Source organism: Mugil cephalus, chromosome 12 (genome assembly GCF_022458985.1).
Source record: "Mugil cephalus isolate CIBA_MC_2020 chromosome 12, CIBA_Mcephalus_1.1, whole genome shotgun sequence".
Lineage (NCBI taxonomy): Eukaryota > Metazoa > Chordata > Actinopteri > Mugiliformes > Mugilidae > Mugil > Mugil cephalus.
Genome location: NC_061781.1, coordinates 4,944,418 through 5,232,123, shown reverse-complemented (window position 1 = coordinate 5,232,123; position 287,706 = coordinate 4,944,418). Strand labels below are relative to the sequence as shown.

Sequence of the window (287,706 nt, the reverse complement as noted above, 5' to 3'; positions counted from 1 at the left end):
GTGGCTACCGAAGCTATTAGGGTGTGTTCCATCAGATTTGAAGAAGGAGAAGCGGTTCCAAAATAGATTGAAGTTGTCCACAAAGTGGAAGTGGGGACTGCATGGCTGGAGGGAGAAAAGTTGATGGAGGTGACTTCTCACGGGAAGAGAGGTGGGGTGAGACGAGAGGGTCGGGAGCCAGCCAGGGTGTGGATGTGAAGCATGATATGGATTGCCAGGTCCTGGTGCCGTAGATCTCTGGTGCAGCGGGTAGAGAAGGCGGTGATGATGGAGAATTGGGCGAGCCATGGGGCTGCCCAGAGGATGGAGGAGGATGCTAGGATCCTGCAGGTAAGGAGGGAAAATAGCGCAGATCAAGGATATCATACTTGTTCTCCAGATGTAGATGAAAGTAGGGAGCTTGCAGCGAAATTCTCCTTTTCTTGGTAAGGGCACTGATCTGTGACCATTCCTCCTGTTGCAATGGAGTGGAACTTAATGGAGCCTTAGGTTTAGCCCTGAGCCGTGTCCAGGTGACGTCAGAGACAGACACAGGGTGTGAAGGAGGTATCCCGGTGGGAAAGTGAGTGATGACGGCAGGAGAGGTGGTCGCAACAGTGGTGTTGGGAGAGGTGGTATCAAGGACTGATGTGCCGTTGGAGTAAGGGCGTGGTGGTGCAAAGACAATGGTGTCCAGGAGCTTCTCAGTTTCTTGGATCTGGTAGAGTGTGGAGATTCTACCCTCCAACTCCTGGATCTTCTGGGCCAGGCAGTTGCAGCTGCCACAAGCAGAAGGAGAGGATAGTGGAGCCATGGCTGCAACAGATAGGACAACAGCCATCAGGACAGCCAACAATACCAGACAGGATCCAGGATCAGGTAAGTCTCGGCTTTTTGGAGGCTGTGGATCCACTCACAGCCTGCAGGAGCATACTTGATGAAATTGAGGTAGGAGCAGGCTAGTAGAGGTCCAGGGTTCGATGACAAGTGCTAACGTTTGCTAGCGACGGAAGGCTAACGCTAGCTAGCGACGGGAGGCTAACCATAGGCTAACGCTAGCTAGCGACGGGAGGCTAACGCTAGCTAGCGATGAAACGGCAAGTGTTTATAAACAAACGAGCAAGTAGATTGATAAACAACAATGGCCAGAATAAAGAGAAAGCACTCCAAAACAAGGAAAGGCTGGCAATAAAGCCAAAACTGATCAGAAAAGCTGACAAAATAAGTCTGAATGGAGAGTACAGCAGTACACAGCTGCAATCAACAGAAATATGCTAACTGGTGATTATAAGCTAGCATGTTTGAGATGTTTTGCCTCCAGATAAGGCCTGCCCCTCAAAATACATCACACTGTTTACAAACTGTGAAGTGGTCTATACAATCTGTGGTCTAGATCTGTCTGGTCTCAGCCTCCTGCATATCCATCTCCTCTGTCACTCAAAAGGTTATTATTTCAATATTTTAGTAATTTAACTGTCCTCAGAAGTACATCATTCTTGACATTTTAACGTTAAAGAACATTCATGATCTTCATAAATCTTCATAAAAAGCAACATATAAAGATTATTTGAGTATCCTCTTTCCATAAAAGGTACTGGCTATATTTTCATCTCACCAGCCTCTGGACATAGAAACTAGAAAGTCCAGGATATCTCATTTATAATACAGTGGGGATTGATAGATAAGTAACCCAGTAAAAGGAGACGGATGGAGGACAGAAGACATTAATGTGCGTGATGGATAGGAGGATAACTGCAAATTGGTATGGACCAATTTATTTAAATAAAGTTTATGCTACATTTATGTTTGTGCTACGTTGCCCTGCCACTTCTGCTACAAACGTATTTACCTTTGGTGCTATGTTCTAACTTTAGTTATTAATATAATTTAGTTAGGATTCTGAATTGAAGGATGAAAGTATCAGAACCATACGGAGCTCTAACAGGTCAAATTTGGATGGGAAAATGACTACAAGCCCCTCAGTTTAATAGCAGTTCTGAATAAGTTTTGCGTGTGTTTTCTCATGTTCAAAATAAAGCCTTCATTCGTTCATAAGTCCAATAAGTGTTTTACAACTGACAGTGTGTATTCTCAATTTGTAATGGAGTGTGCAGCAACTTAATATTAATTGTCATTTTCCAATACAAGTTAATTGCTTTATCAGATACATTTATTTTGTATTATCCAAGAATATGAAGAAACCTTTCTATTTTTTATCACAGTCAGTTAAAAGTGAAATAAATATAAATGTACTTTTTCTAAAGTTTGTGTTGTAATTCTACAGTCACTGAATATTGTTACTCTGACTGGTTTTACATATTCAAACATTACTGTAAACAAACACTTCAAGTTAAAGTTTTAGACTGTTTCAATATGTTTTGTGCTGTATTTTTTAGACTTTATGTGTTTTCTTCCAAAATAAAACATATTAAAGATATTTGACCATTTCTTGCATGCCTTTACTCCTTATTGAAGATCATTCATGGTAACAATCAAGGAAAAGTCTATAAAATAGGATAATAGTCTTTTTCCATACATAATCCCTGCAACTCCTGTTTACACTTACCCTGTCTGCACTTTATTCATAGAGCCATGTTTACATCCTCTATGGACAATTTGGAAAGTTTCAAACACTTATAACACAGTTTTTATACATATTGTTCTATTTTTTGTTTTACACATCAAGCAGCTCACATGTGCCTTAAACTGACCCCAGCAACAAATTAAGTTTTCTGAGTCTGAATACAACTTTTAATGCCATGCTTTTATTAAAGGTCGTTGTTTGTAATAATTTGGAGGAAAAAAATGTAAATTTACAGTTTTCTTTGCATAAACTTTAATTAAAATATCTATAAATGTGTTGTTTTTTTTAGTGTTCATTTAAATTATGATATTTTACTTTTACTACTGCTTTTTACTTTTCATGTTACTTTATACAGTGTACAACAGATTTAACATGTACATTTTACAAAGCTCACATCAATAAACTGTCTTAAATAAGAGTGATCAATAGATGTTAATCGAATCATGAAGCACAAACAAATTGAAGACAAATAATTTTACCATCTTCAGGATTGCCTCCCTGGAACAGAAAACAACAATCAGATTCAATTATTGATTCTGTAACAATTGCACAGATAATTTCAATAAATTGTGCTACACTGACTGTAGAAGCTAAGCCAATGCTTTAAGCCACTGAGGCATTTCAACAAGAAACCTAATTGATGCACCTTTACTTTACAATGACGGATGAATGAGAGTCCATTTGCTTTTTAGTTAAAATCCAAACAAATCCATTTATTTCACATCTCATGCTTTAAATCACACGTGTCAAACACACATCCACACGGAGCATAACACAATGCTGAACAGCGGTCAAAAACTGCTTTTCCTGTTCCAGTTGGAAAAGCCTGACGAGTCCCCAAATGTTCCTACACCATATAGGCTGACCCGCCAGTCACAATCAGACCATGACACACAACAATTAACATAAATCTGCTCTTACACTGACAAACCTCACAATCGGGATGTTTTGCAACATGCAAAACAAGGCAAGTCCAAGGTTCTTCCACTTTGAGAAAAAAAGAGTAAAGTTAGCACATTTAGCAAAAGTGTTGCTAGAAATAAAGTTAGAAGTGTGCACTTAGCTTTTTCTATCGTGCTCACTCACTCACGTCTGGAGGAAGGTACGGGACTAGTGTAGTCAACAACGTGGACAATGGATAAATAAAAACAATACAAAACAAAAATGCTTAAGTATGCCACTGCTGGTACATATTCTTTGATTCAATTCTTTTTCTGTGTTAATAGTTCATTCCCAACATATCATTGTCATGTAATAGTCAGACAGAGAGGCTCATTCAGGGACAGGCTGCTGTCTCTGTCCTGCTTACTACAGTACTATATACTTATATTGTTATATAACTTAAATATCTTTCATATCTGTTTCTAGGTGAATTCATATGTAACTTGTACTATTTTAACTGTTAATATGTGTGTTTTTATGAAGCGGCAAGACAGCAAGGAAGAGGTGATCAGCAGCTTCCCACCTGCCTACCTAGGCCACCCTGGACTCCATGAGGACACACAAGTCCAGTGTGTAATCCTACCTGCAGAGTGCGTCACCCGATCTGCACTCTGAGTGGCTGCACTCATCTGCTCAGGTGTCCCTTAGAACCAAAGTGTAGCCACAGCAGCAGGGCAGCCATTAAGACAAGGAGAGAGAGAAAGGAAAAGGAGATTAGGGAACTGGACGGGTATGGTCTTGGACAAAGCGCAACTGAATGCAGACAATGGCATGATGACGACGAGCTTTGTGGAAATCAGTACGTAAGACAACTTCACATTTCTCCCTGAGGGCACCTGGTCATTTACTCTCTTTTCCTCATTCCTTTCCTCGTCGCTCTTTTAATGCCTCACCACCATGACGTGTTTTTCCGTTTTACAGACACTGCCACTACTGCAGACGCCTCACTTCCCCCAACAGTAAGTGAACAACAAAGTGGGCAGTGAAGCCAATGCTGAAACAGACAGAGCATTGTTTATTGTTAAACCGGGGATGGTTAGTTGGAGCAATGTCAAAATGTGGTGTACAACAGGTGGTCCTTAACCTGAACTGTTTTATCTATGTTTTATCTATACTTTCAACATGGACCAGCTTTTAAGAAAGATAAATAGGCACAATTAGACAATGTTCGGAAGTTTTAAGCATTAGCCATATAACCCAAATATGTCAATACTAATACAGTATGTTAAAAAGGTCTTGGGTTGTACACATCCGTTGAAGCAGTATTTTCTAAATCACCTGCATACCAACCCAAGAGAAGTATTATCATTGTTCCAATCATGGTAGTTCGCATGCTGTCATTACATTAAAACATTCACTACAAGAATTATTCCAGGAATCGTGTGCATTCCTCAGAGATTCAAATTTTTATTCATAATTTTAAGGTGAAATCACTGATGTAACAATAAAGATAGTGTAAAGATTGCACAAAACAGAACTGTCGCTTGTGGTGTCACTCCACTGTGACTGCACTGCAGATTAATCTCACATTTCAAAATAGAGCATGTATTCTCTTTATTTAAACAGTACTGATAAGTCAGTTTATTAAAACTAAATCCAATCTTCTTGGTACACCTGGTTTTCCAAGACACTCTGAGACCTACATTGTTTTAAACTCCCATAAGGACCTGTGACCATACTGAGCTTTTCTACATTGTCCTTATCACTGCATCTAACCCAGATACCTCCGTTTACAGCAAAAACAACCTGTAAGATTGAGATAGTTCAAGTACAAGTCAAGTCAGTGCTGACTTGTATGTGAACTACTTGGCTTCATTCTCAACCTTTCATTTAGGAACTTAAGGCAGAGGCACCTGAGCAACCAGACCCCTCCAAGATAGAGGTGGTGTCCGTGACGGAGGAAGACCTCCCCCACGTCGAGACCCCCAACACTCTGAACGTCAGCCCCCTGGGGAGTTTTGCTACTGACTCCCAGGTAGAGAAAGATCCTGCCAAACCTACAGACCTACAGCCGCAGCCTCCCGTTGCACCCAGCCCGACCATGCCAATCACCAAGGTTCAGCCGTTTATGCATGGTGAGTCACTGTGATGTTTTGGTGCTGTCTGAAGGTGCAGCTGCAGTGGGATCAGTTTGAAACTATTAGGCTGACACGCTGAGTATGAGTATTTTGTTAATAATGTAGAAATACAGTACAGTATGTTCACTGGGAAAGCTATGAGCAGCTTCTCTCATATACCATCTGAGGTGTTTACGCTGCATTTTAGATAATAGATGCTCAAAACACTGTAATGAAGTTGGTAAGGCCAGAACATTATTGACTGTGTTGCTACTAAATAGCTACAGGAATGATATTATTTTCTGTATCTCTTGTTGAAGAATAAATATCTTAAAAGGACTCAAACCAGCACAGGGAGTCTCCCACCAACAAGTCCATTGCGTATTGAAAGCCCGATAATGTTTTGTTCCTCTGTGTCACGGTCGTTCTTAGCATTCATTATCATAAACATACTCTGTGGTCGGTTCGAACTCAAGCCCACATTTACTGCTTTGCCTGAAATAATTACTGTGTCCTTAAAAGTGCAAACTGTCCCTTCTATTTCCTTGTACTATAATAACATTTGACGGACTGCACATCCACCAATTTCTAGGAAATTACTGAACACAAAGGCACACAAAGCTATGTATTTGTGGTACAAAAACAAAAAATTCCTACTCACCCATGTGGTGCTGGTGCTTGTCCATACTGGCAGAAGGGCTGCTGGATCCCCTGTGCCAGTATGGGACAATTGAATTTTTTCCATTTCTTGTTTCAGGCCTTGGTATTTCTTGAGCTTGTTTATCACTAGCTATCGCTAGCAACCTCCAGAACAGATGATTTTGTATACTATGCCAGTGACTCTGTCATGGTGTTGCATGTACGATGCTCCTCCTGTGACTTATTCATATTTATTATGTGGTGACCTGTGGAGCTGGTTTGAAATTGGCCTCCAAATTATTTATATAATTATTTATATAATTGGCAAATGCCACAGTGTTACTGCTGCTTTGATCACTTACAGATTCACGAACTATCATTTTGCCCAACCTCAATAATATAAGAGAGAGCCAACGTTTGTGGGATGGCCTGATCTAGTCTTGCTGCTTTGCCTTCACATTCACTTCATGTTCTATTTCTATTTTTAGTTCCCTGGTTGTCACACATATGTATTCAAGCCTTTAATACGTGGACTTTTTTTATACATAAAGCTCTGGCAACATTCCTGAGGCAAAAACCAAATTTGAAATACGAGATGGTGTTATTGGATGATGCTTGTTAATGACTATTTTGTATCTCAACAGAGGATGACTTGGAGAAAGGCTGGAAAACCAGAGTGCTAGCACATCGCTTTGAGCTGCTAATCGCTTCATGCCTCATTGTGGTGATCACGCTTGCTCTCAGCATTGGACTCGGAGGTGAGGCACTCAAGCTTTGTGTGAATTCTGTCCATCTGGCAAAATATATTTATTCTGGCAGACTTTAGAGAGAATCTGTTTACAGTTGCGGAAGTATCGGCTTTCAAGTGGTGGAGGGTCATTCTCACCGGGGCAGATCACGAGCTACGTACATAGCTTATAACACTGAGCTAAAATTCAGTAGCATGAATTTTGTTGACGCATATACAGTATGAGCTGAGGATTTCAAAAAGTTGCCTGGCTGTATTAGTGATTTTGATCGGATGTAACTGTTCAAACCATAGATTGTACAAAGATGGCTGGCAGAACTGCTCCTCAAGAGTGAGGCCAAAGCAAGTAGAGCTCCCTCTGGTGTCTGGCTGCAGTATAGGTCATAGGCTTCACCCCCTCCATATATGTGAAGGGGCCAAACTAAAACACTCACTAGTTACACTTCATTGTAACTGGTAAGTAAGTCTGGAGGAAATGTGGCTGGGACGTCAATATCGTGGCTCCACGTAGACCGCACTTATCGGGCTCCAAAGTTGCAAGATGGCGCCGTCCGTATCTGTCAGGATCTGCTTTCGATTTTACCCATTATCCATATCCCCGTTTTACTTCATAGTTTTGCTTGCATTTGCCAGATTGTCTTTGTTACCTAGTGTCCTGTGTTTTGTCCCTACTTGCCTCCTGTGTATGATCTTTTCTGCTGTTTTTTGACGCTCTGATATGGTTCATTCCCTGTCTGTTGTGTTTGCCTGAATCTTCCTGCTTTTTTGGATTTTGACCTTGTGCTACTATTGGATTAAAGAGGACTGTGGACTGTACATTTACCTGGTTTCTCCTGTTTGCACTTGGGTCCCAGCACCCAAGCCCTTTCACAGTATCCCTAGGAAAATAGCATCAGTGTGGCCAATGTAAGGAAGTGATGACACCGTTGTCCATATTTATACAGTATGTGGTGTAAAATACCTCCACTACCATCTATTTAATGCAAATGAAAAAAGCTCAGAATATGCTGCAAACATTTCAAAGTATTTTATCAATGCTGAGGGACACCTATTGGTGTTTTGGGCAAGATTTATTGGTAGTCTCATTAATCTGAAGAGAAGATTTTCTCAATTACTATCGTTTATATCATACCTTTCGTTCTTAGCAATGGACTTCATAGAACCACACGGTCAACTTCGTTCTTTTCAGTTTCCAGAAGCATACTTACTTCTTTCTGTCTGTAGTGGGTCTAAGCTGTGTGGGGAAGTTTCGATGTGGCTCGTCATCTCAGTGCATCAGTACCTCGGCCCAGTGTGATGGAGTGGTGCACTGTGACAATGAAGAGGACGAGCTTGGCTGTGGTGAGACACGCACACGTCCAATATCCACTTCCATTCCTCATACATTCAAGATGATTTTCTGTGTAAAGTAATATGTGCTTTTGTAGTGTTCCAAAACAATAAGCTTTGTCTACGCAGAAAAAGTATGTCATGGAGGTATTTCTCAGTTCATGTATAGCAACCCCAACAAATCTAAATGCCCAGTTTAAGTAATTCCTTGTTATGGCTATTTCCTTTTGGGTTACTACAGCAATGACATGATACCTCTTGGACACCCCTGAGCAGGCAAGACAAAACCATAGCTCTTCCATTGTTCTTCCTCTTCTGCTTCTAAATCTAACCATGCCTCACCACTCCACTGATCACAATGAGGAGGTAGGACCCAAGTGCACGACACAGCAGGCTAAGGCAGGAGTTAGCCAAACATGAAGCGCAAAAACACTAGGAGACATGAACACAGAGGGATAAGAGACAATGTGCCAGAACAAAGGGAAAGGCAGGGCTATATATGCACAAGTGGGCAGAGGGGTGAGAGACACAGGTGAAACTAATGCGGCGAAACCAATGACACAATCAAAAGGGGACAACGTGGGAAGTAACACTAGACAGGAAACCAAGGAAGAACTCTACAAAATAAAACGTGAAACTTGAAACATGTTCACAGGAAATCTTGATACAGAACCATGATAGTTTGCAATAAATAAACATGCTGTTTAGTGAGTCGCTGCAATATGGCAAAAGAAGCAATGAGCATAGACAGTATAAATATGGACCTCAAAAGTGAAGCCAAAGCAAGTACCCTTGCCCCTGGTGGCTCCACCTCCTCTATGTTACTGGATGGGACTTGGACCAAACTAAAACACTAAAAAACACGTCAAGTAATTTTTTTTTCAATGGATGGTTTCAGTCATTTTAGGTAGTTAATATAATATTGATGTGTGTTTAAGTGTCAATTTTTGTATAAGTTTCATTTTAGTTCATTATTTGATGCTATAGTAGCAGGATGTGACATAATGATGACCACCAGTTGCCATGTCGACTGCTCCATAAAGTGGTCCTGTGGGACCTTGAGAGTTGTAAAAACTATTTTTTAAGTAAAATAAGTACACTGTACAATCTAACACAGCAGCCTCCGCTCTATTTGAGAAGTTGGAGGTCAGAATTTATTGTTTCCGAACAGAAATTCTCTTTCCCACGCTGTACATCGCATTTTGATAATAAGCAGAGACACAAAGCTATAGCACCATGATAACATACATGAGGCATAACATGACAGTTATGTAAAGTTCAACATAACATGCATGAGGCGCATGTAATTCCTTAGTTCTTCATACTCAGCACACTTACAGGCACGTGAAAAAAAACTAATTATTGCCTTAATCCGACTTTAACTGGACAACTGTCCTGTGGTATTATGATTGCAATGCATGTGATGGCCTTGTTACTAAGGTCTTATTGGTGTAGGGTTGGGTTTAGAGGGACGTATAACTAACAACATCACTGTTATACTCATGATTCAAGATGGGTCGAACAGAACTTTGGTGAATGGTGAGTTTTGGGTAATTGTAAAACACACACTATTGATACCCAAAACTCAAGATTGGACAAGATTAACTGAGATTAGCCTAGATTTTACAGAGATTATCATGAAAGTAGGGCTGATATGCCAGAGGCGTCAACGAATCGAACTGTCAGATCCAAGAGACCTACTCTGGCTGCAGTGGAAGTTACACAGTAACACATGTTACACACCGAGTTAAATGACTATCTTATAATTATATAACAAAGTAGTTTACTGATTAGTAGAGTGCGCACTCAACAGTGGTGTCTGGTAGCAGACTCCTTTGAAGGTGTGTGACAGCAGCACTGTGCCTTGTCACCATATATATTTATATTTTATAACATTGTTTTCCACTAAAACATAGACACTTGATGAAACAGAACATGTTGTTCATATACAGGACACTGATACATGTACCACAGAGTGTGCCCCCGGTTACTGCTGATGCTCCATTTTCAAAACAATTGGTCAAAATTATGACCAATTTCATAACTGTTTGCAGGCACATAGTGTTGAGGGCATATCTGAACTTTGTTTCAATGGCTTTGTCTCTAATGCCCTGTGAATACTAACTGAACCAAGGTTTAATGTCCCTGAATCAGAACAGAATATCGGTGTGAAAGCATGAAGAGACTAAGTAGAGGTAGGAGTTGCAAATGGCAGATACAGCTGGTTCTTGTCTTCAAAGACTTGGATACATGTTGACACACAGGAATGAGAAGCAATGGGGCAATAGTGCCAGTGAAGATGCGGTTGAGTACCTATAAGTCTGGATGGTGGAGTTTTACAGTCAAATAAGCGTTGATGATGAAATTGCAGATAGAAAAGAAACCGAGTGGAGGAAAAGACAGTTGGTGCCTTGAAACAGACCCTGCTACTTATGTAGGCAGAGGCCATGCCAGGGACAGTGCTGTTAAGGATGTGAAGTATTCGAAAGATTAATTACGAAACTGGTTTAATAAAATGTCAAGCATGTTGATTTGTTGCTATAGAAACCATTACAGGAAGAAAAGAAGTGTCGCCAGAGACACATTTCCAGTTTGGGGGAAAATTGACTTCTGTCAAGGTAATGATGTACTGAAGTGCTAGTTGGATTATGTGTATACCAGAAGAGGCTGTCCTACAGGATACAGTCAGCTAAATACTTGAGTGTTGTGTGTGGAGGAGGGGTGTAAGTGGGGCAACGATTGTGCAGTGGATGTGAGGGAGTTCCTGAAATAGTATACGGTGAGCTTACAGACACAGAGTGTGTCTGAGAACGTAAGCCGACTCAGAACACTGGCACAGTACCACACTGATACAGAACAAAGAGCAAAGGCTGTATGTAAATGCGGCTGTGATCAAAGGATGGGGTATGGATTTACATGTAAATGTTAAGGACTCAGAACCTCTACAGTGACAAAAGGGGATGGGACTTGAGGTCTGGCATACAGTTGACAATAACAAAAGGTAACAAGATCAAAAGGCTTCAAATCTAGGGCGGTAGGAGGCAGTCCAGGCTTTTCTTAACTATCTTAAATTACTAAAGTCACATATGGATGTGACCCTCTGGACAATAGTGAAACGAGAACAAAGCATTTGTATTTTCCAACAGAGGTGGAACATTCCCCTCTGGTTTGGACAACCTGAGGTGGGCATCTTGAGGCTGTGGACGAGGAATGGTGTCATCATGTGAGGAGTATGTACTGCATTCCCCAGGGGATTTGTTAAAAAAGTGTGAATATTATGATTAGAGGAGAATCTCAGTCACGTAGATCACCTGAATTAAATACTTCGGTTGATTACTTGTCTCTTAAGGATACTACTCCAATTACAAAAAGCATGGTCTGTTCTTCTAAAAAATGAAGCAGTGCTGGGTGTATAACTATGCTAACAAGCAATTAGGACCTTCTCCTGCTTCTGAACCTTAGTTAATTATTTACCTAATTTGTCTGAAGTAAATAACATTGATCATCTTCTTGGGAAATGTTTGGACCTGGCATTAATTCATGCGGATGTTACTCAGACATGTAGCACCCACCTAGACCAGACACCCCCACCCCATAGCAATGACACTCAACCATCCCCAGCAAGATGCAGCCTGACACAGACACACACACACACACACACACACACACACACACACTGGTTTAATAACGAATCAGACACGAGAACAGTACAAGTTATTGACCTGGCCTCTAAATTCACTTGATCCCAAACTGATCAAGTATCTGTGGGATGATCCACAGAGGCCCCTCCCCTCAACCCATAGGACCCAAAGACCCCCACTAATAACATTCTGTTACCAGACACCACAGGACATCCTCAAAAGACCCATGTCAATTCTCTGATGCGCCACGTGGGAGACCTACCAATATGAGGTCATAATGTAATGCCTGTTCGGTAATTGATATTTTTGTAGATTCCGATAAATACTGTAACTCTAGTCACCACTACATAGTCTAACTAGATTCAGTCACAGGTCAAGTTTCAAGTGTCCCTCTCCACACACCGTTCCAGCAGGTTAGCCTTGGTGTTAACAAGTGTAAAGTGTTGGCCCTTCCTACAACCCATTTTGAAACCAGTCAGTGGTCATTTCTCATTGACACACGCATTTAAAATTGCACCGTTTGAACATAACATCACCACATAGTGTCAGGAGTTTCTGCAGCTGCTGGGAATCTCCTGGTGTATTCAGTCTTTCTGTCTCTGTCTGCGTGGCAGTGCGTCTGAGTGGCACCAGCTCAGTCCTGCAGGTGCAAAAAAAGGGAGAATGGAGGACAGTCTGCTCCGAGGACTGGAACAACTGGCTGGGCGTCTCTGCCTGCAAGCAGCTGGGATACTCCAGGTTTGGCTCAAATCTCTTGTTATCTTTTCTATTTTTTTCTATTTTCTATTTCTATATATATATATATATTTTTTAGAAGTATCTACATGTAATGCCCTGATGATGAATGTATTGTGCATGCCCCTCTTTGGTACTTTCAATGAAAGTGCAGCCTTCAGCAGCACATACAGTAGTTCAATGTCAAGAGCACATCAAAGGCTTATAAAACAGTATTTTACACTGAGATCACTTGAGTCTTTTTCGTATACACGTAAAACATGTAACATACTGTTTTTCTCCCTCCTGTTGTCTTAAAAATGATTGTCTTGTTGTCTGTTAGTTACGTGGAGTCCTTCTTTGTTGCGATGACCTCCATTGAGCAGAACCTTCAGACCAGCCTGGTGTCCATAAACCTGAGTGAGGCACAGATCATTAAGCTCCAAAACGCTGCAACATTCAGGTAAAACATGAGTGAATGAGTGTGAATGTAGACCACAAAACAGACACACACGGGACAGGATCACACATGCTCAGCCTGTGTAATTGGCTTTTACAAAAAAAAAAAAGCTCAGGGAACGAGGAAGCAGTTGTGCACTGCTCCTTAAACCTCAAATGCAAATGCAAAAGAAATTGAACAACTCAGAGTGAATATGTGAACGTATGCAATGATAAAAGAGGCTAGGCTGGCTTCAGATATTGTTCCTCATGATAAAAGTGAATTCATTTAGTTCCAGTGTGATTCAATATTTGCTGTGTTGAGTTCAGCCTAAGGGATTAGAGCTTCATTGCAGGACACAGGAGACAGATTTTCAAAGTCAAGCTTTAGCTTTAGTTTAGCTTTAGCTGATCTACAGCTGGTTCACAAATGTCCAGGCAATGAAATGAAACCTAGTGAGCAGTAAAGAGGCAAAGAATCAAGGGAATAGGAAAAGTAATACATCACTATTTTTCACATAGAAAAATAAATGAGGAATAAGGAAAACCTGACTCAGTGTGAGCTTTCCAACATGGTTTATTAATGATTTACTCAGTGACAAACTGTATATAAAGTATAAAGCTAGTGTGATAAAGTTCAGCTTTAAGCAGTGCTGATGACACCACTGCTGTAATGTAAGATACAAGTCGTAGGTATTTATTTATTTAAGAACAGAGCCAAGATACACAGCTACTGTCTTTACAATGAACCTCAACATCTTAATACTGACACCCAAAAAACAACAACATTCCAGTGTGATGCTGGATGGTCAGTGACGGGACCCTAGATTATATACAGTATATGATGGACAGCTCCTATAAAGTGAAGTCAAAGCAAGTAGAGCTCCCCCTTGTGTCTGGCTGCAGTATAGGGCATAACCTCCATGTTAGTGGATGGGATTTGGGCCAAACTAAAGCACTAAAATACACGTGAAATATATTTTCAGGGATATTTTCAGTCATTTTAATGCTGATACATGTTCAAGAGTCAACTGGGTCAAGTGTACGTTTTTGTGTCCTGCACTGTGTTTTGTCTTTTCTGACCTGGACATTAACATGTAACTGAACTTCTCTGCGGCTTTTACCTCGACGTCCTGCTTGGCTACAGTAAGGCTGAGTGCAGTTCAGGGATGGTGACGACTCTGAAGTGTCAGGGTGAGAGCACGTGTGCTGTGGTGTGATGAGCGTGGCGCGGGTCTTTATCGGTGCAGACGTTTTACGCCAGCTCGATGAGAACAAACAGTTTTCAGGATGTTTACACCGAACAAGGGTTCCACGTAGTTACATCACTGCGATGTAACGATGTGTGTCCATGAGTGTATTCACTGTATATGGCTTGTGTGTGTGTTTATGTAGTAGGTCTGGGGTTAAACTAGGATGGGTTCACAAAGGTGGGTTCTCATGTTTTGGATTAAAACTTCACGTACTGTGGCTGATAAAGCTTTAAACAGCCGTACCAAGGTTTGCTCCAAGTATCTGTTTGTTTAATTCAGTTTAAACTAAGTGAGTGTGCTTGTTTCCAGCCAGCATGTATAAGGTTAATGTAATAGTAGTTTATTCCTCCTCTCTCTAAACGTGACTTGTCAGTATTTGTGTGAAATAGCCTACCTGTCACTCACGTCACGCTCATGTCCTCAGAGTGTGGATTCCGGCCTCTTTTCAACACCCGTATTGTTGGGGGGAATGTCTCCAGACCGGGTCAGTTCCCCTGGCAGGTCAGCCTCCACTTCAAGAACGAACACCTGTGCGGAGGCTCCATCATAACGTCGCACTGGATACTCACTGCAGCGCACTGTGTGTATGGGTGAGAGACACAATCAGACCCAGAGCGTCTAAACATTGAAAGACCACGACAGTAACGAGGCTCTGAAGCTTTGTCTCCCATGGATTGGCAAGAAATGCGGTTCCATCCAGTGGCCTCCTCAAGTCCAACTTTTATCTTTGCGTTATTCTGCTCTGTTTTGCTTCACTGCCTTATGATATGAAACAAAATCAGGGTAAAGTTAAGAAAAAGGGGGATTTGTGGTCCAGAACTGTAACAGTTTGAAGCAGAGAGCTTGATCTCTAAGCAAGGCTTCCTTTGTTCACAGAGGAGAATTTAATGTTATTTCATGACACATTCGTATAAAACGTGATTAATGTGTAATAATTCTGGTCATTTTGGAAACTTGATTATCACGTGTTTTTCTAGACAATGTCTGTCCTGTTTCTGAAATGTTTTCACAGTCTTACTTTATCAGTTCCAGTAATTATCCAGTTGTCCAGATGGTACATAAGCATAGGACAGAACCCTGAGTAGTTAAAGGTGACAGGTCATTATATTCTTTTCTGTAAACCAGCCAGTGAGACACATACATGAACTTACATTTCTACATTTCCTTAGCGTAATATTTGTCTGGATGTCGTCTCATTGCGTGTGTTGCTCTCTGTGCTCAGGTTTGAAACTTCCTCCCACTGGACGGTTCACGTGGGGCTGACGGAGCAGCTCGTCCACGGGGCCCAGTCTCTGGCCGTGGAGAGCATCGTCTACCACTACCGCTACCGACCCAAAGGGCTGGACTATGACATTGCACTGATAAAACTGGCAAGGCCACTCATTTTTAATGGTATTATTATTAATCCCTGACAGCCGCCTGTCTATGTTCTACATGAAATCACTGTGTGTACGTACAGAGGGTTAAATGGTGTGAAACTGCTGACTGGACGTTATTTCAAACAACCGTAGTAGTGGGCATCTGGAGACGGGATATGGAAGTCATTTGCTAAAAGCTGTGTCAATAATTGGTGCTGTGGTACAGTAACATTCTCCTCCGTAGGCCTTGTGGAGCCCATCTGTCTGCCCAACTACGGAGAGGAGTTTAAGGAGGGCACCATGTGCTGGATCTCTGGCTGGGGAGCAACGGAGGAAGACGGTGAATAGACACAGACATGCAGTATTTTAAATTAGCTGTAAAATAGCTCATTTTTACTAAATTAAACAGTCGTATTTTTAGTCATGGCCCCTGATACGCAGAAATTGTGGGATAAAATAGATGTCTTTCAGGGAATATTTCTACTTTTGGAAAGAGTTTTGTACTTTTTATTCCCTCAACCAGATTTCTTGAGCTTTTCAAACTGTCTTGATGACATATGCTGAGAACTTGTTTTTTTTCCTCTTCTCTCTGTGGCTTAATTCATCCCAGTTCGTCTTTCCTGGTTTAGGTCACGTGACTAGGGAAGCAGCAGCCGTTACCTGTTAGCTTAAAGCCTTTCCAGGTGAAACTGTTTAAGACAGACGTTGTCCAGGACCAAAGACATCTGCACTTCTTTGGCTTTTTCTGCAAACGTTTAGCCACTCGTCTTAGTGGATCCTTCAGTTCTGACTGACTGGTGGAAGAGGTTTTTGACATTTGTCCCACTTGAATCTTCCATCAATAGGGTCTGAAATAACCCAAGACTGAATTTGTTCAGAATAACCCTTGTTTTTAGATAAACTATGACCTGATTCTGACTGAGAATCCTACTAAGAGTTTACCAAGTTAACTCAGACAAACAGTGGCCATTTTATACAATATAAAACAATCAAGATATTTTACTATTTACTTACACATTGTTACCTAATGTGAAATTCCAGGTGAACAAACGTAGATGCACAAAATGTTTAATGTTTTTTTCCCCCAGGGGAGACCAGCGTGATACTGCGCTCGGCGACGGTGCCGCTCATCTCCACGAAGACCTGCAACCAGCCAGATGTTTACATGGGCTTAATCACGTCCTGGATGATCTGTGCAGGATACCTGGAGGGAGGAGTTGACTCTTGTCAGGTGAGGCCGTTTGCTAGCTTAGATCAGTGGAAGTGAGCATGTGTCGTGTCATCAAATCCTTAGTCCTATTCTTCCTCCCAGCTGCTCCCTCATATCCAAAATTCTTAAACTGTCAAACATGCCGTTTCACTTTTTGAGAGGTCAGTGATGCCCTGATGTGGTGCTTAACCTAACTTTAATCACCTTAAATAGATGGTGCAAGTTTTCACTGAAATATAAACTGGAGGAGATTACTCACCTGGATCTGAAACACAGAAACAATTTTGAACTGTTGCAATCAAACTGAAGTTGTTTTCTCAGAAAACTGATGCCAACAGATCATAAAAAAGCCGTTGCACTCCCTTACCTGTTTATAATTTTCTGTGTCTACGTCCTCAGGGGGACAGCGGAGGCCCTCTGGCCTGTGAGATCTTGTCTGTTTGGAAGCTGGTTGGAGCAACCAGCTGGGGAAGCGGCTGCGCTCTGAGGAACAAGCCGGGTGTTTACGCTAGCATCACACAGTCGCTCACGTGGATCCGCCAACAGATGGAGGTCAGTACAGTGCAAGTGGAAGTGATCCATCGAAGGACCTGTCTGTAGAAAACCGACGACAAGTACTGCACCTCAAGGTTATGACTTCATGAGTGTATGAGTTTAAAAGCATGATCAGCTAAATTATATGATATCAGAAAGCTGCGATCAATATCACACACCACCTTAGTCCTCTCAGTGGTATACTTTCATTGACTTGCAGAGAACTTCTTAGGGAGCTTCCTGTAGTAAGTGGTAATCATGCACAAAGCTGTGTGGCGGCGCGATATGGGGTTCAGAAAAACATGTTCAGGGGAGCAAACTGCTAAACTTCTGGTCCTTGGACAATCGTCTCTACCAACTGAGTCGCAGCTGCCCCTCAGTAATACAACTTGAGCTTCTGTACCACTCGACTGTATAAAGATAGACGCCTGCTCATCTAAAGTGAAGCCAAAGCAAGTAGAGCTCCCCCTGGTGTCAGGTTACACTATAGTGCATGGACCAAACTAAAACCCAAAAATACATGTCAAGTTATTTTTTGTTCAAGGATGGTTTCTGTCATTTTAGGTAGTTAATATAATGTTGATACATGTTCAAGTCCCTTTTTAATTTTGTTTTATTTAGTTATAGTTGACACTATAGTAAGAGGACGTGACATAATGGCAACTACCAACTGCAGAAGATATGACAATTATTGTTTTTGTTGGGAACTCCACAACAGAGGTTATTTTAGCATCCACAGAACACACCAGACCCTGACCTACCTTAGTTTAGATATGTGAGGGTAGTCTTTTGCAAGGCTCACAGTAAAGGACGCCTCTTGCAAATTGCTGAAACACCAAGGACAAGGTTTCCATGTGATTGGCAGTCAGGATAGACAGCTACTGCCACGTCTGCCATGGTTTCAGCAGACCTGACATCTAATGAGCACCAGCACTAGCACCGATCTTGTCTTTAGGCAAGACTGATGGAATACATTTCACTGACAGCTGCCTGGTTTCCAATAGGAAGCAGAGAGCTATTAGGTGACCAGGCTTTTTTACAAAGACAAATCCTCTCAGAGTTTCCACCTCCCCCAGCCTTAGGCACCCTCAGAATAATCCTCCATTATATGAGCCAAAAACATACTCAGGAGCCAACACTGCAGCTTCATCCAACTTAAGACACATGTGCACTCACGTAGGTGGAAATTATACGCAACTGTTCGGTTTACAATGCCTACCACCTATTTAATATAAAATTTACATCTCTCTCATAAATTCCACAAATGTCACCACCTGTGAGCCGGGGAAAGCTCCTTTGACAATTGGAGTGTTCATTTATCTTCTGTAACCACTTGTCTTCTGGAGGGTTGCGGGGGGGCTGGAGCCTGACTGGAGTCTAAGTGGAGTCTAAGAGGCGGGGTAAACCCTGGATAGGTCTCTAGTCTAGTGCACAAGCTCCACACGGAGTTTAGTGCACTGACAAATCTGGCTGTGCTCTGGCACTCTGCTCTGTGCCAAAAACATGATACCCTTCCCTCTGGAAATACCTGTGTCTGTCCGTAAGAAATACCCGTGTCCATATATGGACGCAAAACCAGCTACAGGGTACATCTTCATACTTCACATAGCGCTCTTATTTCTATTTCATCTTTCCTGTAAGAACATAAAAAAAGGCGATTCCATACATGGTCTGGTAGGAGACAATCGTATCCTGCCTCTTCTTCATATAGGTCATCCAGGTGTCAGGCAGCTGTGCCCTTTTCCCCTGTAACTACAGCGTGAGTACATGTTTGTACATTTTAGGTTCGGTGTTCAATATTATAGATACGGTGTTAACTACATTAAAGCTTCAAATTTCCTCAACATCAGCCACTGGGGCTAATTCTGGAAATCTCATGTAGGTAAATACGTATATTACTACACTATCATTATATTGCAAAAAGTATCTCTCACCTGCCTTTACTCGCATATGAACTTAAGACGTTCCATTATGAATCAATAAAGGCTTTAATATGATGTCGGGCCCCCTATTGCAGCTGTAACAGATAGGAGATAGAAATTAGGTTACCATGCTGCCAAGGACTGAAGAATGTCCTATGTAGTCCACGTCCTCAATCAAGGGTTAAGGAGGCTGCACCTACAACACAGAGACGCATAACAAACAAAACCACCAACAAGACTGAGGCTGATGCCCTACAATTAATATTAATGCAGCAGTGCATGTGTAGCTTTATTTCATTGCGCTGAATCACATCCAGTTTCTTTTCAGAATGTGCAGAACGAGACATTTGACAATACATAGATTCAGCCGTCAAAGCACAGAAATGAACTATTGTCACTATGACAACAGTGGCTGTCGGTGGTAAAATCCTCTCAAGTACATTTTAAAAGTCAAACCACATTTCCAAAACCCACTTTCACCTGGTTCTACTATGCAGTCTGTAGATAAGGGAAAACACATGTTGCCCAACCTTCAATTTCTGCACCACTTCCATTGAGTTCTTGATATTCGGAGGTTTAAAAGCTCCATTTGAATTTAAACATGCAGCTTGGTTTAAACCAATTTGATATCGAGCCAGTTGTGACCACCACGTCCCTCTATTACGAAACATGCAACTCTTTGTAACCTTTGTTATTCATTTTTAACAGGGTGGTAGATATTTAGTGGATCTAAACACACTATATCATTCAAAGAAAACCTCTTGCACCATGTTTGTGTTGATATAAACCGCCACAGTACGTAGAACAGCTGGGAGCTTGTTGCCAAAGCTCTTGGTCCCGGGGTCTGCCAAAGAGTTCCTGTCCTGATTGTTTAGAGCTGAGCCCTGCACATTTCTGGTCATCAAAACTGGAGCTGTGATGCAACACAGTGGAAATTTACCAGAGGGAACAGAGGAAGGGGGGATGCTATGCAGGCTGAGCAGCGTCTAGCGTCTCAGACGTCTCTTCAGTTCCGCACGAAGGCTTGTCCACCATGTAGAGTTCAGTACGGAACGCCGCACGTAAACATACAGCGATCAGATCAGCCACTGATCAGGTCGTAGTAGGAGTAGTAGTAGGCAGTTGTCCTCAAACTTATGTGTTAGAAGAAGGTAAAATGAAGGATTTGATCTCTAAAGTCAAGAGCTAAACTGTGACAGCTAGTTGACTTGGTCAAATATCCAAAGCTGCATATCTAAAGGCTGTTTGATGCATGTACTGAGCAAAGGTCCCTGTGGTCCAGTTTGTACCATTAGATCCAGTAAAAATACATTTAAAAAAAAGTTTACAAATGATTTGAGGAACAGTTGATGATCATTGTGTATCTATTAAATATCAACATAACATCTATTAATCTCTGAGGGGCAGGTGTGACGTATGTATGAATGCAGCACTAATATTGTTCAGGTGTCACTGTATCCTCCCTCTACCAAAAATATCCTATTTAGGACTTCACCCTTGCCCAGACCTGGATTATTAATCCCAAAGTGTTTCCATATCGTCTGTCGTATGTGTTAACATTGTCCATTTCTCTGTCTCTTTTAGAAAGAAGAGGCTCGCAAATTACCCAGCGTGTAACAGCCAACCGAGTCACCAGCAGTTACTTCTCACCCGATTCCGTTTGGACGTTTTTCCGCGTTTGACCAAAAACTACCTGTAGAAAGACTGTAGCACATCAGAGCAGCAGATCACCACCTCAACCAGTCCCGTTTGGGAGCAAAGCGGACGCGGCAGAGTGAAGAGGCAGAGTTAAACATTGTTTATTCCAAAATAGAAAGCTCTAAGGCAAAACAGACAAGAGTGAACAACGCTTCATAAAAAGCAAGACAGATGCAAGTGAAGAACCAAGAGCCCAGTGTGGTTCCACCCAGAGTCAATAAACCCTCAGGCTGCAGGAAATTAACCAAGTCTCGACTTCACAAAAGGGTTATAAAACAGATTACTGCAACTATTGAAAGACAACTGTTGTACAGTACAATATTACAGTTATTGGAACAAGAGGCACCCCAGTTTATGCAGTAATTTCAACAAATCCGTAAAGATTTCGATTCAAGTCCCGGTCCTTCTGGCAGGCAATAAACTTAAGATTTCCAACTTTCCAACTGCTCTGTTTTCAGTGCAGCAGCGTGATCTGGGATACAAAACAAAGCTGAATGCATGCAAAAAAAAAGAGTCCATAGTTTCTGGTTGACGATGGCGTTCACATCACACTGCGGATACTGCCCCATCCAGGATCCGTCCCAGACCCTCACGACTGTGCGGTTAGCATAGTGTTCTGGATTGTGCATTTGAGAAAGTGACATATATGCTACTACTTTAAAATCATTAAAAGACATATATGGTATTCACAATGTGGATAGAACGGGAGCAGTGCTGGACCGTGCGGCCGCGTCACTGTTTCTGTTCGCTTCAGATAAACGGGACGTTGCAGTAAACCGAGTAAAAATTATTAACAATGCTTTGCAGAGTGACAAAAGTGTTTGTTTTAGTGTCTTTTCGACCAATTTCACCAAGGGTCAGACTTCATTTTTGTGCTTCTAGGCAAGAATTCTTTAGAAAAGTACATAGATAAGGCCTTGTTAGTATTAAGTTCGAAACCAATTTAAATAGCAATTTTCATCAGCATTCAATTCCTTTTTAATATTTTTTTTTTTAGAAAACTTTAAAGAACCCTGGAAAATTGGGTCACTAGCTTTAATTATGAATCTGTACATAAATATTCCGTACAAAACAGGAGAACACAAAAAATGAAACAAACGAACAAACAAACAAAAAAAAAAAAACGCACTAATTTCATATGTTTGTATATAAAAATAAGCATCTTTCCACAATTTTTCCAACCTTTGTGCTCTGCTCGGCCTGCGTAGGCCCCTGGTGAGAGCCCTGGAGTCAGTCGAAAGCGTGCGCACATCTACACAAAACACGAGCATGCAAGAAGTGAAGACAAATCCTTACAGATACAAACTGTTGGCATCCAAAAGGAGAATTCAACTGGTAACTGGGAGTAGGGGCCAAAGGGGACAAAAGAACATCAGTCAACCTTTATTAACGGGGCATACGAATGCGCCTCGGGTGTTTTAAACACTTCTTCGTTTTTTTTTTTTTTTCTTCTTCTTCTGCTTGATTTAATCTTATTGAGCTTAAATATACAAAAATTGCACTCACCTACATCAACCAAATAATGCAAAAAAAAACAAAAAAAAAAACAAAAAAAAAACAAAAGGTTTCTGAAATGAAACTCCTGATGTACACACGCGCAGCATAAACCTCTGTTCAGCAGGGTGGGGGTGTGGAAGAGTGCAGTACGTCCCAGTACGTCCTTTGCTTTTGTGCTCCGCGTAAACTAACGTGTTTGTACGCACCTGTGTTCCGTAGACCTATTAGACCTATTTATGCATGTCGAGTGTGTGTGCGTAGACCGATGTGTGAGGGAGTGCGTCCTCTACTGCAACGAGTCGCTGTTGTCCAGGCCCAGCCCGGCTATGTCTGCGTCGTCGTCCTCGTCCCCGCTGTCCCCTGACTCGTCTTCGCTGTGGCCTCCCAGCATCACCTGTTGCACTGCCAGCGTGGCACCATCTGACGTCAGGCTCTGCAGACCCTCCACGTTCATCGTCACCAGCGTGCCTGAGGACGAGACAATGCGCTTCAGGTTCTGAACTGAGAGAAGGAACGTTGGGTCGGGTTTGGTGTAAAAAGCGGCTGCCGCGTACCGTCTGGCATGGTGACCTGCTGCTGGCTACCTCCACCTGCTGCGATGGAGTCGGGCCAGAAGCGTTGCAGTGGCCTGTTCTGAGGTGTTTTCTTCTTGGCTTTGGGCGTCTCTGAGGAGCTGGCGTCCAACATGGGCTGCAGGATTCGTCTCCGCGCATTTATAAACCTGGAGATGCAAGAGCACTCAAGTTGTTATTTATTTATTTATTTTAATGGTACTGGCTTACGTTTTCACACACCTACAGGAGGACGGCGTGCGGACTGAGTCTCAGTGAGACATGCCACAAAGTGTAATTTTACTTTTCTACAGGTAGAAGTGGTCAGACCAAAAAAAATAAATGAAGAACAGGTCATAGCGTTTAGTAAGGATGTATTCAACAAATTCAAATAAAACTCGTATTGATTTACGTAGAGGTTATGATGATCCAAATCGTGTCAAGAGCCTTGAGCCTGAAAACCCCACAGCAAAAACCAACTCCCTTTTAACAGGAAGAAACCTTAAACTGTGCAATATAGTAGTAGCCCATGAACGCCCGGAGAGTGAGAGAGAAGAAACTAGAGGATCAGTGGAAACTTACCAGTTGTTGACCTGTAAAAGTGTAAGGTTTGTCTGAGTGGCAATCTGTTTCTTTTCATCCTCCGTTGGGTAAGGATGCTGCACAAGACAACGGTGAAGAATCGCATCAGTGCCTTTTAAAGACCAGACTGTGTCACACTCAGGTTACGTGCTGCACACAGACTCACCCCAATGTGCTGGAAGAGCCATGAGCGCATGACATTGGTGGCGTGTTTGGGCAGAACGCCGCGCTTGTTCTTGGTTGAGTTGTCGTCATGATTGAAGAGGTTCAAGTCCTGGTGAAACTGGAGCTGGAGCTGAGAATATGGACATTTTATATGAACCACCTTTTTCTGGATTTCACCAGCAACACATCGTTATCCTGTTCCACATCACGTGAATGTGAATGTCAGTTATAATAACTGTCCCACGGTCCCAACAAACCTGATGATTAACAGCAGATTCAAAGACGAGAATTTTCCTCTTAATGTTTTCTATATAATCTGATAATGTGTCAGTTTCAATCCAATCATTATTACACAGTGCTGACTCCTGTACACATGACCACAGGACTGTGAAAGGTATGGTACAGTTTTGCGATGGACTATTTATGTTTACTTTCATGTACTGTGTGTATAAATATATACATATAAATTTATATATGATGATTCAAAAGTGATTTTGACACAAGTTCCCACATGGACCTCTCTGCCTCATTCTAGGAACCACTGACTGAACAGTACGTGAACATCACAGTGACAAAGAAAGATGCAGTACCTGATTGTTTTGGACGCGTATTGTCCCGGGAGACAGAGCCTGTGTTACTACCTGGCCCTGAGGGGTGACGACTGTGACTGGCTGGTACACCGTGCCGCCTAAAACCAACACATAAACACAAACTCTCAGTTTATCCGTGGTGCGCTGGCTGCAGAGAAAGTCCAAATCAATCCGTTCCACGGGTACGTGGCAACGTCTCAGCTGCAACCACAACAGTACAATACCTGAGGAGGGGGTTGTATGCCACGGTGACATACCTGCGACCATCTGGGTGGGGTTGACAGCCGTCACAGTGACATTTCCTTGCTGCAGGGCTGATGCCGGCACCACAATTTGACCTTGGGGACTAATTGCCCCTGAGATGGAGCCAGGAGGCTGCGTGGAAGAGCATGCAAACACAACACGAGCCTAAGTCACATATTTACTCGCCTTTGTGTTGACAGATCTGTCGATGTGATTTCTGAACTCTTTTTTCCACTGGTTTTAAGCTAAGGTGACATGAAAGAATGTGCAGACCACTGGCCGGTCAAAGAGAAGGAACAATAGAAATGTCACGCATACTGCCAACAGGGAAATCTATGTGGACTCACATTACAAACCTGACTTTTGGAGGGTGAGAAGCTTTGGCCTTGGCCTTGTACGGGGGAGTACGGGCTTCCTGGGTCTCCGCTCAGCAGGGTTTCACTGTTCATCTTCGTCTTGAGGCAAGCGATGTACCGACTACAGAAGTCCTTACAGAGGTCACTCACTTTCTCTAGCTCCAGCAGGTGGATCCGTAGCACCTGGATGGCTTTCACCATCTAGAGGTTCAAAAGGTTTAATGTCAGTTTGCAAAAAAAAGGAAACAGTCTTTCTCAAGCTGGATGTATCCATTTTCAGATACCTTGACTTTTGAAAGGCTGGAACATTAATTGAAACGTTGAGCAGTGGAGAGTATATTTGCACTCGTATTGCAGTATTCTTTCAGAGCTGACTTTACCACACATACACATTTCATTTTTGGAGGCCTAGCTGGTCTGTACTGAGACTTTACAGTCTGAAAACGAAGCCACACTCTTAATGTAAACAGTCCATTCATGTGTCGCTGGGGTTTTCTTTGTGTTTTGGACCGATCCCTTCTGAAAGTCAAGTTTTAAGGTTTCTGAACGTTTTCCAAACACAAACAAATCAGTCACAACATTGAAAACTACTGACATCGACTGCTGGGATACATTTGAATCTGGCTTTCATGCTGATGTTACTTGTGACATGTACCACCCACCTAGTCCAGACCAGACCAGACCAGACCAGACCAGACCAGACCAGGCAGCCTCAGGGCTGCCATTTCTTTTTAAATGACCATATTCTATCATATTCGTCCTTCTGGAGAAACAGTGTTTCTCACTTTACACATGGATGCACACTGTGAAATAATAATGATGATAATAATCACTCCACCATCACTATAAGAGACGGAGCAGAAGGGCACACGGAGTGAGAGGGCAGAGACCTCTACTGGAAAGGTGAGTCTAAATGATTTCACAGGATAGAGTCATTTATGACGCAGACAGTCTTGGGATTTTATGGAATTCAATACTAATATAAAATATGAAACATTTTGCAAACAGCTGGTTTGAAAACACAACTGTTTAGAATATTCAGTCTATCAGAAAACAGCTTTCTGCTTCCCGTGTAGAGTGTTCGGCAAAAACATCAAACACAATAATTTGGTCTTCAGTGGTTGCAAAACCAGGAAGAAAACTTTAGTAATCTTTAGTAAAGAGAACGAGCATGAGATGGGACAGTGTAGTTGCAAAGAAAAACTACCAGGCGTCTGTAAATGTGAGGGAGATAGTAGAAAGAAGGTGAACTACTGCAGTCACTGCTGTGTAACACGGACTTCCTTTTCATGGCCATGACAGAGGTAGAGACAGAACAAACTGAGAGAATTTTCTTGTGTTCATGGAGCTTTTGAAGGATTTTCTACAAAAACATAACCGCTCAACAAACGCTCAGAATATCTCAACAGCATCCCTGAATGAGACGACTGACTGTTGTGCGCAGGAAGTTACTAGTGTCATTGTGCCTGAAACGACTATGTTGAAAGTCTACGCCATAACAAACCAGAGCAGTTAGCTGTTTGTATCAGATGTGTGTCGGAGGTGGCAGTGAAAGAACGTTTCCTTGCACTTGCAGAGATAAAATCGTTTAATGCTGCAGAGCTTAATTGTGTAGCACACACATATGATGGTAAAGCTGTTGTGAGTGTATAAGCACATTTCAGAAGGCTTCATCCTGAACCTATGTATGTGCATTGTTATGCTCGTGAACTTAACCTGGTGTTGTGCTGTGCTTACAAGACCTGCCCAGAGGCTGTAGATCTTTTCAGCTTGTTGGAAAGTGTGTACTCTTTCTTCAGCACCTCCCAAGTGAATCTTCTTAAGTTCATGGAGACTCAGACATGACTTGGGTTGACAAAAATTGAGCTTGTGTAACTTTCAAGCAGTCACTGGGCATGTCAGTGGCAATCAGTCAGTGCAGGTATTGAGACATTGTCACTCTGGAGCGTCTTTCCTGCCGTTGGATCCCTCACAGCTGTTGGTCTCAAAGCAAAGTTTCATAAGTACTCAGCGGTTTATGCACTAATGATGTTTCAGTCACTTCTGTCTGTAACCGAACGACTTCACAAGCTTGAAACTTTGATCTGCAAACAAGCAGTGTGCTACACACTTAAGGGCAAATGCACACATGCATTCGTCACAGAGCTGTATGAGAGAACCAAAGCCTTGTGCCACACTTACAGTACCTCTGAACTAGAGGCAACTGAAGATTCACACAGTGAAAATGAACAACTCATACACTGAAAAGGGGATTACTTTTCCCTTGTGAGGATGGGATGGTTGGAGAGCTTGAGCAAAGATTGTGCTACTGAAAGGGATCCAGACACGCATCCTAAATGTGAGAACGTTTTCAGCGAATCACTCTTGAATGAACTTGCAGAACACTACAGCACTGAGCTGAAAACAGAGGAGGTTCTAGTGGCCACAAACTTTCTTGCTGAGAAAACAGAGGCTGGATGTTCACACAAACATACGTTGTCCGTGCACAACCTCCTTGATTCCGACATGTTTCCCTCTCTGAAGGCAACCATCCAAGTTGCCCTAACAGTGCCTACAGGCACTGTTAGGGCACTGTTATATTATTGGATGCTCCACCCACCAAGTAAACTCAACTGTAGCCATTTTACTAACTAACTTGTGATTGCTCTTTTTTTCATTCAGTTGTTTTATGCATAAAATACACGTGGGCTCTTAATGAGTAAGAAATAATTGTAAATAAGGCGTTGTAATAAAAACAAATCTTGTTAATGTTGTAAAGATATTGTTACTATTGGAACATGTGTTTATTGTTGCAATGTGTTTAAAAGCTGACTGATATAATTGTTGATTAGCATGGAATATGCCGAGCCCTTAAATGTTCACAGTCATCCATGCCAATTGTAAAAGCCAAAAACCCGCTGTCAAAAGTGTGGAAATTCTTTTTAACAGATTAGATGCCTTAAAAACCTCTTTCTCCTTTTTTCTGTATTGTGTTTTCTGTATTATTGTGTTGTGTCTTTTCTAAGAAGACACTTCACTTTTCTGTGATTCGATTCTGTTCATGCCGCCGGACAAATTCACTCTAAATACACAATAGTTTACTGTAATAACAGTTAAAATAACAGTGAAAATGTTGAAGAGGAAAAAGGCAGCGAGGAAACTAGAGCTGAGAAACCCAGTGATGTCTTACCAAGTTGTCAAGTTCAGGATCCTCACTAAAGAAAGGTTTCCCATCCTTCTCCTGACTGCGGACAAAGTTCTCGATGTCCACGTCAAAACTTGCAGAGGTGATGCAATCAGAGCTCAGTGTGGACTGTTCACACTTCTCAAACAGTAGGGCCAACAGAGGGAACAGGGGATGCCTGTGGAGGTGTTTAAAAGCACAACCAAATTAGGTCAGAACTGCTCGTCTCAGGCTGCGTCAGACATATTATCAGTTATGTAGAATTAATTAAAAAAAATAAAGACATAGTAAAATCAGCTTCATTAAACCAAAACAAAAAAAATAAAAAAAATGCACATCACATGTACAGAGGGTAGTCATGTGATGTTTCCTAGACTCTGACCAAGAGAAGAAGACGGATCTTGGAATACAGGGAATGTTTTTTATTGGTTCTTCTATCGCTCTCAACAACTAACAATAAACACACACACACACAAATATCTCTACCGATATATGGAGGCTTTGTCTGCATCCATGGGTGTCTGCGTCTCTGTGGGTGCTGGGCTGGAAACCTCTGCTAGCGTTACCTCAATGAAGTTCTGATCTGAATCGCAGTCTACCTTCACCCCGCCTTGCATCTACAGGGAAAGGACAAACAAACAGATGAGAAAAGAAAAACAATAGAGTGACAGAATGGAAAAAAAAAAGAAACTATCAGCAGACACAAAAACGAGGCTAAAGAAACAGTTATCAATATATAAAGTTATCATATGGAGACCGGAAGTAGCTGGAGGGCAGACCTCTGTAATGAGGCTAGCCTCAACATGAACCTGCTCATCACAAGACCACAAGTGTATCAAGACATGTTTCTTGTGGCTTTTGGAGAATTGTACCCGATGTGGTGTTATATATTGCAATTGAGAAATACAATTTCAGACCTGTGTCTAGGTGACTGTCACATGATGGAATAGCAGGACACATTAAAACGTGACTGCAGTCTCTAAAGGCTCCATTCACGGGGCATTCATTGATTAAGAGCCAAGTTTCTTTTCCTTTTCTTTAACGCATTTTCACACCATGAAATGAATGCCCTACCAGCAACACAGAATCCCTTCATGGAGAACAAATCCCCTTCCAAACCATGTGACTGAGACTAACAGAGACTTAGATTGAGCACAAACAGGCTAAAAATAATAGCTTGCTTGGGGTGGAATATGTGTTTTTCAGTACAGATCATTCACGGCTTTCAGCAGCTTCAAATTGTAGATGATTTGAATGAGGATTTTATAAAAAAAACATAAATACTAGATATACATGGAGGAATTATGCTTTCTAGTGCATTTGTTCTGGTGGCCTGTAACACAGCAGACAAGCTTACCACTAATACATTGCCCAAACTGACGTAACATATTACATTGCTTCAGATAGTTTTACATTCACAGTGTTTAAGCCCATACAGACAAACGTATCTTAATAAAATAAAATAAAATAATAATGATAATAATAGAGCATCCATGCCCTAAATTCAGAAATGTGCAGTTCAGCCAGCTGGGAGGTGATTGTGTAGAAACTCCAGCTCCAAAGGCAAAATAAAATGTTTCCCTCTCACCCACCTCCTGCTCTCCGTTTGGGTACTTGTCTATGGAAACCGACTGGGCTGCCATCACGTTCACTGCAGATGCTGCAAACACTGGGGCATTATAGAGAGCAGGGACAGGTGGTCAACCTACACAACACACACAGTTTCAGTTAGACTGCCATTAGTGTATCTGTAATAACAATGTTGGACACTGAATACGCTCACTATTAATTGTTACTGTTGAACTCTGAGCGTTAACAACTAAAAATAGACATCATTTTGAAGTCCTTATTCCAAAACATTACTCAAAATTATTGTGAGAATATAAGAAATAAGCAATAAAGTAGAAGCTCAGATATCAAATATTCTAGGCTTATAAACACATACAGTAAGGGAATGTTTCCGCACCACTGAAACATAAAATAAAAACAACAACGAGGAACTAGGTCAACTTATTCCCACATCTTATTCGCAGGGCAACCCTAAAAAATAAAGGAAAAGCTGTGTGAAGTGTATGTTTGTAACAATAGTGAGCTTATATTAGCCTCCCCCTTGCATCTGTAGTAGTGATGTGTCGTGTGCAAAAGAGCTGGTTCTAGGAGCCGATGCTTGGTAGTGAATCAGAAGAGCTGTCTCCCCACTATTTCTTATTACCCTTTGCTTGTTGAGCACAGGGGCAGAACTTTGTTTTGATGGCCACGCCATGTTGCCAGTCATAGGTGAGGACTCGTAATCATATCATTATGTAAACAGACATGATAAGGTGGCTGACCAGATGCATGTAGTGATGGATGTCACCTGTAAACGAGGCAGCATCTGGCTGAAATTCAGAGACTAGATTGGGGACGGCAGAGTGTGTTGACTACAAAATGAATATTAGGAGGAGGCTCCACCACAAACCTACATGAGGACATTTATACCATCTGTTTACCGAGTGAGGTTCCGTTTTTGCTTGTGTGGTTTGGATTGCAGTGTTTTGTTCATTGGTTTTCACAATTAAAAGTTTTATTGAAATATTGTAAGAATGCTTTTGTAACTCAATAACTACAGGGAGACACATATTAGGCTTCTCGTAAAAAATACTGAATGCAAATCACAAAGCATATATATTTGCTATAAATTACACTAAATAAAGAACCGTTCAAGAGCTAAAAGAGTGGGTAGAGAGTCGACTCTCAGGAAAGCGCCTAAGTGCCCATCACTATAACACACCCACCACGGGTTAGCTTTTAGCTCGTGTTAGCAGCGTAGCGTCGTCTGTGGCGCCAAGGGGGGATAAATGCATGTTGTGCGCAAACATTGGCCTACTATCCTCTAGTAACCATGTTAATATCTCCTATAACGAAACCCAAACGTGGTAGCTCGGTGGGGGCACGCCGCCCCCTCCTCCTTAATAAACAGCTAGCATTAGCATGTACCGTCACGTTAGCTCAAGAAGCCAGTTAGGTTTTAACCCAAACAGCGCAACCACCAGGCCGACCCAGAGCTAACATTAGCGGCGGCAGCACCTTTTAAAAATGTTTTTCATGTTGGTGTGGTGCTGCCAATATCATAAATACCATACTCGACAAGGGGACTAGCTACAAAGAAGCTAATATCAGCTAGCAAAAAAAAAAAAAAAAAAAAAAAAAAAAGATTATTACGGATTAATACGAACAGAGGTGTTGGCCCTGAACCTTATCACTGATTTTAAATAGCCGGGCTATAATTGTTCGTGTAAGCTGTACACAGTATTATTTTGACTACAGCGCTATTAATACGCACTGCTTGCACACCAGGCTAGCCAGGTTGAACCTTAAATCCGTCCCCGTCAGTCCATCATTCGGGGACAGCTGCCCTTTCTTCCCCCTCCCTTCCGCGCTAGCGGTGCAACTACTGTCGGGCCTCGTTTCTAGCTCTCGCCCTTTGCGTTTTCACAATCCTTCTCTGCCCCCAAAACGCCGACATATTTACCCCCCCCTCCTCCTCCTCCTCCCTGGTATACAGATTTTTTTTTTTATCCTTCCCGGAGCTCTGCTGCTTCTGCGTCCCTTCCAAAAACACCCTTCGCTGCCCTGACTAAGTCCGCGGTCCTGGCCCCGGGGCATTTTTGCGTGCGGCCCAGATTGTTTGATTGATAGGGAACGGAAAAAGAGGGATTTTGAGTGACAGCTTACCTGAGTGCCAATCTTCGTCACACTGACAAGCGGCTGCAGCAATCGGGACCCGCAGTTGTCGCGATACGTCATCACGCAAGGGCACGCAGGGGCGCTCGTCACATGAATATGTATAAAGTGGGCGGAGACACGGTGTCCCGCTGTATCCTGCAGGGCAATTACCGCACCGCCTGTGTATTGTCCAGCACCGGCTTACGCTGCTTTGCACATATATTCTACCCAGCTACAAATACGACAACATATTATGTATTATTCAGAGAACGCACACGGCTCGTTTAACTAGTGAGGAAAAGTGGGTCTAAATCAAATAAGACTAAGCTGAATCACAACAGGCATAACAAACTTAATTTTTCATTTGAGCGCTTTAATATTTCCATACGCAGAGTTTCATGCAAATATGGAAGGCAGGTTGACAATCATACAGAAAGAGGGACAGCATCATCACCATCATTAAGCACAAATATGCTGCTGATGAGTTCTTCGGTTCTAGTGCCTGGGAGAGGGTCTACCAGAGGAGGGCTGAGGGAGACGGAACTTGGCCATCTGAAGATCCAGGTCTGCAAATGTGTAAGGGTTGTAGCTGTGGTGCTGGTAGTTCTTGTAAGTGCTGTTGTCAAAGGGCTCCTCGGGCTCTGCAGCTGCAGCTGCAGCTTCTACAAAAAAAAAGAAAAAAAAGAAAGGAAAAAAAAGAGAGGGGTGGGGGTGAAAAAGAAAAGTTAGTATCACATCTCTCTGCAGATCGACGTTAAAACAGAAATAAAGCAAGGTCAAATACTATACTAGGTGTTGTATCATCAGCAGCACTCTTACGGATTCTCAGGCAACAAAGGCTGTTATTAACAGTTCTGATAAACTGAGAGCAAATCTGAGGAGACAGCACATTTACACATTCACAAGTGCTGACAAAGGTAGTTTATGGCAGGACATTTCCTATGGCAACAGGCTGCACGACCACCTACAGAGTGTGGAGACACACTGGTGTGAAAAGCCTCAAGGATAATGTTTGTGAGAGGAAGCATGTAAAGGTAAGCGTCCTCGTCAACTATAAAGACATGAAATAAATTTTAAAAAGGGCAGTAAAGTGAAAACCCTAGTGTGCTGGTAACACAGTTCTCGGGATTAAACAGCATCTGCATCCCTCAACATGCTGCAACAGTAAAGTTATTTAAAAAAAAAAAAAAAAAGTGTATCACAAACCGTATCACATATCCATAATCAGAGAAACACATTTACATTCATAGACTGGTGCTGTGCTTACCCCATAGTATACCAGACAAAGGAAGTATTTACAAGATACAAAAAAGGAGAAAAATCAACCATTGATAAAAATAAACAAGTAAGGAAACAAGGTGATCTCGAGCTGGATTACTTAAAGGCACAAAAGTGGAACAAATAGACGTAGTTTAAGAAATATTTAGGATTTACAAGACCCTTAAAGGACAAGCTCCATCGTATCTTAAAGACCCAAATATACCACATCATCCTAATACATGTACATGCCTTGTCTAGTTTAGTTATGTATTGAATATTTATCTTTTGCACTGACGGGAGAGCTGTACCTAAATTTCGTTGTGCAATGTATATTGTTATATGCTACCGTGCAATGACAATAAAGACTCTAATCTAATCCAATAGATCACTTTGATCTCAAAGTGCAGACTTACTTATCTAGACTTTAAAAAGTAGAACTGAAAGTTGGGATCGGGGGGCAGACACCTTCTCTTTTAAGCTTAAGAGTGCGTTTCTGACCTGCAGAGCTGCATACTAGTCACCTGGTCTCAACTAACTAACTACAACCTTTACGTGAGCTGCTCACTTGCACCCGCACTAGTCACGGTCTAGCGTTTCACTTCTGTAATTACAGAACAATGCCCACACACAAATGCTGTCACTGGCTCTGCATGGAACCATCGGGGAGTACGAGCTTGATATCATTACCTGACACAGTGAAACCTAAAAGTGGTTCTGTTCCTGCAACATTAATTTAACAAAAGTCTGCATTACAAACACATATTATCACCGTGAAAACATAGGGGAAATATTCTGAATGAAGGGAAGTAAGCAGGAAAATTAGCATGATTAGTTGAACTCTATGTAATAAACAATGTTGACGTCACCATCCTCATGCAAACTTTAACTGGAAACCAAAGCCACGGGTTTATAGATGAAAACATAAAAGAAGCCGTTTAGAAGAATGTAGGGAAACATTTTAAAAGGCTGTGAGCACAGCAGCATTCACTAAGGAGTACTAAGTGAGGAAGCTGATAACTCCTTAAAATGATGCATGTGTTCACAGGAACAGAGAGGAAGCTATGGCCATTGGTGGTGGGTTAAAAGATCCAAAGAAAGAAAGAGAAAGCTAAAGATTTGGGGCGGTAGGGTGGTGTAGTGTGTACCCTTGGACTGTTCTGCTGGGGTTTCCGCCTCCAGCTCCTCGCCTACGGCGCCAGCCACGACTGGGGCGGTGTCCACCAGCTCTTCGGTGCTCTCCGCGGGGGCACAGACTTCAGCCGCACCCTCGGCAGATGTTTCAACAGGAGCTACCTCTGCGGGCCGTGGAGCTTCTTCTTCTTCCGCGGTGGCTTCCATGGGGACAGCGACAGTCTCCACAGGCTCAGCCTCTTTAACTTCTGCACTGGTTTCAGGAGTGACAGTCTCTGTTGTTTCTACTGGAGTGTTAGTCTGAGCAGTTTCTGGAGTTGCAGCCTTCGTCACAGTAGCAACCGGAGTTTCTGCCTCAACATTCGGGGAACCAGGAGATGAATGATCTTTTATCGTTTCTGGAGCAGCTTCCACTTCCACTAACTCCTCGCTACTAACAGAGGGAGCCTCCACGGTAGGTTGAGCAGTTTCTGGAGTTGCGGCCTTCGTCACAGTTCCAACTGGAGTTTCTGCTTCAGCATTAGGGGCACCAGGAGATGAATGATCTTTTATCGTTTCTGGAGCAGCTTCCACTTCCACTAACTCCTCACCACTAACAGAGGGAGCCTCCACGGTAGCTTGAGCAGCTTCTGAGGGTGCTGCTAAATCTCGTAGAGCATCAGTATCAGAGGTCAGGGTAGCTTCAGGTGGCTGCTGAGCTTCTTTGGTCACTTCCACACTGTCTGTGGCTTCCTGGTGGACAACTTTGTCTTCTTTCACTACATCTGGCGAGGAAGTCTTGGTTTCAGTCTTGGTTTCAGTCTTGCCCGCTGAGTCTTCATCTTCAGAGTCGGAGTCAGAGTCAGAGTCTGTGTCAGAATCAGAGTCGCTGGAAGATGAGGAGGATGAGTCTTCAGATGACGCTCCGGCGGCTGGAACTGCTTTGTCTTTGGCAGTTTCGTCCGGTGGTACGCTTCCACTACTCACACCAACCACGGGTTCAGCAGCTTCGGTACCTGCGTGCACCATAGGTGGAGCTGTGCCACTGATAACCCGAGCAGTCTCAGTGTCAGGAGCTGGATCTGATGTGGGTGCCGCAGCCTTGGTTGCTTCTTGCTCAGCTACAGCTGGTTCACTGGCAGCAACAACAGGGACCGACGCTACAAATGTTTTGGCACCGGCAGTGGAGCTCACCACTGGTTCAGTCACACCCTGACACTGCGCTGGGAACGCTCCAGGCTCTGAAAGTCTAACTGGGAAGACAACTCTGGTCCTGTAGGCCAGTAGCTTTTCTCTTCCATCTACAGCCTCTGCTGCTGAGGAAAATGGTAAACGGGACATAAGCAGTTAAAAAGTAACAGGATTTAGGAAAATGGCCTTTAAAAGCAGAAATCATTCATTTTACATCCCGATATGCGTTCGGATTTGTACAGAAGAGACCTACGGTGTACTCCACATTACAAATGTTTTCCTACCTCTTACATATCTCCTCCTAAATATCGCTTAAAGTACAATTTAGGACATTTTTTTATTCAAACTAATCAATACCATGAAGCCACTACATTCCCGAAATAATTTTATTAAATGCATTCATTTGTGCTTGAAACTAGATACGAGGCAAAAAGTTTTGGTAAAATGTACATTGCCCATTATGAGCTACTCTGACTTAAAATGTCAGAAATAAATGCAAAAACATTTTGAATACCGTACACAGTCTTATCATTTTATACTTGGAATAAAATAGAATGAGCAGAGATTTAAGGTGTCATCGGCTTATTCTGGATGAAACGGAAGGATGGAAGAAAGAGTTTTTTTTAATAATTCGTGCACTGAAAAAAAAAAAGAGTTTTATGTTAAGCCTTAAAGTTAAACATGAATTCCATTCATATACTGCTTCCACCTTTGCAGTACGTTGAATTATAGTTACACATAAAAGTAAACAACCAGCAAAAGTAGAGAGTAGTGGTGAACAAAATAAAATGGCCTTACTCTTCCCTGAAGCCTTGGCTTTTTTCACCGGCTTCTCCGGTTCTTCAGCCTTAGTGCAGAGCGAAGCAGGCAGGCGACTCCCCAGGACACCCCAGCTCTCCAACTGGAGACACTGCAGACGCAGAAGCTCAATTTCAATCATCACTGGAAAATTCTCTTTTCTAGTCGTGTTAAGCCTAAGCTGGCTAACTATTTTATCAACATGGAATCATCGTGATGGTTTCTTTGTCCCTGTGGACGAATGGCAGCTCTTTGTTGTAATTCTACCAGTTTTCTATCCATTTGCTGATGTGTGTCATTTTGGAAATTTGGATTTCTCAATGGAGGGGAAATTAGATTTTTCATTTATCAACAACTTAATACTTTTTATGCAAATGTAAATTCTTGAACCTATCTATGGCTTTCATTATGATCCTGTTGTGTTATTGTCCATTATTCATTTTGTCATTTTGGAAAATATACATCATGTAAATGCACAAGTGCATAAGTGTAAATAAACAAAATATATTTAATAAAATAAGTAACATAAAATATAAGCTGTAAATTTAAAACACACCCCTGTAATATATTGGCCAATATTATGATAATATTACAATATCGACAGTTTTCACTGTCGCAACAAATATATACCCAAACATTATTGTTATCGTTATAAATATAGCACGATTATCATCACAAAAGGATTCTATAATTAGCTTTCTTTCTTTTCGCTAATCCTTTAGCGCAGCTCAAAATAAAGCCACTAGCCAGGAAGCTAACTTGACTTTAGCAGATTTCATCGGTGTCATGTGTTGTTGGCTTGTTCCAAATTGCCAGCTTTAGGTTTCTGCTTTATTTCAAAAAGTCTCATGTCGATAATTATTTAAAATTAGCTATGAATATATGAAGTAGTAGACGCTACTCGGATGTTGCTAAGATAACGTAATGTCCGCCTCCTGCCCTTTCTCCGCTCGGTCCGAAAACAACTCGCCCCGCCTGGTGCGGAGCTGTTTACGACAACTCTCCCAAAAACAGTACACGTTCGTGCCTAAGGTGTTATCTAAATGGACCCGGTTTGAAAGACTGACACACGGTTCTGATGCTATTACCTTGAGTAAACCCAGTCGTCCTGACCGTAGCAAGGAGGTCGCCATTTTGTGTTCACAATATTATGCTCCGGTTGGAAACGAAGAAAGCTGAACACTAGGTTCCACCTACAGCAGGGATGTCGACATATTTTAGTTCAGGTGCCACATCCAGTAACACAATAGTATGGTAACCTGTAAATAAAAAACTCAACGGATTTCTCTATTGTTTTAGTGCAAATATGTAAACTACATTTAATGAGTTAGTCTTATACAAAACATTTTATGAACAACCTGCATTTTTTTCTAACGAGAAATAATGTCAATTTCAGCACATTGCTGCCATCTGTTGTTTAATTCATGCTACCCCTACTCCTTCTCTTAGTCTTCCTCACCACATTCATCTTCTTCCATCTTTGTCATTTTTGTCTTCCTCCTCACTCATCTACATCTCCTTCTTCTAATCCTTTCTTCCTTCCTCACTCCCCCTTCTTTATCTCCCCCAATTTCTTGTACTCTTCCCTCTTCTCGTTCTAGTCCCCACCCCCTTCGTTCTTCTTCTCTTCCTTTGCAAATTTATCCCATGGGTCCACACGGGACTGACCTGCTGATTGATATATGGTCGGTATATGCCAGTTTTAACTGATTTAAATGCCAGCAGAAATGAAAGTACTCTGATGTCTGTGAAGGTTCTCGGTCATCCAGGTCGTGGTATTTCCAAAAACATTAAAGAAAGGCAACTGGACGTAGGAAGCAAGGGAAAGCAGTAAACAGAGTTAATGCAACAGCTGTTATACTGTGGTGCAAGTTGCTGAAAAACTGAATGTAGGTTCTGACAGAAAGGTACCAGAAGACACAGTATGTCCAAATTTGTAGCTTTTGACCAGAAAGGGTGAGTCTGTGCTGAAAGAACCTACAAAGGGCATGTGAGCATCAAATTCTGAAAGAACACCTGGGCTGATGCATCACATTGGGTCCTGGTCTTGCCATGCACACTCAGCGGGATAATGCACCCTGCCACAAAATAAAGACTGTTCACAAATGGTTTGACTAACACAGCAATGGATTTAAGGTGTTAACTGCTGCTAACGTCTTGAATCCAGACACCACAGCACACCCTCAGAGAACTAGCGAAGTCAATGCTTCTGTGATGCTTTCCAGCATATCCAAATACAGTCATTTGAAAGTTAACAAGGAAAAGAGTGAAAGAGGTTTAGACACGGAAATTTATTAATTTTTTTCTACATACACACACACAGTAATGGAGTCAGTCTACCCAAAGCTTAATTCACAGCTTGTTGTTCACTCCGTCTACCAAAATATACTTCTAATGCTTTAACTTCTATTCCCATAAAAAAAGAGAAAACGCATTCTCTTTGCACAAAGCAAGACGTAAGGATTTGTTGCGACTCTGACATTAATGTAACATTACACGATGGACCACATATGTAAAAGAAAATGGGGCGAGTGGATGAGTGACGATGTTCACTTCTGGGAAACTTCGTCCAGGTTGGGCTCTAAAGACACAGAGAAGAGTTGTTAGTCTTTCATGTTCTTAAAATAAGACAATCAATACAATGCAATACTTCCAAAGTTGTTGAGAGCCAGAACTGTACACATCAAATACAGTCGTTCATTGTACTGTTGACGGGGGACAGCAGTTGACTCACCTGTAAACTTGAACTCTGGGAAAGATGAGAGGTCTCCACCACCGTAGAGTCTCTGAAGCTTTGCAATCTCCTCTGCCAAAGCCTTCTCGTAGTCTGAATCTGCATCGACTAGCTTCCCAGTAGCCCTACAAGAGCACAAAGATCCACCATCAGCAATGCAGCAGTTCACTGACCACATCTGAAACTAGTTATTTATTCATAGCATTTGATAAATACTGCACTAAGCAGGTGTTTTAACATACTCTACCCAATTTGAAAAAAAGCACAGTTCACACAACCCCAACTCATGGAACACTTCAGTCAGTGATCACTAAATAAACAAATTGAATCCCACGCTGATATATACATACACACACAAAATCCTGAAACATGACATCAGGAACCACAACTAAGCAGGCCCAAATTCACGCTCATCCTCAAAAAAGTAAATTGGGGAAAGAAATTAGTCCAAAAACTCTACTTCTCTGGGCCCGTCTTCAATCGGATCCTTACTCAGTACCAAGGTCTGGCCCGGAGAATCCGGTCATATGAAGGGTTTAAATAGCCAGTCTCAGTTAGGATTTAAAACCTGGACTGACTGTGTGTGTGACTGACTGGTGCTACACTGCATGAGGCACAGATCTGGGTCACTACATTCAGATGAAGCCACCCACCAGGGGCCCTGTTCTGGGCACGATTCTGTCTGACCCGCCTGCTGCTCTCAGGATGAACACTACACCCAGAGAGACCGGTTGAGCCAGTGTCCATGTCAGTAGCACATATAAACTACAGTTAAATAAATACAAGTCGCTGATTATTTGTACAGTATGGAAATGTGAACAACAGTGAAAGTAATTCAATTCACAATAACACCACAAACAGTACAGCAACACCGATAAAATGTGATAAAAGTGATGATTCTACAGCTAAAGGGCTGGCTGGGAAGCCATTTATGTTACATAAACCTCAGTAAGTTACAAATAAACCTCTATGGCGGAGGTACTGACACTTACTGGCTTTGTGTGGAGTACTGGCGTATGGAGTCCAAGAACAGCTTCTGTATTGGGTCGATTTGTGCTGAAAGAGATCGAGAAAAACAAAACAAAATGATTTGCCTTCACAGAAAAGTTGTAGATAAGCCAAAAGTCATGCATGGATCTCATCAGTCCTCCAGTCTACAGAGAACAAGGGTAAACTTCATGCACAAAACAGCACCTTGGAGTGGTTGACAGTAGGAGAGAACGTGTGAATGTCAGGCAGGTTAACAAGTCAAGAGGTTTCTGTGACAGGGCATGCTAGACTTACAAACAATCTAGTTGTAAAGCAACCCCATTTAAAATCACATATACCGTTGTCCAGACATTTAACAGTCAAGTCCAAAGCACCAGTTTAAAAACTTCAACTTATCCTCAACACACAGAAACCAGGTTGCAATCACCAATACGGTTCCCCAAGAAAGAAAGAGGAAGAGCAGTTTACATTTACAATTTGTCCTGAGACATTTTTTTTTTAAAACTGCAAAAAAAACTTGTTTTTTAACCACATGACAAAATACAGTTTAATGAGCTAGAACAGAGAAATGGGCAGTTTATCTTATATGATGTTGGCAGCCATAGAGATAGCAAAACAAAGACAACTAGTAAAGCATGTGTGATTTTATAAATGTTATGTGTAAAAAGTGGCAAAATTAATATTAGTAATAAGTAAAAGAAATAACTGGAGCAAAGGAAAGGTGCCTGGAAGTGAAGCAACTACTAATATTTAGCCAACACGCTGTGATGCTGACACACGCATCTAGTAGATAGTGCAGCAGAGACGAACAGAAGAAGCAGCTGAACTAAAAGTGAATGAGCCACAGTGGCGGTGGATATGATAGGAAGACGTGTTATAGACAACAACAACAAAAAAAAGGGTTCGTTAGGAACAAGCTGCTTGAGGATAGAACAAAACTGTTAAGTCAGTTAACTTTATAGTTTATCTTTACACTCATAACCGGCGACTGTAATATTTAAGCTTTGTATAAGGAAGGACTATTGATAGACTGCAGGCTCCACAGAGGAAAGGAGAAGGATTGTGGGGGAAGGAGGAGGAGGAGGAGGAGGTTATAGTGTGTACCCTCAGATGGTTCAACCGGTTCGGGTAGGGCCTCCACCTGCTGCCCTGAAGCTTCAGCCACAGGATCTGGAGTCACCTCTACAGGGGCAGCTTCAGCCACAGCCTCAGGGGCAGCTTCGATAGGGGCAGCTTCAGCCACAGCCTCAGGGGCAGCTTCTACAGGGGCAGCTTCAGCCACAGGTTCAGGGGCAGCTTCTACAGGGGCAGCTTCAGCCACAGGCTCAGCTTCTACAGGGGCAGCTTCAGCCACAGGTTCAGGCAGTTCACAGGGGCAGCTTCAGCCACAGGCTCAGGGGCAGCTTCTACAGGGGCAGCTTCAGCCACAGGTTCAGGGGCAGCTTCTACAGGGGCAGCTTCAGCCACAGGTTCAGGGGCAGCTTCTACAGGGGCAGCTTCAGCCACAGGTTCAGGGGCAGCTTCTACAGGGGCAGCTTCAGCCACAGGCTCAGGGGCAGCTTCAGCCACAGGCTCTGGAGCTGCTTCTACAGGGGCAGCTTCAGCCACAGCGGCAGCTTCAGCCACAGGTTTGGGGGAGGCTTCTGCAGGGGCTTCAGCTAAAAGAGCTTCAGAGACAGTTTCAGCCACAGGGGCTTCACTAACAGCTTCAGCAGTTGTAGCTTTGAGGGCCGCTTCATCGGCTGCTGGAGCTGCTTCAGGCACTAGTGGTCCTTCAGAAACAGGGTCTTCAGGAACTGCGGTGGGAGTTTCTGCTGCAGGGACAGCGGCTTCAGTTGGCGGAGGACTGGCGGCTTCAACTACAGAAGCAGCAGCTTCAATAACAGCTTCAACCACAGGGGCCGCTTCAATGACCGCTTCAACCACGGGGACCGCTTCAGCAACAGCCTCAAGCACCAGTGCAGCGTCAGCGGCAGGTATGGCTTCAACAGCTGGAGCAGCTTCGGCGTTAACTTCAGCCACAGGTGTAGCTTCCACTGGTTGTGCAGCTTCAGAGGGCGATTCCACAACAGATGCGTCTTCAGCTATTGAAGCAGGCTTGGGAATAGCTTCAGCAGTGGGAGTGGCCACGTCCTGGACTGGAAGGGTGTTTACCACAGCCTCAGGTGCAACAGTTGAGGGTGTGGGCTCCATGGCACGTACAGCAGCTGCTGCTGCTGCTGCTGCAGAGACATGTTTCTTGGGAAGCTCATACGACTTGTGTTGAACAAGCTTCTCTATATCGAAGTATGTTTTAGCCTCTTTTTTGTCTAGGATGATGGAGGAGGGCAAGCAGACAGAATGCATTATTTAACACGTGTAAACTGTATAGATGGTTCAATGGGAAATTGACACATTTAACAAAATACCAGACACAGAAAACAAGTTTAAGATACATAAGAGTGGAACTTGTACTGGTGTGGTTTAACATTAACAACAACAACAACAAAAAAATCATATGATCTATAAGTTCAATAGAAATGCAGAAATGTCTTCTAGAAAAACCCTGAGAAATTTTAGCAGTACAACAACTTGTGAGCCGAGACATTTTTCTACAGCCATGTAGAACATTCTGAAGGGTCCAAAAACCTTTCACATAATTTTTTTTTTGTGTAAACACAGCTTATGACACTTCTAACACATTTGTAGCTTTATCCAAGAACCGGTAAAGGCTGTAACAGTACCTGTGTTGTTCTTTTTTGATGACTTCTTGGAACTCCCTGACTTTGAGCTAAAAGTAATGGCTGCGGGTGCTCTGCTGAGAGTGATCCAGCTCTCTGCTTGCAAACTCTGAACACAGAAACGCACAAATTATTATGTCATATAAGTTAAAAGTGACATACACACATACAATTGTTGTCCAATTATTTCATTACATTAAAACTCATCAGAAGCATCAGACTCAGAATCAGGCTCAGAATAATATTATTAATTATATGAATGGTATTTTTTTAAAGGATGTTTCACTCATTTTATGTAGTTAATATAATGCTGATGAATATCGCTTTGGTTAGTTATTAACGCTAGAATTATGCCAACGAGCCAATCGTGCCTGTCCCCTGGGACCGAGAGTTGTGAAAACAACTTTTAAAAATATTTACAGTGTATAATCCAACATTCCCTTGTAGCTGGCGGAGGCAAAGCAGCGTAATATTAATTAGACGAAAACTTGAATGGTTCTGCTCAGAGAATGGTGAGACTGGGTAGATTTCAGTATAACACCACAAGGTGGAGGCCACCTCATTCATAGGTACCGAAAAACATTTAGCTACACTTATCCCATAATAACGAAGACATTTACTCAGTGGCAAGATGCTAATTCTCTTCTAGATATAAAAAATAGGTTTCACAAGATGACTGTGTTGTGGGGTAATCTCAAACGTTCAAACTAGAAAAAAAAAAAACTTTTAATGCACACCCTTTTTTAAAAGTTCCATGTCTTACTCTTAATCAGACATTAGGAGGAACCACAATAGATCTCTGCTCTACACAGGTCCGTCATGAGTCAAATCAGACACCGATGATGAGGAGACGACATTTGTGATACGCAGCAAAAAAAACGAAAAAAAAAAACAAAAACGCAAATACACCTTTGTTGTTGCATATTGCCAAAATATACTGCATATAGTGTCAAAACAACTGCTGCACTCAGTGTACTCAGTCAAATTCCTGGACAGTTCAGCTTCACCTAACAGGCCTGTGTCACCAATTTCGGCCACCGAGGCATGCATGTAGAATCTGCTTTAAAGTTTATGCTTCTTTTCACAATTAAGTAATATCCTCAGCTTGTATTTAAAATTTTTTTAAAAAAAGTATAACAGCAGAACAACTCAAAATTGTGTGTCGAGCAATTTTCATGCAGAAATTTAGAAAAATCTCAAGGGAACAAGTTTTTTTTTTCTGTGGCACTTTATACAGTGATCAGGCATAACATTATGACTACCGTCCTAATATCGTTTGGCTCTGACTCATCAGTGAATGGACATTCTCAGGGTGTCCTGTGGTGTCCGGCAACAGAATGTTGTTAGTGGGGGCCTTTGGGTCCTGTTGCGGGGAGGGGCCTCTGGACTGGCTTGATCCACTGCATTCCACAGATACTTGCGATCTAGTAAATTTGGAGCCAGGTCGACACCTGCTGCCATCAAGGAGTGTCATTGCTATGGGGTGGGGGTGTCTGGTCTGGTCTAGGTGGGTGATACATGTCTAAATTACATCCACATGACTCAATGCCAAGTCCAAAAGTTTCCCAGCAGAACAGTGAATTGTCTCAAGAAGGTCAGTTCACTCATATTGAGGTTTTAATGTTGTGGCTGATCGGTGTATGTTAGCACATCATTTTATTTTTAAATTTATGGGATCTCTCACTGTCAACCACATCCGGTGACACCACATTCCTTGCAGTGGGTCTGATTCCTGCCTTCTGTTTTAACATTACATATGACCTCCTTTCACAGTGAAGTAACATCCTCACCTCCTGTTTAAAAATACACACTTTAAACTATTCATTATTAGGCTTTAGAGTTCAGGCTGCAGTAACTGTTGACTGTCTGTCGTGTCTGTACACGGCGACACAGATCATTGCCAGGACATTCAATTTTAATGTTTTTTTTTTCCCAGTAACAAAGTAAGAAAAATGAAGGATAAATGTGTTTAACACTGCACGTACCTTGCCACGGCCCAGCCGTCCTATCCTCATCAGGGCTGCCGCCATCTTTCGTGTGGTGCGTTACAGCGAGCCTGCTCCCATCAATAAATACACAAACAATAAATTAAAACAAAGACAGCGACGTCCAAGCATCTTCAGCCCGCAGGTACTGATATTTAGCGTCGTACAAATAAACATAGCAAAAAGAAGATGGGATAAAATATCTAACCTGGTTTCAGTGCGATAAAAAGTAACCCAGAGCGTGTGGTTAACAAAACTACCAAACTAGTAGTAACCCTACCCTTTGGTGAATACAGTGATTGTCTTCGCTCCTCGGACGCTGAGCAGTGGTCCAGAGGCAGCCCTCAGCAGCGAGCTTGGTTCTGTCCAAATGATACACCAGTTTTATGTAATGCGACAGTCAACGCCCCCTTTGCATGTGTGGCTCGTTAAAAGTGTATTTTTGGCCTCATATGTGCCAGAAATGTGCATTTTTTCCACGCTGGTATATGCATATTTACTCTCATATAAATACTGGACGCAGGGAGTCGTTGTAAACACTATGTTTGGGTTTGTTTACTCTGCGAAAAAATGTCATTCGCTCTTAAATTTAATCATTTTAGTACACTTATCCTGTCGTAATGTGGTGTGCCCCCAAGAGCATCACATACTCTGCTCAAAACCTTTGTTTTTTTATATTATTATTAAGAAATTCATTCATGGAAATAAAACCATTCTTCCATCATCTACACGCACATGCTTGCAGACCTCGTCTTGTGTACATTCTGTACTTTCTCAAGGGGGCGTGTATAGTAAATGCTCGATGACGTCTTATTTACGCGACTAAATATTCCCTTTTCCTCCGTTTTTAAAAAATATTTCTCATTAATTATATTAATTTCATTGAAAGGGGTAAATTAATGAGGTAAATTGAAAAAATAAAGTGTAGCTACAACATACATAATACAAAATATTACGTTAAAATACATTTTATGTATTTGGTCTTCTATTTTAATTAAAGGACAGGCTGTTACAGAAAACGAATGAATGAATAAATGTACGTTGTAGTGAAACATCCTACAGGGTCATGTAGGTGTGGACAACCTTAAGAAGTGTAGTATGTTTTTCTTGAAACGTATCTAATTTAAGACAGAGAGAAACCGAGAGAAACCTCAGACGCAAAGACCTTGAAGTGTCATGAACAATGTCCACCACCCTCTACATGGCACCACAGTCAGACAGAGAAGCTCTTTCAGGGACAGGTTGCTGGCTCTGTCCTGATCCATGGACAAGCTGAGGAGGTCGTTTGTTTGGACATAAGACTCTACAACACATCCCTGTGAGGAACCAACTGGTATATAATACATGTTAATACATGGCAAATGGCCAAACAACCGCATCATCTTGGGCACTGTTTTTGCCAACTGTCAAAGTCTGTCTAAGTCTTTCTATTATACAATAATTAATGTTAATGCACTTTATTGCACCTTAAGTAACATTTTCCTCATATTACTTTATTTTACTAGTTTCTTATTTATAGTTTATTTTTATATAATTTCCTAGATTTTTACTTGTATTTTATTATTATTTTTTCATCTACGTTTTTGTATGTCAGATAGCCATATAAGGTTTCTAAATCGTATAAAAAGTAGTCTATATAAAAATAAAACAAACGGGGGCAGTAAAACGAGCAGTGGCGTCTAAACTACCAACATATCCGAGTAGAAGAAGAAGAAGGCTTCCCCTCGTGGGCTCTTTAAAAACAAGTCCATGGTAAACTAGTGGAATCTCTATCACTGACAGTCATGACTGCTGTCGGTTTCTCTAAAGAGTGGATCATTTTCACATTTGACAAGAAGCTCGTAGCAATTCACACCAAAGAAGCCAGGTATGATGACACTGGTACACAAAATGTCTGTAGCCTGGAGGGGAGCAGTTTACAATGTGTGCTAGTTAGCAGTGTTGGCTAGCTGGTTTTTCGACTCATGGAGTGAAAATAATCTATTTCATGATCCACGAGAGAAACAGAAGATTCACAAATACGTGCGTAGCGATTAGTGGGCACGAATGCGCATTTTAATTCGTGCACGCACTGTTTTTTTTGAATTGTTCTTTTTTATTGAAAAGTCTTAAATCTGATCGTTCAGTTTAAGAAAGCTCTTCGTTTTCGGTTTCATGCGGGTTCCGGTGCGTCAAAAACGTGCGCACTCGGACTGACAGAAGCACACAGATCGTTTTGACCACTAGGAGTGAGCGATACCATTATTTTCCTTCATACCGAGGTTAATATCTCGATACCTATATCGATGCTTTCAGATGTCTACTTGTGTATATGAAAAAGATGACTTTTACAATGAACACTTGTGACTATAATTAGGAAAAATGTATTTTATATCTCTCTGTACGAATTACGAATTAAACAAGCTGCCAAATAACAGACTTCTCTTTAATCAAAGCGGGTAAATCTGTGGAAATCAACAGGTCAACTGAAAATCTGAGCGAATCACATAAAAAAAAAAAAAAAATCTCTCTCAAACAAAAATAAAAATAATAACAGTCACTCTCACTTCGATATAACTGTTTTTGGACCAGACAGAGTGAGAGTGGTCTTTAGGTTAGAATTTTAACTTTGACAACAAATGTCTCATTCTGCGTTCTTTATCATTTCCCATTTATATTCTCCTGATTTTGTTACTGATAGGCACCAAGCGTTGGCAGAGAGGAAGTCAGAAGGAAAAGTAGTTCCTACACCTTACACAAATGTTGACTACAGATTGCATTTTTTTTTTTTTTTACTTTTTTAGAATTGATTACAGAGTTGATGTCATAAAAGTATTAATATTTCTTGCGAAATATCCAGTCTATTTATGTTTGATGATGCTGCCGTGTAATTGTTTGCTTTGTTTTTTTTTTGTATATCACAAAAACATATAGGCTAAAACTACCATTGCTTTGTGAGAGACATGTATTCTATCCAATTTGCACTTGGCAATAAAAAGAATATAAAATAAAATATATGGCATCAATATTTTGATGTGAAGATCAATTCTAAAAAAACACACGTCTAGATCAGAAGAATCGATATTTCTGGATTGATATGCGCATCCCTATTTTTGACGCTTTCTTGTCATCATTTAGCCGTTTCTTATTTTTTTCCAATATGAAGACAATAGGAGAAACAAGAGAAATTCAGCATCTCAAGAAGCCTAGGTCTGTATGTAGATAAACTTCAGTTTGTGCCCAGTATTTTGAAATTAGCGTGAAGTAATTACACCTAACATGACTGTTAAAGGACACACGTGTCATAATCCGGTACCAGGAAAGTATGTATATGTGTTCCAGTTAGTTAGGTTACTAAATGAACACAAGGAAGTAAATAATTTCTACAGATAATCAATACCATGGTTACGATAAAGACTACTTGTACATTTCCATCAGACTATTGTTCCTGTGACTGGAATCTGTAAAAACGGACAAAGTTCAAAGTACAACAGAGTCTGGTTTCGGTGTGTAAAGTCTTAAATACTGACCGAAAACACTCTGAAAAAAACTCAGTTTGAAGAAATTGTTTTCATTCATTGGTTTGTGAGAGTTAAACAACTGCGATCATATAAACGTAGATTACTGTTTAAAACTAAAAAGTACTGTAGTGCAACTTTTACCATTAAGATCTAATACGTCAGGTGTTGTGTGATTTATTGCAGGGAACCATTTGTGTTCGACTGCAGCACTGCAGAGAAGAAGCCCAGTAATAAGAATGACAACCCCAGGTAAGTGCATGTTGTGTTTTAAGTCGGTAGTGAGTGTACTTTGCAAAGGACAACAAAAATGTGTGCTAATGGTAAAAGAAAACATAAAAACATTTAGAGAACTAGAAGATCTTATATACTCAATAGGTGTAGTTTGTCTTTGTCACCAGTGATGGTGGTGCCACAGAGGAAACGGGAAGTGACAAAGTCCTCGCCTTTGCCACATCTCCATCTGGTAAACTGGCAGCTCTGACTGATGACACCAAGAGACTGGTTCTGTTTCACTGCTCCCCATCGTGGCGTTGCATCAGCATCAGGTACAACTTCCATTTGTCCTCTAGCCACAGTGGCTTCTGCACCGATATAAGCTGATAGATGTGTTAATGACGGCTGTGTGACTGCTGAACAGGTCTGTGGTGAGGAGATGTACATCCCTGGTGTTCAGCCAGGCTGAGGATGAGCTGCTGGTGGCTGACAAATCAGGAGATGTCTATTCCTTCTCGGTGGTGGATGTGGAGCGAGAGGGCGAGCTGAAGATGGGCCACCTGTCCATGTTGCTAGCTATGGTAAGACAGACCAGTGCTGCCTTAGCGCTACGTAGCATCACAGCCAGAACAAAGAGCATGCACAGTAAGGGCAGGTGATGCTCAATTAAAGTTGGCTCTTGTTGCCTGATCTCTGGTCCACCCTTTCACCAGAGGTGACTGACTGACTTGATTGCACCTCCTCTGCTGTCTTCAGACCATGTCGCCAGATGACAAGTTCATCCTCACGGCAGATCGGGATGAGAAGATCAGAGTGAGCCACCTCAAATCTCCGTACAACATTCAGTCCTTCTGCCTGGGCCATCAAGAGTGAGCACCTTAACCCACATATAGGAGTCGTTTGTTACCTCATGAATTTACAGAGCAGTGATCATCAACATGCTTGTTTTGTGTTGTTTCTTCTAGGTTTGTGAGTGCTTTGCACATCCCATCAGGCCTTCCACACTGTCTGCTGTCTGGATCAGGGGTGCGTGTTGGCTTCCTACACTACCAAACAGAGATTTTAGTCTACATGAAATAACACACATGTGGGAAGTAAACTCATTTTGTCTGCTCTGCCATTATTTTTCCCACATCTGGTCACACACTGTATCTGTGTCATCTTTAGTCAAGCTACGTCAAAATGTCAAAATGCGATGAAAATGATGTTCTGGGGCAAATGTTTGTACTTAAATGCAGCTCATGAGCTTTCGTCAAGAATAATTAAATAATTTTCAGCCTTGTTTTTTGCTAGGACGGCACCATGAAGCTTTGGGAATACGAGTCCGGCCGTAAGCTGCAGAGCTTGGACCTCAGTGACGTCGAAGTGGCACCAAGCTCTAAGGGTGATAAAGACAAGGTAACCACTGACTTCACTATCTCAATTGGGTTTAGGTCGGGTGACTGTGGAGTCAACTATTTATTTTTCTTCTCAACCACGTAGGTTTGATTAACACAGTCTCCTCTGAACAGCTGATGTTGAGACGTGTCCACTACCTGACCTCTGTGAAGCATTTAAATAGGCTCTAATCTGAGGTCTAGTCACAGAAATGTAACTACACCTACAGCTGTGATCGGTCCGCTTTGTAGTAGCATGTTTCTGCTTGCGTATTTCTGGGTGCTTCTCCATGTCTGCAGTTTTTTTTCAATCGATAAAGATGGAACACATGGAGGAAAAGTTAACTGAGGAGATTCGGATAAAGACATTTGTGTGTTTCGTCTTTGGCGAAATTCTGGCAAAATATTCAGTCACCATTGGTGAAAGTGAAGCTGGAAACGGAAGCAAAAATTAACCCGACTGGTAAAAAGGACACAGCGTTAACTAGCTAACTTTCATCTGATGTTTCTGTCAAAAACTTGACACAGAATAGTCTGTTTTTTCAGCTCATAAATTACCCATTTTTTAAAGTAAATAAGTACTCAGTGACAACTTTCTTTCTGGCTTCATGTAATTTCCCAGAATCCAACAGTTTGCCGAATCACCAGCTCCCCTGACGGTTGCCTTGTAGCTGTGCAGTGCGAAAGGTGAGTTTAGCTGCCTTTGTCAGTCATTGGTCTGGACAACAGACAGATCAAACAACTTAGTTTCAAATATCTTTACATGCTGTGATTTCTCGCTAAATCCAACAACCAATTGTTGCGGTAATTTAAAGACTCATGAAATTTTGACACGTCCTTTTTTCTCCGTCATTTTCTCTACCGCCAAAAAACTTCACCGCTTCCTGTCCACCGCTTGCCACATTGAAGGAAAGTGTGAAATTGGACACCACTATTGTCCGCACCCACCAGCTCTAGTGCATACTAATAATAGTGATTGAATATTAGCTTGCAGCGAGGTGTTCTCCCATAGTGTGTGGAATTGCAGGCAGACACAAAAATAGAAGCAATTCAGAGCAAAATCTGAATGGTGGAAACTGGCTGTGTGCAAAATTGAAAATAATCATAAGGTAAAAATAAGAATTCTCAAGCATGTATTAAAGCACGGATGCCGAATGGTTCAATGTTATTCTGACAATAGTGGCACCCCTCATTTTCAATAATATGCTGTACTTTGAATAGTGGAAAATAGAGCATTTTAATAATTATTTGATGGTGCTGTAGAACTAAAATTGCTGGTAATGTAGTCATTTAGCCCTTTTTAGTTGCAATATCTCCCACTGAATGGCCAGGGGCTCTACAATAATAACACTGGTCTTAATCAGAATAACATAATCTTTCCAATGTTGTTAGAACGTAAGAGGTTCAGACAAGTATTTTCTCATCCGAAGAGGAGGGAAAGGAGAGATTGATTTTCAGATTTTTACTTGTAAAGAGGCACAATGTAAATCTGTACTTAAGGACCACGCTCTCCCCAATTAAAGGAAGCTTAAGCAACCCGTCATCTTGTCTCCCTGAGAGATGGAAAGTGCACAAACAAGCAGGGCTCTTTACAATGTTCTTACAAAAGAAGCACACGTCCTTCAATGGCTGCACTCTCTTTCCTGTGTGTTCTCAGAGTTTCCACAGTTCAGTTTTTCAGTCTGGACCAAGAGAGTGAAAAGAAGTATGCGCCACACAGCAGGCTCTCCCTGCCCCACTGTCCCCTGGACATGACCTTTGACCCTGAAGGACGGCTCTGGGTGCTGATGGACTTAAAGGATGCACCGCTTCAAATCTACACTCGTAGACAGAGCTCCTGGGAGGTACAGTGTGATGCACCCGTACGCGTTCTTTGGCGAAATTCGGGGTGAAAGTTTCAGTTCCCATTGTTGAAAGCGAAGCAGGAAGTAGATAGAAAAATGAACCCCGACTGGCAAAAAAACACACAGCAGCGACTAGTGTTTTGGTGGCGTTGTTACAGACGTGCGTAGGTTCCAGCATCCAGTCCCACAGAACCATAAAAGAGCCTTTAGTTTACAGCTAGTTGTGATTAAACATAAAAAAGTTGCACCACACAAATGTCTGCATAGAGTTTAGTTGTGTCTCCCAGTAACCAGCAGACTTGATACCATACACGAGCCTTTAGATTAAAATGTGCCCCAGAAAAACTAAATACTATATTTTCCTGCCCTGATTTATGACACTGAAAAGTGAAGCGGCAGTTGTTTGCCATTATGATTTGAATGCCTGAGGCTGTATGTATTTGTGTAGTCACTCATCAACATCCCATACTTTTCTTGAGGGAATTTCTTCATATTTTACACAAACTTTGACTTAAGGAAAAACAAAATATTTTTCCCCCCTCTCTTCTCTAAGGTAAAAGAAATCCTTGCTTCCTTATAAAATTATAATCATGTCTAACTAATCTTTAAGAAACCTTTATCTCAGTGTCCCAAGCGCTGACTCTGGACCAGAACATGCTGTGTTTTTATCCAGTTGAGCAACATTATTCTGAAAATTTGTACAAGAATTAGAAGCTTATTATGCCCTGATTGTGGAAAGTGTTTAAGAGCTGTTCTTGAACCAGTGATGACACCAATGACTAATGCCCAGACAATACTTTACTTACACACATGGTTGAGTAGTAGACAACTGTACATATGCCTTTCCACCTACTGGTACTGAAAGTGCTGGGTTCAGGGTTTTGCTCAATGACATTAAGAGATTGGAGATCGACCCTTTATCCAGTTATTAACATAACTCAGTTTTGCAGTGCTTGAGAACAAAAGGTATATTTTCTCGTCTCGTGTTTTCTACTCTGGCTGATTTGTGTGCCCTCCTGTTCCTCCTTCCTCCTCCTAGTGTGATGCTGAGGACCCTGAACTCACCAGAGTCACTGAAGCTTTGAGGCCACACTGGGAGACACTTGAGAGTGAGTCATCAATTATTCTTTCTTTTCATTGTTTTGTACACTGCAGGTTAACACAGAAGACACCAAAATGTGCTACTATGTCAGAGTTGTGTTGAGTCACCCTACAGTGTCATTGTGGTCATGTTATGTGTGGCTGAGACCACCAATGTGTGCGGAAAAGACCATAGACTGTACAAATATGGACGACATGTCCCCACTTCCTTGCACTGGCCAAACTGATGCCATATTCCCAGATGTACTGGTGGCCCCATCTTGTGACTTTGGAGCCAGAGTCTGATCAGTACGGTCAGAGAGTGAGCATCGATGACCTGACCTCACTTTGTCCAGACTCATGTTTTCGTTTAGTTATTCCTACGCTCTGCTCTACGTCCACCAGTTATAAAGAAATGTTAGATTATACACTGCACTTACTTTTAAAAATTGTTTTTGCCACTCTCACGGCACCACTTTATGGAGTGGTTGGCATGGCAACTGGTGGTCGTCATCGTGTCACATCCTGTTTTTATAGCATCAGGTAACTAACTAAAAAAAAAAAAAAAGACGCTTGATTATGCATCAATATTATATTAACTACCTAACATGACAGAAAAATGACTCATGCACTGACATGGAGGAGGTGACCTATACTGCAGCCAGTCACCAGGGGGAGCTCTATAGTCTATGATCTGGGCACTTCCAGGGTTCTAGTTCAAATCTGAGCTTCTCTAATAACTAACATGAGGTGGAGATGAATACCTGTATGTGTTCAGTAAATGAGAGAGACATAGTAGCTCAATGTATCTTCCATAATTTATATCATGTCCCTGTATCAAAACACACACACAACCAGCGGCGCTGTCAAATGCAGGAAGACAGTTAGTGTAGGTAACCATAGCTGCTTTTTGGTGCCACTAATCGAATGCTCCTCAAACTGTGTTGGTGTAGGTTTACATACACAACACAGATCTTGAGAAGTGGCTCTAGTGCATGCTTAAGATACCAGGACACATGTTAATACATATATATATAGCAACTTGTTGATTTCAAGGTTCTCTCATCCTCCTGCTCTCCTCTTTCATAACAGACTCCACAAGGACCAATAACCGCTTTGAGCACTTGCACAAGGTGAACTTCGACAACGTTACGCCGTACCTGCAAAAGAAGCATCAGAGACTGGAGGAGCAGCAGCTGAAGAGGACGATGGCTCAGAAGACAAACGGCAACAAGAAGTCCAAGAGGGAAACGTCATCGTCTTAGACTGAACCGTCTGCTTGATCGGACATTTGAAAAAAAATTAGTCTTTATGTTTTATGCTCTGAGTCTACGCGTCCAGCCACGTGACCTGTTTTATGTTTGGTTCAAATATCAGGCCTTTTTTTTTTTTTTTTTTTTTTTTTTTTTTTGCAAAATAAAATAAAATGCAGCTAAAAATGAACTGTCTCATGTCATCATCACTGAATTAAAATGCTGTAATGAATGTGTCAGTGTGTCAGGCGGGAAGCAGTAAAGTGGTTATCCCCAGGTCCCTGAGCTTGTCCTGATGGGAGAGAGAGGTGAAGGTCAAGGAGGATGCCGTCATCTAGTCCCAAGTTTTGGCAGTAGGCAAATTGAAGGGGATCCAGTGATGAAACCTTCAAGGCAGTCAGTGTCTGTCAGTGCCGCAGGTAGTCATTCAAGCTGACTGTGTTGGTCCAGGGACATGTTAAAGATGGAAGTGAATGCTAGGCCAGCTAATCAGGACATGATCTTAACATACTTCCTGTCGTGTTGTCTGGACCAGCAGCCCTCGTGCTTTCTCCTCAGCTCTCCCACAGTGAAATAGTGCTTCCACTGGCTGAATAGCAAACACTGTTATTGTCTGTATTACTGACCTGAAACTAAGTGTAGAAGGAATTCAAATCACCTGCTAGCAACGGAGGAGCTTCAGAATTAATTGTCTTTTTATAATCATTAAAGTTTCGGATTCTGGTTCCTCCCACATGCATCTACAACTTATCACAGTGAACCATCAAAAAACGTCAGCATAAATGCCACCACAAAAGTTTGTCACGTTTTCACTAGAAAAGTGACTTTCTCATAAACGGTATAGCGCTTTCTTCCTCTTCCTACCTCGACCTTCATCAGTTGGTCCATGTACCAGGAATCAAACCGCCGTCTGGTCTGTGGATGTGTTCACCCTATAGAGGCACGACAACTTCTTGGAAAACGCAACCTGTGAACACAGATTTACCAGCTCATGAATTTATATATGTTTGCAGTTAGCAGTCGTGGGCTTCTTCACTGGTACTGGAGTTCTATGAAGGTCCCATCTCCTGGCCAGCTCAGAAATAAACACGCCTTGAACTAGCTATAGCCCACCCAGCCCAATGGACAGTCTCTGCCTCACATTAATTAAATGCTTTTTGTCCTGCTAGCTCCATAGCAACAACTGCTATCCTAATATTATTGTTCACTAGGTGTGGTACCGTTGGCTAGCAAATGAAATCACCAGCAGAAGATGGCTGCCCCGGTTTCTACTATATTTAGACCTCACTTATAACAGTGCTATCATATCGTCCATCTTTACTGACTTTACTTCAGACACAAGATTGCTTTTCTTTAGCAACGCCATCCATGCTATAGTCACTTGATTTAAGCCTGTAACAACAATCAGTGATGGCAATTTGCTTGGAACAGCAACCAGGCTGCTGAGAATGATGGGTAAAGCTGATGGGCTAGTTCTTTAAACAGACCAAATAAATTGCCCACTAAAAAACCTTTTACCGATGAATAATAGGGCTGCATTTCCAGTTACAGTTGGGACCAGTCATCAACACTACCTACTCCAATAACACTAAAATAAAGGACACATTCCCAAGTAGGTCTTAAAGTTTGAAGGTGGGTTCTTCATTTATAGATTTCATCTTAAAGGATGTTGTGAGAAAATGTTTGAATGTTAATGTTGGAAGGAATGTGTAGCACTTAGTGATAAATGTATGGACTATTGAATACATAACATAATAGTTGAAAAAAATAATTCTTTGTTTTTGTAATGAATCTTATTTGATGCATTACAAATACTATTATAAAAATGTTGAATAGTCATTCTTATTTCAGTTTATAGTGTGATGAAAAGCCATCAATTTGTAGTAGATAATCACATCTGTACAACACAGGAACATGAAATAAATAATTAAATAGTTAAATAATTAAATGTTGTTTTTTTTTTTTTACATGAAATGAATTGGTATTTTATGAATTAATGACACATTTAATAATGCATGTATGTATTTCATTCAAATTTTAATGAGTTAATGGCACATTTAATAGTACATTTATGTATTTCATTCAAATTTTACTGAATTAATGACACATTTAAGTAATTGTTTAATAGTGTATTTATTTATTTAATTGTGGCACTTTTATTCCTCCAAACTGTACAAGATATAAGACGTAAATATTAAGTGTTAATAAAAAATAAAATATCAGTGGAAAAGATTAAGACTTTACAAATCTACAACACACAAAAACAAACATATTGGAAGTCATTACTTTGATTAAATAGAACCAGTCATTAACGAGTTAGACCAGATTTTGCAGTTAATTCTTTTATTTTTAGTAGGAAAGAACAAAGGTCACTAAAATACTGTACAATCTGTAAAAAAACACATTTCAAACAAAAAAAACAAAAAAACAATGCCATTATCTAAATATTGTTCACTGAAGTAGTCTGTGCTGTACAAATGCTGAGATTCCCTGAAAAAGGCTTTGGATTGTCCTTGAGTCCACCAGTAGTTTGTAACATAGACTTTCCTATGACAGACTGGAACTGTTTGTCCAGTTTAATTTACATCACACTGCTTCACTCTCGTGTCCTACGCTCACCGGTGCTGAAACACACAGATTCAACTGATGAGGTAAACAGAACAGTTTCTGGATTTGAAGAATGGTGGCAAACGCTTGAGTTTTAATCTTACCTTTTTTGAAAAAACAAAAAAAAACAAACAAAAAAAAAACGTTTACTTCTTCTTGCCACCCATGGTCAAGTTTTCACTTTTCTTTTTCTGCACCTGGGGGCGACATTAGTCGTGTTGAATTATAAACTGCACTGCGGACGAATGAAATGCATCCACACACTCGTAGAAATTCTCCAACCTCGTTCATGGCGTCGTCAATCTGTTTGAGTTCTTCGTACCGGTCTCTTGACTCTCGAAGTGGTTGAACCATCGCCTCCTCAATCTGTGGGAACAGCTGGTACACACAAAGTCAGGATCGTTAGTGTTGCTGCAAACTGTAACTGTATGAAGCAAGCAGACAGTGAAACGTAGATCCCTTAGAAATGTCAGTGTGTAAGGCCCAAAGTTTACACAGACCAGGCATAACATTATGACCATCTTCCTAATACTGTGTAGGTCTCCTTTTATGCCTCCAAAACAGTCGTGATTCATCAGAGAATGGACATGGGCCTTCTGAGGGTGGACTGTGGTGTCTGGTAACAGAACGTCGTTAGTGGGGGCCTTTAGGTCCTGTGGATTGAGGGGAGGGGCCTCTGTGGATCATCCAAAAAGATACTTGATCTTTTTGAATTCAGTGAAGTTAGAGGCAACACCTTGTGATGTTCTTCAAGTCTTTCTGAGTTGCTCCTAAAGCATTTTTGGTTTGTGTCTGTGTCAGGCTGCATCCTGCTCCGGCCACATGTCTGAGTAACATCCGCATGAATTAATACCAGATCCAAACGTTTCCCAGTAGAACACTAAACTGTCACAAAGATGATCAATGTTATTCACTTCTCCTGTCAGTGGTCATAATGTTGTGGCTGACTGGTGTATTCTCTATCATTCTTTCCACTAGAAGTTGCTGGGGAGAAGAAAAGTCTAAAGTGTTTTGGGCATCTGGGTCTCTGTGGATCCAATAACACTCAGTGTCAGACTCTACAACAGCAATTTGCGGATATGCAAATTTAGAAGAAAAAGAAGAGATACAGAGGCAACCATGCACTACAGTAATGAGGAACCCATTTTCCTTTCTCAGGCTCTCTACCTTTCTCACTCTCAGCAATTCCCAGCGTGCTCACCTTCATAACAGTCTCAAACATGGGGATGAGGACGAATTTAATGAAGCCAATTTGGGCTGTTGGCTTGGTGACCTTTTCTCTGTCCATGAACGGAGCCACAGGAAGCCCTTCAGCTTTCTCCCTGTCACTCTGAAAGAACATAAACGCACATCGGAAATCGTATATTGCAGCCTCCTATAACAGGATGGAAAACGTTTCCTGTCACTCTGTCAAACATCAGAGACTGTTAGCCTGCCTAAAAGAGTTGCAAAATCGAAACCCTAAACTAAATATTTCCACACTTTGTTGGACCCACCTGCATGAAGTACTCCTCGAGCAGGCAGTCTACCCAGGGCTCAGCCACCTCCATGGGCCGCACCTCATTGGAGATGTCGCAGCACTTGATAAGCACCATCTTCAGCTGCAAAGGGCACAGGGTCAGAAGTTTACCATGAACTCAGGGCTACTGTGGTAACAAACGCAAGGGAACGGATTTGCAGAAATTCACGAAGAGCGTCGTAAATGAACGTGTCCTTACACAGGTGACGTGCTCCTCATCGGCGTAATCAAAGTTGTCGACTTTTTGCTTGAACGAGTCCAGGATCTCCCCGTGCCGAGCCATGTCTGTGGCCAGGATGAGCGTGATGGTTCCCTACACAGCACAAAGTGAAATGGCTCGTCAGTGCGCACGCACAAACACAAAGAAAGTGACAAGTTGTGTCTTGGGATCTGCGGAACGTGTTGTAATGTGTGGATCCTTGAGATAAAGTGGCCAGGAAGAGAATTTAGATTTTTTGGGATGAAAGAGCTTGTAACGTAAACTCAGTAGTATATTTATCTACCATACTGATCAAAGTATTTAGGTTGTAATTATACGAATATTGAATATGTGCTCTCAGCTTTAAGCTTTGAATTTGAAGAAAGATTTAAGAATTACAGCTCATTAGATGTAAACTTAATGTTTTATTTATCAGTGGTCAAAAATATACAGTATGCTCAAAAGAGGGACTGCTTCACACATGCTCAGCCCTACCTGTCGTATCTGTTTGAAGGCCTCAGGGTCAAAGTTAGAGAAGATGTTGCAGTCAGGCTGTGAGAAGATCTGGAAGGCCACAGCACAGTGGTGGTTCTCCAGAGGGGAGATGTCATTGTAGCGAACGGCCAGCTCCGTCCTGGCATTGATTTGATACCTAGAAGAAGGAGTAAAAAAAGAGAACAGAGAGATGAGGCAGGTGTTGAAGAGACGAGAGGAGATGTAGGGGATGGTAAGGTGGAGAAAGGGCAAGTTGAAAGCAAAAGACAAGGACTCTCGACACTTAGAGGAACAATGCAAAGCAGGGTCAGATGAGACCTCATGTAGAAAAGGAAAATAGTTCTAATGTGTTGCTGTTTGTCTTACGTGTTGTTGAAGCCGGGGTGATCGAGGTCGTGACACACAGCAGCTGTCATGAGAATCAGAATGTCCACCTGAGTGAACTTCTCCTAAAAGTAAACACCCAAACAGTTATTATTTAATTCATGCATCAGTGAAGCCTTTCAATAAAATGGTGTGTCCCAATTAATGTGGCGTCCTGAGTACATCCCTCATCCTTCCCCTTTTCTTTCTCCTCACATTGTCAGACATTGCTCTGTCCGTCACCATCCACCGTTATTCCCCACCTTTCCACTCCTCACGTGGCAACTAAAACATCAGTGCATGTGGTGTTTTTGGCTGAGATGAATCAAAATGACAAAAGAGAGACAGAATCAAAAATATACCTGCAAGCAGTGTGCCTTTACAGTTACATTCTATATGAGCTGTACCTTGCTTGAAATCCTTGTTCAATAAATAAATAAATACCGGCATAAATTATTGTGTGTCACATGTATCACGTGTCATGTATCATCTACATGTATTGTGTTACGTGTATCATCTACATCTGTGGTGTGTTGTGTTTCGTATATCATGTGTCATATATCATTGTGTATCATGCCCAATCAATTTTGCTAAATTTGGCACCCATCATTGTCATTTCATTATAGGTGGATCTCAGTTATTTATTCAAAATCCATTCAGCAAAGTCAAATCTTTCCTTTCATCTCTTCAATGGTAAATCTGGATAAGGATATTATCACCTTCTCAACAGTATTCTTCACTTGTCGTATTTCTCTGTACCTTCCAAACCACTGCTCAATCGACATGCTAGCTACAGTGACTGAATGCTAACAATTCAACTGGCAAAAAACAATATAGAATTTTCGTCAGAATTTACAGTTGTGCTGAATTCAACAACCATATTTTAACTTGACTGATTTGAATCAAAATTTTCAGATAGACTTAACCCTGGGATTCCTCAAGGTTCTGTGTAAAGCCCAGATACATTTCACATTATACATGCTTCCCATTGTCAATATCTGTAAGAAACATTGCACATTTTTCCTTTGCTCCACTGACATTGCAAGATGCATCCAATCACTTCCTACTTCTTAAGTCAGATGAAACTGAAAACTGTCACTGTGACCCTGAACCAAAAAACAATCAACATCAAAAACAATCTGAAAAACTAGTTTATGTTTCTTTACTACCTCCCTGTGAGATCAAGAATAGAAATGTCCCAGCTCCATTATATCTAAGACTTCATAATACCACAGTACACCAATAAACAGCTTTATAATAAACCCTCGTATGGCATGGTGGCTTATGATCCTCTCTTTGCCCCCTCTCCTCCTGTCCTGACGCCCTGTTTGATCTGTCTCTCCATTAAGCAGCATCTCTCTATATACATATGAGCTGGATATTGCTCAAGGAAATGAGTGTTTACACATTTTGGTTTTACATGGGAGTCTTGCCACACAGGCTTTGCATAAAATGAAGCTTCCTTGCAGGTAGTTGGTATCAGCGGATCTCATCTGGCTTCCTATCTTATCCAACAAATTCACCAAAGTGATTTAGTATTACATCTCAATAAAATCACAGAGGTCATGGTGTAGGCTTTGTTTTGAAACATGACTCTGACTTTAACCTTCGATTACGCAGGTGGTGTCACTTGACTGATATCCCTTGGACCATGAAATGCTTTTCCAGAGCCACTGAGGACATTGTTTCCTATTTGGGATGTTTTAAGGTGTTTTTTCTCTCCCTTATGACATCACTGGGAACCTTAAAGTGACCAAGACAAATTGGACTGCCCCTACCGCTGGAGAGTCTACATCTCCAGTCTTGAAGAGCAGTTGAAGAGATGGTTAACCTTTCGATGTCGTGTTAACAGCTGATTATCTGCACAGTGTATGGCCCTAAATAATCAACAAACACCTGCTAACAGCCTGCTAAGCTCAATAACACAAGCACAAAAACTAATGAAAGACCAAACATTTAATGCTTAGGGTCTATAATGTGGAAATGCCTGATTTTAGTGTTAAACACTAAAAATGACAAATTTGACCTAATATTGCAGCATGAATGATTATATTGTATCATGGCTGTGAGATTAAAAAATATGGTTATAATGGGAGTCAATGGGACACATACCACAGAGGATGGTCAGTTCTAAATCTGATGCTACACAAAAACTAATAATGCAATTAAATCCAAAACTGATGTGAAAAAGAACTGCGCCAGCCTCCCTATATTACTGTCATGGAAAATAACTAATTCTTGTTATTATTAATAAGTAATCAAACCAACATTTAAAGTTAAAATCATCAAAACGATGGAATTTTTGCTAGTTTTGTAAAGTGCTGAAGTGGTTTAAGAGATTTAGGCAGAAAACAATGCAGAAAAAATATGAATTAATTAGTTTAGGTTTTAAAGCAGTTGTTTGGATATGCACATTTTTGTCCTTAATGACTCAAGAGGGCAGTTCATTTTTTCACAGTGTTCTACTTTTTTTTTTATTTCACACTGTGTGTAGAGAGTGACTTTGTGACAAAAAATGTAAGGCCACGTGCACTAACACAGCCCAAATGGCCAGCTGAAGAGAAATCATTTCCCCAAATGGAAAAAATGTCCCTAATGATGCGTGAGGGTTGAAAAAAGCTCATTCAAAATCCCACTGATACTTGAAGCTACTGGTTATAACGGCAGCCTTTTATTGGTGTTTGTTTGTTCAGTGTCCTTCAAGTGGATGGATGATGTTTGCAGAATCTCTGAGAAGCCGATTACCTGTAGGTTGCAGATGCAGATCATGCTGTACATCATCTGGGTGACACAGAAACAGTGGCGGAAGTTGTGGAAGGGGTTATTCTTGTAGTTGTCATGAATACACAGCTAGAGGGAGAGGGAGAAAGAAAGTGAAGATTGAAAACCTGCAGTCAGCCTTCAGAGAGTATTTCTTTAGTCATTGGTCTGGGATAGCTCCTTTAATGAGGAGGCTGATTAATTCTTAATTCAAATATCTGAGCTGGCAGGTGTCCAGGTCTCACCAGCCATCTCTTGAGTGTGATGGGGTTGATATTGAAGTCTTTGACCAAGCCCAAGTCATGGTACATGTGTTCCAGACAGCTTAGCATCTGAAAGAACAAAGAAACGTATGAGCGCCACGTCTGATTCTATTCATCCTTTCTCTTATTGTTTCATAGATGATAAGATGATATGAACCAGATTGTAGGTTCAAGTGAGAGGAGCATTCAGGTTTTAATTGGGCCACATTTACTGAATCTCATTTGTTTTAATCTATAATTTAAATATGCTTTAATTTAACATTAAGTTTATTAGTAGATTTTGTATAATTATCTGAAAACTAGTCTAACTACAATTATTTTTGTGCCTAATACTGTTGAAAACTTTAGTTTTACCATAGAGCTCTTGTCATTTTGAATTAAGGCGAACAGGTGCCATACACTAAGAATTTATACATCAAAGGAAATTACTGCTATTTTTTGGGATAAGTCTGACGTCCGAGAGATAACACTGAGTGGGTTTTGACTGACAGCTTAACTGCTGAATAGCAGTAGCCTGGCATAATTATATTTAAACCCATTTTTTTTTGTGGAGCTGCTGCAGAGCAGGAGCATGAAATATTCTAATTAAAGAAGCTTTTCTGTTCAGCTCAGTATTTATCTCCACATCAACAGATTTTAGACGAACAGTCTTCCCTCATTCTATTTACAGCGAGGCTGTTCCAGGATTGTTACCCCTCCTTTAGAGATTTTCACAGACTTCTCAGGCTCAATGAATAATATTAAATATGTTTACATTCCATTGTAGCTGTTCCGGTCCAGCACGAGTATTAAGACAGGCAACAATTAATAACACCTAAAGAGAAACGAGTTATAATGTTAATGTGATGTTCCAATAGTGCTTCTTCGTGTATATTAAGTCTATAACATGGCAATTTCTTAAACTGTATCCATGCTTTACTTATCACACTGGCATTTTTATTTGCACATATCTTGGCAGGCTCAAATACCTTTCACGTGAAAATAAATTGTGCTGACAAGTAAACCATGATCAACGTCAGATCATGCGCACGTGTCACCAATTTTTCCCGTTCGGCTCCATTTAATTTATTTTTCTAGAGCTAATAACAGCTGACACTCTCTGCACAATCCTGAGCCTGAAACGGGTACCAGTTAACTTTTAGCTCATCAGTTTAGAGCAGGTGAGGTCACAACAACACTTTCTTTTCTGTCCTACGCTGAGCAACAAGGTGATGTTTCTATAGGATCTGTAAGAAATAACTGATTGCACACTAGCTGTAGCTGATTGGTTTATAAATGCATCATTGGCTGATTAATCAAAAGCAAATAACATGCGAAAAAAATTCATGGGTAGATTAATGAGGGCATAAGTCTCACCTCGTTGGGCTCCCACTGCCAAGCATCAAATGTAGGCAGTCTAAGAGCTTCTACTGTCTCCTTTGACAGATGGTACTACACACACACACACACACGGGTCACACACACAGGGGGGCAAACGGGGTAACAAGAGGTGTGGGGAAAGGGGAGGAGGGTGGAGAGAGGGGAATTGAGGGTGAGATGGGTTCAGTGAGCTGGTCGAGTCTTACCTCGTTGGCCTCCCACAGCCAGACGTCAAAGGCGGGTTTTTTGAGAGCGTCTATGGTCTGTTCTGACAGCATGTACTGCAGACAACAGAGCTTGCAGTTAACCCTGTCCGCCTCTGTCTGGCTCGGGGGCACACATGTACTGTAATGCTCACGTGTGAAAACGAGTGCCACGCCCACTATTTTAGTTGTTCCCAAATTCTCGCTGGACTCTCAGAGCCACCACAAACTGTAGTGAATTTCATAAATGACAAGTGCTGTGTTAAACGCTCTTAAAAATCACTAGAAATGAGCAGAGAAATGTGTTTGTGGAGGGTGGTGACGCAGTGAGCTTCTGTAATGGCTCCCAGAAACAGAGATAGAGTGAACTTCTGTGAAAATGGCCAGTTTTCTCTGTTTCGGCATAAAACCAAACATGGCAATCATGTTTGGTTTGGACTAAACAAGGAAACATGACACCAGGCACCAGTGATTTGTTCTAAAGGATCTGGCGGCCATGAGGACAATGGAGAAACAACTTACCTTGGGATAGGAGGGAACGTCTCTGCGAGGAGTCAGCTTCTTATTGTCTTCCAGAAAATTACTGAAAGAGAAGAAACAGAATAAAACTATGAATAACACATAAGAATAAATCACATTCTTATACTTAAAAATACACGTTAACATTTGTTTACCACTTAAGGGCAAGGAACCATATATGGTTCCTTCACTAATCTTGATATTCTCTATAAAAATGAAAAAGTCTTCTTATGCCCTGCAATTACACTCTAGGGTTGAACCTTTGAATTTCCAAGTGTTTCAGTGAGTGTCCTGTAAAGGGCAGAAGCTAAATGGATAAACTGCACCCGCTGTTGCCGTCACCTGTTGTTTCTGGACGCCATCTCCTCGCGGAGCTTCTTGATGTCGTTGCGGCATTTCTCAATCTCCACCACCTTCATGCCCTCCACTGTGGGCAGACACATCAGAGTCACTCACCATTACACTCATTAAATTTAATATTTTCAAACCATTAACTTCTCAATGGCATTTTAGATGGGCGCGTTTGAAGTCATTCATGGCGCTCGCCGCTCGCTGTGTTAAATTTAGAAGGCCTTACGCGCTTTTATCTAATCTCTGGTTTGTTGCTCGGCATCTATCAACAACGAAACAAAGGCACTCGTCCTTGTGGCTGCTCTTTTGTGTTGTGGGAGGTTTTAATTAACACAGCCATGGCTGAAAAAATGTCATGACAAGAATGAATGAGAGAGCGAATGAGAACGTTAAAGCTGTACAGGGCCCGTGCACAGTTTTGTTTAGCAGAGGGGAACAGCAGATTCAGACGGTAATCCTCTGTAAGTTCATTATAATGTGATCAAATCAAGCTCTCTGAGCATAAGAAAAGTTAGCATGGTTGATTTCAGGTGACATAAAGGGAGCTCAGGCCCCTTGAGGAGTGGAGAGGGAGAGGGTGCCTAACAGGGATGTGCTGATCGATACTGAAATATCGATAGCTCTGATACCAGAACTTTACGCTCTAGAAATGATTCTCAAATCAAAATATCGATACTTTTAAAACTTCAGTCATTTGAGGAACACAGTGAAAAGTACCTAAACTATTGAGTCGTGGCAACACAACAAACCTTGTGAAGTAATAAATAAATTATAGTTCATTTTAATAGTTTTATTATTTTACCTATTCTTTTTCTTAGCATTTAAAAACACACTGTACGACGGTGTCCTCTGGTTTTTCTGCACAGCTATAAAGTAAATGGGGCCTCTACCTCAATACACTTCCAGGCTGGTATCGCCGATACCAGCCTGATTTTTACTCAGTTATACTCAGTGAGTAGATTTAAATTCCTGAGAGTCAACATCAGCGAGGATCTCAAGTTGGCTGTGAACTGTACTGCTACCATCAAGAAGGCTAAACAGAGGCCGCTGCTTGATAGAAAACAGTTTTAACATACGGCACAACTGCCTGGTTTGGAAACATTATTGGTCCTCCCCCTCCCCGGACATTTCTCCGTCCAGATCCAAGTCCGACAACAGTTTTTAGCCAACACTCATCATTGCACTGAACTCTGTCTGCCCCTGCGCCTTCAGCTTTGATGTCACCTTACACTGAACGTCATCGCACTTTATATTTATAATAAGAAAGTAGGTGTGTGTGCAGGCAGGGAGTGTAAGTGTGCGTGGATGTAGAATTTATATGTGTTTTGTTTATATGTTCGGGGAAGGAGGGTGAGGATGCATCTGAAATATGTTAATGTTTGTAGTCTTTTCTAAGGAGAGCATCGTAATTGCCCTGCACGCAGGGGTTTGGAATGACTATAAAGACACTCTCATTCGGTTTCTGGCGTTTATGCATCTTTACTGGAAATCTTTCAACTCATACTTGATTGTAAAAAAATAAGAATTACAATCTTTCCATCCTGTCTTTCCAAGAACCATCCGATCAAATTACTGAAACATGACCTAGAGCAAGAGGTTAAGTTAATGTTTAGGGTAAAAGGTTTGTGGAAATATGTGTGGGTGAGGAGCCTCTTGAATGTTGCAACTGCGAAGTTTAATTTCTACTTGAAATATATGAGTGTATAATATAAGAAACATTTTGATGTGGAGACGACGGACTAATCAAAGCAGAGATAGTTGCAGCAGCCACACTCAAAAAAAAAAAACAGGGCTGGCGAATGTCCGAGAGGGTTTGATGGTGTTGCAGAATTTTACGGTGAGATGGGAACCCATCCTGAAGTGGCATGCCTGTCTCACCGCGCAGAGCTCATTAACCGAGGCTGTCTCTCTATCTGTTGTCTGAATCGCCTCGACAGATTGCAGCCGGACTCTCACGCACTGTGTGCTTGTGTGACTCCTTCTTTCTCTTTCATCAATCCACCTCTCCCCCTCTCTCTCTCTCTCTGTCAACACTTCAGCTCTTATTAGCATAGGTGACCATGGCGACCGAAGTGATGAGAGGATGGAAATTTGTGTCCGCCGCTGCCACGGCAACCAGGTATTCAGGAAATTGGCATGCTTGTTATAAGTGGCTGTACATTGGATGTGGGACCACAACACCAGTGCAGAGGAGTGGGCAGTGAGTGAGAACAAGGTGCCGGAGGTGGATTTTTGCATTAGTGTTTTTATTAAAGCTTGGACGTCGTCGCGCTGAGGTTTTAACCAGGCGTTTATCTTCTTGGTCAGGAACCTTGATGTTTGTCCCTTAACCATTAAGTTACTGAATGGCGTCGTAACTAATGTACGGTATACACCAATCAGGCATAACATTATAACCTTATTTCCTAATATTGTGTAGGTCTCCTTTGTGTCTCCAAGATAGTTGTGACTCATCAGAGAATGGACATGGGTCTTCAGAGGGCATCCTGTGGTGTCTGGTTACAGGATGTCGTTAGTGGGGGGCTTTTATAGGCTGAGGGGAGGGGTCTCTGAAGATCATCCTACAAATACTTGATCAGTTTGGAATCTAGTGAATTCAGAGGCCAGGTTTTTAGTTGTCCTAAACTGTTGTTGTGCCTGTGCTAGTCTGGGTCCTACAGAATGTGCTGTTAAGTTAATATTTTCCTTTTAATTCACTTAAGCCCTCAGTGAAGTTGTAATGCTTGTCCTCAATTTCTACCGAAGCAAATTTCACATCTGCGTCTGCATGATAGTGGATTACTTCTGACTGATTTATAACTGGAAGCCTTTTCGGTCATCCTGTTTATGAAAAATTCAGTTGGACCTTACAACCTGAACAGCATCCTTTTCAGAGCACACCAATCAATACTGCACTTAACCCTGACCCGTGGATCACATTGCTCTGAAAGAAAGCTGCTTACAGTAGAGCTGGTAAAAATTGCCATGGTGACCAAAGCAACTCGGGTCACGTTGTCATGGTAACTGAAAAGGTCTGAACATCGCGGGGGGTGGGGGGCTATTATGGGACTGCAGCCACATCCCGTGGAAAACATGTACTTAGGGACAGAGGAGTTACTGAACAGAGGTCAACAGGACTGCCAGCTGTGTAGTTGTAACCCGTCGGTGTTGGTGTGTGAGGTGGGACGGACTTTGGGGGTGGAGGGGCATGCTGCATTTTACACATGTAGGAACATGTTTCGCAAGGAGCCTCATTGGGGCTGTGTCGTAACAAATCACTATCAATGAAAGGGCACATGGTTGTATCACACTGACGTGATATCATTCCTACTGTATATCCAGCCACAACAGGGTCAGTGAAAACGATCTACCTTCAGATTGTCTTATCGTCAGTGTCTTGGGCCTTTTACTTCCTTCAAAGTGCACTTGTTTAGAGCTGATTTCACAACTGGTTCTGGGATTATTTTACTGGTACAGGCTTTAGTCTTTGAAAGTGCCTGCTTGGTTTTCTGTGCTTAATTGTTGATTTCTATTGGCTCTGGTAAAAACGACAGCAATCAGCCTTCACGCAACAACCACGACAAATACGCCGGCCCGCTGCGTGTAATAGGTGGTTTCTACTTCTGCGTTAGAGGCTTAAAAAAAACCCTCAAGTTTAAAAAACAGAAGCTAAAGTAAACCTTTAAAGCAGCAGCAGAGTAAAGAACAACGAGGGGAGATAAATACTAACAGCACACACACTTATCTGAAAAACACACACTCTGTAAAACTATAAAAATATAAAAAAGCACAGTAGGTAATTGCACTGAAATGATCTCACTTGTGGTGCAGAAAAGAAACATAACAGACTCATAGAGAGAGGGGGTGGGTTGAGGTAGTTGATGCATTTTGAATTGTGAGACAAAATAACAGACCTTCCTATCTAGTTCTATTCTTTGCAACAGTTGCTTCGATAGAGATTTTCCTAAAAAAATATTGCATCACAGTATTTTATTATATTTGGGTACACTGAGTGTCTTACGTAAATGCTCTTAGTTCTTTTCTACTTGTTGGTACTCAGAGAGCTTTACAGGCACAGTGACACGTGTACCCACACATTCACACACCAGTGCCGAGAACTGGGAGAAGAAACGGGGCGCTTAATGACACTTGCATGCTCCTTGGATTGAACTGCTAACCCTCCAGACAACCTAGAAATTCTGAAAGTTTAATAAATACAATTTTTCTTCTTTCTTTTTTTTTTTTTGTGAGGAGAGCGTACGGTGTAAACGGGACTAGCTGCCGTATCGCTCCAGGATACAATTTTGTTAGCACAGTTACCGCAGCGACATCAAAAAGTCTCGTACAAGCTGCACGGCATTAACGGCTTCGGCAACCGATGTGAACTTGTTTTACTAGAGGTGGACATAAAACCAAACTATCTCCAGTGAAGGTGGAGCAGTCTTTTAGTTCTAGTAGGTCAGTATGGCCCACTTACATGATCAGAGATGGCCTGATGATTCCTGAGAATACACTCACATATCTGACCTTTATCTTCACAGACAAAAGATTTAATGATTGCGGAACAATTACGGATTACATGTTCTTGTGGGTAATTATTATGAAAACAAGCATGTGAAGACCCATATTATAAAAAAAAGAAAAAAAAAATAGAACACTGATGGTACAAGACAGACCAGTGAACCTGGTTATTACAACACCTTTATAGATTGTATTTTATAACCGGCTTTTATCTTTGGACAACTGACAGGTCTACACCAAGTGCCAGGATCCTATCAGACAAGCGGTAAAACTATGTAAACTGCACGGTGAGCAGCTCTCAAAGACAAAGTTCCCCCTTGCACTTAATAAAAGACCAAAACGGAAACTGAGAGGTGCAAAAGGGCAGAGGAAAGGCATTGTGTCTTTTGTATCAGGGTGAGGATGACACATTCCTTTTGTGCTCTGGACAGGTTAACATGTGGTCAATGTTTAGTAGATTCTCAAAACATCACAAGGTCAACTGCCTCTGGAGGAGGTGGGTCAGAAGACCACATAACCCATGCACCTTCAACTTATCTAATCGTGGTCTTGTAAAACTGTGGAGGAAGACAAGTTCAAACGGCACTGGCTCAAGGCATGCAGCCAGTTATCAGCCTGAGCACTACTGTAGTGCCCGAATGCTGACGGCGTCTCTGCATATTTAAAGCTGACATATATGAAGATGAAGTAACTTAACTGGACAAGACCTGGTCACCCGCTGAATCTCTTTTCAATGCACAGTTTACACGCAGCTATGCTAGGATAGACTGGAATATCTTCTATCCTTGGACTATTTTGCTGTATGTCTATTGTGAACACATATACAAAACAAACTCACCGTTCATATGTAAATAAAGAACAACTTTCTCAATCAACAAGTGTCAAATATAAAGGGCCCAGTGTGATTTATGAACAAATAATAAATACAAAACCAAAACATCAAAAACGATGCACAACTAAAGATGCTCTGTTCAGCTTCAACTGTACTTTTCATTCTTGGATGCAACCTATAGCCTCTTAGCCATCTCTATCAGTGCATTACGCAAGGCTTTAAGAAGCTGATTAACATTTATAATTTCTCGGCACCAGTTCCTCTCACTGCTTTCCGTTATCTATATCACCTTGTCAAAATGAATGCGCTATCGCAGACGAATCCATGATCACGATTAATCTGATTAAACATTTTAACACGATAAACCCTTCCGCAGCAGGATGACTCTAAACTTCTCTGGCAACACAGTTCGGGCAGATTGTCCAAGCAGATTTGCCGTCTCCCACGCGCAAATGGACAGTCGATCCAGTAGTGACAGGCAGCAGAACCAACCAATAAAAATGAAAGACGCTAAACAGGACACTGGTCCTCTCCGTGGGAAATTTGAGGACAAATAAAATAAGACGGAACAGGTGACTGACATTAAGTATTATGCACATGCTGCAGGAACGGGTTTCTGTTCACGTAAACGCGAAGCATACCTTAGTTTGTCTGTTTGATAATGCAAATTAAAACGCGATTAATATAGATTGAAAATTAATGATATTTAATCGTGATTAATCGAAATTAATCTGGTGCAACCCTGTGATTAATCTGATTAAATTTTTAATTGTTTGACAGCACTAACTTTGACACAATTATGCAATATTTACATAGACTGTACACATGTGAGTGTATATACACCAAAATGTGTCGCATTTGCCTGCTTCCAGATCACTCTTACTCTGCTCATAAGTGCCAACATTGTGGATGGAGAGCAATGTCTGTCTCTCTGTGTCAAATGAGGCGAAGAGTAAACAATTACGCTGCATTTCAGTGTAATTGTAAAACGCTGAAAACAATCCAGTGGTAGGTGATTTGTGTGTGCGGTTTGTCACAGTGTGACGTGGAAGCATTTATAACACAGCTGTAAATGTTGCAATAAATAAGTATGATATAACAACTATATAAAACTTGTTGCTAATAATTATTTCAGGGACAATGTGTCTCTGTGCTAAACAGCCCAGGAACGAACGGTGTAGGTAGGAAGAGTTGGAGGGTAAAGACTTACGTTCTACTCTCTTTTCCAACATGGCGAGGCGGTTGGTGACTTCAGTCTTCAGCTCGTTGATCTTAAAAGCCCTGCGGACAGGTGGGTACAAGTGAGTAGAGGAAGAGAGATGTGGTTGTTCAATGTGTTCATTGCTCCCTCTAAAAGTGGACTTTGCATCGGCATGACATAATCTAACCTATATTCATGTAAACAGAATTTAACTATGATCTCATGTAGCCCTGCACTGGTACTGCTATATGTCCATACAACATAAAAAAAAAAAAAAACACTCACCAAATCCCATGGACATGTAAAAAAGGAGCAACTTTCCTAATCAGCAAAGGCTAATTTGTGAACGATTAAACCGCTTTCGGAATATAAGCGGTTGGGAGCTGATGTTATGATTTTCAAATCTAATCTCAAATTAAATATTCGAGCTGTACCCCACACTTTCTCAGCACCAGTGGGCCTGTAGACAATGTGGTTGGTAAAACTACCATCTTATCTGGAGACAGTGGGGGCAGTGAGTGAAAAGTGCAAAGACAAAGACGCAGCAACACCACCAGACATTAACAAATGTAAGCTCTGGAAGTGGTGGGATGAACACAGTTCTATCTAAGACAGCGATACTGTAGAAACTAAAGTTATTTCAAGCTATAAATATACAAACATTATCACATGTGCAAATATAATATCTCCTCTGTGAACATGCGACAGTAACAAGTAAACAGTGAGATGAGTGAAAGCCCGCTGGCCTGAGAGCACATTCAGCCATCTGCTTACCTTGAAAACTGCTCTGCCACTTGCGTCAGTACATTCTGAAAGAGTTCCTCTTTATCTGGAGAGACAGAGCAAGCAGGGAGCTGTGTTACATACTCACATACACTCACCCACACATGCAGACAGAACGACAGCTGTTCCCTACACACACACACACACATATACATGCTGAGGCGAGTATGACAGACAATTTGAATCCAGTGAGGAGGAATATGTCTTTGCACCGATAGCCCTGATGAACTCACTCTTTCTTTCACACCGACACAGACAAGCGCACATGAGAAGTCTCTGGACGCCAAGCGCGGACCATCAGGCGGCTACGGCAGCAAAACGATGGAGCCAGGAACGCGTAGAGGGACAAAAGGTAAATCAAAGGCGTCCTCCTCCCTGTGGTCTCGCGGTCAGTGTGAACGAGAGAGCATCGGAACAGGAATAGGAGCAGGGTGACAGCTTGATGCGTTAACGAGCCACTTCTGATTCCTCTTCCCACACACTGGTAACGGCGTTGTACACACAGCGCAGCGCTGCCATTGGCTAATATCTCTAGTGTTGTGGGCAAAGTTCAACGGCGCAGGCCAATAAACTTACAGCTATTAAACACGCTGTACACTGTGTCGCTAACATTCAGTCCTTAATGAAGGGGTCACAGGGCAGTGCACACTAAAAGGAAGAAGAGCTGTTCAAAAATACTCCTCGCCGCGCTTCCGCGGAGTTGCTAGTCCCTGACAGGCAAACAATGCTCCCAAGGGCTCCCAGGCAACGCACAGTATAACATTATCAAGTATTACAGGTAATTAGCTGTATTTATCTATATGGTTATATAGTTTTAGCATTACCAGAGAATAAGATTAATGTAACATTTATCACTTCCAATCTGGGTCAGCCTCTTTTTACTTCCTCCAGATCTGGAGACCTGATAAGACCGGCAGGACGGATTTATAATCTTTCCAGGTTACCTCATTTTCTTTATTTGCGTGTTACAGGATTTCCCTTCTACGTTTCCACGACCCTTCTCTCGGGGAGTCGTCGCAGTCATGCAGCGATGAAGGCGACGCTCTCACCACTAACTAAATGTACCGTTCTTAATAGCGAATTAACTCCCCACCACTGTATTTTGTCACCTTTTTAATTTTAACGTGGATCGACCTGCTTCATGGCGCACTCACGCAGAAAGCCCACCGAGCATCGTAGCACCTTTACTGTATTACGGGATGTTTTGCATTTGGATCTGCGTCCAGAACGCCGTCGCTCTGTCCACGAGGCCTTACGCCGGCACAGTGTTGAAGATGATGCCCGCCTCTCTAAGCGTGTGTTACACGGAGGCACGAGCGCACAATTGCACTGGTGTAATTTCACTCCCATCTGCTAACCAACGTCGAACGTGAGCGAACGTGTTTTGCATCGAACACCATGAGCTAAACATCTGCCCATGATGCCGTGACATCCATCCTGTCTTGTGAGTGCAGCGTCTGGAACTCACCAGCAAGTTGTCCGCTGGTCATAGGCACCACTCGATACGGCGACCTTTAACACACAAGACACACACACACACACACAAGTGCCAACAGCTTTTACAGCAGAAGTGGTGTGAAGCTGGAACAAGTTAACAACCCGTCATCTGTGCGCTGCTCTTCCTACTATTTATTCACTCCAGCAGGAAGAGAGACACACGTGCAGACACAAAAACACAACAACACACACAGACTGAGATTACAAGGAAGATAACTACCGGTCAGGTGATGTTTTTCAAATACACAGGTGAGATTCCACCCTCAGATAAGATAGAGAACATACACACACACACACACACACACACACACACACACACTGGCAAGGAGTCTCTAGCCAGTGTGTGTGTGTGTGTGTGCGTGTGTGTGTGTGTAGATGAGTCCACGAGTCTATAGCCTTGGAGTGTTTAACAAGATCGGGGTCATTGGGACATTTAATTTCTTACTATCTTCCAAACATTTAGCGGCGTTAAGTCAGGTTTTAGATTTCAGGTTGCAGGTAACAAAGTCATTTATGGTGAGTCCACCTTTGAGTGGAAAAACATGATGACAGCAAAGGGCTTTCTGAAGGCCAGCAGCAACAGCTCTCAGAAAATTCCGTTGCTAGACTTCTTCGTTGTCCCAATAGTCGCACTGTCTGTAACATTACATCTAGAAGTAAAGGGGGACAGTGCAGAGGCCAAAATTTCCTCCACGCACTTACTATTCTTCATAACACTTACTTGGTAATGAGGAGGTAAAGTTAATACAGTTGCTTTACACAGACAATCACTGAAGGCTCTTTATATTATTATCATATTTTATGACTCAATTATTAGCGTGAAGAACAAACAAGCAGCAGGAGTGTATTAGTGCATTTGCTGCTCTACAGGTAAAACAATCGCTTCATTGCGACAACCTTTATGGCATGGTAAATGTTTACTGTGCCATCAGTAATTTTACATATCACCATACATCAGTTTGATAAAGACTTCCATTAGTGTATATTTTGGTATTTCATAACAAATAGTCAATAGTTGACTCTAAGAAAATCATTGCATGACCAGTAAAGAAACCACAGAATAAAATGTCCTAAATATATATTAAAATTTTTGACAGACTTCACAGCAGGATACCACAAGAGAACATGGCAGAATCTCCATGCCTGTGTATCTACTGGAAGAGATAAACACTGATCATGGATTCAGTTATTTACGTAAAAGTGGGCACTTCATCAGAAAACACTTCTCGTGAAGCAATTTCTCCAAAACCGCCCCGTTCTTATTGCGTTGAAGCTTTTTATCCTGACGGGGCTGTTGGACCAATTCAACAGCTCTGGCTGAACGCACTTGCTCTTCGTGAAGATTACATTTCACTGGTGCTCGTGCTGGCTGTTAACAGCTCAGGTGCAAAGAGCAGGGGACACACTGGGATTTACAGTAAATCAGGAAATGGGTCATCACATCAAACACACAGCTGGTTGACTGGACCAAACAATCCATAAAGACACGGAAGGCATGCTGCTTTTCCCATACCTCTCTGTGTTGTGCGGCATGGTCGGGTCGATGGACACTATGGCTCCGGACGAATCCAGTAGGGACAGACTGGTGTTCCTTCATAAAAAAAAAACAATTTAAAAGAATCATCTCTCACTTGCATAGATTTTTAACCTAAAATGCACAACTCAAGGGTTCATTATTTGGGGTCCAGCTTCAACTGCTAATGCGCAGCGACGTTGAAGAGAGACTTGGGAGAAGCAAAGGGTCCAGTTCCAAACAAGTGACAGAGCAAAACATCCACACAGATCAAATGACTTTGAGCAGAGCATTGAATGACAATATTTTCTGAGCACCAGAAAGATCAATATACCCACTGGAGATGCTGGTCCTCAAATATCTACTAGATTACTTTTTCCTCGACCTCTCAAAACCATACACCACATTGTGGAAATGCAACAAATCTCTGGAACCAATATCATTAGCATTATAAAATATTTCATGATTAAGTAAAATAGCTTGCAAAACAAACAAACAAACAAAAAATTACTGAAGAAAATCAAATCAATTCAGGAAATCTGTACCCCGCCCCATATATACTACTCTCTAGTGGCCAAAGCTTTATCATAATAACTGACTTTCCCGTTAATCTTATTAAATTATTTCCAATAATTTATTCTTTTCATTATATTTGTCTGTCTCTCAGTGTTGCTGCAGTGTTTTTGCCACTGTAATTTTATATTAGAGCTTTTATCCAAAGAAATCTACCTGGGCCTTCACAGTTAAAACAGGCAGCAACTTCCAGGTCTGAGCGGTGAAGCCCATGTGGAGGTGCAAAAAACTGCAGTTCACTGAGTGGCCACTTGAGGCTGGCTCTAAGAGGGAGCAAATCCCCATAGACCCCCATGTTAAAATGCCCCACTTTACAGCATTATTAAACATGTTTACAGCCCGGTTTAAAAAAAATATTTTGGTCTCAGCAGTTTATTTCACTATTCATGACAACTGTATGGAGGATGAATGTCGCCGCAGAATTAATTTGTTTATTTTTTACTAGCGTTTAAATTCTACATAATTAAATTAAGTGACTGGTGGTAGCCTGGGCTAACAGGTAGCAGATAGTTGGGTGGGTGGGTATCAACATCAGGGCTGCTTTATCTCTGCCCCAACACAACTCCTATGCCCATATTTGGAGTATCCGAGTGTGGGTGGAGTAAATCATCCAACATGACCACCGCGGGCTCTGCTCACTTTAGGCTTCATTGTCCAGGTTCAGAATCCACAGGCGGCTGAAGCTGCTCCTCAACCAATCACATTTCTAGTTAGTATTTGCAGGCCTTCTCTGAGGCCTGTGGTAGCGTCAGTGTTTTCGTGTCCTCTGATTGGACAGTCAGAGAGCTGCTCTGTTTGAACCAAGCTAGTGTAGTTCATGTGTTACAAGCTGTATAAGCAAATCGTCCCTGTTAATGTTTTCATAGCTATTTGTTGAATTCATGAAGGCGGAAGGAGGAGAGGCTATCGATCTGACATTCTCTGATGATTTGACGTATGTGTCGCTGGTGAAGGAGACTTTTTGAATTGTCCTAACTGAGGTTCTTGCTTAAGTAATGGCATTCACCTTGTTGTATGGTTTAGTTTTAGTTCAGTTTATTGATTTAGCACAAATTATTACAAATCTGTGCAAGGCGGGAACAAAGCCAGAGTTTTACACCCAGTACATATGATTCCAAAAGACAAAGAAGCAAAAAATAAAGACAAAGAAATAAAACATCAAAATCTATCAAAAAAGAATGAGTGCGGGTTCAGGTAGATAATAAATATTTTTTCAACTGCTTTTTTAAGGCAGTATGAAAGGACATGGATCTCAGAGACGGATTTAATTCATTCCATAGCTTAGGACCTCTAAAGGTAACATTAAACTGGTGTCTTGATGTGCGTGTATGCGGTACACTGTTGTCACTGTGTCTCTTTTGATATGTGTGAACATCTGAGGTAGAGAAAAATAACTTCTGAAGGGTGTCTGGATGATCTTGTTTTCTATATAAGTACTTATGTACGAATAAACGTTCACTTTGTCAATAGGGAGTAATTTGTATTTTCTAAACAGGGGTGCAGACAGAGCATATCTATTTGAGTGCGATATTAATCTAAGATATTTCTTCTGTCTCATACGCAATTTGCTGAGGTATGTAGGGTAGGTCCCCGGCCAGACAATGTTACAATAGTTAATCAATGGGAACAAAACAACTGTAAGGTCAGATAAGCTGAGGAATGTATTCAGGGACATACCTTCCTCAACAAGCCCAGCATCTTCGAAGATCTTCGGTTACTAGGTTAAAATGATTGGACCAGTTAAGACTGCTATCAATGATAATTCCTAAAACTTTTATGCATGGAACTAGTTCAATTTCTACATTATTGTTAAGGATTTTATCTTGCTCTTTTGGATAATTTTTATTACAAATACCATGAATCTCATCAAACAACGGCCATCTACAGTCATTTGATGACGACTGCCGATGGCCGGACACCAAGACCACCAACATTTAAGATTGTGATGAGATATGAGGTCCCGTGTATGATACAACGTCCTGTTTTATTGCGTATCCATACAACGTTGATGGTTTCTGTAGTAGTGGTGTCATAACAATCGTATTAAGAGGCGTTTTGAATAAAGCTGGAAGGCATTGAAGACCTAGGTGGAAAATGCACAGCCCACCGCTAGAGTAAGTCAGCTGACCGAATGCCGAGATGGTAGGTGGTTCATAATAAGTGTCAAGTCAGGAATCAGCAGGAACTAACAAAAGCATAGATGAATTTGGATGAGTAGAACTCAGTGTACAAAACATTCAGCAGGCTGCTTCCCGTTTAGCAGGATTTTAGCTGGTTAAAATATCAACCAGCCAAGATACGAGTAATGTTAAATCCAACTTAACTTGACGCCAACTTTGCTGATGTCAGCTTTGTGTCTCTGTCTGTAAACAGCTAGAAACATGGACTCTGAGGTCAAAGATGCATTAACCCGTGACAAAGCTGTAGAATCACAGTGGGCCGGGTCTCCGGTTAGACATCGATGACGTCAGGTCAAGTTCAACGGTCAAATTTTGTTAATCGAACTATGAAATTAACATGAATTGTATTCATTTAGAAGTTTTAAAAGTTAAAGGAAATATGTTCAGGATGAGTCACGAGTGCATTCAGGTTTATAAATGAAACGCATACGAGATTTACCCTGGATAACCCTGCCCCTCGCGAAAGCCTTCAAACCCAGCGTGGCATGCAAACACTACAGCATGTGAAAGCTTATTGGTTTAGCAAGCGGTGGCGCCTGTAAAAGAACAAGTAAGGCAGCCTGCACTCCCAAGCAACACTGGACGAGGAGTAAATGTGCGTGCAGCAGAGAGTTTTACCTTGGCACACCCAGCGCTGTACAGAGAAGTTCCTTAATGTCACACGGGCTGCAGAATCTACTGAACACCACCTGAGGGAGTGCAACACACACACAATCACACAACTGGAGGGTAACACTTATAATCGATAACCGAACATGAAAATACTGGACCTACAATTCAAGCTGTTGACAGAAAAAGAAAAAATTGAAGATCTGAGTGAATCTGTGATGTGTTGGATGGGAAGAAATAACTTTGGGTTACATTGCGTAATCCCTGGTTCTTTGATAACTTCGCTTTCACTATGGGAATCGCCTTGGGGTCACGCCCAAGGCGATTCCCATAGAGAAACACCGAGCGAAGTTAGAAAAAGAATGTACGGTTACACAGCACCAAAAACTACTGCCTGGTATGGTCTCTGTATTAGCTTTAGCTTTAGCACCTTGTACAGCTAAGAACAGAAATAAATGTGTTTCTAAATATTCACCCTAATATTTTACCTTTTTATTACCGTGAGCTGAATGTTGCCTAGATATACTAACCTGGTAACATTCACATTATATTGATTTATCATTCATTTTCCTGTACCTGCTTATCGTGGAGTCTATCACATTCACACTCACACCTACGGCCAATTTAGAAACGCCAGTGAACCTAACGAGCATATGTTTGGACAGTGGGAGGAAGCCGGGGTACCAGGAGAGAACCCACACAGACCCAGAACCTTCTTGCTGTGTGGCATCAATGCTAATCACCACACCGCTGCGCTGCCCCGCATTCATAGTTATTGACTATGAATGGTCAACTATGGTTGACCATTTGCTTCCCTTGACACTCATAGTTAACCGCCTTTCAATGACTACTTCCTATCCAATAACGCACCAGATCAGAAAGCAAGTATTCTCGAACTTAATGAACCGTAAACGAGTTCTGTGGACGTCTGCGACCTCTCCAGCCACCAGATCTGAATCCAGCAGACCACCTTATGGATGTGATAGAACAGTAGACTGGCAGCGTGTGTGCAGGTAAAGCAAATCTGCAGAAATGATATGATGGAGCCATGACAACATGGATCAGAATTTAGAACTTATGTTTACAATATCTTGTTTCCCTTTATTATTCAATTATTACATTTTTAAGCAGTGTACCTGGTGTTTTTGACAATACTCGCCTCTGCTCAGTTCTGCAAGACAATGAAATTTCTACTAATTGAAAATGTACCAGATAGTCGATGGTCACTGGACAGTGTTTAGTGGAAGCTTTTTATGTCAGTACATCGTATGTACTTGAAATATATTTGCTCTTTTCTACTGAAATGTTCCTGTTCGTGGACGTGCGACAATGAGGCACAGTTCTAATTATGAACTTGCAACAATGCTTAGGTAGGTAGTACGTGTCAAAGTAAACACCATGTAAATGGCAGGAGAAGCACGACACTGCCCAAAGAGTCACACTACCTACGTCCGCTTGCCTTCTTCTTCTCCGTTGTGCATCTGGGTGTTCCATGTGTTCCCCAGGTAAGTCAGGAAGACCATTCCTTACTAACGTGCTAAAGTAAAAGAAAATGTGATCCATCAGACCAGGGCACCTTCTTCCATGCCTCCGTGGTCCTGTTCTGATGCTCCTGACTGGTCTGTGGCTACACACACCCATACGAAACAGATTGTGATGCACTGTGCGCTCTCACGTCGGACACCTTTCTGTCAGCAGCATTAACAAACCAGTCTGTTCCCCACTAGCTCATGTCCCTCAGCCATCACTGAGTTAACGCGTGTGCGTTAATCTTGTTTCTTTCCTGGCTCCTGCAGTCTGGGAAAACCCCGTAAGAGCTCCTCTTTTGAAGATGTCGCCGCTGTGATAACAAAATAATCAATGTTATTCATGCTATTACGGCTGATTGGCGTATTTCAGGAATGGCTCTCTAGTTTCCCAACAGCTGCAAAGTGGTTTTGAGTTGTTACTCAGACAGGAAGAAATACAGCATTTGTTGGGGCCTATTTTCACCAAAACAACATTTATACTACAGTTAAAATCTGATGCCCTTTCTACTCATGGAAATGCTTTTGTGTGCCTAATAAAAATGCAGCAGAATGTGTTTGTTCTCTTTCCTCCTCCAGCTAGATTGGAGCAGAGTTTTAAAGTGCAGCTTTGCCACGCTCGAGGCAAATATCTATGTTTTTAATCCCTTCTCGTCTTTTACGCTCCTCCAGGAAGAAGGTCTGGGATTCACACTGGAAGTACCAAATGATTCGTGCCACTCTGCAACACACACACACACACACAAGGGGAGTCTGTGTCAGAAGGGTAAAAGCGGGGACGGTTGTGGAGCATGACAGAGGTCAAAGAGCACTTGAGTAGTCTGGCAATGGCAGCCTGTCACAGGTGGACAAGACAAGGACGGCTGGGACCAGCAGATACAGGCGAGCACTTGAGAGACACCAGACCTACGCACCAACCTGTTGTTTTCGAAAACAGGTTCGTGACAGTTTCTCAAGATGCAAGGTGGTGCTTGTTTATTCACACAGAACGCAGGTCCCCACATTAGAGAGGAGAGAATGAGGTATCGGAACACGACAATTCGTTTTGTGTTGATAGAAAACAGAGCATTAATCATTAATCATTAGGACATTTAACGGCTCTGCTGTGCATATTTCATCCCTATGAACACTTGTCTTTGGGGTTTATTTCTAGTCCAAGTCTGCATGTAAAATAAATGCTAATTATATGCATTTGTCTCTGCATGTGGTATTAGTTGTGATAGATAGATAGATGGATATATAGACAGGCAGACAGACAGACAGATGGGGCCGGTGGTATTTGTTTTCAGTACAAGGTATGACGACACTGCACTAAATGACTTCGGTGTTCTTTTTCTTAGTTCACGCCCTCCGCGGTATTAACTGCTGCTTTACTAATGTGTGTTCTCCTTTCAACTTTCAATCACGAACCCCACATTAAAATAATCAACCCCCCGACGCTGCGGTCGCCGTGTGCATCACCGGGAACGAGGATCCCACGCTTTAAAGCAGCCACTCCAAAATGCAAATAGAATAATCGTCTCATTCAACATATTCAAACAGGACAGACTGACCAGAATCTGAATAGTCGGCATGAGGACGTGATCCAACAATAGAAAACAATGGCTGCGGGTAACAAAGGTTCCCGATGCAGAGCGCGTAGACTGACAGCACCTGACCGAATGTGCAACCGATTTGTGATTCAGAACAGCTCAGTGGGCAACGTAAACACATTCGTATTGAAACGTGTGTAACGTGCGCACGTTTTACAGTTCAGATTCTTATCCGCCACATAACACCAACCTGCAGCTACAACTTGGATGAAGTTAAATGGTAAATGGTCACACCCTCACTTTCTTTCAATGCCTGAAACTTTTGTGCATTATTGTAGGAGGACCACTATCTACAGCTTACCCTCATTTCTTAACCAATCTTTTACAATTTTTTGCTCAAAATAATACATTTGTGACCTTGGCCTAAAAATGACTTTATCTGAAGTGTTGAAACATCAAGGGACACATTTGTATGAAGAATTTCCCATGTACAACCCTCCTGCAGCCAGATATTACTGACGAGCGCCACATTCTGTATTGTTATCATTACAAAAAAATGGAAAAAAGACATTCTTTTTTTTCTGTAGCTAAAAACACTAAACGTAAAATGTTCATAGCAAACTTACATCAAGACTCAGCAAACTTAACATGCCTCTGCTTGATGCCTGTAACTGTATTGACTTCCGCAGGGGTATAAACAGATCCTCCTATCTTGTTCCTTATTTTCCAGCGTGTGAACATGTCTGCATGAGATAAACACACCTCTCCTGGTTCTCCTGTCTTTTTGTTGGACAGGTAACGCTGCATGACCTATATTCCTTCCTCCTGAAAAAGCTTCGATGCAGACTTGCGTGCGCTCGGAGTGTACTTAGAGGTCAGGGCCTGAGTTACTCTTCAACCTAACAGCTCTTCAGTCTTCTGAGTGACCAGTGGACCAAAACCTACTTAACATCCAAACTAACCTTTGAGATTATTCCGTCTGTACAGACTGTAAATAGTTAACAGTTCAAAGCAAACTCTCTCTCTCCCTCTCTCTCACACACACACAAACAGAAACACACACTGACAATGGCCACACTTCCCTAAATAATAGTGAAAGCTGATGATTCATACACATCATTATGACCGTGGCATGGCCCATCAAGTTATGCACTGCTACTTTTGGCCCACAAAGTACTCCGTATCTTGATATTAACTGTGATATACAGTCGTGGCATTTGGGCTGAAAGCGCACCTGCCTTTGCTGTAAATTATAGAAGCCAATAAAAGCCTTATGATGCCTAAGTCTCTGCAATTGATTTTGTTCTTCTCTTGCATTAATATGATGCTATAATAATGTGTTTTTTAAGGGCTTACAGAACTGACGCAGAATTAGTTTTGTGGTATATTTTTTTAACATCACAATAACACAGCTATAGAGTGAACTCAGAATGTGTAACTTCCTCCTCCTTCAGCTTCGTTTTGTCTTTTTTTTTTGAATATATATTAATACATTAATAATTAAAGATGAAATTATAACCTAAATAAAAATTACAAGGGAAATGTTTTGCACAAATAAATACTGCGTATGTAGCATATTGATGTATTTAATAACGTCAACAGAACATTTAATGTTACTTTTCCGCAGACCTGTTGTGTGTCTGGTGTGTGTGTGTGTGTGTGTGTGTGTGTGTGTGTGTGTGTGTGTGTGTGTGTGGGCGGGTGATATGTACCTACACGCCGGCATGCGTGGGGACCGGAGCGGAGTGTTACCTTCTGAATCCTGCCGTCCACGTCCAGGTAGATGACCCGGTAGGCGGACGACGCGGAGCCCATCGTCCCCTCGTCTGAAGCGGCGGTGTCAGTGCGTCACTGTGCGGCTCCGTGCCACCGCTCCGGGTTTCCCTCCTGCCGTCGTTGACAAAAGAACGAGGGGGAAAGGGTGAGTCAGCTGCCTAACAGCATCTCACTTGCCTACCTACTTGTGCGTTTGTTAAAAAAGAAAAAAGAAAAAAGAAAAAAAACCCCGAAAGAAAATAAAAGGAAAAAAAAAAAACACAACAACCAGCTTCTTCTCTTTTTGTCTTCCCGGGGCTCTTCACGCGCTCTGCCACTCTCTCCGTGTCACCGTGTCTCATATAGCCCGTTTCCACGCGCGTCCCCGCCTCCCTCCCTCAGTCCCTACAGACGTCCAGGGTGTGTCACCTACACATAGACATGCTCCCACTAACATCATACACACACTTACTCGAGGTGGACACATCCATGTTGCGCAACACTCCCAGCGTGCACTGTCCAATGACCAGTCACTGAGTTCTGAAGTGACAACTACAGTAGGCTTGGCTGCTGCAGTCTGGGTCCCCGAAGAGCTCCTGTTGTTGAGGTGTACTCAGCGTGGCCCTTATCAAAGTCACTCCAATCCTTCCACTTGCCCGTTTTTCCTGCTTCATCTCAACACATAACCTCTGAACACACTCTGCCTAATATGTTCCACCCAGTGGCAGGTGCCACAATAACACCACAATCATAATGGCTAATAATTTCAGTAATAACGGGGGCGGCACAGTGGCGTGGTGGTTATCACTGATGCCTCAGACCCAGCTCTAATCCGTCGCCCGACTGGAGCCTTTCTGGGTGGAGTTTGCATGTTGTCTCTGTGTCTGTGTGGGTTCTCTCCAGGTACTCCAGCTTCCTCCCACTGTCCAAAAACATGCTTGTTAGGTTCACTGATGATTCTGAATTGGCTGTAGGTGTGAGTGTGAATGGTTGTCGGTCTCTCTGTGTTAGCCCTGAGATAGATTGGAGACCTGAGCAGGGTGTGCCCCGCCTCTCACCCAGTGATAGCTGGGATAGGCTGCAGCAACCCCCTAGCAACACTCCAGATTACATTTAAAATCAATAAAAATGCAGCAGGATATGTTGATTTTCTTAGATTCTCAGAACCTGAAAACCCCAGAGCAAGAAACACTGCGATGGTGGCAAGAAACCATGAACAGAACTCAGCTTGCATTTAGAAACCCATCCAACTCAGTTAAAGTGAAAGTGGAACAATCAGCCAGTCTGTTCTGAGTCAACCAGTCATTGATGTCTTCAGTTTTTTTTATTCAGGTGATGTCAGTCTGACTTTGAGAATTGAAGGAGAGGTAGATCTGCGTGTCATCTGTGCAGCAATGGAAGGAGATGTTGTGTCTTTGGATGATTTTTCCCAACAGGATCCTACACAGACTTAAGAGAAGTGGATCTAAAACTGAACCCTGAGGAACCCCACATGTAATATTTGCAGGTGCGGAGGATTGTCTGTTTGAGATGTGGGAGCAGAACAAATCAAGGGCAGGACCAGAGATGCCAACCCAGAGTGACAGGCGATTGAGGAGAAGTTACAGTAGTACATAGATACTTTATGTCAGTCACTGAACAATGTAATTTTACAAAGTAATTTCACACACACCAGAACAGTTCTGTTGTGTGCATTGGTCAGTACTTCAAATATCTCCAGGACAGATGAGAACAATTTTTTTTCTTCTAACGACTTCTAACAATGTCCCTGTTGCTTGAAACCAGAGCCCTACAGTTGGCTGCATCTCTGCGCTCATCACACAGGGTGTAACCATAGAGGAAGCAGTTTACACAGCGGCTGGACCTATTAGCAACATGTCTGACCATAGACGTGATGTGTAAATTGTGGAAGGACCAGCACTAGCATCTCTCTGGTAATGGCTCCTGACCCTGACCTGTGGGATCCCATCAATATGAGGAGTGTTTATTCTGCTTCATTAATTCGTTAACAAGGTCCCATGATGCCACATATTTGTATCCTCATCACTTTCATATTAGTTTATTCTCATCAATGTATACCCACAAAGCTTTTCTGCATGAACACTTGTACTCACCCACATACCGTGCGTCACCTTGTATCATGTACTCCTGTGCGTTTTTATACCCTGCATTTGTGCCTTACCCATATATCAATGTGTCTGCTTGCCTCTGTTGCTCTCTCCTCCTCTCATCCCTTCTTCTGCCCCACTTTCTGTTTCTCTACCCGGGCCAGCCTCAAGCAGATGGGCAGCGGAAGAGCTGCCAGGCTGTCTGCTCAGAAGTCAAAGTGTCCATCTCAAAATTCAAAAGGATCCCAGGGTAGTGTGCGTCACATCATGTGGACCTTTGACACTTAGAACCTGAAAATGGACCGAAGGAGGTAAGTCAGCCTCTGCACTGACGCCGTCATCCATCAAGGCTTTTCTGTTGGCTGATGAGAGGAGAGTTCCAAAGCCAGTGTCAGGACCGAGCTGTCGGGGGAATTCAATGACCTACTGAAAATACAACGGTCTCCAGGTGGTGTGGTAGCTCTTCGAACCCTCTTCTATCCACTGTGTGATGTTAGCTACAGTAGAAGAAACTGAAATGAACAAATCAGTGGGCAGTTTCCACTATGGTCCCTCAACTGATTTACAAATAGGTGAGATTAAGTATAAAAACCACAAATGTTCTCCTTGTCTGCGTGGGTTCTCATCATCCAAACACATGCTCTTTAGTTTCATTGGCGATGGTGCGAGTGTGAATGGTTGTGTGTCTCTCTTTGTTAAACCAGTGGTAGACTGGAGACCTGTCCAGGGTGTACCCCAGCTCTCGCCCAGTGACAGTCACCCCCCTGAGACCCTCCAGAGGACATGTGTGACTTCGCTTGGAATTCTTGATTTATTGTCCATCCATACAAGGCTCAGATATGCAAGAATCCAAGCAAGTTCTAAGCTGCTGCTGTGACAAACCAGCAATTCAAACCCGGTCAATCCAATCAGTTAAAAGGAGTTGTCCTAACAAGCCTCCTAGATGAACAGCAAAGGTTCTGAAGTGAAAACAACACAGACATCTACATAGTCCTCGGACCTTTGCATTAGCGTCCTCTCTGCAGGGTCATGCATTCCTTCTTGAACCTCCTTGAGTGGAGGGAACTCAAGAGATTAGGACTGAACAGGTGCGTAGCTTTTACAAAACCACTAACCAGTGAGGCTAACCATCAACGAAAAGGCTTAGGCTTGCCAGGGAGCATAAAGATTGGACTCTGGAGCATTAGAAGGCCATGTGGTCTGATGAGTCCAGATTTACCCTGTTCCAGAGTGTTGGGCTCATCAGGGCAAGAAGAGAGGCCGATGAAGTGAACGATCATGTCTACTGGGGTTGCTGCAGATGGTCAGGTCTAGCTTCAGCAACATCATGCCCAAAGAATGCAGTCTGATGACCACCTGAATATACTATATGGAAATAAATCTTGTGACATAGCAGAAGCTTTTTATCGAAACAATGCCACAGAGAATGCTGCTGTAATCAAAGATAAAGGTGGTCCAACTAAATATTTGAAAGTGTTTTTGGTTTGGCTTTTTTTTTTTTTAGCGAGGCTGTGTACATGATGCCGTAGCCTGCCAGTGTCACTGAGTGGGTGTCTGTCAGGAGCTTACAATTTTGGATGACACCTGCCACCTGCAGCTGAAACTTAAGGCCTCTCCATGCCAGGATTCATAGTGGGTGTACAGATCTAACCAGCCAAGCAGCAGCACGCTGCAAAAAGAGAAAAATGAGAACCAAGAGTGAAGTCAAGCTCCCACTAGAGTTTTATTTATTCCAGGAATGCTTTCAGCATCAATCAACCACAGACCGAGTTAATTTGCAATTTTCATTTTCATTTCCTATATTTTCTGCCCTGAAATCAACTGCCCAGCAGTGTGGTACCTCTCTGTTTTAATTTAGTTTATTTTTTCCCACCACCGTGAAAAGAAATGATCCCATAGTTTAAAAATATATGTTTCTATGAACAGATTCACTACAGTTTCTCTATTCTGTTGATAGACAATAAATTAATGAAATGCAATAAATATTCAACAAAATAAATCACAGAACGTGAATTTTAACATTTTCAGTGAGTTGATTTTTCTTTTTTTTATGTTTTTATGTTTTTTATGTCACCAATTGGGGAAAAAAATATTTTTTTTCTCCAAGTTATAATGTTGTTACTACTAGCCATTATTTCAACTACTACTTCTATTAACCTTGTTCCATTGCACTGTAAAATACGATCCCAAGGTTTGATGGGTTGGTCATGTAATCTGACAAGGACTTTACATTCATATCATCTCAAAAACCAACCCACACACAGGATAAAACATTACCGTCTGGAGTTTCTTTTTATATATAGATATATATAAGAATATACACATTTGATGCCTTCATTTTATAACAAAATGAAAATATTCAAAACCACCACAGAACCATAACAAATAAATAAAAGTTTTTCCCCCCCCAAGAAGAAGTCACATATTTAAATTACACAATTATCCCTTAATCTCTTTGGTTCATTAAGGCAAAGGTGACACTGAAACAGCAACTTCCGTGCAGTGTTGTGCAGTAATAGAAAGAAACCCTTCATCTGGGGCTGCCATGTCACAGGAAAACACTCGCGGCTGATGCCAGTGCTGTTGTTGGCGGGTTGGAGAAAGAAATATTGGGCCGGTGTATAATTTACAGGACATTAAAATCATGGACATCTACGTTCTGTTGTGTACTGGCCACGGAATTAAAAAGGAAGAGGAACCTCACCCCCATCATTCATCATTGCATTATTAGTCTGGCTACTGCACAGACTGACATGTTGTGCATGAACAATAAAAATGACAGCAAGGCAAAAACACATGTAGAAAATAAAAAAAAAGTTATACTCTCTATGAGATGAACGAAAGTTCTGAGGAAAAACTATTACGTCATATTTTTTCATTAAAAAACAATGCAATTCCACTGGAAACCAAAGAAGAACTAATACATTGGGATGTTTGTAATTTATGCTTGTTTTATGCATAATGTTCAATCTTTAAATAGTCCTTTAAATATTGTAGCCAGGCTTGGATGTGTATTTTTTTTTCTTGATCAGTACAGGCTTGCGTTTTGTCATTGTGCCCCATATATGCCACATGTATAGTGAACCCAGTACGAGCACTGATACAGGATTAACTCTGACACAGTGTAGTAAATCTAATGATTTGGACATTTTTTCGTGTTCCTCGTCTGTGGTGGTGCTTTGTAGGCTCTTTGTAGTCCACTGGTCTTATGGTGGCAACCTAACCAGAGTCACTTCAGGTGAAGGAAGGTGTGCACCATTTCACCATGAACACTTATGATAGGTTTTCTCTGAAGTCACTTTGGTTTTCAGTGGCATTGTTGTCGTAATATTTAAATTAAATGTGCAAAAGTCTTTAAGTGTTTTATCTTTGTTTTACAGTGGATTTTTTTTTTGTTTTGTTTTTTGCAACTGCAACTGAAATGAAGTGATTCTTACGGGGCCACATTTAAGTTAATCGGTGAAGGCACACAGCACGTCCTCACCCATTGCTATTTTTGGGAATGGTGCACATAATTACGACCGTTTCTGGCAAAAACTAAAAATGTCACATATCCCTCAGTACACAATAACAGCGACAAATCGTCCACAGGGATTCACGTACACATATGGCTTACCTACTGAAGTCTAAGCCTTTGAAATCATGATAGGCTACACAATAATTAAAAATGGTCCTTTAGGATGTTTAGTGGTTGGGTGGTAATGATAGAGGATGAGAATAAAAGGCATCTGCCATTAACTACAGCAGGGTCCATGAGAAAACTGTTGTGAAAGTTGCTACACCTAGTTTATATAAACTCCCAACATACATTTAAAAGATAAGGCTAGCTTTATATGTCTGGCACTTGTCTAAATTCAAACTGAGTTCAAGATTTAAGGAGGGAGTACATGTGCGTTCTGATGCAGAGTACAGTAAATGCAGGTGAATGCTCCAAACTCAAGGGTGCCGATCTTCAGTTTGGTTCACCAGCCAAAAAACCTCAGCTACATCTCTCCTGTAGTGGCACTCTTGGACAAATCCAACTACTGAACATGTTTGTGCACACATGCTCATGCTGGTCTGTCCCCGTGTGCTTATGTATGGTTAACGTGTCATGTCCAGGACAGTCCAGTAGCCGACAGATCCACAGGCATTTCAGGCTCGGACAAGTGGTTTTAAATCATTGTGCATCAGTGGAGGCAGTGCATTCAAAGTGCTTAGTGCTCCTTCAACCTGTGAAAGAGAAACAAACATGCTGATGAGTTGGGAGTGTAAAAAGATGGAAGCGGAACAGCTCCTCAAAAGTGAAGTCAAAGCGAGTAGAGCTCCCCCTGGTGACTGGCTGCAGTACAGGCCATGGTTTCACGGTTTCAGTCATTTTAGGTAGTTAATATAACGTTGATGCACATGATTCAAGTGTGAATTGTTTGGATAGATTTTGTTTTAGTTCCTTATTTGACACTAGAAACAGGATGCCGACCTCTCCGTAAAGCGGCCCTGTGTGTAATCCAACACTTCTTTCTAACTGGCAGAAGTGTCTGGAGGAAGTGTGGCCTAGTCATTGATATTGTGGCTCGGTGTGGCTGCACTCTCTGGCCATACCGGTCAGACTGTGGCCACAAAGTTCCCATATCCCCGGAAAAAAATCTGTTTGGCCAATGCAAGGAAGTGAGGATGCATTGTCCATATTTATTCAGTCTATGGTCGGGAGGCATAAGTTCACCACCAGTGCCCAAATTGCGGCATGGAGGCCAATTTCTACCCCTGGTCCATTTTTATTGGTCCAAAACACATTTGAAAAATATATAGTAGAATATATGGACAGTTATGAACTACTCTGTTTTAACAATTAAGGTTTAAGATTTTTCTTTCTTCACTTAAACTCCAGCCTACCAGCCAAAGGAAACAGAGCATTGAGTATAATCATGATCAAGACAAAAGTGAAAGCTTACTCGACAATGGATATGGGACGGACTTTCGATGAGGTCAGCTCCTTGGAAACCAGTCGTAGCAACAGCTGCACACACAAACATAAAATTATCTTTCAGCTTGCCTTCGTTTTAAAATCATTCATTTATTTATTGACCACATGGGAGAGCAGAAAAAAGCTATCATGAAGGGGCATATTGAGCAAGGAACGCTGGTCACATTATCACACTCTGGATTGGGTTGTAAATTAGTGCAATGAAATCTGTAGATGTAGAAGTATAGAATTGTTGAAAAGAAAACCCCTTAAAGCTACTTTGGCGTAATCTTAATCAAATCCAGCAATCAACCCAATACATGCACTTTTTATTTCCCAAACGCCATTGAAACTGCAGTTGGGCCCATCTACCCACTTATTAATGTTCTATTATTACACGCCTGCGTGGGGTTGTAATTATTTGACTCTGACCCCGTCATCAAGCCATCACAACACAGCGTTTGTCAAAGTTGCTTCCAATTTCCAATTTCTCCTAGCACTCACCACCAGAGCCAGAAAGTCAGCAGTCATCAGCATGTAGAAGACCCGGTCCCAGCCCCCCGCAGATAACAGTCCAGCCAGGAGTGGACCCAGGGCTGCACCTACAAGTCAAAACATAAGGATCATTTATCACCTTTAACTCACACAGAAAACAAGTCAGTGCTTTTGTTCCTAATAACTCTTTAAACATGAATTCTGATGTGAAATCCTACAGTATTCCTGTATTCCTGCTTTAACTCCATTCATATCAAACCTTCACGGCTATATTTGAATAAGACTGCATCATGTATATGAATAAGTATTCTACTGATGCATGTAGCAATAATGAGTGTGAATAAAACACAGTTTTGAAACCAACTGAAGTAGCTGCTTTTGTCACTACCAGTCTGAGTAGTTATTTGTTTCATATCTGAAATGACCTTATTTCTTAGATTCCAGACAGATTCAAATAATAAACCCCTGAATGTGTGGTTCGTTGGTACTGACCTACGGATCCTGTGCCATCAATGATGGCAGTGACAGTAGACAATGCTCTGGCGTTGCCTTTCAGACTCTTGTGGGTCCCCTAGAGCGAAAGGTTAAAAAAGAGGGCGAAATAGAGAAGAATGAGATGAGTTTGAACAGATAAATGAATACGTGATTTACAAACATAGTAGTGACATAATGACACAGTAGGTAACACACTTACCAGATCAGCAGACACTGCTGTTGTGATGAGGGCGTACGGTCCGTTCACTAGACCTCCACACACTAATAGCATCCCTGTGAAAAAATAAACTGGGTAAATTATAGCTATGGGTTTTTGGACATGGTGTTTGTACAGCCAACCACATCTACACTCCCATGTGGGCTGAGGTACGCTGAAGGTAAAACCTTCCCAGCAGGTGTGCTTGTGTGTTGGTACAGTATTTACGTGTTTGCTTGAGACCCCCCCTGGTGCTGGTGGCAGCCTGGTTCGCTCCATAGCGCATAATCAGAATCACATCCTTTAAAATGTACCCAGATACCTTGGCTCCGTACACCACCCACCCAACACACTTAAAAATAAATATCTACAAGACATTTAGAAAATGTAAACATTTACTTTAACAGTCCACCATTTTCAAATTGCTAAAAACTACCTTTACTGCCTTTGGTTTCAACTATCACACGCTTCATGTTCAAGTAGGTTGACATCAGACATCTACCAGATCCACTGCAGAATGCTGCACCTGTTTTATCCCAAAAAACCCTGGGCTGCTTTGACAGTACATTTTGGATTTGTCCATCCATCCTGTGAAGTGCAGGCCAATTAACTTTGCCGCATTCAGGTCAATCTGAGCTGAAAGTAAATCACTATGCCCTTCAAAATTACCTCTGTTACATCATCAGCAAACACACAAAAGAGGGTTTTATTCGTCTGGTTTTACGCAGTACAACTCTTGGCTTGGTAGTGTGAGTTTTTTATTTTTTTATTATTATTATGTGTATTCCTATAGGAATCTACTACTAATTTTCTTTTGGAGAACAGAAATTCACTGCGTTGGGAACAATACAACAAAATTTAAAAACACCTGTTTAGTTTAGTTCATAGTTTAGTTCACTTACATCTTCACATAAGCACAGATAAAATAGATTTGGTAAAAAAGTTAATTTAGGAGCCTGACGATATTAAAGTGCATTGCGTTGAGTCCAGAAGCCATTTAAAGGGTGAGTATGAAGGCAGCGGGACTAATCTGACTAATCTGATCTTTCAGTGACAGTTTTGACACAGTTGAGCAGTGAAAGCTGGGTCTTACCAATGGTGGGCCTCAGACCGAACTCACTGATCATGGAGAAGCCATACAGCTGTGGGACAAACGCAACATTTTCACATTATTATTCATAACTCACTCATCTCAAAATGTGCTGTCAAATGACATTAAATAGGCCTCGTATTATCCTGTTGAATATTTGCCGATTAGATTTTTCAGTAACTGAAGTTTCACGGCTTTACGCTTCTTCCAAAACAGGGTTAAGACAGATGAGTGTAGCAGTAGAAACTCACCGTAGGAGCAGCCAGCAGTAACATGACCGCACAGGTGGTGGCTCTCTTCCCCAGTTTATCAGATATCACCCCCGCCAAGATCCCACCTGAGTGCACATGAGCCCCCAACCCCACAAAACACACGCAGTGAGCCAGATAAATCGCATCATATTCTTCACAGTAATTGTGTACGCGTTCTGACAACAACTGACACGGAGAGTTCGCATGCGACGTAAAAAAAAAAAGCATTCAAAAAACTGGTCCCCACAACATACATAACACCTGAACAATAAAAACACACAGAAGAAAAGAAAAAAAAAAAAAAAGAACAAAAGCACATACCGACAATTCCTCCCACATCGAACAGCGTAGAGAGATCCCCGGCCTTCTTGGCGTCCAGGTGAGCTGAGATATGCAAAAACACAACAATCTGTTACATCAGTTCTCGCTGTAGCAGTCTCCTCTTTAACACATTGGCGGCCGCGATGAAACTGTGTGGGCTGGTCCCACGCGATGCTCAGGGTAAGAACAATGTGATTCAACCCACACGGCCACAAACTGCCAACGGGCCGAGATCATGCAAAAAAATTCCAGGAAGGTTCGACCCTGACGCTGGCGACCACTTTTCTTTCCTTGGGCGACCATGTACCGACTGGGAACACCTGTCAAGACCTCCAGTTTTGGAGAAACTCTGGCCCAGTCGTCTGGTCATCAAAACTTGGCCTTTGCCAAAGTGGCTAAAATCCTTCTATTTGCCCATTTTTTCCATCCCATTCACTCACATGTGCCTTGACAAAATGATACTCGGTGTTAATCACTTGAGCAGTGATTACAACCAGGCGGTCGCAATGTTATGGCTGATTGATGTAAGGACATTAAGATTATTTCAAAACCAGACGGCTCCGACTGAAGTCCTCTCAACTCAACTAAAATGTTTGCCTTACAAACCCATAAAACCAGGCTCGGTTAGGCGGAAGGCCAGTGTGTTTGAGGTAATTAACAATGAGCCTGGTGGAAAACTTTCTGTCAGCCTCATCCACTCTTTCAACGGCCTGTTACAGATCGAAAAGTTCACAAGCTGTAAAAGCCAGCTCATGCTGGAGTGTTGAATATAATCACACACTGTCACAATAGCGCCACGCTGTGACCAGCTACAGTTATATCTTTTTTTTTTTCTAGTTGTATCTGTTTTCATTCATCTTGTTCAGATGTGTTTAAGTACAGTGGAAAGATATATTAAAAATGAAATGACAGCATGTAGCGTCCATGATGGAGTACAACTCTACTCTGCATAAATGATTTTATTGATATTTATTTTTAGCATTTGAAACTTGATACTACCAAGGTCTCAATATAATGTAATGTATAATGTACCATGTATAATGTACCATGTATAATGTACCTCTATATGGACTAAAGAACTCGGCCACACCATGATTTCAGGTGTTTCAATCAGATCTTTTGCTGCAACTGTATAAAATCACATAATCTCCATGTGCAAACATGGAGAACATGGTTTGTACAGAGAAGCTCAGCGACTTCAAGAGTGGTTCTGTGATCGGATGGCACTATTGCAACTGGACAGTTTCACTTAGACTTTCATCCCTGCTGGATATTTCACAGTCAACTTTAAGTGATATTATCAAAAAAACAGAAGTGTTGAAGACCAACAATTCAGCCATAAGGGTTGAAGACTGTTCAATCACCTCACGGTGCTAAAAATCACCAGCGCTCTGCTGACACCATAGCTGAAGAGTTCCCAACTTCAACTGGCACTAATGTAAGAGAACTCCATGGAATAGGTTTCCATGTCTGAGCAGCTGCAGCACAACTCTTAAGTTCAAATCACAAACAGACACAAATGAAGGAGAATAACATGATGAACTTCAAAGGAGGGACATTTTGCGTGTGTAGTGTGTGGATACCAGTATCCGGTTTGGTCCTCACCTGCTTTAGTGATGTATAGTGGAAGCCAGAACAGGAAGGTGTAGCTGACCAGTTTGGCAAACAGCAGACACAGAGAGAACTCAATCACACCCTGCAGAGACCAACACCAAAAATTAACAACCTCTTACGGTAATTACCTTCACCTGACCTGATTTAGGTTTCACTACTTTATTTTATTTTAGTGTGAGAGAAAGATGTATTTTTACATTTACGCCTGTCATCACGTTTCCTATGGGTCAGAAATTTCACTTCCTTAGTTCACCCTTTACTGTGGATATAGATATGTTTGTTCCTGATGTATCCAGTGTTTTCACAAGGTGTTACACAGTTGTTCTGGGATGAATTTGTGCTTTTCTTAAAAAAAAAAAGGTATATCTAGGAGACAGAACATGTCTCCTTCCTGAGTGGCATGACAGCTGTGTGGTCCTATGGAGTATAGTATTGGTGTTAGAGACAAACGTAGCATCTTCAGACATTTGGAAATTGATCCCATGGATGAACCTGACTTGTGGAGGTCCACAATTTGATTTTTTTTTCTTCCTTTAAGACATGACAAAGAGGCAAAGAGTTCTTAAGCTGTGCCTTAAATACATCCAATTGACTCAAGCGATATCAGAAGCTTATAAAGCTTTGTGATACTTTTCTGAAATTTTCCAAAAAAGGCTCAGATAAATGCCTGCATGTGAACTTCTGACCCACTGGAATTTTAATATTGAGAATTGTTATTGACATAATCTGTCTGACAATCGTTGCGAAAAAAATAATTTGCTTCATGCATAAAATAGATGTTCTAACCAATATGCCTCTCAATCTGTGTATGTGTACATCAGCTTCCAACTCAATATTATGTTGGACCCCAATTAAAACTCCTCCTTATTCATAAACACATCAGAAAGCAGGTGTTGTGTCGAGGTGTGTGACTGACTGGTATTCTTAGTGCTCCTGTGAAGCTGATGGCAGAAGGTTCCGATTCACTCTTCACAACCACAGACTTCACTGCAACGTGCGTATCGTCCCTGGGCAGAAGCAGCTCTGTGTCGTAACTCTGAGGGAGAGAGTGAAGAGAAACAACAGGCATCAGTCTTTAGTAGTGATTTTATTTCAGTCCCATATATCAAGCCCACTTCATCAGCTTATCAGTTCAACTACACCTGTAAATAACATGCCGACGAGACGTAGCTGAACGTTGATTTGGAAAGAAATTCAAGATCGTTTCCCCCCAATTACACACAATTATCCTCTTTTTTTGTGCAAACCAGTTTGGTGTTAAAGCTGGACAGGGTTTACCAGACAGACAAATACGTTCAAAGCCTCAAAGATAAAACTGTCATTGTATTTATTTTTTTTTAAAGTAACTGCACATAGTAAACCCAAACCAACTATCTACCAAAAAGGTTCAAGAAACCATGAAGCCGATATCCACAACGCCCCATTTTCTTACTGCTTGTAGATCTGAACTCTTAACAGGCGTCCAAGTCCATAAAAGCTACCATTCAAGGCTGCACAGGCTCTGACTGATGCAGAGCCACAGACTTCATCTATGAAAAGTTATCCACAAAGACTCAGTGAACAGTTCCAGAGAGAAGATATTTGGATTCAGTCTAAGAATGATTTCACCCAGCATCCACAGACATGACCTTCACTGGAGACACAGTTAAAAAACCTGGAATCCACCAAAGAACTGACCTTCCTGTATTGAACACTGTCATAGTAGTAGACCTGGATGGATCACAACGACATGGAAAATTGAAAGGTGTTGCATTGTTGTCCAGGACAATCCACCTTTTGATCATGCCACACAATTAATAGTTGATTAGGTATCACAACTATTTCTCATTATTCATTGTCACTACAGTATTAAAGCTTTTTGAATGAAATTTACTTTCAGATTTTTTATATGATATTTTCTCCTTCCTAGTAAGAATTGGTGTTGGTGGACTATTTAGGAAACAAGCAGTGCTTACTGCGCAGAAACATACTGCTCTGTGTTTGATTCATTTAGAAGATTTATAATTGGGAATGTAGACTTTCATCAGCGTGACACAGATCTATTTCGAGTATATTGAGACACTTACAGTTATCTCATGTTGGTATCTGTGGGACTGAGACACAACAAAAACAACAAACACAATTTTAAAAGTGTTTCTAGGTGCATTTTGTCTTTAAAAGGTCCTGTGTGTATGTTTCATCCTGAAGGCAATGGGCTCCTACTTTAATTATATTACATTTTCCGCAGTTATCTCACACGACATAATTTTTTTCTCACTGCTCTGAAGTGGTCAGGACTTGGAACAATATGGATTTAGGTGGATTCGTTCATTTCATTTAGGTGGACTGTTAGGCCGCCTCCAGGCAAACAGCTAATGTACTCCAATGCCTTCCTTCTCACTTTGACGTTGCTTTTGTCGTCGTAAACATTTAGTATCACTTAAATAGAAAACGGCATACAACACATACAGTATTAGAATACACATACCTGGCTATTGTTGTCCTTGTACTGCACCTGTACGTCGGTGTGCCTCACTCCATTCCAACTCTTGTCTTGAACCTATTTGCGGAAAAGGTTAATTAAATTATTAGAAAAACCTATTCCAGTTGAAACTGTTCAGCTCATACCTGCTGCCTTGACATGGAGACTGACTACACTTCTGTGTGTTAACCAACCACATCTATAAACTAAACAGCCATGGAGATTTTATCAAAATAATAAATGTATGTTTGTACCTCACCTCACAGTTATACGATTTTTTGCATAACGTATGTAGTTATATAATATCATTTCACAAGATATAATTGGTACCGTGTGAGCTCTTTGTGAGCTTATGACTCTCGTGGTAGCATGTGACCAATCCTCTCATGGGGAACATATTCTTAGATTTAGTTTGGATCAGTGACATTTTAAGTGAAGACAGAAGAATAAATCATCTAGATTAAGTGAAGGGAGAATAACACATTTTTATTTCCCAATAAATGCCAGAAAATAATAATTAAAAAAAACTCAAGTTTACTCACATTGTTGCCTGGAGATGAATTTTGAGCGTACATGCTTTTTAGGTCATTAGGATCTAGAGAGGGAAAGAGATTTCATAAGTTTTATAGACACTTCTCCATAATACCCAGGGAAAGCCAGCTGACTTCACAAAATACTCTAATATCTATGTTACATTCAGTCAGTGTGTTTACATGCACAGCTTAATTGAGCTATGCTCAAAATTTGACTTTCTGAATGTGGTCCGTGTCCCAGTTCACATGCAACGGAGAAAATCAAATAACTGACGGGAACATGTCCTGTGATATATGTCTTTTCAGTGGGTTAATACCATGTTAGTACGGCCCCCTTTCTGATTGATCTGTTACGTCATATAATAAACAAGAGTTGTTCATGCTGCAGACCAGCATTTCAAACAAGAAGATGGATAATAGCTCAGGCTTTTTAATCTCGTACATTACGGTGCAGATAAGATGTGCGCTAACCCTCAGGCGGTTCTTCTACCAGCTCTGTTCACCTTCTTCTTCTGCGACCGGCTTTCTTGGGTCATATGCTAGCGCAGCGGCTGTAGTGCATGTGCACACGCCTCGTTCAGTTATAGTCCAATTAAACATATACATGCTGGAGAAAATCGATTCCCACTCACATTACTGTCATAATTGGAGACGGAGAACTTCTATTTTAGCCGGAGTAACGTGTTCACATTCACTTAAATTGTCCAGTTGAAGTGGGATTAAGGCAATAATTAGTTTTTTTCACGTGCATGTAAACATACTGAGTGATGGCCATGTATCCAGGGATGACTCAAACACATTGGTTACTGAACAAACCTGAGGTTATACAAATGTAGGCAGTGAGTGATGAGATAATAAAGACAAGAGGTGTACAAAAGGGCAAAGTCCAAAGACAGCAAAATAAAAACACAAGATAAATCAAAATTACAGTGACAATTACATGACATATCAAGAAGCCAGTAACAGGCTATGGTCATGCAGGAGGAATGCTGCTTGGTACAAGGAATCAGGAGTTTTTAAAAGTTTGTGATGACCAAGAGGACTACAAAATTTAACAATTACACAAAACTGTCAGAAAAACTAAGAAGAAATGAAAACAGACTGCAGAATATATAATAAATCAGTAGAAAGTGAAATTATCACCAGAGGTCCATGTGCAAGTGTGTGAAATGAAGACATTGACCTTCTCTGTTCCCGGCAGAGAAAAACAAACACTCACTGACAAAAAAAACTTGCATTTATGACCATCCAGCCAGTCAATAAAGAGGCTGTACTCACGCTCAATGAGGAAGAGGAAGCAGACCACGCCCATGGCTCCGATAATGAGACCTGGTACAATGAAGGACATGCCCCAGTTGGAGGAGACCCAGTAACCTGCGATCAAAGAGCCCAGGATGTTTCCAACTGAGGTGTGGGAGTTCCACAGCCCCATGATTAGTCCACGCCTGACAGGGAGACAAGACAGGAGCAACACAAAAAGATGAGGGTGTCAGAGTCAAATTTCAATTGTTTCAGAAGGGTTGCAGGTAGGGTTGGGCGGTAACACGGTAAAAAGCTATACCAGCGGTGTCTTTCAAAAGCAACGGCATCAGTTTCAATACCGTCATTAGAGTCATAAAAAAAATGCACTTATATAGGAGATAAGGATTAAATGTAAGATATAATTAATTCAGTTCCTAAAAATGATTCTATGTCCACTGTCGGTGTGTGTGGCGCATTCTGCGCAACAATTGTTTTGGATGGTCAGGTTCATTTAATTGTTCAACTGTTGCATTTGCATTTTTTTATAAGCTGCTCTTTTTTGTTATTCAAAGTTGCTCAGCCTGTGGTTTCATTTAATTGATGTGTGTGCAGCGCATTCTGCGGAAAAACTTTTCTGGATCGTTATGTTAATTTAATTGTTTGACTGTTGTATTTTCACTTCTTAAGCTGTTGCTAATAAAAGTTGTTAATATTGTGCACATTATGTTGTTATTGTTTCATCATTAGTGTTTGGTATTCAGTTTCGAAATTGAACGGTCTAGGCACAAGCCAACAGTTTGGTGATGCTGTCGGGCCCGTCCTACCGGGACCATTTCAGAAGCGAGCGTTTAGCCCAGACTTTGTTTACTTGCTCAGCTTTGGCCATTTTCCCGGTGTATGTCCTTCTATACATGCTTCTACATGTGTAAATATGCTACGTAGTTAATAAGTTTCGCTTTTGTCTGTTTTTAGACCGGCAGTTTGCACGGGGTATTTTATTTTGAAAATCCACCAGATTCTCTTTGTTTTTTCTGTGTCTGGCTTCCTCCCACTCGAGGTGGTCTGTGTAAACTGACGTGTGCTTCGTAATTTTTAATTAGTCATGATAATACCGTATACCGCGGTACAATGTGGAGACGGTATGAAGGTATCAAAATTTGGATACCACCCAACCCTAGTTGCAGGATAGAAAAATGATCCCAACCCTCAGTGAAATACATTCTACTACATTCTGTTTGCAAAAAAATTATGAAAGTGAAAGGTTCTTAGTAGGACTGGACGATTAATCGAATTTTGATCGCGATTTTCGATTTTGGCTTCGCACGATCATAAAAACACTGTAATCGAAGAAAAACGATTAATGTGCCGCGCAGCGTGTTTGCAAGTTCCTGCACTGTAAAAGCACCACGAATGCACCTCTGTCGCGTGCAGCTGCAGCAGCGTGTGACGTGTGTGGATCAATTGTGGAAGGAGCATTGACAACATGGCAGAAAGCAGCCTGAGCCTATAGCTGAAAAGAAAGGTAGGACAACTTCGGTCACTGGGAGACATTCTGACTTCAAATTGTCGGACGTGGAGCAGAAGGAGATTGTTTGCAAAATTTGTGGCGCCGTCGTGTCCGCACCCCAAAGCAACACGACAAATTTATTTAACCATTTAAAGTCCTGCCGTAAAGTGGTCTATGACAAAGTACTGAAGGAGAAAAAGACCCAAAAAAGCGCGTCAACTTCAGCCACAGCCACCACAACACAGTCCTCCATTGAGGACACTCTTCACAATGCCACTCCATGCCACTTTATGCTATAAAACGTTATATTTAAAGTTTCAGTGGTTCAATAAATACTTTTTTTTTTAAATTAATGAATAATCGTGTTTATTAATCGTGATTTCAATATCAATCAAAATAATCGTGATTATTATTTTTTCCATAATTGTCCAGCCCTAGGTCTTAGTCACTGGAAACAATAAGCCCAAAATTATGAATCTCATTTATCTTTCAGTGAATTTCTTTTATCTTTTAGTGAACAAAAGAACACAAGTCTTTACAACTGTATGCCGACTGCTGCTTTAGTCTCTACCCCTAAATGGGGCAAAGTACAGAGACACGGACTCAACTAATTGCAGTTGGCGAGGTTCGGCTAATGTTGTTTGATCTTAACTAATATTTGTAGTCAAGATTACATGTTGTTTAATGTGCTACGCAGGCTATCTATAATATTTGCTTGGCAAATTTAAGAGCAGCAAAATGCAGACATGTTTGTAGATAATACAAAGTGTAGAAAGCTTGTAAAATAGCTTGGTAGCTGCTATCTTGATTGTGTGTCATATTCAGCTCATGTTTCATGCAAATAATTTCAGAAAAAACATTTGATGGGCTGTGTAGTTTTCCGATGACAAATCTGAGAAGCTGCATCCTCACTGGCAAATACAAAGATAGTCCAAGCAATCATGACTAAACTAAAAATGCAAACAGTTGACACTAACAATATTGACTGTAGAAATGTTTAACGAGTACATAAAGTAGTCACAAAAGTTACTGTTATAGGGCTCAAACAAGAGGTCAGGGTCATAATCATGACAACATGTGAGTTAACTGGTATAACGTATGAACATTAGAGTGTCATTAGCGTGTTGGAGAACTTTGCATTCAGGTAGGAATATAAGGCATAGAGACTGGACAGGTTGATGAGACCAGGACTACCAGCGAGTAGTATGCAGCTCCATAGATCAGAAACACACTACTCAAGAAGAATATGGGGGAGGAGGGAAAAGGGGATAGAGAAAGCAGAGGACAGGTGCTCAGTGCATCATGGGAAGTCACACAGCAGCCTAGACCTATAGCAGCGTAACTAAGGGATGGTTCAGGGTCACCTGTGCCAGCTCTTACGATAAGCTTTATCAATGAAGAAAGTCTTAGTAGAGACAGTGTTTGCCTCCCAAACTCAAACCGGGAACAAAAGACCCAAAAAAGCACAAAAAAAAAAACCCAGTCACCGCAACACAGTCCTCCATTGAGGACACTCTTTACAATGCCACTCCATGCCACTTTATGCTATAAAGGCTGATAGCTGAAGTCTCTACCTCCCATTCAACTTTTAGAAACTCTAGGAACCACAAGTAGACCTGCACTTTGAAATCAAAGTGATCTGTTGTGATGACATTGTACAATGAGGTCTTTCAGACATGGTTGAGCTATGCCTTTAAAGGTCCTATATGTAAGGAGGAAATTTAAAATTAAAGGGAGCCATAATGAGAAGATAAAACTGGAGTAATATGATCTCTCTTGCCAACTCCTGTCAGTTCTCTTGCTGCAGTATTCTGAATGAACTGGAGGCTTTTTAAAGAACTATTTGAACAGCGAGACAGTAATGAATTGAATGAACCAGGTTTTCAGCATCACTTTGATGATATCACGCAAATGAAAGAAGTCCTGGTCACTTGCTTTATGCGTGTATTAAAGGACGTACCCTGGTCAAATACAACACCAAGGTTTCTCACAGTAATCCTTGACGTCAAGATAATTCCATCCAGAGAAACTAAATTATTAGATAATGAATCTCTGAGATGTTTAAGGCAAAATATGGCCCATGAGCTTAAGGGTAGAAAATTACAGGTCATATATTACAGGACATTCAACCCTTTATGGCCTTAAGGCATGCTTGGAGTTTAACCAGCTGATTTGTTTAATTAAGCCTCGTAGGTAAATATTTTAACTGATAAATATTATTTATGCAGTGTTTCTTAATAATGGAACGGAAGCATGTATAATGTGAAAAATATTGGTCCTAGCACAGAACCCTGTGGAACTCCTTACTTTTGTATAAGTGGAAGAATAAATGTTGATGGAATCTGTCCGACATATGATTCAAACCAGTCTAATGTGGTTCCTTTAATCTTGATCACACTTTCAAGGTCCTGTAGTAAAATATTGGGATTGACCGTATCAAATGCAGCATTAAGATCTAAGAGGATGAGTATAGAGAAAAGTCCATTGTGTTCTAAACTGCTACTAGTAAAGAGTCAGAAATTATTGATGCGTACCTTCCTTTTCCAAACCAGTTTCCAATACAGGTCACTACACTGGGCCAGCCAGTTGTTTGGACCAAACCGTTGGCCACCTGAAAGATTAACAAAAGGTTGAATCATTTTATGGATCCAGGTTTTGTTCAGATACTTTATTAGTTGTTCACATTTTACTTGTGTGACTGTGTCTGAAATCATTAGGAACATAAATGTGTCCTTGTGTGCATGTGCACACATCTATTTACAGTGCCATCTATTTTTATGATTCCTTTTATCCTGCCAGCTCCAACAGCACAGCTTCTTACCTCTGTGCTTCAAGCAGATATTTTCACCTAAAGCAAAGTAACCTGGGTAACCTGTGCATGAATTACACATTTCAAGCTACAGACTATGTGGCATGATCACAATCTGTCATTGACAAAAGGCTGAATTGTTTTCAACGCAAAGTATGTTTTCAGAGCAAACATACTCAGGAATAGGCTTTTACAGTTTAAACAAGATTAAATGACATCCCGCATCCGCTTGTGAGTGCTACTTACATAACGCCATAAGAACTAGTTATCTTATTGAGTCCCTGAGAATCAGTTTCAAGACGTCTGAGAAAAGCTGCATATATTACAATTTTCATTAAAACCATAGCTCTACACTCACCTGGACAAATATATAGAATTGTAAGCTGTGGATGTTGTAGATGTAGCCCAGGCCAAACAGGCAGGTGAAAAGGCCACTGGTCAGCATGCCCACCGTCAGGTACAGCCGAATGGGCAGGCGTTCCCCGATGATGCCGCTGCAAGGCCGCACAGTGATGACATCATTTCAACCATAGCAATTTATGTAATTTTCTTAAAATAAATTGCTAACTGAATTCGAACTCTTTTGTCTCATGAATTTTCTGTCACATAAAAGCAAATAGAGAATTAAAAAACATTTACATTAAACACTTTTTTAAAGGAATTAACAACATTTGCGCTGCCTCTTGTGAACAAATCCACTTATTGGAATAAAATCATATAAGAGTAGAGCTGATTCCTAAACAGGAGAAACTAAATTATGACACAGCAAGTACTGTGCAAAGCTAAGACAAAATGGTCTATGGGAGCCAGCTTTCTTAATTTTCCTGCTACCTGAGGTTTCAACACATTATCTGCCCACAGGCTTTCCAGCTCTCCATCAAGTTCTCTCCGCTCCAAGATCCTGCCTGATCATGTGATATTACTTAGAGTTGAGTATCACAGCTGTGTGTCCTTCTTGGACGTCAGCCTGTTAGCATTAGTCTGAGTTATCATTCCTTATCTACCGAGTTTCTCTGTTACTCACGCTGCCTCTTTTCCTCTTGCTGACTTGCTTTTATAGCATTTATACACACTGGTACCTTTTATTCTTTTACTGGCTGCTGTAACTTACATCTGAAGGAATAAAACTTCCCTTTCCATTCATGCCATCTCACCTGAGGTACATTCCAACTGCGTAGGCAAAAAGGAAAGAGAGGTCCATGTATCCCAATAGCTGTTTATAGTTGCTTTTATCTAAGAGAAAGAGAAATAGTTTGATTACGGACTGTGCATACAGACAGATCATCTGCAGTGTATTTTCTGATCGTTATGCCGGCAAATTCTTCTTTTATCAATGTTACAGAAAAAAAGTGTTTGCTTGAGCACATTTATTTTTATATGTAATATTTTAGCTTTTTATTTAGGAGGCAGTAATACTAAAGCAAAATAAGTGTACTATGCATTGTGGTTCTACCTCTACACACACCATACAAATAGCACAGACACGAGAGCTTCAACAGGAGAGTGAAACGGAAACAAACCAAAAGGCTTCCAGCCGCAGTCCCTTTCTGTGTGGAGCGATTGGGGGGGAGGATGCTGGCCAATGCCGCTGCTCAAGGAACTCGTGACAAGTTCGCTGCCAGAGCAGTTCTTATGAAGCTCGCTCTGTCAAATAAAAAATAAATAATAACCAGTGAATAAGGCAAAACCAATTCCTATTTTTCACCTAACCTATAATCTTTATACAAGTCTGACTGAAGAGAAAACCACTGTCACATAGCCCTGTGTGACAGCCTCCTCCATTTGTTTTGCCTATGACATGAGCTGCTGGCCTGTGTTATCCTGTTTCTTGCAAAACAACACAATCCACAATATTTGTTTTAAGAGAATGGGAGTATCTGCTATATTGCTCAAAGTACACAAAGCATACTATGAGTTGATGGCAAACACTTCCACCTCAACCTTGTTAAATACATGAACACAAAGGCCCCATTCAGACTGTGCATTAACATCCGTCCTGGGTAATCTGATCACAAGTGACTGTGTTCACACCTGGCATTAAAATGTCTTTCCATGTTTCCAACCAGCACTATAGATGTGATCTCAGCTTCAAGCTCTGTAGTCACCAACACCAACATCATTTGGGGCGCAGTAGAATAGTGTAACAGCTGCTAAGGGATCTCTACTGTGGACTGTGTAAATATGGACAATGTGTCCCCACTTCCAAGCATTGACAAAACTGATTTTTCCAGGTATACGCAGCACCATCTTCCGACTTTGGAGCCAGAGTCTGATCAGCACAGTTCGAGTGTGGAACCACAAGGAGCCACGATATCAATGACCTGGCCACACTTCCTCCAGACTCACTTGTGTTTTCCTTTAATTAATACTACGCTCTGCTCTACCTCCACCAGTTACAAGGAAATGTTGGACTACACGCCATACTTATTTTTAAAAATAGTTCTTAAAAAAAAAAAAGAAACTCATGCTAAATATTGAACGTGCATCGACATTATATTAAATATCGAAAATGAATTAAACTATCCTTGAAAAAAATGATTTGACGTGTATTTTTAAGAATTTAAATTCAGCCCAAGTCCCATTCACTAACATGGAGGGGGTGGAGCTTATGACCTATACAGGGAAAGCTCTACTTGGTTTGACTCCACTTTTGAGGAGTAGTTCTACCGTCCATCTTTATACAGTCTGTGAGCTCTACAGCTGTTTCAGAACCATAAACAGCACTGTGTGCTGGTTATGGTTATGTGTGCATCATGACTTTGGCACACATATTGGATTATTATTTATTGATCTTTGCATTGACACAGCACAAAACTCAGATTATGACCAAAATCCTGGAAGTTGCGCATCATGATGTCAGGTCATAGAGGTGAATCAAGACAACTCCACACGGCTCCTCATACATCAACGTGACCACATCAATAATTAACCACATGCCGATGCGTCGACAGAATCACACGCAGCTTCATCATAATAAATACCATCTGGTAATAAACAGCTACAAGGATAGAATATTTCAAAATAGGCTTATTACTAATGTTCGGACATCAACACCGCCCCTGTTGAGCAGGAGGTCTAATGTGATTCGGGCTGTGTGTTCACACCTGGGCTTTAAGGTGGTCACTCATGATCCAATTACCTAGGACAGACACTAACACGTGGCCTGAACAGATCAAATATTTTATGAACAGTGCTGAGATGCAGCACATGATCATAACATTATCTACAGGGTTTGTGGAAGAGCTGATAGTGTGCATTACCTTGACAATGCTAATGGGTTTCCTGGACAGATGGAAGCTGGTGTATAGCAGGAAGGTTAGGATAAAGGTGAGAGCTCTGTACCTGTAAAGAGAACACACAATAAGGTAGCACACAAATGAAGGCGTGGAGCATGGACATTGGTATTTGTTAGAAATGACTCTTTAAGGACGGAAGCAGCCAGTCAGAGTCAGATTTACACTCACCACTGCTCCCTGTTGAAGGACACGAGCAAGCGGATCCCCGGTGGAATAGGGGCCATGTTTGGATGCGAGAGGGGATGATCACGGTAACAGGCAGCTGATCTGAGCTCAGCATTACAAAAATCCTCCTGCTGAAGAGGCTGACGGAGAACATGAAGATGCGGTGGCGCCGTCTCAGCTCATCTCCATCATCACCCGCGTCGGGGGGGGGGGGGGGGGGGACACACGGCAGGCACACAAATCAGGGAAGCTGGATGAAAAATATCTGTGGCAGTGGTGGGGTAGTGGGAGAGAAAGAAAAAGAAAGAATGAAATGTAAAGCAAGAAGCCAGAGACATAAAGGAAACAGAACTGAGGACTCCAATAAGTGAGGGCGAGGAAAGTAAATGCAGTTATGCTGCATTTGTCATTTGACAATGTTACTCATCTTAATACACACAAGCCCATTGTCTATAAGAGCATGACAAAGGCCCTAAACTAACTCTTCCAGCGCAAAAACAAAGGTGAAGCAGGTTTTCAGGCTGGGTTAAGAGGCTAATTATTATTAGCGATTAATAACAGAGGAAATCACAGGAATCTGTAGCTGGATTTTTAGCTGGAATCTTATTTGGAGACTAATTTCACTCCGAATGTAAATAAATCCCTGGTTGTATGCGGTTACTCTGTTTAAATGTGGAGATGGGGAGAACAAATGAACTTCACATCACTGTGAGTCACTGTGTACCAAGGGTGGATGTGTGGTACATGCTCCTGCTTCTCAAGAGTCATGGTCATTTTCTCTAGAAGACATGGATCCTCAAACTGGGCTGAGGCGTGACCCTAGAACAGCTGTCCGAAACTGGAAAGTAAACAACCCTAATAGGATGTACCATGTGTACCATGAGAAGTGTGCTGAACCAAAGACGCACAAACGAGAGACACGCACAGACAATAGCCACGTATTGACAGCTTTCAGTCACCTTTGTCCAGTTTTTGCCCCCAACAGCAAAGCTACAGGACCAACGCAAAACACTAGCAAGAATCTAACAGAACAGTAGCATAACAGGCGGTTTAGACTTCAGGCGTCAATTTGACACCACAGCTACGACGGCAGCGCAGCACATACACACACCCTAACACCATAGCTGATGTGCGTCCACAGCGACGCAGAGCGCGACAGCTGCAATTGGTCCACTTGGTAGTAGCTTTTTTCGGCTTTAGTATTTCGTCTGCTTCTCCGTCTCCGCAATTTTTGAATCCATTCTTTTGGATCAATGAAGATGGAACACAGCCAAGAAAGTTTAACTGAGGAGGTTCGGAGATACAAACATTTGTATGACTCATCTTAGGCGAAATGTCGGCGAAAGTCGCCAAGCAGGAAGTAGAAAAAAATAATAACCCAAGTGGCAAAAGAGACACAACGTGGAAATACTTCTATAAAGATGAAGCCCACTGACGTGCAGAATATGCAAGTCAGTCCTGAAATACAACTAAAGTACTACTGCAATGTACACTTTCTGAAAAGGCATCTGATAATGCTAACAGAGGAACGATCTAAATGCCTTTCCTACAACAGTGCGACCCACCTCCCCCTCCGACTTGCAGCTACCATCCCTTTTGTGCCCAATAGCATCTATTCAGTCTTTCCCTCCATCAACGCAAGACGCAGCATTTCTTGAACGGCAGAAAAACAGGTATAAAACTTTCAAAGATTTGTGCAGTCAGTGATCTGTCTAAAAAATTGAACTTGACATCTTTCAACTTCTTCCAATACCAACAGGTGAGGCATGATGTTAGGTCCCTAATACCCTGCTTTCCAAAACTGCGTGTCCCCAAACCCACTGACAAACTCCTTTTGGCTCCAGCCTCTTGCAAAGGGATCAGTATCCACCATATACAATCTGATATCTGAGCTTAAAGGAGCCTCTCTTAACAACTGCCTGGGAGCAGGATATCAGCCTATCACTTTCAGACGACCTGTGGGACGCTGTTCTCAAACAAGTACATTCCACCCCTATGTGCGCTCGCCACTCCATGCTCAAATTTAAAGTTGTCCACAGAGCCCATGTATCTAAACTGAGACCATCTTAACATATTCCCACATATCAGTCCCCACTGGGACAAATATCAAAGTCCAAATTGCTCATTAATCCATATGTTCTGGGCATGTCCCAGCCTTGAAAAGTTCTCTCACTGGCCAACACCGTTATAGAATCTGATCCACTATTGGCCCTTTTTGGTGTCACAAAAATGATTTGCCCTTCTTCTGGATGGTGGTTCAGTTCTGCTCAGGTGTAAGGGAGCTCTCCTTCCCCACACACACAGGACCTTATATCTTGCCTAAGGCTAGAAAAAAATACGCTACTGTGTTTGTAGGTCAGAAAGGAGATAGGATATGTTCTATAGGATATAGGACACCACACAGAAAGGCCCCATTCGGCTGATGGATTCAAACCCAGAGCCTTCTTGCTGTGAGGCATCAGTCCTAAAGCACTAGTTGATGTTATTTTGTCAAAGGTTGAAAAATGCACAAACATCTCGTAATCCCACAACCTGTGGCAATATCTCCCAAGCTACATTGTTTTTGTTAATGTTATTAAAGTCAAAAAGGGTTGGGGTTAAATGGGTTAAATGGGAACTAGTTAATGACAAATCTAAAGTTTGAGGGAGGAAGTGGATGCAGGGAATCAGACGCGTGTGATTGGCTGAGCTTCAAGACGTCACTGGAGCGCTGAAAGAAGTTCAGGCCACCTCAGCTGAAATCTGTACTGGCCCATGTCACCAGATTTAATAGAAAATGACTTCCAATTGACGCGCGTTAGCAGCACCAAGGCAGCGCTATGCTGAGACCTTGTGCTGTTTGCTGAGGCTGAGTAAAGCATCTGAAACTTCACGCGCTTCCTTAACCGAGGCCACCGCGCTGAACGCTGGAAACGCTCCATATATTTATTCCTCTTGTACACTAGATCCTGTAGCGTCTGCTGCACTATCACTTCTAAAATCACGACCAAGTCAAAAGCGAGAGGCTCTCTGCGTTGTGTGTCACTGGAATCAACATAATGATTGAAGCCTAGCGTCCCTCTATTTCACCGACGGCTAGCTTAAAACACACACTGGGCTTGGAGGCACTTCAGTCGACCCGTTCAGTCTTTGTCCTCGAACAAAAAAAAGTGGCCGCAGACTGTCGCTAACCTGCTGATGGACTTACCTTGTGAAGAAAGTCGACGACTGTGAGTGCGTTTCTGGCTTCAGTTTCAGGCTCCACTTCCTTGTGTGGAAGCTAGCGACTGTCACTCAGCCACGCGCCGCATACGCGCACACACAAGCTCACACAGCTGTGTTAGCTGTGTGCCACTCTGACGTCATCAAATGACCGTTTGATGTTTATGTCTTTACCGGAAATACTACAGTGTTTAAAACGTATAAAATTATTGTGTGACACCTTGAACACTGTTTTGCCCGCTATTTTTGTCCTTTTGTACATTAGATAATTCATACATTTTTCGCTTACACTATATTTTTTTATTTCATTTTACTAACATACTATTTTTCATACATTTTTCGCTTACTAAATTTTATATTCATTTACTAACAACTAACATACGTGACAAGTATTTCTCTGGCTAATTAAGTTTACTATCTATCTTAGTCTAATCTATAGTCACGATTCACAGAATTCTCTTCTTATCTCATCTCATCTCATCTCATCTCATCTCATCTCATCTCATCTCATCTCATCTCATTCTCCATACTGCTTAATCCTTCACTAGGGTTGCGGGGTTGCTGGAGCCTATCCCAGTTCTCATCGGGCGAGAGGCGAGGTTCACCCTGGACAGGTCGCCAGCAGATGTTAAACAACCTTAGTCTTCTGAGGAAATGTTTTGGTTCATGTATAATGACTTTTCATAATTTAATGGGGACTCGGACATAAACATTTTTTTTTTTTTTTTAAATGTGTATGATACCAGTTATTCAGAGGGAATATGCTGTTATCCTCTGTATTACCGACATCTACCTCCTGGAAAAGTTTCTCACTTGTGTTTCTTGATGTCTGTAGTGTGTTCAAGTAAGAATAGACCACCGTCTCACATCCTGGATACTGAACTATTGACCAACAGACAGTGTGAGGACACAGGACTTTGTATCTGAATCGGTTGTCTGCAGCATGGGAGCCCCTCAGGGAACTATCCTGGCTACCTTCCTCTTCTCCCCGTACAGTGCTGACTGTACACTTTTCAACCATCTCTCATCTGCAAAACCGCTCAGATGACTCTGTTCTTGTTGGTGAATGCAGAGGACTTTGTAGTATGAACCAAACTGCCTGCAGTTGAATGTGAATTTATTTTTTGTCATTTTTTAACTTTTTGTTTTAATTTAATGTTTACAATATGGACTCATACTGGAACATGGGACATCCCAAAAGTCCTTGTAAGATATATTTTGTTTATTTTATTTGAAATGTTAAAAATGTAAAAATGAACTGCTGATATACAAGTTTTGTGGATGTGTATGTTTGGCACTCCTTTTACATTTGTATGTGTTTTGCATAACTTGAACATGAATTGGAAATGCCTAACCAGTGAGTGACGAACACAAACTGGAAGGACTGGAGAAACCTGCACAGCCATCTCTCCTTAGCACAGGGGATTCCTTCAACAGATACTGAAAGGTAAATCGGATATATCAGATGATGGACAATACGTTTATCAGTATAATACCGTTAACATGTTAGTTAGTGTAAGTTAGGAGTTAGTAAGAAATTTAGTTATAGGAAATGTTCTTTCTTATAATTCACATTACAGGTTAAATGGCATTTACAGCAGTAGTCTGTAATAAATAATACTTGCATTTAAACCATTTCTTTTATATGTAATCTATTAGGCATGCACAAATTGTATTACATAAGTTGTAACCAGAGCATATGTTTTAAAACCTTGCGCTATCCTTAAAAAATATATATATATGAATACGTCTATTTTAGCGTTTTAGGTCAATCCAAGTGCCATCCAATAAACTTTTAATTTAACAGATTTTTCCTGCTCCTTGTTTTGATCTATTGATTTTAGTTTCTTTCTTACTTATGTAAAATGTTCAAACTGTTGGGGGCTACATCATCAGATTGTAGTCGTATCAGTCTTGGTGTGGACCTATGTATCTGTAGCCACTGTGTGCACTCCAAAATCCACAATGATTGTGCAGCTGAAAAGGAAAACAGTAGTTTCTCTAGTGTAGCATTTTCTTGCACTGGTTAAGATCCTTGCTGTGCTCCACACCCTTAAAGTAACAGTAATTAAAGAAATATTTAAACTTGTTTTTCATTTCCAGTGTCTTGGGCAATGAACCGTTTTGAGGCTTGTAATCACGCCAAAGACGGGATGAGGTGAATTAACTTATACTTGACTAAAAGTTCAGAAAGCTAACACCAGCTAAAAATTTTATCATACCTATCTACCTCCTTTAGTTAGCGTTTTTGACACAGTTTAGAGAAGAAATCCGCACAGGCAGAGGCTTCTTAGTGGTAGCAATGACTCCACTTTATCCCTTCCTTTAATGTGTTTTTGTAAATCGGCACCACTGATTTAAAAGAGCACAGTTATGTCATGAAATCACTTCTTCTCCTTTTGCTGTGAGCGACGTGAGACCAATAGCTTTGCACTCCAGTCCAGTTGGTGGCGGTAATGCACCTTTAATCTGTCAAACGCCATTAAAAGACAGAAGAAGAAGAAGCACAACAAGCACAGCACACGCTTCTCCTCTTCATTGACTATCCAGCTGCGAAAAAGAAAGAACTCTATATCATTATTGTTATTATACATTTAGCTAAATTGCATATCCACAAATCGCGATATTCCAATCAAAAAACACTCCTTTCCATCTTTGTAAACGGGATCAAGCAATATATTAAAACTATCAGATATTCCACGAAAAGGCACTAATACTTTGAATTAATGTTCTTTTTTCAATGTATTTATGTAATAAGATATTCGGAAATATTGTCTCTTAAATGGCTGGCGGTTGTCATCCCACTGGTTTACTGTATTTCTTAAAGCACAACACGGCGCATTGGCGACGTCATCAGGCCGCGACGAATTGTGCGACGAAACGTGGAAAGAGTGAGGAAAGCGAAGTGGGGTTAAGATAAGATTCCACGTGAACCGGGGTGAACATGGCGTTGATTCAGGAGCCAGAGATCCAGTTTGCACAGAGACTAGCATCGAATGAAAAGCCCACCCGAACCAAGGCTCTTAAGAAGCTGAGAAAATATATAAACGTCAGGTCACAGAAAGAAGCAGGTAAGCTAGCCAGCCAGCCAGCTAGCCTTGGCACAAGTTGCTAATAGTAGCCGTAAGAAAGTAAACTCTAAACAACAATTATCATCAGTGGTTATTACCAACAGTTCTGTTTTCAAACCCTAATAGATTTGAGATGTCACTGGGCCTGATATTTCTCTTATTTGGATGCTGTTAAAGTAACTTGGTTTATACACGTGTGGATGTAAATTAGTCGCAGGCACATGGTTAATGTTACAACTAATAGTCAATTAACATTAACAGACAACAGTGACCTCGTATGGTCAATCAACTAGTCATTCAGCTCTGAAACTGAATATGAATACTTTGTCATGTGAGAGTGTTTAATGATGTGTTGCAAAAACACACTAAATCATTTTTAAGAAATTACCAGTGAAGTTAACAGACTTTGTTTTGAGGCTCAGCTTTTCTTTCCTTCTCTTCGCAGATGGGTTTTCCAGTGATGAGCTGCTCAAGCTGTGGAAAGGACTTTTTTACTGCTTGTGGATGCAGGACAAACCTCTGCTCCAGGTATGTTTGTGCAGTGTAAAACCAGAATATTCATTAAAGTGTTTGCAAAAATGAACCTGATAAAACAGACAAGCTTCGACCATTGTAAAAGTTGTTGTTTTGTTTTGTTCTTTTTACAATAATAACATAAAAGATGTAATACTAATCTATAAATTGGTATATGCTGTATTTATACTTGTGCTTTCGTCAGTCTGGCACGCTCTGTAACAACGCTAGTTGGTGCTGTATCTTTTTTTTTGCCAGTTGGGTAGATTTTTGTTTCTACCTGTTTTTACTGCTTCACTTTCAACAATGGAAGTTGATACTTTTGCCAAAATTTCACAGAACATGAGTCATACAAATGCATGTTTCTCCAAAACACCCCAGTTAACCTTACAGATTCTTTATTGGTCCAAAACAATGAGAAGGAGCAGCTGGAAATACTAAAGCAGAAACACTACCATGGTTGTCTCAGTTGCATAATGCTAAAAAACTAACCAAAACACACAGAAGCTAAAAATAGCTATTTTAACAATGTTGCTAAAATTGTTATTAAAAAAAAAAACATTTAATGCACCAGGAAGTGAAAAACTACACTTGATCAGTTTGTGAGAAGAATATCTATAATCATGGCTACTGTATACTCTGTGATTTTTATTTTTGTACCTTCTTCATTCTCTTTCTGAAGGAGGACCTGTCAAAACAGATCTCAAACCTTATCCACAGCTTCCACGATACTGACAGACGTAAGTTACCCGTTATCATCTCATCTCAGATAATTTAAGTCACTGCTCATGGGAGAAGCCTTGCCTTTTTTTTTTTTCTTTTTTTTTTTAACAATGATATGCATCTTCTTGCAGAGTTGTTGTACCTGGAGAGTTTCCTGCAGACCTTTAAAAGAGAGTGGACTGGCATTGACAGGCTGCGGATGGATAAGTTCTATCAGGTATGTGTGAAAGAACTTTTAAAATGACCGTTGGAATAAGATTTTGCACAATGAACTAAGTTGAGATGTCGCAGTTAAAATGCCTTGTATATTGTGTAGTTCCTTAACCATCTAACATGAATACAAAGCCTAATGGCTTCAAAAAACGTTTCTTTAAGGATATTTTCAAGTACTTGCACCTCTTGGAGATGCATGAGCATAATATTTTAGTTTAATTTGTACAATTGTGTTCTCATGGTCTACTCTCAAGACTTATGTGGAAATCTCTTTTATGTAAAAATGTAGAAAATTCTGAAAAATGCAGATATTCTTTATTGATTAAAAACTATCAGTTATTAGTTGGAAGTACTAAATACTACTGAGAATTGATGGCACTAAAGTGTCCCATGCTTTTAATTGCACTCTTACAGCTAGCAACATCACCATCTCACCATTTTGCTCAATATCAGGGCAGATCAGATTGAGGACGCAGCCAAACCTAGTGTTTTGTATTTGTTTTATGGCGGCCCTAGACCAAAAGCCAAACTTGAACATGCGTGTGGGAGTGCTTTACACCATGTAAAGGCCGAACCTTTCCTTTTAAAGGAAGAAACCTTTGTATGTAACGTATATGTAATGGAAGTGACTGTGAAGTTGGAAAGTGTGAAAATGACCTGGCAGGCTGTACACAAGGCAAATGTGCTAAAAAGCAGCGACGTTGTATCATGGTGTTGTTGAGCAGCTCACTGAATTGTCCATCTGTATTGTGCTGACACCCTGTTCTTTGTGTTCGTCGGCCTGCAAGTCCAGGCTTAGTCCAAGTTTATCACTGTCTGTCCTGTGATCTGTAACGATCCACGCATTTTTCAAAATGACTGGCCTGGTATCAGACTTCTGCCTACACCGATCTTTTGTAGTGATTTATTTTGGTTCTGTGACAAAACAAAACCACGTCCATTGTGCATCAGTTTGTCTTCCATGTCTTCTGTTGTAAATGCTGGTAGGCTACCGTCCAAGCTGATGATGACTCAAAATCACATGGTCAAACATATCTGCCGTGTGGAAAAGAACTGCGCTGCGGAAAAAGAAGTCACTCCGTCAACAATTTGTGAACTGTGCAATGTGGATGTTTCGCAAGCTGGTAGTAGGAGGGTGTCATTCAGTACTAAAAACAACAAAAAAAAGAAACAGCAACACACACTGAACTCTGATTTTTTAGAAAAAGTACTATTGTAGATAAGCAAACCATTTATCAATCCCCATGGAAGCACTTTTTTTAATTAAAGGTCTGTTTTGATTATTAATAGATAGGTATCGCATCAGTGTGGAGAAAAATCACCTTAGACGAGACATGGCTACTAATCATTATGGCCAAACGGTTGCATTAAAGTTTCATCTCTGACCCCATGGGGAGCAGCACATCATAATCTGACTGGCAGTTTTGCAGCAGTGGCTCCTTTGTTGCTGGGCAGGGCATGTTTTTTTTTTTTTTAATCTATTTTTTAGGCATTTTAAGCCTTTAATGGACAGTCAAGTGTAGAGCAGACATGAAACAGGGAGGCAGAGAGAGAGGAAAGACGTGCAGGAAAGGCCACCCGGAGCGTGACTCAATACATGGGGCGGCTACTCTACAGACTGAGCTAAACACTGCTCCTGGACAGGGCATGTTGACGTAGGACTCATTTTAATGTGGCTATAAATAGCTTTAGATAAATTTCCTGTTGTGTCCAGAGCAGCGCGTTATATCCCATTGGTATCATTCAAAAATCGGTAGAAATTAACAGGTGTTCCATTATGCTGAGCTAAATAAACGGTGTCTGTGGTGAGACTTTTGTTTTACTCTCCTTGTGTCTCTCCACATATAGAGAATGATTCCATATGATTCCATATAGAGATGTTCAAACTCTCAATTTGACTGGGTAGTGTGTTATAAATGAAGCAAGATCCAGCATTCTTCAGGTCACAGTAAAACACTGCAGATGCTATTGAGTCTGGTTGCTGATGTGCTAATCTGTATTTCAGTAAAATGTAAGTTTTCAAAAGTTTAATGTCTCTTTTCACAGTTGGTTCGCTTCATGTTCAGACAAACCTTTGAAATGCTGAAGAGGAAAAACTGGGATAGCAGGTAAAGTATTACCAAAAAAAACATAATTTCTGCATTTGTGTCAAATTTTGACATTGCTAACTTTGACGACTCTGTGTCCTCAGTGCTGTTGCCAAGTTTCTGGAGCTGCTGACAGCTCAGCTCCTGCATAGTAGCAGCGCAGCCCCCAAAGGGCTGCAGTACCACATCCTGGACCTGTACATGACAGAACTGGCAGCTGTGGGTTCAGCAGAGGTACGGCACAGCCACAGCTCAAGATCGTGAGGATAAATCGTGCACGAAGGCAAAGTTACTGACGTGCAATGAATTTAAAGAACGGGTAGCGGATCACTGGACGTCACTGGAAATAATGACATTGCCACGGAGAATTAAGTGGCTTTCCCAGTAGGAGCTAATGATTTAATCGAGTAGGAGAAATGCCCGAAATAACACAAACCGATCATTAATCAAAGTCATTTTCTGCAGATTTGTTTATTAATCGGCATTTATTTCAGGTCTGCATCTTGAGGACATGTGTGAACAGTGTACTGATCCTGATGTGATTCCCCAGTGAGCCTTTGTTTTCCTTTCAAACAGCTGACCGCTGAGCAGAACCTGACCTTCATTGAACCCTTCTGCAAATCAGCAGCCACAACCAAGGAGTAAGTCCACATCAGCTCAGCTTTACTAACTGCATTACTAACTGCAGAAGATAACAAGCAATTGATGACATGAAAAGATACAGACACATAAAGCGAGCCATGTTTCTCCTCTGGCCGATGCTTGTGCTAGTTGTGTTCAAACACTCACTGACCGTTTGACTCCCCTCACCTGTTTTTCCAGTTGGACTCTTTTCACCTCCATCTGCAGCAGCGTATTCAGCACCATCATTGACCAGGCTCCCTTTGCCATTGAAGACTTGATGAAGGAGCTGAAAGCAACAGAGGCCTCAGACTTGGGTCTGTCCTCTGAGGAGGAGGATGAAGAGCAGGGAAACGGGGAAACGAAAATTAAAACACTCAACGGGGGAGGAAGAGGAAAGAAGATGAATGGTATGTCTCAGCGGTTTTACAGGCTTTCACATGCTTTCCTGTCAGTGGAAAGCTCTGGCAGAGGGTTTACGTCTTGATGCTACTCTGTCTGGTAATCCAGCATCGGCGTGAAACAACGCCAACAACTACATCCAGTCGTTGAAAGGCTGTAGTGCACATCTCAGGCCTTTGGGTGGTGCTGTTTCTGCTACAGAACTCGGCCAAAAAAAGGAAGTGGGGACACATCGTCCATATTTATACAGTCTGTGGTCATACATGGACGTACATTACACAATCCATCCTTATTTGTAAGATAATGCAAGAGACTGATGAGTTACTATTTGCTCAGAGGATCTGTTACATGAGTAGAAGTGCTTTTCATCAAAGTTAATAGAAGGGCTAGTGAGCAGAGATTAAATTGCTCATTTCCTTTAATTGTCATAATGAACCCGCTGGCTGACACCATTAAAAGGCCTGTATTTGTCTCAGATGAGCCCAACCATTTGCTGTGAAAGGATCTATAGTGCTCGTTAATTACTTTTCAGACAAAAGATCAAAGAGAGAAGAAGACGATGACCTAGATGAGGATGAGGATGAGGATGACGATGCCGACTGCAGTGAGCCTGAAGACGAAGACGTGCCAAGTGATGACATTGGACCAGTCTTACAGGTGAACCTTGTTTATCTTTTCCATATGTTTCCATTTTAAGATGCTTACTTATTTTATTGTAATGGATCGATCTGAATGACATCGCCTTCCATCTATAAGTCAGACATACTCAACAATAGTGCTGCTGTGGTTCCTGTGAGACTGAATCCAGTTCAGTTCAGTTTTACAATATGAATTTATAAGACGACTCTGTGATGAATTTCTAATGAGGCGCGTGTTTTGTAGTTCGACTATGCAGCCCTGGCCGACAAGCTGTTCAAGTTATCCAGTCGAAGCAGCACACCGAGCCATAACAGAAAGAGGCTCTACAAAATCATCAAAGTGTAAGTAGATGCTCGAACGCTACTGTGTGTGTTTGTGTTCTGTATAATAAAAATGGTATAACTTGGATAGAAAAGGTCTACACATCCCGTTTAAAAAAAAAAAAAAAAAAGACATGCCGTTCCACTGAAAAGCAAATTAAAACATGAAATGTTACGCAACGTCCTTGAATTTAAGAGACTAATTAACACCAGAGAGGATTGCAGGATAAAACAGGTCAGGGTGTCTAGTAGAGGCTACAGGAAATTTAAAAGCAGCTGCGGGAGTGAAGTGACTGGCTTTTCTGACAACTATCCAAGAGTAACGTCGGCCATGTTCATCAGAACAAACTCAACTAACTGCATTTGAGCATTGGGTTATTGATAGACTCTAGTCTTGTCATTTTAAGTACACCCCACGTGTAGATGTGTAGACCATTTCTTACTGCAGCGTTAGCAAACTGCTTGATTTAAAAACTAATTTCTCCTTTCCCTCCTTTTTTTTAATCTCAAGGCTGCGTGACCTCAGTGAAGGTAGGGGCCTCATTTCCTCTCTCTCTGCTCTTAATATCTACAAACGGAGCAATTGTTGTTGATCTCTGGCCTCGTTTTGAGTCTCTCTGGGATTTCCTCCTCTCAGGCTCCTTCCCCCAAGACGAGTATCAAGAGGAGGTGTCCACAGATGAGGACGATGACATGTTCGCCACCAGGAAGAGGATAAAGCCAGGGCGAGGTCACGATGATGAGCAAGGGGTGTCAGCAGGTCAGACGAGTAAAGGTAACAGAACTATTTGTAAGAAAAATTTTAAAAGGAGCTTAGATGTTAAATGTGACTTGATATATATTTTTTTAGGGTAGTGCTAATATCACAGATCCCTCTAGGACTGGGAATACACGTTTTATTATGATCACTTAAAAACTCTGTTGGTTTAGTTTAATTGAAAGACTTAGGAAGTAATCCTGCAAGTCTTACTTCTACTATAAGGCTTTCAGCTTCATGGACAGCTGCATCAGTCTCAAAGTCCCCATGTTTGCATGTAGACTTTTCGTATGAAACGCGTAAAGTGCTCAACTCATCATGCACCTGGAGGTATTAACCAGTGTTGTGTTACACACCTTGTAGAGAATTCAAATTCACAAACTGTTCTCATTATACTGTAGAGCAGCAGTTTTCAAATTTTTGCCGTTGTAATGTACCCTCTGTGAAATATTTTGTCAGCCAAGTACTCCGTTCCACAACCTTCTTCAATATCTGTTCCCATTTTAGATGGATGGATAATTTAACTATCTACTAGTACTAGTATTAGTGGTCTCATCTAACACAACAGCAGCAGAAAGGAGCAGGGTTCCACATCTTGGCTTCAGCTTTGGCTGATGTTGTTGAGGCTTTTCGCATCATTTAAAAAGCCCCCAACCCCCATTTGACAATCACTACTGCTGTAGACCAGCTGATCACTATCATTCCAGCCATCTGTGTGACGGTTTGTAGTTCCCTAGGCTCCCAGCTAATAGTACCCCGGCCTGTTTCCTGCTAAAGATATTCCCTTTCATACAAAGACAGAACTTGCACACAGATGCACATAGAACAGATGGAATCCTAGAGGTCTGTATGCTGGTGTTAGGAGTCATTTTTATGCAGAAATGTAGAAAATGCAGAAGGGTGCAAAAACATGTCAAGCGATGAATGACAGTCTCTGTGTAGGAGCCAGTGAGTACGCGCCAGAGCCCCCAGAGGGGAGTCAGTTGCCATAGACCCCCATGTTAATTTGCTGAATCAAAGGCAATAGAAAAAATTCCTTTAAATTTAATGAATGCTTAAAGTGAGTAGGAGTATAATACGTTGTTGTGGTAATGAAAAATATAAAGTGGACAATACCATTAAGTCACATCCAGGGGATAAAGCCTCATAGGGTGGCGAGAGCCCAGTGTGTAATCCGGTGTTTCTTTGCAACTGTCACTGGTGAGTCTGGAGGAAGTGTGGGCAGATTCACTCGAGCCCAGCAATGTCAGTTTGACCAATGGAAGAAAGTAGAGACATGTCATATTTAGTCAAATACAGTAAAGTGATGACAGAGCAAGACATGTCGGCACACAAATATGTTGTATGTAGGCTGTCTGTGGGTTCAAGGCTAATGTACAAACCAGGTTCATGGAGAACACCACATCTCGGTGGCCATGGTAACTGGAAAAGACCTCAGCATGATGTTGTGTGTGTATGTATATGTATGTATAGTGTGTATATATATATATATTCATTTGGAAGAACGCATTAACAGTGCAATGTTCAATATCTGTCTGATGATTAATTGATCTGTGTCTTCAGGGAAGAAAAAGGAGAAGAAGCAAAACGAGAACCACGAAAAATCAGACACAACAGTAGATGGTGTAAAGAAAGTCAAAAAGAAGAAAGTACAGGAAAATGCAGAGACTGTGGTTCAAGACGCCAAAGGAGGTCCGGACTGCTCACAAGATTTCTCACCAACTGAGGCCGATATTAAAACTCCCGGCAAGAAGAAAAAGAACCGCCAGAAGGCAACAAGTGGACTGGAGGGGGAAATGCAGGTTAATGGCGTGAGTTCAGACATGGACGCTGCATCGTTAGTGTGTGAGAATTCTGCAGAAGATGCCACAACCATTACGCTCAAGAACGTGACGGATGCTGCAAGCCCAGCCAAGAAGAAGAGGAAGAGGAAGGCTAAGAAGAAGAGTCTCGGAGGAGATGGACTGCCTGAGACCACGGCCGATCAAACAGAGGCAGATATCATTAGCACAGAGATCAACTCGGAGGCAGCGCAACACGACGTTTCTGAGCCTCTTAAAAAGACGACAAAGAAAAGGGGCAAGCAGGAAGTGGAAACGGATCAGACGCCCGAGGAGTCAACCGCTGCAGATGAGTGTCTTCTAACACCGCTGGTGAAGAAAAGGAAAAAGAATCTCAAACAATGTAAGAAAGCTGTGGAAGAGGCGGAAAGCCCTCAAGTGGCAGAGGCTGAGAAAGTGTCTGAGGACACCGTGGCAACACCAGCGAAGAAGAAGAAGAACAAGACGAAGAATGCTACAAAGCTGCCGACGGCCAAGACGAACGAAATCAAATCGGAGGATGCGGGCAGCACAAGCACAGAGCTCCCACTGGATGGAAGAGATGTAGTCCCAGCCTCTGGGAAAGCAGCTAAGAAGAAGAGGAAGATCCCTGTAGTGTTTGAGTTCGAGGCTGATGAGCTGGAGGGGGCTTCAGTAAACGGACACGCACAAGTCGAAGATAATCCCAAGAAAACCAAACTGGTGAATGTGAGTATTTAATCAGGTGGAACTGGTTGAGTGACTGGGACCTACTGGACTTCTTCTAAACTTCTAAAGCTTCCGTTTCAGGATGTTGGAGAGATATCCACACCTTTGAAAACTAAGAAGGCCCAAAAGAAGGCGATGAGCGCGCAGAAGTCTGAGTCCAGCTTCATCACCTTTCAGAGCAAAACCGCTGTCCCTACGCCGCTCTTTTGCAAGACCAAGGAAAGCCCCAGCACACCGCTGTCTGGCAAGAAGGTAAAGTTGGAAATAAGAATGAGGCATCACAGGGTCAAAAGTAATATAATAATGAGGTGTATGTATGACTGATACTCTATGTAACCACGTGATGTGTTTCTACTCCACAGAAAGTTCAAACTCCCAAATCAGAATCCAAGAAGGTAACCTTCGGTCTCAGAAATAATAAAACAGCAGGTGAGTAACTGGATGCAGTTTGACAATTGTACTAAGTTGTAAACTTGACCTCACAGCAAACACCAGACTATGATGGAATCACTTGTTCCTACTTTTTGAAGTATAGGGGATTTATCTCAGTGTCCAACCTCTGCCTTTTTGGTGGTTAAACCGTAAAGCTTGGTTCATAATCATGTGTTGGTAGAGTAGCTCTGGACCCTCTGCCGTACTCTATGGAGTAATGTGACGTACGCCTCCTCTCTAAATATGTGAGTGCACATCACGGCACAGAGCCAGACCAACACAGTGCCACAAGAAGTTTGTTCTCTCAGTGGGAGTTCTTGGAGCTTCTCCTCGACACATCAAGTGTCCACTTACTATTCTGTGATTGGTCAGAAATTGGATGTGGGCGTGGCTAATGCAGAAATTGTTCTGTGAGCTCCCAGGTGCTAATATTGACTGTGGGTCCTCTAATCTGTCCTGGGTAGAGATGGGCACTGTGTGTGTGGGTGGATGAATGAACAGCATGATATTATTTTTATTATTATTCAAAAATAATAAGATAAGTGCCTCTCGCCGTCCATCTCCCGCGTCTTCCACAATACTTAACGCGTACGTCATTCTGTGCAGTGGCGGGACCCTGTGAGGACTTCCCTAGAGTTTGTATTGAAGTATAAATTACTGGGCCAAGATTAACTTTTTTTTCTTGTTCTCGCAGCACTAGGAGCAAGAACAAATCTATGAGCCTTCTTTCTGATTCCAGGCTAAATGACTAGTAAGTTAGTTTTTGGTTCAGCTTGCATAGGAATGGGAGCAGTGTGTATCTCTACTAGATTCTTATGATTGACCAACCCAGCTCCACAGCCACAACTAAAGGAAGCTTCAGCTGCCATATATTCCAGTCAGGTTACCTGTGGGGTCTTGAAAAGTATTAAAAGTTGATAATTCAAATTTGGGGAAATTAAGACCCTTAAAAAGTATTAAAGTCTTATCATGACTTTATGATGCCTTAAATTTTTTGGGTATTTTTGAGGTACATTTTGCATTTGAGTCCAAAAACATTGAAAAAGCATGTGAAATTATCAACCAGTAACATAAAAACTGGACTACTATGGGTTTCGTAAATTGTCTCTGAGAGCGCCAGAACGTAGGGGGCGGAAATGAAGGCACAAACGATGTTTCGTTGAAATGGTCTTACTAACCATCTGGAATTTTACCGCAGTTTATCATGAAACTGGTAATCGTTACATCCGTAGTAGTATGATAGTGGTCTATAGTCTTTATCATAAACTAAAACTGGTAAATTGTAGGTGTCACTGATGTAGATGGTTACAATTTGAAGTGGCGGTGAGGTATTAAAAAATTGAGAAGGTCTTAGTTATTGAAATTAACTTGAAGATTCCTGTTTATACCCTCCCAGAGTCCTACTATGTGAACAAAAAGGCCCAGCTGGGAAGAAATGACAGAAGTGCTGGTACTCAGTTACAGTCTGTACAGGGAACGAGAGAGGATTGTAGCACAGCTGGAGGAGAGAGATGACAACCATCGATCTCTGGACCAGCAAAACCTCACAGGCTGACATGAGCAATGATTATACTACTGATTATTAAAATAAATATACTTCAGTTGTTCCTCTTTAAATCCTGTTGTAAATTCAAGCATTAGATACATGGCAGTCCTTCTTTCCATCTTTTTAACTTTAATACTGAGTAGTAGGTTGTTTTGCAGAAACCCACAGAACCCACATCACAAGCAGTGGGAGGAACACAAGATCACTCTGTCACCAGGCTGATAGTCACTATACTTTCTAAGCTTTGAGTATTCATGTCAGGACTATTATTTAACAGGATCCAAGAACCAGCAGATGATGACTACTCCTTTTATTATTATATCTGAATCCAAAATGAGAGTGTAATTACAGAGAATAGAAAATAATGGTTGCAATTACAAATGTACCTCAGATCAACCACAGTCCATTTCTACGGAAAAGAAGAGCAGGTTTTGTGAATTAACTCTTGAAATCTATTCAAATGTGTGTTCCTCGATCTCGTCTGCACCCTTTGATACGGGACACGCCCACTTCCACAGAGCTTCTTTGGTGCAAAAAGCTTTCACTTGGACAGACATGTCCAACTGACTGAGATAAATAAAAGTACATCCACTATGCAGATGATTTTTCGCTTTCCCCACATGATGATGATTTTACATATCGGAATTAAATCTCTAAGAACACCTGCAGATTACCACAGAAATCTTAAAAAAAGAGAAATAGAACCCAATCATACAAAAGAAACAGAAATAATGTGCTTTGGTATCTGTCTGTTCAAGAAAATTCGATCTGTGGGCTGCAAACGTATGTTCACCTCTAGGTTTATAAATTGAATGCAAGGCCAAATTAGTGTCCATCTGTTGAGAATTCAGGTGTCCTTCAGTGCCCTATTTTGTTAAAAATCCAGGGATTCGTCACAGTCTGAGCTTCACAGCCCATGTTTGTGCAAGTGTATGATGGCACGGACAAAATAGCTTTCTGAGGAGCTCAGAAAAAAAATCGTTTTTGCTGCTTTGATCATCAGCCTTTTAGCAAGACACATAATAGTCTGAGAGGTCACAGACTATTATGGCAGGGTAACCTCTAAGAAGCTAATGGCTGCTCCCTCACATTGGCTGATGTTGATGTTCAGGAATCCGCCATCAGGAGCAAAAGGCTCATGTCTGGAGACCAAACAACACTGAACTCCAGCATCAGATCCTCATCCTGTCAGTGAAACGTGGGGCTGCTAATGTCCTGGTTTGGACCTGTTTTGCTTTGTCTAAACCAGGACGCCTTGTTATCACTGATACACCAATGAATTATACCAGCAAATCCTAAAAGAAAATGTCAGGACGTCTGTCTGTGAGCTGAATCTGGGTCATTGAGCAAGACAACAACCCCAAGAACACAAGCGGCTCCACAAATGAATGGTTAAAGAATAAGAGGTGTGTTGTAAAGTCCTCACCTTAATCCAATAGACATGTTGTGGAAAGACCTGAAGCAAGCAGTTCATGTGAGGAACATCACCAAGCTGTTCTGTACTGGGGAATGGCCTTAAAATGAACGCACAAGTATAATATTTCAGTTACTATTGTACGGTTGCCATTTTTTGTCTAATTTCAGAATGAGGTTTGGGTCATTTTAATGCAGAAATCTAGAAAATTCCTAGGAATGCGGATACTAAATATATATTTGATATTTTAGGTGGACGTTTTCTGCAGTACTTTCTTACTTTGCATTTCCACAATACTTCACTACTGGTGCTTCATTTCCAAACATGCTTGCTTAAATCTTAATGCGTTGGGGTTCATGAAACGACATCAAATATGAAATGATAATTCTGAAAGAATATAATGAATGATGTTTGAACTGCTGCCATCAGGACGACGTTATAAAGCCATGCAACCATTCATTCATTCATTCTCTGTAACTACTTGTCCTCTGGAGGGTTGTTGGGAGACTGGAGCCTGTCCCAGCTGTCATTGGCTGAGAGTCGGGGTACATCCTGGACAGGCCTCCAGTCTCCAGGCTAACACAGACAGACAACCATTCACACTCACACTTATGGCCAATCTAGAATCAACAATCAACCTAACAAGCACGTCTTTGAACGGTGGGAGGAAGCCAGACAGACACAGGGAGAACATGCAAACTCCACACAGAAAGGATGGATTTGAAGCAAGAACATTGTGGCTGTGAGCCATCAATCTTAACCACCCACCACATATAAGAAAAGTGCATAGCTGTTGTCTTCAGTAGACTAAACTAAACCTGTTCTGACTCTGACTGGTGATAATGGTGGTTGGTAACAAAGGAGCAGAAGAAAAACAGACTCATTTGCGTCCATTTCTCTTCAGTCTGTACACCTCGGACGGACAAGACATCTCACTGTTGCCATGACACGCACAGTCATTCCTACCTATTACCCCTGAACACACCACCATCATGTGTCATTATCAAAATATTCACTGCCTTATTTGAGCACCTGTTTTTAATTAAAGCTCATTACTCTAGTGTCTTGTTCTGAATCAGACATTGTGATGATAATTCTGTCGTGCTTTTGTGTGCCGCACAGAGTTTAAGAAGTCCGACCGCACCCTGATGGTGAGTCCGGACGGGTCCTCGCGAGTGCCGTTTGACCCTGAGCAGAAACCCAAGTTTGGGGTCTTGAAGTCTCCGGCCACACCATTCTCCACCCGCATCAAAAAGACCCCCAACAGCAAAAAGAAGACCGGCTCCAGTATTCTCAAGAGCACGCCTCTCCGGCGATCGAACCTCCTCTAGCCTCCTGTGCTGACTGACTGCGGATGCTATTTGTGAATTCTGTAAACACGTTTTTGTGCTCCTCTCATATCAACCTTTTTGATTGGCTCAGCGTTTTAATAAAAAGTCACTCATTTCCATTTTCCCCCCCCCCCAGTCCTCTCACATTTCCATCCATCTGTGTGGTTTACGTGTTCTGCAACCAAGTTAAACACCATCTTTATTTGGAGCAGCAAAGACTTTAAAATGCTGCCCATCGATAAAGGTGATCCACTCAAAAAAAGATGGGCAAGATTCAGTTTCATAGTTAAAGTAAAAGTACAGCTCAGTCACATGAAGAAACATGTACATGTGCTGAAGAAGCTACTCGGATCAGCGGAGAAACATCTTCTCTAAACTCAACAAGTCCAGTTGCTTTTTTTAAAAACTGCTTTTTTGGACATACCATGACCTGGATGACAGAGAACCTCCACATGTACACGTCTACATTTATGTTCTCAATGGATTCAGATGCCAATGATGAGGGCCAGTATTGAAATCTGTGACCAGGCTGTGCTGTGCTAGTTTAATGGTTTTTGAAGTGTGTGAAAGGACTTAAGTGATACCGCTTGTTGTCATGGACACGACCACTGTGTATAATCTTCTGCACCATCTCAAAGAGTGGACACAGTGTTGCACAGAATAATGTTCCTAGAACCAGCGCTAAAAAGCCCGAGGTTTCAATCCCTCTGAAATGTGGTGGGATCTTTTATGGAAGAGAGAATGCTGAGCCATGTGGATGGCCGTGTTTATACAAGAAGTTATTTTGGCCAATGTTAGTACTAAGGCCAATGATGTACTTTTACAATGCATAATAAATCTATTGTATTTTGTTGACTAAATGACTGAGAAGCCATTTTTATTTATAGCGTTCATAGAAGCTCTTAGGTGTTTGTTTATAACAACAAGCAGCAGGTGCATTAAAACCATACTTTGAATGAATTCAGTCTCCTGCCATGATGTGAAATACAAAAGTAGCTGCCGTGCACTGTGCTGTTAGTTGGAAACATACACCGATCAGCCACAGCATTAAAACCACTGACAGGAGGAGTGAATGACATTCATCGTCTTGTAACAATATAATGTTCTGCTGGGAAACTTTCACATAGATGTCACACAGACATGTACCACCCACCTGCCATAGCAATGACACTCCTTGATGGCAGCATCCATCCCCAGCACGATGCAGCCTGACACACACGCAAATGGTTTAGGAAGAACTCAAAAACATGAAGAACACCTGGAGGTGTTGACCTGGCCCACACCAATCCACTAGATCCCAAACTGATCAAGTATCTGTGGGATGATCCCTCAACTCATAGTAGACCTACCAAAAGGTCAACATCATGTTTCCAGACACCACAGGACACCCTAAGAAGTCCATTCTCTGATGAGTCACAATTGTTTTGGAGGCACAAGGGAGACCTACACAATATTTGGAAGGTGTCTGGTCAGTGCAGTTTGATGAGCATAATTAACATTATTTCCAGTTTCATTCAGACCTGGATGCAAAATCATGGTTAGCCATGAAACCACTCCCCGTCTTCCATTCTGTACCCACACTTATCCAACACAGTGGTCTCCAGAGCTCCTGCTGGATGGATCCTGCTTTGAGACTGGAAGTGGAAACGCGGACGCGCTGCAACGAAGTCCGGCGCGTGTTTCTGCTCACACCGGGACCTCACACAGAACACTTACAACCTGCCCCGTTAGTGTTTTTCCTCTTTAAGTAATCGCCCTCTCAGAAGAAAGTAACGCGGATGAGCCACGCAGAGGTAAGTTTTCTGTCCATGCTCGCTCTTTTTTCTCCCCCCTCTCGACTGCCTGGTGCTCCGTGGTGATTTGTCAGACAGTCTCTCATCAATAATTCTCTCTGATTTAATGGTGACAGTTTCCGCACAGAGTGAGTTTTGCGTGGACTGATTCATCAGCGGGGTGCATTAATCCAGTGGCACGGAGACAGTGGAGCAGACGCACGTTTTCTTTTGTTGCAGACTCAGGACCAGACGCTGTAAAATGTTGTCAAACCCTTCCTTCCCGGTGACCGCTCTCCTCCTCGTCTGCGTTGCGTTACCAACTGCGTGCGGATGTGAGTATTATCGACACACACTTTTCTTTTCTCGTTTTTCAGCTTGATAGTTTCACTGTTTTTTGTTTGTTTGTTTGTTTTACCATGTGTCTTCTTTTGTCTTCTTATTGCCTAAAAGTCCCTGCATTCCCTGCTGCCTGCACACATGCATTCTCCCCTGGATGATTTCATCTAAAGGCTGTGAAAGGATTGTAGACCTGCACGGTTTATTTCTTCTTGGCATAGAAGGAGTGGACCATAATCCAACCCAGTCACCATAGATACTTAGAAAGCACTGAAATTAGCGCCTGTCTTTTCCTTTAGGGGTAATTGTTTCTAAAAAATGTTGTGGCCCTGCTGGTTGAGGGTCTGCAAGAACACACTCGGTGTTAAATTCATTTTGTCCACCTATGCATGCTGAACTGTCTGTGGCATTCAGTCGAAGTTCCAGCCGTACTATCGACTACTATCATTCAGCGCAAGCTGTGTCCAGATCCAGAAAGGATCCGTGGGTCTAGAGGCAGATGCCAGATTCCATTTATTCAAAAACCAACTATTCTACGCTAGCACATTTAAAATGACCTCCTCAACGTCTTTGTGTTTCCGTCGAAAGCAATGGCAAATCTCTACATCACAAAGTAATTAGTTCAATTCAATTAGTTATAAATATGTGGTACATCATTAAACAGAGGTCAGATGTGATATAACAAGACTTCTTAACCCTAGAGCACTGTAATTATCACTGACGTCGGGTATATTTCACCCAATAAAAAACACTTCTCATCAAAATAACAGGACATGGTAAGTTCAAGCACTTTTCTTTTATTTTCAACTGTAAAATGTCTCATTAAACAAACAAGGTATGTGACGGGGCCCTACAAATGGCTCTAAAATTTGTGAAAAATTAGTGACTCTTTAATGAACAGCTTCCTGCATCTCTGATAACTGTTGATTAGATAGTCCAAAAAAAAAAAGTCACTTTTTGAGAGGGTAGAAGTGACGAGCCGGCTATAAAAATGTTTTTGACAAAGTGAATTCCCCCGAAAATAACCACTAAATGATACTTACTCATAAGGCTTTACACTAAACAAGAACTACATGCACATTCCAGGAACGCGTAGGTATAATATATGTGTAGTGTAATGTAATGATAATCGATACACCAGTCAAAAGATTGGACGTTTTTCTTTATTTTATTTTTTTTATTATCACTTTCTAGATTGATTAATACCGAAGACATGGAGAGTCATGGACAAGACATCTCATTGTTGACATGACTCACTCACTCATCTCTGCTGTAATAAAGGATGAATGGGAAATCATTCCTACCTATTACTGCTGAACACACTACCATCATGTGTCCTCCCACATCCACATCTCACACAACACAGCTCAGATTTGGACTCATCAGACCAAAGTGCTGATTTCCGCTGGTCTGATTTCCATTCAATTAATTAATTATTAATAGATTTAAATATTGAATCCCAATGCATTTCATTTTTTCTATTGCGTGTGCATGATCAATGCAAATTAGGTGCAGCTTTTCTGTTTCAAATGTCTTTTAAAAGAGGAATTTTTCGAGTATGTAATAATCTTATCAACATAGGAGATAAGAGCAAGTACAGCTCCCCCTGGTGACAGGCTGCAGTATAGGTCATAAGCTCCACCTCCTCAGTTCATTTATTTTCAGTTCAATTTAGCTAAATGACTGCCCTGTGAGAGTTGTGAAAAATATCATGGCGTTTTGGTCATGGATATAGGGGCTCCCTGTGGCTCCACTCTAGGACCGTACTGATCAGACTCTGGCTACAAAGTCACAAGATGACACCGCCCCGTATCCATGGGAAAATAGCGTCAGTTTGGCCTATGCAAGGAAGTGGGGACACGTTGTCCATATTTACACGGTCTATGGTCCAAAACAATGACCAGTACTTTCCAGATTATTCTCCAGACTGTTTCAGTCACCCATTTAACTATCTCTGCTGAAAGCCTGCCTTGTCAAGACTCCTCCTTTGCAATTTTTCCAGGATGAATTATAGTTGTAGTTCATATCTATCTATATGTATGTATATATATATATTACATATAAATATATATGTATATTAATATGTATATATATATATATATATATTAGATTTATACCCTTTAATATTATTATATATATGTAAGATTTATTAATATATTCAGATATTATATTTATTATATTATATATATTATTATATATATATATATATATATATATTACATCATCTCACACAGTGTATATGTTCTCAAAACTTTACCAATCAAGTCTCTATCAAACATACAAATTAATGTGTATGAATAGGAAGAAAAAAAGAAAAAATGTGTCTGAAAAATAAATTCTTGCAACTTTATGGATGTACAACGGTCCATTACCAAGTTTGTCACGGAGTGCTGATCTCATTTCAGCCAATTTCTTATTTATTGTTGTCAGATGAAGCAGAATTTCTTATTATCCCAGTCATGGTTTCCTCGTTGTTTGAAGCCTGCGAGTAAATGGAGCAAAACTCACTGAGTTACCGAGATAATCAGTTGTGTTTAAATAGAAATTCTGATCACAGCTCTGGGAAAGTTTCAGCTGGATTACACTAACTTTTAACAATTCATCCCAATGTCATGACCTTCCATCCGACAGTAGCTGTCAGACAACCTTCCAGGAGTCCCCACTGTGCTGTTGACTGTGACTGACAGTGCCATCCCTTAAAATCCGTGAGAGTGTGGTTACAGGATTGTTCTCCCCCGACACCCGCATACATGCATGTGATGCATGTTTTCTTCAACGTAGCAGACACAATGTACACAATGAACTCATGTAGAAAACACTTATTGCCACCATTTTACAATTTCAACAACAATAATAAGCATCAAATCTAATTTTAAACTTTGGTACATGTTGACTCCGGCCTAAAAAAAGGAATAGATGTGACTAATTAAAGTGCATTATTTATTTATTTATTTGTGTTGTCAGATCTCACTGTGTGTTTCTTTCTTTCTGTGTTTCCTCCGTGTCTCATTAAGAACATTGAGGCAGCGCCGCAGCAAATGAGGAGAGAATCCCTCCATCTGGTCACTGTTGACAGATGAGGGTTTTTTTTCACGCTGTTAGGTTTTGGACAGTTTCTCCACAGGTGGTGGTGGTTCAGCGAAGCAGAATTTATTAAATCTTCTGTCTTCTGTTGTATGCGTCCTGAACGTAATTGGATTTCTCATCGAAGTTGCACTTTAAAGAGAGAAAAAATGAAAAAAAAAACAAAAACCTCAATATCTTTACAGGAAATTAAGATCTATCTCTCTATCTAAAGCTTGGGCTCGTGAAAAACAATACTCAGGGTAAGTGTGTGGGGAAGAACACAGAGGACGATGGCCAGCTGAGGATTTTTGAGCACAGGTGTCAAGCATACCCATGAGCCAAGTATGAAAATTACGTAGAAAACTGCTTCTCCTTGAAGGCAGCAATACGCCTCAATTGCACTTATTTTTCTTTCTAAAGGATAGTTTATTAAATGTAAAGATTCTCCTGCTTTACTTGTTCGTCTTTGCACTAAAACAAAAGGAAAAAAAAAAGTGCAGGTTATTATACTGTTATGTTGCTGGTCCGGCTGGCCGCTTGTGATCGAATTAGACTGATCTGAAGTCAGAGAGAGTGGCTTTGTGTCAGGGAACAGGCAGGACACTCAGTTTGGCCAATGCAAGGAAGCAGCGAGACCACAGTGGTTAGAACTCTACTGTCACACTTGTAAAGAGGTGATTTGTATTTAGAGTCCTGTGTCGTAGGGAGGAACCATACTGTTCATAAACCATGTGCATACTGTGCAAATGTTCCTAAGTAGAGTAAATATTAGAGGGCTTGATCCCGTAAAGAGTTGCTGCTGTTGCCGTTGTCTCTGTGTTCAGGTCAGCCCACCAGTGAGCCCAGCAAAGGAGGTCTCCAGTCGGTCCTGGATGAATCCGTGTCCCCTGCTTTTGGCGCCACCATCATCATCATCCTCACGGGGATCATGTCCGCCAGCGCCTACCTCTGCTTCCTGAAGTACGTGTGCGCCGGCTGCTGCAGGCCCACGCAGGTGGCTCCCGCTGTGGACATGGACCCCGACAAGGTCGAAGAGCAGGTATAGCACAGCTGGAGAGAGACGCAGACAAAGAAGAGAAGCCCAGAAGGTTAAAAAAGAATGGACTCAGACGCCAGCAGCATTTTACGTCTGCTCTGTCTGACTCTCCTCGTGTCACAACACGAGCTGAGGATGCATAACTGGACTGTTCGTTTCTGGCCTCGCTTGATCTAACTGTGACCTGCTGGTTGATCTCTCATCAGACGATTTCCATCTAGATATTGGACTGTGGGAAAATTTAGTTTGTTTTGTGTGTTACTTTTAAGGAATGATGCAACGTCTGCAAGGCAGGATGTTGCTGGAGAAAACCGGAGATTTGACTTGGCAGAAAGTTAAGGAAAAACAGTTGCTAGACATGACCCGTTGTGAGGAGACAGTCCTCCAGGATTATGATATAGTGTTACAGTGTAACTGACTGAAAACTCTTTCAAGAAAATTATGGGCATGGCACTGAGTGTGATAAAGTACATACGTTTTTTTGAGGAAAAGCTTGTTCCCATCAAGAAGGTCCGTTGCCCAGTAACAAGCCGTGGATGAAAACTCCAGCGTGAAAGTGCTGTCGAGGACGGAGAGAGCTTTGATGGCAAGAAGTAGTAAGAGTGTAAGAATGAGGGCTCTCTGGCAAGCGCCGCAGAACATGGTGATCTGAGAGTTGTGCTTTCATTATCAATATTTGTGTTCTATACTACAGGTGTTGCACAATATAAATATGACAGGGATCACAGACTGTATAAATATGGACGGCAGCCACACGGAGCCACGCTTTTATCCCTGATCCGACCGCACTTCCTCCAGAGTCATTATACACTATAATTGTTTTTAAAATGTTTTTTTTTTTTTTTTTTACAACTCTCACAGTCCCGCAGGACCGCTTTTTAGTGCGGTTGGCATGGCACCTGCTGGTCGCCATTATGTCGCATCCTGTTTCTATAGCGTCAGTGGATAGTCCCATCCACTAACATGGAGGAGGTGACCTATACTGCAGCCAGACACCAGGGGGAGCTCTGCTTGTTTTGTCTTCACTTTTGAGGAGCTGTCCATATTTATACAGACTATGGCAGGGACCAACTGTATCCATGGCGTTTGTGTTTGTGTAATAATTTTTGAAATAATCCTCTCAGGGAAGCTGCTTAATACACAGGATCACTGTGATGGTTCCAGAATTGCTGGTTCCTGCAACTTCACTCAGATTCTCTAAGTGTTCCCATGATCAAGGCAGCTGCCTGTCCCACATCTCGGGACTTTGAGTGAATACAGTGATTTTCTCTGTCAGGGTGAGGTAAGTGTTTGTGCCTCCGAGAAGATTTTCCGAACGCAAAAGGCCACTCAGATTTCCTTCTAGGTATCTGTCGAGGATGTTGAAGACCCACTCTGCTGTACTTCTACTTTGGGTGACCTTGCACAACCACATATCATCACTCAGTGATCGGAAATGTAGAAAGCAGACACATTAGATAAATAAGAATAGGAAGACGCTAGACAGGGAAAACCAAGGAAGGAACTTTTAAAGTTAGAGCAGGAAACGGAAGGAAGACCAAATCGAATTATGGAAGATGTGCAAAGCTCGATGCAGTGGAAACAGGAAAGGTTCAAAGCACAATGTCCTGCCATGTGCAGCTTAACAATCCCACCCCACAGGGATAAATCTGCATGAGATCTGATAGTGAGAGAGAGAGACTCCGTGGGTTAAGGAGGGCAATAGGTTCAAAGGTGACCAGGAAGAAATGCACGAGCTAAGGGCACTTAGCTTAATTGAAGAATAAAACAATAAAAGATAAATATGTAATAAAACGACATTAAAAAAGAAGAGATAAAAGAACACATTAAAATTATGAGTGTGTTTAGGCTGTATAAACACCACGCTTGGGAATTTTTATGATGGGCAGCGTGTATCATGAATACACATAAGCGTGATAGATTATTGCATTGCAGGCACTAAACTATTAAATGAACATTTAACTGTCTTAATGTAATTTCTTCGTGACCAACGGTGCAAAAATGGTCTAATGGTGGATTATTAACAGGATGTGATGTAAGCAACATAACAGATATGTGAGTATCAACCCATCGGTGCTGGAGTACCAAGAGGATGAAAAGCAGAAGCATCTGGAATAGCATGTTTCTGAGTCGTCTATTATCAAACTGGAGGATTGATTACATTTTTAACCCATACAGTGATGATATTTCCTTCAGTAAGGCTGCAGCTTTTTAAGTCCCTACACTGCTTTAAAAAACAAAACTAAAACTAAAACAACTGGACTCGTTGATTTTTCTTGGTGGGAGTTTTGACAACAGACTAGGGTCTGTTAATGAACTAGTACACATCTGACATTAGGGACATTTGTTCAAGTTAACCATATATTTAATGCTCTTTCAAAGCATCTGCCTTCTGTGGCTATTAGTTCCCTCACTGCACCAAACTGCTGTACATAAACGTTGCTGTTTTATCCATGATCAGAGACTTCTTGTGTTTCCCCATAAAACATTCAGAATCAATGGAATGTACTTCAAATGTCAATTTGTCATGAGAAGAGCGACTTCAATATTATGGGCTGGATTAGAGTAGTTGGTTACGTTGCGTCATGTGTCAGTGTCTTGTTTGCCATCTCTTTCGACTGTGTCTCTGTTTTATTATATAACATGTTTATTGCGATGCACGTTGTAATTTTTATCTGTGAAAATTGCTAAGTATATAAACTGGCTAGCAAGTAAAGCTGGCATTCATACTTGACGTCTACACCGTCGGTTTTAACATCAACAGAGAGACAAACAACCATTCACACTCACAGAATCACCAATCAACCTCATGAACAAACTCCACAACGCCTCCTCGCTGTGAGGCATCAGTGTTAACCACCACACAATGCAATGTTAGGTTCATTCCAGGTAAACATACCTGACAAGATCTTTTCATACTACAACTGAAACGGCGTTCTACTGTAGCACCTGGTTTGATATTGGTGAGCAGACTGAACCAAGCACGCTGAGATAATGATCGTATTTTAACTTCTTTTTACTTTAAGTGTTGGCTGAAGTGTAGTCGCATGTCCCATCACTTCTTACCCGCTGCTGTTGGCTAGGCTAGTTAGCCGGTGTCTTCTTGTCGGTTGCTAGCTGCTAGCTGACTGCTAGCCTGCTGGTCGGTTTTTCAGTTGGACTGGGCTTCTAAATGTGTTTCGCCTCGTACCATGGCACGAGGGATTGTAACATCTTATCCTGTGTATTTATGAATACAATAACTAACTGAAAGCCTGAATATATTTACTACAGATGTGCGTGTGTACTAAAACTTCATACATGTAAAAGAGATGAAGTATTAGTAATTGCACCAGTGACGTGGCATGCGGATTGTTTCTGAGGAAGCCAAGTGAGACAAAACCTCCCAGTTTAACAATTTTGCCTATAGCAGGCGTGGGACATAAACTAGTATGTTGCAGTGTGTTGCTATTTCAGGTAATGAAGCAAGGTAGTAGAGCACCCAGTTTAATTTTACCAGGACATACATGTGCTTGTTATCTGACCGACACTTTGAACAAACTATTGCCTTAATCGGACTATAACAGGAGAACTTAAGTGCATGTAAACGCGTTCCTCTGACTAAAATCAGAGTTCTCATTATCCAATTGAGACACCCAGATAATGCGATTGGAATTCGATTTTCTCCGGCATGTATACAGTGAATCACAGTTTTCATCGGATAATATGTGTGCGCATGCTCCACAACCGCTGCAGTGGCGTGTGACCCCGGAACAAAAACATCCAAGAAAGCCAGTCGCAGAAGAAGAAGAAGAAGATAAATAGAGCCGGTAGAAGAACCGTCTGAGGGATAGCGCACATCTTACCTGCACCAGAAGCAGCGCACACATTATGTACGAGACGAAAAGAAAAGTACTATTATCTGTCTGGTTGTTGTTTGAAATGCTGGTCCGCCGCATGAACGACTCTTGTTTATTATATGACGTAATAGGTCAACCCGGAAATTGGACCGTATTAACGTGGTATTAATCCGCTGAAAAGACACGTATCGCCACCTAGTGTGGAGGAGGAGAACAGTTATTCTATTTTCTCCGCTGCATGTAAACTGGGACAAGGACTGTAGTCAGAAAGTCGAATTTTGAATGCGAATTTGAATTTCACCCTTTTTCTTGCCCTTCCTCACTCTCTCTCTCTCTCTCTCTCTCACACACACACACACACGTTTGCATGGCCATCTTTGTGAGGATACTCATTGGCATGATGCATTCCCTAGCCCCTTATGCTAACCCTAACCATTTCAACTAAATGCCTAACCCTAACCCTAACACTAAATATAACCCTAACCTAATTGTAATCTTTACCCTAAAACTGAGTTTTAACCTTCAAAACAGCCAAAAAGTGAGGACCAGCCAAAATGTCCTCACTTGACATAAATGTCCTCAGTCTGATGGTATAAAACTTAAAGTGGTTCTCAGAAAGATAGCTGTACAAGAACACACACACGGCCTGATGGCTGATGATGGCCTGATGATGACAGTACTATGTTGTCCTGAGGTCAAGGCAGCAGTCTCACCACATTGGTTCATCATTCTCCTTTTTTTCCACCAAAGGATGTCAACTCTGTGTGACTCCCCTTCACAACAGTCTAATACGTATTTTACCGCTCTTTATGTAACATTTGGAGGGGCGCTGTTTTACATGTTTAAATGCCTCAGTAATTATAGAAGAGAAATCAGGAAGAGACAAAGTGACACAGCATGGAATTGCCAAAACTGTTAAGAAGAGTGGTTTTATTTAATGTCAGCTGCAAAAAAAAAAAAAAAGAGAGAGGAAGCATGACTTAGCCTGATCTCCAGAAAAGAGACCAGTCAAAAAGTCTTTTCCTGTTTTCTGTTTTCTGGCTCTAATCTCCCATAATGGTTTTGCCAAGATTTTGTAATTAATGTTACGTGCCGTTAAACAAAGAAGAGGTGAATCTTTTTACAACCACTGAACTCAAACACCACAAGAAAACTCGCACGCGGAGGATGTTCATCTTTTACTTAAATTTATTAACTTGACATTCAGAAGAAAGTACAATCCTGAGTGTACATGAGTGTATGATTTGACACGGCGTCATCAGCAGTCTTCAATATTCATCCAGACTGATCAGTTCCTCAGATAGGGAATTGGTGATCAGGCTTTCATTCTGTCTGCTAACTCCAGCCGGTCGCGGCGCTGGATGAAGGATGAGTCAGAAAGAATACCGAAAGCTGGAAGCAGGTGAGAGCTCAACACAAGGGAGGGTTAATTTGTCTGGGTTTTCATAATGGATGCGTCTGTGTGTGTCAGAGTGAAACTGAGATGGGAACATAGATAACCAGATTTAGTCGGCTGATATTGCGGTAAATAAGGATGAGGTTTTTATGTGTCTGTCCTCTAGTCGCTCCCACTCTGCCCTCCAGCTTTCGGTTTACTTTCAGGACCTGCACTCTTCAGTCTGCAACGGCTCTACTTCACGTGTTGGATGGGGAATGGGGGCGGGTTTAGCGCTCATTCTTCCATCTTTTCTCGCTGCAAAGAGAGAGGGAGAGAGGGAGAAACAGAGGTTGAGAAACCATGAAGAACGGGAAGCAGTCTGAAAACTGCTTAGCTCTAAAAAGTAAATAACAGCTCTGTGGGATGGTTTCAAACTGTTACTGGGTCTCATGTGCACAAGTACAGAGGCAGCAAACCTAAAATCTTTAAATGTGCACAGACTTAAAGTGCTGACTCTGATTTCTTTCTTTTTGTTTAATTTCAACGTATTCACATGCAGGTTGAAGGGAAGGCTTGGTGGAGAGCTGTGACATGCTCCGTTGTTCTTTCTTCATGGCTAGATTAGGAGTTGGGATTGAGTTTGCTCTGAACAGAGATCATGTATCCAGAGGAGCCAGCAGTGTGAGGGAAATGAACAGCAGGAGCACAGGGACCAGACTCATCAACAAGTCAACACATTCTGGTAAATGCAAACGCGAACAAACAAACCTTTTACAATATCAAGCAAAGATCAAGCTCCCCGGGAGGGATGGAGTTAATTATTTATAACTGGTTTTGCATTTATTGCGAGACCTTAAACTGCATGTCATTAAATAAAAATATATTGCAGCACATTGGAAAATATCATGTGATCTATCAGGAAATATATTTACATATATGGGATTTAGTATTTCTATCTTGTACTTTTTTAAATTTTTGTTTTTTACTCTTTACAAATGTTGCACTGTTAGGAATTGTTAGGATTGTTGAGTCAATCACACGATCTTTGTCTGACCACAGGCAAGGCCTCATGACTGTAATACGCCTGTGCAGATCTCTACCTCAAATCCTCAGGGTTTAGTACTAAAAGAAAATAAAGGTGGCTTTGGATAGTAATCATATACTGTATTTTAGATGTTACATGTACATATACTGTATATGACACTATGTATTCACACACGTGCATGTTCTCATGTATATTTACATATATTCAACAATATTTTTCAACAATTTTTGCCTTATTCTCAGTTATACATAAAACCAGCGTGAGAAGTTCTGATGTTATTCACATTATAATGAATAAACCCCCGAGTTAAAAAGTTTTTTCAAATTTTCAGTTTTAAAAATCTCTCTCTATATATATAATATACATATATTCAGACTTCTTTGTGATCATTTGTACCTGACCCACCTCTTGCCTGTTGTCATCCTGTGGGGCTTTTGCTGTCTGGCTGGGCCTCTCCTCTCACTGCAGCCCGAACCTTCCGCGCCACGTACCTACAGGCTGGAGGCAGAAAGGACGACACCTGTTCACATGCAGTCACACACTTTACGGTCACTTTTCTAGGCTGTCTGCAAAAGTGCAGCATGGGAATGTACAGCAGTCAGCTACAGTACTTATTCAAGTACTATGTTTAGGTCTGGGATACTAGAGTGTTTCAATTTCCTGCCATTTCTCAGCCATATTTTACAGTCCTAGTTGCATATTGAGTAATATTTAAATAAAAGCCTTAAGTATAAATCAATCTTCATAGTACAGTGGTGTCCAGAACTTTGTCGACAGTTGGGTGAAACTTTGAGCTCAAAAGGGGACTTTTTTTTTTGTTTGTTTTACTGTATAATTGAGTTTAATTGTCAACGTTTCAGTTTCATTGTTGTACTGAAATATCTTCCCAGCCTCCATGTTTAGCATTGCAATTGTATGAATCTCTGGAGGCTCTCAATCCAGACAAGCCTGTACTTCCTGATAGTTAAATGCTGAGTCACTGTGACAGCTGATCCAAGATCACCCTTCCTGCCTTTGTTGATTCTAAACCCGTCTGAAACTCTGAAACCCGTCTGAATCTGAGCCGTATTTTCACGATGCGTCTGGTATCGAGCCTTCATTTTGGTTTAAGTCATGTAGGAAACAAGTGAGTGCAATGGATTTCTCATTACTGGCTGAACCAGGAAACATATGTTAAAAAGAAGGATTTAAATCCAGCAAGGACTCACCGTTAACGATCAGTCACACCATTTCTCTCAGGTTTAGAGACCCGCTGTGCCGGGTCAAACTGCAGCCTCGGTGTCGTAGAGCCCAGAACCAAGCTGTTGTTGTCTGTGTTGGCACTCTGATCTAAAACTAGGTCTCTTCCTCAATAACAAGGCAAATCTGCCCAACCCCTTCCTGCAGTGGGATGTGAAATGGGGAGTTGTCCTCCAGAGAAGGAGGTTACACTACGTCTTTCACTCCCGTGGGCAGCTGTAGCTCAGAGTGGATTTGTAGGCGAATATATTTCATAACCAACATTGACCGAATAAGTGTAGAAATGACCCATCCATGGCATTACCCACACTGCCTCTGCAATAACACGCAAATATGTACTCTCCTCTATCTCCAGTTGCACTTGCACTTTAGTCTCTTCGCTCTCACGGTCACGTTCACATAATCCACGGACAGTTCGGACAGTTGATACGTTTATGACTTAGTTTTCTTATTTACATACTTTGCGTCGTTCCATTTTTTGTTCTTTCAAAGTTGCTCTCTCTCTCATGCCAACTTAATCGATCCGTGCTCCCTATTCTTAAGCGCACGAGAACGCGTGAACCGAAAACGATTAGGGTAAGTGAAAGGAAACGATCGCAAATGCACACATCAGCCACAACATTATGACCAGGTTAAGCCAGGAGAAGTAAATAACGTTTACCATCCAGTGACAAAACGGGAAACTTTTGGGCCTGGCGTCCACTCATGTGGATCAGACCACCAGACCAGGCAGCCCCGCCCCACAGCAATGACACCCCCCGATGGCAGCATGAGTCACGACTGTTGCGGAGGCACAAGGGAGACCTGCACAATACTAGGAAGGTGGTCACGATGCTATGTCTGACCAGTGTAAGATTATGCAGTGCAGAGAAAATAAAAGTTTATAATCTGCCTTTAATGAACAGTGTTGAGTCAGTGCAGCCCTATGTGAGTGGATTTTTCAAACCAATAGGTATCACTCTGTCTGTTAAAATGTTTTCATGCTTCGAGCAGCACAAGTGGGATCGAAATCGCCTCCAAATGAACTCAAGAGTAAAACGCCTGAAACATTCAACCTCGATTTTACTCAGTCACACGGAGGCTTACAATTACAATGTTGCCTGTTACAAAATTACACAATTACCCAGTGTCCAGCAACAATTTAAAAAAAAAAAAAAAAAACTAAACAAAAAAACAACATCATAATTTAATATTTGACCCTCTGGATACAAAATGCACGTTTTGTAAAAAATTGAAGCAATCTTGCATTTATTCCACTAAAATTCATCATCAATTCATCTTGGCCCTCTTGCATTAGTTTTTCCCCCCAAACCACGTTAATGACTGAGTAAGAAATGTGAAAAGGGTTGACGTGTTTACAACTTTCGCTGTGGTCATTGTTTAAAAGTGCAGAGAAATTATTAGTGAGAAGTGATACGCTATAAAAGATCAAATCGTCTTATCAGAATTCACAGCATCCTTGTCTCTAAGAAACTACCTGTGGAAATCTTCCTAAAACTAGTGTCAAGTAGTTGTATGGTGAGGTCGCCCTCATCCATTGAATGATATAAAGGCACACATGAATTGCCCTTTTCATTTCAACTTTAAGTTACACTTAATAAAAGTTGCTGCTGCTTCTGTGAAATAGAAGAAACTGAGTGTGTGATTAATAAAAACCAAATGGAGCTGGTGAACTTGTTCAGTCTGGCAAGTGTCTCAAGCTTTGCTGTAATATGAGTTAAATGTAAAAGAAATAAGCGCGAGTTTTCATTTTGAATCGAGTCTTGTTTATCGGTCTCAGAATAGTGTGAGGCAGGGGTTGGCAACCCGCGGCTCCGGTGCCGCATGCGTCTCTTTCGTTCCTCTGCTGCGGCTCTCTCTGTGGCGAGCGGTGCGGAGCAAGGACACTGATCAAAGCCGTTCACTTTTTCACGCTAACTAGTCACTTATCAGTGAACGAGCAGGAGTTGCACAACAACTGAATGACTGAATAACACTGAATGCCAAACCACACTCATGGTTGTAACATCAAACAACCAAAAAACACTGAATTCCCACAGTGCATTGCAGCACATTTACTAGTTGCTGTCGAGTATTTAATTCAAATGTATTTTTATTTTAGTGCGTTGGTTTTTTAATATAATTCTAAATTTGAATTGATGATGATCTTGTAACAGTAAAATAAAATGTATTTAATTTTTTTGTCGCTCAAAATATACGTCACAACTGCCGACGTGCGACACCCGCTGGTGGTAAGCCCGCTATTTACTGAACTTTTCGACCCCAGGTAAGTCAACCACGGATAAATCCCTGTTATGTATGCATAATGCAATTTCGTTTTCTCTGTAGCAGTTATTTCATTTCATAAATGCAACACACTATGGGCCTAGCATAGAGGTGAAAACGATGTATGCAGTGTGATCTTCATTTTAGATGTCAAAGGGGTTTTGTGGCTCCCAGTGTTTTCTTTTATGTGGTAAACGGGTCCAAATGGCTCTTTGAGTGTTGAGGGTTGCCGACCCCTGGTGTGAGGGGACATCAGTGGGGATGTCTCCAACAGTTCAAAGAGAGGAGAAGGTGGTGCAGGAGCGGAGAGAGGACGGCTGTCGTCGTTCTAATTTGACCTATTCAGAGTAATACTTGAAAGTACATCATAGTTCTCCTCATTGTTGCCTGTAGGGAGGACGAAAATGTGCCGTTCGGGCAGTGGATCCAGGAGCATCTAGAGGACAGAGAAACATCAATCAGCCGTTATTACTGTCTCCATTATGTCACATCCTGTTTTTACAGCATCAAATAACCAACTGACACTTAAAAATAAATCAGTATTATATTAACTACCTAAGATGACAGAACCCATCCTTGAGAAAAAAGTATTTGATGTTTATTTTAGTGTTTTAGTTTGACCCAAGTCCCATCCACTTACATACAGTGGGGGAAATAAGTATTTGATCCCCTGCTGAATTTGTAAGTTTGCCCACTTCCATAGAAATGATCAGACTCTGGTTTTTATGGTTGTTTACTGGTTATGGGTATAGACAGAATATCAATCGAAAATGCATAAAAAACACACAATCTAAAAGTTATAAATTGTTATGTATTTTATTAAGGGAAATAAGTATTTGATCCCCAAGCACAACACAAGTCAGTACTTTGTAGAGAAACCTTTGTTGGCAAGCACAGCGATGAGACGTTTCTTGTAGTTGGTCACCAGGTTTGCACACAGCGCAGGAGGGATTTTGGCCCATTCATCTTTACAGACAGTCTCTAAATCCTTCAAGTTTCTTGGCTGCCTCTTGGAAACTCGGAGCTTCAGCTCCCTCCACAGGTTTTCGATCGGGTTAAGGTCTGGAGACTGACTAGGCCACTCCATGACCTTAATATGCTTCTTCTTGAGCCACTCCTTTGTTGTCCTGGCAGTATGTTTTGGGTCATTGTCATGTTGGAAAACCCACCCACGAGGCATCTTCAGTGTTCTTGCTGAGGAAAGAAGGTTTTTGTCCAAGATGTTACAGTACATGGCTGCATTCATTGGCCCCATAATGCGGTGAAGTTGCCCTGTACCCTTTGCTGAAAAACAGCCCCAAAACATGATGTTTCCACCTCCATGCTTAACCGTGGGTATGGTGTTCTTTGGGTCATACTCACGTTTTTTCATCCTCCAAACACAGCGGGTCGAGTTAATGCCAAATAGCTCAACTTTGGTTTCGTCAGACCACAGCACTTTCTCCCAAGCCTTCTCTGAGTCATTTAGATGTTCACTGGCAAACTTAAGGCGGGCCTGTACATGTGCCTTCTTGAGCAGGGGGACCTTGCGGGCACTGCAAGAGTTCAATCCATAACGGCGCAGTGTGTTGCCAACTGTTTTCTTGGTGACGGAGGTCCCAACTGCTTCCAGATCATTAACAAGCTCCTGCCGTGTTGTTTTAGGCTGCTCCCTCACCTTTCTCATCATCATCCTCACTCCATGAGGCGAGATTTTGCGGGGAGCTCCAGACCGAGGACAGTTGATGGTCCTTTTATGGGTCTTCCACTTGCGAATAATGGCACCAATAGTTGTCACCTTCTCACCAAGCCTTTTGCTGATGGTTTTGTAACCTATACCAGCCTTGTGCAGGTCTACAATCTTGTCCCTGACATCTTTTGACAGCTCTTTGGTCTTGCCCATGGTGCTGTAGAAGTTGGAATGTAAGAAACTGATTCTTAGAGCAGGTGTGCTTTATATACATGACGAGTTAAGATCAGGAGTATTGGTAATTAGTTGACTGAGCACAGCTGTGTGCCACATGCGCACCAGCCAATCTGTAGGAGCCTGAATTCTAAGTGAATTGTTGGGGATCAAATACTTATTTCCCTTAATAAAATACATAACAATTTATAACTTTTAGATTGTGTGTTTTTTATGCATTTTCGATTGATATTCTGTCTATACCCATAACCAGTAAACAACCATAAAAACCAGAGTCTGATCATTTCTATGGAAGTGGGCAAACTTACAAATTCAGCAGGGGATCAAATACTTATTTCCCCCACTGTAGAGGTGGTGGAGCCTATGATCTATACTGCAGCCAGACACCAGGGGGAGCTCTACTTGCTTTGGCTTCACTCATCTCTTACTTATCTTTTTTTTTTTTTTTTTTACAAATGCTCAGTTTGTCAGTTTGTTTAGGGCTCTGTCCCTGTGCTCCCCAAGCTTTTAACCCCCTAAATGAAACCCCTTCCTTTCCTGCTACAAAATGCTTCTGTTGTTTTCTTCCATCTCTGCCTTGTTTTGTCACATCAAATTCTTGATGAGACACACATCCGCTCCTATTATCCTTAGAGATCCACTGATATATCGGGTCGATATTTGCGTTTTCTACTGGTATCGGTATTGGCTGATACACGGGTACGTTCAGTGAACATACATTTTTTTTTCCCCCTTGGCAAGATTTACAGACTGGCGCATCCGCAGGCAGCCCTGTGCTACTGAAGATGCTGCCAACCTATGCAGCCCATACATGGCCCCTCCCCCACTAGCAGAGTGCCTAACGCTGGAAAATGCTTACAGTCATGTGGAACACCCCTAAAAATAATTTTTTTTTTTTTTTTTTTTTTTTTTTTTTAAATGGTTACCAAACAAAGATCTTACTTTATTATCACTGTTATTAGCCTTAACTTTTACCGTTGTTGTTATTCAGTTGGTCTTTTTTCTATCTGGCAACTTATAGTGCAGGTTGTCAATCAACCACTGTCCACAGTTTAGACTGGAGCTGATGTGTTGTTAAGCTTTTGGTAGGCAAATGTGTTGATGTTAAAGCCGAGACTATTTCTGTCTACAAGCTAAACATACTTGGCTAAGAAGGACCCTAGAATCACCCCTCTACCTCTTTTTACCTATTTATTTTTTTATTTTGTTCATGCTTTAGGTTAAATTGAGACTTGTAACATTTGTTACCATTGTATAATTTTTATCATGTAAATGGAGGGAGAAAAAACAGTATTGGCTCTAAATATCCAAGTATCGGCCAATGGCCAACGCTGATGTACACACACACACACACACAAAAATGGTATCGGCCCTAAAAAATCGATATCAGTCAATCTCTAATTATCCTGCATGCTTTCCTCACAGTTACTTTTAGTTTTAATAGACTTATAGAATAAATATTTCACAGCACAGCACTCTGATCCACATCAAACCTGGCTAAATAAAATCTCCAACTTACGGTCAGCTCAAAAGACATTGTGAACATCTGCATAGCTTTAAGAAACTGGTGAACAGGTTCTAAAAATGTGTCTTTGCAATTGGGAAAAGCAGCAAAGTTTTGGTCAGTGTGTTGAACAGCGTGTGTGTTGCTCACATCCGGCATCTCATATGGGGGTTGCAGCCACTCTTTGATTTTCTTCCGCTTGAATAAGTAGATGTATGCTGAAGCCACTATCACAATAACTGAGAAAACCATCACGACTACAATGATCACGGGTGTTTTCGCGTCTCCTGGCAAAATGGAAAGTACAGACAATCAATAAAAGCAATTACCAAACTTTGCGAGATTGAATAATTTGACTGCCTCAACATAACAAAAGCGTTTCAACTAAAATTATCGTGAAACACTCTAAAAGAAAAGCTACACTAAGAAGATCCTAACATTACAAGCGTGACTTTTGAAAGCCTCCACCAATCAGTTATGCTGATGTTTAGATAAACGTGTCACCAAGCTCAACAAAAGCTGACAATGGCCCTGACACAGAGCTAACAGAAGCACTAGAATGCGTCACATTGGTTGAATTTAACAGCGTTGGTGTGTGTTGCAGCTTCGAACACGGCTCTTACTTGAGGAAGGAATGACTTCACACTGGATACAGCTGGGCATGCCGACAGGATTGTCATCGTAAACATACTCCACGCTCACACAGTACCGCTGTCCTCCCTTCAGATTATCGAAGGAACACGAGGAGGTAGTCATGTGACCCTGTGGAAAGAATTGCAGAATACATGCACATGCATTTTCAGTAATTAATACTCATTACATGAATATTCATTTTTAAGATAAAAAAATAAAATAAATTGTTCCCTTATTGATCCCTCATGGAGAAAATCCATCTCTACATTCGATTTGTTCACACAGTATTGTGTTCAGTCGGAGGGCACCTCAGCCATGGACAGGGTGGGAGGCGAACCTGTGACCCTTCGAAGCCCAAGCTGTCTCACCACTACTCCACAGCTCCCCTTCAAAAGACATGTCTTAATAATAACCGCTGATAGAAATTCCAGCCTCTCTCTTAACTATTAATATGGAAATCTGAGTGATAGTGAAATGATAGCTATAATCAAAACTAACAGTCAATAGAACTGGAACACGTCCCAGATTTTGGCTGTCGTCAGCGGTTCTGTTGCCACCAGTGATACAACAGCGTAGTTTTAGCCTTCAAAAATCTGGACCGTTTGACCAAACGTGCACTCTTGAAAAATGTATCGAAATGTTTACCTCCGGTGTGTCTCCCTCCTTGCCGAAGTAAACTCTGTGTTTTGCGCGCGCTGCATGTTTCTCAGCCAGCCTATGGTCCTTGCTCAGATGTACAGTTAAGGAGTTAGGCCGGGTTGTCAGATTGAACCAAGGAGTACAGGAGTCACCTAGAAGTGCACGGTGAGTGTCGACAGTCAGGACAGATCTAAGCCACTGGTCATGTGTCAGCGCTAAGACTAAAGATAACACCACTGATCTTCAGGCATCAAAATGTGAGCGTTGATAGCATTAGAAAGACAGGCGGGAACGAATAGATGACAAGTGCAATAACTGGAAACAATTACAAATGTTGGTAGTTGAGAAAGCTCACATGACACATCAACCACTTTAAGGACTTAAACTACAAATACCACAACTACATTTCTACAACTATATTTCTACACCCTGGTTAGGATGCTTAACTCCTAGAAATTACAGTCCACGACATCAGGTCAATATTTTTGTTCAGTTCATACACGTGCTGAGAAATAAAGGACATTTTAGGACTGAAATTTGTCATTTCCTGACTTTATATCTGTGTGAATACTATGTGTGTGCCCACTACGTGCTGTAGAAGAGACAATGCATCAGTTGAACTGATGCCAGCACTAGGTTTCTTACTGTTCATGCTGCAAGCGTTGACTGGTTTGGAGAAACTGCCCCGTCTGTCCGCTTGCACACGCAGCCTAACACAGGCGCGCTCGGCCTCAGCCTTGAGCAAAGTGACGTTGCAGAAACTTGAAGATATCTGGGTGCAGGCTGGTACATCTTTCCACTCGGTGCAAATGGTGTCAGAGCTAAGAACGAGAAACGGGAGCAAGACCATTATTTAAACTACGACACATAAAAAACCACTGCTAATGTTATTCTTTTTTCCCCTATCATGTATAATCAAAACTATTAAAACTATTATTAATATTATGATTATGATTCAATTGCGGAACACTGCGTGCTCTACCGCTGACTGTCGGCTGTGCCAGGAAATAAAACTCTTTACAGTAACTTCCTCTTGGCAAAAAACAAAACTAGAAGCCTAAAATATTAGTCATGGCATCGATGCCTAATTCAGGGAACGTTGTCAGTTTGAATGACAGATGGGCATTATCAGTGTTAGATAGAAAATAATTAGATGATAGTTTTAGAGCCTATAAGATATACAATCAATACTATTAAAAAAAGTCAATTTGATTTACATGAACACCCACACATCACCAGAAAGATGTTTGACACTGAGGCTTCGAAGCATAGACTGTATAAATATGGACAACATGTCCCCACATCTTTGCAATGGGCAAACTGACACTATTTTCCCAGGGACGTGGACGTCATCAGTACGAAAGGGGAATCATGATACCGATGACCTGACCACACTTCCTCCAGACTCCTGCTCCTCCTTTAGGACATGTTGGATCATACACTGTACTTGTGTTTAAGGATTGTTTTTAGAACACTCACAGTCCCACGGGACCACTTCACTGTGTGGTTGGCACGGCAACTGGTGGTATTATGTCACATCCTGTTCCCATAGCTAAGTAACCAAAACGAAACTTATTCAAAAAGAAAAGACACTTGAACATGTGTCAACATCATATTAACTACCTAAAATGACAGAAACCATCCTTGAAAAAAAATCCATATGTATGTGTCCATATTTATATACAGTCTATGCTCCGAAGCCTGTTTCACTCTATTGAAGCAGACCGTTCCAAAACCGTGTTGAGGCATGTGTCAAATCCCTGTGATCACAAGACTGATGACGTTCGAGGCTTCATATGTCAAAGTGAAACTTATTCCAATCACTTGCAGTGTTTCCTTCATTATAAGGAGATGCAAAATGCTTGGGGCTCCCTCCCGGAACGCACAACGTTGCACAACAATTTCCCAGAATCCTTAACTCATACTACCAAAGCACTGATGTTGAAATACCTGTGATCTCACTTCACAGCAAAAATGTGTTATATTAATCTGAACCCCACTTCAAGTACACCTAATGAGTAGCAACAGCGCAACACAGTCATTCAAAAGTTTTACTAGTAAAGCGACATTTCAAAATGTGGCCGACAATGATTCTCAGCTGCTTAAGACTGACTTTAATATTTACGTTTTTTGTTTTTGTTTTGTTGTTGTCGTTGATGGAACTCGAATCAACGTGATGTGTGAATCATTTGGAAGTTCATGACTAGGGGCGAGTATCGTTAAGGTTTTATCCGATACCAGTCCCAAACTGGTACTTTTGAAAAGGTGCCCCAGCAGGTACTTAAAGAATTGAAAAAACATACAAACTTTGTCCAAAAACGGCGCATTTTGTGACGTGCAAGTTGAACAGAATATTAATTTAAATGATATACCACTACCAAGACTAAGAAATAAACTAACCAATATAAAATAAAAGCAGAACAAACTGTCATAATAATCAGAATAAAAACAGCAGTGTATCAAAACCAGCAGCAATACAGAACACAATCAACTTTCAATATTTAAACACCGAGCAACTTTAAACTTGCAGCAGTTTTTCTGCAAAAAGATGAACATGTTAGACTTCTGGTGATAAACGGCATCATTCTTCCGTTCCGTGAAAATGCATGGAGGTCTTTCACCACAGACTTTGTCATTGCCCTGCGGATTTCCTCCACTTTTTCTTTTGCCAGCTGAGCCTTCTTGGCCAGGCTGAAGGGAATCACTGCCGTCAAACAACAAAAAGACTACTGTATGAGATTATGACGCCGTTTGCTAGTTCGTCCTACATGCATTCATTTAAGAACGATAAGTTATTTACTCGATGTAAATGACACATTAACAACATTAAGTTAGCCGCCCAAAGACGAGACGAGGCTGGGACTCTCTGCTACCACGTCCACATGGTGCGGGGTCTCGCAGGCTATCAAAGACAGTGCATTTCTTGGCTTCTTCTCTTTTTTTTTGCAGGTTGCGACCTATAGCGTCAGCACAGCAATAGAGCTAAGGGGACAGTAATTAAATACTCAGTGGCACCTTAATCTGCGTTGCTGTTCGGTCTGGTTGCTACCATTTGCGTCAGCACGGGGGCTATTGAGGTACCAAGTCAGTACCCGTCCATATTCATCGCTGCTATAATCGTGCATGACCACTAGACATCACTGGTAGCGTCCGTCGTTGAGGCTTTGAATATACTTTCAATCTTTTTCCTTGACAATGAAATGATTGCTCCGCTCATCTTCACCAGAAACGGATGCCTGTTCATGCCCAATCAGCTCACACCTGGCTGCCTCCTCCTCCTCCTCCTCGCTGTCAATCGCACCAGGCAGCCCTCAGCTCGTGTTTGTTTTCGCAGCTGCACTGGCACGGCAACGGATTCCTTTGTTGAAAGTCTAGCAGGAAGCAGGACCAAAAATGAACCCCGTTGACAAAAAAAGGCGCCAACCAGTGTTTGCGTGGGGTTGTTACGGAGTGAACCAGACTGAGGAGCGCCCAAGTATGAAGCCCGTTTCACGGTGGATGCGACGCAAGATGCGCGAGCGCCGCACATCCGTTCATAGTGTAAACAGTGGCCGCGAGACGCACGAGCCATAAGTGAAATCCCACACACTGCTCACACACCAGGGGTCAGCAACAGAGTCATTTACTGAGACATTATTATCCCTATAAATGGTTCTGAGCCAACAATATCAAAGAATACCTACTGAGGAGGAGTACATTATTTTATTGGGAGTCATCTTGATTTATTTAAAGCTGCACTTGTCGCTCAATCGGCGCCGGCAATAGGACGCAATAAGAGACGGTAGCACGCCACCCTTGCTGTTTATGTGCCCCACCCAATTTGTTCCGCACACTTTACCCAGCCTTCTCTGACTATTTCTATACCGTTTCCCATCGCAACAGCAATTTCTGTCCGTGCATTCTCTGCGTCAGTCGTGGATGAGAGTACCAACGTGAAGTGGGGGCACCTGCACAAGCTCGCACAGTTTCTCCGCCTCACCCGTGATGTTTCGCACGGTCTTCTTCTGTTGTATTACATGGTGGTTAATAAGTTCATCACATGCATTAGCTACTCCCACAGTGACAGACTGTATCATATTTCGACGCAGCAACGCATCATGGCGCCCGACGCGTCACTGCGTCGCTCGCGTTGGCTATGTACCAGGACTGAATGACGACCGGCTTCAAAACCGCTGGCTGACATCAGGGTGGGTTTGTTCATCAGCCTCACCTGCAGTACTGGACGGTGTAAGTGATGTTCCTCTCCTCTGTGGCAGGAGTCCATTTCATCTCCCACTGATCAACATAGACGTTCTGCGGGGGCGGCGGTGGCCTCTCCTTAGACAATACTGGAACAGAAACAGTGACGATGGAAAGATTGGGAATCAGTTTAGGAAAGTACAGATTCAATTTCAAACCTTTGTCCATTTCCAAGCAACTTCCTCATTTCACTAACCACGTAACCTTTTGAGACTAACTGACTAAAGTATTTGTAGCAAAAAGACTACAGTCTCGGGAAAAGAAGAATTAATAGTGTGTTACTGTTAACGTGTCTCTGTTTGCCTTTTACAGAGACGATTAGAAAGGTTAGGGCCTTTTCATTTAACTTAAAAAACAACTTAAAAATAAGACGTTAGAGTTTAAATTGAAAATCTCACTAAGTTTACAACTAATAGCAGAGGCATGTGTGGGTTTTGACCTCTTAAATGTTTCGCACGCAGCGGAAATGGTGTTACAGCATGGCAAAGCATCATAACATAGCACAGTATGGCACACCAGGAGGAGCTAACAAGGCTAGCCAGCTAAAAGCTAAACTCAGCTGTGAACTTCAACGAGGTACCTTGGACGACGGCTTGATAGCACAAGAGAACAAAAAGCATGGCGACGGCGTCATTTCGTGAAGAGCGACGAGTCCCCGGGCTCATGAGTGTCCATGGTCCCTCTGTCTGAAAAATGGTAATAACATTCAGGGCTAGTCAGGCAGCCGTCTGACTTCACACTTCCCGAAAGCTGGACGGAAACGTAGGAAGGTTCCTTTTTTTGTTGTTGCGGCGGACTTCCTGAAACGCACCTTCAAGTTGAAAAAATATACTAATAATACTAACAGTACAAATAACGTTACTTCTACTACTACCAAGAGTAATAATGATAATAATCATACGAACAACAACAGCAGCAACAATAATAATAATCACGAAAATAACAATGCGAAGAAGGCGAAGGAGAGGGGAAGTCCAAAAACATAAACCACACATAGCGGTTCAGTTTAGGTGATTTAAATAAATGATGGCAAGACACATTTCTGTGGATGTTTAATTAAAGTGTTTTATTACCAGCACACACACACACACACACACACACACACACACACACACACACACACACACACACACACACACACACACATACATCACAACAAACTGTAATGACATCTTGCATCTTAATCTGAACAATATCCTAACCAAAGGTGAGTAGTGGGTTGTTAACAAACCCTTACAATATGTGAGATTAAAGTCCAAATAAAAATCTCAACTCCCCACCGGTCATTTAGAACCGAAGAGGAAACTTCAATGAGTGGTGAAACGCCTCCAAGAAAACTTCACACTGCCATCGGGTGCGTTTGTTCCCAAACAATGTTCAGATGTTGGGACTGTACGTAAAGTTGTTATCATGATATTTTAAAGTGAAATCATCTATTTAATTGAATTGTGTTGTATTTAAACTTTCTCACCTGCATCCTACACGGTGCTGGATGCTATGGATGCTGTACCCAGCTCCTGATCCTCTGCTGCCATGATTACTGGTTCTGTCCTTCAGCCCAACCATTTCCAGCCACTGCTAGGATTTTTCAGTATCACAATATCATCCTGATTGTACTTCATATTAGTGGCATTAAACTGAGCATCCAATAAATCACTGACTGTATTGAATACTTCATATATGTTCTGTAGTCTACATGATTACTGGCCACTTATGTTGTTCACGGATAGCCTTGAACATGCCGAATACGCCGCTTCCCTTCAGTTTACTTGTTTTTTCCTGCACCCCCCACCCCCATATGAATTGTTTTCTGCTCCCAGGATTCTTCCTGTTGAACTTTGAGATGGAGTGCTGGCTCTGAGGGTATTGGGCTCAGGGAAAAAAGCCTGTGAAAAGCCTTGAGAGGGGCACCTACTCCGTCACATCAGGCCCCAGATCTGCAACACTCAATCCACTGCATTTCGGACAAGGGGAATGCTACTTTTCCAGCACATTCAACACCATCCAGCCCGTTACTGAGCGACAATCTAACGGAGATGGGAGTGTACTCACAACTCATTTCCTGGATAGCGGACTGTCCGAATATACTTTCAGTATGTCAGGCTGGGGGAGCTGTCGTCAGCAGCACTGGAGCACCACATGGGACTGTCCCCTCCCCTGTACACCTCGGCCCCCGAGCACAACACGTTCATGTCAAATGCAGACGTCCTCAGATGACACTGCAATTTATGGATGTATCTGGGACAGACAGGAGCAGGAGTACAAATACCTTCAACTCATGGTGCAGAACGGACCACCCTCTCATCAATACAGCTAAATGATGTGATAGTGGATTTCCGGAGGTCCAGGCTCCACCTGCAGCAGCCTGTGACCCTCAACGGGGAGTGTGTGGAGGTGGTTCTGACCTATAAGCACCTGGTTTTACAGCTGGATCACAAACTAGACTGGTCTGCTAGCATAATCTCAATATACGAAAAACTTCAGATCCGCCTCTATTTCTTCAGGAGGCTAAGGTTGTTTAATATCTGCCGGAAGCTGTTGGACATGTTCTGCCAGACTATCAGTGCCCACTTCTATGTTGTGGTGTGCTGGGGCAGGGGCAGGGATCCATCTATCTACACTATATGCCAAAAGTATTTACTCACACATCCAAATAACTGAAATCAGATGTTCCAGTCACTTCAATAGCACCAGGGGTATAAAATCAAGCACCTCGGCATGAAGACCGCTTCTATAAACAGTTGTGAAAGAATGGGTGACTCCCAGGAGCTCACTGAATTCTAGTGTGGTTCTGTGATAGGTTGCCACCTGTGCAACAAGTCCAGTCATGAAATTTCCTCTCTACTAAATATTTCAGTCAACTGTGAGTGGTATTACAAGAAAGTGAAAGTGATTTGAAATGAAACCAACTCAGCCATGAAGGGGCAAGCCATGTAAAATGACTGAGGTGCATAGTGCAGAGAGGACACCCACTTTCTGGAAAGACGTGGATGAGTCACTTTGGTGTGGAAGAACTTAACACCTTTGAGGTGAATTGAATGAAGACTGCGAGTCAGGCCTTCTCGTCCAACATCAGTGTCTGACCTCACAAATATGGTTCTGGAAGAATGGTCAAGAAGTCCCAGAAACACACTCCGAAATCTGGTGGAAAGCCTTCCCACAGGAGTTGGAGCGGTTATAGCTGCAAAGTGTGGGCCAAAATCATATTAAATATTTAACAATGTGATGTCACTTAAGTTCATATGCGTGTAACGGCAGGTGAGTGAATGCTTTTGCTAATATACTGAATCTAGATAAAGAAAACGCCACAAGAGAGAAGTGTGACATGAAATCTCGGCAGAAATCTCATCATCGGCTGTTGACATACACTGACATCACCACTACTTTGTCATTATGGCCATTTCATCAGATACACTGTTTAACATAATTGTATACAGTTTCAGCAAACAATGGTGGCCAAGGTGATGAGGTAATGCAGAGTGTGAAGTCAAACTGGCTGGACCAAGCTATGGAAAATGAAACAACAGTGATTGACAGTTGTTTTTTGTACTTTTTATAGGCACAGCATCTTGATTTGATACTTATTACAAAAATGTACGGCTGTTTTACCAGGGGTTGTATAGACATGGACACTTTATATTCATCATTAAGCTTACAGAGCACAGACAAACCATATCAAGCAGCTTTGGCTTTGTTAAATGCAAAATGCGTAGAATAAGTGCTCGAGTGTATTTGTGAGGTATCAACATATTTGATACACGTTCAGTGATAGTGTCATAAGAACAAACAATGAAAGGACAAAAATGAATTCCAATGAATAATGAGGATTAAGGAAAGTTTCCTGACTTTTCCTCTCCTCACTGCGAGGTACAAACATAATGTTTTTCTTTTTTTTTTTTTTTAAATGAGATTTTTTTGGATGGACTGTTAGTTTGGATGTCAACAACATGTTTTAGTGACGCTACACTGTTGAAATTCCAGTTTTTCTCATCTAATCACCAGTTTTAAATATCACCATGTTCAACTTAACTCAATAGTGACTGAGACAGATTTGTACACCCACCCCCCCAAAATCTCTCTGATTAACTGTAGCTAATTCATTTGTACACGCAGGCTACAGCATGAACTTATTAAAATAACGTGTCCGGTAAAGAGAAGTAACACCAATATGCAGACTGCCACAGAGATAGACTTGATCCGATTAAGGCGTCACATTCATCACTCACGTCATGAAAGCAGGGTTAAGACAATGGGTGCTGGAAATGCGAGCAAGACGGAATGTGAAATACACTCAAATCAGGATTGACAGTACTTCCTGTTCAAAACCAAGATTATTTTGAACAAAAAGAAGGGTCTGGTTCTTCAAAAGCATCAGTACAGAGAGCTGGGTCAGTGGTGAGTTGGTTCATCCCCACTTTATCTCCATGGAAGCTGGAAACAGTGAGTGCTGTAACAGCAAATCAGTTTTGCTGACTGTGAATCACTCATCAGCTTATGTCTTTTTTTTTTTTTTTTAAACAAAGCATGTTATGCCCTTGTTTCACAGTGAAAGGTGACAATATAGGCAAAACTTCCACATCTGCAGCTTCCTTAATATAAACGTCTGTTCGTCTTCTTTACAATGGTCCTTTTCTTTTCCAGGCCCGCCTTCAGACGGACATGTCTGCAGTGCCCTCGTCTGCAGTCAGCCGGCTGTTGAGGCCTGCAACCATGTCCTGCATCTTCAGCTTCTCCAGGTCCACTCGGCCCTTCAAGCAGTCCTCCGCTAAGGACAGGCTGTGGTTGGGATGCTGCATGTTGCCGCTGCTGCCCCCCGTGGAGTAAACTCCAGAGTCTCCACTGCTGCTGCTATTCTGACGGCTGTGTCTGCCACTGGAAGCATCAAGAGAAAGGACAGTCGTTATTGTTTTTCCATTAATAATGTTTATCAGTTAGATGTCTCCCGTGTCGGTGGGGCAATAAACCATTTACCTGAGACAAGTGACGATATTGACCAATAAAAAACAACAGCACAAAAAAAAAAAAAAAAACACTTATTTTTCTTAGAAATCTTCAGGTTGTGCATAAAATGTTTTGTAAAAGGTTCATTAAATGTAAACATTTTCTTCTTTACACTGAAACAAAGGGACATTTTTGGAGTGGAAATTATTTATAGCGTATTATGTCACTGGTCGGGCTCCACTGAGATCAAACTGGGCTGTACACGGCCCCAGACACCGAGAGTTTCCTAGAGTATTTGCCTTAAATCTATGGTTAGAGTAAGAATATAACCATTAACTAGGGAAACAGGAAAGGCTGCCAGAACTAGCCCATGGATGCATGAGAGCACTGTAGAACAAAGCATCCACATCAGTTTCCCATACAATATTAACACTATGGCGGCCCTCCAGGGTCTAAATTAATCCACCATAAGGAGTGGGAAATGTTTGTGCACGTCTCAGACAACACTGTGATCACATCTTTTCCCCTATTGCCCCATTGGTTAGATCACCTTAGTCATCAGCCACTTATAACACAGGTCGATAACGAGTATCCAAGCTTTAAGTGCCTGAAATTCATCTTAAGTCAAGTCAAAGCACTTTACAGTCACGTGACACACACCTGCTCTACCTACTGAGCCACATCTGGCCTCAATTAAACGCCGGCTTCCTTTGGGAAACAGCTGATCTACTGGATCTGGTTCTTATTTATTCATTGTGTTATGTTTTTTTTTTTTTTTTTTTTTAGGTCAGTGTTTATTCACACACAGGAAGCAAAAGTGTGATGGGAGTCATGTTAAGGGGCTACTGAGCTGCAACAACACTTGAGTAGGTGTAGTATTAAAATGAAATGTGACCTGCTGTCCGGCTGCAGGCCTGACGGGGGTCCTGTCAGGGTCTCGGGGGGGAGAATCAGGACTTCCAGGTCAGTCGGCTCCGGGACCAATGTGACATTATCGCACAAGAGCTCCGATTCTGGATCTAAGGTGAGGAGGCGAGGAATGTCTGACCCAGGAGAGTCACAAAGATGCTGGAAGGAGAAATAAGAGAGACTGCGATGAGACAAAGGGATTTGGTTGTTTAAAAAACAAAAAACAAACAAAAAAAAAACAACAGCAACTAGAAGTCGTTTTATCATCAGTTAATGAAAGTGCACACAGTGAAATCTGTACTGTGGCGTGGTGTGGCTGCATACCTGTGTGAAATGTGGGGCCAGCTTGGTGGAGGGGTGGAGCGTTTTCTTGACTTTCTGGAAGCACCAAAAGGGGCTGTAGAGAACCAGCAGCACGGCCAGGAAGCAGACGACCAGTGAGCCGACAAAGTACCCAACGATCTGCCACCACGGAACAGCGCCTGCGTGTGCATATACGTACACATGCATAAACCGGGGCACATTCGTGTGTAATCAGATGGTAAATGCTTAAGTTGTCGTCACATCCTCACAACACAGACACAGCGGCCTACTATTTTAGAGCACACACAAAGGTTTTGAGCTTTGTAACGCCATCTGCTGTTTGCAGTTTAGAACTAGAACAGTTAGTGTCAGGGCAAAGCAAATTCACATCATTCATCAAAATTTCTTATGTCAACGTCCTTATTGTCTAGTGATGGTGGCGGTATCTTCTTCTGTCCTTCAGAAATCAGTACATGTTCCTGTTGTCTTAATTTGTGTGTGAGTTTCTCCATTACAAATATTTCTTGGACAGTGCACACCTACTATCTCCTCGGTCCCTGGTTCTACTTTACACCACAGTCTGGTTGTACTTTAACCACTAGGACTAGGGCGTGGACCAGTACATTTACACCAGGTCGTTCCACCGCACTATCTGTTTTGTTTTGTTTGGACTGGTTTCCCTGTCAGGTCACAAGGCGTGGTGCTTTCAAGGCTCCATGATGTGGCACGCTAATCTGAGTAATATCCCATAGTGAGCGTTATAGTGCAAGTACCAGCATTTTTTAAATCCTGTTACGTGTGCATGTTTGAGATTAAAGAGAAGAACATATGTGAAGTTTCTCCAACAGTATGATGCAACCCGATTTCAAAATTGGGCAAGACTCCCACACTGAGTTTAATCCAAAAGTGACTGTGTAAGGAACATAGAACTTTGAACCATCTACCGTTTACTCGCCATCAAAGTGTGGGTATTACAGCCTCTTAAAAATTACACAATGCGCCACATTATCACGAAAGGCTAGTACGAAAAAAAAAATACGGATCTCTACCAAATTTAATCTCCAAATGGGTTTGAAGAATATTTAGCAAATAACTAATACAGCTGAAATCATGTAATCAGGTCAAACCATTGTCTATTCTAATTAATGACAACATGAAGTTAAGAATAAGCTATTTTGTTTAACAGTATCATTAAAATGGGTTCACAGATCTAATGTTAACATAAGTTTTGACGGTAAGTTTTATTATTTATTGGTTAACCAAAAGAGTAGTCGGCTTAACAAACATAAACCAGCAACTGAGGGAAAAACATTGTTGGCTGCAAACCTTAACAACAACAATAATAATAATGATCATTACATCTTACACTGCAAGTAGTGAGAATAGTAATGATCATGATAAAAAACACTATTTTAAAATCAAAAACAGCTGTGGAGTGAAATTTGGCAAAAATGGTCACAAACGCGCGTTCCACGATCTACAGGCGAAAGATGAGATTCACAACCGTATACAATGGGTTTAATTCACCCCCAACTCCCGAGAATATTGGACATGTGAACGATAACACAGCAGTCTGAATAAATATTATTTTATGCACATTTTAGTTTATTGCGAATTCACAAATCTGATTGTTCACCTCATGAGACTGTAAAAAAAGGGGGTGCCATGACAACTCCTGAAGCCAAAGCATGTGGCTGCATGAATAAAGGCATGTGTGCACGTTTCTTCACTCAAATGTACCTTCAGTCTTCATGCAGAGCGGTGAGGTGAAGTTGCTTTTCTTGTCGTAGAAGTCGTAGCGAGACTGCACGCTCACACAATACCAGGTCCAGGGCTTCAGCTTTGACACAGTCACCAAGTTGGCGCTGCTGTCCAACGGCTCGGTGGTAGAAGCCTGGAAAACACAACCATAGCACAATGCCGGTGTTACATTCAGAGTTGAGGCTCTTTTAGGGTACTGCGAGACCTAGTCATCGCAGCTTCTGCGTCAACTTAGAAGTATAAACTGCCTATTAGGAGCTAGGAGGAAGGATAGCATATCGCAATCCGTCGGCCTTGCAGCCGGGATCAAGATCATCGTAGTGAGATCTGAGCTTCATTCAAGCCTCAATGTTAATTCATCGTCATTCTGAACATGGTGACACATAAAAAGAACAAATTGTGTGTCTCATCTCTGGCCGCACGCAATAATAACAGTATAAATTCAAATGCATAATCCACTGTGACCTGCACATACACCAGCCTGTGACCACAGTCTCCTCCAGTACGCCTCGTTTACATTACCTACGATGCACAGATGCTGCTATTCACACATTGTCCTTTTTTCCCTTTTATATCATTAATCGCACCCGTATCTCATATTATATATTTTAATACAGTTCTGTTCAACAATGGTACCTTTTGGTAATTTCATGGCACAGAATATTGTTAATATGGACAAACTACAACAGTGTGACTGCACTAAACTGTTTAGTTCTACAATTTCAAAGCTTAAACGTACTGAAGGTTAACGCGTAAACTGTTTGGGCCACTTTTCCAATGCAATCTTATACTTACATATTCTATCACCCAACAACAGACACAACAAATGTGTCAATGTACTGCTTTACTGGGAATAGTGCCATATAAACTACCACATGTATGAACACAGAGAACAAAACAAAGAACAAATGGAAGCAAACACCTGAAGGAAACCCCTGTCTCACACGTCAGAGGTTGCTCTCTGTTCTGTTTTTGGTGTCATTACAATTTCCTTCTCTGTATATGTTTAAGAGCTCTTGAGGTGTCTATTTTTTTTAAAGGACGTTGGTTTGCACAAACGTGCATATAAGCAATAACAAAAGAGCAGCTTGCAGGAAGAGAATTAGGGAAGAAACAGTGGTCTTTTGAAGTTTGCTAACCTTGCAACAGACAGGAAACACCTCTTGCAACAAACAAAAAGTGGGTGCTCAGTAAAAAAAAAAAAAAAAGCTTCATTGTGTCTGAATAATTCGTTTGTGCAAGAAGTGCAACATCACTTTTCATCAAAAATGAATAGAAGATGGAACATAATTCAGCAGAAGAGAAATAGAAATTTACTGTAGGTTGCAAGACATATGACAGGTGATCAAGTCTGAGGAAGGTAGTTCAGGGCACCCACCTGTCTGCCTGCAGAGCGCTCCCAAACCAGAATACGGTAGTACAGGTCTGCAATATTGTCCTTCATGGAGCTGCCGGTGCTGGACAGAGGGTCGGACATGAAAACGTCCAGGCCACTTCCTGCAGGAGCAAGGTCTACTTTGGACGGAGGGCCTATATCAGCTAGGGAGCAGGAAATGAAGACAGGATATGAGGTTTCTGTTCTTCAATAAGTATAAAGCTACCGAGTAACATACTGAATATCATTCAAGTTCAGATTGCAAAAATTATGACGACATAAAGGTTCTCTCTTGCTTCCTCTTTACTTCAAGCCTCAATGCCCTGCCACGTCCCGTTAACAACTTTTAATGTGTATATTTGTGCGCTTGTGTACATGCCTGCACATGTAAGTGTGAGTGTTATCACACATGTCTGCATGTGTAAATGCGGAGGGAGCGGTGAGGAGTGTTGTACGATGTTGTAATGTTTTATGTTTTTATTTGTGTGAAACACTTTGGCTTGCATTTTCTGTACGAACGGTGCTACGTAAATTTAAAATTGATTTGATTTATTAAATCACTGCAACCATCTTGGGACAGTAGGTGTTTTTTGGTTATGACACATGAAAACAACGTGCAGGTGGCTGTGGCTTTGGGTACAAACGGTGCCGAATCTAGGTATTTTTAGTTCATGTCTAGCTTCTACTGTCGTCGTTGCTTTCCATTTCCTGTTTTCACCAGGCGCTCAAACGCACGCCTAGCACTGCTTTCTGGAGACTCACTACAGTATCAGTCATTGGTTTAGTCATAAAAACAGTGGAGCTGTTGAAAACGATGCTATGACTATTAGTTTACTGTAAAATTAGTAGAGGGGCTTCACTTAAATAGAAAGTTAGCACGTGAAGTCACAGTGAGCGAAGTCTCCGTGGTTACAGCGGAGCGTGGAGATTAGCCGCATTAGTTAGTCAAAAAATGAGCTGCTGTGCCACTGACTGTGGCAACAGATCACAGATATATTTTTTTAAGATGTCTCCTACTGCCAAAGAAAGAAGAAGTTAATGGATCACTGTGAACTAATAGCTAATTAAGAATATTTTATGTGACTAAACCTCCTATTTTCTTATTGGTCCCTGTTGCTACGATCATGTAGTTAACAGTAATTAACAATTTTCTGATTCTAAAATTTAATAATCACAGTGATGAATTTGTTAATATTGGTAATAGGATGGGCAGTTTATGATTTAATCTGCTCTGGGATGATTTTTAAACGCAGTGGAAACTGTGTGGTTTTGACATTTTTAGAGCAATACAACTCAAGAGACACACAACGGCTCTTAAGCATGCCGCTCGGGGTACTGCCTATGCCACTTTCGTGAAAACTAGAGATGAAATGCTGCCATAGGACTACACAACATCTTTTATGTGGAATGAATGTATTTGCCTCATTCGGCTCGAACTCACCCCCCTCTCTCTTACCGTCTTTATCAGGGCAGAATTCCTTCTGCACCCAGTCCGAGTGACTCCCGTTCGCATTGGCTCGTACACGGAGCATGTAAATTCCCAAATAGTGCAGGTCGAACTCGGTCAAGTCACAAAACCTGTCTGGTGTGTCTTCACATGCCGTCGACCAGGTTGGAGTCTTCTTCTTAGACTGGAGCTTGTACATACTTGGTTGAAGAGAAAGACAAAACAGACGGCATGAACCACGGTAACAGGAAATACTGATCATGTTGAAGCGAACACATTATTAACCCAGTCAAAACAGTTCATTGTAACTTTTAGCGTTCGGGTGGCGTTCGTACACACCGACGAGCGCACAATTACAAATGACTGGCACCGGCGCAGGTTATGTACGTTACATGTCTACCTCCTGCAGTACGCTAAAAGAGCCTTAACGCCTCCAAAGCACCGTCAGTGTAAACCACTCACAATCTCATGTTTGCCATCAGGGAGCACCAGTAATGGTGCTGTAGCATGACCAGTCCCATGGAAGCACCAAAACAGGCATCAGTGCGATGGCTGAAGGTGTTGGTGGTTGAGTACAGAGACCTTCACACAAGGCCATGAAAGTAATAATCTATTAAAAGTCTTAAACGTGGAGCAACATGAGACTTACGCAACATATTCTGCCGTGAAGGTGACGTTGTCAAACTCTTGAGCCCTCTGGTCCCACTCCCAGCTCAGTGTGTAATGAGCGTTCAAGGTGATCATGGAAACGTCCCATGGAGGGGTCAGCTCCACTTCAGCTGAAAGATAAAAGGTAAAAATGACACATAACTTAATTATTAGAATAATAATCCTTATTATGTTGCTGCCATTTAAACTATATTCTTTCTTAGTATATCTGCAGATTATTGTTTTAACTTTAGGCAAAATTTAGGAAGGTTTAAAATTTACAAATCAAAAAAATTTGAAAACTGGTTGTAAGAATTACTCTTGTCCCAACAACAGACCAGTATGTGCCTGTCCATGGTGCCCATTTAGGTTTTTAGGGAAGTTCTTAAAACAGCTGGCTGAAAGTCAATGACACAAGACTAATATCGTGCATTTGTGGGGACTATTTTCAGTGGTGGATTTTGTCAACAAGACGCTGTTTGAACAGCGGCGAAGCAAGATGACACAGAATAACAAGCTATATCACTCTTTGATATCTATATATTAGAAGACATTACATTAGTGCAGTATTTGTTGCAGTGTGAAACAACGTTGGCAGCAAAGCCAACCAACACTGAAAGAGAAACTGTACCAACCAGAAACCCGAGGAAAGAAAAACTACCAAGCAAACAAATGTGAGTCATTTGAAAGTTAAATAAATACAACTAGCGTGCATAAAGTGTGATTACTCTGTAAACAAAAGGATTCACTTTTATCACAATGTGAGTGTAAATCACGAGAGGGAAAAGCATATCAAAAGGAGAAGAAAAGAAACGGAAGTGGCCCAACTCTGTTTTTGCTTCCTGCCCAGTCTAACCTCCAAGAAGAGGAACAGATACCAGCAAAAATAAATCACCGAAAACTTCTGGCTAAGACACCTGACCTCCATCGTCTCTGTTGAAGGAATCTAACAAATTCAAGTAATTTGGCATCACTTGTAAGCTCAGTATTGGCGAAAATAAATATACACACCAAAACTTGTTTAAAATGTCCGCGTGACTCATCACGACAAAACAAGGGAATTTGTGAGGAGGAGAAATGGATTTTTGGGGAACGTAACAGCTGATCTTAGTGCTCCCAGTGCGTTCATGCCGTAATGTTTTCCCTTCTCAGCCTCCATCAATGACTAAGGAATTACAACACAGAAAGAGAAACGAAAAAGGACTCAAATCACAGGACATGGATATTAATATCGCCAAGGATAAGAAGAGAATCATATTTCCCCAGAAGAAAACACTTTTAGTCTTGAGCAACGTTTATACTAATATACCTTCCTAACACAGACAATGACGAGTCATCCCACACATCTGGTCAAGTGTGGCTTGGACAATAATCAGATCCTGAGTTCCACGAAAACTAACGGGGAGTTTGTGGATTTTAAAGAAGCAGGAAAATTGCAAATGTCTGAGTTACAGTAAAGACTCCTCAGATGCTATGTCAGCAGTTCAATGCCTGCCAGGAAAAGGGAAGGATAGCATGTGGTCAAAACAGATATCAAAATGCAACAGAGAGATGAACAGCCTCACTGCCCTCAACAAGCACACATACCCACTTACTATATAACTTATCATCGCTGCCACATTCTTACTCAGGCCCGGTTCACACTTGACATTGACCAACCAATTCAATACATGTTGACAGACAAAGAAGAGAAGAATTAGGTTTCGCTATGAGCTAAAACCAGTCTTACTCCGCAGATGAACGTAGACGATCCAAGTTTATAACTTCAGGCTGTTTACAGATAGAGTAAAATGTGTCAAATATGTCGACTGGTGAAATGCACGAGCATCCGAATTTATTTACAAGACAATGGTTGCCACTGACTACCGACGGCATGTAAACAGGTAAATAACTAACAGTTATGAACAATTAGGCAACATTTGACCTGGCAACGACATGGTAAACAAATGCTGCTCAGCGGACACTTTATTTTATTTAACCCGAGCGCATACTTCAAACGAGCTCGATTACATAATTGTTACGTTACTTGTACAACTACGTTACATTCGGTTTAGCTTAGCACACCAGAGATCTGAAATTCAATTCAATTCTAAACGGAAGCATAGATAGATAGATAGATAGATAGATAGATAGATAGATAGATAGATAGATAATTTATCCCGAGATAAATAAGACAGATGTTAAAACGTTTAAAGGTTTCTGAATTGGTAATGCGGAAACTGCGGCGCGATTTCGAAATACACGGGCGATACAGGCGATACCACTAAGGTTAAGCCACACACAGAAACCATTTTTTTTGTTTGTTTGTTTGTGTTTAGAAATGTTAGTACACTAGCCCTCCTTCTAAGAAAAACATACCAAATTACATTTCCAGTCGCAAATACAAACTGACAAAGCTTGGCATGCTACCGCTGCCTGCTAAGGGACTTACCAGCGCTGCTGTGAAGGCAACACAGGACAAGGCAGACATACGATGCAGCCCGCTGCCACATGGTTGCTGTTTTGTAAGGTACAATTTTACTTTTCCATCGACAGTTTGTCATGAGATTTATCGTGTAAGATCTGTTCGGACCATAGACCAAAGCCTACGGCTCGGATGGACTCCCTTCTCCTTTCCGTGATTGTCACTCGTTTTCCTTCTTCAGCTTGTTTTCTTCATTGGGTTTATGGCGGTTGGCAGAACACCTTTTGGGTAGATTACCGCCACCAGCTGGACTGGAGTGTGAAGCACGACATAAAACAATAAAAAAAAACGTACAATTTTTATTTTTTATCTAAATTATATTATTTTAAAAGTGGTATGATGTAATTTGGTGCTTTTGATGCTTATTTAAGAGGCCAGATAATGAAGCACCACTATGCTTAATCTTCCTCGTGACTGAAGAGATGACTTCTGTGGATATTGTACTTGGTGCAATCAAGTATCACATATCCACTATGTCTATTTGGTTGCGGTGTGCACACTTTCCCAATAACCCGTTTCGCAAATACTTGTCTTGGACATCGCACAATGCATTGTGAGTATGCACCGAAGCACTCTGGGATTAAAAGCGTCCAGACAGCATCTCCGGACCATCCTCCGCAGCTCTGACAGACGGCCGCAATAGCACAGGAGACCAGTTTAATGATATGACGGTTAGTCAATTAAAACATTGTGATGTTGTAGTTTCAAATGCATTAAAAATAAAAGATTTAGTTGCCCGTTGCCGTGCAGCCTGTTTATTAAATCTCCATTCAAAGGCTACACTGGTAGAGTATTCAAAAGAAACCGCGAACCAGAGGCTGCCCAAATTAATTTTAGATGGGGGCATAATTTGCCTACCTGATCCTGACATCCCCCGAGATGACTTGGAAGACAGCACTGAAACTTGATTTTCAACAGGGACGGTCCCTTACAGTCATGGGCTGTTATAGGCCTCCCTCAGCCTGCAGCGAGGCTCTAAGTTCCTTAAATAACTGTGTCTAACCTTGATTGGTTGTCATCAGCCTCAGATGGCTTGAAATCTATCTGTGACTCTTTAAATCTAAGCCAATTAATAGACAGCCCAACACGGCCTAACATTAAATACCCCTTACGATCATCGCTTCTTGATCTTATAATAACAAATGAAAATGCCCCCCACAGGTATACTGATGTTGGTGTTTTCGGGAGCGATCTGAGTGATCACTGTGCCATTGCAGTGGTCAGGAATGCCAAACTCCCCAAAACTAAACCGAAGAGAAGAAGAGATTTTAAGCTTTTTCATGAGCAGGCTTTTTTGCATGATTGGTCCAAAATTGAGTGGGAACGAATCTCCCTCTGTAACGACTTGCCTGTCATTCAAAAGTCGTTTGAGATGACGAGATGAGGTCCTTTATATTTGGTGTGACGCGCTGATGAGTCCAGGTGAGTTTAAGCATTTAATAAATCAATCGCAGCTACTTCAGATTACATATGCCAAAAGATGGTGAATGTGTGCACTGGTGGCGAATATGTAACAAAGCAAAAATAAATAAATAAAAAAAAAAACTAAACAAACAGAAATTGCGGCTACCTAACACTCGCCTCTCTCCTCCCTCAGTGCAGGTGAACCAGCTCCCTATACCACCTACGGCAGGCGTCGGCAACCCGCGCCTCCGGTGCCGCATGCGGCTCTTTCGTTCCTCTGCTGCGGCTCTCTGTGGCGAGCGGTGCGGAGCAAGGACACTGATCAAAGCCGTTCACTTTTTCACGCTAACTAGTCACTTATCAGTGAACGAGCAAGAGTTGCACAACAACTGAATGACACTGAATGCCACACCACACTCATGGTTGTAACATCAAACAAACAAAAAACACTAAACTCCCACAGTGCATTGCAGCACATTTACTAGTTGCTGTCGAGTATTTAATTCAAATGTATTTTTACTTTAGTGCGTTAGTTTTTTTAAAATATAATTCAAAATTTGAATTGATGATGTTCTTGTAACATTAAAATAAAATGTATTTAATTTTTTTTGTCTCTCAAAAGATACGTCACTGTTATGTATGCATAACTGTAATTTCGTTTTCTCTGTAGCAGTTATTTCATTTCATAAATGCAACACACTATAGGCCTAGCATAGAGGTGAAAACGATTTATGCAGTGTGATCTTCATTTAATCCACCAGTAAGGCTCCTACACACATGTAAGAATAAACTTTAATATCCAGCCATGATGGACACTGGATAACCATGATCCCCAAAGTCATATTTTGAGTTAATATTTGCTTCTTTGAAATACTTAACACAGACACAGTTTTTTTCATATTTGTAGATCTTTCTCTAAATTTGATGATTGCTTCACAATGTGATATTTTGGTTGATGAGGTCCAAATATCATACTTCACTCTGTAGAAATGCATTTCCATCATGTAGAACAGGACATTATATATGTGAATGACATGAAATTACAAGGCTGACTAAGCCATTGTTTTTGCTTTCTTCATAGAAATCACTAAGTGATTATATACTGTTCTACAACCTTTTGATGACTGTCTTCATTTTATTATTCTCCAGATCAAAATGTTGTCATTGTTGAAATCTCAATCTAATGCACTTTCTTTTTTGAATTCTTGATAGGAAAACATGCATATCCCTATGGCTGAGGAGTGAACCTCAGGAACGATTGTCTGTTGTCATTTCTCATCCTTTTCTGCTCCTGCTTGCTGTCATCCACTTTAAAACAAGGCTTACAAAATGTGCCTAGAAAACATTTGAAACAACCTACCCAGTTTGTTTCACGAGTTGGAAGGGCAAATGTTGTTAAAATACCGCGCGTGCGCATATGCAGTGTAAAGTTACCAACTCAGGAATTAATAAAAATGCATAATAAAATATAATTAAATGAATAAATAAATAAATATTAAATAAATAAAGCGAATACTACTAATTTTAATCTACATTCACTGTAAAATAAAATTCACTAAGCTAGTCAATGAGTCAAAGTTTCAGTCATGATTTTGAATTCGGCATTCTTCAGAAGTAGAACAAAATCATTTTAGGAGCATCAAAAGCATCGTTGAAGCTGCATTGACAGTGTTTGATATGGAATCAGTTCTTGCAAACCTGGCTGATGTTCAAGGAGAGAGAGAACGCAAGAATTTTTACTCAAAATGATCAAAAGACATACACACAATATTGTATGTAAGTGACTAACGCGTGAATGGAGTGAGGAATAGGTCAAGTGTATAACTGGTTGTAGCCACCTCACCCACCACTGTGAACTATGCAAAAGCAGGCATGCCTTCCCTCTATGTAAGACGCTACACACACTGGATGACAGTAGTCTATGAGGCTCTTCTTGGGTTGGTTCCCACATATTTATGCACTTTAGTATTTTTATATTTTAATGTTTTTGTGTAGGATTTTTTGCTGCTTGTTTGTTCTTGTTGTTCAACTGTCTTGATTGTTATGACGTGTGCTGCTGCCTTTCTTGGCCAGGTCACCCTTTGTGAAAGAGGTCTTGATCTCAATGGGGTTTTTTTTATCTGGTTAAATAAAGGGTATAAAAAAAAGTAATTCTACGGACATATGCATTTAAACTTACTTGGATTTATATCAGCGATCATTGCTACATCCATACACAGCACATCGATTGGATCCACCCATTGTTATGAATACAAATGAGTATTATTTCAAAAAACCGAGAGACTCCCGTTGCGAAGACATGTTGCGATCAGTTGCAGTGGACGCTTTCAATCCCAGAGTGCTTCTGGGAATACCCACAATGCATTGCGCAATGTCCAAGATGGCGGTATTTGCGATGGGTCCCCACAGAGTCCAGACTCCTCCCTAGAATCGAGCCAGCCCTGCAAATTAGCAGGACGCCTCCTGCTCTTGTCTGTCAGGCTGCCACCCTAACAGACAACAGAATACAGCACAGCACTTTCAACAACAGACTTGTAAAACATGTACAGCATTTCACTACACACATCAAACGATTTTAGCACGCACAGAAAGTGGAACTGACTCTTTCCATTTTTAAACATGGCATCACAGTTCTTTGACAAGTCCAGTTTGTCATCGAGGTGGACACCCAGGTACATAGATAGCAAAAAGGATAGATAGACAGATGAATTGGTAATGCGGAAACTGCAGCATGATTTTGAAAGACACGGGCCACAGGTGATAAATTATCCATTTCCTTTTATTTTATTTATTTATTTATTTTAGCTTTCTCTGGAATATGTTCTGCTGCACCTGCACAACCCATATAGGAGTCTTTTGAGCCACATGTATTGATTAGAACAATTTGGAACAATGTACCATATATGCTTTGATTTGTCTGTATATAGAAGTCTATATGTGACATGAGAAATAACCATGGAGGTATGGGTGTAGAGGTAACTGTGGGGGAGTCCTATATCTTTTCTCTGAGCATCACCAGTCTCTATGATCCTCATGGGGAGGACATCAATCTGAAGGAGAAGAAGAGAATCTTCAGATCAGGGAATAAGGAGGAGCCGAGGACTGTCCAGAGGGAGCTAAGGAGGAAGATCAGGGAGGGAAAGGCTAGCTACCGGAGGAAGATGGAGGAGCAGCTGCAGCGGCAGAACATCAGGGGGGTGTATAGAAGCCCGCTTGCAGAAACCTGGCCTATGCTCCCCTCACTCAGCCCCCCACACCTTTGGCTCACCACACAATAAGAACACCAGGATGGAGTCACTCATCTCCCACCCCTGTCTTTCAGATGAGAAAAGAGCTCAGGAGGATAAAAGAGAGGAGAAGCAGCTGGTGTCAGCTCCAGGCTCTGTGCAGATGAACTGTGTGGAGTTATGGAGCATATCTTCAACATGAGCCTTGAGCTGGGGGTGGTGCCACAGATCTGAAAGACCTCCTGTGCTGTACTGGTGCCTAAAACATTGCACTCTAAAGACCTCAGCAGCTACAGACTGGGGGCCCTAACATCCAATCTGATGAAGACACTGGACAGACTGATACTGGAACATCTCCATCCTGAGGTGGGCCACTCCATGGACCCAGTGCAGTTTGTGTGGGAGCTGTTATCTACATTGAGCTCTTTCTCACCTGGAAAACCCCGGCAGCACAGCCAGTGATTCTGAGGGACAAACTGGAGGGGATTGGCGTGGACCAACGGCTGTCTGAATGGATCCTGGACTACCTCACAAACCGACCTCAGTTTGTGAGAGCCAGGGACTGTGTGTCTGAACCGCTCACCAGCAACATGGGTGTCCCTCAGGGCACTGTCTTGGACCCCTTCCTTTTCACTTGTACACAACAGATTTCAGACACAACGCCAACGGCTGTGTTCTGCAGAAGCTCTCAGACGACTCCGGCTCGCAGTTGTCGGCCTCATCAGAGACGATGACACGGCGCAGAGTACAGAGGACTGACGCAGAACTTCGTGGACTGGTGTCAGGGAAACTACCTCCTGGTCAACGCGAGGAAAACCAAGGAGATGGTAGTTGATTTTCGCAGACGCCATTCTGCCCCCCTTCACTCAGTGAGGGAGGTGGGTGACAGGAGAGTTCTGGCTAAACTGTCACCCATGCTGGACAATGAACACCATGAGTGACAGACTGCTTCACCTTCGCTCTGTGAAGGAACGATACAGAAGGTCTTTCCTTCCTGCTGCTGTTAGGCTCCACAATGCACACTCATAATATGTGCAATATTATTACCCCTCAAGGTTTAAATACTCTCATCATTTCACTACTCACCCTGTACTGTCTACAACCTGTGAAATATCTGTTATATGTCCATTTGCAATTCAATACTTTCTGTTGCAATTCAACACTTTTGGTTCGTCATGCAAATACTTTGTGTCACAATCCAATTACTTTCTGTTGCAATTCACTACTATTCACTATACTATTAACTATGTATGCTGTTGCAAACTGAAATTTCCCCACTGAGGGACAAATAAAGTTTTTTTCTGTTCCATATAATTTGACTTGTTTTGCCCTCGGCAATTAGTAACACACTCTTTGTACATTTTACACCCTATGGTAAAACCTGCATGTCAGCATAAGCGTCACTGTTCTTATTCTCAATGAGAGGGGATCTCGCGTCCTCTCATGTTTAGGAGAGATATGCTATTACTTCCTGACCCCTTCCTGATAGACAATGATGAGTAGAGTTTTCAGTTGTCTGAAAAAAAACAGATCTCTTGTGAGAAAATGTAAATCCCCATTTTCTTCACTTCCCCTATTGCAGCTTGCATTTTCTGTCTTACATTAAAGGCTGTTGTTGTTGATTCAAGAAATAAAGACATTCTCTCTTTATTTTAAAGCAAATATCTTACCCCACAGCGACACGTGTGCACCTGTTAATGTGCACCTATGACTAAAGATAATCTTGCGCTCACAGATCAACATATTTGAAGTTAGCATTGAAACAGCCAGCTTGCCGCCATAAATCATAATCCATTGGAACCGTTATGTCTTGCTCACATATTGATTAGGGGAAGTCTCAGCTCTCTTGGGAACAGGTGGGAAACCAGTCTGGGCACTGGGCGGCAACTCCTCCACGGTGCTTGGCAGGTGGCTAGCTGAGAGGAAGAGAAAATGGGCTCAGGGTGTCGCACCAGATGGTGTGTTCAACATCAGACAGGAACTGGCAGGTTCTCACTGACTGAATGAGTAGAGACTAGAAGTCTTGTTGGGGGCTAGTAGATGAGTGGCCAGAGCAAGAACATGCTTGCTTTGCTAGTGGCAAATTCAGGGGGCTAACTGGTCAGAGCGTATGTGGTTCTGGAGAGGGGTTATGTTTAGGTTACGTTTCAGTGAAGTAACGACATATACCGATCACCCATAACATTATGACCACCTTCCTAATATTTTGTAGGTCTCTCTTGTGCCTCCAAAACAGTGGCGACTCATCAGAGAATGGACACGGGCCTTCTGAGGGTGTGAGTCTGTGTTGTCTGGCCTTTGGGTCTTATGGGTTCAGGGGAGAGGCCATTGTGGATGATCCTACAGATACTTGATCAGTTTGGTGAATTTGGAGGCCAGGTCAGCACCTTGTGCTGTCCATGTTTTATTTTTATTTGCATGCTGCTGGGGATGGCTGCTGCCATCAAGGAGTGTCATTGTTATGGGGTAGGGGTTTCTGGTCTAGATGGGTGCTACATGTCTAAACAACATCCACTGAATTGTCACAAGATGGTCAATGTTATCCACTTCACCTGTCAGTGGTTTTAATGTTGTGACTGATGCCTGTATGTGCATGAAGCATTCCACATGCCACAAATTTGCTTCACTTTTGTTCGTCACCTAGGAATAGAATTTTTCTTTTTCATTTAACATGTCACACAGGTGTATTAAAACCTGGCAAGGACTACACTTTATTACACACATATTGCTGTTGCTATCACAATAAAACCAACCTCATTCAACAGGGACACACCAACTTTATTTAAGTTGAACTTTGTAAACCATTAATGTGTAAACTAGACACTGATAGACACTTTCAGTTCCACCTTCCGTGAACTGTCTATTAATATTATTAAAACATTTACACACGCTTCACACAATACACTCCTTCCATTGTGGTTTATGCACTTTCACATCCATTCTTACCACATTACAACATCATGCATTGAAAATGTATAGAAAAGTGTATGCACATCTCATAGCATCATGGCAGCTTATGTACTTCAGTGGGCCATGAAGTACTACGAGTAGCAGCAATGCTAACTTCGAAGAGGAACGTGGGAACCATTGCAGAAATGTTGCGGATCAGCCGTGACAGTTTGTGTTTCTTCTTCAGAGTCTTCAAAACCGTCTGTGTTGTCAGTCTGTAACACTCCCACCTCACTGCAACTTGCCAGTCGGCTGTTCATTATTTCATTATTTCGTGCTTTTCAGTCTCCTCCTTCTCCTTCTCTCCCACACACACTGTAACATCGGGCGGTTTGTTGGAGCTTCTCCCAGCTGCCTCCAGAGAACCTCCTTCCTTCACAGTCCTGCTGCCTTCCACTCTGACCGGGTGGTAGACCTCCTCAAGGGGCGGTGCATTCCGCATGGCCATGTATATGGAGGAGTTTAGAGGTGCCAGCAGAGACTGGGGAGCAGGAAGGAAGCAAACTAATCAGGTTTGTGTGTTCACTTAAGCCCTCCCAACGCATACACACATGGATACATACATTTGAGAACAGTAAGACAAAAGTACGTCTCTGAACGTACAAGAAAAGCAAGTTTTATCAAGGTCTTACAAACTCCAGTCAGTGTACTCCGAAGCACTCACCTCTTTGAACTTCACATCTCGTAAATCTTTTGGATTGATAAACTGGGAGATATGTTTCCAGTACACCACCACCACCACCACCAGAGCCACGACCACTACCATGACGACAACTGCCACCACGACCTTCTCCCAGGGAGCTTCTTCTGCAAAACAGTCAGACCAAGAACAGGTACAGTTACAAGTCTGATTATGTTTCAGGGCTACTTGCTGTTATGTTCTGGAGCATTGTGATGTCAGTCACTGCAAAGTGTCATCTAGTGCAATGGTGTCAAACATAAGGCCCGCAGGGGGAAAAAACGGCCCACCAGAGGGTCTAATCTGGCCCGCAGCATAAATATGCAATGTGTGAGAATTACATAGAAGACTGCATTTTTCAGTGAAAATAATTGATATTCTTCATTAGTCCAATGTTTCAGTCAAAGGGGTGGACATAACCCAACACTGAGCAGACAGCAACGAGCCAAAATTGAAGTTATTTTTCTCAAGACATTTCATTAGTTTTTTAACGGATAGTTTATTAAATGTAAACATGTAAAAAATCATCAATCTGTTTTGTCAACATTGTGAAAGAAATATTTCATAGTATATACAGGAATAGATCCAAAAGGCAGTAAATAAAGGCAACTGGGCTCTTAGAATTTCTTGAAGATGTTTCACAACTCTTCTGAGTAGCTTCTTCAGTTCTGAGAGACTGCTGGGAAGTTGAGATATAAATAGGAAACTCTATGGGTAAAACCCATCAGGAACTTGCTTGACTTGTTTCTAATAACCAGAAACTGGTGCTGCTAATTTCCATTAACAGCAGGGTACTTACCTGTCGTTAAGGGGGGGACTGTGTGCCTACTTCCCCTATGAATAGAGCTTTAACAAAGTCATTGTCAGTGGGAGCCTCCAGTCTCAATATGTGAATGGTACTGAAACTAAATGGGGACAGAAGTCAAGATTATTGTAAATTGATGATTGATTAAACCTCAGTCCACCTCCTCTGTTTAGAGAAGGAGGAGGTGGACTGAGATTAGGCACACCACCCACCCACCCACCTTAACAACATGTACGTACCCAGCCTTTAATGGAAATTAGTAACACAGGTTTCTGGTTATTACAGAAACAAGTCAAGCAAGTTCCTGATGGGTTTTACCCACAGGGGGTTTCCTATTCAAACCTCAGCTTCCCACCAGTCTCTCAGACCTGAAGAAGCTACTCGGATGAGCAGTGAAATCCAGTTGCTTTTCTTCAAACACCTTTTGGATTACCGTGATCTGGATGACTAAGAACCTTCACAGACATACTGGAATAGATTGGCATGAAAAGAAACTGGGAGTGATTTCATTTTTGCGTCCATGGTTCATGTAGTTGTAAGAATCTACCTTGTAAAAATGTACATAATGCTGAAATAACTTATTCCAAAGTTTTAGGTAGTAACAGCTAGATTTAATCCTCTTCTCTAATGGACTGAAGCAGGGTTGTCAAACTTATTTTAGATGAAGGGTCACACGCAGCCCAAGTTAATCTCAAGGGAACGGGACAGGTAACATAATAATCTAAAAATAACCCTATGTTTTAATTCAAAGATGTATGAAAATATTTATATTTAATCCTTTTACAAAACCTTTGATGAACAACTTGAATTTCTTAAGAAACAAAAAGTGCAATTTTAGCACATCGCTGCCATCTGCTGTTCAGTTACAGGTCTCAGTGTTGTTATTAACAAATGCAAGTTAATAGTTCCTTTCATGGAAAAATTGCAAGTAATGTCGTCCGTCATTTTCGCATTTTGCTAATTTGTTGCGCCATATGTCTAGATGTGTCTAATGGGATGGCTGATAATTTGAAAGATTTTTGATCATAAACCATGAATTCCTGGCTAAGATTCTGTGAAACTGCCATTTGCGATTTTACTGATTACTATAAAATAATATATAGTTACCTGCTGTGGTGCTTTCACAGATAACTCTGCTGGGCTTGCTGGGCTTAACGCTTCTGCCAGTGTTTATTTGGACTTGAACACAGTACTTGCTCCAGGGATCCACCTCACTCAGAAATACCCGGTTCTGATGGGGGACGCTAAAGCTTTTGGCCTGTGGACAGCAACAGAGAAGTGGTGTGATTTTCACATGACTGCTTTCAGAAGCTACAGGACACCCCAGAGACAGCAAGGTGAGAAGGGAGAGGCACGTTAGCAGGTCAAATAATCCTCCACCACAAAACAAAAAACACGCACCTAAGCCTTGGCTCGCAGGTCCCAGCATTAGCGTGACCGAATATCTGAATCCTTGACTTTTCATCCATGTGCGTATCAATTTCAGTCAAGACATCAGTTTGAGATGAACTTTGTGGTTTGTGACAGTTCATCGTTGAGGTCTGGGTGGATGCGGGGGCTACTTCATCAGTATTTATATCCATATAATTAAATCTTAAATAGCCCATTAAGTGCCATAATATTATTAATAAATCATTAATAATAATGAATCCATATCTACTGATAAAAACTTTCCTAATTTCCTAAATGTTGAAAATTCATGTGTAAAAATCTTTCAAATTTAATTACAGCAACTTTTGAACGTACAGAAGAAAGACTCCAAATATATGTGGAATTATCTAATTAATGTGACAGACCAGTGTTGGACATTAATTCAGTTCAAACTTATTGCTGGGATATATCAAATACTTCAAATTTCTTTTTTCCCCCTAATACACTGATGCACATAAAGTGTAAACTCAGCCCATACGGATATTCCTGGCATATGAGGATGATGTTCTGCTCACTGCACTAAGCTTCACTGGAACATCGCTTGGGCGACGTGAAAGTGTCGTCCTACCTGCTCTTTGAAGCCGTCCTTCCAGTAGGTGATGTTGTAAGTAGCTATGCCGTACACGTTTTTCAGGGATGAGATCCTGAACGCCGGATCTTCGATGTTGAGTTCCAGAGACGCCCCGCTGGAGAACACATGCACGTTGGGGGGGCTGATGGAAGCTGAGGGAGGAAATGCACGCATGATGGCACACTGTAGTAATGTAACGCATTCCCTGATCTTTCCGGTTGCTTTGGGGTTTGCTGGGAGTAGCTTCTGTTTTTCAGTTACATAGAATAGAATCACAGATGTTAAAAGAACGTCATTTCCTCATTAAATGAATTATTTGCTGACCCTGTTTGACAATAAGTCAATAATCTGTTAAACAATGTAGCTGCCCTCTGGTGATGTTCTGCAACTGTCTGTGTACGTAACAGTGCGTCCATTCACTGAAACCCGCTGACATCTGTTTGTAATAAAGTCTAAAAGCAATACTGAAAACTGATCCGGTAGAATAAAATATGATGGTTGATTGCATTTTGGTTTCTCCTTATGTCTGTGCACTTTGTCTAAAATGAAGAGTTTTGTATCATCAACACCCTTAACGGCTCGATAGACAAACTGTAAGGGGTCTGATTTGCCATCTATCAGAAAGACTATGTTGTGTTTGATTAGAAAATACGGAAAAAAACATGGCTGTGAATACTTCCCGGATGCACTGTATATTTATAAACCAGATCTCTGCATCAGTTTCACGCTGAATGTTCAGCAAACAGAGAGAGTTTCTACTCACTTTCTTTGTCCATGGTGATAGTGTTACTTTCCACCCAGGAGGACTCCTCCGACCCGAGCTGTGCCTGCACTTTGCCAAAATAACTTCCGTACACACTGATGTTGAACTGGGTGAAGTCACATTCGAGGGCTGAGATCTTCACACAGCCGGTCTTGCTGCTCGGGAACGAACTTCTGTGACACAGATACACAACTGATATTACAGATCTGTCTGTCCTCCGTGTGGCAACACACACAAAATACACAACAAATCAAAACTGCACAGTAAAAGGAACCTGAAGTTACAGGGGAGCAGAGATCTACCGTATCTATTCTTAGTAGTCTACAGTAGACAATTAATTCATCGGTTTTACTGGTGATATACTGTAGGGCATCAATTCACAGAGACAATGTTCAGGTTTGTGTTAAATATTGACTTTTTTTTTGACCAAGGCTCATTCTTTGTCATCCGTCTTCACTATTCATCGTGAGCATTTCTACATGTTATTGTCAGCCACGTGCACAGTGAAGAGGAAGACTTGGGACTTAAAGAACACAAAGCTCTCTGTACAATGTGGTGCATGAGTTTGTTTTGAAGAGTTGCCGCTGACAAGGTAAGGAAAAGCCTATCAATAAATACGCATGGGAAGTGTTATCGTATATCGTTTCACTCTATTTCATATTTACCATCATATATTCATATTTGCAGCCTTCAAGTTTTAGAACAGTTCATTGAGCATGTTCATGTGAGTATTTTTTTAAACTCAGATTTAACAAAAAATTATGTTAAAGTGGAAAACTAACTAAATAAAAAGTTATCACACCATACAGGTGAAGTTGTGCTGAAGAAAAAAAGATACCAAACACAAGTACAGCCTAAAACAAACCTAAGGCTTAATACCAAAGCACCGTGTACACTATGAAGGTGAACTGGTTTTGTTCTGACTTCTCACTGATGGGTAATGTAGTGACACATAAACACCATGAGGTCATTATTTGCTGACCCTGTTTGACAATAAGTCAATAATCTGTTAAACAATGTAGCTGCCCTCTGGTGATGTTCTGCAACTGTCTGTGTACGTAACAGTGCGTCCATTCACTGAAACCCGCTGACATCTGTTTGTAATAAAGTCTAAAAGCAATACTGAAAACTGATCCGGTAGAATAAAATATGATGGTTGATTGCATTTTGGTTTCTCCTGATGTCTGTGCACTTTGTCTAAAATGAAGAGTTTTGTATCATCAACACCCTTAACGGCTCGATAGACAAACTGTAAGGGGTCTGATTTGCCATCTATCAGAAAGACTATGTTGTGTTTGATTAGAAAATACGGAACAAAACATGGCTGTGAATACTTCCCGGATGCACTGTATATTTATAAACCAGATCTCTGCATCAGTTTATCACATAAACACCATGAGGTCAAAGTCATCGGGCGACCAGTTCAGAGATGACGGTATGATGCTGTCATCTATTTATAAGTATGATGATGATGACATGCATCTAATAATGAAATAGGATGGATAGTAGAACTGAGTAATGTACTGGTCTTTTTTGTCAATCGGATTAATTTTTGTTTCTACTTCCTGCTTCATTTGTATTAACCCTTATTTATTTATTAGCGGATTACAAAAATTATCGCAACTCACCGATGGACAAAATTAAAAGTGTGGCTGAACACTGGGAAAGTTGCGCTTTCTGTAAAAAGAGCTGCCGTTACGGTAATGAGGACGCACCGCTGCTGTTGGCTGCAGGCTGGGGAGCGCCAGACCGGGGAGACCCAGGAGGAGAGAGTTGTTTGGCAGGAATGTGTTGGTAAAAAAGTTAGTCATATCCTTGAGATGTCATGAAGGTCTTCCAGACAAAAGCACAACTTCCCAGTGTTCAGCCAGTGGAAAAGTGGAAACCTGTTACTACCGAGTGGACTAATCACAGCTCTCATGGTCTGTGTTGTTGTGATGCGTAGTTATGTTTCTGGGGGGGGGGGAGGGGGGGGCACATTAGCAAAGTTTGCCCAGGGCACTGAACTGCCCAGAACCGCCTCTGGTGTTCACTCACTGGTAAGCAGTCGTGTAGACCAGTCCGCTCGGTGCCCCCTCAGGTGGATCCCATCGCAGCACCAGATCCATGTCATCAGAGGTCAAGCGGACGTTGATGGGTGGGCTCAGGACTCCCGATACGACTGTCAAGGTCCAAACACAAAAGTCAGAACTGTTTCAACAGCTTTACAACGCGCTGTCTGGTGATAACACAGCCTTTGACGTATTGTAATTTCTTCTAAATATGAATTAAGTGAAGTACTACTCAGCACGGACTGGACTTTCGAAAAGGTAAGTTAGTTCCTCTTAAGCTCCAGTTCCAGTAATTACCCCCCGCACATGTCAAACATTAACAAACGGCGAGTCAACATTAACCTACCTCTGGAGACGCACAGCGCGGACAGCGTCAGGATAAAGGCACAAATAGAAGCTGCCATGTTATCCGAGAGGCTCCCCGGTGTGTTTAGAAGAATCTCCACCAGCTGAACGGTCTGTATGTATGAGTTACAGTCAGAGGTTTCACTTGTGTATTTCCTGGTAGTATTCTCAAACTAGAGAGGCGGAGAGTTTACGCGGAAACAAAACTGTCGCCTTGGGCGTCAGCCAATCAGCGCGCGCTGGTACGCGAAGTCAGCGCCCCGACCAGTCAAAACATTAATAACACCTAGTGGTAAAGTCTTTTATGACAATTGTGATGATTCGCACTTCGATCTGAACCTTTGTTGCAGACCAAGCCCATCCCAAAACAACGGCTTATGTGTCAATTAATCATAATCACACAATAAGAATGCAACACAAAGTGAGGCACAAAATAGATACATAAAAAACGAGTTTAAAACAAATAATGCACACACGCACACACATAAATATGCATGCACACGGTGGCCTACATAGTCGATAGACCAGTAACATGGCAAGGACCTGAGGATTCAGGTGAGGAAAAACCACATATGGGATCCGGATAAACTGTTAGACATTTCAGAGGTTTTTTACAGTAACTTACATTTACAGTACTATTGCTGTATTTCACTTTTACAGTAACTAAATGTTACTGAAATTATGTAATGTACTGTTACTGCTGTCATTTACTGTAAACAAATTATTTTATTATTTTTTTAAAAGAAATATACTGCTGAAATTGAAACAGTTATTTAGAAAATGTAAAATGCTTTGGAAACTAATTTGCTTGATTGTAAATACTACTGTAAAATCTAAGTACTTTTACCCATTTTTATCATTGATTCATGTATCCATACTTTTTTACTTAGTATATTTTTGGGCTTTTATCCTATAATGGAAAGCACAGTGAAGGAAATGGGAGGCAGAGAGGGAGGAATGACACGCAGGAAAGGCCTGCTCGGTGCGGGATTCGAACCGGGGTCGCCTACTACTCAGTGAGTTAAACAGCTCCCCAGTGTGTGTCCATGCTTTTAGTTACTTTTAGTTTAGTTTGATTACTTGTCATGACTTTTGGTTACTTTTCAATAGCGTTTTGAAAAATATCACATTAAGCGCTAAAATACTTTTTAATGCAGCTTATTTATGATGTAAATCTTTAATCTCTGCCTCCACTCACTATAGCATTGTCTACATGTCTCTTACGAGTGAGGGGCCTGACATTAGCTAATGTGTAGTCAATGCATTTTTTGCAAAAATAAGCAAAAGCTGTTTGTTTCCACATGTATTTCCCCATCAGTCTCTCACATGACATTAGCTCTGTCCTTACATTAGCTGGAAAACAACTGAAAGTAGCTCTTGAAATGTACAGCAGCTAATCTGAAACTATAAAGAAATCTGACATTTGCTAGATCTTTTTATTTGAGGGACAAAAACAAGGGTTATGGAGACATTTAGCTAGCAGGTTACACTAAGGAGAGTTTCAGCTTGTTACCTTCCCATATACCTTTGATCTCTAGAATGTTGCCGTGAGTATAAATACGGATCAACTCCTGAAAGTCACAAGTGAGTTTTTGATCGGTACACCTACCAGGAGACACAGAAGATTACTTCATATTCGACAGAGCAACAGTCAGTGATTCCAACAGTAAAAACTTTTCGATTTAAAATGGAGACCAGTGCTACAAACCCCAACAAGGTTCACAGAACCTTTAAAGTTACTCTGCGTGACTTTAGGCACCAAGTCTGCCATGACGTCTGCAGAGGACAGCCAGGAGAAGTCTCAGCCAACGAATTCCATGGAAATCACTTCTAACTTCCAGGAGGAGGTTGAGCAGAACTTCAGCATCCAGCTGAACGATGAAGACTTTCCAGCACTCCAGACCGAGCAGACTCAACCCCAGGAGTCCAACTCCAAGGCCACTAACCTGAGAAGGGGACCCCGAAAACAGAAGGATAAGATGGCAGCACTTAAAATCACCTTCAGTTTGATTAAGCCAAATACACAGGCAACCAAACCTGCATCACTTGCCACGTCGCCTACACTGTCCCCCACGGCCGCTGAGGTACCTGGTACAGCAACTGAGGTGCCTGCTGCATCTCCAGAGGTGCCTGCTGTGTCTTCAGATGTGTCTGCCATATATCCAGATATGGCTACTGCATTTTCAGAAGTGCCTGCCGCATTTCCAGATGTACCTGCTGCATCTCCAAATGCCTGCCATGTCTTCTGTTATGACGGCCACATTGCTGCAAAACCTGCAGTCTACTACAGAGGCCACACAGCAGCCTACAGCAGCTAAAATACATCTAATTCTCCAAATGTTGCATGGAAACACAGATGAGAAACCACAGCCTGCTGTCAAGCCTGAACTTACCAGCGCTGGGATCAAGACCAACACTCTATTTCAGATCTCGGAGCCGGAGTTTCACAGGATTCTGGGCAAAGGAACAGACAAGATCTCTTCATTGGAGCAAGAAAAGGCTGCACTAAGAAAGGAGTTGGAGCAACTGAAAGAGCAGCTCACAGCCCAAGGAAAAGAGGCAAAAGAAGAGATGGCTCCTCTTCATCAGGAGCTCAGCAAGAACAAAGAGATGCATGAAAATTTTTACCTGCAGGGTAAACAGCTACAAGAGGCTCTCCAGGAAGAAGAGAAAAAAAGAATGGAAGCCGAGGCCTGTTTTCAACAACAAGCAGAGGAGACCACTAAAGTTAAAGCTGCACTGACTCTCCTGCAGACTCAGATGGACGAGCAACAACGTCAGTGGGAGGAGGAGAAACTCCCCTACCTTTCTGAGAACGCAGAGATGACATCAACTATGACGGCTGCAGCTACCATGATGCAGACCAAAAAAGACAGTGGTACCAGGAAAGGCCTGAGCTTCAGCAACATTTACAATCCGTGACTGAGGCCCTCGGGAAGACGGTGGAGGAGGGGGAAAACTCCAGAAAGGCGTTAATGGACAGACAGCAACATCTAGAACAGCAAATTGAGGAGGCACCGAAAAAAGTGAAGAAATCGTTGAAGAAGTGATTCCTCAACTTTTTCAGAAGAACTTGAGGGACGCAGCCTCAGTCTGACCTGTCATAACCACAAACCTATCACCCCCTCCTCCTCCTCTAACACCTCTCACTAACATCTACAGACAATGAATGAATGCATGAGTCATGCATGAGTATGCTGTTAATGAGTTCATTAACAGTATAAAATTAAAAAAAAAAAATAACAACATATACTAATGTTTACACGTCTCTGTATTGGATCAGCCATCAGTGGATGTATGGGAGTCATGTATTTTAGTTACTGCTTCTCAAATGAAGATGATACTCAATCCAATGTAAGGTTAATTTATTCCAAGTGTTAGTGAAGGCACTGAGATTGTTTATATAATGTACAGGTTCTTAAAACGTTGTTAGCTTTTGGCAAAAACTCAGCAATGATGTGACAGAAGAATCTACAGATTAAAATGACACCAACAAACTGAAACAGGTTATTACCTGATAGGTAAAGACCTATCTAACTGAAGAGTTTTGACTACTGTTTTAATGGAATTGAAATCTTCAAGTAAAAAAAAGTGACTAAATTGCAAAATTGTTGTTCCATTTGAGTTAGTGTAATTTAAAACCAAAGGGAAAACTTCAGGGTTAAGCATCAGACGAGGCCATGGTGGAAACCTTTGCATGTGGTGATGGATCAAGGCTGTTGTAGAAGGAAAAGTCAGCATGGGTTCCATGCTGCGTGGCCTGAATAGGAAACAAACATTTAAATCCTCGGATCAACCTAAAGAAGAAAATGTGGAACTGTTACAAACATAACTGCCATCTGTTTTGCAGTCGTAGAGGTCAGTCACAGAGTTCTGGTCAGCTTTGTCATAATTGAAAACTGACGGCCTGAGACGCACAAGCATAACGGTGAGTCAACAACATGAATGAGTTATTAGTAGGGGCTTTATGTTAATTAGTCAAGTATTTAGATGACCACATACCCTAAACCACGCTTCCAGTTCAGCCTAAGGAGGAAGATGGAGATGGTGAGTCCGTCAAGTCAGACCAACCGCGAGGCCGATGTACAACACACCTGGAGATAGTATTTTTGGGAAGACCAGAGAGCAGGGCATTACAGTAGTCCAAACAACAAGAGTTAATAGCATGCATCAGCACCCCCGTGTTAGTCTGAGAGAGAAACGCATTTTTGATATGAGGAAAAAAGCTCAGCTCAGAGTCAAAAATGACGCCTAGGTTTTTTACGGATTGAGAAGGGTTAAAATCTTGTAATTTTGGTTAAAGTTTCTCTCTCTGGGGTTCAGGACCAATAACTTAAACCTGTGCTTTGTCCTGGAAATTCTCTCCCATTCCTGATGTTTATATCTATAATACAGTTAAGAAGGGCATCAGGCCCTGTGTCATCAGGAGACATGGCAATGTACAGCTATGTATCATCTGCATAACTATGGAAGCTGATGCCGTGTCTCCTGATGACGTCCCCAAGCAGAAGCATGTGAAGATTAAAAAGACCTAAAATTGACCCTTGGGGCACCCATCACTCAATTTTATGCATTCTGGAGGACCATGTATCCATACCTGCTAAGAAATGTCAATCTGTGAGATAAGAGCTTAACCAGTTAAAAACAATGCCAGAGATGCCGCCCAGGTTTCTGAGTCTGTTAAAATGTGATGGTCTACTGTGATGGCACTAAGATCCAGTAAGACTAGGACTGTGAGATTTTGCAAGTCCATGTTACACCTGATGTCATTTAAAATCTCTGTTTCTGTACTGTGGTTCATCCACTTCCTTCCCGCACTTTACGATCCTCCTTTCTACACGGGGGTGTAGGTTTTGTTCTTATTATTTTAGTTACAAGTGGATCCACTGAGTCCGGTGCTGTCTTTAGTTTAGTATTAAAATTGTTCACGATAAAATTAAAAGGTGCAGGTAAAATTTTACCAGGAGTGCTCTGTAAAATCTCAATAAAATTTGCAGCCAATTCAGAAGTTAGGTAACGTTTCCTCACTGTTCTCACTGGTGGCTCCTGATGGCTAAAACTGGTGATGTCAGAATACACACAGTAGTGGTCAGACACAGGTCTGACTACTGTGTGATGTGTTGTGTAAAATCCATACAGGTTAAAATGTTTAAAAAGCCTCTGGACATTGGAGCTGAGATATTATCAACATCTAAATTAAAATCACCGGGTATTAAGATTGTGTTATAAGTGTAACGTTTGATATATACACATATAATACTCTGTGAAAAATCGTATCGTGTAATAGTCTATTCAGAAAATGAGTTGTGGGTCCTTGTCCCTTAGTAACAGTCCTCCACCCCCATCTTCTCCTGGTGCACAAACTGCAGTGTGTCAAGTGTGTGGTGGACCTGAGAACTGATGTGACGGAGCACTATAGTCAGTCTATAGTCATTCATCTCCCTTGAGTGTGACTTCTTGTGGACAGGAATGATGCATGATGTCTTCCACTGCAGGGGGGCTCTTCTAAGGCGTAGGCTCAGGTTAAATACTTGCTGAAAGGGGCTTCCCCAGCTCAGACGCACAGGCCCTGAGTAATCGTGGGGACACACCATCTGCTTTGACCTCTTCCCCCATCAAATCATAATGTCATATGGCAGATTAATAATCCTCTCTTTGTACTTTTGATTTCACCCTGTGTCTTGTCTTTGACAGCTTGCACGCTAATTATTTTTACAGTTTTTTTTTGTAACTTCAATCTTTTATATTTCCTACACAGAGACATCTGTTGAATGAAAATCCAATCAAAAGGCCTGTTTCAAAGCACAGACCAAAGAATTTAGAATAATTAAAAGGAGTAAATCAAGAAGAATGGGACAAGATTAGCTCTCAACAGTGTGAAAGGCTCATGGGGAACATGCCAGCCAGGATTAGAGCTCTACTGCATACTAATGGATAATGGCAGTACTACATATTCATTTGATGTGATGGTTTCTTTATTTTTTGTTCAGTTTTGAACATGGTCTCTGGCATTCGTTGACTTTGACGATTTTGAGAACTGACATGTTGAAACCGTCTAGAATTAAGATTGTTTTTCTTGTAAACAATATCATTTGTATGTGTTTGTGTCTGTCTAATGCAGCGGCACCTTTTGAAACATAAAAAAAGATTTTTACACAGATATTTCATGATAATATTTGAGATTGTGTAAAATTTTAAGGGCGTCCGAAAACTTTTTCCACCACTGCATATATCGGCTACTGTATATTACACAGTGAACAATAAGATGAATAACCGCTTCATCCGCCTCTTCAGTCATTTCAGTTTTCTTTATTGGAAAATAATCATGAAAGAACTCTATTTACATCAACAGTTACCGGAAAAGTTTGACACACAGACGCTGGTGTTTGTGTTCGGGTTAGTGCAAGGGTTCTCAATAAAGCAGGGTTTACTGCACTAGAGCTATGCAACAAAAAAAACAAACAAAAAAACAGAAGTATTCACTGTAACACATTTTAAGGAGGTAAAACAAGAGGGATAGAAAGAAAGTGGACCAATAAGTCCACACATACAGTAATAACCACAGTAAAAAGCACTTATGCAGTTTATTCTCATGACTTGGGGATTTCCAGTTTCTCTTCCAACTTTTGACAAAACCGTTCCCTGAGTTGAAAAAGCTGTTTTACAGACAGCAAACTCGACCAGTCAGCCGAGTCAGGTCCAGCAAAACAAGCTTTTGTGGTCTCTAGCGGCAGTCCAGTCCCTTTGAGGTGTTCCTCAGGCGGCCGCTGGAGCCTCTGTCATGTGGTTGTGAGGCTGAGACACACCTTGAGAGGTCAGGGAGCGCACCACTGCGGTGTTGGCCTTGGAAGAAGACGTACAACTGGAAAAGAGAGTTCGGCAAAGTCATGCTTTCGCGCTTCTGATGGTGCGCCACTCAAAGTCTTATTGGAGCTGCTAATGTCCCTTAGATGACTCCTGTAAACGTGCCTGAATACTTGGGCAGCCTGCTAATATGTGCCTCTTTGACTGGACAGTAGTAGATTGATTGTGTGTACACACCACTATGAGGTATTAAACTGCAGGGATGTAATGAACAAAAGGAGTAGTGTAGTGCAAAGCTTCTTACAGGTTTGCATATTGGTGCTGTTTCCAGGTCACGTAGCTTATGGACAAATGATGACGGGAAAAAGCAGGTTCAAGCCTCATTTAATGCACTTACCAATCTATTTATTTATTTTAATAAATGAGTAGTTTTCCTCTCATTTTTTGTGCGTTTGAACGTTCTGTTCCTTTTCCTTCACCTATTACCAGTCAAGACTCTCCTGTTATTATCATTACGTCTGACTCTGGTTGCAAATGATGCAAGATGCCAGGGCCTATTTCTACAGTAGTGATGAGTTGTCTTCTTACTATTTTTCTCGTCCAGTTTTTTTTTCTCTCCATTCCAAGTTTTGAAACACATTTCTGACATCAAATCTAAAATGAGAATATATTTTTCTAAAAACCAAACTGTTTCTGAGATTTAACCATATAAGTTATTTAACTATATATATAGATTTTCTATATTGTGCTTCGGCTATTTCTGATTATTATTGCCATTAGCATTTTACAGAGCATCCCAACCAACGTGGAGGTCAGTGTGAAGTCTGAAGTAATAATGAACAAGGGACTTTTCAGATGATCCCAAAAAATGTTACCAGAGATTTGGGCAGGCAATATTTGAGTAATTTGAAGCTCAGCCGACTGCCGTACATGACCAGTCCCACAAGGATGAAGGCCACCGCACAAAATGCCCCCAGCAGGCTGGAGATAATGTACACTGTGAAAAAGGAACACAGCAACATGGATCATTACCAGACTTGCTTTGTCGAGATCTAGCAGAAACTGGCAGAAACACTTGTGAAGATCTTAAAAAATACCAAACAACTCTTATGCCGACAAACTGAAACTCATTACACTGAACTGAATATGTCATCTCAACAGCAACAACTGATGACCACTTTCACATTTTCTTTGTTTTGTTTTTTTGCAAACTTTATCATTTATTTTTACGAGATTTTTTTTTCATATTCAGATTACATGCTATTAAAGATGAGAGTATTTGGTAAAAAAAAAAATGTTGTTTTTTGGTACATACTACACCGATCAGGAATAACATTATGACCACCTTCCTAATATTGTGTCTAAACAGTTGTGACTCATCAGAAAATGTCTGTGTCAGGCTGCATCCTGCTGGGGATGGCTGCTGCCATAAAAGAGTGTCATTGCTATGGGGTGGGGGTGTCTGGACTGGTCTAAGTCTATGTTTTTTGCTTCTGTCATAATGTTGTGGCTGGTCTGTGTATATTAAAATGGATTAATTAAATGAAAGTCAAATCACAAGCGAAAAGGCAGTGACGTACGTGAGTGTCTTGGAGGGGGAGGGCTGGTGAAAGCACATTGAGGTTTACTGGAGACAGTATGGGTAGTGGTGAATGATGTGACTGTGACGGTCACGCAGTACTCCACGCCTGGCTGAAGGTGCGGGATCACGATCTCCTCCTTGTAGGGCTGATGCAGTCTGAACTGAAACACAGCACACACACACCAGCAGATGAAGGCAGCATTATTCCAGGTTCGTGACTTCTACATGCAACTCCCAGTATGTGACAAAATGAGGTAGAGTTTAACTAGTGTTGATGAAGCACGATGTAGTACTGAAGTCTCACTTGTATGTGAGAGGGCTGGAGCCTATCCCAGCTGTCATTGGGCGAGAGGTAGGTTTACACCCTGGGCAGGTCGACTGTCTATCTCAGGGCTCACACTCACACCTATGGACAATTTTGAACCACCAGTCAACCTATTGAACATGTGTTTGGATGGTGGGAGGAAGCCAGAGTACCCAGAGAGAACCCACATAGAAAGGTCCATCTCATTTAATTTCTCAGTACACACTGGCTATGCCCTTCACATGTTTCCCTGTGACACCAGATCAGGAGCACTCTGCAATCTTTCTGATTTGTCCCTGAGGTTCAGAACAAGTCAGAAAGATCTTCCAGACACCGTGCATAGTCCCTGAACCCAAGATAGTCTCAATAACCAAACTAAATGGAAGAGGCAGCACCCTGGACTTCAGACTTGAGGGGCTCACCTCCACGTGATTGTCTGGACCATCAGCGAGGATGATGCTGTCTTCTATGGTCTATGGTCATCTGTGGTTTTTCACACCATCTGACCACTCCTGCTGACTGAGAAGCTTTCTGCAGTAAAGTTGGACCACTGCCATTTGGCATGGATGACCCAGGCATGTGCATGTGCCAACAGTAAGGGGCCAACAGTCATTAGATCAAACCCAGTAACTTCCACTGACTGTTGCTTGCAAACATGTCCGGTCAATTTAGAAGAAGGTACCTTTGCTACTTTTCCACAATTACCGGAGCCTCCACCTTTACAAATACTGCCATTAATCCAGTTCTCACTCATATCAGTGATATTCTTCTGCATTGGTGCAGTACTCGTCTTTCTAATAAGTCAGTGATTTCCTCTGATAGTGAGTTTAGAAGGCTTTGCTCAGGATGAACACAAGTGGCCCCCATTTATGACCCATAAATCTTCCTCTTGGTGAAATTTCCTTATGACATGACCTGATACCTTCCTCATCTTGTAATGGCCAATCTGAACATGGACCAAACAGGTTTGTGGTTTTGCACCTCCATCCTTACTCTGATGTCAACAAGACTATCAGCTAGTCCAGAGTTGTGATGTCAAACTCAATCAGAGAGGGGGACAAAACTCACCACCAACTCTAAATCACGGGCCAACCAGAAGGGATATTTATTTAAATAGAGACACAGTTCATCTTTTCAGATGTATTGTCAGAAATCAATCACACAGACATATGAATTTAACTGGTTCCAAGCCATAATAAAGAAATCAGAATAATATTTTACCAACTGGGGCAATATGACGCTATTTTTCATAAGATATTATAAGAGATTAAGAGATTAATAGTCCCCAGTTGGTTTCCTAAACATTACACAAATATATTAAGAGAAAAATTTGTGCAGAGTCACCTTACAGCTCAAAAGGAAAAAAACAAAAAAGAATCCCGGATGTTGGAACTGCAATCACTGTTTAAATGTACCAACCTTTGTTGATGTGTTTTCCAGTAAAGGCTTTACTATTAATGGATTGTAAAACTACCTTAGTAGTCTACAGACTAGAATGTGAGTGTGACTGCTTCTACGTTGGCAGAACAGAAAGAGGGCTGAAGGACACAAAAATGCCATACAAACAAAAAATCCTGCCTATCCCTTGACCGTCCATTAGTAGCAGGCAGGTCAGGTAGAGGATGTCCCCAAACCCCCAAGAGGTGGAGACCATCTAAGGACCATTCTCCAAAGAGAAACCTGTTGGATTGGCAAGCTCAAGGCAACTTCTTTCCCCAGCCTCAATGAGGAAAGTGGTTTTTCCCCTTCTCTATAAAGTATGGACATTTACCATTTAACACATTTTTTATTGTATATGTTCATTCTCCCTAGTGATACATCCCTTTGTCAGTGTGTTTTTAATTAACTGTGTTTTGGTTACCTACAACTTGTTAGTCATATGGTGTGTGACATAATGGGAAGGCTCCACCCACTAAGCACCTACTGGTGCTCATTTTAAGCTTTGTCCTACTTCTTGTTACTGTGGCCTGATGAAGGTCAATATGGCCGCGGCCACATAGGTTCATGTGCTTTTAACCTGTTTTTTGCCATGTTTAAATAAAAGCTTTTTTCATACCTTTTCAATGGCAGAGTGCCTTTACAATCTTTTGTTTTTTGAGACACTAGTAACAGTCAATATATTCACTCTTAATGGCTCCATTAAGTGATTAAGTTCCTCTCGTCTGCAGTACTGTCACTTTATAATCACCATTTAATACAATGTATATTGCACTGTAAAGCATTACACATAAGTTTAATAAAGTAGTAAATGTTGTAGTGCATAAATGTACTGGATTTTCTTCAAGGAAATGGGATCAATGAGGAGTGAGTAAGAAACCAGACTGAGTCACTGATTTATCATTTTATCTCCCTTTTTTTATTAGTTCTTTGAAAATAGGAGCTACTGTGACTCTCATCACTTCACTTCGTTTCACTTCACTTTTCTGCTAGATTACTTGTCATGTTTCTAACATTCATAGGAAACAGGAAGCATGTTTTGACAGTTGGTTTCTCATGTTGTGTGTTCGCTTCTACTGCCTGGTCTAATGACTTCTCATGTTTCTGTGTGCGGTAAATGACATTTGAGAGTTTTTCCTTGAACACAGGAAAATGCGTGGAGAGGAAGACGTGGGTGAAAAACCACACTCACTGCAAAACATCAGTCATCTGACAGGGCCTGATTTCTCTAGGTGTCTATGCGTGTTTTACCCAATAACTTGAGTAGAATACACGGAACCATTGTTTTTGTCCATCTATTTGGGATAATGAAATAAATCATGAAACAAAATGGCCAATCAAAATGGGTGGAAAACAGTATATGAAGAAAACTATTAATGCTGCAATGATAAAAAAATAAATATAAAATCTTATTGTACATGGCCCTTGACGCTGCAGAGGTAACTTTTCTTGCAGAGTAGGTATTTCATGGTGTCCAGTTATTAATAATGCTAAAGTGTAAACTTCTTCAGTTTACACTCTCCTCAAAGTCTCTCTCTTTCTCCTCCTTCTTTCTATATGCCTATGACCTGGAGGGGCACTGGCTCGACTAACCTGCCCAATGTTCTTTACTTGTTCAGTCCCACCAAATTTAACACGTACGCCGCTTAAGGTATCCTTTATTGATACTTAATGCCACTGAGTGAGTGCCAACTCTCTTGTAACACCACGATATCGATGACCTCACCACACCAGACTCTCGTTTTCATTTAATTAATACTACGCTCTGCTCTACCTCCACCAGTCACAAGGAAATGTTGGATTGTACACTGCACTTATTTTTTGAAATTGTTTTTGCAACTCTCCCGCTCCCACAGGACCACTTTACAGAGTGGTTGGCATGGCAACTGGGGGTCAGCATTATGTCACATCCTGTTTCTATAGAGCTAAATAAAATGACCTAAATATTAACTACCTAAAATGACAGAAACCATCCTTGAAAAAAAAGGACAACCTTTCAGACTTTGAATTCAGTCGCCCTGGGCTGCCTGTTTGCAAGAGGCCAAGTACCTGTGGTCACAGCTGTCTGCAGTGTGTGCGCTGGGGGGTGGGGGGTCATCAACATGATCAGACAGCGAGGCTAACTGACGACAAGCTGAAATTCTTGTCCCTTTTCAGGCAATCATTTATAGTAGCGTTAATCATTTACAAATATCAAATGGGTTTATAACTTTTATAACTTTATAACTACATCTCTGATATTTCTATGTCTCGCACATAGTTTGGTGCAACTTATTCCAGATTCATATACACCAAACCCAATTTACCCATGCTGTGCACAACAACGCGACTCCACTAGAGGCTGAAGGACTTTGTTTACTTGAAAGTCGACATATGTGGTGAAAGTGGAGTTGATGTCGACCAGTCGATGACCTCACACACACCCAAAAAAAAAATATGCATTTAATAGTGCTTTGTCAGATGATATAATTAGTCAGATTAAAAAAAAATCTCAAAATCCTCTCCGTCTGTAGCGGCTAAAGATCTAATGGCTTTAGACACAGTGACTCAACCACAAAGAAGCAATGACCTCACAATGTACACAAAGACAAACAAAACACCCGACAAAAAACATCCAACCTAAAAAAGGCCATAGAGAGGCACGCGAATGATCCAAATTGAGAATGACCACAACGCAGTCACTGTTCACGTCTCTTCCCTCAAGCTGCATATTGTCTGATACTCATCTGAATAATTTTGTCACTGTCATACTTTTAGGAATAGCTTCTATGAACCTCGTGTCCGTCTCTTCGCAGGTGTGATCATCAACATTCCTGTATTTTATATTAACTCCAGGAATGAGACCACACCTTGTGTCCTTCTATTTCCTGTGCTACCTGTAAAGGTGTGTCCTAACCCTGTCTATCCCCCTCCCTCCCCATCCCTCTGTTCACTTTTCTTCCTCTTCCTCTTTTCATTTCAGGAACCATGAGGCCGGACAGGGAGCCGAAGCTGAGTGTCTCTATCTGGGCTCCTCCACCATCATCATTTCTCACTTTCACCCTTTTCACTTCTCCATCCACTCCCTTGTGACCTGTCTACCAGTGCATGTTTTTGTTTTATTGACTACGTTCTTTGTTAGTGAATGAACCTATAAGCTGCAGTCAAGCAGACACAGTTATGGACTGGAGAAAACAAGGATCCCAAATTAGACTAAAACGCCCCGGGGGGGATGAGGAAAGACTCAGATGATAAGCATCTGCATGTCCGTTCACTGCTGTGAATACACAAAACATACCTGTGAATCATCCCTGGTTCTTCGCACGTGGAAGACGACGTCTCCGTAGAGGTCCTGCAGCTGCAGCTTGGGGAGCACCGTCTGTGTGGGAGCTCTGAGCTGCAGCATCAAACAGTTCCCACAGCCCGACACAGAGAAGGCCGGCGGTCCCAGCACAGCTATGGGCAGCAAGAACTCATCTTCAGTCAACTGGGAGGAGTTTCATGTCAGGGTAAATCATTAGTAAGCAAGTGTGGCTGCTATCAAGAAGATAGCAAAGGTCTCGAACCTGGCGTGATTGTGTCTTGGTCGTAGGTGTGTGGCACTACTGTAGTTTAACCGGTTTTAATTCGACCAAAAAAAAAAGTAACAGATGATTAACTAAAAGTAAACAGCTGAGAGCAACGGACTCCATTTTTTCTGATGTAACAAATCAATACATTAAACAGCTGGCTAAATGTCAAGGCCGTGGCTAAGAAACTAAAGTCTTCGTCAGATATAATTAATGGAGCGGGAGTGGAATGGATGACACGTGTGGATCAAAAGTGAAATGGATAAACTGCTCAACAGCTGAACAGCTGACAAAAGCTAATGGATAAATGAGGCTTAATATAGTCAGATAGCAGTGAGATTGTTAAATGTACAGATCCGACTGGCCTGTGGGCTACATCTGACAAATAAAAAGCTCAAGATGCCTTATAAATGATGTCCCCTGGAGACACATATTATTAAAAGTTATACACCAAGAGTCTTCAATGTTTTTCAGGCCAAAGACCCTCAAACTGATGGAGAGATTAAGTAGGGACCCAGTATCTACTATATGTGTTCTATATTTAAACTCAGCCTAATGCTATTTATGAATATACATCATCATTTTGCATTCAGTATTAATTCATCCCTTATCCCTTTACTAAAATGTGTTGGATTCATGTTAATGTGTATTTAAGTTTAAATTTGTGGGGGGAAATTTAATATATATATATATATATATATATATATATATATAAAGAAGAGAGAGAGAGAGAGAGAGAGAGAGAGAGAGAGAAAGAAAACAAATAGTAGCTAATCAGAAAATTATATCTAATCAGCCAAAGATGTTTTGACCCCCTGTTGAAGACCTATGTCCTACACTGTGCTCTGCATCCTGACTCTTAAAAATGGCGCTAAGCATTTGCAGCTTTCCACGTGTGCAAGTAACATTGGTCATTTCTCACTGTCTGTCAGAGGCTGGAACCACCCAGACACAGTCCAGTTGGACGTCCGGTTGAGGGCGACAGCCTGGACGCGCGCTTTGTAGTCGTCATACGGGTCCTTGAGCGCTTTGGTCAGGTTACACGTCTGTCCGGCCTTCAGCTCCGCGCAGACGCCCACGGTCCTCCACAGGTTCTTCCTCCAATGTCAAAGAAAACACAGCCAAGCGAGGGTGAGGTGACGACATTAGGACCGGAGCGGGGCTGTTTCGCGGCAGAAAAGTGCCGTGCAATAGTTTCGAGCTTACTGCCTCGGAAACAAAAATGAAACATGAAACTTGTGAACTACCGAGTTGAGCAAGAGGAGCCGAAGCATAAATACGGGCGCAAACATTTCTAAACAGCGACTCAGCTATGACTGATGCACCTGAGGACCGTTTGATGTGAGCGAGCGGCATCTGTCAAACACTTAGGTCTGGAAAAACAGTAAATACCTAGAACCCCGTTGAATGGACTGTCATTAAAAGTTCTGAATTCATGACGACCAATTTGGTGATGACTCCAAAATCACCAAATATGGCTCTTCCCCGGAGCTTCATAGGTTCTGTTTTCCAATAAAACACCCAAGCTCCTGCTGCGTCGGTTTGTCTTCTAACAATACGAGTACCCGAATACCTGGATCGCAGGATTTGGACGGTGAAGTGGGCGTCGGAGGGGGTCAGGGCTCCCGGCAGGAAGCTGAGCGTGTGCTCCATGTTGAAGGAGGAGATGAGGACGTTGGAGGGCGAGGGCAGGGACGGGGGCACAACTGAGGAGAGAAGTGGGGAGAAGAAGGATGCAAGCTTCAAAAAACAAAAAAAAAAACGATTTCGCCATTTCTGCCTTCTTGTCTGCGTCTCCTCCCGTTGACATTAAAGCGTGCACAGAGAAGAAAAGAAGCACCTGACGCACGTAGGTAATGGCAGCGCGACGTGAATTGCTCGGGGCACATCCACAGCCTCACGCTTTGCAGTAACATGTGTAAAAACCTCAGCCCGAAGGCGCCAGACACACAAATACACTTTACCAGAACACAAGCACAGGTCAGTCCAAACATACATTAGTCTCACGTATTGTAAGGTTTAAACGCTCTGCCTCCTCCCCACCTTCAATCCAAGGAGCATTGCCAAGGTGGAAGTGCAGGAGAAGAAGTATCCACAGCTCCATCGTCTCTGTGACGGGGGTAAACGTCTCACACAAGCTGCTCTTCTTTGTATCTCAGAGCAGACAGCACATAGTAGGTGAGACGGGAGGGAGTCAGGGTGTGTGTGTGTGTGTGTGTGTGTGTGTATGTGTGCAGCTGTTGGGAAATCAACACTTACAGTGCTGTGCTAGGTTTCTGTTTCCCACGAAGCCCCTCCCTGCACATGTCGCCCTTCAAACCATGTAGTGAAATGTTTCGTTTTTTTGTCTCACACCGGAGCAATAACTTTCACTTGGCACACGTCTGTGACTTCAGGTGGGTTGTGTCTGTGCTGATGAAGTTTAGATTAGTGTCTTTAAGTGGCTCAGTAAGGTTTAAGGCTTTGCTGTTGTGTCACCGCAACAACACAAACATCCATTTTCAACGGACATATCTGTGTAAGTTTAGATCCCCATTTGCAGACTGATGTTTGCATCAGTTTTTTTTTTTTGTTTGTTTTACATGTGTCTTTTTCTATTCTATTTCTAAGATTTTTTATATTGTCAGGCATTCAGTGGGCGGCAAAGTTAGGATTTTGTTGCACAGAGAGACAGGTTTCTACACTGTGCACGTGACACAAAAAACTCTTCATATGAACATCTGTGGTTAAAGCCTGAAACATTTGTGCGTGTGTTGAGGAAGAAATTTGTTACTGTTGCTCCACACTTAAAAATAATAGTAATAATAATTACAAGAAGACAAGAACAAAACAGAAAGTTGAGACACAGTCATTTTATAGATTTAGATATAAAAACCATTACAAATTATTAGCAAAAGTCAGTAGGTTCTGGCATTGACACTTTTTTCTTTCTTCTTTTTCATACAATAGTTTTTAATAAAAAAATACAAAATTTTTTACACATTATTTTTTCAAAGCTACTCAGTTTTCACAAGTTTGGTTTCAGTGTGGTTGAAAGAGGATGTACAGCCTTAACATAGCAACCTGTGACAATCATCAGTCAGTGACATATATGTGTGTATATACTGTATATTGTATAGTATGTATATATATTTATATGCATGATGGAAGTGCGTGTTTCTCCATGTAACCTATAAACGATCAGTTTTAGTCCATGTTATGTTCTGTAAAAATATTTTCTGTCCACAGTTTGCCTTTTGATACTTGACGACTGTTAACTATTAGCTACACCTAACTCCATTCGGCCTGGGCTGTCAATTGCACCATGCCGCAGTAACAAAGCTCCCTGTACCACTGGCTCTAAAGGTTTCTAAACATTTTTCAGAGAGATACTTAAAAACATATACCAGCTTGCAGAACTTTGCAATGGATGGCCTTGGACGGGCAGCTGGGTTTTGAATGACTGGTAAAGTCCACGTCGAATGAATTCACTTCGACCCCCTCCCACCCCCCCACACACAGACACAAACAATTAATAAAAGTAAGGACTTTTGGGAATATGAAACATATCTTAAGGCTAATAGCATCATTGACTAAGCCGTATTTGAACGTTTTTCAGAAAACAAGAAAAAAAATGAATTTTCACCAAGCACACTGGTATTTGTTATTGATATTATAACAATTGATCAATGATGCTAAATTACAATTATGCTAACGACATAGAAAACGCTAAAAATATTTATTAAAACTTCTGTGTGCTTCTTTGTACTCCATCAACTCCAGTACCTTTGTAGGATATTCCTTACTTAAACACAGAGTATAATTAAAAAAAATAGAGAATCTCAATTCTTCCAGTACTCAATGAGGGATCTGAATGACTTGTATTTGATTAGTGGACTTGCGGTGGATTTAGAAGAAGGAGACGTGGGCACCGGTTAGCCGAGTGGCCTCGTTTCCCTCGTGCTCCCGGCTCAGACCAGCTGACCGTCAAACACGTGATTTCAGGCGGTTGTAGGTGTGATTATGAATGCATCATTGGCCTTGTGATGGGTGTACCCCGCCTTGCCCAAGGAGAACTGGGATAGGCTACATATAAACCGATAAACTGATGAAAGGAACTATGACCCAGGCCTCGCCACCACAGCGCCTCGGTAACAATGGTTTTCACATACTGTGAAATCATATGAGAAACACTTAAAATACTTCTATACAAAGAGTCTGTCAAACATTTGCTCGTGGGCGTCCCATATATCCATTGTGCTCAAGTATTTCCTCCTCCTCCTCCTCCTCCTCCTCCTCCTCCTCCTCCTTCTCCTCCTCCTCCTGCTCCTCGACAACATCGGCACACCAGAGTACTGTATCTGTGGCGAATTCCTTGGTATCCAAAGTTTTACACTCTTCTTTGGCAGAAGGAGACTCCACCTCTGGCACACCAACATGCAGCTGGCCCTCTTCCTTCAGCCAACCAAAGGTTAATGTGAAGATGTTCACCTCCTGGCCGTTGTCCTCCTCCTCCAACTCCTCATCCTTGATTCTCCCTCTAGTCAAACCATTCGTGCCTGTGGTCGTCGTTTGGTCCGATCCAGCTCCAACATGAACGTCTGTTAAAGGTTTGGCTTCGGGGAGTGGGTTGAGGAAGGTCAATGGATCGTTTTTAGAAAACCCGGGAGGAGACTCGGGTCTGGAGGTTGAACATGTTAATGCTGATAAAGAAGAGGGGTAAGAAGAGAGGAGTTTAGTGCCCACTCCAACATGGTAATTTCCTTTCCCTTGGGCGCCCTCGGTTTCGTTCTCCTCATCGCTCTCATCTGAAGATGAACAGCTCCTCTTCTCATCAGCAGAGGGCGCCATCAGCTTAACATTCAGGAAGGAAGAGGAGGAGGAGACGACGACCTGTTCGATGTGAGGGATGGATGTCTGACACAGAGACAGACAGAGAAAGATTAAAAACAAAGAAGAACTGGTCAGACAGAAACAAAGACACGACTTTTGTAAATGCAGTCCCTTTGGAACAACAATTCGCACAATGGCAATGAATCTGAAGAAAAATCAAACATAAAGTGTTTCATTTAGAAACTGATTTTTTACTATTATACTAAATGTGAGGATACAACATGACAAAAAATTAAACATTGATGTTAATATATTATTTCTAATTAATCTGCTGATCTACATTTCCCCTGTAGAGATCACACTCATCAGTCTCCCACACCCACTCCACTGCGCCCATAAACCTTTTTACATCTCCCAATTCCCCAAACTGACGAGAAAAAAAAACAACATTCACTGAAAAGCTGATGTTTTCACCCCTGACACGTTTCACATTTAATATGTATTCACCGGCCACACGCCGGTCTTGAACGAGGGGATCTCCCCATGTCTTGCTGTGGTTCTGCTTGACTTCAGGCAGTGAACAATGGAACGTGAAACCCTATTTCTATATAAGCATATTCAAATCCCCCTCGCATGAGACACGGCAGTCTTAGAAAGGTCAAGGGTAAACAGCGCCCACGCGTTTAACGGTCCTTATATCTAGGATCATGTTGCTTTTATCCATGTGCGGTAGCTTGATGTTTTCCTCTAACGTCATGCTGACAACTAGAGTTTCCAGTGTGAACTTCATTCTCTGCAAATAGACTCAGAGTCAGAGCCACAGATGATTTTAACCTGCTTTTGACTTTGGTCCTGTGCATTAACATCTGACCTGGTCAATCCAACCATCAGAGACCAGCTGTAAGAGCCTGTGTGCATTAAGAAAATACATCTCCAGCCAGCTCTTCACATCTGATCTATGGTTTTTGTCTCTGCGTGCAGGTTAACTCCACCATCTTTAAACAGCTACTGTCACTAATGGACCTCTACTCGTCTTTCAGATGTCTAACTTATTATTTATCTCAGTCCTGAAGTTGGTTATTTTTGAAACATGCATTAAAGCCAGATAACAACTTCAACCCTTGAACCTTCCATGCGTAATGTAAATACGTAACTCATCATGCAACAACATGGCCACATCAATAAACAACCACACGCTTTCATTTGTTCATTTCTGTTTAGACTTATTTCTTATTTGGCTTGTTAACAAATACAGGGACAAATATTTGAAAAGGCTCTCATTACTAATGAACAGATTAAATTTTGTGTTTTAACCGACATCAGAAGGAAAAACAAATGCCACGGACCACCCTGTATTTGACACCGCCCTTGACTTGGCTGGTCTTTTTTTGGTGCTTTTTTCCTTTTAGGAAACGTGACTCAGGATGCATTGTGTAACCTACTAAAGGAATGTGGGCACATGTGACCCAGACCACATCGACATGGTCCGAGGTCACGGGTCGGACAACTCAAATGTTTCCTCAACATGTCCTAGTTGTCATCACACCTGTACTTTAAGCAGGTCACTTGTGATTCTGCAGGACGGAGGCTGACGCGAGGTCTGAAAATCAGGATTTTAGCAATAGGCTGAAAAAGACTTTAAGTGACTGCTTGTTAACATTGTATAGTTTTGTACTCATTGTGTTGTCTGACAACAGAAAGAGAAGAGTATAAATATGCGAATGAATGCAGCTTTCTTTAGAATTTGTCTGACCGCTGAACATTTAGCCTGCGTCATATCAAATACCAAGATAAACTATGTGCCACGATTCAGATTTAAAATACTGGAGTATGATGTTTGTCCATATCAGTGAACCTTAAAGGTCTACGTGCTAGCGTGGATGTCTAATATAAACCGAAAGGGTCATAAAACTGGGCTATCGTGTCTTATTAATAGCAAAGTCCGAAATTGTGCGACATTTTATATTTTTATATTTTTCTAACACATACTAGATCCTAATCTGTCACCCAACCAGTCACAGATGAATGAGAGAAGGATACAGCATGCCTTCTGGGTATTCTGATTCACATCATCTAACCTCAACTCCACCACCAGCAGCTCAGTGGAGGCGTATGTAGAGACAAGGTCAAGTAAGGCACCCGAAAGAAAGTGCGAGGTGGCCTGTAGCCTGTAGCTGCCTTTGTTGCTTTTCTTCTGAAGCCACAAATCGACCGCAGCAATAGGAAATTCATAAAAATCACATGTAGAACGCGTGCGTGTCTGTGGGTTCTGCTCAAGTACGCATCCGCTCACTGATGTTTTCTCTTACTTTAGTCTTTAACTGTGCCACTTGCTGTGAAACCACAAATAAAAACAACTCGATTGATGCGTGGTTAAAGGAACGGATTAGCCAAAAACGGTAACACACGGCAAACGTGATCAAACGTGACTGATTGGTGCATGACTTTAAATCAGTTTTAATCCTTTTGGAAATATATTACACCGTTCTGCTGGGTCACGTGACCAGCTACAACGTGAAATCCTGCAGTTTATCTACATTCATTTATCTACACTTTACAAAGTGGATATTTCTGGCAAACATTTCTAGTTGAATCAGTATGAATCCGTGTTTGGGAAGCAGCTGTACGCTGCAGGACGGAGCAGCATTCTGTGTTACTTCATTTGACGTGAGTGTGATAATAAAAGCCAGCTGTGGTCTCAGGTGTTACTGTGCCTGTAGTTAGTTCTCCCCAATGATACAACAACACAAGTAAAAGTGACTTACAAGGAAAGAAGGCAGGGGTCCCCTTTTCATGCAGATGAAACCGGCGTTGACCAGCAGAACTACGACGGTCCCTGCAATCCCTCCTGCGACTACCAGCAACACGCACAACACGGCCGAGATGACGGGGTCTGCAAAAAGGACGCACTGTTAGCACACACATATAGACACACTTCCTTTATCATCACCACAGCCGACAAGGATCCAAGGATCCAAGGAAATTTCACTGTCATTCCGACAACATGTACTGTGTAGAACTACATGTACTATGTACTATGTACTATGTACTATGTACATGTTGTGGGGCTTCTGTGCTTAATTTCGTTCCACAACATGTACATGTACAATTAAGCACAGAAGCCCAGTTCAGCCAACACGACATTTAAATGACAACATAAAGTATAAAAACAGTACAAAGTAGAAACAGTATTTACAATGAATAACCAATTTAGGTTAAGAGTAAATATATAGCTTATTTTCTGGTGTGGGGGGCAGCAGGTGTGTGCGTGTGTGTGTGTCTGTATGTGTGTTTGAAGGGGCCATCAGAGCTTAACAGTCTAACCACTTGTGGGTAGAAGCTGTTACTGAGTCTGGTGGTTCTGCTCCGGATGCTCCTCCACTTCCGGCCTGAAGGGAGGGGGGCAAACAGCGTGTGTGTGTGCAGGCTGGGTGGGGTCCTCTTTGGTGCTAGAGGCCTTTTTCCTGCATCTGGTTATATAAATGTGTGTGGTGGTGGTGGTGGTGGTGGGCAGGCTGCCTCTCACAATCCTCTGTGCAGCTCTCAGCACGTTTTGTTTCAAACTCAGGATTGTGGAGATAAAGCCGAAATAATTGAGAACGTGACACTGGAATAAAAACAATTGCTGGATATAACAGCTGAGTAATTCATAACCAGCCAACAACGTGCCAAACAACACATATGTGAGCTGTGGCACACAGGCCTCGTGGTGATGATAACAGAAAATGGAGTGTGTGTTGTACATCAGCAGGGAGTATGTGACAGGCTTCTCTGAGTGAGAATATATCTGCCAGTTATTAAAGATGTGAGCAGGGTTGTTGATCAGATACCACTTGTGCACACTAGAGCTGCAACTACATAAATACATCGATTTATGTGGAATACATCCACACGCTGTAATGTTTACTGAAAGAATCTGATTAAAGAGTGACCCTGATGCCTGAGAGAGGCATGTGGGTTTTCAACAGTGACTTAAAATGGTCCAAACTCCGGGCAGCTTTGATATTGTTCCAGAGTTCGGAGTCTGATAGTTGATCAGTACCTGGGAGTCTTCACTGTGTCCTTATCGTTTGTTTTTAAGGAAAAAAAACACAACTGAACTGATCAACTGATCTTCTTAAATCCTCTTAACAACTTCACCAAAGCTCATGTGGAAACAGAGAAGCAGGCTGCACTTGAACAATTGGTTGGTGAATTTCAGTGTCTAGAGTAATCAGCTCTTTAGCTGCTCTACATGGAAAAGGCTTTGGAGAAAATGCTGCATATTACGCTGCACATAAGCTCATGTTTTTATGTTCACTTCTGTTGCGTTGTATGAGTTGACATTGGTGCTGTTATTATAGAGTATGTTCCTTTTTGTTTTTTGTTGAGCAAGAGCCACATGCCAGAAGTGTCACTGGCCACAGCCGACATTAGTCCGTGATCGTGCTTCAGTTACCATGTAGACAACACCATGTGACAATACTGCATGTCTTCAGGTCAAGAACATAGATTTTGTTGTTATTGCAAAGCGTTACTTTCTACTCTGTTTTTGTGTGTGACGTCATTTTGAACATTTTGAAAGGACTTAGTAGCAATTTTTATGTAGGAAGGACTTCAAGAACTTGGTGGACTTCAACTTGGTGCTACGTAGTTTGTGGTTGGGCTCCTTAAAAGTCTATTATATCCTCCTGCTTTTTGAAGCACTTGAAAATTCCCTCAGGAAGTCTTGATCAGTCAGAGCTACTGACTGATCCGTGGGTGTAGAAAGTTTGAGGGATGAAAGGAAAAACAGAAAGAGAAACCCAAAACATAGCAAACATGCAAACTGTACCTGGAGTGTATAAGGCAGGGATGAAAACACACTTAGGTTGGCTAAAATTGGAACTCTTGTTCTCAAAGCTGTCTTTGAAGCAAACGGATACACAATATTTTCTGCCAGGTACAGGAACTTCCCAGATCACACTATCCAGAGACTGGATGTCCTTGTGGAACTGCACAAAAAACACAAAGACAAGTGTTAGAAAAATATAACACGCACTACTCCCCTAAATAGAAACTAGGTTTGAGTCAGATGTGGTAATATATACCATAGATGAGGTACCATTTGTAATCAGTTCTACACTAAAGCCAAAGCAATTCAAACTTTACTTCAAACTAGTCAACCGTGTCGGCAGAAATGAATGAAGGAGTATTATGTTTACACAGTACCGGTTTGTCTTTACTTTTGATCTGGAGTCGGTATTGAAGAATGTCGTAGATGTCCCGGGGGTGGCCCGGGGGAGGCTCAAGGTCCACACGAATGCTTGTTTTGTTGCAGACTGAGACGTTTATCTGTGGCACGCTCAGGAGGTCTGGGACACACAGGAGGAATAGTAGTCACATACAGAGAGTTTCTATCAAGTCACATAAACCCCTGCACATACACAGACCCGACTTAACATTATGACCACCTTTCTAACATTGTGTAGGTCTCCATTGTGCCTCCAACACTCTCTGACTCATCAGAGACATGGGTCTTCTGAGGGTGTTAGTGGGGGCCTTTGTGTCCTATGAGTTGAGGGGAGGGGCCTGTGTGGTTTATCCTACAGATACTTGATCAGTTTGGGATCTAATGAGTTTGGAGGCGTGCATGTGTCAGGCTGCATCCTGCTGGGGGACGGCTGCTGCCATCAAGTGTCAAGTGCCATTGCTATGGGGTGGGGGCGCCTGGTCTGGTCTAGGTGGGTGCTACATGTCTAAGTAAGATCCACGTGGATACCAGGTCCAAAAGAGCACTGAACTGTCACAAGATGTCAGTGGTCATAATGTTATTGTCTGATCGGTGTGTGTACATAGGATTTGACGCGCAACATATTTGGTCACGACGTTCTGCCTCACTGATGCATAATAAGAAACTGTAACATAGGTCATCTAAGAACGACATAAATTGTTACACCTCCTTCAGGTTTCTTCTGGATGCAACAGCTGTGTAACATAACCGGCCCTCAACGGAAAATCAGTCCATGAGAGAAACAGTTTTTTTCGTTTACAGCAGAAATTCACACGTCACTTTAAAGATCATCTCAATTATCTCTCTTCCATTGAAGTTCTATTATTTCCACTACGCTGTCACTTACTCAAAGGTCTAAAACCTTCAATGAGGGCAGGTTTTGAGGTTTGTCCTTCCAGGTGACCTTCCACCTTGATGATGTACTCGCTCGTGGGATCTTTGAACACCTTCGTCATGTTGCAAACAAGTGGCTGCAGGACACGCTCACAGCCAACTACTGGCGCCAGGGAGGAGTCCCTGGAGGGTCAAATAAGAGATAAACAACTGGAGTTGAGTTCTCACTGCACTGTATGAAAGTGAACAGAACATTTACATTGATTTATTTAGAAACATGAGCAGGAAATGCGTGCTCTGTGTGGACCTACATACAGCTATGGAAAAATGCAAAAACCTTGTACCCTGCACAGTCGGTCCTTTCTCCATCACGCTTTAATTTAGACACTGACGTCTGTCTTCACGCTAACACAATATAAAGTTTTGGAGCAACTTTCGATGCGATATTTTTTCCTGTGTCCCGAGACAGAATGTGTGTTAATTAATGACAAAATATATACTGTACATTTTTATTAGATTTTATTAATTATTTAGTCTTTCAGTTGGGTTTTGATTTCAGTTCATTTTTAAGATTCGAAAAAAAAAAAAAAAAAAAACCTTGACTAATACAGGGAGGAAAAGGGTGGGATGAAAGTTTGTTCCAGATTGTTTTGTTTATTTTGGGAAAAGTTCCATATTGTGCACATCTCTATGAAATTTAACAACACATTCGTCCTGTCAGACAATATCTAACTTTCTCAGCAGCTGTTTTCACTCTCCAAAACAATAAAGCTATTGACTGACAACATGTACATTTTTAAGTTGTAGTATTGTTCCACATTCCTGCGGAAATCTCAGTGTCGACGAACCATTGCTCAGTCAAACCGTGCTCATCTGGGCAGTAACGTCAGGTTTGTGGAGGTTGGAGGTAATCTCTCTAATCTTTGCTGTCGTAAAACTTTCCATAGCTCCACCTTAAGACACAGTTACTTTTGTCTACTACAGGTTAATCTTCAAACTATTCCTACGTAGGGCTGTGCCATTTAATGTGAATTGAAAACAGTGATTACTGTTTTGTACTTGAGTCAGTTTCTTTAATTATTTTAACTGATTATTTTATCTGATTTAATACATGCATGGTAGCCGAGGCTTGACAGGGTTGTCCCCAGTTTGTTGTGTCTGACAATAACAAAAAACTAAAAAAGAGAGTAAGAATGTGGAATACGGTACGAACATTGAGCATTGGGTACACCTGGCACCTTGAGAACAACTTTTAAGACGAACACACACCCAGATGAAACCGCACCTTGTTGTTGCAGCAGTGACACTGTAGTACACATCTGTTGGTGTTGCTGGCCCACGCTCCCATGTCAGCATATAGCTGAAGTCGCTTAGGGTCCAATTAACATTGACAGGCGCTGGGAGCTCAAGCAAAGCTGGAATACAGAAAGGAAAAATGATTAACCAAAGGTAAAAGCAAGTCATTTTACACATGAAATTGTGTATGTGGGGCTGCAATGTAATAAATGACCACAAGTACATAATGCTCACGTTCTCCAAACATATCTGGCGGTGAAAAAGACATGATTTTATACCCCCCAAAAAGGACCGCGCTTTGTAATATGAGACTGCATACCACAGCAGCGTGCACAAGCACCTCAAAAGAGTAGATTCAAGTACCACATTAACAAGACGGAAGCAACAGCACGGGGTCGAGCACAGTGAGTTCTGTCTGACTGTTATTTTGTACAACACAACCACTGTTATGTTCTGATGTCGAAAATCTTTGAGCGTTCTGCTGTGGCTGGTCAGGAAGGCTGACTCTGTCACTGGCTGCAGGCTTTTTGGAGGACACGGAACAAACTGCTACGAATCAAGCGCGACCCTGATCACCACCTCCACCGCACAGCAGAAAGACAACGAAGCACCTTCTCTGAAAGGATCAGATAACTTTGCTGTTTGTCGAAATCTTTCCTGCCACAAGCCATCAGTCTGCACGACGCCTCATCTCTGTGTGACGTGTGACGCCCGACTGACTGGCACGGTTGCACCCGATCATGCGGGTGCACTTGGTGGTCCCGTCCTACCTCACCTCAAAGACTTCACCGAAACAACAACAAACAGTGGAAACTACATTTAAAAAAGAGAAAAGTTAATAAAGCTAGGGAGGGTTACGGAGTTTGTGGTGTTGGATGACCGGCCCATTTCTGGAATAGAGAACGCAGGCTTTCTGATGTCATGCCAATGTAAGTATCGCCACCAGGAAGATTTCTAGAGTCAAATACTTTGGTTCCTGACAATTGTGCTGTGTAGTTGCAAAACACTTGACATTTGCTATGAATGAAGAAGCTCCTCGACATAATCGATACGATCCGGCGTCATTACACATCACGAGAAGTATGTGAAACTTAAACACTCCTCACTAGGATGGACTGTTCGCGAGAGCGTGAAAATCAGCCTGACAGAAAGAGTCCCGCAGACGTAACAACACTTCAACAAGATTAGAGGCTTGAGAGTTAAACATTTTGAACTGCAGCGTGTTTGGTTTAATTGATATGCTGGTATTGCAGTTTTTATGGCATTGAGAGGTGACCAAGAAAATGAAAATGAAAGACTCTAAAGCTCTATGACACCTGCAGAGGAACACACACATGCATACATACAATAAAAAAAAAGAGGGAGGACATCTCACCCTAACATTTAACAACACATGAATGTGCTCTCACCTGGATGGGCCAGCGGCAGCCATGTGAGCATCCAAATGAGGGCCGTCATGACGGACTGACCATGATGGGGTCCTACGACGGTCTGGACCCTGGAGCCGCTTTCACTTTCCTCACGAACACAAACGACACTGCGAAGGCACAGGTAACGTTGAGACGTTTAGTTTCGGTCGGAGCACACGCTGTGACTTGTTTCACTAACATGTTTCAAATCAAACAGTAAATGTTAACTGGCTTCAAAAGAAAGCCAATTGGGTATAAAACCAACTCATGAAGAATAATTAATAATCGTTAGCTTTAAAAGGGAGATTCCTGGAAGTAAGTTAAGTTGTAAGCGACATCTCAACACTGAGTTCGACGGTTTTATGAAAATAAATAAATAATGTACTAATGTAAAAACTAATGTAAAAAAAAAAACACATAAAAAAACATATGTGGTGTATATAGTGGTAAATATGTATCACTACGGAACGTTACTTTGCCCAGAAACAATAAATATTCGTGTTTTTTCACAACACGCCCACTCGCCGGAAATGTATGTATGTACAGTTAGCCAGCTAGCTAACTTCACAGCATGTCTACTACTAAGTAAATCAAGCGCTACAACCCGTTTGTAACATGTAACAATGGTAAACCCGTATAAAACACCTGGTACCTGATGCAAAATGTGAGTCCATGAGCTTCCCTTCACCCGCTGCTACTGGAGTTTGAGAGCCGCTACTAACAGCCGACCGATGCGCTACGCAGACTGTATAATAAGAACACACCGAACCGCTCACGCTACCTTTAAGGACCTACAGTAAAGTTGTATTTCCTAATTGACCGTGCTTAAATTGTCTGTTTGAATGGTTTGACCTAATAGTTTTCGCATATTTGTGTTCCTCTAACGAATGGGTATTTAAGAAAAACGACAAAATAGCATTACTTAAAGGATTCTCGACTAGGCTGCCAGAGATTTGCCGACACGTAGAGGGGGGAAAAATCATACTTGTGTTCATCAGAAATTTGTTTTTGTACACAGTGAAAGAAAATATTAAACACGTGTTATATGCATTGAAACCAAACACACAGCAGTGTTTTATTTTTAATAAAATAAACAGCCTGCCTGCAGTCAGGTCGCAGCTGTAGTAATTACGAGCAGTCGTGAAGGCAGCAACGAGGTTGGGAAGTCTTGGATTTGATGGGAAGTCATGTGACTTAGTGTAAGAAATGCCGCAAATGCCGAAACATGGAGGCAAACCTTTTTTGTTCCGCATTTTACTTTATTATTAGTATCATTATGAAACAGTTTTATTAACAATGTACATATATACTTACAAAGTTACATCAATAGGAAACTACAAAATTCAAGGGATACACATCAAAGTGAAATGACATAAGCGTCCAGTGGAGAAGGTTTCCTTTCTGAAAACTTCGGATTGGTTCTGGAGAATTTACATTTGTGAATATAGAATTTAGCAAGTAGTGCAATCAAATAAATAATAAAATAATAATTTCTTAAGGAGACTTGAATGTCAACAAAACTAAAAATGACATTTTCCAATCAAAGTGCAAAGTCACACAACATATTTTCCACTATGAAATTAGATATGTATTGCCAGAATTTACATCGTGTGAACACATTTCCAAAAGGGGACACACAAAACATACAATTCATATCATAATCTCCAAATCCAAATTTGATAAAAACCGGTAGAGTAACTGGTATCTGAAATTGTTGCATAAATTCCTGATGTAAAAATAAGAAACTATCATCACTGAATAACTGTTTGACTAATAATAACATTACTGAACCGCTCTTTAAAAAACAGAGACCTGTCTATTGATGAGCACACCAATAGGGTTTGTTTAGAAAGCCTGGTTTGGTAGGGTTGCCATAGGAGTGTTTACATTTAGGGCGCACTTAATTGAAAACAGGCAGACAAACAGACACACCCCACAACAGCGGTGTCACCTGAGAACTTATGACATGCAAATGACATGACTCCGTGTTGTACTTGAGGTCATTTTCATACCAGGTTCCTCCTGCTCCTGTAGAATTTCTTTGTTCGCTTTCCACCGTCATTGCTCCCTCTCAGCATTGACAACCACACGCAAGCAAATTAAATATAACAAACAATCTCATGATAGGATAAGAGGAGGTCGTGGAAAATCCATTAACACACAGTGGAATCCGAATCTGTTTTATTTTTTATTTATTGGGATTATTATTACACTACAAGCTTGATTAAATATCTGTCCACCATGCTTCACGGTGGGGATGATGTGTTCGTGGTGAAGTGTTTGATGTCCACCAAATAAAGTGTCAAGTAAAATGGCAACTTCTTCCTCCCACATGCCTCTGGGGCAAAATCTAGTTGAAATTTAACATGAGCAAGTTTCCTATGAAGAACCTGTGCAACAGTTATTGTGTCCAGTCAGTCTCTATCTCAGTTGCTGAGGTCAGTCCTGTGCTGGTGTGACGGATTTCTGGGACTCTATCGTGACCCGCTGAGGAGCCTAGCACATGTCGGTAGGTAACACAATGTGCTCCTTACTACGACAGTATAGATGCAGTCATTATTACCATTACACTTCTTATTTTCCTTCTATATAGAAATATAATGTAAAAAAGGATGTTGAGGTTATTAACCACTAGCTCTCACAGAACCTATAGTCAATATTTATATGTAAATACAACTTTTCTTTTTTGAGGTATCATATTAATTTTTCACATAACAAGCCCAACAGTCTGTAATATTTCTCTTCAGTTTTTCAGGAATGTGTAATGGGTGTCAAAAGTACACTATAGCTGATGAGAGATTTTACCAAACCAATGCAGCTGCTGGGAAGAAATACACTGAACACATTCATACACTGTACATACAGTAACACATCAAAGCAACACAAGTTTTTGCTCCAAAGACCTGTGTGCTCCTCAGTCTCTTCCATCCTCATCTCAAGCCATAGTAGCCTTTATGTGCGGGTTGAATCAGTCCTCCTGTCTGATTATTATACAATTCAGTTTGTGAGTCTGTGTGGCTCGAGTCTGAGCTCCAGTCTGGGGCGAGTTCATGTTCCTGACTGGACAGTGTCAAAAGGTCTGGTAGAGAGTCGTCTGTATTCTGCTCCGATTCCTCTTCCTCTTCCTCTTCCTGCTCCTCTTCCTCACATGTAGCCAGTGCACCCAGGATGACAGAGAACAGATTGACATCACCAGAGACGTTCATCGTTGTCGTCGTCGTCGTCGTCATCTCCTCCTCCTCCTCCTCCTCCTCCTCAATTTCCTTCACCTCATCTGTGACTTGTCTCTGGACACCTGCTTTGTCCCCCTTATGCGTGAGGGACACCTCTGCTTTTTCAGCTTTGACCTCGTCTTGAGGAGGCTCTACATACAGCGTCTTCAACTTGGCTGACAGTTTCTCTCTGAAACTCCCATCCGAACGTGATGGAGCCATCTCGCTGTTCCCCGATGTATTACCAGAGCCTTGGCGGGACATTTCATCTGGAGAAAGCTCCCCGACTCTGTCCAAGTAGACATGTCCCTCATCCTCATCCTCTGCCTCGTCCTCGTCATCCTCCTCCTCTGAGTTAGTTTCCCGTGTGGCAGGTGATAGAGTTGCGGGATTGCGCTTTCTATTTTTTCCCATCTCTGAGCAGATGGAGAGCTGGTCCGGGAATGTCCTCTCTGGAGTCAGGACGTAGCCATGGCTCAGAACCGTCTAGAGAAGTAGAGGACGCAGGGATAAGAATAAAAATTAAAACAAATAAAATTAAAAGTGTAAAAACCTGTGGTTTGAAGCCTTAACCAAAATATGAATTAGTGTTCACATCCGTTTCTATATGATGAAGCTACTGGACACTGAATTTCACAGGATTAATAAAGTACCCATCTATCTATCCATCTAGGAGCAGAAAACTAAATTCCCTATTTGTAATTTGACACAGGGTGAACAGGATGGCAAACTTTGGTATGAAGTGCTGATTAGCTGACCTTTGAATAGGACTCACAACACTAAAGTAAATAATATACACATTTACACTTTAGTTAGGATTTGAAGGTGGGTGGAATAGCTGCGTTGTATTCGTTACATTACAGCTTGTTTTCTCCCAATACACACCACACACACTGGACTCATACGTGGACAATCACAACACCATGTGCAGTAACATATTATACTTCCACATCCTGAAGTCTTGATGTGCCACATGGTAAAAGTATCTATTCTTCCATCTTATGTACAATTTCTATTGTCTTTGTTTTTATCTTTTGTCCTCGTTTACTTTTTATTTGTCTTTTTGTCTCCTGTGTACTACTGTCCTACAATCCGTCCGCTGCTACAACACTGTACATTTCCCCACTTTGAGATATCAGTTATTGATTAGCAGTGATTCATTTGAGAAACTGTCCCTAAACCATATTCTGATATGAAAAGAAGTAATCCAAAGATTAATGAGTTCATGCAAGAGTACTAAGAGGAACTAAGTGTTTTCTACCTATTGTTACTCAAAGCACTTCACAGTCACAATGACGCAGCTACCCATTCATTCGCGTGCACACACACACATACGCACACACACCACAGAGCAACATGGGGTTCACCGTCTTGGACAGATTTCTTACAATTAGGTCTCTGGGAAGGACTGCCTTCACTTTACAAAGGAATCCGCTGTAGTGGAGGCAAAACATGCTGATCACCACAACAATTACAGGAACAGCAACCGCACCTATAACAACAGGGCCTGGGGAGACACAAGCACACACATTAGTAAAACCTTACTTCTCTGGACCACACAACAAAGACTGTAACAACTTTATTATTGTGCAGGGGCGGAACCGTGTGTCACAGAATTATGGCACTATAGACAAATGTCGCACTGACTATCGCACATTTGAACATTTGAACACTAGACACTTTAGCTAAATGTTTTATTTACTATATATTTTATGTAAATTGGATTATACATTTTTCATCTTATTCTTATATCTATGCATTGGTCATATATATCTTGTGTCTCGTGGACAAAATAATAAAAGACACTTGAAACTCTGAAGGGCAGATTATTTATTATACTTTATTAGTATCTATCTCTTACTTGAGAATAAAACCCCACAGGATTCTGAGACTGGCAGAAAAAGACCAAAACAATAAATGTGACTGCTTGCATTTGTTAGATGTGACAATTAAATCATTCATAATTCCTAATCATGTATCCAAGTGTGTTTAGATCGTAGATTGCGTATAAATATGGACAATGTCCCAACTTCTCAGCACTGGCTGAACTGACGCTATTTTCCCGGGGATACGTGTGGTGTCATGTTGCGACTATGGAGCCAGAGTCTGATCAGCACGGTCTGAGAGTGGAGCCACGGTTGAGGAACTGTTCAGTGTTCATCTTTTTACAGTTGACGGTTTAGATAGAAATTAGAAATGACCAAACTTCACTGGGATTTGCCTGACACATCAGACAAGGGAGGACAGTTTAACTTCACGCCCCACTCTCCGTTAAAAACGCAACCTGAGAACTCTACAGATTACACTTCACCGTCTTAATAATAACTTTGTAACAGCAGCATAAACACTGACTCTGAAAGCTCATCTCACCTAGTCTCATTTCTTCATGACGGCTCGTGGTGGCACAGATCCAGTCGGACGCCTTAGTGTTCTTGTTAATGTTGCAATCAATCTCCACCTGAACGCAGTACTCCACGCCGCTGTCTAAGTTGCTGAGAGTAAAACTCCTGTTTTGTGTTTTAGAGAACTCCTGTAGATCAAATAAGAAGAAACAACTGAGTTAAAAATATGTGTGACCAAGGCAGCATGGGAAATCTGCTTGGGTGCTCTGCTCACTACCCAAGTCAACTAACTTGAACACATCATTGTTGCAGGAAAATATTTCTAAATGCTCCGCTGTGTGTGTATGGATGCATTTCTGCTTATTAACATATGCAGAGGTCGCTAGAGACGTCACTATTGTTCCAGTCTGAAGAAGAAAATCCACTTTTCGCTCTACTCATTTTGATCCAAGACAGAGATGGAGGAGGAGGTGTTTATTTTATGATCAAAACACGAATACAGTTAATTGTCAAACAGGCAGAAAGTGCTCTATTTATTTGCCTCTGTTCATTCACAATTAACGGAACCAGTCACACAACCTAACCCTAAGGAGAAGTTGTGCTTCTGGAAAACCTTGTGCTGAACATACATAATACTGTATGTTTAAGTTGAGCACAACCAAATTAAACGTTATACTTCCTCAACAATGATGCAGTAGAAAATCATGAAAAAAAATCTGAAGTTTGATGCGGGAATAAACTGGATTTCTTACCACTGCTGCTCTTTCGTCTCCATTCTTGTTCTTCCAAGAGACTCTGAAATCAAAACCATAGAATATCTGGATGTCCTCAATTTTAGAGTGTCTGTCAGCCTCAGGCAGGGTGATGTTGCCACGGACAGAGTTGCTAGATCCAACCAGTGTGAATCGTGGAGGACCTATTACAGCTTGTCACATGAAAAAGGAAAAAAAAAGTCAATTTCAATCAGTCAATTTGTGCGGACATTGACTCAAACTCATATTACTCATGTTACATACTGTCGGCGAAAGGGGTGAAGGACACATCGTGGGATCTTGGAGACAGGGTTCCATTGAAAACTGCTTGGACCATCAGATGAAATGTCTTCTTATTGGATAGCGTCAGCTTACAAGACGTATTTGTCGTGGTCTGTATGTGTTTGTGTTTTCTCCCTGCCAGTCTGAATAAAGAAAAAAAAGAAAAAGAGAACATTGCATGTAACAAACCATCACATGTGTGTTGACAGTGTCAGCTAATATGTTTAACAGATGTAGAGATGAATACCAAGAATCTATGTCTATGGACCCGTCTATGGACCCGTCTATGGACGGCGTGGCCTCACTTCCTTGCATTGGCCAAACTGATGCCATTTTCCCAGGGATACAAGCAGAACCATCTTGTGACTTTGGAGCCAGAGTCTTAACAGTACGATCCGAGCGGAGCCACACGAACCATGATATCAATGACCCAACCACGCTGCCTCCAGACTCAACTGATTAATACTACGCTCTGCTCTACCTCCACCAGTTACAAGGAAATGTTGGATTAAACACCATAGACTTATTTTTTGATTTTTCCATTACAACTTTCTCGGCAGCACCGCTTGACGGAGTGGTTGGCAGGGCAATTGGTGACATAACTTAAACTAAACTTATGCAAACAAACTGACACCTGGGAGGTATTGTACAAAAGTGGGGTAAAGACTTGTCTGTGATTTTTTTGGATTAATCGGCTACACGATTGCTGAGCCAGGATAAAAAGACGCGGCTTACTCAAGCCAGGTTACGGATCGTTAGGATAAGTGCGTGTTCACGTTATTCTTAAGAAGTCCACGAGATCGATCACAGAGTCAGCGACAGGAAAATGGAACATAGACGCGCGTCCAACTTCACCGTCGCTGAACAAGAGCTGCTTGTTGGACAATATGAAGAATAAAAGGACATTATAAGAAAAAATGGCAACACCAGAGCAATTAAAAAGGAGAGGGAAAAGCCTGGTAGATAACAGTGGACCGGTTTAATGCGCAAGTAGCTTGTACAACTGATAAACCGTACTCCACTGGAACTGTCATAGTTGCAGTTAAAGGATGTGGAGCTGATTAGTCCACTAATCAATAGTTGTTTTTTTCTTTAATATGGCACATAGAAGTACATGTTCATGAATAGAAAGAACCACCACTTCATCACCGTGCAGGTAATCTGTGACGCTGAAGATGTGGCTCGCTGGCCTGGAGGCACACGCGACTCCTTTATTTTACACAACAGCACAGTGGGGATGCGTGTGAGTATCTCTCTTCATGCGGAACTAAAAGGATGTCCTTATATAGAGAAATAGAGGCATGACAGTATGCTGATTGCTGATTGCTGGTTCTGATTAACCAACATACGCACGGTGGTGAGAACAAAATTGGCCGGTGCGCACGTGTCATGAATCCCACTGTGATTTTGCGCATGTACTGTTTTTTTTTTTTTGTGGAGACTAAGAACATTTCCGCGCACATATTAGTGAATGAGGCCCATTGTGAGTATATGCTGAAGTAAATCTACGTGATGCACAAATACTGCTAACTGACATTTCTTCAAAAGAATTTGCACCAGCAGAAACAGACAGAGCTGGCAGAACTCAAAATTCAGGAAAAAAAAAAAGGAAATCTGGAACTGGTGGAGCTGGACATTAAAAGGAGAACGCGAGAAACTAGAGATCCAGAAACTGGGAAGAGGTGCGAGATTTTAAACCAATACGACCAATACCAGACAAAATGCACATACACAGGAAAAAAAAAAAAAGTACCACACAAGATCATATGTTGACAAAAATTCTAAACTCAGCATTTAAGTTTAGGAGAGAAAATTGGCAACATGTTGACGAGCAATGTTGTCTGTGAATCAGAACACCAGAGAATCTATCTGATTACGATGCATAATTTCCGTTGTTACACACTCATAATACCCAAGGTGCTTACAAATACACACCACACAGAGGAAACGGGTGAATGGGGAGTTTGACCTATATGTAAACTGTGTTGCCCCCGTCAGCCGTGACTGAGACCGTCTTTCAACTCCAGCATCTTTAAAAGTAAAAAACGGATCAACTGCAATGACACACATGTTAATCAGACCTCTGACAGAACTCTGACAAGCAGTCTTTATTAATATTGCAATATAACACTAGAAAGATTGTTAAAGTTAAAAACAAAAGTCAGAATGATGTGGAACCCTTACAGTTGTCTTCTGTCACTAATGTTTAAGTAGTGATATGTAATTATTTCATTTTTTTCTCTTTCCTATGTATTTTTTTTTTTTTACATCTGTATTGTACTGTCGGATTTTTGTATCTTTAAAAGCTTCCAATGTCAGTGTTATATTAATAAAAACAAGATTCCAAATAAACCTTGCTTCTTCTTTTTTGTTTTTTACTGAAATATTTCGTCTATTGATTTGAGCTTTTATCTTTATATACAATCTGTGTGAAACAAAATGCTACTAAAACTAAAAGTCAATCAGCAAATGAAATTTATAATATTTGGATGCAGGATGATTTAAATGATCTAACTTGTGTAGAAAGATCATGGAAATGCTGTAAAACACATTAATTTTTTACAGTGTTGACAACAGATCCAACACAGGATGGATCTTATCCTGGTTCTTAGCCTGGTCTGGAGCAGAGGATAAATCACTGAGGTTACTTGGACAGGATAAAGTTATTCTGCTGTTGTGCAACCGACTTGAGAATAAGTTCATCCAGGATAACCAACGTATCCAGGATTAATCCCTTATCCTGGTTTTGTGCAATACCCTCTGAAGTCCCATCCAGTGTCATAGAGGTGGAGCTTATGACTATACTGCAGCCAGCCACCAGGGGGAGCCCCAATTGCTTGACTTTACAGGAGCTGTTCTGTCTTCAATCTTTTAATATATTGTAAGAACACAATATGACAGATAGATAGACAGAAAGTGATATTGTCACTTTTGAGTAATTACCACCTCATAGAACAGCCAAGTTTAAGTTATTTGCTCCTGTGCAATTCATTTCAATCAGATATCTACAAATTTGCTGGATATTATTTCCTTTATTCCATGGCCACGTGTCAAATTGTTGACAACTGGCTCACACAAGTTTACACGTCCCGTAAGATTGTTGCTTTGTCTCTTTTTCTCTTATTCACTCTGTCTCCTTCCCTCCTCAGATTCAGTCCACTCAAAGTTATTTAGCATCTCTTTCAGCAGCAACAGTTTATATTATTTGCTGGGATCTAGTTTTAAGAGATTAATGTAAACAAAGCATGTAAATAGCAATAATCCACTGCATCGACCTGAATGACAGACAGACAAATGTTTAGAGAACTTTTTCATATTTAGTTTGGATTGGTTAAAGTAAAGGGGACTAAAAAAGTAGTAAATATTAATACTGTTATTTTTCTATTTTATTTAGGATTTATTTAGGAAAAATAGTAATTGTTATAATATTTGTTTTCATTTCATCTTTATTTCCAACTGTCTGTCTTGAGATAAATGTTTTGTATTTGGTATTTTAGTGGTTTACATCCACACGTAGATATATCAACACTGCCATACTATATATAAAATGTATCAACTGGCCGCCCTCATTATGTTATTATTACTACCATTATTAGGTTAGCATTATTATTATTATTGTCATTATTATTATTATTATTATATTACTGTACTATTATGCCTTACAAAATACCAAATTAGGAATGGCGCTTCTATTTTTACTTTTTCTGTTTTGTTTGGCATTTAATATATATATTTACATTTATTATGTCTCTGCTACTCCCCGCTTCACTCCACTCTTTGTGTCAGAGGACATCGTACACGTTTTGTTAGCTTCACTTCTAAATGAATTCTGATAATAAAAAACATATTTTTAAAAATAATGAATAATAACATGATGCGGACACATCCTTCATAATTCTTAAGTAAAAGAGGCAGAACAAAAAGCAGCAAATCAAACTAAAGTCTTCTTCAAAGACGTCGATTCGCACTGGATCGGTTTTATCACAGGACCTCTGTGTTACAAGGAATAAGGTAGGTCATGTGCAGTGAACTTTTTACCACAAATTACAGACATGGCTGATTCGCACAGGATGAAGATCAGTGATGATCTCCACTACCATTACAAATGACTGGAGGGCCCTGGATAAAACTGGACTCATCAGGTGAACAGAAATCCAAATGAATCTCTTTGCATTTGTTGGATCGGCAAAAGCAGCTTTGATACAAAGTTTTCAAAGAACTCAAATTTTTATTTAGCGAGCGGGACTCATTAGAAGAAATATCACACTTTTAGATTATTCTATATTTGGGGCATTATAGAGCATTTCTTACAGCATGGATCGAGTTAAGTGAAAGTACAGTGAAAGTGTTTACTGTAAATAGTGCGGCTGAAGGGGTTTTGCAAACATTTGAGCTCAGTGGTACAGAGGTGTATCATCCGTGTGTTTCCCTATCTTCATATTCATTTATACAGACGGTTACATTTAAATTAAACGTGAAGGGTCACACTGACAGAATGTGAAACTCAGAGACACGCACGCACACAAAAATACTCCATCCCAGCAGCGCTTCATACGAGCTACCGAAACACTAGTTCCTTTAAAGGGCTCAGCTGTGGTCGCAGCTGCATCACACACACGGCGAGACGCCGCCCGTTCGCTCGATGGAGTGAAACGCCACTGTGGGAGAGCTGCCTCAGCCACGGCAGAAGAACGCAGGAGAGAAAAAGCACCAGCCAGTCACATATTCCATCAAAGATGATGCTCAAGTAAAACCACAGATTCTGAAGTCAGACTGTTCTCACTGAAAATGTGACAAATTGTCAGTAGGTTTAAGGTACTGGCTGAAAATGGGCATTACTGAGATAAAACTAAAAAAAATATATACATCCACTATGTAAAAAAAAAAAAAAAAGTGATTTAAGTGCTCTTAACTTTTCTACATGTGGATAAAATGACCACAGAACTGACCACAGAAGTCCTGAAAATAGACAAAGAACCCAATCACACAAAAGAGACAGAAATAATGTGCTTTAATATCTGTCTGTTCAAGAAAATTAGATCTGTGCTCTGCAAAAGTAAGTTCGCCTCTGTGGTTATGAATTGAATTCTGTCGAGAAGTCTCTTCATGTAACGGGACTCAGGTGTCCTTCAGTGCCCTGTTTTGTTGAAAACCCAGGGATCTGTCACAGCCTCAGCTTCACAACATGCTGTATGTTTGTGTATGTTGGCGCGGACAAAGGACAAAGCTTTCTGAGGAGCTCAGATAAAGAGTTTCATTAAAGCAAAGGAGACTGAAAAAGTATTCAATGATTATTGCTGTTATTTTTCTACTTTCTTCTCTTTAAGCGCACTGAAATTAATTTAGGAACAATATTTGTTTTTAACCTTAATTTCCCACTGTCTCTCTTGAGATAAATGTTGCGTCAAACTTATAATTATTGAAAATACCATTTGTTATTATTGAGCAAAATACAAAAATATCAACTATTCCATTTACTTACTATATATAAAATGTATCAACTGGCTGCCCTCATTGTGTTATTATAACTACCATTATTAGATTAGCAGCATTATTAAATTACCGTAATATTAAGCCTTTATCATTACAAAATACCAAATTAGGAATGATTTCTTGTCACATATATTTTTACTTTTTATTTTTTTGTTTAGCATCAAAAATATTATATATATTTACATTTTTTTAAGGGACACCTTATGATACCTTCAAAATGTCACTCAGCTCGTTATTTAAATGTGGTTCCAACTAAACAGACACAGAAGCTATAAAAGCATGCATTCATCATTCTGCACTAAAAAAAGACTGGGGGTGTCCTCCTGGCCTTTAAAGCGCTAACCACAAACCTCACGTCCCTGGGTAGACACCAGCGCAGGGACCTGGGTGTTGTTCCCCTCTTCTCTCTATCCTCTCACTTCCTGTTATCTTGCGACAGGTACAAAAGGTCTTCAAACGGATACATAGGATGAAGCCAAGCACACAGCACAGTTGAGCATCTGCAGTTAACCGCGAAATTAACGTCATAGTTTTGCACTGTACCCATCAACGAGAGCATCCTGGATCACTATATTCTATTCTATTCTATTCTTCCTTCTTTTTATATAGAACTCTGTTTTGCATTTTGAGTTTTTTGACTTATGGCTTTTAAAGCACCTATTATGATGGTTAAATGCTTTTTCTTCTTCATCTTTCTCTTCTTCTTCTTCTTCTTCTCCTCAGGATGCATTCTGAGTAATAAATCTAATTATGTCCTAGGTAGATGCACCTCTTTACTTCTATGATGACACACATTTTTGCAAAGCAGGTCATGATTTGTGGAGATAGGCACTGCTGTTAAGACGCAGATGAGCCGGGGTCTGCTCCAGGTTTCCTCTTTACTCTGTGATTCAGTGGGTTCAACCCAGCTTAGCGCAGACGAGGAGAACAAATGTGTCTCATCTGGCTCAACATCAAATACCAACCAGGTGTATACAGGATCCAAAATGGTTCAAATGAGGCAATTTGACAGCAGGCAGCAAAAAAAAAAAAAAAAAATGTAACACATTCTGTAGAGGCCTGTTCAAACATCAACTGTCAGCTAATGTAATAAAACCCAATGACACGCACATCCACATTCCAAAAATGTCCTGCATTTTTGTGCTCTACAACACGTGATATTTCAACTCCCTATAAGAAGACAACTCACAGGTACATGCCATGAGTTTACCTGTATTCCAGAGAACGACTAGACCGAACCTTTCATTGTGAAATGTGTCTGAAATGCAGCTGTAACGACATACCGTACCAGACATACCGTACCAGACATGTACTTTAAAATTCTAACCAAGATCCCAGCATTTCTAAATGTGTCATTTTTATGCCTGAAATAACTTAAAGTGCACATTCAGTTATGATACAAAGGGAAACACAAAAAAAGGACAGCTTTTACTTTACAGATCTGCCAGGGAAGAAAGGCCTTGTGCAGTATTAGAGTGGTATTATGTAATATGCCCTGTGGTAGAAATGTCTGTTAAATTTCCGATTCATCAGGAATTTCATATCAAGTGAAGCAGTGAAGGTATTTTTCTTCTCAACGGTTGTCTCTCATATAATTTACTGTCTGATAAGCTGGTCTGTACAATCCAGCACTGAAAACACTACATAATAAACCTTTCAGATTTCATCACTGTCATTTTGCAAATTAGTATAAAGTGCCGAGTTGGGGAAACCTCATTATTTACATGGTTTATGGTTCTGCATTTCATATCTGGTAAAGTTAATATGTATTTTGCACTGTTGTTTCATGCTGCTGTAACACTTTAATTACCTTAAATAAAGCCCTGTCCTATAGGTAGCTTTTATAATTTTATGGATTGATTGATTACCATTTCTAAAAATCGAAATAAACTACAGGAGACCATTTTGATGACAAATGACGACACATCTTACTTGGATACTTCAGAGATGATATGGGTAAAGGCGCCTGTTTGTCAGCACCAAAAATGTGAGAAGAAATATGTATAGGGCGGTCTGTGGTAGGAAATGAGAAGAGACGCAGTCAGCAAGACGGTGTGGGGGGGAAATTACCTGGAGAAGATCTTGTACTCCGTCCCTGGCGGGGTGCCGGGCCCGGGATCCCAGCGCAGGATGTGACGGAAGTTGTGGGAATTCACGGAGACGTTGCGCGGTGCGGGAAGGGAGGTGAGGAGGGCGAGGGCTGCGTGAACAAGGCAACACGTAATGCGGAGTGATACCGGCTACCTGCCGTCTCCTACCGAACTCCACTCTGTCAACCGGTCAACTAACCACTCTGCCCAACCATATCCAACCATTCACACCGGAGTTCAGACCGTCTTTTGTAACGCGTCAGTGAGACAATTTGCGGCGTGTCATTAACATTGAAAAATAAATAAATAAATAAAATAAATCAAACAAGTCTCCATTTCTGTGAGAGAACTGGATTGACTCACCTGTGTGAAGCAGTATGATGAGGTGAACCAGAGAGAAATAGTCCATCACTTTGAACAAGAAGTCAACTTGTGCGTCCCGTCACACAAACTACAGGAGACACAAATAAGCGAACCATGAACAAACGACACGGGCTACGTTTAGCAGCAATAGAAACGCAAACGCCCATTTCAGCCCGTGAACTAACTTTCCTGACGGACCTCACCTGTGACTGACCTGCTACTGACAGAGGCTCACTCGCCATAAACATAAACACGCCAGAGGTTAAGGGTTAGTTGGAGAACTAATCAGCCTCGTTCCGCCCCAGGTCATATTCCTCCGACCAGCTCACTGACAAACGACCGAGGGAACATAGCGGTGGTGGCTGACAGCTAAGAAGCACTAAGCGTCTGTCACTGAGTATTGACGCACACTGATTTACCGGCGCATACATTCAGTAGCAGCGAATGTTACGGAAGCAAAAGCGAAATCTGAGTTACGTTTTCTGTCAAAACTGCCAAAACACGACAAACACAGACAGACTTCCTGTGTGTCCTTCAAGATAAAATCCTCACCAGCAAATCTCTTCCCCTTATGTTAGTCACACTGGTTATATATATATATAGTGTAGAAATACCAGTGTGGAAATATTAGAATTAAAGTTATCCAGAGAGATTATACAACCTCCAAAATCAGTGTAGCCTGATGAATTTTATTTCCTTCTGTAGAAGCGCCAAGTAGTTTCTCTCTCACACCCTTGTCCAGTGATTTGTAACCAACTTTCCAAGAACAGTTCCTACTTTCTTTTTTGCTTAATGTCACTTTTTTGTTGGAAGGGTATGTGATGTGTATCTTAAACAAAAGCAACCAGAAGCTGAATGAGCAGTGGTGAATAGTCCAGTTGCCTCTGACATAGCTCGTGATGAGTGACGTACCTCATATACAATAACGCCAAGCTTCAGTTAATGGCCTGTTATGTGAAAACAGCCACGATACCAGTCAGATGAGTTATCTTTTCCTGTAGTAAACACCCTCACACTCCTGGACTGATGGGGTGGGCTCCTATAGACTTCCATAAAGCTTGATCACGTTTTTGATTATGTTGTATGAATAAATAAATAGCAGCATGCTGTTTAATTCTTCTTTAATTGACTATCACTACAAGTTAATGCTCTGTTGAAGTGCATCAACCTCATCAGACATCTGATGTAGGCTATGACCTAGGGATGTGCGTAGCATGACTTTATAATTGTGATTGCCAAAACTGACAAAAATAACAAAGACTCCTACAAATTGTCATGTCTTCAGAGCAGACAGCCAATGGTGAAAAGTTGATCTGAGCGTTAAATGGGATGAAACAGAAGCTGGGGGCTGGGGAAACATCAGTATTGCACATACGTGATAAAGGGAATTTCCAGTTTGATTATGCTAAAAACACTCAAAATGATTGTGACAAAAGGCAGAAGTCAGCACAAGTCATTCTGCTGGTTTCCAGTCTTACTTTCAGACATAAGTCCTTTATAGTTAGCTGAAGAAAGAAGTGGGCCAGTAACAGCAGCATCCTCTCTGGAGTCTAATTTTATGGCAACCCACATGGACAAAACTGTGTGGCTCAAACATGAACCCCTTTTACTTACTTACTTTGCTCAAAACGCCGGACACAACTATTGCAGGTGAGTTAAGAGATTGACATGAGAAAAAAAAGAAAAGAAAATGATTTGGGCTCTAAATCAAGCTGCTTTTGAGATAACTGTGATAAACAAAACTCGATCACTGCAGACCCACCTATGAAGTGCAAGTACATGCAAGCTTTGGAGGTTGAAGATTGACGAGCCAACCTGGGCTCCGGGTCTTGTGGATTTCACTGCAGGGGGAAATTAATAAGGAGAATAACATGAAGAAAAATAATAAGGGTTCACCAGTTAGCTGCTTGAGACACTGAACAGCTACAAGATTTACTTTAGAGTTTATTTTTATTGTTTCCTAATTAATAGTATTACTTATTATGATTGCTTTGCATTCCTTGCCTTTATTAGTTATACATATATGCGGCTGAAGTCTACTCTTACGCTGAAGTCACTTCATTTCATTTCCTTTACCTTTGCCACTTGTTGACAGTCAGAGCCAAACGTCACTCGGTAGTTTCCCTGCCTGACAGCTCTTTAGTGCAGAGCTGTTTAGAGATCACTAGAGGGCGCTGCAGCTCGGGTGTGCACCATTACACAACCTACTTTATGAACGATAAAGAGTCTTGTGAGACATTTATGGCCTTGGGATATTCCTCCAGAGACACTTCAGATATGTTAAGGTGAGTAAGGGTTTTATTATTAGTTTCCACAAGGTCAATAAAACAAGACTAGCGCGTGAGAATTGACCTTTATATCCTTGACATCAATTTTGTTAGTGTTGTGGAAACTTGAACAGATGCCAAATTGACATTGGCCCCATGTGTTATGTATCCTTCAAAAGCATCATGTTCCTATACAATAGTTTCTTACCAAGAATATTTTCGGAGCCTTTCAAATATAAGGGGTGTCAAACTCATTTTATTTAACACACAGCCCAGTTTGACCTCAATTATATAACCTATAAACGATGTCAACTTTTTTCTTTTCTTTTTTTTTAGATGAAGTAGTATAAGTACATTATAAAAATGTTTTCAGTTAATGAATTATCCTTGTACAAGCAAAAAATATGAACAACCTGAAATGTCTTAAGTAAAATAAGTGCGATGCATTTTCGGTTCTGAAAATGCATCTTTATGCATCTTTAGTTCTGGGTCTCAACTAAAACTAGCTTACATGGAGACTCCATATGAGCCCAGAATACACTTGCTTACCATGCAAATCTCACTTCCCTCTCATTCTCCAGCACATCGCAGTTCAATGAACAGTTCAAATAATTGGCAGGTAATGTAAGCTTCACACTTTCACAAGGGAAAGGTGTTGCAAAAAGGAGACCGTGTGGATAGCAGTCCCCTTCAGCTAAAAGCACAACAACAAATTAGCCAGACATCAGCAGGAATGATGAAGCCAGCACCCTTGTGTCTGTTTCATTTACAGAAAGAGCTGTGGAATATTTGGAATACTGGAGGCCCAGCTCGAAGCTTCCTGCTTGTTTGAATCCGTTGGCCTGTCTGGCCATGTTGCATGTGTGAACTTTGAAACCAAAGACAGGAATAAGAGAAGGTTATCCTTTATTTGTCCCACAGCGGGGACATTTGTAGTTTCGCAGCAGCACACAGTCCAAAGGACAGTGTGCACCATAGATAAAAAAAAAAAAAGAAAAAAGAAAAGTAACAGTAGCCTACAGTATAACAAGGCTCGATTGCTGCCCGTCCCGTAGAATAAGGAACCGTCCTTTGTTTAGTAATTAAATGTTGTGATTTGTTCCATATTATGTTGAATGTCCATTACACGTCTGTTACACACAAACACACATTATCGCTAAATCTAACATAATAAAATAAAACACAGGAAAAACTAAGGCCAGCAAAAGTGTCGTGGCGGGATCATTGACTGGCATGGATCTATGCAAGACCCCCGCTCCGGTCCTCTCGGTGCATTCCATTTGTACTTGTACTTGTTCATTGTTTTACTTCTCTCCAGCCTTTGGTTGGCTGTTCCTTACCAATAAGAACTGATATTGGTTTGAAGGCAAAGGTTAGTAACACCAAATTTTTCTTTTGTTCACTCATTTTGCATTTTGTAAATTGATAAAAGAAATTTATATCTTTGAAGGCGTTCTTAGTTTACAGCGTTTTTTCACACTGCCTAAAGGTGTGGCTGTCAGGTTGTTTGCCCTCTTTCAAGTAAATCACCTGCCCAACATGCTGTCTATCATCAGCCATGTCTTGAACACACCAGCATCTACTGGATATGTGGAAAGGACATTTTCCGTGAGCTAGATTTTTTGATGAATTCAAAGCACATTTTTCATATTTGAATAATCAGAGAAACAAGTTTACAACCGAACCGTTCAGTTATTTTTCCCTTTCTAGTCTGTCTCTTCACGTGCTGGATTTAAAAAGCATCTTGATATTGATTTTAAAAACTTCCGCACCACTTTCAGAAATACTGAAGAGCAGATTTTATCAAATCCAACACAGGCATTAAGTGACTGCTCCAAAATGACATGCTGAGTGGCAAGATAAGACACAAATGCAAGGAACAAGAAATAAAGGAACTATAATGAAACTTACTAAGACTGGAACAGAAAGGCACAGCAGGGTATTCACAAACACAAATCCAATCCAGATCCAAATCAATAGGGATCATTAAGGAACATTTTATTTATATGTTCAAAATAAAAAAGACACTTGACAAAAGAAAGACAGGGTTATATTTACACACACACACAGGCTGATGGAATGACGAGAGACAGGTGAAACCACTGGGGGGAGGTGCCCATAGGAAAAAAAAAAGACAAAAGGCAAAACAGGTGAATGGAATCACAAGGGAGGGAGCAGATAAAGACAGGAAGGGACCGGTTGCACAGTTTGCAAAGAAAGTTTGAAGCAATACGTAATTCTAAATTAAGAATGTGATATTTAATTTATTACAGAGATCTCTTAAGGTGGTCAAAGGCATGTGTGTCTATTTTTGGGCTATTTCTGGGCTTTATTAAAAGTGACTCGGGTCGAAGCAAATTAAGAAAATGCATTCATCAAAAGAACTCAACCGACTGCTGAAATGCACCCACATCACCAGCTATGTTCGAAATTCGACTTTCTTAATGTGGTCCTTGTCCCAGTTTACATGCAACAGACAAAATCGAGTAGCTAATGGGAACATGTCCTCCTCCTCCACACTAGGTGGTGATTTGTGTCTTGTCAGTGGGTTAATACCATGTTTATATGGCCCCCTTTGCGGTTGACCTATTACGTCATGTAATAAACAAGCATACTGTATATACACGTAGATGCCGCATTCAGGCTCGTCACACAGGTCAATGCGGCCGCCATCTTGGGCAGCGATGTGTTCCCGTGAAAGAAACATAAAAACCAAGCAACAGAAAAAATCTGTTGAAAATTCAGTGATTTGTGATCATTTTAATCGCTGATAGACCTCTGCCTCTGCTGACTAAAAGAGTAAGTAGACAGGTTTCCTCCCTGCCCAAGATGGCAGCCGTGTTGACGTGTTGTTCCAATGGACAGAGGCGGCATCTATGTGTATATATCTATGATAAACAAGAGCTGTTCATGTGGTAGACCAGCATTTCAAACAACAGCAAGTGGATAATAGTTCATCTTTTTTAATCTTGTACGTAACGTGTGCACTGCTTCAGGTGCAGTTAAGATGTGCTCTGGCTCTGTTTACCTTTTACTTCTTCTGCGACCAGCGTTCTTGGATGTTTTTATTCCGGGGTCATCCACCAGCGCAGCGGTTGTGGTGCATGACCTAGCATTATCCAGTAAAAAGTCAGATTAAGCATACACATGCCAGAGAAAATTGATTTCCAATCATATTATCTGGGTGTCCAGTTAAAGTCCAGTTAAGTCGGATTGTCCAGTTAATGTTGGATTAAGGCAATAATTTGTTTTTGTTTTTCATGTGTATGAAAACATACTGAATGAAACTCAATGCAAGTGGTGCTTGTGCTGTCAAATTGATCACTTTCTTAATTTGTGTAATAGTTTTCCCCACGTGGCAGTGCATTTAGCTTTCTTAGCCACCATAGAACTTTGTTATTATTGGCCTAAAGTCCAATAATAAGGTTTAAGTTGTAATACTAGCTTATTGCTTCTGGATAAGTGGTAATAACTTAAATGACAGAGCAAAAAAAATAAAGAAGAATACACTGAACACAACCATAACACTACTTCTTTAAGATCTTTATTTGAAACTATGGGTTAACTTGAAGTAACAAGGTCAAGCTCTACAATGGAGTCTGCAGACCAAACAGTCCACATCGTCTTTTCACGATAAACATACAAGTTCCAAATTATATACAAATCAAACCTGCCAAGCCATGTCCAAATACACAGTCTGCTCCGTAAACACTTCACGATTCAACAATGAGTCACTGAACATATCAGAGATTGTAAAAAATAAAAAAGGAATCTTTTACAAATAAGCATTGTACAATTGAGTAATTCGATTCCCTGATGTCCATACTTAAGGTGCTTTAATAAATATCAAGAGATGAAGGAAGAATGGAAAGGGAAAGTCTAAGAGAAGAGAGTGACGTCAGACTTTCACCCAGCCTTGATGTCTTATGGGGAGGTGTTGTTCAGAATCCTGCCTGGTCAAATTCAAGGACCTTGAGCAAACTCTGGTCCACCATAAACAATGTCCACCACCCTCTATTGCTCCATGGACAGGATGAGGAGGACATTTGTCCCTCAGGCCACAAGACTCTACAACGCCTTCCTGTGAGGAACCAACTGGACTGTGGCCATTGCTGCCACTACTTTTCCACAGCATTCTGTATCCAGATTATTATATAACTTAAATATCTTTCATATCTGTTTCTATGTGATGAAGCAACTGTGCACCGCATTTCCCACGGGATAAATAAGGAATGTAAGCAGAGATGGCAAAACACACCATAAAAAGAGACAGCACCACGGTTTAACAGTGCAACGTTAACTGTGACATACTGATTTACACATTTTGGAAAGCAGGGTGTTTGAGCTCAGAAAAAGTTTTGACTTACATAACCACTGAACATTGTGCCAATCCCCAACACTGTGGTAATAGTGAATAGATTTAAGCCAGTTCCTTTTTGGGGTGGAGAAAGCTAAGCAGCGGGCATCCTGACAGCATATGGTCTCTGCTTATTATTAGCTAATTCTCCTCTCTTTTGAATGTATGAAACTATTTTAAAGAATCATATCAGATCAGTTCTGTGTACACCATATAACACAGTACAAGCTCCATGTATTTGTCTGCAGTTGGAGATTAAAAGGAATTTGTAAAGAAAAGTTCTAAGTTCCTAACCCTAACCCTAACCCTAGATCCCAAACTGATCTAGTATCTGTGGGATGATCCACGGAGCCCCCTCCCCTCAGAGGCCCCCACCAACAACATTGTGTTGCCAGACACCACAGGACACCCTCAGATGGCCCATGCCCATCCTCTGATTAGCCCCAACTGTTTTGGACGCACAAGGGAGACCTACACAATATTAGGAGGTCATAATGTTATGCCTGATCGGTGCACAACACTAATCCTGCAACAGAGTGACACATTCGTAGGAAGAAAAACACAAACACGTGCACACACACACAGACGTTTGCTCGTGCCTGGAAGTTTGCAGATGTGTGTGCAGACAACCAGTCCTTAAAGGGTCTGTGGAACAGAAGTGCTGGCATGAACTGTGTTTGTGAGAGCAAAGACTCTCATAGGAATCAGAGGGAGAAAGAATCCTGAGAGAACATCCTGTTTCATAGTGTTCAAAGGTGTTTTTCTTTCAAACTGAACTCTCATTTAGTTGTTTGAGATTGCGAGAAATTTCCAATAACAAACACATGACTCATTCACAAACATCTAACAGCTTTAGAGCAATTGAACCACATCCAATTGGATCTGGGGCCAGTTTTTCCTTTCTCTTTTCTTCTCTCTATCCTCACAGGTCCCTGGTAACTTGGCTTTCGGTTGCTTTAAAACTGCGCAATTCATCCAGTTCAGCAGAGAGAGCCAGAACCATTGTTTTGATCCAGCCAGAGTGGGATTTGTTGGCTGGCGAAAGAGAGGTCCTAACCCTAGGCGTCCATTTTAACCTGTTTCAAAACAACTTGTTTTATTAGACCATCTGCACGCAATAAGGCCAGCTGGAATAATGTAGCAGCAAAACATCGCCTTCATAACAGTGAGCCTACTGAGCCTCTCTGTCAGCTCATACCTCAGCAGGAAGACCGGCCTCATCCTTCTCCTTGTGTTCTTATGCAATAATGTGCCATTTCTGTCCCATTAGTCAGCTTTTACTAGCTTTACTAGCTTTTACAGCTTTCCTTTTCCCCCACAAAGTAGCTCTCAAAGCTAATCGTAGCAGTATCACCCAGCTCAGGAACAGGCTTAGTCCTACTCTGGGTTGCATGCAAGGTTTCCAGCCAGCATTCCCTGCAGTCAGCTGCTACAGTTCGTCTTGTGATGTGATGCACTGTACTGCGCAGTAGTTTAAGATGTGGCAGGTATAGCACAACTCATGGACATGAAAGAGAAGATACGTTATGGTTACATTACCCCGTTAGTTTCAGAACCACTGCTACCCTTCTGTCCTTTGCAAGATGTGATATAATATGCGATCAGGGTGTGTACAATGTGAACACTTTAGGATGAGTATTATTCCAGTTTTCTATTGTGTGTTAGACCTCTATGCTATCAACAAATTGGAGTTCAATTGAATTATTGCAAAAGTACAGCCTTTGTGCAATCCAGCCTTCTCAATAAATCCCCTAAGCCTCTAGGAGTGAGAGAACTCCATTTTTTATTTATCTTTAAATAATGCAATAAGTCCACGTGTCCTGTGTGGAAAGCACCTGTATTCTTCACTCATTTGTCAGTGCTCTGGATTAAGTTGTCACCACACGTAAATCTGAAGAACCCAGAAGCAACTGTAACCCATTAGTACCCCAAGAGCAGCATAAAGAACAAACCCCCATTTGGAAGCCTGGATCAAAATGTGGAATTTCTCAAATCTCTCTCAAAGCAAGCATGTGGTTTGCTTCCTCTATAGTATTACTCTAGCAGAAAGCATATCAGACTGCAGCCTGCAGTTTCTCAAGGATGCTACAACCAGCATGTGCTCACGTTACAGCTTCCAATGTACAAGTTTATTTGATTGTAAATCCATCATTTTTTATTGATCTAGATCAGTTATATACGCCAAAACGTTTGAGATGCCAGGCCAGCGGCAAAGAAAAACTATTTTCTGACAGGAAGAAATCTTGAACAGGACCCAGCTCATATGAAGGGACCCATGTGTTGGAAGCCTGGTGGCTAAAGAGAAATGGGAGGTGTGACGTAAGAGATGGAGATGAGCAAGGTGATAAATCCATCTATGCATCTGGGTAATGCATATGCAGCATATATGCATGATACAAACAAGATTATAACATACTAGGTGGTGCATGATACATGGGGGATTGATAGCGATAAATAAAGGATGGAATGGATAAAACCAGCATTCAAAAAGTTAACCTTTCCTCAAAAAGAACAAACAAGAGCCAGGCAGAAAACTGTGAAGTATGAACTATGAAGAACAAAGAATAGACTTTTCTAATGCTTTAAATAGCAGCATTATGTCATTGATTCTTCCATACAAATTGTACTTTCTTAACCTTTTATAAAGCCATTAACACATCTGTAGGAAGGGCTTATATACTTATACTGTTGAATGCCTTAACAGGTACCATGTACCAAGGTACCACCAGTAACATTTGTTATCAAAACATATGGTCCTCCGTGGTGTGAAAGCCCACATCTGAGTAGCTCCAAAATGTTGCACTGTCTGAAGCTGGCACAGATCAGACTCACTGCAAGTGCAGAAATGCTTAACATCTGAATTTGACAGAAAGAGCAGCAAGAGAGTAGTATGCATATCAAATGAAAAATTGATTAAAATGCGATTAATCGCATGACAATTAATTCATTTTAAACTGGCTTTAAATGGACCATAAACGGATATTTGTCAGGTTTTTATTACTCTTGTCAACATGGGAATGGACAAATATGCTCGCTTTACGCCAATGTACATTATTATTATTGCAACAGTCCAACACAATGACAAATGCTGTCCAAAATAGTCTCCAGAAGAAGCCAGCCAACCGTTTAGCTACGGCTGTTGAAAGTTGCTTGTGGAGTTGTCCAGAGGTCATTGCTGCAATTTGTCCAATGTAGTCTGCCTTCAGACAGAGGGAGGATAGAGGGCTCTCTGCTCTCAGCTGTTTGCTTGACCAGCAAGCTTTGCTGCTGCTGCACTTTCTGTTTAAGATAGGTGTTTCTAGATCCTTTTGTGTTCTTCTTCTTCCTTTGGGTAAAATCCTTTAATATAATGTCACCTTAGTTCTCATTCTGCCTGCGTTTTGTTTCTTTTGCTGCTTTTACCACTTCCTAATTTCCAAAAGTACGGGGCCGGCTGGGGTCATGACACATTTTTGCGTTAATTGTGGGTCAAAAAAAAAAATGTGTCGCCTAGAGAACGGTATCTCCAGAGACTCTGATCAAAGCCACATTTAGGTCAGAATTACAGCAGAGCATATTCCACGAGCGTAGGTGTGCAACTTTTCCTTTGCAAAGGGACTCTAAAAGTATCATTCCTGCCCATCATTTGACACTTATACTGTACCCTGATCCTTGAGCTAGCTTACGAATGTTAGTACACAAATGTGATGAGCAGGTTCTGCGCTGGCTCCTCAGGCTGCTCTCTGGTGTCTACAGGGTCATAAGGAGCAGGAGAGGATGGAAGTGAAAAGGGCATGGTCAGGTGGGGGAAGTTGTGGGAGAGGGTGGTCGCCGGTATTCCTGCTACGCTGTAAGCCTTGAGGGCAGAGAGCCCGTTAAGCACCGCTACATCCAGGAAGGTCATGTGGAAGGAGTCAAGAGAAAAAGCTTGCTGCTCTGCTGCAGTCCCTGCTGGGGAAGAGACTGTAATTTCCTGTGTGGGATAGACAGCTTCGGGCGACGCACTGTGGATCCTGAGGCTCTGCAGCCCCAGCAGAGCGAGGTACTGACTGTCCAGTGGTTTCATTCCACAAAAAGACAACTGCAAATGGCCAACCACGCTGCTGTTCAGCAGCTCCTCCAGGACCCAGAGATCCTTCACCCAGATGGTGAGCTGTCCAGGTTCTCTGAGGCCAGCGCGGGGCAGGGAGGAGCGCAGCACGGTGCGACATCTGCACAAAGAGTTGGCCAGAGCCTCGTCACAGTCCCGTATGGGTGTAGAGCAGCTGCAGTTGCGCAGGTTGAATCCCGGGGGGCCGCTGTCAAACAGCAAGGTGGTATTGACCGGATGAGCAGTCTCATGTGCGGGGGCGGAGGTTGTCTGGGGGGCGGGGGTCAGGAAGAACAGCAAGCACAGCGACCATGGCAACACGGTCCGGGAGAGTGTGTTTGGAGACATCTCCATAGTAATCAAACAGACTACATCTTCACCAAGATGCCTGAGCTGAATGTGAAGTGATGAATAGAGCTGTGGACAGAAAACAGAGCAGAGGAGCGCAGTTAGCATGTGCAGACACGAGTTATTGCCATTTGAATCTGCACCTTTTGACACGCACACTCTCTAACTAACCACAGCTCAGCAGATGAGACGTACTCGCACATGTGGGATTCATTCAAGCACACGACACACAAAGAAACTCTCTTTCTCGCTCAGTGCCCTTTAGTAACCTGCTCCTGCCTTGCGCCTGTATTTGTTCAACATGTGGAGGCCAGCTTAAAACCAACAGCCAACTTTATTTCTAGTCCAACCCTCCCTCTCTCTTTCTCTCTCTCTCACAGACACACACACTTGAGCAACGTCTTTCGTACTTTCCAATTTTACTGGGAAACGGTCCTTCCAGGCCCAAGGCTACTGCAGATGGTGGCCGGCTGCTAATAAAAGTGCATGTGCTACACTGTGCTGCGGTGAAAAAGGCCACGACCAGCCAAACTAAGTGCTCGGGAATAATTAAACACAGGCTCCTTCATGTCCCCATCCAGTAATGGTGGAAAAGTGGACAGAATGAGCAGCTCTGACTTCCAGAGTCAAACTTTCCCTTCACAGAAGAGGACTTTTCCAGTGTTAATGTTGGACCAAGTCTACTCGATTATCTGAAAACATGTGAAATAAATCCACAATGACGCGCATTTTCCATCGTTTTACTAGTTTGTTTAACTGAGTCGGTGTTTCTTTGAGTCAGCAAATGTTTGTTTTGCTGAAGTTTGCGTAGGTGGTTTCGGTCTTAACAGCAGATCACTTCTTACGGCATGATGTTAAAGCTTTTGTGGCTCCTTACTCATTTAAAAATATAGATTCCTTGCCAGTGTCATTAAAACGATCATTGCCCTCAACCCTCCCCTTTGATAAAAGCAAGACTAAACCCTTATAATAGTAGCATTTAAAATGTAATCATGTCAAAAAAGATCAACACCTTCCAAAACCTATTATTTACTCCTTCTGCTTGTCGTACATTTCAGTAAGGAATGAAGGTGAAGGAATACACTGATCAGGCATAACATTATGACCACCTTCCAAATATTTTAATATCATAATATATCCCTTTGTGCCTCCAAAACAGTTGTGACTGATCAGAGAATGGACATGGGTCTTCTGAGGGTGTCCTGTGGTGTCTGGTAGCAGAATGTTGCTAGTGGGGTCTTTGGGTCCTATGGGTTGAGGGGTGGGGCCTCTGTGGATCATCCCACAGATACTTGATCGGTTTGGGATCAGTTTGGGATTCATGTTTTTTTTTTAGTTGTTCCTAAACTGTTTTTATTTGTGTTCTTGTGTCTGGCTGCATCCTGCTGGGGATGGCTGTTACCATCAAGGAGTGTCATTGCTATGGGGTGGGGGTGTCTGGTCTGGTCTAGGTGTGTGCTACATGTCAAGTGACATCAAGATGGATGAATATCAGGTCCAAAAGTTTCCCAGAAGAACACTGAACTGTCACAAGATGGTCAGTGTTATTTACTTCTGCACATTGCTTATTAAGTGACTAAGTGGCTTTGGGGTAATAGTAAACATGGCACCAGGAATAAGTTGGGGTGTCTTAAATAATCAAATAATCAACACTTCAAGATGAAGCAGGATTTACTATGTGTGCAATAGGTGTGGGCTTCTCTCCTTCATGTGACTGCAGACACTCTGGATATATGCACACACACGCAACTAAAAGAAATACAAAGCATACACAGGCACACACTTTTACACTTTATTCTGTATTTAGTTTCTCCAGGAAACACTTTCCCTTTCTCAATAAGTGATTTACAAGCCACATGAGGATTTTATTTATAGAAATGTTTTCTGACTACTTTCCAAGGAAGAATTTACTTAGAATGCTATAAAGTAAGATAAAACAATGTGAACAACAAAGCAAACTAATGTTGGTTGTAGCCGTGTGTCACACTGGCACCAACTCTGTTGGACTTTTACTATTGGATCTGGGTACAAAGAAACGCAAGCCAATAAATGATATAATAGCTTGCAGCCTTCTTGAGAAATGATTCAGGCAACCAGGAAAATACTCACCGACTATGTGATAGAAAACATATTGGTGTTGCGAAAGCTTAACAGAGAATTACTTCCACCTACAATGTGAGGACCAGTCATCTAAAACTAAACCCAAGACAAAACAGCCAGGCAAAACCTAGTGCAGAAAGATAGACTAATAACATAATAACACAACAATAACATTCAAGGCTGCTGTTGAGAAATGTGCACTGATCAGCCATAAAATTATGACCACCCAAAGGAGAAGTAAATAACATTGATCATCTTGTGACAATTCAATGTTCTGCTGGGAAACGTTTGGACCTGGTATTCATGTGGAAGGTGCACCCACCTAGACCAGACCAGGCACCCCTACCCCATAGAAATGGCACTCCTTGATGGCAGCAGCCATCCCCAGCAGAATGCAGCCTGACACAGACACACACACAAAAAAAACTGTCTATGAACAACTACAAAAACAGGACAAGGTGTTGACCTGGCCTCTAAATTCACTACATCCCAAACTGATCAAGTATCTCTGTGATCCACAGTGACCCCTCCACTCAACCCATAGGACCTAAAGGCCCCTACTAACAACATCCTGTTGCCAGACACCACAGGACACCCTCAGAAGACCCATGTCCATCCTCTGATGAGTCACAACTGTTTTAGAGGAACAAGGGAGACCTACACAATACTAGGAAGGGGGGTCATAATGTTATGCCTGATCAGTGTATTCCTTCACCTCTCACTCTTATCTCTAGTCTTATTAGAAAACGGGTTTATGACATATTTCCCTCACTGCAATGTACAGGTATATCAATTGTCAATTACAGTATTTTAAAACCATTATTCCATTGAACCTGTTGACGGATGTTTTGCGTGACACTTACAAATTAAGTCTGATTAATCCATCTTTAGATTCTATGACATACTGTAGGTGTTTAATGTTGCTAATGTTGCTACTCCAACCACTACTCTAACCACTACTACTGTATACTGTACCGCATATCTAACCTCCCATTTATTTCTAAAAATATAATATAGGAGAAAAAAGAACTGGGCAAAGTATATGTGTTCTGCATATCTGTTTTCAACAGACTGGAACATGCCATTAAAACCAAAATATCCACACTAATGGAATTCCACAAGATTCTGATGCAGGACAGATAATAGCACATATTCACACTTCCCTCTGTCAAGTTAACAACAGACATCCAAGAATATTTATCTATGGAGGAGGAAACAAACATCACATTTCTTTTAATGATATAACGGCCTGAATGACTGGTAAGTTTGCACTACGCTTCTGCATTGTGTGACTCTCACTGCAATGAAGAACTCGTCAAGTCATCTCTCCTAAGAGGCTCTGATCCAAACTGCTGTATGGCCGGTGGTTCAGCAGCTGCTTGGGGATATCTCATGAAGCACTGAGCACATCTCCTTAACTCTACTCTCTTTCGCTCTCCTTTCTTTCACATGCCTCTTCTGCTTGTCATAAACCCCTTCGTGTCTCCCCCACCAAAACCACCACTTGAACAGGTCAGGATTCTGCCTGCATGGGAACGATGAGGGACCCCCTTCTGAGGACAAACGTTTTCCATTCAAGTTCTTATACCATGAGCACGTTGCTATAAATAAGGCTGACTTCACTGTGGATGGTTTACAGTAGCAGCTGCCCTCCACATACACAGCCTGTCCTCTCCATCCTCCGCCGTCTTACCTCACTGCTTATACAGTATTAGTCATCTTTTTTCCAGCTGTTCCCAGCGTCTGGCTCTCCCACACAGTCCCCTTTCTCTCTGCCCTTGCTGTCTCTAACGCTCCCCCACGCCCCTCCTCTTTTCTCTCCTTCTTTTGCTTCCCTTTGCTCCCTTCCCGTTTCTGTAATTCCTGCACCGGGCTGCAGCTGCACGGCCGGATGCTGGAATAGAGGGCTCAGCAGAGTTGAAAATTGACCACTAAAAAGACATTCCACTGCCCCCAAATGCTAAAATGAACACATCTATGATGCATTTATGTGATGCTATGTTTACATATGACGTAAAAACTAAGTGTCACTTTGTGAAAAGTTCTCCTGCTCTGATCCTGTGTGTTTTCTGGAGGTAGAAAAGTGACGGAGAGTGGAGTCAAATGGGAAGTCAGAAAGTGTGTTTGTGTGTGTAAGAGAATGAGGTGGCAGGCACTCCAGATGCTTTCAGCTTGTTAAAAGAGAGGATCAACGCATTCCTCTGACATCATGCTTTACCACAAGCACCCACCCTAATCCTCCCTTCCTCTCCGTCTTTTTCGATTACAGACTCTCTCTTCCTCCGTGTCACCCATCCTTTTACGATGTCTCTTGCTTTTCTCCCCGTCTCTTAGCAACCGCAGCTCCGCGCATGACTCCATAAACGAAAGCATCCAGGCAGCCAAACATGCATTTTATACACCCCGAGTTTTACAAAATGTGGAAATGATCAAATCGCATTTTATTAAACATTTACGGAAAACTGAATTATATGGTGTTTGACGGAAAGCTAATTATTTGGTATAAGTTTGGCACTTATTGTTTCTACTTAACAAATCCAGTTAAAAGATAATTATTAATTAAGATCTGTGGGTTTTTATCGCCCACCAGTGAATTTGGTTATCGACAGTAATTATTAATGTATGGGTGAATGAATTATCAATATAAATGAATAATCAAGGTGTCCATCATACGTCTTTATGATTATGATTATCAAGAATAATATGCCTATTAATCCCCCCATATTATTCACTTACGGTAACATCATTCAACATCAAACAAACCAACTTATGCATTCAAAAAGTTATTAAATGTGAGGCTCTAAAGGGCTGAGGACGTATATGAGTCTCTCTATATGAGTGTGTGTGCACAGATCAGGGGTGTGTCAGGAAGAATTTATTTCTTTGTTCTGACACATTGTGTTCATTTCCTCCCCTCAAACACATGGAGGTACAATAAAGGAATCTGAGGAGCGGGAGACTGGTTAGATGAGATGGTTGCTAGATTACATAACAACTTATTTATGAAAGTCAGAAGAAGGAGACTCGATGCACAAACCACATAAACCCATCTACAGTCTACACAGCTACGTTTACATGCAGAGCTTGATCGAGCTATGCTCAAAATTCGACTTTCTGACTACAGTCCTTGTCCCAGTTTACATGCAGCGGAGAAAATCGAATAACTCTTCTCTCAAGAGTAGTTCATGCGGTAGACTGGCATTTCAAACAACAACCAGATGGATAATAGTACATTTTTTAATCTCATACATAATCTTGTACACACGTCAGCTCAGCGGTTGTGGATCATGCGCGCATGCATTATCCAACAGGAAAACTTAAGTTACCGTATACCATATAGAAAATCGAATTCCAATCGCATTATCTGGGTGTCTCAATTGGATAATGAGAATTCCGACGAACGACCTCAGCGACACTTCTGTTCAGTCATACTTAATTGTACCTATACTCATATATTCACACTGCTTTTACGGTATTAGTGCTCTGAAAAATTAGACACTGCAATTGTGAGATGTATCAGGGATGGACAGGAGCGGGAGTACGAGAAACTGGTGAACAACTTTGCCTCATGGTGCGGAGAGGACAGCCATCTCATCAATACACCTAAAACCAAGGAGATGGTAGTGGATTTGTGGAGGTCCAGTCCCAACCTGCAGCCTGGAACCATCAACAGCGAGTGTCTAGACGTGGTTCAGACCAATACGTACATACAGGTCTACAGCTGGATCAATCTGGATGAATCAGCCAACATAGAGACAGCTCTGACCTTTTTTTGTTTACCGAGTCCATTTCCTCAGGAGGATAAGGTCATTTAATATCTGCAGGACATGTCCTACCACCTGTCTTTGCCAGTGCCCTCTTCTACGCTGTGATGTACTGGGGAGGCAGCACTAAGATACACCCTCTACACGACACCATAGTCAAACAGAGAAGCTTGTTTGACCTATATATCTGTCTATAATACCTTCATTTATATTAAGTAAAAGAAAGTTATCCATCTTGATTTGACTAAATTCCTGCAGCAACTTCATGTGATCTCATCATTGTCTGACAGTCATTATACTGCTTATCTTGTCATATATAGGTACTCCTGTTTTTGGTCTCAGCTAACTCAACTTAGGGGAAATATCTCACGGTAAACTGGTTCACCTGAGAGTGTTTGTCTCTCCCCAAGCAGTTAGTGTACAGTGTACGTCAGGAGGTGATGCTAGGAGAATAACAATACTTGTAGGACAGAACAGTAAACTATCGGCCAACAGCTAAACAATGAGATGAAAGGTACTGCAAAAAATGGAATGAACCCAACTGGAACTGTAGATTCTGCTCATATACAGATTTGGTATAAAATAATTCTATTGGTATAAAATAATGGGTATTAGTGAGTATTTGTAATAGCACACTATGTGCAGACAGTCAAACTGGCTGTTTAGGCAATAGTAGCTCAGTAGGCTCGACAGCAAAACTTAACAGCAATTAATTCCAATTAAATTATGTGTATATAGCGTCAAACTTTGTTTGATTTTGTCCATATGGAAAAACATGAAAAGAGCCTTGACCTCAGTTCAGTTCCATTCAAGCTGGTGAATAGAAGTGATTGATTGATAAAACTAATAAGGCCAGAGCACAGTCTGTGCTTTGATGCCAAGGTGGCAACAAAGTGGTGAGGTAAACCGTTACATAACGATGTGGATTTTCAGCTATGGCGACTCCCAGTGTCAGATAGGAAAATGACATACCATCCTAAAAAGACTGAACCACCATTGTCAAAAGTGCGAGAAATCTTTAACCAGACATCTGAGAAACTGGACCCGTGGTAAAACTGAAAGGGCATGTCACAACAGCAGGAGAGGAGAAAACATCCTGAGAGTTTCTGAAAATAATTAGTGAACGGTGCAGTTTGTCTGATTCTGGGTTGGTGCCTCTAAGTTGTCTTAGTGTCCTTTACTTTTTCATTTCAAACAAACGTTAAAGGCTAGCAGGACAGCGCTGCTTTCCAGTGAATTTAGATTCATGACACTAAACAACACAGACTTCCATTAATTTAGTGAACAAAATATTGCTGATTACAGTATCAACTTATGTAATTATGTGATTTGCCAAATACGCTCATTAACATCACAGAGAACATGGAGGATGGAAAGTGTAAAAATAACATTTCCTTAAACATATTTGTTGTTGAAATAGATAATGGTTAATGGTTAATGGTTTACATGGCTGTTTTGGGTCAGTGGGCTCTCCTACTCTGGTATAGGGTTTTTTTTAAACTTGCCAGTGCTTTCAGTTTGATGTGATCAAAAGCACTCACCCATCTTTATGTACAATCAGTTTTATGGGCAATCCACTTTCACTTCCTCCTGTGTTTGACACAGTGGGAGATCTCAATGTAAATGGCTAATGCCATTTGTGGGTTATGAGTCGCAAACATACAACCTGAGGTTAAAGTATAGGATCTGAAAATGTTCTAGTTTTAGAGAAGTCTCTGGAAACAGTAGCAGTAGTAGTAGCTGTTAAATGATCTTGTAGTTTCATCCAAGATCAGAAAAGCACTGTTAAATAATTTTTAATACTGAATTAAGCATTTAAGATACACAATTCTAGTATGAATGTATTACGTAAACAGCCCAAGTGGTTGATTAGCATTGCACCTCTTCTTGTAGTCATGGAGTGGAGCATGTGTTTGGTCTGACAGATTACATCATGACTCAGCTGTGATTTCAGCATCCATGTGTTTCTCATTACGGTGTTATAACCTCGACAATTTCCCACACCCAAACTAATGCTGCCATTGAACATTCACTAAAATTCACAGACAGAGCACCAAAAAGCAAAGGTCTTCATTTACAAAATGTGTGGAGTGAGAGGCACCATGCAGTAGTAGAAAGAGGATGTGTACTTACGTGGACAGCTCAGAGCTGGTTAAGGTGGCATACTACTGCTGTCTGACGCCCGGCTGGTCCGTTCTTCCTCATGCGGCGAGAGCAGCAGCAGAAGCTTTAACATCTGCCTGCAGGTTGGCTGCAAAAACTCTGACTGAAAACAGAGAGAGACAGAAAGGGAGGGATGGAAGGAATGAGTGGGGGGGGCAGAAGAACTGAGAAGGGTCTTACTTTTCGGCAAATGCTGGGAGACATTTTTCATGGGACGTGGCAGCACACTGAAACCATTTTCTCCGTTCTCCCTCATATCTTTTCCCCCTTTCCCCCTTTTCCCCCCCCTCACACACCACAGGCTCACTCTCCTCCTCTCTTAAGACCCGCCTCCAGCTCACTTTCCCCATAGAAGGTTTATGCATGCTGCCATCTCACGGCTCAAAATGATATTACCATGGTAATTTGTCTGATGTAATAACATCACCTCATTGTTCCTGTGTTGGCAAGGTTGGACAAAATGTGGGAGGACCAGACTGGCCAATATTTCCACAGTCATACTTCTGGGTCTGGGCTGAGCTGGCAGCTGAGAAACCAGGCAAATGTTGGTCCGCGTGATCTCCAACTTGCAGCAACTACGTGAGCGGAATAGTGCAGGCCATACTGCAGGATGTTATACCACACCACCAGCTGCTCTTCGTCCATGTGGATTCAGTTCTCTCATTAGGGTGCCCCCCAGAAATACCCTGCGAGTGATGTGTAAACAATCTGAGATACACCTCGGTAATGAGCAAGGTCCTCTTGTCTTTTGCATATAATACGTATAAAATATTTAATATGCTCACTAATATAAGAATTCTTGATATTTGCAGTTTTCAGATTTGTGACAGAAATGTCTTTATTAGAAAAAACAAAGATTTGATCCTCTGTAAAACAAGGCCCACAGATAAAGGTCATGTACAAATTAAACATTAATACTGAAAGTTTAAAAAATGAAATCCAGACACAAAAACAAGTGAAATAAATGACTGAAAAAGCGACGTTTCTTTTTCCATAGAATATTTTATAGTATGTTGTATAACTCATTTCATCAGTCAAAATGACTCAGTCACAAAAACTTTTAGTGTGAACAAAGAAAACAAAGTCACCTATTCTGTAAATGTCCACATGCAAATTCTCTGCTTATGTATTTTGTTCACGCGAATAGATTGTCACTGTTTGCCAACCTGAGCTTCTTCCGTTTCCTGTCACTATGTCTGTTACAGAGAAGCAACCGCAGCACAGATTACTCTGAAATTGAAAGGTGCAATGCCATTCTTGGTTCACTTAGTACTGAGACTTCCTAAATGTTTAATTCTGAAGTGAAACCAAAGTTTTACATGTTTTTTTTTTTGGCTTCCTTCTCTCTGTTCTTCCAGGAAAATAAAAACCTGTTCTGCTTTGAGCTTGGGGACATGATGTCTCTCGCAGTGTTATCCTTATCAGACAAACTGTCTTCTAGACGTCTAGATTGGTGACTTGCACTAAACTCCAAACAGAACAAATTCAGTTCACTTCAGTTTTATTTATATGGTGCGTCATTACAACACAAACTGTCTCAAGACGTGTTAGAAAAACCCAGTAGGAAACCCCCAGACCAAGCAGGAAGGTGACGGTGGCAACTAAAAACTTTTAACAGGAAAAAACTTTTAGCAGCTCGTAAAGAGGAATAATGGACATCCTGACCTGCTGCTGAATTGTGTGCAATACAGAAGGGAACAGGAAGTATCTACATAAGTGGTGAGGGCAGCAGAGCGAACCACTGACTCATCACTACCCCTCCACAGAGACATTTACATCGGCTGACTCCAGAACATTTCCACTGGCATTCTGGAAAAAGATACAGGGCCATCAAATCCAGAACCAATAGACTGAAAACAGCTCCTACACTACCCATCAAAAGTTTTACAACACATTTGTAATTTCTTTCTTTTATTTTTTATTGAAATCTATGCAGTTTAACGTCTGATTTTACTCTCAATCGAAAGCATAGACCAAATTAACAACTGAAGTTAACCCAAAACATATTCTAAACTTTCGACTCATCAAAGTAGCCATCTTTGGCTGATTTAACATGTGAACACACTTGTGACATTCTTTCTTCCTAAAATGGAAATCAAAGATTTTTCAGAGAGTTCTTCCCAGTTTTGCTGCAGAAGTTCCCAGAAATGTGTTTCATTTGTAGGGTGCTTTGCTTTCACTCTTCTGTCCAGTTCATCACAAACCAGCTCCATGGGGTTAAAGCATAGGTCTTCATCAGGGGGGTCGGCAGAGGTCGATTAGACATTTTTCATATATATATATACACAGTACATATATAGTTTGTGACTTTTCCCCCACAAATTGAAATTTCTTTAAACACACTTTAACATGAATCTTAGTAAAGTTATAAATGGAGGCAGAAGACATTTTTCATTCAGTCAGTTCTTTTGCAATCTTGTTTAAATATTAGTTATTTGTTTTATTTTTTTAAGTTTTTTTTAGTAGGTTCATTAATTCATTTCAGTTTATTTGGACTATTTGTTAGTGCTTTTATTTTGAAGGCATTAGGTAAGTGGGGCACACCAGGTGAGAGCACAAATAGAGGAAGAAAGGGAGAAAGGGACAGGTGAGCTAGGCGCTGGGAAGGGTTATGTTGTTGTTGTTTTTTTTTATCAGGGTGAGAGAGGAAGCAGAAGTCAAAGTGTTGAACTTAGTTCATGACATGTTTTTTGTGTGTTTGTTTTGTTATTAGTTTGAGACAAATAGCAACTACACTTGTATAGATTTTGTGTTGCTGCTATTGCGCCACAGGAAAACATTCCTGCCTGTGGCCGTCAACCTGTACAACTCCTCACTCTGAGTGTACATTTATAACCATATTTATACTGATAATGTGCAATAACTCATGTTCACTTTATTTTCATATACTTATACATATTTCCTTTTATATAGTATTGGACTCCGGACTCACCATGTGCAATAATTTCTGTGCAATTATTTCCCTCTGTGCAGTACTCCATATTTAATGTTATCATAGATTATAGAGCAACAACCCAGAACACAGGTTCACTCATGCTTGTACATATTTTTATATATATTTCTTATATTTTTTACAGTGATGCGTGTATTATTATTATAATTGTATACTTACTCTTATTCTTATTGCCTACATTGCTCTTGGTTTCTTAACACTGGTATACTTCTAGTAGGAGCTGCTGTAACGAAAAGTAATTTCCCCCTGGAATCAATAAAGTAATTCTGATTCTGATTGCAACACAAAATATATATCATATCGCAAACTGATCAACTATCTGTGGGATGATCCACAGAGGCCCCTCCTCTCAACCCATAGGATCCAAAGACCCCCACTAACAACATCTTGTTACCAGACACCACAGGACATCCTCAAATTTTTAAAAATAGTCCTTGATAATTTGCAGTTCATACAAGATAATAAAAAGGAGGCCAGCAGCATGGGCAGATGGGCAGCAACAGTACAACCTCCTCGCCCTTCTGGAAAGCCTCATCACAATTCTGCTTCTGCCGCTATTGTTGTCGAGTCAGATTACCATCAGCAAGATCTTAAAACTATTTGAGTATATTTCTGTATTTATTTGAATATGTGTGGTTCTCAGGAGTGGCTGAGGCTCGAGATCTATCAGATGCCCTTCCCTTGTCTAACATGATTTTTTTTGTATGCTTTTATGTATCTGCTTTTATGTATCTTAGAAAATGTTGAAAATAAAGAACTATAAAAAAAACAGGGCATGATACATTATATTTTTTTTAACTTCATACATTATTTAAAATGTCCTTCGCAGCGTGTTTCTTCTGTTAAAAGCCACGAGCCAAAATGTGTCATTTCATTAAGTTGTTCCATACACTACAAGCGCTGCTGGTGTCTTGACCTTTCTACAATTTTTCCTCCTCCTCCACGCTCCTAGAGGGTGAAGTCGCACCAGAAATAAAATCTGACATGTTTTCAAAGTGGCCAGCTTGAATCACCCCAAACATGTGTTTTACTGAAAACTGTGCAATAAATTACAGTGTACTTATAACAAAAATAAAAACGTCAGGACAGAAGAAAAAACTGAATTTACAGGTCAGCGATAAAAAAATCTGACTATCAAGGACGACTTCTGTGCAAGAGGGAGGATTCTACAGTGAAACCCTGTGGGGCGGATGTGCTATGTTGAAATAAAGGCCCTATTTTCACCATTAACGGGCCTATAAATGTTATTGCCAACGTCTGTCAATATGTAAAAGGTCCTCACTTAAATATCCCAGTGTCTACTTACTTTAAATATCTTAAATGAGCCTGTAAAATGTTTTGTAGCCCAATCACCTCATCAGCCATGGAGCTGTGTTTACCTTCTCCTCAGGCTCCATGTTCATCCATCGCTGTTAAAAGTTTGAAATTACTCAGAAAATTATACCCAGGAATAGTGCAAATTAAAATAGTCTTACTGTTGCTTAGTATTATCATTATAACATAGCAAGCTAGCCATAATAACTTAGTAGAAACCGAGGTAAATTTACATGTTGTAATTAAATTTGTCAATCTACATGGACATAAATTACATGCACACATGGGTTTGACAGTATATATGGTGGTAGCTGCTATTTTTCTGAGGATTTAGTCTAAATAACTAGCTAGCAAACTTCATTTGCAAAGTGGTGTTGTGCATTTTTGAGATCAAGGTACACATTAATGATGGTATGACTTTATTTTTCCTATATAAAATCTTAACAAATGTCAAAGAGAGAAACTGACATTTACTTCACATAACAGGGAGAAATCAGTTGACATCCAGTTCTTCCTTTTAACCTTCTACTCCCATAACTTTCTCTGTTTTTGTTCACTGGGGAAACGGTGGAGTTTTTTCCTGAGCCTGTGCTGGAGCTGTACCACTGTGGTATATTTTAACTTTTAATCCAATTTTATTCTCTGTTATTGCCACATCTCTATGGGCGAATATTGGTTAGATATATCTAACATGGCGGCCATGTAACACGTGACCAGCTCAGAACCGATCAGCATAACGGGACAGTTCATATGGTCCATTCCCTAGTTGGCGGACACACTCTCTCTAATAGTGAAGTAGAGCTCCCCCTGCTGCCTGGCTATAGTATAGGTCATAAGCTCTCCCTCCATCATGTTAGTAAATGGTCCAAACTAAACCATTAAAATACACATCAAATAATGTTTTTTTCTATAATTTTAGGTGGTTAATATAATACTGATACATGTTCAAGTGTCAATTTTCACTTTAGTTATTTATTTTACGCTAACAGGATGTGACATTGTGATGATTAACAACTGTATAATCCAACATTTCTTTGTAACTGGTGGAGGTAGAATATTAAATGAAAACGTCTAGCGTCAGTTTGACCAGTGGACCAGTGTGATGCTTTATGACTAAAACACAAAATAATTCAGTACACAAAACAAAATCAGTACAAGGTTACAAACATTCCACACTCAAAAACACCACAACACAGAATGCCAAGTTCAAACTACACCAACTTGTGCACCGTCGCCTGGAAGCGAAGCAACGTAGATGACCACAGCATTAGCCAAACACAATCAGAAAGCTGGCTTTGGGCACACACAGGATGGTTTCTGGGTGTCAGTGAAGCAGACTAAAGGCAGACAACCATGCACAAAATGCACTACATGAAGCATTTTGTGCAGGTATAAAAGGAGAAGGCAGAGTCAAGGGCAATGGAAACAGTATAGGAAAAGCCACAGGTGAAGGCAAAGCAAAGCAAAGTAGCAGCTTGTGGAAATGTGTCAACAGCAAGGCGGTGTAGCTCCCAGGATGGCTTGTAGGTCCAAACAACTCTGATTAGCACTATTCAGACTCAGGAGAAGGGGAGCTTGTGGAAAGTAGCCGCTAACACGAAGGGCTCACTAGTAGCAGTTTTTGTAGCAACTCTGCAGCTAAGTGAAATAGGCCAGCCCACCAACATCACACCTGTCCATCCAGTTCCTCAGACAAGGTGTAGAGGCACCAAGTAGCACAGTAAGAGAGAGGTCCTTGCTGACACCTGGATGGGAGTGGGCCCTTGGAGCTGGAGATCTCAATAACGTCCCTCATGCCAGACATTGTGATTTGGTCCATCACCACGAAGACGGTCATCATGGCCGAACTGACTGTGCCATGGGAGGCTGGAGGCTGCCTTTGAAAGGACAAAGGAGAGGTACGCAGAAATGGAAGTTGCATGTAAACAAGCATGCATGTAAACACCATCTGCCAAGGGTGGCTCCTGGCTGACAACCCTGCAGCCGAACCAGAAGGCACTGGCGGAAGTGCGTCAGGCAGAAATGCCTTGCAGGTAGTTTCACCTGTGCTTTCAACTTTTTAAAAAGTTGACATTCACTGACCCCTATGCTCTCACTCAAGACACAGAGGGCACGAAGTCTGGACTGTCTTTATCAAGATACAACAAAGGTATTACAAAAAGTAAGTGGAACCACTGTGGAAGGTAACGTAGCAAATGCAACTTCTGCTTGGACACCCCTGAAACACACAACTAATGTTGCATTAGCTCACGGTTAGCATTAGCATTAACATATAACAAGAATCCCCTAAATAAGGATTCATTTAACATAATATCAGTCATGATTTATTCTAACCCATAACGTTTTCCAGGCTGAAAATGATGATGCATTACATATTAATGTGACCTGATAAGAAGTGTGCATATTGTTGATTGTCTCACCCCAAACCTTTTCATCGCCAATGTCAAACCAAAGTTATCTATGACTGACAGTGGTTGGTACGTGATAAAACTTCAAATTAGTGTTTTAGATTTTTCGGTTTTAGCACGAAAAATACAACAAGACGACATTTTCATGGTTGAAAGTGACAGTGTTCACCTGAAGCTTCCCTCTGTTTTGCCTCCAGCTAACGTTGTGACGTCACAGTGACGTAGGCCATGAAGGGATCTATTCATCCTTCTCTTTTATTTCCAGTTACATAGTCACATAACTTTTGTATCTTTTGTATTTTTTTGTATTTTTATATTTTAATATTGCTTTTGTTTTCTCTGAACCTGCATGCCCCTTGTGTCCCACTCTTGTTAAGCTGCTGGAAATGTGAATTTCTCATAGAGATTAATAAAGTATCAAGGTCTCAATAATTTACTATGTATACTATGTACATGAATGTACTGTGTGAACAGACCATATATTATACTCTTCTGTCACACTGGGCTTAAAAAGATTCCATTTTGATCAAGCGTATAATACACTGCTTTTATAGGCAACTTCCTGTGATGCTCCTATGCTCTACTCCGCTCACTCCCCATGCTTTCATTGTTACTTGTCATTAACCCTGTGTGTCTCTCTCTTTTGCCCTCCTCTCCCCCTCACCTTTGGGTGGATCTCCCTGACCTGACTGCAGGTTTCTGATCTGCGGTCCTGGTCCCAGCAGCCTCTCCCGTGTCCATTCCTTACAGTCCTGCCAGAAATATCAATGACTATCATCACTGATTTTGAGCCTATGCGCTCTTTCTATATTCTTATAGTAGCATCATTATCAGTACAATGTGCTCGCATAAATCAATTTGATAAATCATGCTTCCTGACTGTATCCCTACCTTCTATTCTCACCAGCTTGTGCTAATGATATTTTGATAGCGTAAATATGCTCTCTAAGCTGTTATACATGTGTTTATCTTCAATTAGTTCAATGATGTAAAACCACCTTCATAACTCTTGTAATCTTTTACAAAGGTCGACATCACATTTTCATCAGCACCATTTGTGCTCTCGTCCTCGCTGGCATGGTTTGTGTTCCAAATACGTTGCAACTTTCATTTGTTGTTATTTTTGAGGAAATAAACATACATTTTAATAGGAAAGACAGATGCCAATAACTTTAATCGTTATTCAAAATGACAGCATCAATAGTTAATATATTTAAAAGGGTTTTGGGATTTGGTCTGAAACATTGGGAGTGGGAGATTCGATCCTCAACTGCACACAAGAGGATTGTTGCTTTTAGCGTTCATATAAAACATAATCCGCTCATCAACTAAGTTGCGTGTTGATGATAAGTGCACGAACAGAGTCACCACAGTATGTGACTGATGATTACATTTGTGGTTCAGACAGCTTTGGAGAGAGGTGTAAGTTCAATACCTCAGTGCCTTCATCCTCACACGTTCACAACTTTCTCTTCTGCTGCAGCGGCTTCTGCTTTAACCATTCAGCTTCTGCCACAAACCCAGCCAGTCCTTACCTTCCTGTAAATTTAAGAATGTTTCTCCTCAGCTGCTTCGACATGTAATTTCAATTCAAACCGCAGTGCAACCTCCTCCACCCTGTTCATCTCCAGTAAGCACCTCCGTCGTGTCGTTGCTCCCTGTGCTTGTAGACACACCTGGTAGACGTGGTCATAAACCTGGTTCACACCTGGTTATTTTAAGAATTAAGTGCAGGTTTACACACTGCCAGGACGCATTGGGGATGCATTTTACTGCCTTCACATAGTAGTGTGAACGGAGTGCATTTGCCTTCATCCAGAAAAGACTCTATTTTAAATGATCAGCCTTAATGGAAGCCCTGGAAGTGAAATCTTATTACCAGTAATAGACTTTTATAATGTTTTTTCCTTGTGGCTGTTAACTAACTAAACTATGACTGTGTTATTTGTAGAATCTGTGTGACTTGTGTGCTTTAGGCAGAGATAAACAGTCAGGTTGGGGGCACAGCATAGTGAAGGAAACAGCGAGCGAAGGTTTCAGATTTAACTGTAAATGGTCCGGTGTCCTGACAAAAGTTAAAACTTGTTGTGATGTAGACAACTCAAGGAAAAGCACCCAGGCACAAAGACACAAAGTTAAAGAGTGAAATTAAACAAAATCTAGAATGGAGTTCGGAAAAGAAACATTGGATCGACAGGAGCAGGCTGGTAAAGGCTTCAGGACAAACTAAACTTCAAATGCTGGTTCACATTCGGTAACTGAAGAAATGGCATTGAGTGGGAGAGTCGAAAGTCCATAAGTAGAGAACAACTTGACTGGCCAATGAGATGCAGGTGAGATAACGACCAGCAGCAGCTCAGCTCCATACACCTGAGGCAAAAAGGACACAGCCAACAAACACAGACCCACGGAGGGCGACAAAACAAAACCTTTGTGAAACAAATCCAATCAGACTTAAAGGTTGGAAGCGGACCCCAAACTTGACAGAGGGTCACAGCACAGGGCATGTTTGTAGGACAGAGGTTAGGGACATGGTAGGGTAGGTGGGTGGTCGGTGGTTGAAAGGCTACAGCAAAGATATGACTCGGTACAGTCGCTGGACCTCAAGTAAATCAGAAACTAGGTAAAATCAGCTGATTTCATTATTGTTGATGTGTTAATGAGACACATTTAGTTTCTCTGCTTCTGTGTAAGGATACTGATCAGATTTCACTGAGTGGCCTTCCACTTAAAGCATAATGACACATAATGTTCAGACAGTCCGGTTTACATGATCACAAAGCATATAACGATAGTCTTCTAAAGGAAAGCTCAGCCCTGGTGTTTATATAAAACACACAATTGAAGCTGCAGTTGAGATCCACCTCACTTAAAGGTGGCGTGGGACATTTATGAACGCACACATTTAGCAGTGTGAACACACAATGTGTCCTGTTCACACTGATAGAACTGCTACCCAGGTAACATGAGATGTGCTTCATTAACTCAGACTAAAACACCGTTGTCTGCCAAAGGGACGTGACTCTCAAAGTCCAACTGCAACTGTAATTTTGTCACTGTTTTGACCTCAGCAGGGACACCTGTATTATAGCTTGTGTGTGCCTTCAAAAGACGAAACTCAACTTCAATTCAATTGAAAAAAACACAATGTCGTTTTTTCAGTCTTAATTCAGCCGACTGCTGGTGACAGGCGGTGCATGCAATACAAAGACTCCTGCTTCCTGTCCTTCTGACCTCTTGACTGACACATGTTTGAAGGCTCATGGGCCAAAGCTTGGTCAGAACGCGAGGGGCTCCAGGGACAAGCAGCTCCACTCTATAGCCCTTTGTCCCTGGTTCCCATGTCTGTGTTGGGATTAATCCCTGAACCACAGGTGTGATAATCCCAAACAGAACTCTGCTGGAGACTGACTGACTGACAGTCAGTGCTTTGATCAGAGGGAACAACAGCTATGTGCTTGTTAGTTGTAGAGAACAGAAGACGAGGACACTTTTTGATAAAGAAAAAAAAAAGGTGGTAGCGATATTATTTAAATTCCAACAGACAGTTTCCTATTGTTAACAGGTTTGGAAACACGTGTAAAGATCACAGAGCAAAATACAGTTACTTTCAATTAAGAGGATTTTCAGGACCTTAGTAGAGATTTTGTTGTTGAGAAATCCGAAGCCTAGTTCTTTTATGTCACAATACACAGTTTTTTTTATTTGAAATAAACATGTTTAAGAGGAACCAAGGTCTATTCTCTGTTCCTAATTCTGTCAATAAGGAAACTTTCTGTTGCATAAGAAGGTTTCTGTTCCCTATTCTTTCACTAACAACAGAAAAGGCATGTGCACTGTCCTTTTGAACCTTTAGCACACGCTCAATAACTCATTGCATCGCTCAGAGCAATATTCTCTGATAACACTCTGCTGTTATCTAAATCTTGATTGATCTCCAACAGCCAGTATCATCAGAAGGGAGCTGAATATTAATATGCTTAACATCATGGCCACATCTGTTCTGTGGATGCTTAGCAGATAAGTTCGACATATTTGCTCTGTTTAGCATGTGAGTTTAATATCTTAGTATAAGTACCACAAGTAGTAATGTACAGCTTAGGATAAGTGGTATGCAGTAAGTTTGGGTGGTAGCCGGGCATAACTCAATGCACTGAACATAAAATGATGTTCAGACTGGATGAATGCACCAGATGAAAATCAATATCAACACCATTATTCAAATGAGGGGAACGGATATGAAACTTGCAACCCATCAGGTGGAAGTGGATGGATTGGCCCCAGCTGGTTCCCCGGTCAGGCCAAACATAACCAAAGGGACTTTGACGTTGATATTTCCGCCAATATGAACCAAGTCCAGAGGAACCTAGAGGATCCTACTTTATGCGTGTTAATAGGACGGTGTCCAACTGGTAAAAGATCGAAAAGAAACAGCACCTCCACCAAGTCTTTACTCATTTATACATGCAAACTATTTTGTGTTATCCATCAAGGACAAGACAAATGGCTCCAGACCCGGACAAAATGAAAAATTTAGATAATAATGAAGCTTTGCAATTGAAGTGAGAGACCATGGCAACACGGTGCGGGTGTGCTGGGAGCACAGGAAAAAAAAAAAAACTTTTTAAAGCAAGGAAGACGTAACTCTCAACACATATCTACTTGGTTTATAATTCAAAACTATCTATTTCATTCCCAGATGGCACTCTGAAACAGGAGCTGCTGAAGTGATACAGAATTAAGAAAGATAACAAGAGGTCACTTATGAATTTATGCAGTCGCTCTAAAGTAAAGTGTAGGTGTGGGCGAGGGAAGAAACAAGGATGGATCTGTTTGATTCATAGTTGATTGCATGCTACTGCTACTTCTACTAATAATGATGATAATAACAGTTAATTTTCAGACCTAAAACCATCCACTTCCAATAAGAAACTTGAGGGAAAATAGGGTAGAAAGCAAAGTGCAGAAACCTGTGCTACAATATGGTGCAGGGGAGTCACGCACACAGTGACACGCTTCATATAGTACTAAGAACATAACTGGATTGTGTAGGCGCTGTAACCGAGTGGGGTCTGCCCAGCATGTGGCCGTGGAATCTAGAGTTTATGAGGAGGACACAAGGTGACAAAGAGAAACTTTAGTTCTGTGTCGTGACACAACTGTTTTGACTGTGTAGAGTAAATGGAAATCTGGTTCAGATTTAAATTCTGAACCAGGTGTAAGGTTGGATGCTATAACATTAAGGATGGAACAAACTATTTAACCTCTACTTTCTCTGTCTGTCTCGGTCTCATTTATCTGAGCAAAGTGGGAAAGATAATATTTAGAATAGCATAATTTTCTAAACTTATGTTTTCCATGAGACTAAGGTCTCGTTTAAATTGAATTCGAAGACATTGGACGTCAGTAACTGTCTACATTTTTTTCAAGATGCTTTACAGAACTCAGAGTCAGAGCCACATAGAAGACATGAACTGCAATGTTTCATTAAAAGTATCTGCTATTCTACAATTTGTCCACGGGGGGTCGCACTGTTTTAGTCAGAATTGGTAACAAAGCACAACAATGAGACCCAGAACTACAAGGCAGAAAACTAAATAGATGGCTACAATGTGCCAAAATTGCAATTTTTTTCTCAAAAAAAAAAAAAATATATAAAATTGTAAAATGGTACTTCATTAAATATAATCAGGCCCATAGTGTATTTGTACTCAACAAATCACCAGAACAAAAGGAAACATCTGGAGTTGTCATTATTTAGAGGTTATTATGCCATAATGTTACTGGTTTGGCCTGGTTGAGATTGAATTGAGTCCCTGTATTTGGCCCCTGAACTAAAATGAATTGGACACCCCTGCCCTAGAGCAGACTGTAAGGAGGTGGTGGCAAGGACAAAAAAAACGTTTTAAAAGGATGAAATCAGAATCCAGCAGCAGAGATACATGGTAGAACATAAAGTAGCATTCAGACCGGACGAATGTACCAGAGAAAAATCAATATCAACACAATTATTCAAATAAGGGGAATGATTATCAATCACGTGGGATTTGCTGGGTTGGCCCCAGCTGGGTCCCGGGTCAGGCCACATGTATCCCAAAGGTATTTTAATGTTGATATCTCTGCCAATATGAACCAAGTCCAGAGGAACCTAGAGGGCCCTACTTTAAAACCCATAAAATAAACAGTGGCAAAAAGCTTGCACAGAAGAATGTTAATTTGATGGTGTCCAGCTGGTAAAAGAATGGAAAGAAACAGCACCAACCACTAATTCCTTCCTTTAGTATACATGCAAACTATTTTGCGTAATCCATCAAGGACGAGATAAACGGCTCTGCACTGAGAAAAAGTGGAAAGAGATTAAGATAATAGCTAAGTCGGCAGTCTACATTTCTTGGTATTGAAGATTTGGAACTGAAAACAGTGCAGACAACGGCAGGAAATGTGGACACTGGTGTACACATAGAGTATACACATTTGATTTAACTTTTTTTTTTTTTCTGACACACTGAAATCAGTGCATGAGCAGTGTGCCAGTTATTATATAATATAATTGTACTTTCTGTTTTGTTGTCACTGCATTTTACTTTTTTTTTTAATTAAAAGTTAAGTTAGCCGTTCCTTAAAAAATGTACCGTAATGCCTGCATTTTGTCAGTGGGTCACTGTGAGTAATGAAAATCATGTCTAAAGAGGTTTACTTATCAACTTTTGCCCACTGGAGGGCAGACTTTACCAGATAATTCCACACCACCAGCGGGTGTCTGGGGGAGGTGAGTGTCAGTGTGACTCTGGTTGATGAGAAATTCCTCTGTTGATACTTTCCCACTCTCCTTAAAGCAGTTTTAAAATCCTGTTATGATCCATTCAGCAAAAAGACCTTCTGACTTGAAGTGGACACTGCTGCTCATATAAATCTACTGTATTAATAAATGGTGACCAGATGTGCAGCAGTAGGAGTGTAGAGTTTTCAGACACACAAACCCCGGCCAAAAGTATCAGCCAGCCTCCATCGCCCTGGGATATGGCCACTGACCTCTGTATGAATAGGGGACAATATTGACTGACAGCACTGGCTAAATAAGAGGCCTGGTTAGCTCCCAGATGAGCAAGTTGATACCCCTTGTTCCCCCACTTCTTGAGTAAACATGCAAAAACTGCAACAGTTGACTAGACCCTTCCTCCTCCTTTCCCAGCCCCCATCTACCTCACCCCTCCCCACTCAGTCCTTTGTCATAAGGCCAAATCAATGATCTGACCCTGCTTTTCTTCCGCAGATGAACTTTCGCCGCTAGCCTAACCATGCTAGAAAGAAAAGAAAAAAACTTATTCTGAGAGTTTACTCAGGCTCAGTGCTGTACAAACAAAGCTGTCCAACTCCAACACCCACCTGAGGGTTTGTGTGTAGTGGTGTGTATGTGTGTGTCGAGGTTGAGACAGTGGGTGGAGGCAGGACATTGCCTCATAAAAGTGGGCCTGAAAGTGAAGTGTGTCATTACTTCAAGTGTGAGAACTAAATGCGTGGCATTCTCCCTTTCACACCATGGACATAGATTAATGGTTCACTTGGAGACAGAGAAAAGAATTATGAGGGTGTGACCAATGAGTTTCATGATTTGTGGTGTTTCATAGGGGTAAAATGCCAAATTCGGCCTACGAGAGGTGAGCTCTTTACCGCAATGGCAAGAGAGGTATAATGTTATGTGTATTTGTCACAAACCAGTTGGTAATTTTCCATTTTGTTACGCCTCGTGGGTAAACGCTTTTGCTGCATTTGCCCCATCCATTTGCTCTACAGCAGAGTCTACAGTGGCACTTGGAGACGAGTTTGGCTTCCCAACAAGCCAGTTAAACAAATGATAAAAAATATATACATATGATTTAAAAAGTAACTTCTCTTGTCAGTATCAGCTGTTTATAAATTAAATCTCTTTAGCTTGTAATCATTAATTATCTTTTGTTGACATCGTATTTCCATTCCCCTGTAAACCCAACTGTCTTGTGCCTCGACGGGCCTTGTTCACCCATAAAACATCTTGGTGCCACACTCTCGATGTAATGGCAAATACTTTTTCATTTATTTCAGTGGTAAAAAAGTAAATTCCACCCATAAAACAGACACACTCTGAACCCCCCACACCGACCATGCAAACACGACAATGGTCATGGGTGATAAGTAAGCCAGCCCACATGATTTGCAGGCAAACTCAATAGGCTCACAGCAGGTCTTCCACCAGTTCATTCTGCACACCTCTGTGAGCTAAAAATATTTGGCCTTCGTACACTGATGGATTTCCTCCAAGTGGTGTTCCCATGGAAGAATGAGTTCCCACTTGCTTGGAAAAGTCTAACTTTAAGAACAAATGATGTCATTGCAATGTTGTGGGAACTTCAACTGCTTCACTAACTCAGCCTTTAGTAGCCAGTCCGAGGCTGAGGATAGAAGCCCCCGTCGAGACCCCGGACTTTGGAAGTCAGATATGATGTTATGCCTTGTATGCAAGAAGTATTTGCTTCACTAGAGACCCATGTACATGGTTACTGGTACTGCCTTTAGCACCTGATCAGATTTTGGCCAGCATGCAGGGGTATTGGCAAGACCCTGGGAGTGCAGGTTGGACAGGTTGAGGAGCTGGTTCTGACTTCAAGAGCTCCCTCTATGTGATCTTACATGCAGTTACATGGTCCAAATTATTCCATAGTCACTGCATTGACACCGTTTCCATCTTCCTCCTTCACCTACGTTTCCCCTGGATCAGCAGGTGTTTATCTCTCCCTATGGCCCTGTCAAACTAAAGTCGTACAATACTGTCAATCCCCACTTGTTCAGTCGGCACAGAGCCTACTAGGATGCTGTGCCTAAGCCTCCATTTAGCCAGCTCAACAGCCTCTTGTGCCAGTCACCTTCTCACTGATCACACTGTGACACCAGCAAAGGAGGCTCTTGCTTGAACTTGAAAACTGTGGTTAGGCTGGAGTAGGGGGCCTGGCTTTCTGGTGTGCTGTTAAAGGCCAACGCTAAAGAAACTCTTAAATAAACCCAGCCAGTTGTGTAAAAATAAATGATTAAACTAAATCCCTTATTGATTCTGCTTGTGGGGAGAGTTGTTGTCTGCCCTTAACCCATCCATTTGTTCAAACAATGAGGCTACCAACAAACGGTCACTGGGACTTCATATAAAGCAGTGGGCAGAAACTCCTTTGCAGGATGCCATGCTGTTCTATCCATTCCTTGAATTTCCCAGGCAGTCCTGACACTACCACAGTGTCTCTTAGTGTGCAGTTGGAGATCATAGCTAGGCCAAGACATTGACTCAGAGAATCCTCCCAAAAAAGAGCCTTTCTAGCGTTTGGTGGAGCCTTCAACATAATTGTACTGATGATGTTATACTGTGTCCATATAGGCTCTAATTGGAGGTTGCCAAGTGGCAGATCTAGACAAAGGACTTCCATACTTAACTACTGATTATTTCTTTATATAGGTCAGGGATGTCAAACTTATTTTAGTTCTGGGTCCACTTACAGCCTTGATCTCAAGTGGGCTGGACCAGGAAGATAACAGCATAATAACCCATAAGTTATAACAATGAGGGTTACTGAGATTTTGTTTTAATTTTTTTTTTTCAGTGCAAAGAAAAACAAGGAAATTAGGAGAACGTTTACAGATATTAAGCTATCCCTTTAAAAAAAAAAAAAAAAAAAAAAAGAAAGAAGTTTCCTAAGCAAAATAAGGGCTATGTGGGCTCATTGTTGTCTGCTATTTAGTCGTGGGTCTTCTCTGACTGAAACAGTGCACAAATTAAGAAGAGCAGTTATTTTCATTGAAATATTGCAGTCTTCTATGTAATTTTTGCACTTTGCGAATTTGTGCTGAGAGTCCACCTGTGATATAAGTGATGCCATGTGGATTTCCCAGTGAATCTCAGATGAAGTTGTTTTAATCATCTAGTAATTTTGATCTTCTGTAGTCTGTGTTTTTGAAACATGGTTGTGTGAAAAAGATCCATAGCCATTGGTGAGGTTCAACCTTTGTTCTGCCTTTCCTCTGATTAGCTGGAATACAAATCCTGTATGTACTATTGCCTTCTGAACTGCACTGTCATTAAATTAATGCCGCTCTCTTGGGTGGTTAGAAAGGATCTTGAAAAACACCTTAAATGTCATACTGAGCAGAGCTGTCCCCCACATGTTCCAAAGAGGAACATGTGGGGGACTTATTTGGCAAATCTTCACTGCTTAGCTACCTTCCCACCCTTATGAGCCTCCACAGTCTCTTGTGTAGCTTTAGCCAATAACCGTATCTATTATCCGGCACTCCTTTTGGCCCTGGAGCTGAGCTAGTTCATGCTGCTCCTGTTCTTAATCTCTGTCAGGGTGGGCTCCTTAATCTTGAACAAGATGGTAGAAGGTTCAGGTTTTGTAATGACTTCTTTGCGGTAGGCCAAGTTGTCATCCCTCTTGATATCTGTGTCTGTCACAGTGCCCCTAGTGATGTCAGGAATCCGCTGCATTCTGTCAAAGACGATCCTTTGTGAACCTGAACACATCTGCCATGAGTCATTTCAATGAAAGCATACCGGCATCCTGTAAACACACACACAAGGAATTTGTTCTCTGCACTGAACACATCCAAGTGAGCCCACTCGGAGCAGTGATCAGGGACGCAAAGCACCCAGGGAGCACCTCAGCCGTGGATATAGCGGGGACTGAGTCAGTGAATTCATGATCAGAAAGCTGCTTTTCTAATCACTACTCCACAGCTTCACAAAAAAGGGAGCTGTGGCTTTGCACTTATAGGCCCTCCCTCTGCCCCTTCTTCTGTGCCACTGAGCCTACCTGAGGGAAATGAGCTTCCAATCTTGAATGTCCTGAGGCTCAGCCGGGGCAAGTTTATCCTCCTCTCTTGCCATTTTATACTGATATCTCAAAGACTCTTTCCTGAGCTTGGAAATGATGGTGTCACGATGATTTGGCTTAACTGCAGTCTTGTTCCTTGCCTTTGGTTGCTTGATGCCAAATCTCTTTGAGCCAATGCTGACGGTCAGAAAAAAAGAGATGCATCAAGCTTTAGGTAGCTATGATGAGGTGAGAGTAAGGGGCTAGGGATGACACAATGAATGTCTTCACAATAATTGTGCTGTTGTTTATTTTCATATTACCACATTCTGGATTATGGTGGAGCTCTATCGCAAAGAGGAACAACGTCCATCCTGTCTGATCCATCTACAATGGAAGTGAACTTCCACTTAGGGAAGAGGTGACTGGTTTAATGGTGTAGAAAACCTTGATTGAGCACACACGCTTTCGAATGAATAGATCAATATAACTGTCCTTGAGCATTCTTCTTGCTGAGTGAGGACCGAAGAAGTAGTAAATACCAGACGTGTACATGTGAAAGTGTGTGTGTTTGCCCTGCAGACAATCATCTGACTTTCTCAGTTTCTCATGCACTCCTCCTCCTCTCACCGTCCCTCATATCTTTTCATTATTGAGTTGGCGTTATATCTTGTACAAAACATTAAACAGAGAGCCACAGAAGCAGTAATCTCCATGGGAAAGAAAGATTACATACAGCGTTGTTTTATTCTCTGTTTCAGGTCACTGGGGTGAACCAGTTTGGCCACAGCAAGTCAAGACGGACAGATGCAGTGTGTGTATTCGACAAACGTAAACCATTAATTTTAAAGTACTCTGAATGAAATGAAACTTCACTGACTCGATGCCGGTTGTTTACACAGTGGCTCCTGTGATTGATCATCCAACATTAAAGAAACAGCTAACAATGCCCGTTCAACACTGTCCACAATGTTCTGTTAGCATGAGACACATAACAGACAATGACAGTGGTGTGACTAGCTGCACGGACATCGATCAAGTCAAATATTTGCTTAGTTTCTCAGTAAGTGAGTGGGCTGGGATATCTACAGTCTTCTTTGAAAAGGGATAAGGAAACAAACAAAAAAATGTCAAGGTTTGCGTTTCAAATTTTTAGTGCAAATTTGTGGCCACACATCCTCATTGGGACCTTACCAAGTAATCAGTCTGTAGATTAATATATATTAATATTTTCTTAAAAACTGGTTAATAGTCAGTTTGCATCCATTCCAAGTTGAACCCCAATAGTCTCAGATTTTAAATCACAACCTGAAGCTGGCTCAGCTGGATTTGGAACATCCCATCGTGGTAGCTTTTTTTACCCTATCCATGCCACACAAGGAAATCCTTCCTTTAGGCCAAGCCAAAGGTCTTCCCTATGGCAGCCCCCTCTATAATTTGGCGTTGTTATGGCCTGGCCATTATGGTGAATTCTGGGGGCATGCATGTACTGGACTCTGGGTAATAGTTCACTATAATGGGTTATGCTGTAAGCTAGCATGGTTGTGTTGTAGAGGTGATGCTGTAACATTCAGGTCAGGGTAGTTGTCACACATTTGGATGAGCCTGTTGAAGGTCTGGAGTCTTGACCTTTACACATTTATTTTCTTCCTTGGTTGTAGTAAAGTCATGGCAGAAACAGAATTTCTTCTTGCAAGGTCAAAAAGGGAAATTGTCTGGCTTCACCTTTCTGCAGTTTCCCTAAGGCTCAGTTAGACAGCGACACAAACGCCTTGTATAATGTTAGTGTCATAACTGCAAGTAAGTGGGCCCTGAAAGGATTTTGTCTGATGGATTAAAGTAGTCAAAAAGATGTGAGTAATTGTTTTTGCTCACATTGTGTATTGAATTGTTTGGAAAGAACTTCATTTATGCTAGTTCTTAATATTCAGCTTATTAAAAGACCATTTTTCAATGTTACATCATGTGTTTGTGGAGAACTTTTTTGGAATATCACTCCAATATGATTATTTATCCAAGACGTGAGTCTTCAATGGCCATTAAAGAAACTTTTACCATTAGCCCTGAATGTCTTGGCTTAACAGTACAGGACAGAGATATGAAGAGTAAATGCTGTCCAAGCTGTTACTGGCTTTTGTTAGTAACTTTGCATTAGAATATGGATGCAATCCAATGCAAGTAGGAGACTAGCTAAAATCGAGATAATGTTATGCTGCACAAACATCACCTCTTCCACTACATACTCTATATACTGCACATCTATTTCTCCTCCTATTAACCTCATATATCACTAACACATTTCACCCTCAAGAAGATGATTAACTTGTTCACCAAGTTTTTGTGTCAGGCACTTTGCTTATTTGTTGACTACATAAATAACACCTTGCTACCAGTGCATTGACCTTCCCTCTACTGTTATTTTTTGAATGATGGACATTGATTGGGGTCAAATTGACCCCAAGGATAATAGGAGGGATAAGTTAACTTTGACAGATGTATTGTGAATGTTTACCTCAGTTAATCTTGCACTGTAACATGAATTAAAAAATAAATAAATAATGCAAAGAGCAAATGCAGAGAGAGAGAAAAGCCTCCCTGAAATACTGATTAGCTAGTTATGCTAACTAGTAAATCTAGTTTGCTTTGCCAGTTAAGTTACGTGGAGAACGGCTTTAAGTCAAGTGTTCGGGATGGGTGGAGTTTTGTTTAAGCCTAAGTAGTTTACACTTTTCAAAAATATTTTCTGTGGTTTAGGTGTATGCACCTGTAAAGAAGTTAAAATTCACGGAAGATAAGCTGTCCTACTCTGGAGAATTTAGAGACTGCCACAGATTCCTATATTCTTCAAAAATGTCTCATTCGTTATTCAACCCTGCCTTATGGAAATACAAGCCTGTAGTGACAGCATATTTACTAAAACATTTGCACAGTTTGTAATTAGTCAGTGTGCCACTCTGATACTGAAAATAAACAGGTCATGATCTACCGCATACCTCCGATCTACCTACTGCTCCCAGCTTTTTGAAAAATAGCCGTAAAGAATAAAGCGTCTCCCATCATTACCCCTCCTCTTCATCCTGAGCCCAACAAAGGTCCCAGGAATGCCTCCTCCTTACTCACAGGCTACGCTCCACCCTCAGGAATGTGGAGGAGGTGGAGGGATAAATCGTTGAAAAGAAGAGAGAGAAACAAGGAGGAGCCCTGTGTCTGCCCCCCTTCTTTTTGAAACAAAACCAAAAAAAAAACAACAATCATATCCAGTTGTTAGAGTGTGATAAAGAACAAAGCCGTGAAAGAGGGGAGTATGTTGCTTTTTTACGTCTCCATGCTTTGCACCACAAATTGCAGGAATGCCAGGAATGGGATGACAGAGTCTTGTTGGGTGCCAGTACTCCATTTATCAGCAATGTTATGAACAGTTGTATAGAGATGTTGAACACAAGAACACAACAGGACATTAGTTACCATCAGGTATGGTTTGGGGAAGCTGTAACTCAGTAGGTAGAGCGGGTCGTCCATGAACCAGGGGTTAGCAGTTTAGCAGCATATCCTTGAGTAAGACATTGAACCCAGTATTGCTCATTTGGGGAGAATATTTTGACAGCTAGAACCATCAACAGTGCGGTGTTTTGTGTGTGAGTCAAGACCTGGAGGTCAGTAAAAACTTAACATTGTTATTGATAATGTTAAATTATTATTGATTTAGACACTTATGTCAAAAAACTCCCTGCGCACTGTATAAATTGGTGACAATCTGTGATTATTGAGGAAATGCGTGGCCCCTTATACATCAGTGCGGTCGCATCAATGATTAACCACATACCAATACATTGGGTGTTCCCACTACCAAGGGAATGTGGTTGATTATGACCCAGGGCCCCATTCAGACCTTGTGTGAACACCCCCAGGACGCATTGAGGTCGGATTTGAGAGATCCGATCTCTGACCAAATCTGGAGGTGGTCTGGGTCGCATTTGTACGCATTCCTTTGGTAGCGTGAGCACACGGTGTGTCCGGAGTCACATCAAAGACCCCCTGTCGGAGGTTGAGTTCCCAGTGGACAAATCAACAAAAGCAAAAAAAAAAAAGCATTCTCATGTCTTTTCATTTGTTTACAACATGCCTGTGGCCCTGTTCAGAGAACGCATTAACATCCAACCTGGGAAAACCGATCGCAAGTCTTTTAGTGCCTGTGTTCACACTTTCATTAACATGCGTCTCCACACGGGTTTTCAAATGTGACTCAGGACAAACGCGACCCAAACCGCCTCCACAGGTGGTCAGAGATTGTATCTCTGAAACGCATGGTCAATGCGTCCTGGGCGTGTTTACACTTGTACTTCACACTGGTCACATGTTATCAGATTCCCTGTGACAGATATTAATGCAAGGTCTGAACAGGACCTATATCTGGATGGAGAAAGGAAATGTTTGGATCAGCAGGAGCCGCACTTCAGAAGCCACCCTGCTTTCTGTCAAGTGATGGAGGCATGCATGTTTTGTAAAGTGTGTGGACTGCATTACAAGAACCCTGTGCTTCACCTTTGGAGGTATTACATTCTAATAGTGGAAACTCCCCTGGGTTTGGAAAAGATGACTTTACCGTTGGTGTCCTCAGGGAACACAGTAGATAATAAAATCTAAGAGTAGGTGCTGCTTTTAACAGTGTGTGTGTGTCCATTACTGCTTTTCCTCTACAACTTGCCTTCAGGGACTGATTAACGTATTACACGTTCCGTGCCTCTGTATACTCACACATACATATGTTCACATTAAGGCTACTGAGTACGACACACAGAGAGCACACGCACAAATGCCAATGCTACAATCAAACTTGTGCCAACACCACGAGCCTTTAAAAAGTAAAGATACGTGTGTGGAGGCTTGTTCATGTGACCTTATGCTTTACTCATGAGACACTTCCAGTTAATTGGGGGTGGCTGGTGCACTTTTGAACAAAACCTGTGCTCTTAATTAGGAAGACTTGGATTTCTGGATCAGTGGTTAAGTTTAGGGTTAGAATAAGTTCAGGTTTAGGGTAAGGAAAGTTATCAATTCCCCCAAGACGAGGAACATCAGGGCTTCACTGGTCCACACACACCCTACTCAGAGAGTGTGACGGTGTTCACTGAGTGAGCAGAATGACTTATTACCAAGTTATTTTTATTTGTGCATACGTGTGTGGCGTGTTCATACGCCAGCAGCCCTCAGGTTCAGAAGTTCAGCTGAGGTCCTGAGAGAATCCCCTCAACTCCCCCTATCTCTGCCTGATAAGACTGCAAAAACAGCACAAATACAACAGTGTGTGTGTGTGTGTGTGTGTGTGTGTGTGTGTGTGTGTGTGTGTGTGTGTGTGTGTGTGTGTGTGTGTGTGTGTGTGTGTGTTTGTGTCCCTGGTTAATTGCATGTTTTTGCTGTTTGGGTATGGGTGACTTAAGGACAGATGATGGTAATGATGAGGGGAAGAAGATTGTTTAGTTTTTAGCGAGGCAACTGTTTCTTTCCGATCAATACTATAATATGATAAAATTATACAAATGTTGCACGGATTTGACATGATGTTTGGGACAGATATTCATGGTCACCATGGCTCATGATCTTCATCATCTTCACCATGATGCTTTTAACGTGCTGTATAAGGAAAACTAATTTAATTAAAATCAATATATTTCTTTTTCTATGGTAAAGCAGGAGTGAGATACTTTTGTTACATTCAAGCCCTTCGTCAAACGGTTTGTTCAGTGCTGATTAAGCTTTTCACCATCCAGTAAATCTCTCTGTACTTTTGAGTGTACCGGAGAATGAATTGGCACAGTAAATGCATTTTGCATCGACCAGCAATAAGTGTTTTGCCAGAATTGAAGATGTGAGCAACAACTATTACTTTCAGACTGTGGCAGAAGGCAGAAAATGTGGCATTGAAAGGACAGATCACAATCTAAAAATGAAAGAGATCAATGGAAAGGACGAATACTTTTAAAGTTTTATTGTCATTTGTGTGGTTTTTGCTTGTTGGACAGACCTGGAAGAATGGAAGAGATTGAGGGACTGTAGACTGAAGGCGTACAAACAATACATTATTATTGCAACCAGGTCCCCCTTGTTATCATAGCGTCTGTTGGCAGGTGGAATAAATTTATCACCAAGTTAACATTCTGTCCTCAAAGTTTATGGGTTAGAAGTAGGAACAATGGGCAGGTGATGGTGATGGATGAAGGTTGTGTGGTCCTGCTGGGGATGGCTCTGCCATCAAAGAGTGTGATTGCTATGAGGTGGGGGTGCCTGGCATGGTCTAGGTGGATGCTACATGACAGTAACATCCACATGAATGGATGCAAGGTTCAGAAGTTTCCCAGCAAAACATTATATTGTCATAAGATGATGAATGTTATTCACTTTGTGGTTTTAATGCGGTGGCTGATCGTTGTATTTGTTCCTTGTGACATATGACTTAGTTGCACCGCTGCAATAGTATACTTGTATATATATAATTATACAGTTAGCCTTTCAGTTGGAAATTGTATGTGTAATATAGAACTGGGAGTATGTCTGCAACTACTGCTCTTTATGCACAAGATGAAATTGGGGTTGAAGCTTTATTGGCTGAGTTGATAATAGAGGCCCCAGAAAGGGCATAGAAAGGAACAGATAGCTGCAGAGTTGCTCTAAATCACTACAGCTGATCCCAGATGATCTCATGTCATTTCAAATAGAGGATAAACCACAAACAAGAAGAAAGTGTGATCAGTCATAGAAAGGAGCCAAAGAGGAATAAAGGGGTAAACTGAGTGTTAAAGCTCACAGAGCCCCTAAGAGACTACATGAAAGGAGGGCCAAAAAGAATGGACCAGGGGCAAGGCACAGCAAATGGCCATAGAGAGTGAGAAAAGAATCAGGAAAGATTAAAGAAGAAAGAAAATGAAGAGTCTTCTCCATGAAACATGTAAAACAAACTGGCCCTCGCTAAAAGGTCACTTTCAGTGCTGCTTTTCTCTTTGACATGATTGCTGCTTACAGTAAGCATGAAAGTCAGACCAACTTGGCCGCCAACAAAATCTTTGTGGTGGAACTGGAGTCACTCCAATGGGAACGATTTCTGCACCAACAAGGATCTGCCGGGTCAATCAAATCATTAAGATGGGCTTTATGTGGGGATGGACAGAAGAGAAACAGCAATGTAGAAACCTCAAACTGAAAGCCTGTTTATACTGTTTATTGCATAACTGCCATAGAGCAGATCAGTTTAATACAAGGCAATAACTTGTTAACAATAGCTAAAATTACTTGTTTTATACATCAGCACTTTTTAATAATCTAGCTTTTGAAATGTATTCTCCAGAGGGGATACATCTGGAATCACATCCATTGTTGTAATTTTTCACTAGCAATCGTTAACTTTTTCCAAGTCGTTAGAAGGTCTGCTTGGATTTCTTCATCCATTTAAGCACTGTTCAGATGACCCAGCAGGATGTGGTCTACTTATCAGGAGATTGTCCAAGTGAATCAACCACTGTTGACCTGCGCATAAAGAAGGGCTTGTGGATATTTGAATTTCTGAAAAAACAGCTCCCGTTGCGGTAACGATGAAGCACCGCTGCTGTCGGCTGCAGGTTGGGGGAGCGACGCAAGGCCGGCGAGCCCCAGGAAGAGATAGTTGTTTGGAGGAATTTGTTGGTAAAAACGAAGTTAGTTATACACTTGAGATGTCACAAATGTCTTCCAGACAAAAGCACAACTTCCCAGTGTTTAGCCTCTCTTTGAATATTGTCAATAGCACAAACCATTGTGAGTTACGGTAATTCAAATACAGCGTGCTTTAACAGATTGCTGGCGATCCGTTCCGGCTTTAAAGGATTAAACCATTTATGGGAGCTCTTGAAGGCTGACAAAGCTTTGAGAACAGTTCCTTGAATCGAACACTGTCATGTGTTTTGGCAAGCCTAGGGGAAACCAGTACGTTACATAAAAAGTTATGTTTAAAAACTATTTTCCTTCCTACCAAGAAGAGCAGTCAAACAGTCTAGAGTAATAGGCGATTTAGGCTTCTGTGTCAATTTGACGGCGTGGCTACAGCGACAGCCCAGACCCTAACACCGCAGCCTGACGTGCATCTACTGCTTTAGTATTTCTGGCTGCATCTCCACGTCTGCAAGTCTCAAATCGATTGTTTTGGCTCAATAAAGATAGAACACATTGAGGAAAGGATAATTGGCCAGGTTTGTAGCTACAAACATTGTCTCGTCTTCGACAAAATTTCAGCAAAATTACAGCGAAGGTTTCAGTCGCCATTGTTGAAAATGAAGCAGGACCAACAAAAAAGCACAGGCATGTGTATGCGTATGCTACATATGTAGGTTACGGTGTCTATGTCCCCTTAAATGGGCCTCAATGCTTATATTTCACACCAGGTAAAATTTCAGCATACAGATACAGAGGCACTTTCCCTACGCTCCATTACCCAAACTGAGAGAAAACATGATGAAACTAAAGCTGCCATCTCACCCCTACTTTGGCTGGACTGCTACAGTCCCAGTAGCTGGGACACAGGAAAAAAGGAAAAGCAACTAACCACTGCGCTTCACACAGGAAGTTGAAAGACAAAAAGGGACATCGGCCTCCCCTACAGGCAGGGAGGGACAACAGCACAACACAGGCAATGCCCACAAACAATATGACCCACAGTCATGACATAGTGATTCACGCATTTATTTTACGCTGGCACCATGTAAAACCTAATAATAACCTAAAACGAGTCTTTCTGTGAATAGAAAAACAGTGCAAAGCCATCATCTGTACAGTGACATGTTGGTGACCGTTGTTAACACTGGTCAATGTTTCATTTAACCTGCAACTGGAGAAATTAAAGTGGAAGGAAGAGGCAGCATTTTAGCATTTTCTTATTTTTTTAGTATAGATAGATAGATAGATAGATAGATAGATAGATAGATAGATAGATAGATAGATAGATAGATAGATAGATAGATAGATAGATAGATAGATAGATAGATTATACTCACAGACGACCATCAGTGAGATCATCGGTGGCTCCATAAGGCCTGGGAAAAAGCAGGTTGGTCAGTGTGTGTGTGTGCGTGAGTCTGTGACTCCTTTTGTCCCTTTGCTGATCCCACACTGATAATGTCTGCTGGGACAGGAAGCAGCACAATGCCAGGCAGACCCTGAGGAAAGGCTGGATCAGAACACACACAGTCTCTCACACATAAACAACAAAACTGCAACACACGTCTTGTAATAAAAGTTTCACAAAACTGTGTGTGACTTTCCTCCTCAGGACTGCAGTGAGCATAAACCTGCACATATTGAATCATAGTTTTTGCACACATTTGCATTGAATGCACTTGCCACTTTTTGTCCTGCCTACGTTTTAACTTGGGCTACACTATTCACTAGATAGCCTACAAGAGAAAAATGAAGCACAAATCAACAATGAATCAATAACCCATCTCTATTAGTATCAGCTGGGTCTGACCAGAGAGCCTTGGAGAGTCAGTGGCCTGTAGCCGTTTTAAAAATGAAAATCCTGCATAATTCCTCCTGAACTCATTCAGATTTTTTCTAAAAGTCTGCAAAATTCAAGAAGCTGGTATGGTTCCAGCCTGCTCATACTTCTCCCCGCAGGATTGCCAAAAGGGGCTTCACTGTGGATAGCGAGATATAACGATGTTGCTGAATCAATTCTTTTAAAGCTAACCAGCAAACCCTTTCACCCAACAGAGGCAATTACACGATGTGTGAGTGTGTCTCTATAGGGAACTCTAATCTTCACTTCAGCATTCGAGGACGGACCCGTCACTATTCATGGAAGAGGTCAAGAGAGGACATTCGAGGTGAAAGAGAAAAAAACAGAAAGGAAAACTCAAATGTATTTAACATGAAGAGGCGATGTGCGTAGTGTTGATCCCAGATGATCTCATGTCATCCAAATACACAAACAAAGCAGAAGACAGAGCCCAGAGGGAGCAGAAGAACAAAGACTTAATCCATCTGTTGGAGCCTACAGACATCCTGGAGTGAGAGACAGAGAAAGAGTGAAGGAGTGAAAATATCTGCCACAAATTGCATCTCCATACCGACATTAACAGAATAGTTTTACTCTTGGAAATGGTGGTTTCAGACAACTGGAAGAATGTGGCTTATTCTATGATGTGCTCTAAAATGTGGTAAATAAGGGACTGAAATACCTGCAAGTAATGTTCAAGTTTCACGATTTCTGCGTTAAAGTTTATTGTTTCATAAATGATAAGCCCTCTCTGAGGGCCTGTTCAGACCTGATCTGATCTGGGCAATCTGATCACGTAAAAGTCATGTAAGGACCTCCAGAAGCCACTGACATCGCGTTTGAGAGTTTCAATCACTGACAAAATTTGGACGTGGTCAGCATGCATCTGCAGCACGTTCTGAGCAGTCCCTTCATTTATGCAGCCTGTTTGCTCGTGCTCATGTAGGCTCCCGCAGCTCTGACCAGAAGACCTCGTGCCTTTGTCGGGTGACTGACCCCCGTTGTCTTCTGCTGGCATCTTCATGATCTATCAGTGTTCGATCTCTACCCATCCATAACCTCCCCTTCTGGCATCTCACCTTCCCCTCTTGTCTCTGGTCCCAGGTTACCGATTTCAAACCGCATGTGTCGACCTATCGGGAGTTGTGGGGGGTGAGTTCCATCAATTTTACACAGCTGCCTTACACAGCCTTTGCCGCTGCTATTGTCAATGTTATGTGGATGTGGTAAGGAAAACATAGGGGGGAATTAAAAAATACAAGGTATGAATTTAAAAACATTTTCTTTCCAAGTGACCACACTAATGGTGTGTTCCATTTGTGGGAATTTCTGAGTTCTCAGTTGTAATTTTCAACTAGATGTTCTAGTCAGATTTTCTACTCAGAAAGTCGTACAGTCCTCACTAGCCCACTAGCTGAGCCCTTTGAGTAAACAATAGTTAGAAGCTCCTGTAATATTCCGTTTATTAGCACTAGCAATTAGTTTTTGTTGCATTAAATCAGTCGTACAGAGAGTATTTTTCGACATGCATATGTTGAAATAATGCAATTTCAGTTTTTCATGCGTAAAATGGAAACTACAAGCCCATGTCGCACTAACAACTACTAAAAACAATAGCCTGGTAAAACCAAAACGGAACCAAACACCAGTGCGGCAAACTGTGATTAATGGTGTATTTTTTCTACATTTAATTTAAACAATTAAAACTTTTGAACAGTTTTACAAATTTCCGCCTGGTGTGGTCATGTACATTTCACCACTATAAATAATTCTAGTGAAAAACTCATGAGTTGGCTCAAGTTATCTGTTTGATTTGCAATTTGTGTAGCTTAAGTAGCTTATATTTAGTTTAACATTAATATCACGATTTGTTTAAAAAGTTTGATTTCACTCTGCAGTCAAATAATGTAATTATTGAACACAACAAGTTATATTCAATACTTTTCCAACTTCTGTAACTGGAACACCGATAACTCAGGTGTGACGTCATTCCCAGTGCAGAATTCCGTCCTCGAATGGAACGCACCATTATAGCGATGGGCAGCCCTGCAAGGCACCTGAGGATTGAGTGTGGTTACCACAAGGAGCACCCTTTGGAAGAGCTTTCCAAAGTAACAAAGAAACCCTGATGGTTCCATAGTGACGTTGCCACTGGTAACGCAGAAGGGACTTCCTTTCCCCAAAGCAGCTATTTTACAGACATTTCAATTCTTGTTTCATGGCAGCAGACAGATATGAAAGTGGGAACATGCTCACAGTGAATTTGGCTGCATCACAACAAGTGACCACATAGAGCAGGAAGGCTGAAGAAGAGCGTGAGGTTCGGAAACATGGGGCTGTGGTGCACTTTAGAATTTTCTTGGGTGCGGCGATTTTAACAAATCAGATTATTTTGTTTCTACAGGCTAAAGAAGAATCGTGTTATCTTGCCTGTTAACTCCTGAAGACCATTTGTTGGCTTAAGCAGTTCTTTCTCCTCATGTCAATGGCCTTAGGGAATTAGGGCAATTGACCAGCACTCAGGGGGAACAGCACATTAGAAACAGACAAAGAGGCCGAGTAAGACAAGAGAGGATAAATCCTGATTATATCAAAATAACTTGGAAAAGTGTCGGGAAAATCCAACTTATTGAGCTGATAGACGAGAAGGGAGGAAAGGATGGAGTGAGAGAAAGTGTAAATGAGTGAAGTAAGAAAGGTGGAAACAACAAAGACGGTCTGTTTTATTTATTCAAGACACCAGTGGCCTTTTTATTGATTGGTAAAAGAGAAAAACTGAAGCACTGCGCATTCCATGACACTTCCAATCCAATAAGAGCTAATGAGATATCATTTGAATCCCAAAAGGACCGGGAGATAGTGGTGCGTTGAACTGGAGCGCGGGGGACAGGCCTAAATGAGTGAGAGTGGATTCCCAGGGAGAAAGCTGGTGAAAAGAGCCCCATACCCCCCCATGGGCAGCACTATTTACTCAACCTCTTTCCTCTGTTCATTCTCTTTTTTTCACCCCTCTGTTGGTTTCCTCTCTCAATCAGATCTATTCTGCTTCTCTGAGAGCTAATCCAGCAAACACAGGATGAGAAACACTCTCATTAGGCCCGTGTCTCTGTTAATATGTCTCAAAGAGCAACGGTGGGGGATCTAATTTCAGATCTCATGCACAAACGGAACCGAGGCCTCGCACTAAATGATCCTTCTACTATAGTGTCATTTATTTTCATTATGTACATCCCACCATTCACACTTGTCCCGTCTATTTGCTTCGACTTCTTCTACACAGATCTGTAAAGGGCTTGGATTTAAAATTGAAAAAGATCATTCATGATAGCGTTGGGTGCTAGCTCATGGGGCCGCCTTTTTGTTTCGTGACAATTTGAACTTCTACTGCCGGAGGATGTGACCTGTGAGGTAAGCAAGAGAGATTTCACAGCCCTTTATGTTGCGGCAAACAGCGCTGTTCGTGGTTTGGAAAGAGCGGTAGGTAATGGTTGCTGAACTCCAGGGAAGTCCTGATAGGCCCCTCCCACTGCATACGTCATATGCAATAAGCAATGTGGACTCTACGGGAGATAGATTTTCTAATTATTTTCGAAAGTTGGCCAGTCGTTTTGACGTCTGTCGGATCACGCCCGGTTGTGTTGAGAACAAGCTGCGAGGACTCCCAAGCGAGTTACAGTTTTTAGCAGTATTTAATGTGACCCTGGATACACTGTGACCCAGACCACCTCCAAATGTGCTCTGAGGTTTGACCACTCAAAGGAGTCAATACTCAATACATCCCCGGTGTGTTCACAGCTGTGCTTTAGGCTGGATACTTTCCCAGTACGGATGTTATGCAAGTTCTGAAAAGGTCCTAATGAGCTCCCCAGAACTGGAAACCTTTTGCTGCAGTTACTACAAGTGGCCCCTTCTCATTATGCATACATTTAATGTATTTGAAAACTAAACAACTATCCAGAGGGCAGCTTTAAACAGAGCGCCACACTAACCACTAGCCAAGACCTGTCAATCTAAGCCTCCTGTACACAGCAGACCCCGCCCGTATCACTGCTGAGCCAATCACAAGGCCGCATATTAAACGTTGACTGTCAGGTTCCCCACAATTGGCCAAGCACCTATTCAGGCCCAGGTGCCCCCCAAAACCAAAATGCTTTGCTTTGTCACTTTAACAAAGAATAGAAACAACAAAAGTATTTCAACCTGTGTATTATTTGAATAACTTAATTTTGAATACAGAATGATAATAATAATTATCATTTTCACTATTACTACTATTTGCACTAATATTGGACACATATAGTAGGTAGGGGGTCCCTAATTACTCTCTCCATCAATTTGGGGTCCTTGGCCTGAAAAGCATTGAAGACTCCTGTTCCACATGATATCGCCATGTAGTTGGTTTACACATATCTAAATGAATATTCTGTGAATCTAGAAAGAACATAATTACGCATGCTGGGATAATTTAATGCTCTGTCTGCACAGGCTATGCTCCAGACTGAGTCATGCAGGATGAACAGATGAAGGGCCACTGGCTGCCACACATAGCGGATTCAACGTGAAGTCCCTGACCTCGCAGAATAACACTGGCCGTTTTACACCACATTTGGCTGACTTTCCTCACTTAAGCCAAGTGCTTTTGGGCTGATTAGCAAAGCGCTAACGGTCGCGGCTATGCATTAATCACCTTCAGCGAAGGGGGGAGGGAGAGAGTGAGAAAGGAAGGTTGGGGGAGGATCACTTAAAGGAAAACAGCCTAATAACAATGTCCATTGAAGGGCTGTGTTGCTGTTTCCCTTGGGAAAGCTCAACAGCCCCTTCCTGCTATACAACAGGCCGGCAGAATGTGTATGTGTATGCGAAAGTGTTTTAATTGTGCGTGTTTTTTGTGCGCGCTTTACATGTGTCTTCAACTTACAAAATGTGTTAATGGGCCACAAACCTGATGAATAGCTCCCCCACTCTCTCCCTCTCACAGGCGTGCAACAACATACGTTTCAGTTCAAGTAAAGTGTATCAGGAACCAATCCCTCGATTCATTTGAAGCTAACGCAGGAGGAGACCTCACCCTGACACACACCTGAAAAAAAACAAAAAAACAATCTACAAGTAAGACATCCAAGTCCACAGAAGCCGGCCCTTCACCCGGGCAACAGAAATGTTGTGACAAGAAGGGACAAAAGACCCCGTCACTGTTACCCTCTGAAGGAGAGTTACAGAATAGGTGTAGATTACACACATTTATAAAAGATGACAGTCGGAATGACTTGCCAGGATGATGGCTTCTTCTGTGGGACGTGTTGTTTTCATATTTGAGATCTTCGAGATGAGGGGGAGAATTCCTGTGGCTGTTTGGACAAGAACATACATTAACGTTTAAAATGTCATGGGGCTGAGTTAAATAACACAAACAAGGAATTTATTATTATTATTATTATCTTTTTTTTTTTGCATAGTACAATTTATGTCTAAAAAGGCTATAGCCAGGGCTAGTAGTTTTGTGAAAATTAAAGAAATCTTTTGCACAATACTTTAACAATTTATGCGTTTTTTGCCTTATTTGTTATTTAAAAAAAAAAAAAAAAAAAAAACGTATCTAAAATAATGATAGAGCAAATTGTAGCACCCGACAAAAGCAGTTTTGCTTAAAGCTGCTACAGCTCTAGTGATTTGTTGACAGAGCTCCTTTACTATTTCTGTTTTAAAAGTTCATCTCTTCAAGGATAACTTCAGAACGTGACCATCATTTTATCATGTATTCAAGGCAGCATTATTTTAAAAGGGCACTGAATCTAATGGGAGATAGAAACTAGTGTTTTTAAAACAGTGTTATACATCCTTCAAAATAAAGGCTCAAATTGGGATCAAAAGTAGATCTTCACACTGATGCTATAGGGGAACATTTTCAAGTTCTGCAAGGAACATTGATGTTTCTTTAAACAACCTTTTGGTTCTTTAAAGAACCATCCTTATCCGGTTCTTTAAATAACTAAAAGTGTTTCTTCACATTGATGCTATAATGTTCTGTTATCTTGCCCAATAAAAATAAATAAATTCTTCACTTCTTGTCATGCGATTGATTAACTCTTGAATGAGGTTGAGTCAGAATTCATCCAGTGCCACTCAAAATAGCATGTAAAAGGTTTTATAGGTGCTCCTCACAATAAGTCAACTGAGCTTCATGAGTGTCTCACTCAGTGTTTAATATAAAACACAAGTGAAGAATAATATAAAAATATATATTCATGACATATTTAAAGAAGAATTTAAATACAAAAAAAAAAAGTAGTAAAACACTTATAGGCAAGACCTTTGTGTTAAGTTGACACAGAAGCTACAGAGACAGCACAGACCCTAATGCTGTAACTGGCATGTACATCACCAGAAACATAGCCATATACCACGGCGATGCAGACCACAGGAGCTGTGACTGGTTCGCTCAGGTGTAGCGTGTTTCTGCTTTAGTATTCCCAGCTGCTTCTCCATCTCTGCAATTATCAAACTGATTGTTTTGGTTCAATAAAGATGGAACACATTGAGCAAAGGTTAACTGACGAGATACAAACATTTATATGACTCAAAAGTGAACCAGGAAGGAGAAACAAAAATAACCCAACTGGCAAAAAAGACGCAGCGCCGACTAGTGTTTGGGTGGAGTTGTTACAGAGCGCACAAGTATAAACGGCTCACACCAACATTGGCTACGTGCATAAGTTACTGCGTCTATGTCCAGCAGTACTATAAAGGAGCCTTTTCTCATACTAATTTTAAATACAGCTGGCAGAGACACTGCTGTTCTTGGACTGCAGATGTTGGTGTTTGAGCCCAAGGGAAGAGTTTGAGTGGAACGAGTCTGCCAGAGAAATGAGGGCTCTCTGAGACATCCACTTAGCTCCATTTCTCTAGCTGTGCTTTCAGTGGCATTCAGGCTAAACCTGAGTCATCAGTGCTTTTTTATTATCTTGAGTAGCTATCGTGACTCATCTTCTTTAAGCGACTTATGTTCGTTGTGAAAAACCTATTCATACTTTATATTTCCAAACAAGAAAGTAGTCCACAGACAATGACCAGCCTTTTGAGTACTGCAAGCCTCCCTTTCTATGCACACACAGGCTGATATACATCACGGTAAGTATCAGCAGAGCTATTAGGATATTGTAATACTCTATAAACGCTTTTATGAAGCACACTTAGTAGATTTAGGTAATAATCTGGATCTAGGATTTGCATTATACAATCTGCAAGAGACCACTGATTCCAAAATCTTTAGCATTGTTTTTATGGTTAGAAAAAAAAATAAAATAAATTAAATTAAATTAAATTAAATTAAATTAAATTAAATCCTTCATATTATAACTATGACTATATATCCACTATTCATCTTACACAAATACTCCAGCTGTATCTCTGACAGATGCTGCAGGAAAATGAAAACATTAGCAGGGATTGTGGAACTGTGCTTATTGCGCACAGCCACGAGGGCAGTTGTCCCGACAGGTTAATTGTCCTTTCCAACCCCCGAAACGTCCTTTGTGCCGCGAAGACATCTTCTGACAAGCGTTCCAGGCTAGCGACTTCAGTCTTTTCTCTTCCACCCAACACTAAACACACACACACACTCATGCTGACAGGGTCCACTCTGTCTGGCCCCCAGCTGTTTGGCCACAGATGGGTAGCTTCCTGTCAGAGTCTTTTCCAGATGTAAAGGGGGTTTCCTGCTTTCTTTCGCTGCCTTTCTTCTCATCTCTCACCCTCATCAAGTGTTGTGTGGGCTTGTGTCAAATAATCACAGCTCATATCTAGGATCCTGTGAAGGATGTCTAGGCTCTTGTCTTCTTCCTCTTCACCCTATCCTTGAGTATTTTCGAATTTTAGCAGGGACATAAACGGGTGAAGTACATGACATATTTGTACATCACTATTCACCAAATCATGTAAAATCAAGCTTTTCAGTACATAGTCAAACTATTGTGGCCAGGACATCCAGGTGAATGCAAACATTAGTTACAGAATTCTTTCCATCCTTCCATCTGCATCTCCTTGTCATGCTTCCATGCTTATATTTAATGTGTCTCCCTGTCTGTCTTCAGGATAAGGTGACACAGACGGGGACGCACTGGCATATGGCTTAACAATAGGCTCAAGTGTTAAAATATTAACTTGCTTCTCCTCATTAAGGCTCTCTAAGTCATAAAGCCCTTCTGTGAGGTAGCACTATGAACCACAGTCCAATCCCTGGCCTCCCAGCCGCAGTGCACATCAGCCTAAAGCACCAGCAGGAGGTGCCCACCTCCCGAGCCTCCACAAAGGCCAGTATGGCATCGTTAATGGTGCATGTTGGCTTAAGATCGACCTGCAGCTTAGCAGGAGATGCTCTATGAAATCGTCTGTGGCGTCTGCAGGGGCCCCGGTGTTGTGTATATGAGCGAGCACATGTCACATGTGAGTGACGGTTACCGTTAGAATAAATATTCCAAAAGTGTGTCAAATTCCATTTTGAGACGTACTTAAGGTTCATTTTGCCCTTTAACGTCAGCATTTAAAGGGCAGAACTCAGTTCTAAGAACTTAGTGATAAGAGGAGGCAAGAAAAAAATGTTGTTGTTTTTTTCAAAAGCTTTAAGGCAGGCAGGCAAATTGTGGAAATAGGCTGGCGCACTACAGATAGGAAACACAGTAGATCTGTGGCAGACACTCTGGAGGATAGTGAAGGGCATGTGTGCAGGCAGGAGTATGGATGTCCAAAAAAGGACATTTGGTGTGCAGTGCAGTGACAAATTATCAGATATGCCAGTAAACAGGCAGATATGGGGAGGTAATCCGAACATATGCTCCGTGGAACATAATGAACCATCATCACTGACACATTAAGTTACTATTTATCTACTTATCTCTGTCTGGACGCTGGTTATTTTAGAAACGCCCAGAAAGATAAGAGCTCCATATGCAGAGTAATAACTACTGCGTTGTTTGCAGTAGTAAACGAAAATTTGTCATTATTACTATTATATTATTATGACTATCTAAAGTCAATAGTGAGGAAATACATGACATATCTCACTAATCCACATTTCAACATGCTGATAATCATATGTCGGATGAAGTTACACTCACTTCATGACTTAATTCTTGATGAGATGTATTTATTTTTTAGTTATTTCCCAACTATACAGGCAGTTCAGAAAGCTCTCTGTACTAACGTCAGTGTGTTTTATTGTTCTCACAATCAGCTATTGTATTAGTTGTGTTTATTAGGATGTTTTCTTGCTTTAGTCCTTGCTTCTGCTCCCGTCCCATGTCACTGACCCCTGAGGGTTCCTTCCCTTCTGAGCAGCCCATTGTACAGGTTCACCTGAGATATCGATCAACTAACCAAGTGTCAATCAATACTGCTTCCTTTATGTTTCCTTGTCAGTCACCTATAGTCATCTTGATTTGAATCCACAAGTAGACTTGACAAGCAGGAACTGAACATAAAAACGGCGTTATCGGCCAGTAGGCATGGTATGGCTTTTACGAGGTGAGGCTTTACGGGCTGGAGAGGATACAAAGATAAATAAGAAGTTACAACAGAGCTTGACCAGAGAGCTAATGGAAAAATCAAGAGAAGGCAGGCGGTTTGTGCTATAGGGTAACCCAGGCAATAAACCGTGATGAAAGTAGCTGGTGACCAATCACCGTGTGGTATCGGACTCTTTAGTTGTCAAGTTGGAACTGAATAGCCAAAAACTCTACTGCAGCATTCTCCCTATTGGAAAGGGTCTAAATTGAGGATAGCAGGAACAAAAAAGCTGTTTGGTCATTTACATTCACGGTTGACTCGACAAACTAAAACCTTTGCAGGGCCTCTAGAAAGATGGGTGCCTAGGAATATACAGGAAAACACTAGCGTATTTCATCCATCTGCAAAGTTCAGCAGTACAAAGGAACATTCATTTGAATGTGAATACAATGAAATGAAAATGTTTTGTCCACATCTGACATTTGAAAGATTTTCAAGATCTGGTCACGCTTTCCCAGTCTGTATGCAAACTAACAACAACATTATTCGGGGCACAGTAGAATATTATAACAGCCGTAATGGGTCTCAGATCCACAGGTTGCTCTGTTTGTTGTGTGTACACTGAGACATGAAGAGAAATGACACAGACAAAATCTTTCTCTTTCACTGAAAGCATGTGCTTACCTGAAGTTGATCTCCACATGCTGAAACTTTAGTTGGTAAACAACTAAAACAACTACATTTTTTTTCCAGCAACAATCTGCCTGGGCCATCCAATCACAAGTGGTCAAGTTTAAGTACCTTTATTTTTGAAAATGTGTCTCTGCGTGCAGCTCCTTGGATTCAGTTTTAGTTTTGTGCTCTATATGCAAATAAAAACCAACATCATTTGGGCCGCAGTAGAATATTTTAGCTCTAACGCTGTTTCAAAGCCATGAAGCATATTCTTTGTGTGTCATGACTAATGCACACACGTTAATTTTATTCTTGCCCTATTCTGCCCTGACCATCACAAATCTCAGACCTTCAGTACAGGTGTGAACTCACCCAGGATGCAGTGAGGATGCAGATGTATTTCTTATTTAATCATATTTTTTTTTTTTCTGAATGAATGTAACCCAAACCGCTTCCAAATGTGGTCAGAGATCGGATCTCTCAGATGCAACCTCAATGTGCCCTGGGTGTGTTCACGTCTGTACTTTACACTGGTCACTTGTGATTCCCCAAAATGGATGTACATGGTCTGAACAGGGTGTAAGACTCACCCCAAAAGTTCCTCAACCTCTTAGAAAGTATGAACACAAATCAGACTTTTTTTTCTAAATCTACAATCTGCTCTTCATGAAGTTGTGGTGAATACGTTCTGGAAATTCTCCCAGAAAGACTTTGCACAGAGATTCAAATACAACAGCTGCTCCTCCAAGGGAACTCTCGTCCTCCTCCTCCATCTTCTCGTTCCTTCTCCACCTTCACTCCTCCCATCTCCCTGTCACCGATCGCTGCCTTTTGTGAAGCCCCTTCCTTTCTCCCTCAGCCACAGCAAGGGGATTAACTCCCCAAGTGTCAATCAATACTGTTTTCCTTTCTGTTTCACCCCTCCTCCTCCATCCCTTTCAAGCCCTTTTAACAGAACTATAACACTACTATCTAGTTGTGGAAGAAAGGGGGAGGATGGGGTTTTCTCTCCTTTTCCTCAAAAACATTTAATGCCTTGCCTTTCCTGTGCTGCCTCTTTTTCCTCCCCCTCCATCTCCTCCTTCTGTACTGTTTGCTCAAATCTGGGATGCCCAACGTGGAAAGAGAGGAAGAGAAGACACTACTGACACTATCTCTGCCCACAACAGTTTATTATAAAAGTCTCAGTTTAAGGAGTCCTAAATGCAGAGTAGCATGGGTACTTTAAAAAACAAAGTCAAGGGTTAACAATGAGATTTTTCCTTCTGTCTGTATGTGTAAACTTTACCGCCTCTCCTTCGGTCTCTGTTGTCTTCCATATAAACATTTTTTCCTAGACAGGCCCACAGACTTGTTTTCAATTGTTCACAGTGATCTAGGAGAGTGTCAGTGTTAATATGCCTGTGATTTGTTCACACATATTTCGTCATACACTGATGACAAGGTGCAAATCTGGCTGATGTGCCTGGTAAGTATACACAAGGGAAATAGCACAGAGAGAGTGAAAGAACAGCTCCTTTATCTCTGCTTTCATGAGACGAAGCAAAGCTAAGGCCCAATGTTGCGCGTTCTGTCAAGAAACACAACTGCATTTACATTCACGCAGCTTGAATGCGCGGTGATCCTTTCATGTTGTTTCTTCTTTGAGGGACCCAATATTTACTCTGTACTTTCTAAAAATGATTTCATTTTTCATCTTCCCACTATTTGACACGTGTTTGTGTTGGCAGCCCTTTTTTCTATAGGACCAGTCGTGAAAGTGCCTCATGATGTTTGGGCTTGAAACAAATAGTCCTTTGAAACTAAACAGGTTTCAAAGGGCCTTTCAAACAAGCAATGCCTCACATTCTCATATAAAAACCCGTTCCTTGCGTGAATAAATACAGGCGGGTGATTAATCCGGGAGAGGAGTTGGGATTACTTACTAAGTAAGCATAACGTACATTGCGTATACTGTACATTTCTAGAGCGCTAACATTTTCACAGTCAGTGAAACTCAAACGGCAGATTCATGATCGTTTCTCAGCTTCTCTATGATCATCGGCGGAAAAAGTAAATTAGCTAATGACGTCAGTTGTGGAAAACATTTATTGAAATAATAGTTCATGAAAGAATTAAGTGATTTGGTGCCAGCAGCAAGCAGCCATCAGCTGGGGGGTGTTTTATAGTCCATGTATGCCACAAACAGAAATATGGTGACAAATTGCACAGACATAATCGAATGCACAAAAAAAAGGCTGTTACCCAACAAATTTACTTTGAAATGATCCGTGGGCTCCATGGGGTAATCCTTCATTGCCTTTAGCTGTTGATTTTATAGAGCCTTTTATACGATATATTTTATACGAGTCAGCCTCGTACATGTAAGCAATTTGACATGTGAAGATGAATATATCAGTGATTGGGCCAGCTGGTACTCCGAGATCCAACAAATTGATGGTCACTCTGGGAAGTAAATTTCACTGTTTACTGTTGATCGTATTGAAAACAATTAAAATAGCACAAAAATGTATGAACAAATCTCATTTTTGGATAGTTGTTTTTTCCTTAATAACACTAGCCAGCTCAAATATTCCTCCATCAACCAAATACTGAGAGGGTACTCACAGCTAATGCACCTTATCTTAACTCCTGTGTGAGCTGGGCATTCGCGGGAGAGAACAGAGGGTTGCAGTAAAAAATATGTCCCTAATAGCAGAGTGAGCAAATGAGTGATTGTGGCTAAGGAGGAAACATGCTAGCTGGGGAGCATGCTAAAGGTAAGGCTAGCTGAGTGGTTTTAGTAGTTAGTAGATTAGTTAAATTAGATTAGATTAGCAGACGAGTGGGCCTACTGCTGCTGACTAGGCTAGTTAGCTGGTGTCTACTTGTGGTTGCTAGCTGGTAGCTGGCTGCTAGCCTGCTGGTCAGTTTTTCAGTTGGACTGGGCTTCTAAATATATTTTGTCTCAGATCTTGAAAATTATCTTATCTTAAAGCATAGAAGTGCAAAACAATATTCATCCAATTCCTCATTAGACTGAATAAATACCATTGGGTCCATTTTGTTGCCTTCTCTTCATCCAGACTCTAATGTAGCAGACAGCTGCCGCTTCCAGCTGACAGCTATCAGGTGATCTCACTATATAATCTTCCCCTTCTCAGGAAGCTGAGGTCAACACAACTGCACTGACAACGCTCAGTCCATCTAACCTCTCCTTTGATTTTAGATTGTCTCCTACTTATTCTAGAGTTACAACAAGCAAACACATGCCTGGGTCGACACTCCCTCACACCACATCAGTGTGCTCTTAGAGATCGAGGATTCAGGCATGGCTGAGCTAAAACACTCTTTGGTTATTGCCCAGCCTGTTCAGAGCCCTGATAACAATCAATGGAGGATCAGTTAAAATCAATGGAGCAAATGGGTTTTTCTTGTTAAAGGTAGGTTAGGGGGAGTGGGTCACTAACAGACCATCAGCAGCGTCACGGGACCATTAACCCATGCAGTGTCTCCCAGGAGGCTCCGGATTAGAAAAACAGATGTGTGAGTTCATCGCCAGCGCATGGTGGTTATACAGGACAAAATCAGAGAAGGTGAACTGAAGAATTAATCAGTACCATGGAATAATTTTTCTATGAGCTGTTGGAGGAAGAAAATGAATTCTGCTAGAGAATGGTCCTTGCAGTAGCATACTCCTAGATGTCTGTAGTGGTGATGACACACTTCTTGCTTGTCACAACCAATTTCAATTTGAGATGTTTCAATGAAGGATTGTTGGTTTAAGAATGCTCCTCACAAATGAGTTGAGACACTGATATAAAAGCATATTGCCCAAAACAGCAATTTTTTAATTTTTTTTTATTATTTATTTAGAATAAAAAATTAGTTACATGTCATACAAATGATATTCCTTACATTTGTGGACTTGCGGAACCTAAATATATAACGCATACATGGGCAACTTCCACCATTGGAAGCAACATTGCGTTCAGTGTCTAATTAGATACATTTCTTAAAATGAGACATGACCAAGGATGAGGAGGAAACTAATTTATTTGTCTGTCTTTAGACAAACTGATTATCTACCCTGCCCCACACGCCCCCACCCCGCTCCTATGGGTCATCACCAAAGTTAAAAACTCTAGATTGTGGATTTAATTCATTAGTGTCTTGATTCCCTTCCTGTTTATCTGTAGAAGAAGGTGCTTAATCCCACTTTTGAAGGCAGAGCCTCTTTGTGATCAAAGTACCTGAGCAAACACCAGGAATAGAGAGTGCAGGTAAACACACATGTCTGCACATGCATGCAACAAAGACACAAACACAGGAATAATTGTAGGTAACTTAAATTGCAGTTCCAACTACTTGGATATACCACGTGCATGATAAACTATACTGACATAACATACGTGGACATGTACAATGCATACACACTTAAAATTGCTTTGCGTGTTTGCCTGGAAGCGCCGCCCACAGAGTTGGCCTGGAAACACTCCACTGGGAACTGGTTGTCTTCCTGCAAAGATCTGCCAAGCCAGATGAAATGTTTGGGAGGGATCTATGCAGTGATGACGGAAGAATAACAGCTACGTAGTCATCCGCATCATCTGATCACCAGGGACTTGATTTTGTTTCCAACAAAATTAGTCTGATTGGTCAAAGGACTATAAAATTACAGTGTATTGGTCATATTGGACACATATCAGGACTTAAATTATTATGAGTCATATTATAAGAAGAATTGAATCTGGCTACAGAAGGCATATTTTGCCAAAAACAAAATGTTAACCATGCAGCAAGCCTGGCATTTTTCAGGGGTGCAGGTTTTGTACATTTTAATTCATTATTTTAATAGACATAATAATAACAAATTGATTTATAAAGGAGTTCTCATTATCCGACTGAGTCACCCAGATAATGCGATTGAAATTCAATTTTCTCCAGCATGTATACAGTGAATCACAGTTTTCATCAGATAATGCGTGTGCGCATGCTCCGCAACCACTGCACAAAAACATCCAAGAAAGAAGAAGAAGAAGAAGAAGAAGAAGAAGAAGAAGAAGAGAAACAGAGCCGCTAAAAGAACCGTCTGAGGGATAGCGCGGATTTTACCTGCACCTGAAGTAGTGCGAACATTACGTACATGATTAAAAAATGTACTATTATCTGTCTGGTTGTTGTTTAAAATGCCGGTCTGCTGCATGAACGACTCTTCATTATTATATCGCATAATACGTCTACCGGAAAACGGGCCGTATTAACGTGGTATTAACCCGCTGAAAAGACATGTATCGCCACCTAGTGTGTAGGAGGAGAACAGTTATTTGATTTTCTGGAAATAAACTGGGACAAGGACTGTAGTCAGAAAGTCAAATTTTGAGCATAGCTCGATTAAGCTCTGCATGTAAACGCTCTAGTGTTGCATTAATTACATTGTTTTTATGAGTCTTGTGAAATGTGTTGAACATGAACATGAGGCTACCAACACCTGCAAATGTTATAAGTGATTATCTCTGTTATTGTCTTTGTCTTGTTATTTGTTTTAATTGTTTTATATAATGTATGTACCTGGCCAGGTAAAAGAGATTTTATAGCTCAGTGAGACAAACCTGATTTTAGGATTTTTTTTTTCCCAACTGGACATGTGTCAACACAGTTTTACATGGCTGTAAATTCAAGACCTGATCATAGTCTAGGACAGATGTAAGCTGCGCGTCTGTGCACACCACAGTCAGAGAGAATGCAGTTATGGACACATTCCACACATTCCACATATACACTAAAAACATGGAGGCGTCCTCCTCCCTTCAAGAGCTAGAGGCATTTTCTTTGCATTTGGTGCAACCCCAAGAAAATGTCAAAAAAGGACCAAGTTTGCAGCAAGAACAGGGATGAGCACAGACAATGCAATACGAACACCATGACAAAACATACATGTCACAAAACAAGTGTAGGTTTTATATTTGTACACCAATTTCCTCCAAATTGTCTATAGGTGCAATTGAGACTGAATGGTTAGCCTGTATTAGCTATGTACTGGACAAGCAAGCCTTCCCTAGTTTAATCCAATGTAAGGTCGGTTAAGTTCTCAGCCTGCTCCTCAGCCCTCTTTCCACCTCAATGCAGTTCTGTTCACACTACTTCAAATGATATTGTCTTTGGAAACAAATCTGTTTTCTGCTTGTCAGTGTGTTTGACATGACATGGGCTCATGTACAGTTCACAAGGCTGTAACATAACACGGAGTGTTTCATATACATACGCAAAAGTGCAAAGCCAGAAGAACGGTGCACGGTTAGTTGTATATGTTATATGCTTCAAATATTTGTGGAGAGAGCTCAGGGGCTCTCTCTCCTCACTGATTTTAATCCAAGTCAGAGAGTGTGTGCTTGAGAAACCTTTCAGCCATCCCCAGTGATGAATACAATCAAAATACTCTAATACTTGCTTGGCATTGTTCTTATCATTGTATTTAAGAGTAAGATCGTTTTTATCTCCTCTCTTGCGCTCCCTTTTATCTGCTTAGAGTGTAATTCAAATTTTGAAAATAAGTGAATTGGAAAATTGCCAGTCAGACATGTTAAGTAGTATTATGCTGCTACAAAGGGAAGAATTAAATCACAGTGTGCATCGAATCAGGTGTTTGGCATATGTTCACATCATGCCACAAAATGTATAAGTCCAGTGTGTTTGGTAGGTATTGATCAGTGGGTGCACACAAACCCTCATTCTGACATTCTATCACATCCATTATTTTTTTTTATTATATTATTTCAGTAAATACAGTACAGCAGAAGATACCAAAATTTGTTTTGTAACCGACTGTCAACAAACAGCACCATGGTTGTTAAATTCTTCTCTGCTGGCCTAAACTTTATCAAAATCACTGATTTACACGTTAATATTTTCCCATTAATTATTATTAAATGATTCCAAATAGCCTTTTCTTTTCATTTTATGGCTGGTTTGTCTCTCAGCTGTGGCGGCAGTGTAACTTTCCATTGAGCTTTTATCCAATCATATTTCAGCCGACATGTGCCACAGTCAAAGATATCTGCCTGGACATTCACAATTGAAACTGCAGGAGGCTGAAGACTGAAACACATTGTCATGATGCTAATCACATTTCAAGTTGTTATTCTTAGGCTTTTTCTGTGGCTTACAGTAGAGTCAGCTCAGAGAGCTGCTCTGTTTGAGTCGAACTAAAGGTTCATATTCATTTGCTGCACAACCAAATCATCCCCGTTAACATTTTGAGAGCCATTTTTTGAAGAGAGACTATTGATTTGGTTGCAGATTTTTGAAGGAACTTGAAGGAACTTCAAGAAAAGCTTCCAGAAAAGCTGGATGTTGTGAGGAAGGACAGCCTAATCCCGGAGCTAGCTAGCCTGACCCAGCCAGAGAAAGGAGGTGTCCGCCACTTTCAGGTGAGCAACTATGAGCGTTACCCTTCGCTAACAGGCTATGAGGAGAACTCTAAATAATAAGTTCTTAAGTTCTGGTGAGTAAAACGAACTATATGTACATCTTTTATGTATATTTTTGCCATTTTATTGGGTCGACATCATTTTTCTGCTGGATTTGACATGTGGAGTAAGATCAATGTGGAGAAATTAAGTGGTCAGTACAGCGTTAAATTCAGATGATCCGTAGCCTCACTCATTCACAGCTCTCTTCCCTCTTTAATCAGCTGACCACAGGTGTTTCTACCCATTCAGAATCTTCCACATTCGCATTCATTCAATCATGTCATCCACTGCCAAAGTATATTTTCCTCCTCTGCTGTCTGATCGTTTCAGCTGAGGAGCCACCTTGCCAACCTGCTCTTTGGCCTTTTCTTAGCACAGCCCTACCTTCTCCCCTCTCTCAAATCTGTACAATATCTTATCACCAAAGACTTTCTCATTTTCTACTGTGCACATCATGGAAAAGAAATCTTTATTTTTCCCTTGAGAGGAAGTCTCTGACTGAAATTGCTTCTTGTAAGTGTTTTCCATAATTGCCCACCAGTCACTGACATCGGCTTGCTTAAATTTTTTAACTCTGCCATCCTTCCATTGGAGGATGTTTTGGGGTTATGTTACACATTGATGAACCGCCCTCCATATCCTGGGACCACTAAGTGCTGCTTTTTTTCACCAAAGCAAAGTGTGAGCGTAGAGGAGAGAGGCTGAGCTGGATTAGCTGAGCTGTAAACACAAACACATAGGTATCAGATGGATGAGAGGAGAAACAGAATGCAAGGTGATGAGAGTCGATTCAGAAGAGTTAATCCTCTTATCTGTAAGATTCCCATCATGTTAGGTTTTATGCTGTTTTTTTTTTTTTTTTTTTTTTTTTTTCTTTTAAAAAGTGCAACCTAAGAAGTTAACAGGGCAGTAAGTCAGATGCTTGTTGATTTACTGCTTTTTTAAATGGTCTGTTCAGACCTGGCATTAAAATCCGATCTGGGCTATCCGATCACAGCTCTAGGTGTGTGTGTTCAGACCTGGTATTAATATGCGTTTCCAGTTTCGTGCTTTGTATACAAATAAACACTGACATCATTCAAGGTTTAGCAGAACATTTCATCAGCTGTTGTCTCTAATGGATCTCTACCACTGCTCCAGAACCGAGCTCAGCGCTGTTTTGTGTGCATGGCTCATGACTTTGGAACAAGTTAAGTTGATATTTATTGATCTCCACACTGAATTCTAACTCTGACCCATTAGTTTCTATATGCATCGTAATTTATTTAAATACTTTAATTTATAAATTCTTACCTAGAGTTATTTATTTATTTTTTTTTTATTCTACTAGATAATACTTATTTCTTTTTATTTGAATCTAATCTTATTTTATCTTTCTTCTGGTTTTTAAGAGTATTTACTGTTACTTATGTGCAATGAAGCTACTGTGACAAAGTAATTTTCCTCATGGATCATTAAAGACCATCTAAGTCTAAGCCATAAAGACAGAATATTTTAAAACGCTCTCATTATTAATGAACAGACATCACTTGCGTTGCCTTTTCCTTTTCAGGTGTTCGTTTAGAACAGCGGCCGTGTGTCTTTTTTTCTTAATGAATGAGGCAAAACTTTGCTGACACAGGAGCATCCCTGTTGAGTATCTTTAAGTAGTCTTCACTTTGACTCAGGAGGTGCATTCACCCAAAGGAACGTGAACACATGCAACCCCACTTCCAAATGTACTGAGATCAGATCTCTCAATGCAGTGCATCCCAAGGGCGTTCACACCTGTCCTTTACGTGATCGGATGGCCCAGATCGGATCTTGATGCAAGGCCTGAACACTGTTCTGTGCCAAACTGACAGCGTGTGCTTTACCTCGAAAAGAACATGCAAACAACTACCATGTGACTTCCGCTGCCCACTGTTACCCTAAAGAAGTTAAGCACTTTTACCTTTTGAAGGCCTAGCTAAATAAACTAAGACGCTGGAGCTCTGCAGGGATCAAGCACACAAACAAGCCTGTGGGTGAAACAGAGAGAGAGAGACAGGGAGAGAAAGGGAACAATGGGTCAAAGGTTCCCGTCACGGAAGGCTTGAGGAAGGGGAGGAAGAGACTGCCTGGTCAGGTCAGGTCGGCTCTGTTATCATAACAGCAGCTAAGGCAGCGCTAATGTGGGAAACACAACAGAGTTGTAAATAGAAGCGGAGGGAATATTAGCAGTTTGATTCTCACATCAGCAGCAGGAAAAACACTAATTAGATGTAGAAATAGATGTAGAACTGGGGAAGTGGGCCCAATATTTAGATTATGGCACTGTTGACTGCGAACATATTATTAGTAGTATTAAAACATTTCTCAAACCAAGAACATCAGGACAAGAGCAAGGCCTATTTATAATTTTTTTGGTTTTGTGGGAGAGAGGTCAAATCATTTAATGTGTGCATGTGTAAGCTAACTGTGATAATGGGAAGTCATAAGGGGACATTGACATCCATTCTGGGAAACCTGATTACAAGTGACAAGCTTAAAGTACAGGTGTGAACACATGCAGGGTGCACTGAAGATGCATTTGAAAGATCCGATATCTGACCACATGTGGAGGAGGTCTAGGGGGTATTTATCTGCGTTTGCCCCCATTTCTTGCCCCCACAATATGTCCTGAGTCACATTAGACCTTTCTAGAAAGACATTTAAAGTGTTTTGTCTCATTTATTCAGATAAGAAAACGTGCAACTGCTTTCCACCACAAGTGAAGTCTGTTCATTAGGAATGAGAGCCTTTTATAAATATTGTAGCTAAGCAAATAA

The 287,706-nt window shown here is 41.4% G+C and overlaps 15 protein-coding genes and 2 long non-coding RNA genes across 37 annotated transcripts; 4 read left to right on the top strand and 13 right to left on the bottom strand.

Moving 5' to 3' along the window:
* The first annotated feature begins 4,194 nt into the window (after positions 1-4,194).
* On the top strand, positions 4,195-22,156 carry tmprss3a (transmembrane serine protease 3a). The gene is made up of 14 exons (XM_047600231.1): positions 4,195-4,304; positions 4,427-4,464; positions 5,340-5,580; positions 6,846-6,959; positions 8,174-8,290; positions 12,534-12,657; positions 12,977-13,096; positions 14,219-14,265; positions 14,749-14,914; positions 15,547-15,716; positions 15,927-16,022; positions 16,771-16,913; positions 17,292-17,444; positions 20,933-22,156. The coding sequence occupies exons 1-14, from the start codon at positions 4,238-4,240 to the stop codon at positions 20,963-20,965; spliced, it is 1,629 nt and encodes a 542-aa protein (XP_047456187.1). The 5' UTR covers positions 4,195-4,237; the 3' UTR covers positions 20,966-22,156.
* pknox1.1 (pbx/knotted 1 homeobox 1.1) lies at positions 21,132-32,021 on the bottom strand. Of its 7 annotated transcripts, none has more exons than XM_047600229.1 (11): positions 31,908-32,021; positions 29,786-29,898; positions 28,680-28,810; positions 28,200-28,371; positions 25,022-25,231; positions 24,689-24,806; positions 24,432-24,529; positions 23,843-23,971; positions 23,677-23,753; positions 23,098-23,264; positions 21,132-23,011 (listed from the first exon to the last, which is right to left on the bottom strand). In XM_047600229.1, the coding sequence occupies exons 2-11, from the start codon at positions 29,834-29,836 to the stop codon at positions 22,830-22,832; spliced, it is 1,335 nt and encodes a 444-aa protein (XP_047456185.1). In that variant the 5' UTR covers positions 29,837-29,898; positions 31,908-32,021; the 3' UTR covers positions 21,132-22,829. The 7 variants fall into 7 exon arrangements, with proteins under 7 accessions (XP_047456185.1, XP_047456179.1, XP_047456184.1 ...); XM_047600223.1 differs by having other exon boundaries at positions 24,656-24,806; positions 31,908-32,020; XM_047600228.1 differs by having other exon boundaries at positions 24,656-24,806; positions 25,031-25,231; positions 31,908-32,020.
* A 229-nt stretch (positions 32,022-32,250) lies between these two features.
* Positions 32,251-37,469, bottom strand: ndufv3 (NADH:ubiquinone oxidoreductase subunit V3). 2 transcript variants are annotated; one of them, XM_047600221.1, is made up of 4 exons: positions 37,346-37,469; positions 36,258-36,369; positions 34,304-35,584; positions 32,251-32,560 (listed from the first exon to the last, which is right to left on the bottom strand). In XM_047600221.1, exons 1-4 carry the CDS (start codon positions 37,388-37,390, stop codon positions 32,394-32,396), a joined length of 1,605 nt encoding a protein of 534 aa, XP_047456177.1. In that variant the 5' UTR covers positions 37,391-37,469; the 3' UTR covers positions 32,251-32,393. The 2 variants fall into 2 exon arrangements, with proteins under 2 accessions (XP_047456177.1, XP_047456178.1); XM_047600222.1 differs by having other exon boundaries at positions 34,304-35,581.
* Positions 37,470-38,529: 1,060 nt separating this feature from the next.
* si:ch211-140m22.7 (uncharacterized protein LOC570370 homolog) lies at positions 38,530-45,180 on the bottom strand. The gene is given in 8 exon segments (XM_047600232.1): positions 38,530-38,838; positions 38,992-39,116; positions 39,984-40,047; positions 41,086-41,356; positions 41,359-42,290; positions 42,705-42,810; positions 44,687-44,757; positions 44,895-45,180. Coding segments are annotated over 7 exon segments (1,575 nt in total). The 5' UTR covers positions 44,732-44,757; positions 44,895-45,180; the 3' UTR covers positions 38,530-38,806.
* Positions 45,181-46,373: 1,193 nt separating this feature from the next.
* wdr4 (WD repeat domain 4) lies at positions 46,374-54,104 on the top strand. Its single transcript, XM_047600038.1, has 11 exons — positions 46,374-46,553; positions 48,370-48,435; positions 48,585-48,731; positions 48,824-48,980; positions 49,156-49,268; positions 49,365-49,425; positions 49,693-49,797; positions 50,398-50,462; positions 51,433-51,619; positions 52,659-52,728; positions 53,792-54,104. Exons 1-11 carry the CDS (start codon positions 46,471-46,473, stop codon positions 53,962-53,964), a joined length of 1,227 nt encoding a protein of 408 aa, XP_047455994.1. The 5' UTR covers positions 46,374-46,470; the 3' UTR covers positions 53,965-54,104.
* Positions 54,105-56,671: 2,567 nt separating this feature from the next.
* Positions 56,672-83,395, bottom strand: pde9aa (phosphodiesterase 9aa). Of its 5 annotated transcripts, XM_047601944.1 has the most exons (19): positions 83,089-83,395; positions 78,288-78,358; positions 74,917-74,994; positions 73,375-73,418; positions 71,898-71,952; positions 71,133-71,203; positions 64,582-64,666; positions 64,243-64,303; positions 63,515-63,589; positions 62,913-62,972; positions 62,141-62,227; positions 61,881-61,985; positions 59,139-59,221; positions 58,773-58,929; positions 58,278-58,391; positions 58,056-58,160; positions 57,761-57,889; positions 56,842-56,937; positions 56,672-56,756 (listed from the first exon to the last, which is right to left on the bottom strand). In XM_047601944.1, exons 1-19 carry the CDS (start codon positions 83,149-83,151, stop codon positions 56,706-56,708), a joined length of 1,590 nt encoding a protein of 529 aa, XP_047457900.1. In that variant the 5' UTR covers positions 83,152-83,395; the 3' UTR covers positions 56,672-56,705. The 5 variants fall into 5 exon arrangements, with proteins under 5 accessions (XP_047457900.1, XP_047457902.1, XP_047457901.1 ...); XM_047601946.1 differs by lacking the exons at positions 62,913-62,972; positions 63,515-63,589 and adding an exon at positions 63,724-63,798 and having other exon boundaries at positions 83,089-83,392; XM_047601945.1 differs by lacking the exon at positions 62,913-62,972 and having other exon boundaries at positions 83,089-83,384.
* A 3,508-nt stretch (positions 83,396-86,903) lies between these two features.
* Positions 86,904-109,961, bottom strand: slc37a1 (solute carrier family 37 member 1). 2 transcript variants are annotated; one of them, XM_047600429.1, is made up of 21 exons: positions 109,804-109,961; positions 106,620-106,881; positions 106,416-106,497; positions 104,676-104,799; positions 104,310-104,388; positions 103,514-103,649; positions 102,881-102,957; positions 98,876-99,042; positions 97,607-97,659; positions 97,071-97,142; positions 96,281-96,313; positions 95,520-95,639; positions 94,595-94,685; positions 92,990-93,052; positions 92,669-92,754; positions 92,421-92,469; positions 91,331-91,404; positions 91,129-91,207; positions 90,646-90,743; positions 90,131-90,195; positions 86,904-89,411 (listed from the first exon to the last, which is right to left on the bottom strand). In XM_047600429.1, the coding sequence occupies exons 2-21, from the start codon at positions 106,673-106,675 to the stop codon at positions 89,396-89,398; spliced, it is 1,620 nt and encodes a 539-aa protein (XP_047456385.1). In that variant the 5' UTR covers positions 106,676-106,881; positions 109,804-109,961; the 3' UTR covers positions 86,904-89,395. The 2 variants fall into 2 exon arrangements, with proteins under 2 accessions (XP_047456385.1, XP_047456386.1); XM_047600430.1 differs by lacking the exon at positions 96,281-96,313.
* A 2,639-nt stretch (positions 109,962-112,600) lies between these two features.
* On the top strand, positions 112,601-127,274 carry LOC125017380 (ribosomal RNA processing protein 1 homolog A-like). 4 transcript variants are annotated; one of them, XM_047600428.1, is made up of 17 exons: positions 112,627-112,888; positions 113,334-113,416; positions 114,084-114,141; positions 114,256-114,341; positions 116,384-116,445; positions 116,529-116,658; positions 117,001-117,065; positions 117,247-117,455; positions 117,980-118,104; positions 118,330-118,427; positions 118,918-118,937; positions 119,044-119,181; positions 120,727-121,691; positions 121,773-121,943; positions 122,054-122,120; positions 122,818-122,874; positions 126,206-126,344. In XM_047600428.1, the coding sequence occupies exons 1-16, from the start codon at positions 112,762-112,764 to the stop codon at positions 122,841-122,843; spliced, it is 2,430 nt and encodes an 809-aa protein (XP_047456384.1). In that variant the 5' UTR covers positions 112,627-112,761; the 3' UTR covers positions 122,844-122,874; positions 126,206-126,344. The 4 variants fall into 4 exon arrangements, with proteins under 4 accessions (XP_047456382.1, XP_047456384.1, XP_047456383.1 ...); XM_047600427.1 differs by lacking the exon at positions 126,206-126,344 and adding an exon at positions 123,520-123,740; XM_047600426.1 differs by lacking the exons at positions 122,818-122,874; positions 126,206-126,344 and adding an exon at positions 123,520-123,740 and having other exon boundaries at positions 112,601-112,888.
* Positions 127,275-128,039: 765 nt separating this feature from the next.
* Positions 128,040-135,478, top strand: LOC125017753. Its single transcript, XR_007113879.1, has 3 exons — positions 128,040-128,207; positions 128,324-128,521; positions 132,416-135,478. It is a non-coding gene; the product is annotated as an uncharacterized LOC125017753 (long non-coding RNA).
* Positions 135,479-137,636: 2,158 nt separating this feature from the next.
* Positions 137,637-140,782, bottom strand: LOC125017264. Its single transcript, XR_007113825.1, has 3 exons — positions 140,098-140,782; positions 139,295-139,387; positions 137,637-138,159 (listed from the first exon to the last, which is right to left on the bottom strand). It is a non-coding gene; the product is annotated as an uncharacterized LOC125017264 (long non-coding RNA).
* Positions 140,783-142,278: 1,496 nt separating this feature from the next.
* On the bottom strand, positions 142,279-152,084 carry ifngr2 (interferon gamma receptor 2). The gene is made up of 7 exons (XM_047600167.1): positions 151,892-152,084; positions 151,283-151,400; positions 147,718-147,893; positions 147,079-147,224; positions 146,424-146,562; positions 145,951-146,087; positions 142,279-142,829 (listed from the first exon to the last, which is right to left on the bottom strand). Exons 1-7 carry the CDS (start codon positions 151,974-151,976, stop codon positions 142,722-142,724), a joined length of 909 nt encoding a protein of 302 aa, XP_047456123.1. The 5' UTR covers positions 151,977-152,084; the 3' UTR covers positions 142,279-142,721.
* Positions 152,085-154,848: 2,764 nt separating this feature from the next.
* On the bottom strand, positions 154,849-165,358 carry LOC125017262 (interferon alpha/beta receptor 1b-like). Its single transcript, XM_047600166.1, has 8 exons — positions 165,127-165,358; positions 162,697-162,826; positions 162,057-162,247; positions 160,604-160,764; positions 159,205-159,358; positions 157,486-157,643; positions 157,148-157,320; positions 154,849-156,183 (listed from the first exon to the last, which is right to left on the bottom strand). The coding sequence occupies exons 1-8, from the start codon at positions 165,236-165,238 to the stop codon at positions 155,961-155,963; spliced, it is 1,302 nt and encodes a 433-aa protein (XP_047456122.1). The 5' UTR covers positions 165,239-165,358; the 3' UTR covers positions 154,849-155,960.
* A 7,189-nt stretch (positions 165,359-172,547) lies between these two features.
* On the bottom strand, positions 172,548-179,563 carry LOC125017669 (interleukin-10 receptor subunit beta-like). The gene is made up of 7 exons (XM_047601073.1): positions 179,386-179,563; positions 179,026-179,149; positions 176,989-177,161; positions 176,223-176,377; positions 175,331-175,481; positions 173,404-173,546; positions 172,548-173,220 (listed from the first exon to the last, which is right to left on the bottom strand). Exons 1-7 carry the CDS (start codon positions 179,441-179,443, stop codon positions 172,999-173,001), a joined length of 1,026 nt encoding a protein of 341 aa, XP_047457029.1. The 5' UTR covers positions 179,444-179,563; the 3' UTR covers positions 172,548-172,998.
* Positions 179,564-185,673: 6,110 nt separating this feature from the next.
* LOC125017457 (interferon alpha/beta receptor 2-like) lies at positions 185,674-195,286 on the bottom strand. Of its 2 annotated transcripts, none has more exons than XM_047600680.1 (7): positions 195,067-195,286; positions 194,633-194,765; positions 193,982-194,157; positions 192,789-192,946; positions 187,769-187,931; positions 187,064-187,185; positions 185,674-186,246 (listed from the first exon to the last, which is right to left on the bottom strand). In XM_047600680.1, exons 1-7 carry the CDS (start codon positions 195,161-195,163, stop codon positions 186,109-186,111), a joined length of 987 nt encoding a protein of 328 aa, XP_047456636.1. In that variant the 5' UTR covers positions 195,164-195,286; the 3' UTR covers positions 185,674-186,108. The 2 variants fall into 2 exon arrangements, with proteins under 2 accessions (XP_047456636.1, XP_047456637.1); XM_047600681.1 differs by having other exon boundaries at positions 195,103-195,284.
* Positions 195,287-195,896: 610 nt separating this feature from the next.
* On the bottom strand, positions 195,897-207,441 carry LOC125017456 (interferon alpha/beta receptor 2-like). 2 transcript variants are annotated; one of them, XM_047600678.1, is made up of 8 exons: positions 207,314-207,441; positions 206,662-206,789; positions 205,242-205,371; positions 203,970-204,139; positions 203,062-203,204; positions 202,685-202,844; positions 200,637-200,764; positions 195,897-197,955 (listed from the first exon to the last, which is right to left on the bottom strand). In XM_047600678.1, exons 2-8 carry the CDS (start codon positions 206,708-206,710, stop codon positions 197,260-197,262), a joined length of 1,476 nt encoding a protein of 491 aa, XP_047456634.1. In that variant the 5' UTR covers positions 206,711-206,789; positions 207,314-207,441; the 3' UTR covers positions 195,897-197,259. The 2 variants fall into 2 exon arrangements, with proteins under 2 accessions (XP_047456634.1, XP_047456635.1); XM_047600679.1 differs by having other exon boundaries at positions 206,662-206,765; positions 207,314-207,416.
* Positions 207,442-208,836: 1,395 nt separating this feature from the next.
* On the bottom strand, positions 208,837-221,661 carry LOC125017455 (interleukin-10 receptor subunit beta-like). 4 transcript variants are annotated; one of them, XM_047600673.1, is made up of 8 exons: positions 221,399-221,661; positions 221,196-221,283; positions 220,813-220,942; positions 213,232-213,392; positions 212,968-213,140; positions 212,244-212,403; positions 211,262-211,380; positions 208,837-210,359 (listed from the first exon to the last, which is right to left on the bottom strand). In XM_047600673.1, exons 2-8 carry the CDS (start codon positions 221,239-221,241, stop codon positions 209,592-209,594), a joined length of 1,557 nt encoding a protein of 518 aa, XP_047456629.1. In that variant the 5' UTR covers positions 221,242-221,283; positions 221,399-221,661; the 3' UTR covers positions 208,837-209,591. The 4 variants fall into 4 exon arrangements, with proteins under 4 accessions (XP_047456629.1, XP_047456631.1, XP_047456632.1 ...); XM_047600675.1 differs by having other exon boundaries at positions 221,410-221,661; XM_047600676.1 differs by lacking the exon at positions 221,399-221,661 and having other exon boundaries at positions 220,813-221,078.
* A 5,323-nt stretch (positions 221,662-226,984) lies between these two features.
* On the bottom strand, positions 226,985-240,528 carry LOC125017769 (uncharacterized protein C21orf62-like). Its single transcript, XM_047601244.1, has 3 exons — positions 240,444-240,528; positions 240,234-240,366; positions 226,985-232,305 (listed from the first exon to the last, which is right to left on the bottom strand). The coding sequence occupies exon 3, from the start codon at positions 232,240-232,242 to the stop codon at positions 231,490-231,492; it is 753 nt and encodes a 250-aa protein (XP_047457200.1). The 5' UTR covers positions 232,243-232,305; positions 240,234-240,366; positions 240,444-240,528; the 3' UTR covers positions 226,985-231,489.
* Between the last annotated feature and the right edge of the window lie 47,178 nt (positions 240,529-287,706).

Coding starts and splice junctions, on each gene's coding strand:
- tmprss3a (XM_047600231.1), top strand. CDS start 4,238: ATGGTCTTGGACAAAGCGCAACTGAATGCAGACAATGGCATGATGACG. Junction 14,915..15,546: donor GCAGCGCACTGTGTGTATGG/GTGAGAGACACA, acceptor CTCTGTGCTCAG/GTTTGAAACTTCCTCCCACT. Junction 16,914..17,291: donor GAGGAGTTGACTCTTGTCAG/GTGAGGCCGTTT, acceptor CTACGTCCTCAG/GGGGACAGCGGAGGCCCTCT.
- LOC125017669 (XM_047601073.1), bottom strand. CDS start 179,443: ATGGCAGCTTCTATTTGTGCCTTTATCCTGACGCTGTCCGCGCTGTGC. Junction 175,482..176,222: donor AGGACGGCTTCAAAGAGCAG/GTAGGACGACAC, acceptor TGCTGTCCACAG/GCCAAAAGCTTTAGCGTCCC. Junction 173,547..175,330: donor CTGTGAAAGCACCACAGCAG/GTAACTATATAT, acceptor ACTGTTTTGCAG/AAGAAGCTCCCTGGGAGAAG.
- LOC125017456 (XM_047600678.1), bottom strand. CDS start 206,710: ATGACGGCCCTCATTTGGATGCTCACATGGCTGCCGCTGGCCCATCCA. Junction 203,205..203,969: donor TGAAGGTTTTAGACCTTTGA/GTAAGTGACAGC, acceptor TGTGTGTCCCAG/ACCTCCTGAGCGTGCCACAG. Junction 200,765..202,684: donor CCCTGCCTTATACACTCCAG/GTACAGTTTGCA, acceptor TCCTTTTTGCAG/ACCCCGTCATCTCGGCCGTG.
- LOC125017380 (XM_047600425.1), top strand. CDS start 112,762: ATGGCGTTGATTCAGGAGCCAGAGATCCAGTTTGCACAGAGACTAGCA. Junction 112,889..113,333: donor CAGGTCACAGAAAGAAGCAG/GTAAGCTAGCCA, acceptor TTCTCTTCGCAG/ATGGGTTTTCCAGTGATGAG. Junction 113,417..114,083: donor AGGACAAACCTCTGCTCCAG/GTATGTTTGTGC, acceptor CTCTTTCTGAAG/GAGGACCTGTCAAAACAGAT.
- LOC125017769 (XM_047601244.1), bottom strand. CDS start 232,242: ATGGAGATGTCTCCAAACACACTCTCCCGGACCGTGTTGCCATGGTCG.
- ifngr2 (XM_047600167.1), bottom strand. CDS start 151,976: ATGAGCCCGGGGACTCGTCGCTCTTCACGAAATGACGCCGTCGCCATG. Junction 151,401..151,891: donor CTATCAAGCCGTCGTCCAAG/GTACCTCGTTGA, acceptor TTTCTGTTCCAG/TATTGTCTAAGGAGAGGCCA. Junction 146,088..146,423: donor TGAAGTCATTCCTTCCTCAA/GTAAGAGCCGTG, acceptor CCATTTTGCCAG/GAGACGCGAAAACACCCGTG.
- wdr4 (XM_047600038.1), top strand. CDS start 46,471: ATGACTGCTGTCGGTTTCTCTAAAGAGTGGATCATTTTCACATTTGAC. Junction 46,554..48,369: donor ATTCACACCAAAGAAGCCAG/GTATGATGACAC, acceptor GATTTATTGCAG/GGAACCATTTGTGTTCGACT. Junction 49,269..49,364: donor TTCTGCCTGGGCCATCAAGA/GTGAGCACCTTA, acceptor TGTTTCTTCTAG/GTTTGTGAGTGCTTTGCACA.
- LOC125017262 (XM_047600166.1), bottom strand. CDS start 165,238: ATGACAAACTGTCGATGGAAAAGTAAAATTGTACCTTACAAAACAGCA. Junction 157,644..159,204: donor GCTCTGCATGAAGACTGAAG/GTACATTTGAGT, acceptor ATGCACACGCAG/GCGCTGTTCCGTGGTGGCAG. Junction 156,184..157,147: donor GGCCTGCAGCCGGACAGCAG/GTCACATTTCAT, acceptor TGATGCTTCCAG/TGGCAGACACAGCCGTCAGA.
- pde9aa (XM_047601944.1), bottom strand. CDS start 83,151: ATGGGCTCCGCGTCGTCCGCCTACCGGGTCATCTACCTGGACGTGGAC. Junction 61,986..62,140: donor TCACACTCAAGAGATGGCTG/GTGAGACCTGGA, acceptor CTCTCCCTCTAG/CTGTGTATTCATGACAACTA. Junction 58,392..58,772: donor CCTTCAAACAGATACGACAG/GTAGGGCTGAGC, acceptor TGTGCTGTGTAG/GGAACCATCACGCTCATCCT.
- ndufv3 (XM_047600221.1), bottom strand. CDS start 37,390: ATGGCGACCTCCTTGCTACGGTCAGGACGACTGGGTTTACTCAAG. Junction 36,370..37,345: donor GACGACTGGGTTTACTCAAG/GTAATAGCATCA, acceptor CTGCGTCTGCAG/TGTCTCCAGTTGGAGAGCTG. Junction 35,585..36,257: donor AGCCAAGGCTTCAGGGAAGA/GTAAGGCCATTT, acceptor CATTTTCCTCAG/CAGCAGAGGCTGTAGATGGA.
- pknox1.1 (XM_047600223.1), bottom strand. CDS start 29,836: ATGGCAGCCCAGTCGGTTTCCATAGACAAGTACCCAAACGGAGAGCAG. Junction 24,530..24,655: donor GCATACAACCCCCTCCTCAG/GTATTGTACTGT, acceptor TGTTGGTTTTAG/GCGGCACGGTGTACCAGCCA. Junction 23,012..23,097: donor GCAGGTCACCATGCCAGACG/GTACGCGGCAGC, acceptor TCTCGTCCTCAG/GCACGCTGGTGACGATGAAC.
- LOC125017457 (XM_047600680.1), bottom strand. CDS start 195,163: ATGGAGCTGTGGATACTTCTTCTCCTGCACTTCCACCTTGGCAATGCT. Junction 192,947..193,981: donor GTTCCAGCCTCTGACAGACA/GTGAGAAATGAC, acceptor TGCTGCCCATAG/CTGTGCTGGGACCGCCGGCC. Junction 186,247..187,063: donor ATTGCCTGCCCAAATCTCTG/GTAACATTTTTT, acceptor TCTCTTTTCCAG/TTGTACGTCTTCTTCCAAGG.
- slc37a1 (XM_047600429.1), bottom strand. CDS start 106,675: ATGGCCCCTATTCCACCGGGGATCCGCTTGCTCGTGTCCTTCAACAGG. Junction 94,686..95,519: donor CAGGAGCACTAAGAATACCA/GTCAGTCACACA, acceptor TGGTCTCTGCAG/GGTGTGATTGAGTTCTCTCT. Junction 91,208..91,330: donor CAGCAGTGTCTGCTGATCTG/GTAAGTGTGTTA, acceptor CTTTCGCTCTAG/GGGACCCACAAGAGTCTGAA.
- LOC125017455 (XM_047600673.1), bottom strand. CDS start 221,241: ATGGACTATTTCTCTCTGGTTCACCTCATCATACTGCTTCACACAG. Junction 213,141..213,231: donor CTTCACCCCTTTCGCCGACA/GTATGTAACATG, acceptor TCATGTGACAAG/CTGTAATAGGTCCTCCACGA. Junction 210,360..211,261: donor TCCTTCCCAGAGACCTAATT/GTAAGAAATCTG, acceptor CTACTTCTCTAG/ACGGTTCTGAGCCATGGCTA.